Raw genomic sequence first — 242,202 nt, 5'->3', positions numbered from 1 at the left:
GGGTGAGCCTGCATGTGTGCGGCTGCACAGTTTGATCCTCTTAATGTGTGCCATGGATGCCATGTTTCCATGGGAACCACAAATCCACCTCCCACCAGCATGTCAGAGGAGTGGCTGGTTCGAGCGGCCGTGTGTGTGTGTGTGTGTGTGTATGTGTGTGTGTGTGTGTGTGTGTGTGTGTGTGTGTCACCAGGTGCAAGCAGTGCAGACTCACCAGATGCAGGAGAGTGACACAAATCATCCATCACCATCCGTCTCCTTAATAGCGTAATTAAGAGTGGCGAGAGGGCCGCACTCTCTATCAGCTGGTGGGCGCACTAATCATGTGAACACATGCTCCACGGCTGCACAGCTGCTGTTCCGCTGATGTTGAGGTTCCTCTGAAGGCTCTCTCTTCTCTTTTCCTCCACTTTCCCCCACTTACTCTCTCTCTCTCCCTCTCTCCCTCTTTCTCTTTCTCTCTCTCTCTCTCTCTCTCTCTCTCACACACATACGTAGACATGTATCTCCTCTCAAAGTTTCATGCGTATGTCCGTGCATGTGGAAACATCGCATTTATAACTCCCACTCTTGCAGTGCAAATTTGTCCTGACCACCCACTCTCTCTCTCACAAACTTATGCAGTGCACTTCAGCTTAGACTGTAGTCTGGACCCATGGCGAAGGAGAGTTGACACAATGAGACCAGCTAAAAGGATGTATGTGTGAAACCCCTTAACCTTGTTTCTCTGCATGCTGGTGCCCTTGCCAGTGCTCCCGATGGTCTTGCGCTGACCGCAGCTGTCTTGCCCGAGGCAGAGAGGAGCAGACTGCGGAGGCAGCCGTGAGAGCACATGAGTGTGAGACCTGCGCTGCTCGGCGGCTCTCTGTGTGGACAGCGGTCCACTTTATCTCTGCAGGAGTCCCAATTAACCCCCCTATCAGTCAGGACTCCGCTGTGACTACACCTGAGCCTCTATCAGTTTTCTTTTTCTTTTTCTTGTCCTTCTTTCTCTGTGTCCATGTCCATCCCCCCTCTGTTCTTTGTTTATGTCTTTTGTTAATGTTATTCACGGCTATTTATGTATCTTTACTCAAAACAGACACATGCAATTGTATTTGATATATTGATTTTTTTGCTCACCATATATTTCCCCTGAGGATGTTGTATCCACACTGTAAAAACAACATCACTTAGTTTGTAATCTCCTTTCATCTGGCATGCTCTCTCTCTTGCTCTCTTGCTCTCTCGCTCTCTTTTCTTTCTTTCTTTCCCTCTTTTTCTCTTTTTTATCGCTCTCCAGTGCCTTCCTCCCTCCCTGTCTGTTGCTCCCATTCTCTCTCTCTCCCCCACACACACTCATACACACACACATATGCCAGAGACTCCTCTTCCTCTCTGCTGCTGCTACATCAAGGAGCGTGGCTCTACTAAAAGCCGGCCGTTTTGGACTCTTTGTTAATTGGTGCGAGCGGTGCGTTGAAGACGGGGGGACATCAGAGCGGCTCTCGCATGCGGCGTCCTCTGCCTCCCCCTCAACTCCCCCCAACTCCAGAGAGGAGGGGCACTGCTGCTACTGCCGCCGCCACCACTGCCACAGCAGCACTCTCTGCCTGTCTGCCACCGGGCTTAGGAGCGGAGCGGAGAGGAGGACACAATACAGAGAAGAAAAGAGAGAGAGAGAGAGAGAGAGAGAGGGAAAAGAGCACTGCAAAAGAAAGACGGGGACACCAGTCCGCTGTGCCCCCCCCACTCTGATTTCTGAAAGCAGTCACTGGGAAATGGCTCAGAAGTGAATCACAGCTGAGAGCATTGCAGCCACCAGGAAGGAGGTAAGCTGTCTTCCCACAGAGTGGGATAGTCCGCTCACAGGTGCATGGAAGTAGCATCTCCGGAAAGAGATCCACGCCAATCTGCTGTACTCTGTGTGTGTGTGTGTGTGTGTGTGTGTGTGTGTGTGTGTGTGTGTGTGTGTGTGTGTGTGTGTGTGTGTGTGTGTGTGTGTGTGTGTGTGTGTGTGTGTGTGTGTGTGTGTGTGTGTGTGTGTGTGTGTACAGTATGTATGTGTGTGTGTGTGTGTGTGTGTGTGTGTGTGAGAGCTTGCTGGCTCTGGAGCAGCGTGCAGGGGGACCTGTAGTGTAGTGCAGTGGAGCGGAGTGGAGTCAGCATGTGGGTGGTGGCCACCTCCACCCAGTCCCAAATCTGATTACTGATGGAGATGGCAGCAGGGCTCTGGCCCGGCCCACGGCCTCCCACTGGACAAGGCTGCCCGAAGGATTGAGAAGGACGGACAGGTGTGTGGTGTGTGTGTGTGTGTGTGTGTGTGTGTGTGTGTGTGTGTGTGCACTATGTGGTTATGAGTGGTTACAGGTGAAAAAAACTTTGAGTTATTCAGGTGGTATCTTGGAACATTGTTGCTTTGCTGTATGGTTTAGCTGTTCCTGTTTCTCTGTTTTGGTTGTGTGTGTGCATGCGTGTGTATAAGTGAGTGTGTGCGTGCGTGCGTGCGTGCGTTTGCAAGTACATGCATCTGTACAAATCATCCATGATTGTCTGAGTTGATGTCTGAGTTGAGGTTGAGATGTGAGAGCCTATTGATTGTTGAGCGCTGACGCTGCTGTGCCTGAGCTCCACAAGCGGATGTACAGGAGCATGCAGGGCTGGAGGGACACACACACATGATGAAAGAGAAACGAGAGGCTGGATGCACCACAGATAAATAATGTAGAGCAGAGGAGGACAAGAGCATTCATATATTTTACTGCCCAATTAGTGTGTGTGTGTCTTCAGGGTGTCAAATTGCCAACATCTTGGTTGGAGCTAAGGGAGTTGTCTTGTGTTGGTGTGTGTGTGTGTGTGTGTGTGTGTGTGTGTGTGTGTGTGTGTGTGTGTGTTTGACCCCATCATCCATTCCTTATACTAAACCACGGACCCAAAACATTGATGTGTTTTATGTATTATTGCAGTGTCCATTTGCATTGGGACTGAGAGTAAACAGTTGCCCAGTGTGCTATGATTCCCTCCTCCTGCCTCTGTCTGGAGGTTGAAGCACATTTCCCTCATGTGTGCTTTTCCTTATCTTGACACTGTTCCCATTTTTATTTTTTTTTTTGTGCTGGGCTGCTTACCCCATTGCCTAGAATAGATTAGAATTTAGACCATGCAGACATGAAAAATGACCTGGATACAGAATCTTAAGGAGCTGAATGTACAGTACTGGTGTGCATGATACGCAGGTCTGTCAATCAAACAACACCGTCCAGAATGATGTGTGTGTGTGTGTGTGTGTGTGTGGGAGGGGGGGGTGTGTGTGTGTGTGTGTGTGTGTGTGTGTGTGTGTGAGTGTGTGTGTGTGTGTGTGTCTGTGTGTGTGTGTGTGTGTGTGCTTGTGTGTGTGTGCTTGTGTGTGTGCATGTGAGAGGGTCAGACAGAGACAAATTAAGACAGAGTCTGAGTGAGTGTGATGGTTTCAATATACTGTTTGATTTATTAACCACTTTAGAAGGTTAAAAGTGTTGAACTAATGTGACTGATTACTGATAAAACTGGATGGATGGTGTCAGTTAAAAATAGGACCACAGTCTTCAGTGTGTTCATTGAAAAATGAAAACTGTGACTAAACATAAAAGGGAACTGAATCAAACAGCAATTCACATACAACTGATTGATGACAAGCCAGTTTCTTCATGGATATGCAGTCATACTTCCAATAAGTTAGAAATGCTGCTTGCACTTCCTGCACTCTGTGATTTTTGTTTGTGTCGGTGCCACTTTCTTGGTATACATTTTTGGAAGTATGTCTATATTCAGAGTTGGTGGTGGAAAGACGGGCTGGTTGACTATGGCTGACTGTGCCATATGGGGCGGAGAATGACATCAGTGCCATCTCAGTAGTTGGCATCGGAGTGGGATTGTCTTTGTTGAATAGGCTTCCGGTGTTTAGATGGCATGCTGGCCCTGGTGCCTGGCACACAGCTCAGGGCCGACCGTCTGGGATGGCCCCCGTCTGGATTGCGATCACGTTCCCTTTGGTCAGCGCTGCTCCAGGGCGTCTGATTTCGATCGGTGAGCCGAGACAGATAATCTCTTGAGGGACTGTCACAAGGTGACAAATATTTGTTTAAATAAAATGTTTTTACTGCCTGTTACGCTTCACTTGTGGCTTCCCAGATCTGTCACTGACTCTAGATCAGCTATTGACAGGTTGTGACATCTCCACCTCCAATCTGTTTCACTCTCTCATCCCAGCTCAATCAATGGCTGTCGATTCTCTTTCAGGTGTGTGTGTATGTGTGTGTGTGTGTGTGTGTGTGTGTGTGTGTGTGTTGTGCTTTTGTGTGTTACCAGGGTGGCTCTTGTAGAGGCTGACAGTTACAAGATGTTAGTGGTGTGTGGCTCGCCAGCGGGCCTGTGGAGGCTCTGAGTGTGTCTCTCCCGGAGCTTCATGTCTTATTCACCCTCATCTTGTGCCGCTCTCCCCTGTTCCCGTTCTGTCTCTCTGTTTTACTCCTTTTGCCATCTCAATTCTCTCTCTCTCTCTCTCTCTCCGACAGTGTTGGAAGTGGGATGAAAGCTTTGCGCTCTCTGTCAGTGGGGTGCCTCTGAAGCATGCTTATGCTGATGGTTCTAACTGACTCATTGAGAGGTGTGCATGTGTGTGTGTGTGTGTGTCTGTGTGTGTCTGTGTGTGTGTGTGTGTGTGTGTGTGTGTGTGTGTGTGTGTGTGTGTGTGTATGGATTTCCTACCCTCCTATAGAAGTAATAGTAGGACCATTAACATTTTTGTAGGGCATGCCTTCATGGTGAGTGCATGAATGATATATAATGTATGGTTGATGATGTACAGTGTATGTATGTGTAAACGTTACATTAAAATTGACATTGGGCAGAGTATGGGAACAAAGCCATAACATTTGCCCAGAAGTGCAAAGTATTATTTAAGCACTACAAATCATCTACAAGTATTCCAGCATACAGTATGCTATATTTTATCTTATAATATAAGAAGTGGTACAATATATGAATGTTTTATCTGAAATTTTCTTAAATATGTACAGAGGAGAAGTCTACTGTTAGAGAACATGAGTGTGCATGAATGTGAGGTGGTATGGATGTGAGGTGGTATGGATGTGAGGTTGTATGTACAGTATGAAGAGCATACATTTGATGCAGAGTACACATAAGATAAGTGAAGTGGGTTATATACACTTTTGTTTGTATGTGTGGTGAGCATATTTGCTTTTGACGGCTGAGCATCCCTGTGTGTTTGTATGCACATACCGGGTGGTCCGTTAACTTCTCTGTCAGACATCTCCATCTAACAGCTCTGTTGGGGGGCTTTGCTGGATGTGGGAGAAGCTGTCTTATTTAAGAAGGAAGTTGTGATTGATTAGAAGATTTTCCATCCATAACTGTGACAGCTTATCTTTCTCCACAGGGGTTCTGACTGTAAACTAGCAATGAGGGTATCTGGGACTGCAGCTTTGTGGTTCTCACTTTCTTTTTGGATGGGAAGTGCAAAAGAGAAGTGGTTGCAAAAAGTGCAGTGATTGGAAAAAACCATTGCACTGGTGGTTGGGAATAGACACCAAATGCCCAAATCACTGTCTGATTTCAGATTCAATTGTGAGCATCAAAAGGAGCTCCACCAATGGCATGGAGTCACATTACTACTATATGTCATAGTTCCTAATGGAACATCATTAACTGATATCTTTTTTGAATTTAAACTCTTGTGTCCTAAAATAAACAGAAAACCTCCAACTCCAGAACTGCTGCCGCTGGCCACTGTGGTCAGGCAGGAACCCCTCTAGGCCTCTGGGATAAAGAGAAATGGACTTGAACCTTTATTGGAGACTTTCATCTCAAAATATCTGACCTTGTTTGAAGATTACTGATTTTGATATTGGGGGGGAAATCCTGTTTTTGGTGCACAGAAGCTATAACTGATTTGTGCCATTTTATGACTACCATGGCAAATGCACAAGAAGCACAGAATTCTTATTATTTCACAGAAATATTCAGCCCATATTTAGCCCCAATTACGTTCTACAATTCACTACTGCACAGAAACTCTGTCATTCTAATGAGTGTTGAAAATACAATGTAGGTCACAGACAGAAATAATTAGCACTTTTATTGTACTGGAGTTCCTGCTCTAAGCATGTTAAGATGTGAATGAGAATCCCCTCTTAGATTTGAAGAAGTATAGGTCGGTGTTTGTGAGTATTTGTCTGCCTCAAGTCTTCATCAACCTCAGGGGTTCTGTTGCTGTTTGAGGAGTCATACACTTCAATCATGTGTTTTGTAAGTTAATTTCAGTTTCAGAGCCTGAATGATAGTCAGCCACTTATTTAATAACATATTCTTGCTGACATGTTGAGACACTTGGGTCATTCAAGCATGAGATAAGTAGATAAGTGCCGTATGATTTTACATAAAATGACCTCCAAGTGTACAGTAAACCCCTAATGTGTCCCCCTCTGTTTGGTTCCATTTGCCGTTTTTGAGACCGTGCTGCATGCTTAATGTGTGTTCTGCATGTTGTTTCAGTGATCCACGTGTCTGTTTCTCTAGGTGTGAAGGACAAACGGGGTTGGAGGCAAAAGAGGAGGCAGTATGCCAGGTGTGTCGGGAATGAGGACAGGCGTCGGAGGGAGGATGCTAGGTGTGTCAGGAATCAGGACGAACATCGGAGGAGGATCTGGGATGAAGAAAAGCACCTACATAGTGCCATGTTTCCTTTTCGTGGAGGTAAGTGCTGCAGAGTTTTCATCTCGCATTATACAGTCAGGTCCGCTCAAACTGTTCATTTCTGATTGGACGAGAGGCATTCCAGAGTGGGGCTATCCCAGGACATCCACACTCGGATGCTTTACCGCTGGTGATCACTCTGACGTGAATGTCCCATTGGGGCAGCCGTGGCCTACTGGTTAGCGCTTCGGACTTGTAACCGGAGGGTTGCCGGTTCGAACCCCGATCAGAAGGAACGGCTGAAGTGCCCTTGAGCAAGGCACTTTTTTATTCTGACAAATACTTCCATCTCTGCTTTGGTTTCGTTGGTTAAGCTTGTTGAACACGGTACAGTTGGAGTCAGTTGGAAGAGAGCAGTATTGAGAGTCCCTCTGTGCTCTGTGTTTGTCCATGTGGTCAGTTGAATGGTCAGGGCAGGGTGGTCTCAGCAGAGGAAACTCTCAGATATAAATGGAAGCTTTTATGACCTCTGCTGGTGCACTCACTCTAAATCAACAATATTGATTTGAGTCTCTGCGCTCAGTGCTCTGTGTGTCTGTCTATTTGTCTGTCTGCCTGGTCCTCACAGGAGCTTTTTGTCTCCTTCTCAGTCAATAGAGAGCACAGCCTGCATTTACAGGCTATGGCCAAAATCCACTTTTGGGCCGGGTGTCCTGGGTTAGTTTTAAAGGGGATCTCTACAGACCACCACGTGACCACGGCTTGTTCTTTCAAAATCAGGCAGGCTGACGCTGGGATTAGTGCAGAGGGCCCGTGAACTGGCCGGGCTGTCCATCAGTGAGGTCTCAGAATACAAATATGACCGTTCCAGTGCACTGCACAAATGCGCATGGCCACTGCTGTGGACTTGCTATAGGCGAGGATCACGTCAGCCAGCGGCAAGCGGCAGCGGCAAACGTAACGCAGCGCTCAGACCATAATACGTTTTGCCTCGTTCCTAAGCAACACAAACGGTTTGTCAATTGAATACACTCGCGTTGCGCTTTGAAAGTTAAACCAAGTTCAACGCTCAGCTTGTTCAACGCTAGCGCTACGCCAGCGTTGCCACCGTTCCACTGCCAAACCGCTTGCCGCTGGCTAATGTGATCCCCGCCATAGTTTGCCTTGCAGTGCTGTGCACCATTTCTTTAGTTATGTCTCAGATTGGTCCCTCTCAGTGTATTGTGTAGCCCAATCAGAGCCGCCCAGCATACAAAGGAAATACTGTTCCACTTCCCCAACTTCATGGCCCCTTTTTGTTCCTCTCTGTTCATTTCTCCCTAAACCGCTCGCCCTCCCCAAACTCTAAATGTGTCCGGGGACCACCAAACCCCTCAGAAGTGCCTCCTAATTAATCCCTCTAATTAACACGCTCTTCAGATGGCCCACTCAGCCGACGCCTGTGCCCACATATCCATCATGCCTAAGATAACCGCCCGCGGCACCACACACACACACACACACACACACACACAAAACCCACTGAAGTAGGCTAATGTTAGCATTGCATCCATCTCAAAACACACCTTACTTACTACAGTGACATCTCAGTCCATTCGTTCACCTGGAAGGTTTGTATGTTCCAGGACTAGACTCAGAGATGGAGACAGAATGCATTGTGGGAGAGGGGAGGCTGGGGTGAGCTGCTAACCCCAGGGGCTCCCAGAGTGCAGCTGGATCAGATGTGGAGCAGGTCTGCCACATGCGGGCCAGATCAGGACCAGATGTGGGCCAGATGGATGGCAGCGCTGGACAGATCCGTTTTAGTGTCCGCTGCTGTGAGACTCAGTCACTACCCCTCCCTCTCTGTAATCCTGACTGGTCTGACGTGGGAAATGGAGAGTGAGAATTTAAGAGACTGTAGCGCTCGCCATTCCCCCTGCGGCTTGCCATTTCCTGTTCCGCATTTGCATCTCATTATTAAGTTGCTTTGATAACCATGTCCTCCTCCTCCTCCTCCTCCTCCTCCTCCTCCTCCTCCTCGTGTGGCCATCTCATCTCGGTTTGATTCCACTCTTCCACAGAATGGTGTGAGAACCTGTCTATCACTCCATCTGGGATTACAGCGGATTAGAGCACAGCCTCTTACTTCATAAATGAGTGTTTATTCTAAGACGGGTGGGAACACTCAGAAAGGATTAAAAAGTCTGCTGCTTTGCTCATCCAGCCAGTAGAGTGTCATTTCTGAATGGCAACACGGCCTTATGTTGCCAAAGGCTTTTTAATCAGTTAATAAGCCCCCTCAAACTCCATACCTGACTGATGTCACCAGCTATGAGTTTTTTTCTGTAATGTTGCCAAACAAATGAATGCTTTAGAGTTTGAAGAGGCAGGTTTCTTTAAATATTTATTTTTGGAATTATAAACACCACCATCCTTCATTCTTGTCTTCCAGTGTTTGTCAAAAGAAAGATTATTATGAATATGCATATGTGCTCTCAACAAATCTTTTGCAGTCATTGACAGTTCACGCCACTATGATAAGACCTATGATGAGACTATGATAAGGGAAATGATTATCTTCTCAGGTAACACAATGGCGTATATTGCTCATTGATAAAGTATTAGAGATTTATAGAGGCCTCTTACAAACGGTCTCTCTGTCTCTGACACACACACACACACACACACACACACACACACAAACACACAAACACACACACACACACACACACACAAAATGACCACAGACAAACAAAACAGATGTTTTTAAAAGCAAATGGGCTTTGTGTCTGCTTCTGGGGATGGTGGAACCGAATGCTCAGAGGAGTTGACATTTGCATTTGTCTGATATTCTCTTTCCGCCCCCTCCCCCTTCTATATGTTTTGCACATAAAGCCAGAAGAAAAACACATAAACCTTCCAGACACTCATACCATGTGCTTAAGGTCTCAGGGAAGGGCTGCTTTGCAGTGTGCACACTCTCTCCTGAGAATGTCTTCCAGCTCTATATATAGCCATTGTACTGTGTGTTGTGTACTGTGTATTGTGTATTGTGTGTTGTGTGTTGTGTACTGTGTGCTGTATGTTGTGTACTGTGTGTTGTGTATTTTGTGCTGTGTACTGTGTGCTGTGTGCTGTGTACTGTGTGTTGTGTGTTGTGTGTTGTGTGCGATGTACTGTGTGTTGTGTGCTGTGTGTTGTGTATTGTGTATTGTGTGCTGTATGCTGTGTGTTGTGTGTTGTGTGCTGTGTGTTGTGTATTGTGTATTGTGTGCTGTATGCTGTGTGTTGTGTACTGTGTGTTGTGTGCTGTGTATTGTGTGTTGTGTGCTGTGTGTTGTGTGCTGTGTACTGTGTGCTGTGTGCTGTGTGCTGTGTTATTGGAGCAGCCTTTCCTGGCACTTGTTGTGGTGGGTGAGACTGCAGCTGGTGAGACGGAGAGGCGGCCTGGGGAGGAGGACTGGAGACAATAACACATGGAGATACGAGAGATGAAGGAGACAATAACACATGGAGATACGAGAGATGAAGGAGACAATAACACATGGAGATACGAGAGATGAAAGAGACAGGGAAGTTTCACAAAGAAGGAAGATCACAGGAGCAAAGTAACATTGGGGGAAGGGTAGAGAGAGGGGGCGAGAGACAGTAGGCGTCTCTCCTAGAGAGACAGAGAGAGAGAGAGAGATAGATAGATAAGGGGAATGCAGTCTTTCATCTGCCTACAGACATGTATCATCTTTGTCTTGCATTGCATTACTTTGTCTTCATTGTAAATGCTGAGTTTCTGTTCAGTAAGGAGATCTCTAGTCCAATATGTATCAACAGTGCCACCATGTGTCATCTATTCCTCTTGTCCACACGTGCAGTGCTCTGTTCTGTCAGTAGGTGGCAGACAGGGCTTTTTCTAAAGCCAAAACTGGAGCATGCATACATAAATAAGGCAGCAGATCCCTATGCGAGCATCACACGAGAGAAATTATTTTTGAGAATTATTCATGGGTTAGGTGATTTTGAATCATCAAGAAAAAAAGAATATGATCTCTAATCCGTGCTCTTTTATATTATTCAGTGGTTTTGAGGCAGCAGGAATCACCTGCCTGAAACTCTCAGTTTTTTTTATAACCGTGCACAGTACATGTGTAGTACATCCCTATCAGTCATGTTCACCCTGTAAACACATTGATAAATGTGTATCATGGGGCATATCTGTGATCTGAAGATTTTGTATTAAAAGTTGTATTTGTGTATCTGTTCCATGTTCTATAAATAAAAGGAATGAAGGAAGATGCCTCTGATCAAATCAGCTTTCAGTGTAAGATATCGGCGAATTAGACGGATTCACACTTCTCTGAGTCCTTCGGCCCCCCCCACAGATAGTCAGTGTTAATGCTATTCACTCGTCCAATAATTAGAGCAGATGAAATCTTTACGCCTGTAACTGAGAAACTGAGAACCATTTTATATTTATCATCGGATTAATTCTGGCTTGCATCGACTTGGCAAGGACTTTGTGAAGTCATACAAGTATGTCTTCCCTGGGGAGCTAAACATCTATCCTACTTACTCTTTCTGTCTCTCTCTCTCGCTCTCTCTCTCTCTCTCTCTCTCTATCTCTCTCTAGCCCCTTAATCACACTCCCTCTCTTCTGAATCCTTCATCTCCGAGGCCAGTGTGTCTGGAATGTCATTAGCTGACAAACGGATACAGCCACTGCAGTGCCTTAACTTAGAAGGGTACAGGCATGGTTATGAAATATTCAGGCAGGCTAAAATTGACTAACTGAGTAAACAGCCTAAGTAAAAAATCAGGTCACAGGAACCTCTGGTCGTATTTAATCAGCTGAAAGCTTTATGGGCTCTTCAGCTCAATTTTGGGAGCAGTTTGAGACCATTTTGAGGACAGTCCATAAATAGAGAAAGGCTGTTTACACACCTTCTCTTAACAATGAGATTGCATAATTATTCATCCTCTTGACAGTCCCTTCATTAAGTAATGTATTGTAAAGTGTAAATCATAAAAACTCTAGAAGCCATTTCATAAGCGTGTTTGTTTATCCATGACAAGGTGATTCATTTTCAAACACATGTTTATTCAGGTCACAGATAAAGCCCTCTATAGTGTTATTACACAATGAAGCTTTCACTGGCACCTGACAAGCTAAACAGCATCATTTGCTATACTGTGGTCAGTCTACAGGGCAGTATTTTAAAATTCACATGGCATCTCTACAGGGCAGTAGTGTAGATATGGCATCTCTACCTTGTAACTTTTTATTTGACTTTTACACCATCTGCTCTGCCTTTGTCAGAGCATATGCAGCGGCACCAAGTGCAGGCGTGCACTCTTACATTTGCATTGCAAAATAGATCGCCCTGTCAGTGGCATAATCAGTAGAGGGTCACCCAGGTGTCCCACCCTTCTGTGGTGTCCATGATAAGTCTCGTGTGGTGACATTGACACCTGTAAATCATCACACTGTAAACTCAGATACTGACAATCTAGCATTTATATACTGTAGCATCTTTAATTATTGATGACCAGTGATAGCAGAATGGTTTTTGAAAAAAACATTTTTTTAAAGAAGTTTGTGGTGAAACAGTATCTGACAAGGCCAATAATGCAGTGACATTAACCACAGGTATGCCGTCTGTCAAAATGATGCTGGGAGCTCAGCGAAAGTGTCACTGATAGAAACATGTGTAACCGATGACTCACTGGAGCCACTAGCTGAGATTTTAGTGAACACGATGAATCATAATCATTCCAACTTGCAGGCTTCACCATCCACAGTGGTGTACATTAGTGCCTTGATCTGGACTGGTTTGCGTCTCACCACTGTTAATTTGCAGACAGCTCACTCAAGTGCACTAATTAGGTCGAAATAAACCGTTTCCTCAGGATCACAGTGGCTAATTACTCATCTATATTAATCCAATAAATGCTGTTCAAAACAATGTTATCAACTCTGCCCTCATTTGGCATGTTGAGGCATTCTTCAGGGATCCTATGAAGCTAGGTTTTGATTTAAAATGCTAATTTATGAAATGCAACTCATTTGATAGCAGTTTCAAGTGCATTGCAAGGATAACATGTCTAATTTACTCTGAGTTGTGCCATTGCACCCACAGAGCTGAATAAATAATAAATTGGCATAGTATCTGTCTGCTTGCAACTGTTACCCCCACTCAGAGGAGCAACATGTCACAGGCCACCGTCTCCAGTCCAGAGCACAGAATAATAAGTGGATAAATTGTAGCCATTACCTTCTTTACTGCACCTAATATTTGACCATTTTAAAGACAATTTTCTATATTGACTAACTCCTACTAAAGATGTAAATGACATTTTCTAAGAATAGAGTTCCAGAGATATAGTCAGTCTCTTAACACTGTGGAACACTATCGACCCTTTACCACTGAAACTACTGAACAGTCAGACAAACCATCAGGTTTATTAGCTGTATGATTTCAAGTCTTTCTAAGAGCATAAATGTGGTGTAAGTGGTGTGAGTGTTCTTTTAGGAGAGGCCCTGTAAAGCTAACAGGAGACAAAGATTTGTAAACTGTGCCACTAATATGGACATAATGCACTTCATAAAACTAAGGCAAATTTATTGGTGCCTTTTTATAGCCTAATTCCTGCACAGTTGTTGCCACTCGTAAGCTGACAAACAGACTACAGTAAGCAGCTAAATTATGGAGCTGATTCACACTGGAAGATTAAAGGTCCTGTGCTGTGCTTTCCTCTGACTGCGTCAAAAGGAGACTGTGATGCTGCTTTGAAGTTGCCAGCACACAGAGGGCTCTCTCTCAGCCGGGATCCACCTCCATTATGGAGCCTTTCTCTGGCTCCTTCAGACCCCTTCAGGGCTCCTTTCAAGACCATGGCTGGCAGCCCTCAATTGGCTTCTGGAAAGTTATTTTTAAACTGGTGGTCAAAACACTTGATGTGTCACTTGATTGTATATCACCAAGATTTTCAACACTACTTAAGCAATTTCCTAGTCGTGTCTGATTCTTATACGACCAAAGTACCATGAAAAGGGCAGTTCCATTGCTCATCTTGGCAGCAGCTTTTATCCTGACATTAATTCAGTGAATGACATTAATGTCAGACTGGCCCTTATATGCCCCCTACAGTAAGAGATTAAGTTAGCCTCCCTGGATTTCCTGTTTTCTTTTTTCTTTTCCCAACTTTCCCACCTTCATCCCAGCTGAGTGACAAGATCTCACCAGGATGGTGCCTCACAATAGAGCGTGACCACAGTGAATATATGATCATTGCATTTATGTGCTATGCACACATTGCTGGAGTCATTTTGTACCCTGATTATTTTTGTTATTGGCCAATGTCATGCCATTTAATTCATCCATGCACTTACTGTGCCCTTTAGGCAGCTAATTCATTCAGTATATTCCTACAGCTAACACACATACACACATATGCTCACACAGTGCAACCCACACACTCCTTTATAGTGTGTGTGTGTGTGTGTGTGTGACAGGGAAAGAGAAAGCGAAAGAGAGAGAGAGAGAGAGAGAGAGAGATGCACACAGCCCTTTCTCCACCCCTCCCTTCCTCCTCTTGGTTTTCTCCCCCACACTTGCACTCCTTCTGCATCCTCCCCTCTCTCTCTTTCTCTCTCTCTCTTTCTCTCTCACACATCCTTGTCTTCCTTCCTCTCCCTCAGTCTTTCTCTCTCCTCCACTCATTATTTTTCCATCCCTCTTCTGTGCTATTTCTACTGTTTTTTCTCATTTCTCTGCGTGCATCTGTGCAGTTTTATTTTTGGTTCTTCCTTCAGCTCCTGGAGATGCGCGCGTGTGGATCCTAACTGCGCGCTCCCTCTCTCTCCCTCCTTCTCTCTCCCTCCCTCTCTCTCTCTCTCTCTCTCTCTCTCTCTCTCTCTCTCTCTCTCTCTCCATCTCTGTCAGGCATGCACTCTCGGCGCGGCTCATGCTACACTCATTCTCACACACTGAGCAAGACTCCACTGCTCCTCTGGGGAGCTCCAGCTTTTCCAGCCCGTTCTCCTCCCCTCACCCCTTCATCTCCCTCCAGTGCCCGCGTGCCGCTGCGCTCCCCCTCTCTCTCCTCCGCCGTCCACGCGGATCTCCTGTTCTCCTGCTCACTGCCGCTCTTCTTTAATGTCTTCCCTCCATTCTGCGCTCTAAAAGTGGGACCATGTTCTACTTCCAGCTGGTGATCATGGCCGGGACGGTTCTCCTGGCGTACTACTTTGAGTACACGGACACGTTCCCCGTCCACGTCCAGGGCTTCTTCTGCTTCGACAAGACCTTCTCCAAGCCCTACCCAGGACCGGAGGACGAGAGCAAGGCTCCCCCAGTGCTGGTCTACTCCCTGGTTACGGCCATCCCTACTGTTCTGGTAAGAGCTTCCTCAGCTACCTCCATCCTCACACTCACACCAACTCCAGGTGATCAGGGGCAGGTTGGATGGACAGATGTGACAGATGTTGCTGGTTGTGCCATATTTTTTACAAAGATGTCATCTGTACCAGTTACACATATGTCTGCATGTTTGGGCTGTTTGTAATCACTGAAATACACACATGCACTTTATAATCACAGCAAATGTGTCACTGCAATACAACGAGTGTCTACTGCTACTTGCACATGAACTGATTCAATGCAGGATAAAAATTGAATGATTTCTAAGTGAATGATCTCGGAGATGACTTCTTGGTTGAATGACCGCTGAATGAATGTTGGGGATTTTATTTATAGTCCTCCGCCAGTCGGTGGAGCCCTCAGCCAGGGGCTCAGGGCTCAGGTGTCTGGGAGGGACGCTCCGTGTGGACGGAGCCTGCGGTCAGGTCCCATCTCAGCAGTCTGCTCTCTCTCTCTCTCTATCCCTCTCTCTCTCTCTCTCTCTCTCTCTCTGTGCTCCACTTGGACAGTAACTGGGCTGCCCTGGCAGAGCTGGCTCTCTTTTCACCTATTCACCTAAGACACACTTTGCCTCATTTTTATGCAAAAGGCAGATTTGTTTATCCTCCTAGTCGTCCCTTCTGGAATGTGATTTAAAAACTACCCCAAGAAAGAAATTCTAGAATTAGCATCCATTAATAAAGATATGGAATAATAATTGAGGTAAATACTGTCATATGTAATCAGTTCTTTCATTTATTTGAAATGTCTTGGTCTTTCAGGGGGATGATTGCCGTTGCCTCCTAGTGCTTATACTCTACTTATTCATGTGGCTGGCTAGAGACAGGGTAAAAGTTGTGATGTTGTCTGTGTTGTAACAGCAGTGACTACTCAAGCATGTGGGGATAATGGGCTCTTCATTCAAACCTCGCCCACCATGGCTTTATTTTGGGAAGCGATCTGCTCTGTGGAAGTGAGAGCCAAACAAACCCAGCCAGATACCAGTTTACAGATTTAGCCATGTGCCATTGTTGTTTTATATGTATGTAATGTATAATCAAACAACAAAATATGTGTATACAGTATATCTTGTATATTATCATATTGCTGCAATTTATATTCATTTTCCATGACCTCAGTGAAACTGGACTATGTTTGTTCGTAACACCATGACCAGACATCACAGTAGTTTTTTTCATGACTAAGACGTTAGTCAACGACCTTTTTTCATGACTAAGACGAGACGGGCAGTAATGTCCTGAAACACTGACTAAGACTATCTTAAGATGAATTATTGTTGACGAAAAAAGACGAGACTAAAATGTTTTGCATGAAATAAGAACTAAGATAAAATCTCTCTTCATTTTCGTCTACAAAATGAGAAGACAGAATATCTAGCTGTTACGTTTTCAAAATATTCCGAATGAGTTCATACGCAACAGCTTTCCTGTAGGCTAGTCTACGTGCTGTTGCTGCAACCCTGTGGCTGCAACACAAAACTACATGGAACAAGAACACTGGAGATTTCTGCCAGAGTTACCAACTAACTACCTAAGCTTTATGCCACAATGCTACATACCCAGAAGTTGAAGCTTCTCTCATACAAATTAACATCCACCAGAATGTCCATACGAAAATGTTCATCATGTAATGTCAACTATTTAACTAGTTAGACTGATGATGCAAAGTTTGCTAGCAAGTAAGCTAATATGGAAAGTTCGCTAGCAAGTTAGCTATGGCTAAGATGGAGAGTCTGTTTGGGGAATGTGTTGTGTTTGGGCGCATATCGCCATCTAGCGAGGCGGAGTAAAACATTAATACTTTGGTCTACGACAGTGTTTCTCAAACTTTTTCAGTTTCAGGACCACTTAACTAACCCTAGCTAAAAAAAAAAAAAAAAAAGATTAGACCTACTTCAACAGTAGCCTATAATTAGTCTACACTATAGGCCTACTCACTGAACCACCTTGCTTATTGTCTTTGCACTTTGCTTATTGTGTGGATTCATACTGTATGATTTAAACTGGCATATCTTACATAGACAGTGTTGCAGAACTGTTTTTACATACAAGTTGGTTCAATATTGCAAACAACTCATCTATATTATATTTTACCACGTCTGCTCACGGACCACTGGAGATAGCTTGCGGACCACCAGATTCCCGGACCACACTTTGAGAAACACTGGTCTACGAATATGACAGTGGTCCAGTCAAATCTTTTACTGTCTATGGTCAAATCCCAGCCGAGCTATAACTGAAGGGTTCAGATGCAAAAGCCTCTAAATGCCACCTATGTCAAAAATGAGATAAAGATGGTGAGGGATGCTCTCCACACATAGTATAATGCTAATCAAATAATTTAACTTCTAAACCCACTAAATACCACTCCTTTCCTGGTCTGAAATATCGATTTATAGGCAAAAACCTATAGGAGACTGAATTTAAATGCTCATTTAAAAGAAAAGTGGTCAGACGGATTTAGAACTGAACTCTTCAACTGTAGCTCGAATTACCTGTGCATGTAAACATACTGACTGACAAAAAATCAGAATGAGTAATTATAACAGACGAGTAGCCCTGTGGACACACAATATTGTTGGAAAATTGAGATGTGTGAAACACTATTTGACTCAAAATGGTAATCAGAAATAATTTGTTAAAAAAAAAAGACTAAAATGTGTTGACTAAAACTGACTAAGACTAAGATACCTTTAGTTTTCTTATGACTACAACTAGACTAAAATGACGAGACTTTTAGTTGACTAAAACTTGACTAACAAAAATTATATTTGAATGACTAAATATGACAAAGACTAAAAAGGACATTTCGTCACAAGACTAAGACTAAATTAAAAATAGGTGACAAAATTAACACTACATCACAGATCCTCAAACTGACAAACTGCGCAGTGTAAACTTCCCATTGTCCAGTCTTCCCCTCGTGTCCTCTTTGCCATACAGTGTCAAGAAGCAAGCATCAGCAATCTGTCAGAGCTGCGTCCAGCAGAGAGTAGCTGCTACTGGACTGATGCGGAGTGACATGAAGCATTTAGAGTCTCGGGCCTGTAGGTCCTTTCATGCTGCTCTGACTAATTAAACCCACTAGTCTGTTTGTTAAAACCTCTCTGGCCCGCCGTGACCCTCATATTTGCACACCCATATGAGTGTCTCATAATAGAGCTTTGGGTAATGGTAAAGCTGTAGTCTTGTTTTGGCATAATTGAAGTAGTACTACAACCCTGTTTCCAAAAAGAGTTAGGACGCTAAGTAAAATATAAATAAAAACAGAATGTGATAATCTGCAAATCTTGTAAATCCATATTTAGTTGCTGAAAAGGGCATATAGGCAGCATATTAAATGGTGAAACATATCTATTGTTAAACAGAAATATTTTGGGGGGGAAATAGAATTTTGAATTTGATGCTCAAAAAAGTCGATTCACATCTTTTAACAACAGTCTGTGAGTGTTTAGGAACTGAGGTGACCAGTTGAAATGTCATTATTTCTATTCTATTCTTGCCTAATATAGGTTTCAGCTGCTTGCCAGTCTGAGGTCATTGGGGTCATATCAATTCTGTCATTGATATGTTGCCCTTTATTCTCAATTAAATATACATGGTTTGCTAATCATAGCATTCTGTTTTATTCACATTTTACACAGCGTCCCAACGTTTTACATACGTTTTACAGGGTTGTACATGTCTGCAGTGAGGTGATAACTCCTTTTGTAGTTTAAAGGGATAACAATGCAAATTGCTCTTCCCTCCAAAAGGGTGGCAATGATCAAAAGCTATGTAAAATGGGTCACAGAGAAAACTCTCTCTCTCTCTCACACACACACACACGGTTAAGCAATACTACAGGAGAAACAGTGGCTGAGTTGATAATATACCACAGGAAGGGAAGTAGAGTGTCTCAAATGCCTTTAGCCATGGTGTGTGTATAATACAGTCAAACTCCTAAGTGTATTGTTTTTAGAAGAAGGCCAGCACTTCACAGGATTTTGCTGTGACCAAAACTCTTAATCCTTATTCCCATTCTAGGTTAAAAGCAGAACCAGGGCTCAACACATTCTTTAGTTGCATGGAAATTTTGGCTTGCTGGTTATTAGTTTTAGAAGTTCAGCAAATTTAAAGTTTAACAAAAGCTCATGAACCGATTGCTAAAACTATTGGTAAGACAGTGACAATAAAAACAGAGCAAAAGGTTATTCATGTTAGAATTGCTTAATTGATCTTAGATCTAAATGTCTTACTAAGATGGACTCTGATTGACCATTTTAGAAATACACAAATACCTCTATATTCTCTGCTCCCATTGGTCGGCCACTTGCCCTCTTCCCCACCACCACCCTTTCTCTACCCTCACACTGCACACACACATACATACCACACACACTGAAGCATGCCCACTGAAGACACACACACACACTGAATCATGCCCACTGAAGAGAGAGACACACACACACGCCACACACACTGAAGGACGCCCATTGAAGACACACACTATGACAAGATACTTGCAGGGAAGACACAGCACTGTATATTCAGTGACATGGGCACCATGCATATGGCAGATACACAAACAAAGAACAAAACTGTAAACACAAACATGCGACAAAGGGGTGCACAAAGGTACACGCCAGTGTCACACATACTGAGCCACAGATGCACAGTCACCCACAGTTTTTACTGAACGCACAAACATGAATACACACACGCATGCACACATGCATACACACAAACACACACACACACACACACAGACACACACACACACACACATCCTCTTGGGCAGGCAAACAGAAGCTGACAGGCATCCAAGTAGCTCCTGTCATCTCCATGTGCAATGGGGAATTATACATTCCTCAATGTGTGTGTGTGTGTGTGTGTGTGTGTGTGTGTGTGTGTGTGTGTAGCAGTAGCATCAGCGGTACCCAGAACAGACGCTCCGCTCTGTGCAGCCCATCTCTGCTCAGCTCCAAATGGCTGCCTAGGTTACTGCCTCCTCACAACCTCCTCCCCCTGCAACCCTGCACTCACGCGCGCGCATGCCGCCCCAACACTTAATTACCCAGCACTGAGGCAGATAACAGGGAATCAGTCAGATGGCCCCGCACTTTACCGGCTGTGGCTTAGAGGGAAGAGAGCGCAGGCATGCAGCTGCAGAGCGCGTCTGACCCTTTCGGATGACTGGGATGGCGTTCCCGAGAGGGAAATGCGTTGGGGAGGGAAAGGCATGGAAGGCTGTGTGTCCAGGTCCTGACGGCTCAGTGCTGTGTGTGTAAATAAGAAGCTTTTGATGACAGACAGAGAAGCATTGTGCAACAGCTACGAGTCATTTGATCTTCTGTGTGGAAGTGTAGAAGATCTGAATCAAAGTGATTCTCAGTCATCAGTCCTTGCTGTCCTACACTACACTACATGGACTGCTCGTGTTGCCACAGCACATGTCATTTCAAAGGCCCTTATAGACTCTGTGCTTCCAGTGACTCCATCCATAATGGAGTGGATTAACTCTGCTCTCTCTGACCACACCATCACAGCATGCATTGAAAGGCCGATAGATTTGGGAACAGGTCAATCCCCATGTTAATGGATCAGTTCAGTGCTCCTTAGATTCGACCAACAGACTGACTCACACGCCAGGAGGCAATCCAGCCAGCCGACTCCATTAATGCACTTAACCTCAGCCAGCCGGAACAGGCTTCCCACTGTGAGAATGGAGACGGAATGCATTTCAGGCTCGATAACGGCGTGACTTCCAGTCAAACAAAGTTCCACTGCGCCACGTCCCGTGCTGCGAAGGCTACGCATCGTGGAATGTAAATGACAGGAAGGCGTCTCACACATTCTCTTCTGACAGTGAGGACCCAGTGCAGACCTCCCCAAACAGCTTGAAAGGCGACAGTAGCATCCTGTCTACATCAACCCCTCTCCTCTCCTCTCTTCTCTTCTCCTCTCCTCTCTTCCCCTCTTCCATCCACTCCTCTTCTCCCCTCTCCTCTCTTCTCTTCTCTTCTCTTCTCTTCTCTTCTCCTCTCCTCTCCTCTCCCCCACTCCCCTCTCATATAATGGATTCAGTGGAATTGACTCTCGCTTTGGTGAGTGGAGTCAATGTGACACACTGAATGCGAGAGAGCAGGGTGGACAAATGCATGAATGGTAAGGCACCGTCACACACACATACTGTACACACACGCTCACACACACACTCACACACACACAAACACTCACACACACAAATATGCATGAAGTGATACAGACACAGACAAGCATGCAGACATATACAAAACAAACACAGAGCCAGACATGCACACACTAACACATCAGTGTACAGAGAGAAAGAGAGAGAGAGAGAGAGAGAGAGAGAGAGAGAAACAAGTGTACAGCCTGTGAGATGTCCTCATTCTCGGGAGCATGAAGTGTATGGTATCATCAGCTTGTTTCATCTGACAGAATCGAATACATGATGGATGAGGAGTGGGTGGCATTCTGTCTGATTTCTATTTCAAGAGAGTGCTTGTTTGAATGTATGTGTGTATGTGTATGTGTTTGTGTGTGTGTGTATGTTTCTCTGTGCATGCATTCTTGTGTGTATGTGTATGTGTGTGTGTGTGTGTGTGTGTGTGTGTGTGTGTGTGTGTGTGTGTGTGTGTGTGTGTGTGTGTGTGTGTGTGTGTGTGTGTGTGTTTTTAAGGGGACAACTTAAAAAGATGTGTGAGGGATATTGTTTTCATCTGGGTCATTGTAATGCATTCATAAGATGTGTGTGTGTGTGTGTGTGTGCGTAGTGCGTGTGTGTGCGTGTGTGTGTGTGTGTGTGTATGTGTATGTGGTGTGTGTGTGTGTTTGTAAGGGGACAACTTAAAAAGATGTGTGAGGGATATTGTTTTCATCTGGGTCATTGTAATGCATTCATAAGATGTGTGTGTGTGTGTGTATGTGTGTGTGTGTGTGTGTGTGTGTGTAGGGCAGGGGAATGAGGAGCAGTGCATGCATAAACAGGCTTAGAGCGCATTCGTCACAGCTCTGGCCGTCTTATCTCTCCATGAGCGCTAACTGAAGAGACATAAACACACACATACACACACACACACACACACACACACACACACACACACACACACACACACACACACACACACACACACACCCTGAAGGATAACACTTAACCTCACTCTATGTGAAAAGCCCCCTCTCCAAATCCAAGTAAACCCTGGGATTAAACATTCACCTTTTGTTTCATCCACCCACAGAATATCTCTCTTTTTTCTCTAGTTCTCTCCCTCTCTCTCTCTCTCTCTCTCACCCTCTCCCCTCTCTCTCTCACCCTCTCTCTCACACACACAATCTCTCTATGAGGGCATGGCTGGTAGCAAACTGAGGGGTGAGGGGAGAGTAAGGATGACAAAGCAGGGCAGAGGGAGTATGGGAGACTTGGAGAGCAAAGAAACCACACAAAATAAAGGAGGACAGAAAGAAAGAAAAAAAAAGAAGAGACAAAGAAAATGAAAAACGAGAAGAGAGGGTGAGAAAAGGGGCCCTTTGAGAGGAGACATGGCCGTGCGGCTGTCAGAGGGAATAGGAGATGAGAGGAGGAGGAGGAGGAGGAGGAGGAGCAGATTATGGCTGAGATGGGATGAAGAACCAGGAGCTGGAGAAATAGAACACGTACTGGGGAAATCTGGGGCACAGCCAGCACAGAAGGAAGAGAAAAACGAGGGAACAGGGGAGAGCTGGCACGGAGAGCAAACATGAGAAGAGATTGTGGAGGGGGGAGGGAAGAGGCAGAAACGAAAGCGCTACAAGTCCAAGAATGAAAGCCTCAAAGCAGAGGAGCGAAGCTTGTAGTCAAGGAAACCGCAGCAAGCGGTCCTTCAGGTCAGTGCGCGAGGTAGTGGAAAGAGATGTGTGAGCCATCTGAATCTACAGCCAGCCCGCCCGCCAGAGGGGGGCAGAGACAGTGGACGCGTCTCAGGTGGGAGTGAGAACTAACGGGATTGGGAGATATTTAAAGTAGAGAAAAGAGGGGTAGAGAATTGAGAAGGAGAGAGGGGTGAAGAGAAGGGAGGAGAGGAGAGAGAGAGAGAGGGAATAAGGGAGAAGGGTACAGAATGGACTGGATAAGCAGAGGCAGAGGAGGGAGATGCTAACCCAGTTTCCCTATAAAGGACCTGGAAGTGTGCCCACATGAAGAAGTGAAGAGAGAAAAATCAAGAAAGGATGAAAGAGAATGCAAGAAGAGGGTTGGGAGTGTGAGAGATGGGGACTGGTCAAGTTGAGTGACCAGGGCAGGTTATTCACGTGTATCAAAACATCCAAGTGCTTCAGTTTTCTTTAACATCATTGTGGCCCTGTGGTGTATATTCCCAATGGTTCCCATAATGTAGCTATATCCATGGTGTACATTATATGGGCTATATCCATGGGCTATTGTGTTATTCTATTCACTGCCCTGCCTCCCCACTTGTGATATATGCAGTGGACCTATAAATTGAGTCCATAGAGCACCGTGCTGTGAGGACAGGCCCATGTTCCCATTACCCCTCAGCAGGAGCACATCACTTCCCAGATAGCAATTTCCTTTGGGCCGGATCCGCATAAAAGCCTTTAGATCCGCCTGTAGCGGACATACGGTATCTGACTGTGGGCCAGGTCTACTCCCGATACAGGTTTCAGCTCTGCTAGCAATGCTGTTTTATCACCGGTTTACAGATTTGTCCCAGGTCCAATTTCCGCAACTCAACTGGAAGTCAGGAGATGCGTTTAAAATACAAAACACTGATTTGGCCCAAATCTGTGATACGGATATGAGCCGAAGGACCATTTTTTCACAGCAGACCCAGGTGGTAATGATATTAATTAAGGTGCTGATTCTAAACTGACTGTCCTTTCCCTACTTAATTGTCAACTGGCTGCTAAAGAAAAAAAAAGGTATTTTGGAATGGCACAAATTTAGAAACCATGGGGGTGCACTATGTTCTCATGGCCACTTCATTTCTACAGTAAGGCTGGAAAAGAAGATATAGTTGGCTCAATATTGATCATATGTTCGTTTCATTATTTTTATTATTACCTAGCAGTGGTAAAAGTAGTCAATTGTTGTTTGTGTCAGATCTAACAGTGCTATGAAACAACCCCATATTCTTGCCACGCATGCAGAAGTCCAAGCAGTAGCCTAATGTTAATCAAGGATCTTTGGTTTGCTCACTATCAATCTTTTGACATGATTTGCCAGCCTGGGGTTGGACTAGGACAGCCCAACTTTTCAAGGTAGTAACTGCTTTTTATCTCTGTTGGTTTATTCAGAGACAACAACAAGCAACCGAGCGATTGATAACTTTACTATTATTTTCCAGCAACAACAACTAGCTTAACTTAAGCAAAACAGCTATCACAATAACTATTTTGGAAAAAACAGTGATAACGCTAACAGGATCACTGATGATAAAAAACGAGTGTAATTGTGACTTAGCCTATTGCAAAAAGGAATAAATGTGGAATTAACACGACTTAAACTTTGTCTGGGATTGCACTTCTACAGCCAGGTTGTTGAATAAAAAAAAATAATAAGACACTTATGTGTAAAGTTTTTTTTACCCCCCTTGTGTTTGTAGCCTAGCTTATCAGTTGAGCTGTTGGGAAAACGTTACGAACTTTAGCCTGGATGAACCTATAACGAACCTGTTAGCAAATGTGTAGCAAACAGATTTTTCAGGATAATTAGCCCTAATTACCAAATACATTTCACATGTCAAATAAAGCCGGCTGATGTCTGATAAACGGGTCCGTACCACACACAATAAGCGGACCCGTATTGCATATGATAAACAGATCTGGAACACGTCAGTAACACAGACTACCATACGGAACTGGGCCAGTCTTAGCCCTTATTGGTACCAGATCCGTCAAACGGATCCAGACCAATTTTGGACCGATGTGCGTTTGGACGCCGGATCAGGTCCATTATGCAGATCCGTGCCGGACGTTGTGGTAGGTGTGGCCCAGTTCCGTCGTAGTGTATGTTTGCTATCTGAATTCAGAGTGACATTACTGTAGTGTGGAGCAGGAAGGATGCTATTGATTCTGTGCATCCCCTTTCCCCTTATGTCAAGAGAGATCTGGAGTCTCTGGAGTTGTTTTCCTTCAGTAATGAGGGGCAGTGGCTAATGTTCTTGCTGTCCGGGCATATATTAGAAGCACAAAATAGCTATGATTTACAGCGCCACGGTTAAAGTTCGACCACGGCACGCGCAGGAGCCTGCGCTACGCTTTGCTTGATGTAGTGGCAGACAAGTTCTTGCACGTGCAAGCCATTGAAAATAATGTCTTTCATAGCGCAGAGCTGCTGTTTATGTGTGCAATATGAACCCCGCTTTCACCACTGAAGCCTGCACTACTGAAAGCTTTCAGGCATCCAAAGATGCAGGCAATAAATGTAGGTAATTGTTCACTTGCTCTCACTCTCACTTACTTCACTATTGTTGGCAAAGTAAAAAAAAATCACTCGAAAGCATTATGCTAATCGAGACTGTACCACCCTTGTAGTTGCGTATCGTTCTGATTTTATTGCGCTCCTATGAATAATTCAACATCATTAAAAGTGACCTGACACCGTTACTCTGATAAAACTTGAGGGGGGAAATGTAGACCTCTGATCTTCAGTCTTTTAATGTTCCCTCCAGCTCTCTGCAAACGCCACCATGCTCCTCACCCTTCCCCGCCCTGGATAACGCTCATTATCTCCTATGTTTTTAAGTGAGTGCCTCGTCGGTCTGGTTGGTAATGAGATTAAGTGAACTTCCACTTGAACTCCTCTGCTTGTATTTGATCAATGCGGCGCTGCCAGGGGTGAGATTGTATCTTGTGCTGAGATTTCCGCCCCAAATCTTATCAGCTGGAGTAATGAAAGACTCAGATCCTGTAGATCAGTCCTACATCTGGAAACAACGCCAGTCAGTGTGTTGTGTTCGTGTCAGGAAGGCAGCCCTCAGTGTTGTTGGTGCTTATATCTCAGTGAGACTGGGGAAAGATAGCAATATAGCTATGATGCTGTTATGATGTTTGTTGATTTGTGAGATATACTTACTGTAGAGATGATGTTTAAAGTCATATTCTGTGTTCACAAAACATTCATCATCCATGCAAACACAGCCTGACAGGACAAAATATTTGATCAACTCGCTAAGCAAACTCACATCACGGAGCTTCTCCACATTATAGATGCTGTGACGGCTTCATTCTAGCGGGGAGGCCGTGCTGTTTGAGCAGTCTGGGTAAACAGTCAGCGGGTTTGTGTGCACACAAGTAACACAGCAGGGCTGGAGGTGAAGCGGGACCGGTCTCAGCCTGGTCGTCACGGTGCCGAGTCAATGTCATGCCATCCAGCGCCGGCCAGCTGTCCCCTGGGCCCGAGCAAGGGCCTCCGCAGAGCCAGATGTGTGTGTGTGAACTTGTGTAGGGGTGTGTGTGTGTACATGTGCTCTCACGTGCATGTGTGTGTGTGTGTGTTTGTGTGTACTTGTGCGCCTGCGTGCGTGCATGTGTGTGTATACATGCGTGTGCGTGCAGGTGTACTGCCAAAATGCCTCAAGGAATGCACACAAGGCTATGCAACTGACATGAATCTCCCCTACTGCAAAAACATGGGGAAAGTAATCCTCGTGCAACACTTGCATTGTTGTTGGTTGAGTCTTTCCTCTGTGGCTGGTTATTGTGCCTCTCTATCTAGCCATAAAATTGGCTTTCCTCAATTCTGTTTTGGTTTATTTTTAGTGATATGTTTTAGTTTCTCAATGTTTCATTAATATTTTACCAGTTTCTTTCAGTGACCAATGTCTCTGTGTGAACACACACGCAAAGAAATGATTTAAATTTTTTATGAACAAAGACATTTTGAATACTGCCAAAGGCAACAACATACATTAAATAGTTTCCTAGATATGCCAGCAATTCAATTATACAAGATGATTACATTATTGCATGTTCAATGATTTTGTGTTAAATATAGTACATGACAGTATTTCTTCAGAGAAAATATCACCCCTGTTGTACACAATGCAGAAATCCCTGTCTGCTGGTCTATGTTTGATGGAGTGGCATCCAGATACACAAAGGGAATACACCAAGGATTCTTTTTCTTTTAGCTGTGCTTTTCATCAGCTATTTGACACTGTTCACCTCCTCCTCGAGTCAGAAGTGCACAGCCTAATGTCTGAAAGCCATTTTGTGCTCTGTTTCTGTGCTTTATGATTTAAAGATGCTGCCTCTAGTTCTGAGTACTTTTGACTTTAAAGCAGCTCCTTGTGGCTCCTTGTGTTAAGACACTATCACCCTCTTTCTCTCTCTCTCCCTCTCTCTCTCCCCTCTCTATCTCTCCCTCTCTCTTTCTCTCTCTCTCTCTCTCTCTCTCCCCCTCTCTCTCTCTATCTACATCCCTGTCATGAAAGAGCTATTCCATCAGTTAGTCATTTGCACAGTTCAGTTCTAACAAGTGTCAGTGATCCTTCTATAAGAAATGTCATTTTTCTTCTCATCCCACGCAGCGACTTTAAGTGGAGAATTGTGGGTGTCAAATGAGAGTCTCCAAGTTCCTTTAATTCCATGGTAAACAGATTTCTTTTCCAAACCAATGTGACTGTCTTTTATTTCTTGAAGAGCCTTCTAATTAGTTCTCTTGGAGAATACCCCCTGCCAAGCTACACACATCATCTAACAGTGTGTAGGTGTATATTTCTCTTTGATGTAGACTTATCACATGTCTGTCCTCTTTAAGTTTAAGCACCCTGATTGATCAGTCGAGAAATCATGTGCGGGTAGCTTAACCTCTGACCTAGCCTGCCGACGACCAGAGTTCTATAAGGGATATTTTCATTGCCTTGCTCGTCTTAACATCAGCACTAGTCCACACAAACCTGATATGTTAGTCTCTAAAATGTCAAGGTGCCGGCCTGAGGCTACTGGCTGTTGTGTGGAGTATGTGGTTCAGTAGATGTCTGACCCAGAGCGATGGTCTGACCTTGTTGTGGGGGCCGATTCAGTGTCCAGGCTGGTGGAAAGAGATGGCTCACCACACTGTGCAGACATCTGGCCTTTAGCCAATAGTTGAGCTGCACAGAAGATTCAGAGAGAGCCGAATGAAAGCACACACAGAGGGATGTTACTGACTGACTGACTCTGCAATTGTAATTCCAACTCGCTGTATCTTTATGAAAACGTAAATCTCATCTCAATGCCAAAGACCAGTTCCTAAAGACTAGTTCTTAAAGACTGACCAAAACTGCTCTCTGCTGTTTTCTGTATTAGGAATCAGGGAGGTGGTGGTCAAAATTCCATTAATCAGGTATCAGTAATCCGCTGGGACACCATTAATTCCACTAATTAGGTATCGGTTAGGAGACTGTTGAATGCATTTCAGTAGAGCTCATGTTCCTCTACAGTGGAGTGTGATTTGGAAGGACATCTGAGAGAATCTGTGAATGTACAGTATAAACAGATTTCTTGGAGATTATGGTTCATTAGTGAGGCTCCACTGAGAGTTAGGAGAAGTGCAGAGTGTGTGCCACAGCAAGAACGGTGAGACAGCATGCGATGGGAGCCAATGATAGGAGTTATATTAGGTAATGTGGTGGTAACGTGTATGTGTGTGTGGGGGGGCACTGTGTGAATGTGTGTGTGTTTTGGTGTGTATAAGCAAGTATTCACACACTCTCTAGACATAGTAAGCCCACAGAGACAGTGTGAGAACAGCGACTTAGCGTTATGATGTGTGTGATTTAAAAGCCGTTTAAAAAGCCACGCACAAGGGGCACCATGTGTCGAGGGTTTTCGGTGAATAATTCATACGCATCTTAGCATGCAGTTTCACCACTCAACACCACAAGAGATTATCAGCCACGCACTTACCAAAGCCTGGGCCACCAATTGCACTTTCCCTGAAAGTAGCTCAACTAAACTGATGCCGTCCCCACCATAACCCAAACTCTGCCGGCTTTGCCCTCTCTATTTATACCGGGAAACAGTTTGAATCACAGTCATATCTGTGCTGGAGATGCAGTGGAGAGTTGGAGAGTTAGTGGTGTGTGTCAAGCCTGCTGTAATGAGAGTCCCAGTCCCACTGATCTGTTCCATTACATTACATATCATCTGCACCACCTTTTTATCCTCACTGAGAGCTTAAACATTTCCTCAACTCGAGAAAAAGCTTTTAGAAGAATGTAGAGTGAGGTCACAGTGCAGAAGAGGTGGACGGTGAGCTGAGAAGCTTGGAGCCTTCATACAGCGCACGCCACTTTTATTCTGATCATTTTGGAACAGGATGTTTTGAATGGCTTAGAAAGTACATGTAGCCTACCACCATAGTTTTCTGCTTCTTATTGCATCTTTGAATTTGAACCCAGAACCCTTTTACGGGAATGTCCAATTACCCTTCCCTGATGAATACAGGATTTGTCACCTTACAATGTGTCATTCTTCAGCTGGCCTTTCACAGTTATTCACAGTAAGTGGGCTAGATTAGCCTCTAGCTTCCTTTTAGCAATAGGCTAAGTGGTCTAATCAACTTCCAGGCTAATTTCCCAAAACGTTTGGTGTGTTTATAGTCATTATAATAGTCTTGTCTTTAAGATCTAGTTAATCAAGTGCCATTATCTTAACTGTTCATATTTCCAGTGACTGTGAAGAAAGCATTTATTCAAAAGTACGTAGATGTAATAGCACAAACTTCAACGCCTTCCTTATTTTCTTCAGAAAGCCTTTCACACCCCTTTTCTTGGTGGACTTGTCTCTCAGTTTAAATAACTGATGAGTATATGAGATGAGTATATGAGTCACTGCTATGTCTTGGACACTCTGAAAACAAGAACCAATTTGAGATTTTTGCCCAAAATGTTAATAAACTGCTCAATGATCTCTTCAGTTACACTTAAAGGAAACTAAGCAATCCATTTGAGTATTTATAGAGGCCTCTTAAAAACACTTGGAACTTACCACATGATCGATTCTGTCAGTGTCTTGAGCCTCCTCCTCCCCACCTAACTTCTGGGCATAGCTCAGGTCTGAAGCACTTGGGAAGAACCACAGGTGATGGCTGCACAGCAAGGGAGGCATCTTGTAGCAGGAACCCAGGGGGTGGCTTCACCGAAGGTGTTGCATCAGGGAAGACAAGACTGGGTGGTGCACAGGTGTTGCGTCAGGAAAGACATGACCGGGTGGTGCACGGGTGTTGCGTCAGGAAAGACATGACTGGGTGGTGCACAGGGGTTGCGTCAGGAAAGACATGACTGGGTGGTGCACAGGTGTTGCGTCAGGAAAGACATGACCGGGTGGTACCCACAGCACAGGTGATGCGTCAGGGAAGACAAGACCGGGTGGTGCCCACAGCACAGGTGTTGCGTCAGGAAAGACAAGACCGGGTGGTACCCACAGCACAGGTGTTGCGTCAGGTGCAGCGAACCTAGGAGGTGGCACAGGTGTGTGGATAGAAAACCCACGGGCATGTTACATGTAATGCAGCAGTGTGTTCAGAATCATGTCACTGATCAGAAAGCTCTGATTATTATCCATCACTAATGAGTGGAACTGATCCTGGACATCACACAGAGGGAAGAACTCTACGTATTGATTGAATACCATGTCACCTAGTTGATCAATCATATCTGAGGAGAGGTGTTTGAGGTGATAAGAGAGAAAATTTGTTTTCTCGGACTGGAAAAAACCCACTTCAGTGAGATAATGTATCTGGTCTGCTAGTCGAAAACACATGATCAGGTCTTCCAGTTGCCATAGTAACTGGGACAAGGACATGGACAAACCTTGCCACCACACCACATGACATTTTCAAGATCAGGACAAGGTGGCACCTCAAAAAAGTGGTGTAGGCTACCCATTTTCCATTTTTGGCAGACCATCTGAAGATGACTAGACACCAGAAGGGCAGTGTCTCTGGAGACCATTCTGTTTTTGTAGGATAATGCCTCCATGAGGGATTGCATGGTATACACTGTCAAAAGCTCTTCACAGATGGAGTTCACCATGCAGACCATCTCCTTCATGTTAAAGTGACAGTTTATGGTTTTGGAGATATGGTAAGGGGTTATGATGTTTGGGTAATAGGTTTCAGATATTGTGACACATGAATGAAACTTCAAAGTAGCAATACAGAGGTGCAGTACTTCTTAGTCAATAGTTAATTACTAAATGTCACCCACTGATCAGACAGACAAGACTATTACCACTGGTGTCTAAACTGTCTAATATAACTGTGTATTTCAATCATAAGGCATTATCAGTTGTTCAACACACCAGTATTTTAGTTGTGTTGGTTTTCCAAAAATCAGTATTTCCAAGATGACGCTACTAAAACAAAGGCCCCATAATACCTACCCAAAATGAAACCTCTTCTTAGCATGTTCAAAAAAGAATTTAGGGAACACGCTTACAGGTATTTGTAAATATTTTGTACACAGAATTCCCATCTGGTACTCATCATTACCATGTATGGCCTATTTGAGAGAATAAAAGACCTGAAGATCTGTGAATCCACGTTTTATTAGACACAGATTAGAAACTACGGGCTGTTGTGTTTCCCATTTGCAGTTGTGTGTCAGGGGAGGTGAGTCATCCCATCAGAGGACACTTCTCTGTGTTGTGATCAGCAGACCACTGCTGAGGCTGCTGTCAGTCCAAGGTATGACTGTGCCAGGGCATGCGTGTATGCATTTGGTACTGATGTGAAATCCCTATGGGTGACTGTGCCTCTGCTCTGCCTTCCGGCGTGATCATTCACTGCCATGTATAGGACCCTTCCCCTGCTTCAGATGCATCAAGGGCTTCAGCCATCACTGCAGATATTCTCCTCAGGTCCCTAGGCACCTTTAGTGTCAGCCTGCATTAGCTGTAGCGATGAAGTTAGCATCCAGCTGCTACCACCGCCGCCACCGCCTGCAGTCAGCTGCCCGCGCTGAACTGCTGAGGTGCTAACTCCTGCACCATGCATTTTTCATGTGTGCCTAACCCACATTTGGTGGCCTGTCAGTAATGCTCTGGCAGCCCTGTGATCAATGAGATGTGGCGCCAGGAGGGCCTGGTGGCAATACACACACACACACACACACACGCTAGGCCCATTGGAGCGCTGCTCTCCCGTGTTGCCAAAGAGGGGAATCATGTTTGAACAGCGGGTGAGATGATGTGACAGCAGGTAATTATCTGGACCGTTCACTTAATCAATTGCTACGCTGGGAAGGCATCAAGCCTCTCCTCAGTGGCAGTCGGCATGTAGATGGATCATACATCACTGTTCTGTGTAATGGTGTGTAACATGTGATTTGACTGGCTCTCTGACAGGGTTTTCAGATGAAGCAAATGGCTTCATCTGCTCTAGAGAGTCCACATACTTCAATTATTCTTCTTCAATTATTCAGCCTGAATTTACCCTGCCTACAAAATTTGAGGGCAGGAAATTCGGTTGGGAGTTGCTCCATTGAGAGGTCAGTATGTTTTGATGTGTTCGGGCCAATCAAATTGTTTGGGCGGGCTTTATACCATGATGGACAGATGAGCAATAGTGAAGCACACTTGAGTTGTTTTTGTTCACTATAAAATCCCTGCATTGGAGAAGCGAGATATTTAGATTCCGCTATCGCCTCTGACAAAAATATTGACAGCACAATAACTCCTAAAGACGAAAAGTAAACAGCGATTAAGGAATTTGACATCCTCAAATTTTGTGGGCGTGATAAACTGGGTTGGTTTCCAGTCTAGGTTGAAACACGGCCCATAATCAAACCCAAATGGCGTGTTACCAGACTCAATTTCTGATAAGAATTCAAGTCGGGCTACGCCAGCCTACAATTATTCACCATTGTGTTTATTTTGCCAGATCAAGGCTTGTTGACAATTCAGTTGGCAGTTCAGCTTGAATAACCATAAACCATCTGTCTTGGTCCACAAGGTCTGGTCCAGTCAGAATGCTGTTATTAGTCTGAGTGTGATGCACTATGAACATGCCAGCGCTGCTTAACTGATGGAGGGAGAGCTCATATGGGAGGGCACGGCTCGCGCTTTCTGCCAACTGACAAAGTCGGTATTCATGCTACCTTTGTACATCTGCTGCTGAGTGTGACGCCCTACCAGCACGCCAGCTGTTAGCGCTGATCTGATCTGGGGGTCCATTATGTTTTTGTTTGTTTTGTTTTTGGTGCAGATCCTGATTGGGGAGCTGATGCGCTTCTTTAACAAGTCAGCAGCCACTCAGGAGAGGACCATCGTGAGTGCAGACTGCTGCTTCTTCAGTCCACTCCTGCGGCGCATCGTTCGCTTCCTGGGTAGGCCCTGCCGGAGTCCCACGACACACAGAATACTACGTTATTTATTTGGAAACGTTTTGTTATTTATCCACCGTTGTGACATTTACGTTGTTCAGATATAGGCTTTTGTAACAATGTTTGTGTTGCATCTCTACCTATGGTCCTAATCAAGGAGGTGGAAGCCCCAGGGATCTCTTCTCATTTCCTACAGGATTTGAGAGGATTTCTGTTATTGGAATGGCTGGTTTGCAAACAGATAATGTCAAATAAAATACTTCTTTTATAATTTGAACTTGAATTTAACTTAGCTCTACTGAAACGTTACCTATCAACAGGTCTGCTTGAGAAAGTTAGCAACATGCATGTTGCTTTTTTGAACACAGATGGTCTTTGTGTTACCGCAGAGTTATCAGTAGAGTCTGATTTGAATAAATCTAGTGGATTCTCACTTAATGAATTACTGAACTTTTCTGTGTAACATTGTGTTAATATCCAGTCAAGTTCACTGCCCTGCTGCAATTACTATGTTGCTCTGACTGTTCTTAGAGAATTAAAGGGAAACTTGGCAGATTAGCTATATTGCCCCCTCTGCTGGAGAAGTTGTGCATTATGCTGTTTCAAACTGTGGAAAAAGGGAACGATAAAGCACATGGATTTGTTTACAAGCTAGTGAAATGGTTAGCATAAGTGCGGCAGAACAATATGGGTGTTATAAGGTAAGAAACATGATTTAAAATGAGTTTTTTCTCACTTCTCTTACCGGGATTGTAGTCCCAAAGTTGCAAGGTTGGTTTTCCGCCTGGGGACGCTAGGGGGAGCGGGGAAAGTCACTATTTTAACCGGAACAGGTCATTTAATCATCCAAATGATTTCTAAACGGGTTTATTTTTTTATTTTTTGGCCTTTTATGGCTTTAATTGACAGGATAGTAGAGAATGACAGGAAGTGAGTGGGAGAGAGAGCAGGGGTGGGATCCGGGAAGGACCACGAGGCGGGAATCGAAGCCGGGTCGCCGGCGTATGGTGCAGGTGCCCCAGCCAGTTGCGCCACGGCTGGGGCCTAAACAGGTTTATTAAGTTGAAATAATTGCCAAATTCTCCTTTAATATAGGTGACTTTCTGATGCTTCTGACTGTTGTATTTCCCAGGTGTGTACTCCTTTGGCCTCTTCACCACCACCATCTTCGCCAACGCTGGCCAGGTGGTGACAGGAAACCAGACCCCCCACTTCCTGTCCGCCTGCCGGCCCAACTACACGGCCCTGGGCTGCCAGTCTCCCGTGCAGTACATCACTGAGAGGAGAGCCTGCACGGGAAACCCCTACCTGATCGCCCACGCCCGCAGGTCCTTCCCCTCCAAAGATTCCGCCCTCAGCATGTACTCCGCTATCTACACCGTGGTAGGTGCCCAGTGTGGAAGGGGACATTACTGATTTGTTACAGATTTCACAAGATATTATCACAGCATGTTGATTATATCGAAGATATAAGCAGTCAACATTCTTAAAATCCTCCTCATCATTCATGATTGTATTTATATGCAGATGCTTCTTGTGTGTGTGTGTGTGTGTGTGTGTGTGTGTGTGTGTGTTTGTTTGTGTGTGTGACAGATGTACGTGACAAATGTGTTCCACACCAAGGGCACACGACTGACCAAGCCGACGCTGTGTCTGACGGCCCTGTCTCTGGCCGTGCTGGTGGGAGTGGTGCGGGTGTCGGAATACCGCAACCACTGGTCAGACGTGCTCGCTGGGTACCTGACCGGAGGATCCATCGCCGCCTTCCTGGTGAGAAGCCACAAGGGTCCAGCCCTCTGGCATTCAGTGTCACTGCCAACTCCTGTTGCTCAGCAGCATGGGGAGATGGGAGATGGGGAGATTCAGATATGGAGTGGTTTCATGCCACTTGTTTAGCAGACATTTTTTCCAAGGATTGACCACTCAAAAAGTGTCCACTACTCCCTCACTGTTGTAGTGGTACATAAATGAGCATTATCAGTGGCAGGCAACGCAGGGATTCTTTCATCATGTCTGCATGCAGTGTGAGAGTGTTCTAAACAACTGCTCAATTTAAGAGGAACTGCTCAGAGACTGCGGTGGCAGCAGGTTTGTAGAGAGCAGCCCAAGGAGCCGGATCACAAAGAGCAGTCCAACACAGGCACACCGAGCTATGAGCAGAAAAATGCTTCTTGGGTCGCTGTGTCTGCTGACTCTTAGAGTTCTCTCTCTCTCTCTCTCTCTCTGTTATCCTAGCCCCACTTTCTTTTTTTGTCTCTTTATATCTAGCCTCTATATATAGATATTGATCTCTCTGTCCTCTTTTCTTTTTCTTTTCCAGTGATAGTAATACTGTCATCAGTTTAGAAACTTCAATCAGCATTGGCTTTAATTTACCCAAGTGAACTGAAGCCAGCTAACCACCTCTCCCTCCGCCCCTCTCCCACCCTCCCTACCCCGTTTCCAAGGTGACCTGCGTGATCAACAACTTCCAGCAGACGCGGCGTCCGGCCGTGGTGCCCCTCCCGCTGAGGCCGCTTCCCCCCCAGGCCACTCTGAGCATGCCCGCCGTCACCCTGCCCCGTGTGGAGAGTCCACTCGAAAAGTTAAGTGGCCTTCAGGTAAGGGGCAGGAAGGAAGAGCGAAGGGGAGTGGGTGGGAGGCGGCATACAGGTGAGCGTCACCTGGGGCGAACAGGTTATCCAGATTGGCTTGGTCCTAACAATCTCCACTCAGTAAACTCTTACAGTATGAAGTGAGGTCATATGAACAGTATCTAGTATGTCACTTTAAGTTGCTTTATTAGCATGACTGTTTAGATACACTATTGCCAAAACTCAGTAAAATACAACAATAGACTTAAGAAAATACTTAAGAAAAATAAAATTACAACTCTGTAAAATGGCTCTAAAGACCACCAATTTGTGTAGCTCAGTAGACACAGTAGCTGCCCGCGGTTTACATTCTCTGTACATTTTGTGCCGTTTTCAGATGCCCATGGTCACGTGAGTGTCACTAACCCGTCCCCTCCTCCCTCTTCACAGGCTCGACGGGGTCCCTATACTGAGATCACATGACCATCAGCCTTTCCTGTGCCCCGCCCCTCCCGACGTCCTTCTGCACTCGCGTCGCTGCATCTCCAGCGCAGTCTAGACCTGCCCTCTGACCGCGCCCCCCTGTGTGCTGCACACCCCCGCGGCCGACCCCCCCTGCTCCGCTCCTACTCAACTCAGGTCTAGACAGAATCCCCTCCCATCTCACACACACACACACTCCCCCACACATCATATCTACGCCCGTCTGGACTTTAAAATATTCCTACAGCAATACAGTTGAAATTTGTATTATATTCGTCCCCTTCACCTTGTCCTCCATTTCACTCCCTTTTGTCCTTCCCTCTTGGATTTTTCTTCTTACGTGAAAAAGGAAAAGAAGTCGCCAGACTATGGAATGAACTTCAGCCAAAGTGCAACTTCTACTAAAAAGCATTTAAGGTTTTATTCGTTTTGAATACTGCACATGGAAAATACAATGAGCACGGCACACAAAGCTGAAACGAAAACAACATACGGGGTCCAAAACTGAGAAAAGACAGAGCACTGCTAATGGACTCTTCCTGTTTTACTGTTGCCAATGTCACCTTTGCCTGTGGAAATGGCTATAGAAACAACGGCTAAGAACATTACATGGACAGTATGGAAACAGCAAACTCAGACTGTTTTTCTTGATTTTATTCAAACCAGAAAACAACTATTACACTATAGGTAGAGTTGTATAGCAGAGACACTGTGGTATCTTTACATGATTTAAATAAGGTTGAGTACTGTAGGTTGTTTTCTTGTTTTTTTGTGTGTGTGTGTTTTGTCAAAGTATCGCTTTCCTGTTTAAAGTATTCAGATGCCCCTCGTTCATGGCACCTGTAGCTCCATCCAACATTCCAAACCAGACCATTCAAGTGTCAATACCGTATAGACAAGACGCTGGATAAGTATTATGGGAAATCCTGAATTAGATGGATGTAATGGACTGGTATGACCAGTAGTAACATAGTAGGCATGCACAAGCACATTCATATACACAAACACTGAAAGACATTTTCCCTGTTCTGTATACAAACTCATCGCAAACTTGGTTAATTGTTTTATTCTCCTATTGATGTAATTGTTTCATTGCTTGATAGCTATGATACGTCTGTTTTTTTTACCGTGTTCACAGACCTCACTTGGCATGGACGTTTTATGCTGATGTTAGTTTGAGCAAATGTCTTTGTTGTTTAACGGTTCCCTTTTTGAGACAGCCTGTGGTGTGGCATGGGCCGGTGCTCTGCTCTGCTCTTCTCTTGTCATGTCATGTCTCGCCCCTCTGCAGCTCACCTCCTTTGTGTGACACTGATCTCCAAACCACATCCATAACCACATCACATCCATCTGCACAGAAAGGCCAACCCTTACACTTTTGCAGGGGTGGTTGTCTTGGCCAGTTGCTCAAAGCTTTCACTTTCACACATCTCCTTCTCTTTCTTTTATCCATTGAAGTTCATCAGGGTATCTCCTACCCCCACATACACACTTTCTACTTATGAAACTGTATAATTTGTTTGATACTTTCATCAGTCTAGTGTGTCTGTCACTCAAAGGTCCATCAGAGGAGGCAGAAGAGGACAGGGGGCCATTTTACCACACAAGGCTCCAATCCCCTGCCTCTCACCCTCTCCACACTGTAATGTTTGTAAAAGTTTGTAAATACATTTCTTTTTCAAATAAAAATGGCTATTTTATGGATACAATGCTTATAGGCCATGTAGAAAAAAATACCACAGTGAATTTAATATACATTTACATAATGCCGGTGCAGTGGAATGTGAGAAGTTTAACGGAGTTGTTTCATGAGCACAGAGGGACCAGCATAATCATACATTCAACAAATTCATAGTGTTTACACTAAGCATTGCAGACAGAAGCATTGATATGACCCCAGGGCCTCTCCTTAACTCAGCATACAGCCTTGTGTCTTCAGATGAAAATAGCTAAATAAACCTGTCTAAATACAAAGGGTTCAGATGTTGTACCCTTGCAGGACTAGTTTGAGTATACTGCCACCTAGTGGAAAAGGTTTGACAACAAGCTTTAGTTGTGTGCCTTCACACAAAAAGTGATTACTACCGGGAGTTTTATGTCCTTTTAATCTCCAAGGTGTTGATGTGACAACAATAATACTTAATAATTAAATACCTGTCATTACAAAGGACTCCACAGTTCGTTACAATAAAACATATATAGCCACACCCTGAGAAATCGGCTTGTGGCTTGTCAGTCAATTTATGTTGACAGTCACTCGGTTCCGGAAACACAAAGGCATGAAAGAGGAAGGAACTACACCGAAGAGGGAAGAGAGGGACTAAGTAGATAATGCATGCTTCCGTACTCTTTCACAACATTTAGTAGAAAACAGCCTCTGCTGTCCTTTCCCATGACTGACTTGGAAGTCCTAAATCTACATTTTGGCAATATCTTATACAACATAAATGACAGTATTTTCATCAACTGCCAGCCTTCGCGTTCTTTAATGTGAAAAATATTGTGGGGCCAGCGTCAGGAACCTACAGAAGAGTATACAGAACATTTCCAATAGATCTCCACTGAAAGTTAAAATCATTCTCTAGAAATATGTCACACTATCAACGCAGTGACCCTATATAACCTCAAGGTGGCACAGAGGTCATCACAGAGACAGTAGCAGCACAATTGTTAGAGACACAGTCCACAATTTGTTCCTGGTTTCACAAAAGGTTGTTGTTATTTTCGCTCAACAGCCAATCACAATGGCATCCTTCCCCTCTATGTACCTGAAGCAGTGTTGATGGTTTATGGTTCAGTCTGAGCCTCTATGTGTCTCTTATTTATAGAGTATAACACACGAACAGTGAAAGGACAACTAGAGGACCGTGACGAGTAATTCATTAGTTGACATTAGTATCATATTGCACCTGGCTATGTTTTGCCCATATACCTCTGAAAAGGTTTTGTGCTTGGTATGCATGTAACACTTTCAGCAGTGAAATACTGAATTGCTTAATATGACAAGCCATGACAAGCTAGGTGCATTTCACAACTCTTGTGAAAGAGTACCCCATGGGTCATTTAGACTTATCTTACCTCTGAGGAAGGAAACTTCTCTTACTAACTTTTCTTATGTAGCCTAAGAAATTAATTTATGTTCCTTAAATTGTGTCAACCAATGCAGTGTTGAAAACAATTCAGGACACAAATCAGCTCTTTTCCCTTGTTATCACTGTTCCCCCTTTCAGCTATACACAGACTCCACAGACGAGCTCTTACGTCACGGTCTCTATCTGGTTGCCAAACTTGCCCTCTGGTGACAGAAAAACACAAGTTGGAGAATCAAGAGTGCGTGAATGACAAAGACAAATATCTCTGGTGTGTGGTGTTGCAAATATAGAACTTGTAAAACAGAGGTAAGACAGGCTTGGTCACTTTTTTGTGTATCATAGGTTGTTCTCAGGTAGTGTGAGGTACTTAAGGAAGCACTCACTTAGGAATTGAATTACAGCACTGGGTTATAAAACATTTCAAAACTAAAATTAGTGCTCTGAATCTTAAATCAGCTTTTACTTTCCCCTCACTGAAGGTAACTGGCCTTGTTGTGTCAAGTCTTGCTTTTTCCACAATCATTTCCTCTTCTTACACAGATGTTACACAGAGTCTGACCGAACTAGTTAAAGGAGGGGGGGGGGGACAAAGAGAAAAGTGGGATTGGGGATAGTATGAGGAGTAGTAACCTTACACCAGCTCTGCCAAAACAATGGACCACACCTCCACCTCTCTCTCCATGACCGTATAAGGCAGAAAGGACCCACCTGAGGGAAAGCAAACAGCGCCTATCTGTTTTGATCAGACTTGTCCGCCTGTATCCTCCACCAAATTCTGTAGTTCTGTATCATCCTCGTAATCTTGCTGGAATCCATGCTGTCTGTGCACTTGTATCTCTGCATCTCTGGTGTGAGCAGCAGGCATTGTGCCATCTGTAAGAATGTAAGTTGAACAATGTGACTTTTGAAACTGATAAAACCCGACTTGAAAGATCCAAGCCATGGGCCAAATCATTTCCAGTCAGCTGACATCTTGGAGACGTTTTCATAGCATTCTCCACAATCTCCCTTTGTCATCACCTGTGAAATACTTAAATTCTTTTAAAAAAATGTCAGTAGATTCGTCAAGTGAAAAAGTAGTTGTTGACAAAAGTCTCGTTGACAAAAGTCATTGGCACTGTGACAGTAAACTACATGTATTTATTCAGCATAAAAATGGTATTTCTCTCTTCTTATTTCCTACTCTGCATCACTTACTCCTCACCCCCCTTCGTTCCCTCATCCCTTTCGTGGAAAATCACTGATGTCTGCAGGTACAGACAAAGCTCTAAACCACATTCCTAAGAATGTCTGTTTTTCTCTTTGCCTTCCTATTTTGGAGGCTTTCTCGTTAGACTGAATGACAGCAAATAAAACAAGCACAACAATAGTGTCATTGGTGTGGTTTTAGAAGTAGGCTTATGCCAATAGTATGACTATAGGCCTATTTAAATAGGCTATGCTTAATTTATTTCGATCACCGAAGCCAGAACGATTGCCTTGTTATGAAGCATGGTCGAGAATACCTGCATGAAATCAGAGGAGGGACCAGCAAGAAATTTAGCTAGCAAGTTCTGAGAAAATGTGTGCTTGCTCGAGTCTGATTGACACCGACGCGCAAAATACAGTGACTAAAAGTGGGCGTATCACAGCGCACATCCTCAGTAACCACGCCCGTACAGCTGAGCGACATGACAGGGTGAGCGGACAGAGAGGAAAGGGTGAAAAGAGGAAGACAAGCAAACATTACTATAGAAGGAAGCGGACCGAAACACGCGGTAACTTGACAAGGAAGTTACATGCAGCATTAAGGGAGCTGTCTTCTTGCAACACGGACACCCTTCGAGCGCCTGCAACCTAACAGGTGAGTGGTCAAGTTATACCTGTTGGACTTCATACAAGTCCGTCAGAGTTCCGCTGCAACCTGTGCAGTATACCTCGACTTTTGGCTAGGCTGTAGCCTATTCGTGAAGGTAAAATGTTAGGCCTACTCCCTGACTGGGCAGCCCAGTGTCAAGAAATGTATCAGATATGTTTGAAAGGTTTTAATACACTGAAGTGGAACCGAGCATCCATGTAATTAGCACCGCTAGTTTATGTTCATTTAAGTTAAGGAAAACCACCTTAAGTTAGCAACGAGATCAAGATGGAAGACCCTAGACCGCGCTTCGAAGAGTTTCATGTCAAACTAAAGACTATCGTAACCTACTGTATGTTTGTAGCCTGCCTGAACGAGGTAACTTAAATTGTATCCAATTTAGTGGTGTGTTTCCTGACTTCATACGCCTCGCCCTCCGCTGGTTTCTTTGGTTCTTAGCATGACGCCACACCGCGGCTGCCATTGCGTTCCTTATCAAGTCCTATCATGATGTTGGCCAATCAAGCCATTCGAATGCTGCAAATGCAACTTCATGCGGATGCACCTGCTTTAAGCGAAAGGCATGATGGGATCACGCTCAGCCCTTTGGTTCTTACCTGTATTTTGCGTGTCTCAATAGTGAACTGTAATTAATGATGGCCCAAAACATTTTAAGGTTGCTTGACGTTGATGGGGTTTGACGTGTCATTATGTGCACACTGACTTGCATCTGCCCTGCAGTTCTAACTGACTCACTCCCACTGCACTCTCTCACTCACACGCCAACCTTTCAGTTCTCTCCACAAAGGAAGTCGCATCATTGTGCATGAAAGAACCACTGTCTATGGAAAGAACCTAACCCGCTGTTTTTTTTTTGTTTTTTTGTTCAAGACAACTTGAGCAGCAAATGTAGCCTGTAATAGGCTGACATTGGGATTTCTTGTTGTCACTCCAGTGGTGTTGAGGTGGGCAGGGAGGTGTTGTTGTGTTGGGTGTGTGTATATTTATCTCTGGAGCATGTGCGAACATTAAGACCCTGATCCTGCACCGCTCTAGGGGTCAGCTCTTGCCTGTTCAGTTGGCAGCTGGGTTTAGAGCAGGGATTGAATGACAGCCAGCAGAGAGAATAGATGAGAGCGTGCCAGGGACGGACGGACAGACAGACAGACAGACAGACGGACGGACGGAGCAACAGAGAGCGGGAGTGATAAGGAGGAGTGTGGTAAACGAGTGACTTAGCTGTTTGTAGCCAGAGCTGCTCCGCTGTTCATGGATGTTGTATAAGAGGATGTCCTCCATCCCTTGGTTTTATTCCCTCAAACACGCTTAATCCTACTGCTCAGTTTTAACTTGTCCACCTGACAAGGTATGTATTATGTTGGCCTCCAAATAAGCTGCTAGGTTTGGCATGTATTTTGTGTGCTTATACATGTAGACAACAGTCTTAGCACAATAGGTAGAGTAGAGTGGGATGGATTGTGTTACATTTGGTTACTGTACAGAAACACTCCCATCATATGCTAGTTTAGTTTTCTTGACTTTCTGTATTGGTGAAGTTGTTGGTGAGCTGAAGTAGTCAAGATAAGATATGCTCACACCAAAGAGGAATTTGCATGTATTCAGCAGAGGGTGAGTCAATAGCTCAATCTTATGAAGTAACATCCTCTCCTAGTGATCTGGATGTTGGCTCATCAGTTTACTGCAGGGTTGTGTCATGTGAATTTAGCACAGTATTGCCTGCCATGATCGGAGAATGCGGAGTTGTCAGTCAGACGTTGGTTGTGGTCTGACTTGCTGAAACTTCCTCACTAAGTACTCGCACACCAGCAGATCAGTAGCAGCACAGGATGCATCGTGTCACCCAATAAGGCCCTGAGATGAGGTGTTCAGAAACACGTTTGTTTCACCACTGCACTTACCTTTTGCTAGGTACTTTCCCCATGGCCCAGTATTTTGATGGTTTCTGTATTTGTTAGTCTCCTCCCCTTGGTTTGTCCTCACTTGTTCACAGGGCCTGTGTCTGAGTCCTTAATAAACTTAGAGGCAGGCGCTGATGCCCCCCCCTGCCTAATCCCTTTATCCCTCTCTGATGCACTCTCACTTGCCCCACTGCTAGCGTTCACCAGGAGCACTGGCACAAACAGTAGTTAGGAACCACTGGGACGGATAACCTTTTCTTCCTTCATTGGTACAGTTTATACTGGACTGAAGAATTTGATGATTAACTTGACTGTTGATTAACTTCTCTGTGTTCCTCTCGCTAGTCATAAGAAGGTCAGTATTGTCTATTGAGGCCTGATGGGGTTGGCTACACAGGCGTTAGAACTAGAACAGAAGCATTAAGGGTGGGGTTTGGGGTGGGGTGTAGGGTTAGGGAGGAATTGGAGATGTCTGTAATGTGGCCTCTGCCTTTGAAGAGCAGAGAAGCAGCTGTATGTGTGTCAGCGGCGAGCCAAAGTTGGTGTTTGTGTTCAGCAGTACCAGCCATTAAGGGTGAGCAGATCATTCACTCTCAGGCTTAAGATTGTTGAAGCAGTATGGATGGAGAGAGAGATCCTCCACAGCTATCTGAGATTGATTAGCTTAGTCTGAGTCATTATGGTGAGTAGATAGGCAACCTGGAGTAATCTGCCCCAGATAAGGATGAGGGAGGGATGAGTGAGTGAGTCATGCCCCACCAACTGAGAAAGGAGATTGGAGCTCCTCTATTTCTCACTCGCATACTCCCACAGAACACACACTGCCACATTGCCATGTTAAAAGTTGCAGTTGGATACACATTCATGTTAAAGCTAGTTCATAAATGCATGTACTATTTTATATTTGGACTTACACCTGGTTTAAACGATAAGGTGGGTTCTCTGTCCCCTATGCTAAGCTGTTGACAAAATGCAAAGAATCTATACTGTTGGTTTAAAAATATAGGTCAATGGCCTTTTTCATTATTGTGATTCAAATCGATTATTCTATTTTTTTTTAAATATTCTTAGCCTTTTAACTATTAGCCTATAGGCCTACAATTCTGCAGACTTTACCATTTTTAGCAGTGCAGGCTGTTTGAAGGGGATTGGATAAGGAGGCTGTTTGGTTTGGGTAGTGCTGGCTTCTGAGCGTTGGGTGTGGCACATAATGAAATTTGCCGCTTTGTCCAAACTTGCTCCTGCATTCCTGCCTCCAGTTGTGTTTTCTGCTCCACTTCAAAGGAGTGCGTGACTTCACCGTCTTCCCCCAGCGGAGACTACTGCTTTGGCCAAGCAGTTAAAATCTAAGATTACTCTGGCTTAAACTTAAACTTACTTAGACTAGGCCAGAAATATGGAAAGCTACTATGGATATTTCAATTTTCAATAAATCATTGTAAATGAAGTCTTTCATTTGTGTAGGTTCATCAGAGATGATCTCATCAAGTCAGACAATACAAATCAACAAATAATCAACAAAACTGGTATTGTGCAATCTGAAATAGTATCACATAACAAACAAAGCAAGAAAATCATTAACGCTATCAAGATTTAACGTTACCAAGAATTTACGTTTTTGAGAGACTGAAAAGGGGCAGAGGTGAAAGGACAGACCTGGAGTGAGGACTGGCCATGTGTGGAATTCTTTGAATAATTACTGGCCCAAACTGGTATGCACTCCTTGATGTGATGTGGGGATAACCAGAGGAGTGGAGAGGAGGTGGGGATAACAAGAGGAGAGGAGGTGGTGGGGATAACCAGAGGAGAGGAGGAGGTGGTGGAGAAGAGTCTGTGTTGGGTTTGGTTGAGGGCCCCTGGGGGTCCAGGTGACCTGATGCTGGAGTGAGCTGGAGATATCATGTGCTCGTGCAGAGGTGTGACCGTGTGACCCTCTGACTAGTAGATCACCTGAGGCCAAACTGCTTTTAAACATTTTAACACCAGCACCCTTTTCCACACGGTTGCTTTTCTACTCGTACACATACAACTGGTGCAAACATGACTAATGAGAGGAATATCTTCAGGAGAAGATTTCATTCCAGCTTGTAAATCGTTAGTACACGATTCCCAATTTTTGAGTTTTTTTTTTTTTTTTGTGTTCATACCATAAATTCATAAATTGAGTTTGTTTTCTACAATAGACTGTATACTAATGATATGACAAAGAGTTTAGATTAAGTGACTTGAGTGACACTTGCAAGTAATGAAATACTGTAGCTTTAACCAATCACTCCGAAAGGCTGCCCATGTATTGAGGTAATTGAAGGTTAAACCAGGTGTAGCCAGTCAAGGAAAATGAATAATGGCTGACAGGTGTGTTGAAAGGCCTCAGACCCAGACCTCAGACCCAGTGGCACCCCTGTAAAAGTGTCCAGAGACTCATGCTGGGTAACGCTATGGGTAATGTGGGTACAAATCTAGAAGAGTCCTCTAACGACAGTTCCTCTCCACTCCTTATAGCAACCATGTCGAGTGCAGAGAAGTTTCTTTACGTCGACCGCAACTCGATCAACAACCCCCTGGACCAGGCCGACTGGGCTTCCAAGAAGCTGGTATGGGTGCCATCGGAGAGGACGGGCTTCGAGGCGGGCTCCATCAAGGAGGAGAAGGGGGATGAGTGTATCGTGGAGCTCGCAGACTCGGGCAAGAAGATCAAGGTGAACAAGGATGACATCCAGAAGATGAACCCACCTAAATTCAACAAGGTGGAGGACATGGCTGAGCTCACCTGTCTCAATGAGGCCTCTGTGCTGCACAACCTCAAGGACCGATACTACTCCGGCCTCATCTATGTGAGTATGACGCACAAGGTGGCCAGCTGAACACCGAGCATACATACACATGGCTCAACCAGTCATTAACATTGCAACTTTTTTAAAATTGGGATTTCCTGTCATCTTAACGCATTAGTCGACACTTCTGCTATCTGACAAAATAGTGTAATGCTGCTCAGGGCTGTGTTGTAATGTCGAGTCATTTTGGTTTTGTATGTAAAAAACAAACCAAAAAAATTAACGACCGCACACAGCAGTTGATGATACATTATCCAGAATACCTAGTGTTAGTTTGTTTTTGAGAATGTTGACCGGAATACCATTGCTCTGACCACAGTAAAGTTGTTCATAAAGGGCTCATCATTGTCTCTGTCCTCAGACATACTCAGGGCTTTTCTGTGTGGTGATCAACCCCTACAAGCACTACCCCATCTACTCTGAGGAGATTGTGGACATGTACAAGGGCAAGAAGAGGCACGAGATGCCACCTCACATCTATGCCATCACAGATACGGCCTACAGGAGCATGATGCAGGGTGAGCATATACTGTATACACACACACACACACACCCCTGCATAGATGCGGACAGTAGTGGAGCCTCTCGTACTTGTCGCACATAGTTGCATTCCATCTAACCCACAAGAGTGCGAAGAGAGGAGAATGGAAAGTCCATAAAAGGTTAATGTGTTCCACCTACAGTACACACTTTACTTACTAATCGAGCCATGTGGTTATTTGAACTTGAGCTGGTGCTAAATGAGTCATTACAGAGAATCATTAGGAGCCATGATTGATAGCTTTAGTAATGAAATCATAGCCCATATTAAGCCAAATGTCAAATGATAAATCAACCTTCTGTCTCATGAAAGGTTTATTTAAGTAAGACTATATTTTAGTCTACCTATATTCTCTCATTGTATCTATTTCATTCATTTATATTATACCATGTAAAATTAACTGAGACTTTTACTTTAACTGAGGCATTTTAGATGAACAACCCATGTTTATGGATTATTCTAATGATTATTAACCTTTACTATCCTTCTTTCCCTCAGATCGTGAGGACCAGTCCATCCTGTGCACGTAAGTTCAAGGCAAACTGAACTTTGACTAGGAATCATTTTTGGATATGGGGGTGGGAGAAGTGTCTTGTGAGTTTATGAAGTGCAGTCTCAGTATATGTTCAAGGACAGTTTGGCCAATAAACAACTGCTGGAACTAGTCCAACTGCTGTATCTATACTGACAGTTTTTGCACACTTGTAAAAATAGTCACACAGGAAAGAGATGTCACTTCATAGGCAGCTCCGTTCTCATGCAGCATGGCTGTCATTTCATGATAGAATGTGGGAAATGCAAACTGGGCAAATTAGTTTTTTTTTTTTTTTCCCTCATCTCTTTTCTTTCTGTCTCTATCAGGGGTGAGTCAGGTGCTGGAAAGACTGAGAACACAAAGAAGGTCATACAGTACCTGGCTCATGTTGCATCATCATTCAAGATCAAGAAAGACCCGGTCAGTCCACTGAGCCTTCTAGAATCATTTCCCTTTAGAACATGTTTATCCCTTTCACTTGAACGTCTCCATGAACGTCTACCACCTGCTCCACCTGAGCCCATCTTGGCTTCTGTTATTCCTGGGTCTTCACCCACGGTCCTCCCTCTTGTGGACTTGCCACAGATTGTTCGTTCCTCTATTTGGTCTTGTGTTTCTTGCAAGGGGTGCTGCAGGCATTCCTTTCAAGCCCAGGCCTGTTCTCCCTGTGTGTGTGTGTGGGTGCCTGTGCCTGTGCGTGTGTGGGGACTGTGTGGATGCCTGTGTGTGTGCGCCTGTGCGTGTGTGGGGACTGTGTGGATGCCTGTGTGCCTGTGTGTGCGCCTGTGTGGGTGCCTGTGTGCATACCCTTTAAAGAACCAGATGTATGTAAATAAATATTTTTCTAGTGAAACCCTCTCTCCAGCAGGAAGATATGTTCTATCATGCACTTATCAGAGTGCACAATGAAAGCCGTGTTGCCTAGCAGGGGGGGAATGACTCACCCATCAGAGCGGTCAAGTTACATCACTACCTAGTGGTTGACGTTGTTTCTCTGTTTCTGTCTCCTTTGCAGAGCAGTGCGGTCCTGTCTCATGTGAGTTGCCTTCCTCCGCCCAGGTTCCTCAGTTTGGGCACTTCCTTAAAACCAAACGGCTTGCTAACATCCGCTAACTTCTGCTAACTCCTCTACTGCTTGTTGCCCTGATAACTGCAGCAGGTTCTGTGCTCTCTGTGCCGTCACAAGCACAAGTTTGTCTAGACTCTGGCTTCTTGCTCGTCCCCACTAACTGCCTTCATGTAATATATTTCTAATTATTTATGGCTCATTTACCTGTTCATCTTATGCACTGAAATTGGTATTCACAACAGGAAAAAAAAAAAAAAAACATTTCCAGCTAGCAAGCTCTTTTGTGTCTCTTTGATTGCCCTGTGCTTGGTACTGAGTTGTGGAACCTCTCTATGACTTCTCTGCTGTACTCCCTTGTCGGGGGGATCTGTGTCTATGGAGAAGGGGATGGGATATGTGCTTCTGTCTTGCAGCATAATCTTGAACTTAAGCTTTAAGGACTGTTTCACTTTGCCACCACAAGGTGTGTGGGTGTGGCACAAGTGCCCTATGACTGCTGTGCTTCCTCCTCCCTCCATATCTTTTGTAGTTTAAAGCCTCATTTGATCTGATACAAGCTACAGCAAAACACAATCACTCAGATCTGCTTGACAACTGTGACCTTTAAACCAACAAGCGTCATATCTGTATAATGAACATACTTGGCAAGCCGAGGCAGGCTTGTTCTCCTAACCTATTTCCTGTTCCAGAGAGGAAGACGCTCAATGCTTTTGTTAGATTCTGGTGGTAAAGTTAGAAAGTGCAGCCCATCTTGTAAATCATAATTTGACACTGTACATTCTACTATTTAAGCTTCTATAACACACAATGCTCTGGCCATTAAATAGCCTTAGTTGCTGAAATGGCCTTAAATAAACAAACAAACACACTGTACATTCTACAACAGTATCCGTGTAGCCTGGCTAAGACCTGACTGCCTCTCAATTCTCAATTAAGATTGAAATGGGTCTGGAAACCCTTTATTCACTTCCGATTTCCAAGGGACGTGACTAGCATTGAAATTAAACTTAAAATGGAACACGCTTGCCTAGTCTTTTTGGAAGTCTAGCAAACACATCTTTCTAGTAAACAAAGGTTTTAAATGCAGTTTACTCGGCTCTGAAGAAAATACAAGACCATATTGTATAATACTGGTCACCAGCACAGCCGATTGGTTGAGTTTAACAGCGCTGCTAACGGCTACTTCTGTCTCATCATTTTTAAAGCCCGCTCAATGCTGGAGAAGTGGTTGTGATTGGTTCCTGGGTTTGTCTCCAGACAGACCTGCAGACCAAATTCAAATTTGCTAACCGGTTCCTCTGGGTTCACCCAGGCTAGTATCCATGCTAAATACAGTATGTGCAAACTCTCATTGTTCTCTAAATAGGGAGAGCTGGAGAAGCAGCTGCTGCAGGCCAACCCCATCCTGGAGGCCTTTGGTAATGCCAAGACGGTCAAGAACGACAATTCCTCCAGATTTGTAAGATTATTTCCTCCTGTATTTTAAGTAATTGCTAAAATAAGGCTTTTTCAACTCAAATTAAATTCTCACTTGAATTATTTTTCTGTTTCACAGGGGAAGTTCATCAGGATCAACTTTGATGTGAATGGCTATATTGTTGGGGCCAATATAGAAACTTGTATCCTTTATGAGTTCATACTTCTATGTCTTTCTGGGCCAGCATTTTTAGTGTTTGAGCTGCAGTGAAACTGCAATAAAATGACCTGTATTTTACAGTAGTTGTAGCTTTATTAGTGAATATCATTTGAAGTTTTGTCTCTCCTTAACTAATGATCCTGACTAGATCTTCTTGAGAAATCTCGTGCCATTAGACAAGCCAAAGAGGAAAGGTCATTCCATTTCTTCTACTACATGCTGGCCGGGGCAGGGGATAAACATCGCAGTAAGTCTTTGTGGAATCCCCAAGTAGTACAGTCATAATGGTGATTGGTGTCATATCAATTAGCATAATGAGCATAATGTCATGCAGTAATCAGTACAAATATCAATCAAAATGATTTAAAGGAAAAAGGTGCCATGTTTGATTTGTGTCTTTATATTTGATTAATTTTCTTTATAGCCGAGTTGTGTCTAGAGAACCACAGCAAGTACCGCTTCTTGTCCAACGGCAACGTGACGATCCCAGGCCAGCAGGACCGGGACATGTTTGTGGAGACTGTTGAAGCCTTCAAGATCATGAGCATTCCAGAGGAGGAACAGACAGGTGAGCTAGAGCCCTTCAGACGTGTGTGTGTGTGTGTGTGTGTGTGTGGCCTGCTGTAATGTTGAACTGGTATGCCTCCCTCCCTAAGGTCTGATGAAGGTGGTGTCTGCTGTCCTACAGCTGGGTAATATGTCCTTCAAAAAGGAGCGCAACTCTGACCAGGCTTCCATGCCTGATGATACTGGTAATTTCATTTAATTCAATGAGTTCAATTTAATCTGCATCTGGCTAAAACAATTCCATACGCAAGGTTTATTTATTCTTCTAATACTTCTCTTAAATGCTCCCATCTTTCCCTTAGCTGCACAGAAGGTTTGCCACCTCTTTGGCATCAATGTGACGGACTTCAGCCGTGCCATCCTATCACCCCGCATCAAAGTGGGCCGTGACTATGTGCAGAAGGCTCAGACGCAGGAGCAGGCCGAGTTTGCCATCGAGGCCCTGGCCAAGGCCACCTATGAGCGGATGTTCCGCTGGCTGGTCATGCGCATCAACAAAGCCCTGGACAAGACCAAACGCCAGGGGGCCTCTTTCATCGGGATCCTTGACATTGCTGGATTTGAGATCTTTGAGGTATGGAAAGCACGAGGCTTTATGTTTTTGACCTTCATGGTTGCTGGTGATAACCATGCACTACCAAAAAAGTGTCTGGTTCCCTATTTCATTTTGATTATGGTGGTTATTGGTCGACTTTGTTTTGTGGAAGTTCATTTTTGACTTTGCCCTATCTCACCCCTCTTTTACAGCTAAACTCCTTCGAGCAGCTCTGCATTAACTTCACCAACGAGAAGCTTCAGCAGCTGTTCAACCACACCATGTTCATCCTGGAGCAGGAAGAGTACCAGAGGGAGGGCATCGAGTGGAGCTTCATCGACTTCGGCCTGGACCTGCAGCCCTGCATTGACCTCATCGAGAGGCCTGTACGTCATCACAGCGTTAATACTGATCAACCAAACCCATTCTCCTTCTGCATAAACGCTTCCTCCTCTCTGTTTTCATACTCACTTCCTCTTTTTGGATTCTTCATAAATGCTCTCAGCCTTATCTAAGCTTTCTGTGCACTGTACAGTTGCTCATTCAGTGTCTTCCCCTCTAGTCTGGTCCTCCAGGTATCTTGGCCCTGCTGGACGAGGAGTGCTGGTTCCCCAAAGCCACGGACAAGACGTTTGTGGACAAGGTGTGTCAGGAGTTGGGTGACCACCCCAAGTTCCACAAGCCGAAGAAGCTGAAGGATGATGCGGACTTCTGTGTTACTCACTATGCTGGAAGGGTACCTACTGTTCTAGCATTTCACATACAAATGTTATTTCCACATTCAACATTGTGCTGCAGCAGCCTTCGGTTCTTGCATTACAGTGACCTACTGTACGCATTATGCACAGACCTATATATAAAACCTTAGAGAAAAATATGTGATTGCTTGTGTAATAATGATGAAGTTTGCATGAAAAAAGTGGCAACTATCAAGTGTCCAAGGGTTTCCATTCAGCTCATTTTCGTATTTTAAGTGTATTTATGAAATTTTGGCTAAAGAAAATCACACCTCACATCTGTGTTTCCATCCACTGAGTTGCGTGAATTAAAAATGGATCAAAGGAAGAATTGTGAATAGCTGTAGGACTCGAAACAGAAAAGTCGTCAGGGCAGTGTTTGGGCAGGGCAGTACAAAGGGCACAGGGCAGGTTGTAAAATTGTGCTTGCAAACTCATTTGCACCTGAATCACTGTATACCTTATGATAATTGCAAGTGAATCCACCCTAGTGAATCACTTTTCTATTCACCAAACAACTTTGAGAAGATTTGGGAAAGATTCTTGAAAGATTGTAGTCTTCTAACTAATGCCCCCCATTCAAGCTTTACTCGACTCCAATCTTTCAAGAATCTTTCCCAAATCTTCTCAAAGTTGTTTGGTGTATTTAGATGTTAGGCCATTAGATGTTAGGCACATTTCAAGTGTTTCCAGTCCTAATTTCCTGTTTGAATGGTTAAAATGTACTTTCATGTACTTAATGATGCATACATAAAACTCTTTGGGGGGCCTTTAAGACCAAGTGTTTAATCCTATTCCTTTGTTTTTAAGGTGGACTATAAAGCAAACGAGTGGCTGATGAAGAACATGGATCCTCTGAATGACAATGTAGTGTCTCTGCTCAACCAGTCCTCTGACAAGTTTGTGTCTGAACTGTGGAAAGATGGTGAGTATGGACATTCAGGAGTTAGAATTAAAACATGCACTGTGCTTGTAGTTAGGTAAGGGTTTCAAATCAAATAATGAAAAAGTCTTTGTCATGATTGAAGGTTACTGTGACCAAGAGTGGGGGGTTGATCTTTTCTTTTTTATCTCCTACGTTGCAGTGGATCGTATTGTTGGACTGGATAAAGTGGCTGGAATGGACTCTATGCCTGGGGCCTTCAAGACACGTAAGGGTATGTTCCGCACTGTTGGCCAGCTTTATAAGGAGCAGCTCGGCAACCTGATGACCACTCTGAGGAACACCAACCCCAACTTTGTCCGCTGTATCATCCCCAACCACGAGAAGAAGGTGTGAATTTCAGTAAAATGGCAAAGTCTGAAAACGACGGGGTGATATATTTAAAATGATAATCCTGATGTTAACTGTTTCACTCAGGCTGGTAAACTGGAGCCTGGGCTGGTCTTGGATCAGTTGAGGTGCAACGGTGTCTTGGAGGGCATCCGTATTTGCAGACAGGGTTTCCCCAATCGAATCGTCTTCCAGGAGTTCAGACAGAGGTAGGGTTTAGTCCCCTTACTACTGCTCCTCTTGTACCATCACACCCCTCTCTCACAGATTGAGGACTCCCCAAGGCAGAAGCATTTTTGGTATTCTGACCTGTTCTGATCCTCTGGTTCTCTCTCTTCCAGGTATGAGATCCTCACTCCCAGTGCAATTCCCAAAGGGTTCATGGATGGCAAACAAGCTTGTGTCCTCATGGTGAGGCCTGTTTTTATTTTATTTTATTTTAATTTATTTAATATTGATTTATGGATTTTTTTTTTTTTTTTTTTTTTTTTTTTTTTTTTCTTTCTTTTTTTCTGACCAGTATTTACGGACATACTTACTGCCTTCACTTGTTTACATCTTCTGGTGTCTCCATTTTTGTCTGTCAGGTCAAAGCCCTGGAGCTGGACCCCAACCTCTTTAGGATCGGCCAGAGCAAAGTGTTCTTCCGTGCTGGAGTCCTGGCCCACCTGGAAGAAGAGCGGGACCTGAAGATCACCGATGTCATCATCAGCTTCCAGGCCTGGTGCAGGGGCTATGTTGCACGCAAGTACGCAGGAACTATGTAGTGCTGCTTAGAAATTCACTGCTTAAGTTTAAAAATGTGTGTTTTATTAAAGCATAACCTGAACATTCCTCTATCAGAGCTTTTACTAAGAGGCAGCAGCAGCTAACTGCTATGAGGGTGATCCAGAGGAACTGTTCCGCCTACCTCAAACTCAAGAACTGGCAGTGGTGGAGACTCTTCACCAAGGTGACGTCCAGTCAGCATTTCTTTGTTTTAAACTTTCTTTGTTTTAAAAGTTCTCTCTCTAAGACGTATGACGTATTGAGACTCTTGGCTCCCTGGTCACCTTGCAGGTGAAGCCGCTGCTGCAGGTCACCAGGCAGGAGGAGGAGATGTTTGCCAAAGAGGAGGAGCTGGTCAAGGTCAAGGAGATGCAGCTGCAGGCCGAGCAGCAGCTCAAGGACTTTGAGAGCAAGCAGCAGCAGGTACAGCACTCCGTCCTCTACTGTCCACTACATCACCCTGCACTGAGGGGAGTGTCACAACCTGTCAAGATTATTAAATATGGATGAGGCTTGTGTCAAACTTCATCTGATCGACCAGTTTCCCATACATGAATTAAACCTAGTCAAAGAGTTTCTGTAGTTTTCTTTTAGTGTAGGACTACATTTCTCTGTATGGAGAAGCTAGTGTTGATCTAAAAAATGACGAGCCATAGATGATATTCCGGTTTGTTCATTTCAACTTTAACGTGCCTTGCTCTAATCCATCATGCCCTGGTCGTCTCTCCCTGCAGCTGATGTCTGAGAAGCTGGCCCTGCAGGAGCAGCTGCAGGCCGAGATGGAGCTTTGTGCAGAGGCTGAGGAAGTGCGGGGGCGCCTGACGGCCAGGCAGCAGGAGCTGGAGGGGATCCTCCACGACCTCGAGTCTCGTGTGGAGGAGGAGGAGGAGCACGTTGCCCAGATGCAATCTGAGAAGAAGAAGATGCAGCAGAACATCTCGGTCAGTTGGACTGACGTTTAACAGTCAGATTGATGTGTGAATGATTCTGTAGAGAGGATGGCTCAGATGTTTTCCTGTATTTGCTTTCTTGGTAAATGGTATAAAGTTATATACTGTACATATAACCAGTATTACACTCGCATGACTAACACATGTCTATATGCAATGAGTTATTTGTCATCGCCCAGCATTTTTTGACCTCAAGTGCATTACTCTCTGAAGGGAAAGAGTGAGTGCTGTCTAAATCACTCTTCCCCTGATCCATCAGAATTCCTCAGATTATTGCTAAGGACTCTCATTAGATGGTCATGTTCAAGAGGATGGCTGTTTTTGGAGATGGCCGAGGAGTTGTGCAGGTACCAGTGATGTCCGTCTCACTCTCACTCACTCCCCTTTCTGTCGCTGACCTGCAGGAGCTGGAGCAGCAGCTGGACGAGGAGGAGGCCGCCAGGCAGAAGCTGCAGCTGGAGAAGGTCACCATGGACGCCAAGCTGAAGAAGATTGAAGAGGATGTCATGCTGCTGGACGACCAAAACAACAAGCTCAACAAGGTTGGTCAAAAATGTCTAGGTACTCAGATGGCTATGGAATGGAATGATTGAATGCTTTTCAATTTTGATACATAAAAATGGATCGGCTACCATTTTTAGGTACCGGTATAATTCTTCTAAAAAGACTACCAGTAATCACTACTAGTACCAGTAATCTTGCTCGTGTTGTCATTTGCAGGAGAAGAAACAGATGGAGGAGAGGATCTCTGAGTTCACGGCCATCCTGGCAGAAGAGGAGGAGAAGTCCAAGAGTCTGCAGAAGCTCAAGAACAAACATGAGGCCATGCTCACCGACTTGGAAGGTGAGCTGACCTGGGAAGATTTGTGAAGATGGTGGCCTGTTGGGTATAACTTGTGAGTCCTGTGTGAGTAACTGTGGGCTGTCCTGTGTGTTCCACTCTTGTTTGCCAGACCGCCTGCGTAAGGAGGAGAAGCAGCGTCAGGAGCTGGAGAAGAACCGGCGCAAGCTGGAGGGCGACTCCCATGAGCTCAGCGACCAGCTCGCCGAGCTGCATGCCCAGATCGCCGAACTCCGCGCTCAGCTGGCCAAGAAGGAGGAGGAGCTTCTGGCCGCTTTAGCCAGGTGAGTCATTGACACCGGTAAAGCTCTTAAACTTTGAAATAATAATTTTTTCCACCTATAAAATAAAACTACTTTTTATTGTGTTGTTTGGGTTATTTATTTGAGGAGGATGCCAGTAGTATTTGTGCTCCACACACATGTTCATCTGATTTGCCTGCTTGCTCGCTTGCTCTCTGGTTCTCCCTCTCTCTCTCCAGGATTGAGGAGGAGGCTGCCCTGAAGAACTCTGCACAGAAGAAGATCCGGGAGCTGGAGGCTCAGCTGTCTGAGCTGCAGGAGGACCTGGAGCTGGAGAAGGGGGCGCGTGGCAAGGCCGAGAAACACCGGCGCGACCTGGCCGAGGAGCTGGAGGCCCTCAAGACCGAGCTGGAGGACACGCTGGACACCACTGTTGCCCAGCAGGAGCTCAGGTAACCTGATCTGGATCTTGTACGCTGTGTTCAATATTTATACAAATCGATCAACTTAAAATGGCTCCTGGATATTCTGAATACACACATCAGCGTTCTAGAGTGTGCCGGTGGGTATTTGCACCACTACCATTTATTTCTATCTACGTTTCAGAGCTAAGCGAGAGTCTGAGGTAACTGAGCTCAAGAAGACTCTGGAGGATGAGGCCAAGTCCCATGAGCTGATGCTGGCTGAAGTGCGCCAGAAGCACAACCAGGCATTCGAAGTGCTCAACGAACAGCTCGAGCAGGCTAAACGGGTGAGCACTGGCTGGCAAACGGCAACCACTGTGTACGCTATGACTTGTTAACCAGTTCCCACAAGCAGTGCTAACATAATCAGCACTCTGACATCAGGGCTACTCCACTCACACAGTAGACACTTCATATGTGTGTTTTTCTAACCAATTTGTCATTCAACAAAGCATGTAGGAAATTGGTCAACAGGCCGAGCAACACTATAAATATGACTCCCTGTTGTCCTCACTCCAACAGAACAAGGTGTCAATGGAGAAAATGAAGCAGTCCCTGGAGAGTGAGCGCAATGAGCTGCAGATCGAGCTGAAGTCGCTGTCTGACGGCAAGAACGACTCGGAGCACCGCAGGAAGAAGGCCGAGTCCCAGATGCAAGAGCTCCAAATTAAACACACGGAGAGCGAGAAGCAGAGGCAAGAGCTGGCCAGCAGAGTGGCCAAGATGCAGGTGAGCAGACAGATGTGTTCATTCAGAGACACAAAGGACACCAGTTACGCATGTCTGTAGAAATACACCATATACACCATCCTCATCCTTTCTATGCCATTAATCCCCCCCACCCCAAATCTTCCTAGGCTGAGTTGGAGCATGTAAACAGCTCACTGACTGAAGTGGAGAGTAAGTCCATTAAAGCCTCCAAGGACTGTTCTTCTTTGGAGTCCCAGCTTCAGGATGTGCAGGTACTGCATGAACCACAAACACTCCACATGACCATTTACTTGCATTCATATATAACTGGAGGCGACTGTTGATTTTTGTTCAATTAGCATTATTGCAAAATTGGTCCAAGAACATGGATCAAGTTTAACAGACCCGTTCTGTCTAAACTGACTAATCTGTAACTGTCAGTACTTTAATTTGCTCAATTTTGAGTACACCATGTTTTATATACATGATTTGCCTCCGATTCAGTACATTTGTCTTCTACAACACCTGATATTCTACAATGTTTCCTTTCCTCTGTCTTGTCCTCTTGTGACACTCCAGGAGCTCCTTGAAGAGGAGACACGACAGAAACTGTCTCTGTCCTCCAAGCTGAGGCAGCTGGAGGACGAGCAGAGCAACCTGCGGGAGATGCTTGAGGAAGAGGAGGAGGCCAAGAAGAACGTGGAGAAGCAGCTGCACACCGCACAGGCCCAGGTGAGTCAAGGAGCTGGAGCCACACAGACACAGACACAGACACAGACACAGACACAGACACAGACACAGACACAGACACAGACACAGACACAGACACAGACACAGACACAGACACAGACACAGACACAGACACAGACACAGACACAGACACAGACACGTTTTCCCCCTCTGTAGATGGCTGAGGTGAAGAAGAAGGTGGAGCAGGAGGCTCTGTCCCTGGAGGGTGCGGAGGAGGGCAAGAAGCGCCTGCAGCGCGAGATGGAAGCCATCATGCTGCAGATGGATGAGAAGAACTCGGCCTACGACAAGCTGGAGAAGACCAGGACCCGGCTGCAGCAGGAGCTGGACGACATGCTAGTGGACCAGGACCACCTGCGCCAGATCGTCACCAACCTGGAGAAGAAGCAGAGGAAGTTTGACCAGGTATGTTTCAGTGGCTGAACCCTCAGTGGTAGACAACCGGTGTAGAAATAAACGACATGGCTCTGTTCTGAAACTCACTTCACTATTCCTTATCCCAGATCTTGCTACAGACAATTGTCAATAGTTTGTTAATAGCTGAATGCCCTCCAGGCATCAGCAGTCTTGATGTCACACAGAATGTAGGAGATGCCTTATTCCTGTGTAGATGCTGGCAGAGGAGAAGACCATCTCCAGTAAGTATGCTGAGGAGCGCGACCGAGCCGAGGCTGAGGCCCGCGAGAAGGAGTCCCGGGCGCTGACCCTCACCCGGGAGCTGGAGACCATGACCGACCAGAAGGACGACCTCGACCGTGCCAACAAGATGCTCAAAGCTGAGATGGAGAACTTGGTGTCCTCAAAGGACGATGTTGGCAAGAGTGTAAGGCTACGTCCCATCACGTCAGATCATTTTGTATCTATATTTCCGTATTCGCCGTAGCACATTTTATTCCGTAATGCTACAATCATTTACAAGTAAGGGATGGTAGATTTGGAAGGGGATTTTCACCCAACTGCCCCCCCCCCGTTCTCTGAAGATCCATGAGCTGGAGCGTGCCAAGAGATCGATGGAGCAGCAGCTTCTGGAGATGAAGACTCAGGTGGAGGAGCTGGAGGACGAGCTGCAGCTCACAGAGGATGCCAAGCTGCGTCTGGAGGTCAACATGCAGGCCATGAAGGCCCAGTTTGACCGGGACCTGCTGGGCAGAGACGAGATGGGAGAGGACAAGAGGAAGCAGCTGATGAAACAGGTGTGTGTGTGTGTGTGTGTGTGTGTGGTACTGGTAGTCAAACGCTGTGCAGCAATTCCATCCAGTGGCAATAGTGTTTTTATCCAGTTAAGTTCACATACCCTGGCAGAATTTGTAAAATGTGTACCATTCTTTGAGGAAACATGAGTGAACGAACACAAGTGGCCAAACACTTAACTTTTTTTTATGGTATTCAAATTAAACCAGAAGGCATCACAGAATAGTGCAATCATTAAACAAAAATGACAATGATATCTCCGTTCAAATGTTTACATACCCTTTATTTCTTAATACTGGGTATTGTCCATTCTTCTTGACAAGCCTCCAGGTCCCGTACATTCTTGGGTTGTCTACTGTAGCATGAACTGCTTGTTTGAGAGCTCCCCAGAATGCATTCATCTAGCCAACAATTTTGAAAAAATCCCTAAAATTCCCTTTGTAGCTCACACACCCCTAAAACATCAGAGATTTACCTCTATGTTACACAGCAGGGATGGTGCACTTTTTTTGTCACCTTTTGACCCTTGACTCTTCTCCAAACGTGACCACACAGTTAAATTTCGGTCCCATCACTCTAAATGACTTTGTTCCTTCTGAGATTTGTCTAGGTGCTGGTTGTCATATTGTAAGCATGCTGTTTTGTGGCATTGGCAGAGTAATGACCATTTGGGTGATTTCAGTTATCACTATTATTTAAATACGGCACATAAGATTATGTGATCAATGGCTTCACCAGCAGAGGGGTTTTTTGCATGATCAGTCATATTTTCTAAAAACTGGCCAATATTTAACCAGGGTATTTAAACGTATGAGCACAATTGAATATTGAAATAATTTGGAATGCAGGCCTTGATTTATCCCTTATGTGATACCAGTGTACCATATAGTCCAAAAACATAGTGTTGTGTTTTGTGTGTGTGAGGATGTTGCAGAATAAACAGGCATAACGTTAAACCCCTCTCCCGTGCACCTCCAGGTGAAGGAGATGGAGCTGGAGCTGGAGGACGAGCGCAAGCAGCGCACTCTGGCCATGGCTGCCCGCAAGAAGATGGAGCTCGACTTGTCCGACCTGGAGGCTCAAATTGACATGGCCAACAGGGCTCGAGACGAGGCCCAGAAACTCCTCAGGAAGCTGCAGGTAAGGAGCACTACAAAGCTCAACGTTCGACATCTGGGCCTCGTGCTACAAGGGCATGTGTGCTCACTAGCCAGTGTGGTGCCTACTTAACACCCGTGTCTGCCCTCTGACCCCTCCAGGCCCAAATGAAGGACCAGTTGCGGGAGTTTGACGAGCTGCGGATGTCCAGGGATGAAGCCCTCAACGAGGCCAAAGAGAACGAGCGCAAGATCAAAAGCATGGAGGCTGAGAACTTTCAGTTCCATGAGGTTTGTAAGGACTTGAGGAGTCTTCCAACTATCTGCATTTACTATTAGTCCTGAACCCCAGTTATTCAAATGTGTTTATCTGAAAAGCAATCAAGAATGGTGTATACATAGTAAATAAAGTTAAATAATGTATGAATAACCAGAATTCATGTGTTCACATGTAATTGTTCATTGTATGATGTTGATGTGTTGATGAGGATTTGAAATGCTCATTTCCCCCTCTCTCCTTAGGATCTCGCCACAGCTGAACGGGCCAAGAGACAGATGCAGACTGAGCGAGATGAGCTGCAGGATGAGATCACCAACCAGACTAGCAAGAAGTGAGAGACGATTCTGTCTGTGTGTGTCTGTGTGTGTCTGTGTGTGGAGCTGACATTCTCCTCTCCTGTTGGCAGCTCTCAGCTGAATGATGAGAAGAGGAAGCTGGAAGCCCGCATTGCCCAGCTTGAGGAAGAGCTGGAAGAGGAGAACCTTAACAATGAGCTGATCAACGATCGAATGAGGAAGGCCAATCTGCAGGTCAGAAGATTGAATGGTTTTTGATCAGCACAAGTTGAAGTATTTCTAGTTAGAAGATGTAGTCTGCTAGTGATGTGTACTCACGGCCCCTGTCCTCCACAGTGCGACCAGCTGACCACCGAGCTCTCAGCAGAGCGCAGTAACTGCCAGGTCCTGGAGGGCTCACGCTCCCAAATGGACCGCCAGAACAAGGAGCTGAAGCTGAAACTACAGGAGATGGAGGACTCGGTCAGGTCCAAATACAAGTCCACCATCACCTCCCTGGAGGCCAAGATCGCGGCGCTTGAAGAGCAGCTGGACACTGAAACTAGGTAAGATCACTTGGACTCCAAGTGACACAAGGTACGTGCGTGCGTGCGTTTTGAGGTGAAGCATTAAAGGGGGAGACGATCAATAGTGTGAAACTTTTGAAACTCCCTGTGAACTGATGTTGAGGGCATGATTTTGAGGACTGACATGCTTTGTGTAGCACAATAGTTTATGGACTAATGTTGTTTGTTTATGTCAATGGTTTCTTTTTTCCCCCTCCCAACTCCAGAGAAAGACAGCAGGCCTCTAAACTGGTGCGGCGCACAGAGAAGAGGCTTAAGGAAGCCATTTTACAGATTGATGATGAGAGACGCAACACAGACCAACACAAAGATCAGGTCAGCACGATGGCATGGCTAGGGTATAAATGAAACGTTAGCTTTGCAATAACTGTTCCTTGAGGCCTGCATATATGCATGTTGCAGTTCAGTGAGAACCTCTTGTTGGCCTTCATCCTTTAGGCCGACAAGCTGAATGTCCGCATGCGCCAGCTGAAGAGACAGCTTGAGGAGGCTGAGGAGGAGTCGACACGAGCCAATGCCTTCCGCAGAAAGCTGCAAAGAGAACTGGACGAAGCCACAGAGTCTGCAGACCTCATGAACCGTGAAGTCAGCTCTCTAAAGGGCAAACTCCGGTATGTCTTGGAATATGGAAGTGTACCTATACCCCCCCAACTCTGAGTCCAACTCCACCCAAAGGCAAAAGAGTGGGCAAGGTGTTGAGTTTACTAGGCTTGAGAGTTTATGAACAGTATTTCATGAAGTGGAGAGGTCCCAAGCGGTCAACGTTTTATCTACACTGACCTTAGATGAATTTGTGTTGCATCACGCTACAGTCACATGATGTTTTTTTTCTATTGTGTAGGGCACATGACTGCATTGTGTCCATTCCACAACTTGCTTCAGTGGGTGACGTGTAGAATATTGTGTTATCTGAATTAGTTGACAAGATATACGGTCACCTATCTTCAAATTGTATAGTCGTCCATGTCCAATGTATTTTGGCCTGAGAGTAGTTACTAGTTACAGTATGGTTTGACTTGACAAAGCTATCATACTTGTATTATGTTATGGCATGAGTAAGTATATCCAATTAAAATCCACTGTGTTTGCTTCCAGGCGTGGGGACTACTCTGTCAATGTGAGAAGGCTTGTTGGTCGTACAGGCATGGATGGCAGCGATGACGAGACGGAGGTGAAGAGTGAGACCCCTGAGCCCACACCGGAGTGAGCACCACCCCCACCCACCCGCCCGCCACCCTCACCCTCACCCCCACCACCGCCACCCTCACCCCCACGCCACCCTCACCCACCCACCCGCCCGCCACCCTCACCCCCCCACCCGCCCGCCACCCTCACCCCCACCACTGCTCAGATGATTGGAATTGCTTACCTCACCTATCCGATCTTACGCTCCCGCCTTAATTGTCACGTGCTTGAAATGAAAATGCCATCTGGGACCTGCTTTTACATGTAATCATGTCTTGACTTACGTGCAGTGTAAAGACAGCAATACACAATGTTTATACACAAGCAATACACAATGTTTATAAATGGAACATATAAGCACTCAGGATTTTGGTGAAATTAACATATAAGAGATTTATTCAAATAACTGCAGTTTGTTCACTTTTAACTCTCTCTGTTTTTTTTTGTTTTTTTTATCAGTATTTTTTCTACTTTACTTGAATACCTTTAAAGTACCTACAGTACATTCCTGTGCACATTTAGTTCTCTTTGGATGTTACCACTTCTACAGCTTACCACAGTTGTCTTTCTACCTCTCTTGTTTTTAGAGGCTTGTTGCAACTGAATCTTACTGTACACGTTTTTTGAAGACTTAATAAATTACAAAATGCTGTTTACAAAGTCTCACCAAAATCAACAGTTCACACTGAAACGGTCATATTTGTTAATGCTGTTTAAGGTGGGAACTGCTGTCTTGTACCGCCTTAAAAACAATCTCCATTTCTGAACGGGCTCATTTTTTTTCCCTTGCGTTTTTGTCTTTCTGTTAAAGATATTTGGGTGATGATGCCACTAGGGGTTAAATATAAATGTATGCTTGCAATTAATCCATTTTAAACATTTATAGTTTGCTTACTGTGACCAATACATTGTATCTACTGTTGGTTCATTTAATGTTTATTTGCATTTCAATAAAGTTTATGGTATAACTTGCTTGAAGGGTATTCCATTATTCAACAATTCAACACACATATTGGATTTTGAAACCATTCATCATAAGTCTTGTCTTATGAAATTTGAGCCTGACTGAGATGTGCCTTTTCAATTAGACACGGCCTAGAAAATTGCATCAAATATGTACCACTTGTATTCCTCTCCCCTCTCAGAAAAACTTGCTGTAGATGTGTGCACGTTGGAAGTATTGTGTATAGATTTATAATTTCACATTAGAATTGCTGTCTTACCCACTTTGGACTTTGAATGCGGAGCTAACCTGGGTGAACTCATACGGCTCCTACACACAGCTGCGTGCGTTGCGTTGCTGGAGACGCATCCCATTCACTTTACATGGGCTCACGTCATCCGTTGCCGAACTGAATTGTGGGTCCGTTGCGTCGCGTTTCTCCCGCCGCTCGCGTTGAGAAGCTCAGCACCGACAGATGGCACCGGCCAATCAAGCCAATCTACGGACGGCACCAACCAATCAAATTACGGTTATACTTCAAGTCATTTGCATAGCTACCGTCGGGAACACCTACTGGCATGCGTTGACGGAACGCAACTGTGTGTAGGAGCCGATAGACCGTAAAAAAAAGGGTGAACTTAATGCGGAGCACAACCATAACTGTACATGAGGGGAGGAAATGTACAACGAAGAAATTACCAGTAGAGGGCTCTGTGTTCGTAAATAATATCCTTGGGACGATAAGCCAAAGATTGTTAAGGCGGAGCAAGATACTTCGTCGTAGTTCATGTCTATGGGCGCGAAATGGGGATCGAATCCTGTCTGCATAAAGAGGCGTGTCGATGACGTATTGACGAGCGTACGTTGCAACCGGCCAACAGCAGCTGCATAAATAACCGGCGCACACCTGATATAAGGTTGATTTTCTCCAGACTGGAATGCTCAAAAATGCTAAAAATGTAACTGAAATGTTCAGAAGGGTTTGAGGATCATGAAAACGTGCCCGAAATTCACATTCCTAACTCTATAGAACCAAGACCTTAGCATATGTGGTGAAATTCTGAGCTCTGCCCATAGACTTCAATGGAGCAGTCGCTGCCTCTGCTCTGCATAAAGGGGGATTTTGACCCCCCTTCGTGCGATCCGGGTTCCCGGAAGTGGCTCCTGATGAAACATCTTGCTCCGCTTTAACAATCTTTGGATAAGCCACACTTCTGCAGAAACCATAGACACTAGACAGCAAAGAAACCGGTTTGCTGCAGGCAGTTTGGTGCATAGACATATTATGTCTATGGTTTGGTGGCCTGTAAAGAAAGGAGTGGCCAATGTCGACGTAGAAGTTAGTAGGGTTCGACGTAAGCACTGCAGGCTTGACAGAACATACCGGTGTTTGTGCTGACCGTGGTCTGCGGCAGACGAGCGGCATTGGTGAAGCCAACTGTGTAACGTTAGCTAGTTCTGAATGCATTTACCACCTGCTATCGGTTGAGTTCGATGGGGATTGCGAACTAGTTTGTTAAAGTTAGCTAATAAGAACTTTTGTCGATACCTTAGCCTGCTAAGTTACGCGCGTAACTTATTTTAGCATAACGTTAGCTTGCAGAGCAACGTTACGTTGCTTCTGGCAGTAATATCTTTCAAGTCATGCTCATGTTTTATTGAACTAATGTTAATCTTAACAGCAAATCATTAAACAAGGCTCCCAAACATTTCGCCATAACTAAACTTGTTCGGTTGTTACGGATTGGTATTTTCCAGTTTATCAAAACACTAACTACACGCTAGACATTAAACGTTTCCGTTACAAGTAGCTAGCTTGTTCGCTGCGTTAAGTAACCTTTAGCTTAGCTGTCGCTACACTAGCGCCGTAAACTACCCTAACATTAGTTATTTTAGCTAAATAGACACCAAATATTTTTTTTAATGTAACTTTACCACACCGCACCGATAGGTTAAACAATATGGTATAACTTGCAATACGCCTTTAAAGTGATAATAGGTATCACAAAGTATGCAACATAGGCAGCATTACTGACTGGAACACCGCTATCGCTAGTTAGCTAGCACTACAGCTGCCGCACCGTCAAACTATCTTAAATAGCTAGCAGGCTACCACTCTACCAGCATGACCACCCTACCACTCTTGCCTCCTCACACTGACAGAGTCGGTCCTTAATTGGCGACCTAAAGAAGTAAGTTAACGTTACTTACAGTATGTCAATGTCATAGTACTGCTAGTTCGGCATGCGTTACCCAACACGCCCAACAGATTGGACGTTGAAAGGGTTGACACTAAGTTACTGCTTTTGCTGATATCTGATATAAGATCATGTATTTACGTTATGGTTCTCTGACTGTCCTGTTGCATGGATATTGCACATCTACATTGAAATACTGGCACGTGTTTAAATTGTGGGTCTATAACCTGTTTAAGTACTAAACAAATTTGTTATACCTAAGCAAACAGATTTTGTTTGGTCGGAACGCGTTGTTTTTGAAAAGTCAGTGAAAGTCCATTGGCAAGGTTGTTGCAATGGTCGTTTCCACTATAATTTATACATACATTATTTGTGTTATTTTTGCAATTAGTTGTTAAGTTTAGTCCACATCAGTCATCACGACGGCGAAAGAGAGAGAGGAATCAGCACCCATTCTGCAGGCTTCAGCTGCATCCCCTCCTTCCAGAATGGAGCTGGCTTTGGTGAGTTCGTTTTAGTCTAATGTCTGTTGCAGATTGAAATAAGCTAGGAAGTTCTACATGTTTTCTCAGCTTCAGTTGGTATTTAAGTTGCATTGTAACATGGTATTTAAGTGAGTATTGCAGTTGGACTTGGTTGATGTGGAGACACACTTTACTACTTTTTTGTTTTGATTAGGGTTAAATTCCCACTCCAGAATGATATGGAGGTTTCATGGTCACACTCAAGGGCTCTTATCGCTTCAGACCACCTTAAATCCCCAGGGACATAGCAAAAGAGGGTGGGACTTGGGGCTAAACCCCCCCATTATTCTCAGTGTCTGATTGGTCTTGAGATAATTGGCTGTTGCCATGGATTTCCATCTAAAAGGTGGAGTAGAGAGAATGAGTAAAGAGCTGAAGAGGGAACAAGTTGTGGGTACCAAGCTAGGAGAAGCAAACCCCACTGGGTAAATGGCAAGCGCTCGGTATGAGCGTCACTAACTGACAGCATGATAGCTGTGGCTGGAGGACAATACCTAACCTAGTTTTACACTGGAGGTGGTTTTAGATTTGCAAGTCATTATCATCCTCACTGCATTTCACACAGCCTCAGACTCAAAATACTGACCCATATGCAGTCCTGATTTGTCACATATAAAAACACACATGCACACTCTCTCTCAAACACATAGGCTAGAAGCAACTGCAAGAGCAACTGCATGACTCATGACATTAAAAAAAATACCTCTCTGGTTGAGCGCAAAGCAGCGGAAAGCAGTGTGCAAGTCTAAGCCTCCCTGAGAGAGAAAAGCACTGAGGCTCATGGATTAAGCTGCTTGCTGTGGCAAAGAAAGAGCGTGAGGGGGAGACCGAGGGAGGGAGAGAGGGAGGGAGAGAAGAGAAGAGATAGGCATTGTGTGTTGGGCAGAGAGAGACCGGGAAGGGGGGAGAGATGGAGGCTCCCACTGTAATATGTTGTCTGTAGCAGCAGAGAGGGACAGAGGTGTAACAGGGAGAAATGCAAGAGAAACAGGACTCTCCAGCCAAAGCCAGCGGTGGCCCGGGAAAGGTAGGCCAGCTGGCCAGTGGCAAGCCAACAGATCTCGTTGTCATCTTTCTATGGCATGCGTGTATTGTGTGTGGTGCGTCCGTGATGCACCTACGCGCTGATGTGTGTTGGGTGCACGCGTCGTCATTCCATGGCACATCAGTCCCTATCCAGATGTTTCCATTGGATGTCCATGGTGGGTTGTGTGTCTTTGGATGTCCGTGTTTCCTTCCACGTCTGGTGGTTTGTCCGCGTGGCAGTATGTGATGATGGCGTGTGTCTCCATTAAGCGTATAAGTAACACTAAGGATGAATACGCCTTGACAGCTTTGCTCTGTGTTTCCTCTGTCTGTATTCATCTCCATCATATGATGAGGTTTTATGTGCGTGCGTGTGTGTGTGTGTCTGGGTGTGTGTAAAATAGTGTGTGTTTGCTGGTGGTCGGTCCTGTTTTTCAACGTTTTCCATCTGTAATTATGCAAATTGCCCCCTCTTATCTCGCATATTACAGGCACAGTTGTCTGAAATCCTGTTGCCGGCACACTCCAGATTTCATGTCATTTTTGTGTGTGTCAATTTGTATTTGGATTGATACAAATATTATTTGTCTGTGAGTGTAAAGAATCATTCTGTATATGATGTGTGATAATGTCTGTATTGGTGGCTGCAGTATGTCCATGTTTGTGTCGTGTCATTTGTCGGCGTGTTGTTACCTAAAGCAGATAATTTTCAAGTACACCATCAGTATCCTCCAAGCCTCACCCCCCCCCCTCTCTCTGTCTCTGTCTGTCTGTCTCTCTCTCTCTCTCTGTCCCCCAGGCCCACCCGGCGCTGAAAGCCTTCATGTGCGGCTCCCTGAGCGGCACCTGCTCCACGCTGCTCTTCCAGCCGCTGGACCTGGTCAAGACGCGCCTGCAGACGCTTCAGAACAACATGGGCCCGGGGTGAGCCACCATTCTCTCCTCTCCTCGCCTTTTCAGCTTCTCCTCTGGCCTTTTCCTCTTATTCAATGTGCAACCCCCACAGTCCCCTTCTCTCTCCTCTCGTCTTTGGTCCGGCTCTGGCCCAGAGCTGCTTGACCTACATTTACGTTTCACGTTCTCGTGGCCTAATCGAGTGTGACCGTTTGTTTGCTGTGAGCGTGTTGTATGTAGCAGACTCACATGAATGACATCAGTGTTGTTCTACAAGGTGTGTGTGTTGTAGGGAACCATTATCGCTTTGAATTCTGCATTTGGGTTAAGAGGCTGTGAATCCGCAGTGGGTAAAAAGACTTTGGAGAGCTTGTTGCTCTAAAAGGCGTGTGGGTTGTCTGTGGTGCTGCTCTGGAAGAGAAGGCTGTTATTTCACCTTTCTCAGTCCTTTTGTCTGTCAGCGCGGAGGTCTCATTACTTTCATTCGTGATGGTTAAAGGCACACTATGCAGGTTTTTTAGCTTAATATGCTAGTTTTTTAGCTTAATTTACCATAATTTAACAGCTTCAGAGTCATTGGAATGGTTATATGACCTTTTGTCTGTCAGCGCGGAGGTCTCATTACTTTCATTCGTGATGGTTAAAGGCACACTATGCAGGTTTTTTAGCTTAATATGCTAGTTTTTTTTTTAGCTTAATTTACCATAATTTAACAGCTTCAGAGTCATTGGAATGGTTATATGACTATTCGGGTGAATGGTGGCCGCCTCGCTTCCCCTAAGCCTGTGAGCGGAAAAACCACCCTTTGCAACTGGGGGCGGGCGGGCCGACGGCCTCAGTGTTAGGAAGTATAACGAAAGTGTAACGAATTGCTTTACTGCATTCAAATACACATACACGCCCAGGCACCGCTAGAAAAAGGTAGTGATGGAGTTTCTCAGACATTCGTCATGACAGAGCCAGTGAAAAAGAAGCAAAAACCGAGAAAACAGTAAGGAAATTGCCAATACTGCATAGTTTACCTTTAAATGTAGATTAGGGGTCAAACAAAACATTGATACGGCAGGATGTTTTATAACTTCTTATTACACGGCTCTTCAGAGTGCTGCAGAACGTTCCATTCACATGAAAGGCCCGAACGTTGGGAAGGCCCAATGTTAAATCTACATAAATCACCGGCAAAACATTTAATCACCGCTGTCAATGGCAACGGGTTTTGTGCTTCTGATTAATGTCTTTCATATCACTACGCAAGGACTGGAACTTCATTCAAACGTGAAAGCAGACGGTTGATCAGCTGTGTTCTAAAGAATGTTTGATTCAAGTTCAGCAGCGCGTTGCTAACTATTTGTTTCTCAGCAAATGCCACGATGAACGGTAACAAATAGGCTAAAGTCATATCGTGGTTTATTATTTCGTTTTGGCAAGTAGCCGTATAATAAGCGGTACAATGTATAGAACGCCGGTCATTACTGTGAAAATAAGTCCCTTCAGGGCGGAACGGTTCGCTCTGTCGGGACTTATTTTCCCAGTAATGACCGGCGTTCTATACATTATCCCTTACTTTTTGTGTCTATGGTGGCGCTAAATATAGATATTTTTACAAAAATATTAAATTTCACAATTCTTCCAAACTCAAACTCATGCGCCAATTTCACTTGCCAGTGTCACTAATTCTTATGTCCTTGTGGTGGCACTAATATGCTCAGTTAATAAATACATAACTCCAGTGTTTCCCACAGAATTGAATTCTATTTGTGGTGGTAGGTTTCCAGAATTAACTCGAATGCAACAGTTTTTAACAAATTAGTGCAGCGCGGTTATGATTCTAACCAGATTTAAGCACAATTTAGTACAGCCAGGAAAATCATTGTGTGGTGGTCAATGATGATCTTGTGGTGGGCCGCCACAAATAAGTCAATGTATGGGAAACACATAACTCCATCTTTTTGCCTTTTTTCTTCCTCTTCATTTACTTTGGTATTGTGATGTATCGTAGATGTAATTGCAATGTATTGAGTAGAATTGCTGTATCGTGATTATGAGCAAGGACCAAGGTATATGTCTGTCTGTCGAGCAGCTGTCTGGGTCTGTTGCGTCTGTCCGCCTGTCTGTTAATGGTGTTGAGTCAGTGTCTTGTGTTGGTTGTGTATGTGAGCAGCTCTGCTCTCTGTCTCTCTCTCCGCAGGGCTCCCAGGGTCGGCATGGCGACAGTGTTCCTCAATGTCATCCGCACAGAGCGGCTGCTGGGGCTGTGGAAGGGCGTCTCCCCGGTAAGGACCATGTGCTCTTCATTTAACCACTCACTCATTTGAATCAGCAGCATCAACTCACCCATGTGCTCTCCATTTAACCAGTCACTCATTTGAATCAGCAGCATCAACTCACAGCAATAGAGTTACACCGTCACACACTTGGTCTTGGTTGCAATCAGAAAGCTTGAAATGAAAACGTGAGACTGGTTGATCTAGTCTGATGCCAGTTAACATCATGTGAGAGGCTTTTTTAATGTCTAATTTCTTATGGCCAATACATACAGACCACCACTGTGTGGCATCAGTGAGATGGTGTGTCATTCTTTTCACTTGAGCAGGTCAGAGCTGCATAACCAGCCCACAGAGACAGCGATGCAAATACAGGCACTGTGCTATTCACCTTATTCAGCCCCGCCCATTTTTTTAAATTCCATGTTGTCTTTAAACTTCCGGTCGGTTAGCTACGTCTAGTTAGCTTCATTGGGATAACACGGCAGAAGAGGATAGAGAGGCTAACTTGGGAGGAAAACGACAAATGCCATCAGGAGGTCAGATTGCAATATTGTACTTCGCTACCCAAGGCTATTCACCCTTACGGAGCGGGTAGACGATGCGGCAGTGGCCGCTGTATCGTATGGAGAAACTCGCAAATCCTTATCTGTTTGGTAACTAGTTTAGAAAGTCATTACAGAACAGCCGCTCCAAAGTCAGTTTTTTTCCTAACTTCAGATAGGAAAGCTGTATAACAGAAATGTCTTAAGTCACCAAAATCCTAAATAAACGTTCCTAACTTTAGGATGACCCATAATATATGATGTCAGTCATCTCGATAGAGCTCTACTAGCTCAATGTATCGCAATGGATGTACTGCTCAATCGGAAGTTCGGAGACAATGTGGGCAAAGCTAGCGCCCCCATGTTTGCGCGCGGAATAAGGTGAATACATGGAACTCGGCATAGTGGCAAAAATATGGAAAATGACATTTTAATGGGAGTGTGGGCACAAAAACAAATTTATTTTAGATGACCAAACTGTGGAAGCTTATTAAAGTTAACTAGAAAATGTAATTTCGAGGAAATTGCCTGTATGTTAACATAAAATGCAAAACAAACTTTTATTTGGAAACAGTTGGCAGGAATCATAGTTGATAACTGACAGTTGAAATGTCTGAACAGTTAAATAGTTGAGTAGTTTAAAGCCTGAGACAGTATATAGTTTAAAAGTTGAATGTAGATAGTGTAATGGATGTTGATAGACAGAAAGTTGAATGGATGTTGATAGGCAGATTGTTTAATGGATGTTGGTGGATAGTTTAATGGGTGGATGAGTGAATGGTTTGAAGAGGATGAATGGATAGAAAGTTGGATGGAATGTGCCTTATATCCTTGTAGAATGGAGAGACACAGAGAGAGTTGGCCTAGTTGAGCAAAAAGCAGTTGATACTGGTGCAATCAGTTTAACTGGCCCTTTGATGGGTCCTAGTTGAGCAGCTGGAAGTTGATACAGGTGCAAATCAAGTTAATTAGCCCATTGTGATGTCATCAGCCCAATGTTAAGTCTATGGGGAAAATGAGCTTGTTTTTTTATTAATATCTCAAAGTATAAAGTTTACAAAAGTGAAAAATACATTCCCAAAGTGTCCTTTTCAAGACCTACGTTACAAAGTTTGAACGAAGTTTCTACGTTAAAGGAACACCAGGCTAGTGTTAATTTCGTCCAGGCGAGAGGCGAGGGAAATATGTTAGATCAATCCACCTTTTTTTCCATGACTAAGACGAGACGATGACGAGGCGTCAGTAATGTCCTGAAACACTGACTAAGACTATCTTAAGATGCATTATTGTTGATCTAAAAAAAGCAGAGACTAAAATGTTTTGCATGAAATAAAAACTAAGATAAAATCTCCCTTCATGTTCGTCTACAAAATGAGAAGACAGAATATCTAGCTGTTACGTTTTCAAAATATTCGAATGAGTTCATACACAACAGCTTTCCTGTAGGCTAGTCTATCGTGCTGCTGCTGCAACCCTGTGGCTGCAACACCTAAACTACATGGAACAAGAACACTGGAGATTTCTGCCAGAGTTAGCAAGCTAACTACCTAAGCTTTATGCCACAATGCTACATACCCAGAAGTTGACGCTTCTCTCATACAAATTAACATCCCCCAGAATGTCCATACGAAAATGTTCAGCATGTAATGTCAACTATTCATCTAGTTAGACTGATGATGCAAAGTTTGCTAGCAAATAAGCTAACATAGAAAGTTCGCTAGCAAGTTAGCTATGGCTAAGATGGAGAGTCTGTTTGGGGAATGTGTTGTGTTTGGGCGCATATCGCCATCTAGCGAGGTGTAGTAAAACATTAATAGTTTGGCTTACGACAGTGTTTCTCAAACTATTTCAGTTTTAGGACCACTTAACTAACCCTAGCTAAAAAAAAAAAAAAAAAAAGATTAGACCTACTTTAAATAAGACTATAATTAGTCTATAGGCCTACTCACTGAACCACCTTGCTTATTGTCTTTGCACTTTGCTTATTGTGTCAGAGGATTCATTCTGTATGATTTAAACTGACATATCTTACATAGACAGTGTTGCAGAACTGTTTGGATTTAACTACAAGTTATTTGGCAAACAACTCCTCTATATTATATTTTACCACGTCTGCTCGTGGACCACTTGGGATAGCTTGCGGACCACCAGTGATCCCCTGACCACACTTTGAGAAACACTGGTCTCTGTGAATATGACAGTGGTCCAGTCAAATCTTTTACTGTCTATGGTCAAATCCCAGCCGAGCTATAACTGTAGCTCGACTTACCTGTGCATGTAAACATACTGACTGACAAAAAATCAGAATGAGTAATTATAACAGACGAGTAGCCCTGTGGACACACAATATTGTTGGAAAATTGAGATGTGTGAAACACTATTTGACTCAAATGGTAATCAGAAATAATTTGTTATAAAAAAAAAGACTAAAATGTGTTGACTAAAACTGACTAAGATACCTTTAGTTTTCTTTTGACTAAAACTAGACTAAAATGACGAGACTTTTAGTCGACTACAACTTGACTAACAAAAATGATATTTGAATGACTAAATATGACAAAGACTAAAAAGGACAAAGACTATGACTAAATTAAAAATAGGTGACAAAATTAACACTACACCATGCAAGCCTGATGCTTTTTCTCTACGAAACTCCCCCTCGCTCTGTCTGAAGCTCTTTTCCTTTTCTTTGTGTCTTCCGTCAAGGCTTTGCGCTGCTTCTTCGCCGGCTCTGCCATTATACACACGTTTGCAACAATCTCTAGCGTTTCGTTAGCCTGCCTCTGTGCTGTTCGGTTATGGTAGGATAGACCCGAACTTGCAAGTGGGATATTCTTCCTACAGGCAGTAGGGGCGGGCGAGAGAGCCTTCATTCGCCCCGTAATGAGTCATTTAACCATATACCGACGAAGATGATTAATTAACACGAAGACGTTGCCTGGTGTCCCTTTAAGCGGTTAAAGCTGAATTAGACGCAGAAATTTGGTGGGAAGAATAATAATAATAATAATGATAATAAGAAGAAGAAGACTTCGGATAACAGAACAGTGCATTTTCATGCACTGTAATAATAATAATAATAAGACGACTTCGGATAACAGAACAGTGCATTTTCATGCACTGTAATAATTATGTATTGTAATGGGTAATCCCCAGCAACTTCCTATGGCTATTTTACAAGCGATAAGGCCTGCTCAGAGTGTGCGGCAGAATTGCCGTTCACCCTATTAAGAATTGTGTGCCATTCAAAAACTCTCTATATTCAATGTAATTTAAGCAGGGCTTTAAACCAGGGCTTTTTTGCCAATTGGTTCATTCTGAACAGAAACAGTATTTTGACGTTTCCGGTTTTGGTAGGTACTGTTATGTTGGATTCTTGGATGCCTTCCCATTGTCTAAATGCCAAAATGAGGACTATTACGTTTTTCCAAATAAATTCAAGCTGTAGCCTTAACATTAATGCTTTTTTCCAACAATGTTTGTCACAGCCTAGTAAAAAGAGAAAACGGGTGAAATAAAATCATTGAGATTTGGAGTCTTAATAGGCCTTTTGATTGCCTGCTAGTGGCACGCTCTGTCTGTCTGCGCTCTCTAACCTTGCATTCATTGAATGACAGGAGGTGACCCTCACCATTTCACTGACACAAACCTTCCCAGGAACAAAAAAAGAACCGGTATTAACAGCTTAACTCTCAAAATAATTTCAAGTTTTTGCCTGAAATTGCACTGTGCCTATTTACATGGGTATTGTTCCCACCTCTTCTGGGGCCTACCATCAAATGTTGGACCTCTATAGAAAGCTGAGAACCTCTAGTTTTCGTAGGAAACAGTCGAATTAAATGTGTGATGTACTCACAAAGAGTTACAGAGGCTAGAATATATTTTTTTCTTTCTGCCGGATTACAAGCATCTCTGAACTGACCACATTTCAGCCCTCTAGGTCTCTTGATATCCCTTAGAAACACAACTGAGCCCTAGCACCAGGTCTTGTGAAGTTGTGTGCAAAAGTAGATCAATATAGAATGAAAATATGAGTGCTTTAGACTATTATTTGCCAAGGTATGCCCATGCGTTTTGTAAAATGCCTATGGATACTCCCCTTAGGACTTTTTGTTATCCAAAATACATACTGACAATCAAATGCTTACTGCACATGAACCCCTTTGTGTAGAAGCATAATCCTGGTCTCAAATGAAAGGTAACACTTTGAGGTTTCATGCTTGTATTTGGATTATACTTCAGGGGTTCTGATATGGAATGACTACACTAAATATGGAATGATTACAGAAATGTCTCTATTTTTGCATTTACTTTGTTGATTCAATGAGTGTGTATAAGATGGACTATACATCTGTACAACTAATATTGGATAACACAACATGAAGATTCAATTTCTATGGATTCTTGTGAATATTTCAGTACCCAATATGTTGCATCTACTTATTGTGCTGCAGCTACACTGCAGCCAGAAGTCAAGGTAGCACCAAAAGGGGGAGGGGGGCATTTTGGATCAAATTTAATTGAGACATAATAAGATTAATCTGAGAATGTAAAGCACTATACAGATTGTACATGAAAAAAGTTGTCATTTTTGGATTCCCAAGAGTCAAAGCTTTGAAATGGTGTATAACAATATGGTGCATACAATTGATTTAGAATGTTGGGGGGAGGAGGGTAACCGCCGGCGGGACACTGTTTACTGGTTACCACTATTTAAAAAAATTGTTTCTGTTCCGGAACATAAAAAAATCATAAAGTTTCTGATTTCATTTTTGTTCCTAGCAAGATGGCAAAAGTTTCTGGTTTTTGATTTCATTCCGGTTCAAAGCCTTGAACCGGTTCAAAGCCTTGAATTTAAGGAAAATGGAACCTAAACCTTTAGGACATATTAGATAATTTCCTTTAAAAACATGCATATGTCAAGCTATTGTGTTAGTCATAATGTCTGACAATAGTAGGATTTACAAATAGATATATAGTATAACTATGCTAATAATGTAATAATCTGTTTAACCAAATTAGACTAAATTGAATGACTAATTGGTTGTCCTTTCAGTGTTCATTTGCTAGGTGAATCAGTTTGCATGATTTGGAATCTTCACAAATACAAAGCAAAAACACAGGATAAGTAGGCTGTTCAGTTTTTGGGTTTGCTGCCATTGTATCCAAATCAGTCAATAGTAGCAGTTTCTTTCCTTCAGGCTTTAAACTCGACTATTCAGGCGTTGTTTGCGTTTGCTGCTGTGATGTTAGTTGATGAGGAACATTTAGCACTGAGTAGATAACACTTATACACTTGTATTATATACGATAATATTGTATATTATACAATAATATACTCTACACAATATATAAAATACCACTCTGTCTGTCCCTCCGTTCTGCTCTGTCCAGTCCTTCATGCGCTGCATCCCCGGTGTGGGCATCTACTTCAGCACCTTCTACTCGCTGAAGCAGCACTACTTCCTGGACCGCGCGCCAAATGCCGGCGAGGCCGTGCTGCTGGGGGCCGGCGCTCGCTGTGTGGCAGGGGTGGCCATGCTGCCCGTCACCGTCATCAAGACCCGCTTTGAGGTGTGTGTGTGTGTGTGTGTGTGTGTGCGCAGTGTTTCCCACAGATTTGAAAGCAATGTGTGGGGGCCCTGCCCCACGGGTGGGGGTGTGTCTGAACGGGGGGGTGCGCGTATTGACCGATGAGAGGGGGACAAAGAATTCCTTCATTAATCATTGGTTACACAAAACTTTACCCCATTCAAATTTCCTTACCTCTACAAAATCCACACACCAGACCAAAAATCTACACATCTAACACCCTATACAAATCCCACAGCTGTACAAATTTCACACCCTATACTACATTTGGTATAAACAGCCTACTGTTTCTACAGCCTATCGCAAAGTCGGCCACTTTTATCAGGGCACCTGATTCTACGGGGCTTGCTAAAAAAAGATTCTAATGCCCTATCATATGGAAAGGACTCAGGACAGGGTCCATTGATAGAGATCCTCAGGCAAGCTGCCAGGTGTTCTCCCTGGAGTTTATTCCTGAGGTCTGTTTTTACCTGAAGATAAAGCAAAATGCTAATTATTATCAATACAAAATGCACCAATATAAAGGCATTGGGAATTTCAATGTATTGCTATTACCCTGTTCATTGTTGAGAAATCCCGTTCACAATTTACATAGGAAACGGGGATAACCAGAGCAATGCTTGCAAGAAGGCTCAGGCAGGGGTAGAGGTTGGCCCACTCATCAAACTCACTTGCCAGTAAACTCAAGAGCTCCTCCTGGTTCTTGTTCTTGAAAGATAAGGATTTGTCATGGCATTAGTGTGTGTGTGTGTACGTGTGTGTGTGTGTGTGTGTCAGGTCAATTCACTCACCTTGAATATCCCAGTAAGGACTAGGGTTTAATATTTTTCCCGAAAATGAGATGTATCAAATCCCGGGAAAAGACGACACATTTCCCGGGAATCCCGGGAAATAGCTGTTTTTTGTGGTTGTTGTTTTTAGCCCAAGTAATGTATGATATCACTCAAATATGCGTTCCCAAATCGCAAACTGACATTTTTATATTATTTGTATCATTATTAGGCCAAAAGAACATAGTTTATGTTCATCAACAAAGTTTGCAATTATCATTTCTGCTGCGTGCGTGATAGGCCTATCTGCCGCAGCACTAACTATGAAATGCCAAGTGGATTGTCTAGGCAACCCTTATAAAACCAATATATTACAGAACTCCATTATAAAAACTGACGAAATCTCCTAAAGTAAACCATGGAATGATTCCTAAACCATTCTGATAAACGAAATCCATGATGTGGCTATTGAGATTTGTTAACGGCTGCAAACGGGAATAATCACTCGAAGTTAACCAAATGTTTCTTTATTAAAGGGGTGGTTCAGGATTTTGGACATAGGACCTCATTTCCAAGTAAGCAAGTGTGATATTTATCAGTGGAGACCGTTTTCAACACGTTTCATCCAGTCCTTCTAATTGCAGAGTTCGCAGGTGCTAGGCTAGTGCTAGTCAACGGTATGTGCTAGCCTGCCACTAAAAACAGTCTAACTGGAAGACGGAGGAAAAAAAGATCGGTTTCGTACGTGTGGACTAGCCCTTAGTAAGGGAGTTTTTCCTTGCCCCTGTTGCTCTTGGGTGCTCCTTGTTGGTGCCCCCCCCCATCCCAATCCTCCCCCACCTTTCTTATGCAGCCCTTGCCACTTAATCTACTAAACCCCTCTTCTACTGCACTTTTTACCAAACATACACACACACACACACAAATAGGCGGACACCAGACATAATTTCACTGCATTTCTTACATCCAGTAACTATATGCATGTGACAATAAACTTCCTTGTATCCTTGTAGTTGGTATGGTGGGCCTTTTCATTTTTTACAAGCCAGTAGAGGCACTTGAAGCCACCAATGATGGCCTCGTGCTCTACCACAACAGTAGGCTCAAAAGTGTCCATTACAGAGACACCTGTAAATGCCAAAATTGTTAGAAAATTATTTGAGCCTTACTTAAGTTATAATATTATTATTATGATTATTATTATTATTATTATATATGATCTGCTATTGGACTCAGAAATGACCAGATGCAAGAGATGCCTGGCATCTGATACTCTCCTGGTGGTGCTCTGTGGTGATGTGCCGCTCTAGTCTTTTCTACAGGAAAGAGCCCCGACCTCAACAAAAGCCCTCTTTGTGGCACCTTTCTTAGGCGCGGGCTTGTGCTGCCTGCACAGTCTACAAAACATCCCTTTATAAAGTACATTGATAATTAATTAAATTAGCTAAATAGCCAGACATTCCACAGTCACATTTTGTGTTTTTTAATCATATTACATGTATTATATAAATGCTAATGATATAAAAAGAAGAATCATTAAAAACAATATTTCTGATTATTTGTAAAGGAGCATAATTATACAGACAAGTTTACCATGCTGTGTGTGGTACAACCATGACTTGAACTGAGGCATGTTCAACCACTCGGGGTTGAATCCAGTGCCCTGTGTTTGGTGCTTTTGGATGTTGTCAAAGTCCCAGTGTTGTAGTACTCGAGTCCAGGACTCGGTCTCGAGTCCGAGTCATGAGCTAAATTTAGAGACTCGTGACTTGACTCGGACTTGAGCACAGAATGACTTCAACTTGGACTCGGACTTGTACATTCAGACCATGCAGACTCGGAAATTGAGATGAGGACTGTACTTTTTTTGTAATGTCATTAGGCTATAGTTGTAATATGTCATTAGAATATTATTTGGTATAGGATTTTAATATCTAAATTATTCTCAGTATTAGTGCAATGGAGTGTTACCGCTTCATGTCATACATCACACATCATGCCATGTTCCTACAAAAACTTCAACAGCATCAAATGCCTGGAGACATGAATGCCCCTTAAGGTTGACAGTTTTGCATTTAATAGCGACTCGACTCGGACTTGACTCGGAGGAGTAGTGAACTCGGCTCGGACTTGACGTGCCTGCCTGCCTGCCTGCCTGCCTGCCTGCCTGCCTGCCTGCCTGCCTGCCTGCCTGCCTGCGTGAGCGAGACGCGCGAGTGACCGAGAGACGGGCGGAGAGCAGGGAAAGTAAATGCAGTGGAACGAATACGCTGCGTGTTTTAAATAGTGTTAAATATTGAAATAAATAAAAATAAATAACGAAGCGCAATCTGTGGCGGTCGGTTTCGAATCTGTGGCGCACCGCCACAAATTAGTCTGTGTGGGAAACACTGCCTGTGTGTGTGTGCGCGTGAAGAAAGTTGTATGGGGAGATGTATGGTATTGCATGGACAGATGTCTGGTGAAGCTTCAAAAGGTTGTTCTATGGTACTCAATGTGAGTTGAAGCTCAAGTTGTGTGTATGTGTGTCTGCGTGTGTTTGTTCCAGAGTGGCCGATATAACTATGTGAGTGTTTTTGGGGCCCTGCGCAACGTGTGTGAGACGGAGGGGCCCAGGGCGCTGTTCTCTGGCCTGACCGCCACCCTCCTCAGAGATGCCCCTTTCTCTGGCATCTACGTCATGTTCTACAGCCAGGCCAAGAGGTCTCTCCCACCGGGTACGTGTGGCTGTGTCTGTGTGTGTGTCTCTCCCACTGAGTATGTGTGGCTCTGTCTGTCTGTGTGTGTGTCTCTCCCACGAGTACGTGTGTCTGTGTGTGTAAAAGAGTGTGTTGGGGAGGGAGGGAGCGGATACGTTTGATCTGGCAGATGCATAGCTTATTCGAAGGTTAGAGTATTTAGATTTTCGACAGACTTGGTTAGGTTTTACCAATGCTGTTACACATCATACTGCACAATGTTTCTTCATTTTATATAAATCACTAGTATGTTAAGAAATGATTTACAGTATACTGAAAGCCTTTATTCATGATAAAATGTGTATTCTATTTGCCTCTGATTGTAGAATGAAATACAGACCTATAGTCATGTTAAATTAATAATACCGTGATGTACCGTGAAACTGTCAAAATCTTGACAAAATAATGTGATACTGATTTTTGGTCATACCGCCTAGCACTACCTCCATAGTACCTTTTGGAGCTTCTTTTCTCTGTAAATGCCACGCCATCAGCTGTAGTCTTAAACAGAAATTGGGGACAGTGAAAACTGCTGAGAAAATGTGTGCGTGAACTTCTCTTTTAAGGGTGATTTGTGGCGCAGTAGGGGAATGTTGCCTTGATTCCTAACAAAAGCCACCACAGGCATGCTAAGAGGCGTAAGTGTTGCCTAAGTCCAATATTAGCATCATCAATGGTAGCAGGACCATTATCAGCTCTGCTTCCTGGAGGTGGCCATGCTGTCATGGCTAATGAAGCACTCCCTGATTTGCCTGTCTGCATTTACTGTGTAGGCACAAACAAATTACATAAAGAGGGTGTCTCCTCCACAGAGTAGGTTGACTTAAGGACACGTCAGAGGCTACCTATGTCTGTCGCCTCTCATTCCGCCTCTCCTGCTGTTGCAACCTGCTCTGTCTCTGTCTCTTTTTTTTTTTTCTCTCTCTCTGTCTTTCTTTCTTTCTCTCTCTCTCTTTCTCTGTCTCTCTCCCTCTCTCTCTCCCTCCCTGCTGTCTCTCCCACTGGCTCGCTCTGTTTCACGGACGTGTTGTTTCTCTTCCCCTTGGTGTCACACACACAGAGGTGGCGTCGTCTGCGTTTTCCCCGCTGGTGAACTTTGGCTGTGGTGTGGTGGCGGGTGTGTTGGCCTCTCTGGCTACACAGCCAGCGGACGTGGTGAAGACTCATGTGCAGGTCAGCCCAGACCTGCACCCTCGCACTGCTGATGCTGTGCGCTTCATTTACACGGTAATGACCTGAGGAAACACTCATTTCTTTGGCTTAATAAAAAAGGCAAGTAGGTTAATGCAAAATATTTGCTGATATATTACTGATCATTTTCAGAGTAAGTTGTTGTGATGTAAATATGCTACAAGTGTGATTGCAGTGTCTATTTTTTGTTGACATATAATAAATATAATTCTAGTCTGATTGAATCATGATGGCCTAAAACACGGCACTTTGAATGAATTGCACCAACATTCATTTTATTAGGTCAAGAAATAGTTGTTTAGGGTTCTTTTACCACAGAAACTTGCATCTTTCCCCCTGCAATAATGGTGATAAATTATGATGGACTCTCTTTTTCTCTCTTTCTCTCTCTCTCTCTCTCTCTCTCTCTCTCTCTCTCTCTCTCTCTCTCTCTCTCTCTCTCTCTCTCTCTCTCTCTCTCTCTCTCTCTCTCTCTCTCTCTCTCTCTCAGGAGCACGGCTTGAGTGGGTTCTTCCGGGGCGCAGTGCCTCGCTCCCTGCGGCGGACCCTGATGGCCGCCATGGCCTGGACTGTCTATGAGCAGCTCATGGCACGGATGGGGCTCAAGTCCTGAGATCACGCTGGACTGCACTGGGAAGTGTGGTGTGCAGATGGGATTTTATACAGAACTGAGTGGTGTGATTGAGAAGGGGGGTGTTAGTATGGAGAGAGAGAGAGTATTTATGCTTGATGTGTAAGTGCAAAAAATATATATTTTTTTCACTCTGGAAGGACAAGTGTGTATGAGTTTGATGACGGTGAGTGCAGGAGTGTCTACAGAAGTCTTTGTGTTGAAATAATTTTCAACATGAGTGAGTGAATGTGTGTGTGTGTGTGTGTGTGTGTTTGTGCTTGTGTAGTGTTCCCAGGACAATTGACTGTGTTTAATCCTATGTTCCCAGTCTTGTAATGAACTGCATGCCCTGATACCAGACACCAAACTTTACCAACCTGTCGCTCCTAGAAATGCGTCTCAGATAAGCACTTATCTCTCTAAAGGATGCAGACAACCCAGAGGGGGAGAGGTGTGGTCTAGACAGAAGAATACACAAGCTCAGACAATCAACAATCAAGATTTAAATGCAGTTTTCTACATGAAAAACCCAGCGGGTTATGTCTTCTAACAACTTAAGGCACATACTACTATGTTGCTATGCTATGTGGTACAGATTGCTAAATCCTTTGCTGAGAATAGGAGTGAACTTTGAACATACTGAAGCTGTTTAAGGATTTACCCTGAGTTTTTAAAGTTTATTTTTATTTTTTTTTTGCAGTGTGAATCCAGATAATGCCACTAAACCATTTGAGTAAATAGTGGTGCCATTTTCTTTTGTTTCCAACAGTCCTGTGCATTGCCTAGTTGTCCCATAATCCTTTGCATTACCAATTTCTGCCTTTATGTCATTGAGTTTCATTGCACTTCCATCCTTGCAACTGCAAGGGAATCTTAGCCTGTTTAACCCATTCCTCCTCAAAATTGATCCAAGGAATCTTGGAGCTCTTATGTCCCATTTGGATGTGGCTGGTGCTTTGTGATGTGAATCGTTGTGTGGAACTTCCCTCATCACCTTGGGTGTCATCTGTGTATATACAGTTCAGTTCAAAACACTGGAGTATGGACAGAAAACATGTTGGACATATGACATGAGCCTTATCTTTGTAAAATCACTGAAAAGATGACTGGCTTCATCTTTTTAAGTTTTGGCGGCGAATCAGAAGTCTGCCTCTTGGTGGCGATCTGGGAATCTGCCTCTTGGTGGTGAACCAGATGTCTGCCTCTTGATGGTGGTTAGGTTAACTCCTCACGCTCAGTCAGACCACGGCATTCCTACCTTGACTGGAGCACTTCCTTGTGAAAAGCTCCTTTCAAGGTGGGCAATTTTGCAACAACCTAACTTGGTGGCACTGTGCAACAAGATAGTGTGGGTTCTGTCAGGATTTAACAACTGACAACAACCCCCAGACTGGCCGGAGATGCCCAACAAGCGGACGGCAGAACCTGGGATTTAGTGTCATTCTTTTTCATTGCCTTTTCCCTTGAGGTTGTGAATGGGTCATAGCCAAATCCCATCACACATAACGTGCAATTGTGCTTTACTATGTTACAGGGTGAAGTAAACGTATTCCATTTATTTGTGTATGCGTACACATGTTGACTTTAGTACTGGATGTGATCTGGTGTCTTGGTTCTTGTGCAGACTGAGTGTTCACATCTACCTGGTTGTGCTAGATCAGTGCCATTCAGTGGACGTCTGCCTTAGCCTTTTTGGAATCTGCATTCATCAGTGTTTTTGTCCTGATGGTTGTTGTAGATATTGTCTGTCCGTGGGGGTGTTTTTTTTTTTTTTTTAAATGTTGTCTCTTATTTGTTTATCTGTGAATAAATTTGCCACCCTTTTGATGAAATGTTTGAGACTGTCATTTTGCATTGGTACATTGCAGAAGATGTGTTGTCTTGAGCCATGGTGATGTGTTCATCAAAGTGTCAAGGAGTACTAAAAACAAGAGAAGGTGATATGGAAAATCTTTTTTAAACAAACAACACACTTGTTTATATTTGGTTTAAAAACATTTATAGAAAACTGAGGCAAATTGAAAATCTTGCTTTGAAATTTAAGATTGTCTTTATTAGCCTACATCTCATTGTACGGTATAAAAGTATAATTTGCTCCTCAAAAAATAAATAAATAGTGTGGGGGTGGGGGGGGGGGGCAAATGTTTACTTATTCCAAACTAAACCTAATATAAAATATTCTTAATTACTTTCTTTGCTCATGTGTTTGCTCCCCACTATCATCTCATTTCCCAAAGGTCTGACTTACTGTGTCCATTTTATACAATGGGTGACAAACATCAGCTGTCGATTCATTACCGGTGCTGGTGTAAGTTAGATTAGATGACCTTTATTGTCCCAGAAGGGACATTTGTCTTGGCTGTTTACTATACAAAACACACAAGTTCAATGCCACATGCTACATAAAAGACAGCTGGAATAAAATATACAGCACAGCAGACCTGGGAATCAGTACCTCAATCTCCGAGAAACACCGTGTAAACCTTAGGTTAGCATTAACTCAAATGCAACCATGTCTTGTTTGGAGCCCAGTTTAGTGTGCTGCATGAAGCATAATAATTAGTGTTCACTCTTCACCTTTGAAGTTAGTTCACAATTTCCAATGGATAGTTCACATTTAATTTATTAAGTGAGCAACTGAGCCCATCTTTTGTGTCACATTGTGATAAACCGTCTAGGAGGAGTATGTTGTAAATAAAAGTAAATGTGCCAGAAAATAACATGCAAAAACAAATAGCACACATCAAATATGTACATTTTACAAATGCACCACGTCGGTGCTTTGTTGGATTCTGAACAAGGGCGCGGGAAGGGGGGGTGCTGAGGGTGCTGCAGCACCCCGTGCTGGCAGAAGATAGATTTTTAAAAATGATTAGCCTATATATTTTAAATAATTACTAATTCGCTGTCTGACATTATTTGTATTTTTGTATGTGAAATGATGAGTCAAATAGCAAGGGATATGGATAGGTTTGAATATAGGCTACTAAAAATGAACGGTTATAGAGATCAACGTGAACGTGAGTCAGTTAGGCTACTGTAAGAACCGTAGCGTGGTTTCAGCTATGTGATAGCGATCAAGTGTGTAGGCCTACGGTTGATATAGGCCTACATATTCTATGTGATTTACACGTTCAAAAAAAGCATGGATAAGCTGAAAGAAACTTTAATTGTGTTTTACAGTTTTGCGAAATTAATAAATGTAGGCCCTATAGCTATTGAAATCATTTCACTATCCTAGTCGCTAAGATAGAAATTATTAGGACACATCGGCTACTTGTTGTGGAGACGACACACTTTAGGCTATTCAGACATTATTTGCGAGATTGCGAGATTGTCTTGAAGTCCGCAAAATAGGCCTACCAGTTTAGGCTATTTAAGGCGAAAAAGAAAGTGAGCCCTTATTGCAGCTTTTCCATTTTCATTTTAATGTCAGTTTCACCGTTCTGCCAGCTGTGCAACAAGCGTAAGTCAAGTCAAGTCGGCTTTTATTGTCAATTTCTTTACATGCACTGGTCATACAAAGAATTGAAATTTCGTTTCTTACTTTCCCATGCAGACATAGACATGATTAAAGTGCAAGACTGAAATATAGAACATGTATGTATCAAAATAGAAATATAGGAAATATATTGTGTTGTATATTTATATAGTCTTAACAGTTACATGAAGTTTAAACTTGTGCTTGTGTGACCTGTATATTTACATTGATATGCAGTATGCAGTAATTTCAAGTATATCAGGCTTGATGTGAAGCAGCAACACGTTAGGCTGCGCAGTCACAGTGTAGTTCCACAGGGCGGTGTTGGGGGGGGTAGACAGGATCCTATAGTTTCCTAGGTTCCTGGCTGGCTGGTGGGGGTGTCAGTGATGGGAGAGTGGGTAGAGTGTTCAGCATCCTGATTGCTTGGTGGATGAAGCTACTTGCCAGTCTGGTGGTGCGGGAGCGGAGGCTCCTGTACCGCTTTCCAGAGGGCAGGAGGCTGAACAGTTCGTGTGCAGGGTGGGTTGTATCCTTGACAATCATTAGTGCTTTGCGGGTGAGGCGGGTGGTGTAAATGTCCTGCAGGGAGGGGAGTGGTGCTCCAATGATCCTCTTAGCTGTGTTAACAGTGCGCTGGAGGGTCTTCCTGTCCTGATCTGTGCAGCTTCCGCCCCACACTGTGATGCTGCTGGAGACGATGCTCTCGATGGTCCCTCTGTAGAATGTAGTCATGACAGGAGGCGTGGCACTTGCCTTCTTCAATTTGCGCAAGAAGTAGAGGCGCTGCTGGGCTTTCTTCGCCAGTGATGTAACAGTGATGTTCGCCAGTAATGTAGCCTAAACGCTAAAAAGGTCAAATAATGTGGCCATTTTCAACGATGTGCAAGTTGAATATGACAGGGAATAGGTCTATTGAATCTTAGTATACGGCAGGCTAGTAAGATATATATCAAATATATAATGTGTCACTAATCTGGGTACCCAGAAGCTCGCTTCATGCTAAACGGACACTGGTGTACGCAGCAACAGGAAGTGGCTGCTAAATCGCCTAGCAGCTGCCGTGACTCAGAGAGAAGCCTATAAATTGGTAAACGATTTTCTGCCTATCTATAGTGCCAGGGCCCGTACTTGTGGGAATCTGCATAACATCTCAGCTTCAGCATGAGGAGAACGCTAGTTTTCTTATTCTGTAAGTATGCTTTTTTGACCATCTTTGGGCATTTTGTTGACATTTAGCTTTAATTGTAGCAGGCTGTCAATGCAAAGAAAAGCAGGCTGGAAAAATCCGAGCCAGGCTTTATCCCTTTATAGAACCTAAATTATATTATAGGCCTATAATGCCTAAATAGCCTAAAACTCAGAACATCATTGTATTTGAAGTTACAGATATTCAAGGGGGGGGGGGGAATGTTTTTCTAAGGAACCAGTCATTTCACAAGGTTTGATCAATCACACCACGAATAAGCTATGTGTTGACCTTTACCTGATAGCCTAATTTTTGAGTAAATGTCAGTGACAGTTAATACAAAAAGCCATTATACATTTGTTGCGTTTGTCTACCTCTACATTTGAATTTGTAAAATATTGGCAAAGCAAACATGAAGGTAGAAAAATGTTTCATTCATCCCTTGTATGGACATAACACTGTGTAGCCCTACTTTTGTGTTTGTTTTGCAGGGTTCTATTCACTTACTGTCTGTGGACTTTCAACTGGTAATACACTTTTATTGCTTAATTTATTGGGGTTTTTTTAGCCATGTACGGCCCCAACACAGAAAAGTCGGGATGTTGTCTAAAATTCCAATAGAAACATAATGTGATAATTTACCAATTTCACAAACCCATATTTAGCTGCAAAAATCGACATAGACAACATATTAAATGGTGAAAATGACTAATTTGACTATTTCATGGAAAATATATGTTCATTTTGAAATTTGATGCCAGCAATATTTTTTTTAAAAATGTGACGGGCATGTTTACCTGTGCTGCTTCACCTAAGAACATTGGGCCTCATTCACCAACCATTCTTACGAAGAAATTTGTTCTTAAAACCCATTTATGCCGTTTTACGAAGATTATGGTATTCAATACTGTATGCTTTGTAAAAAACAAATTATAATATTTGTATTCAAACATATCATAAATGTTATGATATGTTAAATAAATATGTTGCACAAAACCTGTACATCATTTAGAATTGATTGTGCCTTGCAAGATGCCCATGCCGTATAGGCACTAATGCACCACCCACACATGATGCTGGGAATGAACTGACCACTAACAAGTTGGATATAGTTGGATAGTCCCTCTCCTCTTTAGCCCAGAGGAGTCCATAATTTCTAAAAATTGCAAATTATGATTGGTCTAACGACAAGACCTTTTTCCACTTCCTCAGTTCATTTTAAATGAGCTCAGGCCAAGATAAACTGGTGGTATTTCTGTATCATAAATACAATTTCTTATTTTGCATGGTAAAGTTTACACTAACGTTTGTGATTAGAGTATCAAGCTGTGCAAATAGACAATGATTATTGGATGTTTTCCTGAGCCCATGCAATGACTTTTCTTTACAGAAACAGGTCTGGTTTTAATGCAGTGCCATCAGAGGTCCAAAAGACCACGGCCATCAAACATTTTTTTTTTTCAGCTCTGTGCCTCTGTCCCTTGTTTGCAATGATTTTTCTGGATTTTCTGGATATAAATATGACAGCTACTCAGTCCTGCACATTCTCTCCGCAAAAATGTATTACTCTTGTCAATTTGTCTTCTACTCCAGCCCCTACTCCTGTAACTTTTGTGTATGTTAATGAGTGTGTGCACAGAGTGTGTTTGTTTTTGTGTCTTTATGTGTGTGTGTATGTGCATGCGTGTGTGTTTAAATGTGTGTGTGCGCGCGCAACTGATATGGCCACCCATGAGCGGATTTCCACAAAACTTGGCATGCATTCAGAGGATCATGTCATAATGATCCTACACTTCAAATTTCGGGGGGCCTGGTGTGGCAGGTGGGCGACAGATCAAAATGAAAATCAATGGTTCCATATTATCCTTGTTAAATTTACTGAAGAAAAAAAATCCAGAAGAAGAACACTGCGCTAGTGCAGCGGGCATAATAACTATAACCGTTGGCCCGCCACTGGCCCGCTCACCCCCCAAAAGGAGACAGACAGACAGTTTTATCTCGAGAACTGTAGGGCCTAGGATGTCTAAAGTGATCTCAAGGGGCCAGCTCAACCAATTTCATAACCACTCATTTGTGCTATAGCGCCACCTAGTTAAAAATGAAAAAGCAAAGGTGAGGTGTTAAAATTATAATAATATAAATAATAATATATTTAATTTAAAATGCCTTTCAGGACACCCAAGGTGAAGATAAAGATAAAACCAATAGAAGAAAAAATATCAAAAAAGAAAACCAATAGAAGAAAAAATATCAAAAATATATAGTCCATTTAGTTATATCATAGTCCATAAGCTAGTCTGAAGAGAAAGGTTTTCAGTTCCTTTTTAAACTGGGCAGTGGATTCACACTGCCTGATGTCATTTGGAAGTGAGTTCCATAGCTTTGGGGCTGTGTGGGAGAACGCTCTCTCTTCCATGGTGCAGAGGTTCATCTTAGGCACCTTGAGCAGACCAGCTGATGAGGATCGCAGCGGGCGGGAAGGGGTGTAGCTCTCCAAGAGGTCAGTGATGTAGTTGGGAGCAAGGTAATGGTTATGGTTATGGATTTAGCAGACGCCTTTGTCCAAAGCGACACATAAATACAAAACAACATAATAATATTTAAAGGGGAACTTGGCAACTATTTCAACGTAATAAACCTGTTTAGAAATCATTTGGATGGTTAAATGACCTGTTCCGGTGAAAATGGTGACTTTTCCCGCTGCCCCTAGCGTCCCCAGGTGGAAAACCAACCGTGCAACATTGAGACTACCGTCCCGGAAAGAGAAGTGAGAAACAAGAAACTCGTTTTAAATCGTGTTTCTTACCTTGTAACATCCACATTGTCTGCCGAACCTATGCTAACCTTTTTGCTAGCTTGTAAACAAATCCATGTGCTTTATCGTTACCTTTTTCCACAGTTTGAAATAGCATAATGCACAATTTCTCCAGCAGAGGGGGAAATCCTGCCAAGTTTCCCTTTAAAATTGAACAGGGAACAGATTAAAATGTAGGTCAAATGTAGTAAGGAGAATAGTTGTAGTACACAATAATATCAATTCAAGCAATAGCCTAATAAAAAGCAATGTAAAAAAGGGGAAAGGCAATAATAAAACAATAATGTCAATTCAATCAATAATATAAAAACAATGACATGCTAAGACTACATTAAGGAGAATATCAATAATAAACAATAATGTCAAATTAATTAACAGCCCAATTAAAATAAAACAACATTATATAAACCATAACACATAAGCGCTTAAACAACTAAGTATATGTTGAATAGGAATGTCTTTAGACCCCTCTTAAACGACCCAAAACTACCACAGGAACGAGAGCACTGGGCAGTTCATTCCACCAACATGGAACCACTGAAGAAAAGAGTCTGGAATTAGACCCAGTTTTCATGACTGGTCGACACAACATAAACGCTCACCAGAAGACCGCAGTGGGCGGTTGGGGATGTAAGGCTTGATTATTGAATTAAAATAACTAGGAGCAGATCTAGTTAGTGTCCTATAGGCCAAAGTGAGAGATTTAAATTTAATTCTGGCTACTATAGGGAGCCAATGGAGAGTAACTAGGAGAGGAGTTACATGTGTCCTCTTTGGCTGATTGAAGACCAGGCGTGCTCCAGCATTTTGAATCAGCTGTAATGATCTTGTTACACAAGCGGGTAAGCCAGCTAATAGTGAATTACAATAGTCCAGCTTAGAGATGACCATGGTCTGAACAAGAAGTTGTGTGGAATCTTGTGTCAGATAAGGTCTGATCTTCCTAATGTTGTAAAGCATAAACCGACATGATTTTGCAATAGAAGCTATATGCTCAGGGAAGATAAGTCGGTCATCAATTACAACGCCCAAGTTTCGTGCCGATCTAGTTGGGGTCAGTGAAGTTGAGTCAAGCTGGATGTTAATCTGTTGGGGAATAGCTGTTTTAGCTGGAAACACCAAAAACTCTGTTTTTGAGAGATTAAGCTGAAGGTGCCGATCTTTCATCCAGGCTGAAATATCCTTAAGGCATGCAGAAATCCGGTGGGAAACACTAGAGTCATCAGGTGGGAAAGACAGGTAAAGTTGAGTGTCGCCTGCATAACAGTGATAGTCAAATCCATGGGAGCAATGGTATCACCTAAGGAAGTGGTGTAAATAGAGAAAAGCAAGGGTCCTAATACTGATCCCTGTGGCACACCTGTGGTGAGGTCATGAGACTTAGATACCTGTCCCTGCCAAGACACGTTGAAAGAACGCCCTTTAAGGTAAGATTCAAACCAGTCAAGAGCTTTTCCAGAAATTCCCAGTTCAGATAGTATAGATAGGAGAATGTCATGGTTAACAGTATCAAAGGTTGCAGATAAATCTAGTAGAATTAATACTGATGACTGAGCAGAGGACACAGACAGAAGAGCAGTTTCAGTAGAATGACCACTCTTGAAACCAGACTGCATAGGGTCTAGTACATTATTCTGATGAAGAAAGTCACAAACTTGCTTGAAGACCACTTTCTCCAAAACCTTTGACAAGAAAGGAAGAAGGGAGACAGGTCTGTAGTTCTTCACCTCAGTTGGATTAAGTGTACTTTTCTTTAGCAGAGGTGTAACCCTAGCCTGTTTAAAAGGTGCAGGGTGCAAGGTTCAGGGCCTTATATGTCAACAGTAGGATCTTAAACTGGACTCTCTGGGTAACTGGTAACCAGTGAAGCTGTAACAGTACAGGTGTTATGTGGCTTGTGGACTTTGTGCCTGTTACTATCCTGGCTGCAGAGTTCTGAATTATTTGGAGGCGGTGGAGTGAAAAAATTAGTTGTAATCGCAGGTATCTTTGGCTGACATTTTCAAAACATGGAATCAGCGGATCAGCCGCACAAACTGTATCACACAAATAGTCTCTGTCTTCCTGGCTCCCTCATTGCTGCTAACAGCTATATTTGTCTAGAATTTTTGTCTAACTATTTATGTTAATGAAAGTGACATAAATTGTACATAAACAGCGACAGTGCAACAAACTTAGTGGGCATGTAGCCTCACAAGGATGACGCGGAACCATTGTTTTTCCCCGAAAGGAGGGTAGGGTGGACACAGTTTTCTAAGAATATCTCGAGAACATGTATAGCGCCACCTAGTAAAAAATTAAAAAGCAAAAATAAGTTGTAATCGCAGGTATCTTTGGCTGACAGGTTCAAAACTGCATGGAATCTGTAGAGTAGGATCATTATGACATCCTCTGAATGCATGCCAAATTTTGTGGAATTCCGTTCATGGGGGACCATACAATAAAGGAATATATGTGTACATTTAGTGACTGTGCACTCTGCATGCACACACATGCACTCATGAACACAAGCAAACACTCACATAAAGATACATGTACACACATGCAGGCACACACACATAAACACACACACACACACACACACACACACAGGTACAGGTACGCACACACTCACACATAAACACACACACACACAAACAGTAGACATGCAGGCATACGCACGCACGCACATGCACACACACACACACACACACACACACACACACACACCCCATGACCCCCACTCACAAGCGAACACACACACAGAAAGAAGCGCACACATACACAAAAGCAAACACACACATGCACACTCATTTACATACACAAAAGCAAACACACACATGCACACTCATTTACATACACAAAAGTTGCAAGAGTAGGAGAGGGAGACAAATTCACAAGCGTGATTTGAGTGGCGGCAGTCATATTTTGTACCGCTTTGCGGTACGTCTAGTTATTGATTCATTAGATTCATTATCTAGTTATTGATTCATTAGATTCATTATCTAGATAACGAGATTAAGTAAATATTCATTTAATTATATTATATTATTTATATTTGATATTTGATTAATCAGGGATTTGCTTTTCCTCATCAGGCCCTTGGATTGTCCCTAAACTCACTCATGACAAACAAAATGAAAGTCTCTCCAAAGGATCTTCTGTGACTTTTACATGTGCCATTGGTGACCCTTCCCCAGAGTGGCAGTTCCTCTGGTACAGAGTAGTTCCTTTTAGAGATGACTTACCTGCTGACTCACACTGGTCTGGCAGATCTACATATTCCCTGGAGCTCCTGTCAGACAGCAGCAGAGGAGCTGGAGGCTCCTACAGTCTGAACTTAACTGGCCCTGAGCAAAGAGGAGTCTATGTGTGCAGAGCAAAGAAAGAAGAGCCGGTCTATTATACAGGCTACAGCAACCCCCTTATTCTTTGGTTCTCTGGCAAGTTATTTTAGAAGTTTGAAAATTGGACTGAGATCCTTCAATTGGAATTTTAATGTTACTGTCCATATGCAGTAAAAGGTGTTCTGATTGTGTTTTTTTTCTCTTCTGGCCTTTCAGATCCTGACTCTACAGGTCATCTGAGTGTCAATCCAAACAGGTCAGCTCTCTTTATGTCTGAGTCTCTGTCTCTTAGCTGTGCAGGAAATGGAACAGATTGGACTCTCCGTCGAATCACAGATTATATGGAGATCTCCCAGTGTCCTTTCACTAGAGGAGCATCATCCTGGGAAAACGGCACATGCCACATCAAAGCTGTTTCTCATTATGATGGAGGAATATACTGGTGCCAGTCTGAGTCAGGAGAACTCAGTAAAGGCCACTATATAGAGGTTCATCATCATGGTAAGGCATTAATGGCTTATGTAATGTGCACCCTTCTAAATGTATGTTGCTAGAAAAATAATGAAAATTATACTTAATATAAATAACATAAATAATGATAATACTTTAAGGTGAACTATGCAGGTTTTTTAGCTTAATATGCAGGTTTTCTTAACTTAATTTACCTTAACTTAACAGCTTCGGAGTCATTGGAATGGTTATATTACTTTTTTGGGGTTGAATGGTGGCCGTCTCGCTTCCCCCTAGCGCCTGTGAGCGGAAAAACCACCCTTGCAACTTTTGGCTGGTGAGCCAACGGTCTCAGTGTCAGGAAGTATAACGAGTGTAACGAATTGCTTTACTGCATTTAAATACACATACACGCCAGGTACCGGTTAGAACAAGTTAGTGATGGAGTTTCTCAGACATTCGTCATGACAGAGCCGGGTGAAAAAAATAAGCAAAAACTGAGAAAACAGCAAAGAAATTGCCAATGCTGCATAGTTTCTCTTTAACATAAATAATTATACTAATTCATATATAAGATTTTTTTGTAAAGGTAAAAGTTCATTTGGACTGTTTTTGACCACCAGAGGCCATGTATATAATTTGGGTTTTCTGTTTCCTGACAGTAAGTTTGAAATGAAAGCCCTTAAACCTTTGCTAATTTTTCCTTCCATAATTTCTGACACCATACATTTAAAAGGATTCATGTTTAGATGAGAGGTGATTAACTGGAATGCATCTGAATCCATTTTCTAAAGAATTTCGTACATTTATTTTTAGGTGTCCCATGTTAAATTTTTGATTATTATTTTTCAATTATTTAAGTAACTCTTTTTAATTCTTGCTAAGCGCTTACTTAAATGCATTTTCTCTTGTTTTTATGTGATGGGAAATTAAAGGATGCTGATACAAGACTAAGTTAAAATGTCTACATCTTGGAGACTTCATTCTGACTGTATTGTTTTGAATGCAATATGCTGGCTTGACATAACTTCTAAAACGTTAACGTTATCTCCAGACTGCCAGTGAATTCACCGGGTTGGTCAGTTGCTAAAGAACTTTGTTGGCCTTGCATGTGAAGACACAGCTCTGTGCGCAGTTTTCACGGATCATCATTGCCCTTAGACATTTTTCAGCTGGTTTGGAAATTGGACTAATTTTAACATCACTTTTCCCACTTTTTTAATATATATATATATCTATATTTTTTTTTTACTTTTTATTTGTTTATTTGTTTTGTTGTCTGTCTTGTATGTCTTGGTGTCACGGGTACGCTGGCGACTACGCCGCTCCGTCCGGCATTTTTTGTATTTGTTATTTTTAAAATGTATTTGTCATGTCTTGATGTCATGGGTACGCTGGCGACTACGCCGCTCCATCCGGCATCTTTTGTCTTGTAATGTGTCTTGTTTGTGGAGCGCTTTGGGTTGCACTCTGTGCATGTTTAAATGCGCTTTAAAAATAAAACTGACTTGACTTGACTAAAAGGAATAATTTGTTTTCTCATTTGTTTCCGACAGATGCAAAGGCATACGTCATATTTGTCACGGATACCAGGCCCACCATATACGACAACCGTTTCCAGTTTGAAAAAGGAGATTCTGTAAATTTGCGCTGTGTGGTAGATAGTTACTTAGTAGGCTGGAGGTTTCTCCTGTACAGAGTTGTTCCGTTCAGAGATGGGCTTCCAGAAGCTCCACACCGGAGTGGTGCGGCCAGGCAGTCTCTGGAGCTCCTCCCAGGCAGTAGCACACACGCTGAGGGCACACTCACTTTAAACCCTGCTGCTCCTGAACACTCAGGCCTCTACGTGTGCCGAGCAGAGAGGGGAGAGCCTGCATACTACACCTACAGCTCCCCTATGTTGATCTGGATTAAAGGTAACACCACTACACATACAGCTCCCCTATGTTGATCTGGATTAAAGGTAACACCACTACACATACAGCTCCCCTATGCTGATCTGGATTAAAAGGTAACACCATACAGCTCCCCTATGTTGATCTGCATTAAAGGTAACACCATACAGCTCCCCTATGTTGATCTGCATTAAAGGTAACACCATACAGCTCCCCTATGTTGATCTGGATTAAAGGTAACACCTTTATCATTACATTATCATCCCATAACCCTCAGATGTTGCCACTTTGCATTGGTTGGGTTGACTTTTTATATATAATTGGTTCCTCTTGGATGTATTGTTTTCTATAAGTATAAGTAAGTATATACTCTTTTGATCCCGTGAAGGAAATTTGGTCTCTGCATTTATCCAATCCATGAATTAGTCAAACACACTCAGCACACACACTAATCCCGGCGCAGTGAGCTGCCTGCAACAACAGCGGCGCTCAGGGAGCAGTGAGGGGTTAGGTGCCTTGCTCAAGGGCACTTCAGCCCTGCCTACTGGTTGGGGTTCGAACCGGCAAACCTCCGGTTATAAGTCTGAAGCGCTAACCAGTAGGCCACAGCTGCCCATTGTCTTTTCTGTCCAAGTAAATTAGTATTTCTTTCTCACTCTTATTTTTTAACTGCCGTAGACTTCTTAACTAAGCCTACTTGCTTTTATTCATAGAGTTGCCATCTCAAGATTGGAAAATGACAATGTTAGTACCTAATGAAATTTGTGTGTGTGCGTGTGTGTTCTGCATTAGATTCTTCTCCACAAGCCTTTCTGAGCATCCAACCCAGCAGAACACACTACTTTGAAAATGAGCCAGTCTCATTCTGCTGTGAGGTGCAAACCAATGTCACTGGCTGGATTTTAAGAAAATATCTAAATAAGGGAAGAGGTTCAATGGCATTCCCACTGATTCAAGATTCAATGACTTTCCCACTGGAAAAGGAATCATCTGGACAAAAAGCTGTGTATAACATTGTGTCCCTGAATACTTCAGATAATGGAGACTACTGGTGCCAGTCTGAATCAGGAGAACTCAGCAATATTGTGAGCATAAGAGTAGAGAGTAAGTTATTTTGTTCACAACGTTTATGTAATTAAAAAGCATGAATCAGAAATAGTGTCGTGAGACCTAGAACCATACTGCATGCATTTCAATGTTCTTTTCAACAGAGAAACCTTTGGCATATTTATATGGCCCTCCAGAGGGTTGGCTGACTGCAGGAGATTCTGTGTCTTTGCACTGCAGTCTAGGCCAGTACACCTCAACCTCTGACCCAAGGTGGAGAATCCTCTGGTACAAAATTGTTCTTTACAGAGAAGAGCTGCCCACTTTTACAGACAAAGAGAGCAGCTCTAAATACTCCCTGGAGCTCCTCCCAGACAGCAGTGAAGATGGAGGCTCTTACACCCTCAACTCAGTTGGCCCTGAGCACTCTGGTGTCTATGTGTGCAGAGGAGAGAGAGAGCAACCTGTTGATCACACAGAATATAGTACACCTAAACTTCTCTGGGTTATAGGTAGGTGTTGGAAGACCCAGTTAATGGAGGCTTTGGAATTGCTGTAATTTATTTTTAGTAGAGTAAATATGTTTTGATAAGTGAAACATGTGGACTTTAATCCTGTCCTGTCACTTACTCCTCCAGATCCTTCCCCTAAAGCTGCTCTGACCATCAATTCCAACAGAACTCAGTATTTTCAGTCAGAGTCCCTCTCACTGAGCTGTGTGGTGCAGGACAATGCCAGTGGCTGGAGTCTGAGGCGATTCACATTTTATTACCCTTCCTCTCTCTCAGGATGTCCTTTCAACAACACAGTGACTAGGGATCAGTCCACGTGTAACATCAGCTCACTTGATGTGGCAGACAGTGGAGTGTACTGGTGTCAGTCTGAATCTGGACAGTATAGTAACGCTGTCAAGATATCAGTGAATCATAGTAAGTTATGACCACAAAAGCACAGAGGAGTAATTTATTCATCATGCTGTGTATCAACACACGTGATGAAATGCTCCTAAAGTTGATATCCTCTGTATATTCATTCTTATTTGTACTTGACAACATCACTGTGTACTGTAATGCTTGTAGATCCTAGTCCAACGTTAGATGTATCACCAACCTGGCCAGCTAAAGGAGATACTGTTATTCTGAAGTGTGATGCGTCAGGATCCTCATCTGGCTGGAGAGTCCACTTTTACAGAGTCATTGTTCCAATTGAGGAAGTTCTCCCTTCAGAAGATACCAACTTCTATTCACATGAGCTGAAATTATCAGAAAACTCTACTGAGCTCCTCTCAGACAGCAACAGAGAGGCTGGAGGCTCCTACACCCTCAGCACTGTGGGTCCTGAACACACAGGGTTCTATGTGTGCCGAGCACAGAGACCAAATTCATTCTCTTACACCCCTTACAGCAACCTTAGGCATCTGTGGGTAAAAGGTAAGATACCCTTTTTGTAGCACATATTTGCACATTTGTATTGTACGTGTCATTTTGCCTTTATGTCAGTGGTTACCAAACTTTTCAGCCTCTCTAATGTCAAAAACTGATACCCATCAGCTTTTTATAAACATTGTTTCTAAATTTAAACAGTTAAACAATTTCATCATATCAATCAGTTAAACTTCAATATCCTATACCTTTGATTTGATTAGTACAGTGGATAACCATATCAAAATCATGTAATTTGCAATAAAATTTCTGCTATTGGTTGTACACACCATTAGGTTTATTTTCAGGTGTGATGACATTGATGTGATGACATTAATTAATTTGACTAATTTCTCTGATACATTTCAGATCCTTCTCCTCCAGCTTCTCTGAGCATCTATCCACGCACGTCACCATTCTTTGAAGAGTTTGAGTCTGTCTCACTGACCTGTGAAGTGAAGGGCAATTCCAGTGGTTGGACTTTGAGACGGTTCACAAACCACAACAAAGCGTCACATTGTGCTTTCAAGCATGAAGCAGTTACTTGGGATGAGAGGCCATGCAATCTAATGTTAACATTTGTAGATAGTGGACTTTACTGGTGTCAGTCTGAATCAGGGGAGTACAGCAATGCTGTCAATATATCCGTACATGGTAAGTTGTTTTGCGTCATGTGGATAAAGTCATGGTTGCTTTTATTTTACTAGGCCTCTGTCAGCTGTGGAAGTCACTTGGTTCATGAAAAGATCAGTAGGGCTAACCCTATAGCTTTTTTCCATACTGTTTTTATTTGCTATGGATAAAAAACATTTTCTCAAGTGTCCAAAAAATGTTCCTTTTTGGTTTGCAGGTCAACCAACTTCACGTCTTCAAGTCACCCCCAACAACTGGGGAACTGAAGGATCTTCCTTGACATTGACCTGTGAGGTCAGAGGCTCCACTACAGGCTGGAGTTTTCTCTGGTATAAAGTTGTTTCACCAAAGAAAGGGTTTCCTGTTGAATTTGACAGCGTCACAAGGTTTTTCTACTCTCTGGAGCTCGTTGCAGACACAAGCATGGGAGCTGGGGGCTCATACCCCCTGACCCCGGCTTCTCATGAACACTCAGGTGTTTACGTCTGCAGAGGGCAGAGAGGAGACCCAGCCTACTACTCACAGTATAGTCCACATCAGCTCGTCTGGGTCACAGGTGAGTTCATATCCATTTCTTCCCATAGCACTAGTCCTGTGTTTGTAATTGTGAAAATGTTGTCGTTTGACCACCAAGTTGATTTGGGTGGTATTGATGTGGATTTGTGTTGTAAGGGTACTTATAGTTGCAGTCTATTATATAGTTTATTATCGATTCAAATGTGTTTTCAGGTCCTTCACCCTCTAGTTGGCTAAGTGTCAGTCCCAACAGAACTGACTTCCTTCAATCTCAGTCTCTGTCACTGAGCTGTAAGGGGCTTGGGAACCTGGCTGAGTGGACAGTGAGGCGGTACACATCTGGAGAGCTTTCAGACTGTCCTTTTAACTCAAGATCAGGCAATTGGGCCGAGTCCACGTGCAACATCAGCTCTCTAGACACATATGACAGTGGTGTGTACTGGTGCCAGTCTACATCTGGAGAGCTCAGTAATGCTGTCAACATAACAGTACATGAAAAAGGTATGTTCCACATGAACGACACAAGAATTGTGAAACTTGTGTAACAGTTTTGCAAAAATTGTTAAAGAATTGCATCTTGGGCCATAATCTATGCAATAATCTATGCACTCATACTACAACTTTGGTTTTACAGCTGCTACCACTTATATTTGAAAGTTAATTATTCTCAATGCTCTAAGAGAGTGACATTCTGAATAATGAGTGGCAGTTCCAACAGAATTCCAAATTTGCAAATGGATTTAATGTGCTAGATTAGGGTATGATTAATTCAAATGCAATTTCAAATGTATAAGTCTGCAACTGAAACCATTCGTATCCTCATAATGCTGTTGGAATTTGCGAAAGGTTTGAAACCACAAGGGTAGGCTATGCTTAGAGCACTCAGAGTGGCATATTCAAGAGGCATAGTCAAGAGCCACTAAATATTTTCCTGCCTCCAGGCACACTGTGTCTTGAGGCGGTCGCCATGTTGTTGTGGTCAAATAAGTACTGAAGTACTGACTTGTGATAAGATATATACTGTATGTATAAAGGTATACTCAACACTTTCTTGTGTTTTCATTCATTCCTTTTCGGAGAACACAAAGTACTGTGAAATGGATATTTGACATCTGACATTCTTGATTGCCACAGAAGACTTTAAGAGTCGGCTGGAAGTCAGTCCAAATCACTGGGTGACTGAAGGATCTGTAGTGACTTTAAGCTGTTCAGTTGGAGCCCCCTTTCCTGGCGTGAGGTTTCACTGGTACAAAGCTGTTCCAGTGAGTGAAGGTTTACCTCTGGTCAGCAATCGTGGTCGATTCCGTGAGGCTAAATACTCTGTGGAGCTGCTGTCAGACAGCAGCAGAGGAGCTGGAGGCTCCTACACTCTCAGTTCCTCTGCTCCAGAACACTCAGGCCTCTACGTCTGCAGAGCCGAGATAGAAGAGCTGGCCGCTTACGCTGAGTACAGCCATCCTGGGCTCCTTACAGTAACAGGTAGGTGATGAAGAGGATATTAGTGTCTGAAACTTGGTGGGCATGTAGCCCCACTTGGCTGAGTAGAAGCTGGATAAACAATAATCAGAATAAAACTGACATGAACCGGTCGTTTCCCCGATTTAATTGTTACGAATCGGTTCACAAACGTTTCTGCTCGCTCAGACTCTCGTTTACGTTGCAAGCAGCGATACATTTTAATGCTGTAGAGTGCGTTCATCCCACTTTCGTTTTCAAAACATTACATTTCAGCTACACATGGCACGGATTTGTGGGTAATGCAGTTCGTTTTGGGCTACATTCATTGCCCAAAGTTGTCAAAGGACCTCATTGCCCATACATCTACTGCAACTTAAGCACGTGATAACTCGCACTCAAAGATAACTTGATCGCTCTGCATCGGCCATTTGTTTAACAGTTTTTACTCTTTTGTTTTTTAAATTAAACACTTACTAATCAAACTTGTTACATTGTTGTAACCAGTGATAGCGTCTGGCGATAATAATACATAACATTTGCCTGTTACCTTAAATAGTCTGTGAATAGGCTATTGAAGTCATGAGTTCTGTGTTTGGAACACAATAGGCTACTCCACAGGCTATCGTTGCTGTTTGGGAATGCAAATAGGCCTACTTTACGTTTGATGAAGGGATTTCCTTAATGTTAAAGAATAATTTGGTCCTTGCTGCTAAAACGATGCACAAATGATTCTTATTTTGTTCATATTCACTCAGACTGTTGCCATTAGGTTTCTGCATATTGGGTCTACTCTTGGAACAAAATAGACCCAGAGAGTTCAGTGATATGTAGGCTTATTTTATTCTTGTAGGCTATATGAGAAACGACCAATGGTGTCTTATGCACTGATTTATTTCATTTCTGTATTGTCTTACCTCAACAATAGGCTACAGCTCTTTGAAAAGAATCAGATACACATAACTATAAAATCTATTAAAAATATATATATTTTTATGTTGTATTTGGACTATTGGCAGAATAGCTGGTGAACAGAGCTAGCTCACCCTTGATCTGTCTGTGTTCTCAACTCCTCCAGGTCCCTCTCCCTCTGTCTGGCTTGATGTCATTCCCAGCAGATCCCAGCATTTTGTATCTGAGCCTCTCACTCTGGCCTGCAAAGCACAGGATGCTGCAACGGTTTGGTCAGTGAGACGATTCACTTTATCAAAGGAGCTGTCAGACTGCCCCTTTGATAAGAAATCACAGATGTTGGATCCATCCACATGTAACATCAGCTCTTTAACTCTGTCAGCCAGTGGGGTGTACTGGTGCCAGTCTGAATCTGGGAAACGCAGCAATGCTGTCAACATAACCGTGCACAGTAAGTGATAGGGCAGTCAGAACTTGAAATAAATATCTCTGAGAATGAATTGCAAGAGAGAACAGAACAAAATCAGATTGAGCCAGTTTCACTTTATATAAATAAATATGAATATACCGGATTCATGTAAAAGATTATGGGTCAAAGACGGAATGGCTTCTCTTTACTAATTGTGTTTGTAATTTTCATCCTGTAAACAGGAAATACTCAAAGTTCATGAATATGTGAATAGAGTTCAGACCCCTTTATGTTTAATGTGTAGTTGTCAATCTGAACCATAGCCTGATGCTCACTATTTTTCTGAACTTGTGCAGGTGGCAATGTGATACTGGAAAGTCCAGTGCATCCCTTGAAAGAAGGAGAGAAATTAACACTCCGCTGTTTAGGCCGAAAAAAGTGTCAAATCAAACCTCAGTGCCACATTCTATAAGGATGGATTACATGTGGCGAACCAAACCTCTGGAACAATCATGCTACCAAACATCTCTAAGAAAGACGAGGGGTCCTATGTTTGTGAGATCGAAGAGAAAATAAGGTCACCTGGAAGCTGGGTCTCAGTCAGAGGTGGGGAAAAGTTGTTTTTTTTACCTCAGATATATTACATGAGGTTGAGACAACTCTGTTGATGAAAATATTTGAGACTCTACATTTTCCCCACAGTTGCACCTGGAAACAGCCACAAGGACAACATGAGACTGAAAACAAAGTAGGCTACCATAAATACAAAGACATACTTTAATATTGTTGTCACATTTAATTATCAGCTAACCATGAATGTTTTGATTATAACTTCAATTTGTAAATGTATTTTTAATGTATAAATATATAAAGTGGATTTTTAAACAGCGTGAATTCACTGGTTCATGTTGTATTTTTGAAATAAAAATGTCATTGTGATGTGCTTGCTTTTGAGTTGTAGCTTACTTACTTATAAGTCAGATAGCTATACAGTGAAAAGTGCATTAATGTTGACATAGGCCCCCCAAAACTTCTGAAAGCTTTCAAGTATATATTTTTTTGCTTGTTTGTTTTCACGAATTACTAGCTTGATTGATAATTTCGGTACATTTGTTGCTATGAGACAAGAGATGGGATCTCTCGACGGGGGCTGTACAACGAGCTGTACACAAGCACGGAGACGGCAGTGTGCTTCCTAGCAAACCCTTTTAGGCTTATATGGGCTGCCGTCTCTAGTCTGTACACATGCCTTACAGGAAATGGAGACATAATAAACTTCTAGGCTGTGTGCGCATGGAGTTCAAGAACGAATGATGGAGCATTCATCTGTAGTTGCTTTGATCTGTGAGTACAAAAAGGGTTTATTTTTATCCAAAATAACGCACACTGCAAAATACATTGTAAAGTTACATGGAAGAGTGGGATGGCTAGCATGTAAATCACAAACGTGTCTAGAAAATAATTTGTCAGCGAATCCATGAGTGACGTTTATTGGTGTGATAACTATTGCCTACTTATTGATGCCAATTTGAGATATCAATGAAAAAGTAATTGTATAAAGAAAACGTTTGCGATTAAAAAAAATGTACTTGCATCAAAATGGCTACTTTCGTTTCCCCCTCAGCTGACTTTGCTGGGATTTGAAGCAATGTTTAAAAACACCATGCATCCGCAATCTACTACGAAACGTGATGTAGGCGTACTCAAATTTCCCTTAAAGGTGCTCTAAGCCAGTGGTTCTCAACCTTTTTTCAGGGATGTACCCCCTGTGAAATATTTTTTCAGCCAAGAACCCCCTAACCAGCGCGAAGCATTTTTAGTTGGAAAAAAAATACTTAAAACAGAGCACTGTGCACTGTAGCATCACTAGCTTCAACCACGACTCCATCGTTTGAGTTTTGACAGTGATTGACAGGTCTCACGTACCCCCTGGAGTGCCTTCACGTACCCCCAGGGGTATGCGTACCCCCATTTGAGAACCACTGCTCTAAGCGATGCTGGGTAACGTCACTTCTGTTGATTTTCAAACAAAACAGAGCTTGCTCTGTACTTGCTTTTGTACTTAAAAACTACTTAATCATAGAAGGGTTTTTAAGGTCTAAAGTAGGGAATTTATAAGGGGTTTTATAGGATAATGTTTGCAAGGTTCTCAGTTAGCCTTTAAAAATTAGATCAGTAAACAGAATGTGCCTTTGGAACATTGGATGAATGGTTGCTGATAATGGGCAATGTAGATATTGCATTAAAGATCAGCCATTTCTTTCTACAACAGTCGAGGACCCTTTTGCAATTATGTAAGCACATAATGTAATCTGAAAACTGCTGCCATGATTAAAAAAAACAATGCAACTGATCTCAGCTGGTATTCTGTTTATAATAGAGTGGAGCAACCATGTCACTTGCCCCCCCCCCCCCACATACAGGTACACCCCCACACTCTCACACACCATAACCCCCCTCTCACACACACACAGGGCCGTTTCAAGGAATTTGGGGACCCCAAGCAAAATGGACATGGAGCCCCCCCAAGCGCAAAGCCTACAGGAACCACCCCATAGCCATACAGTTTAAGTTCACCCACAGTTTATATAAATACAAAATTTTGACAGTGCAATACTGCAGTTGCATACATATATACTGTGCATTAGTTTTGAACATTTGCAAAAACACCACCGTACCATAAAATCCAATATAAATGTAAAAAAGTGCACAATAACTAAATCCAACATACTTAAAACACACACACTCACATTAACATTTTTCAGTTCTCACAAAGTGAGAAAATAAAACACTGCCATCTTATGCAGAAAAAGGATGCATTGTTCAAACTATAAAAAGTGCAGGTTTTATAGCAATTTAAAAATCCAACATAAATACAAGTACACACACACACACACACACACACACAAGATTAACCTTTCAGGCCATCTTCATCAGTGGAGGTATCCTTAGGAAGAGCCTGAGGGCTGAGAAATTTAAGCAAAGCACCTTGAGGGAGAAAGAAAAGATATGTTAGCATTTCCATATTTTGATATTTAGAAGGGATGCAGCTGCTTTCACAACTACCAATGCTTACTGTAAAAACATCCCAAGCTAATGTTATACATTGACCTAGGTCTACTTGTACTGTAGCTTAACATAGCATTTAAGCATTCTGCTGTTTGAGGATTAGACAGACGCACCTGATGCTTTAAAGACAGTAAACAGCTGGCGTGCATGAATACTACTAGACATGAATGTTCCAGTCTGCTTTGATGCACAGAATTTATCGTGTGGTTCTCCTAACCCCCATTTGGTAAATAGATTATCACGGTCGAATAGTTAGTATAGCAGAGAAGCTATGCCACTTTCATCAAAACCTATTACAAAGCTATAGCAATGTAATAGGTTATGTAATGTAATGTCATTAAATACGATAAACAGTGATTCTGGAACAGATCTGCGTCTTCCTTATCCCGTTAATAAACATATTACAGTATGTAACCATATTCCGTTCGAAAAAAAAACGTTGCGATAACTGTTCTAGTTTGTTACAAGCAGCATGGGCCTTCAGGCAGGTAGTTAACATAAACATTTTTTGCTAGGCTAGCCTTCCTGCTGCGACATTACACCATTTGTACAAGACAAGTAGAGCTATTTTATCCAGTGTAATTTATCACTTACCACTATCTTGTTTTTTCTTATCATCCTCTTCCTTTCTCTTCTGGCTTCCAGAGGCATAACTCGCTTCATTATGACTGCCGAGGTTTTATATTTTCGCGGCAGCAGCAGAGACCACAAACCTGGCTGGCTGGCTGCTGTCAGCGACTACTGAGAGGGGCCCCCTTGAGGGGGATCCCGGTATTGCCGGTAACAGTGTCGTTGCACTTTACTGCATTGACTATCAAAGCAGCGCTCACAGTTTGTCGTTGCATTTTATTTTAAACCAGTCGTTGTCTTGGGGCCCCTGGCCAGCTCGGGGCCCCAAACAATTGCTTGGTTTGCTTGCCTTCTAGCGATGGGCCTGCACACACACACACAATTACACCCCCCCACACACACACATTTACACACCATTACACCATACCAAACACACGCACTAATCCCCTCCCCCATACACATACCATTTCATCACCCCCCCCCCCCACCACCCACTCTAATCACACAATGCAGAGAAGTCTAACTCTCCTCTTCTTTTAAGTGAAGCATTGAAGAGTTGTATGGCCCTGGGGACAAATGACAGTCTGTCAGTTGTGCATGGCAGTGACCGTAGTCTCCAACTGGTCAAGCTCTTCTGTTTTATAATAGTGCTGTGGAGTGGATGACAGTCATTGTCCAAGATGTTGATTAGTTTGTTCAGGGTCCTTTTGTCTGATATTGAAGTGATGCACTCCAGTTCAGCTCCCAAGACAGAGCCAGCTTTCCTTACCAGCCTGTCTTGTCGCCTAGCATCCCTCTTCTTAGTGCTTCCTCCCCAGCATACCACAGCATACCACGCTGGCAACAACAGACTAGAACATCCAGAGGAGCTTGCTGCAGACGTTGAAGGACCGCAGCCTCCTCAGGAAGTACAGCCTGTCCTGCCCTTTCTTGTAGAGTGCTTCAGTGTTGACTGACCAGTCTGGTTTATTGTCCAGATGTATCCCCAGATACTTGTAAGTGTTTACCACCTCCACATTAACCCCCTCAATGGTGACTGGCAGCAGAGCGGGCTTAGACCTCCGGAAATCCAGCACCGTCTCCTTGATCTTTGCAATGTTGAGGTGTAGGTGGTTGAGTTTGCACCATTGCAAAAAAAAAACCTGTTGCTAGAGGAGCTATACGTCTAGATGTTGCTATCCCGTCTGTTCTATATTGACAGCACGGTAACTTAAAAAAAAAAAAACTGCATTATACACAATGAAACAGGAAAAACTGGTTCTTGGAAGTTAGAATGTGGCTACAGGCTCCTTTCCCCACATTGCAGGACTATTTCTTTTAAAACCAAACAGTGGGAGGCTCAAGCAGGCCACTCTACCAACTCTTGCCCTCAACACCTTCAACAGAGGCACCATAGCCCATGTACAAGCCCTCCCTCCATCTCCCAGTCTGGACTGTGGTCTAACATCACATCATACTTGACCAATGGCTGATAGCCTACTGCAAAGCTATCCTTGCACTGCTGCTATAATTCTTATATAACTATGTTTACATTTTTCTCCATTTTGTCCATATAATTATACTATAACTGTTATATATTTTCTTATTATATTGTCAATACTGGTCTCTTATATTGTCCATATTTATTGCTGGTCGCTAGACTTTAACCCTGCACTGTTTGCACTGTTGGACTTATTTGCACTACCACCATGACACACACCTTACTGAGCACCTTACCACGGCATATTAAATCACAGGTTCAGTCCCTGCCCTGTCACTGCAAGTGCCTCATGCTTATACATTACATTACATTCATGTTGATCATTCATGCTTATACAGTACAGTACATTCATGTGGATCCTTGTTCTAGTATCTTTAGTGGATTTGTTTTTTTTTTATCATCCTGTTTATGTTTATGTTGTTTTGTGTGGTGTGCTTGAATTTTCCCTTGGGGATCAATAAAGTAGCTAGCTATCTATCTATCTTTTGCTGTGAAAAAAATCAAACGAAGCGAGCTCAGTTGACATGAATGACTAGTCACCGTTGCTTACATATCTATGGTTGGTCATAAAACGAAGCACCAACAACCTAGTTAGCTACGTTGCTGATGCTTCGTTTTATGTTCCTTTCTTCAAAGCTCACCTCGAGACCTTTCTGTTTCAGGAACCCTTTTCACCTTCTGCCACCACTTGACTCATCGCAATTGCCCTTTTTTTTACTGTCTGTTTGTTTTTGTGTTGTCTTGCTTTATTTGTGTTGACTTTGTAAAGTGACCTTGAGTCTGAGAAAGGCGCTATATAAATAAAACGTATTATTATTATTTTATTATTATGTGTAGGGACCCTGAGGGAGCTACTGACGAGGTTTGGTTCAAAAATGCTATTTGGGAAGCGTTTGGCTCACTGCCCCTAGCTAATCCACTGTTGGCGAGTTGGGGTTGTAGCATATACCGGGCTAAGCTCTGTAGTGGTTGATCAATGAAAAATACTGTCTCCACGGCTTATTTTAAGTGTTTTAATGCAGAAAAACACCCTGGGGTCAATTTTTGCCGGAATTACACTTTAAACTGTCGTGATAAATGGATGTCGGAAAGTGAGAAGGCAGTGAACAGTGGATGTGAAAAGAAAGAAGTGAAACTAATCTGCCCAGAAAAAATCCAGCATTGTGTAATACTAGCTCATGTTCATCTGCTGGAATGTACAAATACACTCAAGAGCAAACAGAGTGGTTCATTGACCAGAAACCTTCAGGTGGAATGTAGTATAGACTATAGGTGTATCAGGTTGCTTTAATACAGTGGCCTGTAAGTGTCTTTGCTGTTGACAAATAAAAACCCAATCACATTTCAATCATATTCCCCTAATCAGAATGACCACATAATACATTTCCGTAAAATGAGATTTTGTTAATAAAAAGCACTAAAATCAGGGAATGTTAAATGACCTCTTGTTTTCCTGCAAGCCAGATGTACTGTAAACAATGAAGCTGTCAAATCAGAGCAGCTATTTAACTGATGTATCTGGCTAATAATCAACACTTGATGTGTTTGTCACTATACTCTGCATAATGTGTCTCTAATGTGTTTGTGTTTCAGGTTTCTTGTCACTCATAGACTGTGGACACTGTCATGGTAATTGCTTACCATTGATGAATATAGACAGTTTCATACCTGTATCATAGATGGTTATGGGATTTGGCAGACACTTTTGTGCAAAGCTAAGATGTTTCAAAGATGTTGTAGGCCTAAATATGATCATTCTTATAAAGTTGTGATTCAGACACCACCTTTATGAAGCCAATTTGATGGTAAACAAACTTGTAATAGGCGAATCGTTCACCTAGCATTGCTATAGCTATACAGTATAGATGCAGTAGTCCCTACCGAGAAAACCAGCCATGCAACTTCCAAAAACGGCGGCCCGCCAAGCCTCGCGAGAATCATGAACATTACCTTGTCAGGAGATATACCTCTTTGGAGATTTGGAGTTTTTGCCTGTTGTTAATCCTTCACCTCCACAACAAAAGCATTTTAATTGTGTACAAGGGGATAAGTCACCAAAAATACCTTAACCTGCATAGTGTACCTTTAACAGACTCAATATGTCATTAAAAGGTCTGTGCAACATGAGCAGGGTCCTTACGTTACAAAACTTTATTTTCTACTCATTGTGAAGAAACCGTTTGAATTCAAAGTTTGTACTGTCACATACCTCAGCTTCCGCTTCCAGGAAAGCCCAAGAGTCTGTTGTTGAGCTCGTGCCCATGTCGCAAGAAAAACTTGACGTTTATTTCCCCTCAAAAATAGGTAATGTAAATGTAAATCAGGTTTGTAGGCCAAGTATACTTGCATATACAAGTAATTTGGTCTCTGCATTGATAGCATAATTTGTACTACCATATTTCTCTGGAGACTCAGTCAGAACGATGGAAAATCAGGAACAGACTTTTATCCTTTTCAATGAGGGGCCAGTGCCCCTCAAGGGAGAGGTACATGTTTGTGTCACCCCATCATGGGTTTCACCAATATTCTCTGACTATACAAAAGGTTAATATTAACGGATGTTACAACAAAAGAAGTAGTGACCTTTAGGTCCAACCCTGTTTGAATATGGTAACTAATTGAGCACTGTCATTTTTATGAATATATTAATGACTCTGTAACTACATGGAAACGGTCCAAATGATGCCTGAGCTTGCTGAAGTATTGTGGGAATGCAGTTGTTGCAGGAAAAGTTAAACAGAGTATTGTGACAGTACAAACTTTGAATCGTTTTCTTCACAATAATGAGTAGAAAACGCATAGTTTTGTCACGTAAGGACCCTGCTCATTTTGCACAGACCTCTTAACAGACCTCTTTTTGCCTCTTAACAGACGTTTTGAGTCTGTTAAGAGGCAAAAAGGAACGTTTAGATGATGCCCCCAGACTTAGCATTGTAGCTCACTGGGAGAACTGGCCATTAGCTGCAGCTACTCCAGTTCGGTAGCACCGATTTTGGTCGTGATTTTTCCTATCGACAGTACTTGGCGATGCCTAGCGATCAAGATCCATGTAAAAATCTGCCAGATTTCTTTTTTAATGCAACTTACTTGAGGATCATTGCTTTAAGATTCTTTTTAATACGGACCCAGATATGAATTTATTTCTATATTTTTTTCTATCCACCAGAAAGTGGAAAGGTGCCCAAACTCACTCATGACAAGGAGAACCAGTGTCTGTCCAAAGGATCATCTGTGACTCTTACATGTGACACTGGTGACCCTTCCCCAGAGTGGCAGTTCCTCTGGTATAGAGTGGTCCCCCTCAGAGATGGTTTACCTGCTCTCACACACACTTCTGGCAGATCTACATATTCCCTGGAGCTCCTGTCAGACAGCAGCAGAGGAGCTGGAGGCTCCTACAGTCTGAACTCAACTGGCCCTGAGCACAGAGGAGTCTATGTGTGCAGAGCAAAGAAAGAAGAGCCGGTCTATTATACAGGCTACAGCAACACTGTGTTTCTTTGGGTCAATGGTGGGTGACTTCAGACTTATCTCAAATCTGAAAGTGGCTTATATAATAGTATCAAATTCATTATAAAGCACCAGGCTATATTTATGAATATTTACCGTATGAATAATTCTAAATGTCTACTGGCAACACTGGTTATATGGCAGTATTGGTATCATGCCTATAAATCACAGCCTGACGGATGTTCTTCTGTGATTGAACTTCACCAGTTGGCAACACCAGCCATCAACCTTGGCACAATGTGTGCTAGGGCCTTCTCCTATATTGCACCCAAACTCTGGAATTCACCTCACAGCTCTGTGAACTGGACTCCATTATCCATTTTAAAGCTGCTATTCATGCCCATTATTTTAGATCAGCGTATTCACTCTAGCTTCATTAACTCCATCTAATACACATTTAACTTATTGCAAATATTCCTAAACTGAAGAGATTGTCTTTCATTTGTTCCTTCCTTTTCTTTAGGAGTTACCATGTGAATGAAGAGATCAATTTTTTTGGTTTTGTTTTCTTTCCATTCAGATCCTGATTCTCCAGGCCGTCTGACCATCAATCCCAACAGCACCAGTTATGTTGAGTCTGAGTCTCTGTCTCTTAGCTGTGCAGGATATGGAACTGGTTGGACTCTCCATCGAATCACAGATTATATGGAGATCTCCCAGTGTCCTTTCACTAGAGGAGCATCATCCTGGGAAAACAGCACATGCCACATCGGTGTTCTGTCTAAGTATGACAGTGGAGTGTACTGGTGCCAGTCTGAGTCTGGAGAATTCAGTAATGGTTTCTATATAAAAGTTCATGGTAAGTCAGTGACCTAATGCATCTACAACTCTCTTGTATAGTGACTGGGTCAGAAGTTTATATAGCAATATATTTCTAAAATGTCTAAATTCAATTTCAAGATGGATTGGACACATTAAAGGCCCCCTAAAGAGATTTTACTTTAAAATAATGTTATTTCGATGGGGCATACACTCTTAATAGGACAAACTTCTGCCACACTCTGAGCAAGGCTCTTATCGCTTGTAAAACAGCCAGGAAGTTTAGTGTTCATGGAACACTGCCCCCTCTATATTGTTATGTTCATACTTTGTTGCAAAAGGCGCATATTTAGTTTGTTTATTATTGTGCTTCTGAAGTGTAGGGAAACCCCAGTAGCACATCTTCTTTAGTGCTGCAGCTGCTTTAACCCTTAAAGGAGTACCGTCACACCGGTGTGACGGGAATGTTGAGAAATTAACATTCTAAAGAATATCTGGGTTCATTGAATTCAACATAGAATTTTAGAACCTTCAATTGTTGCGGAACTTAGAATGTTCAAAAACCTACACCTTTAAGGGTTAAGTTTAGAGACAGTATCACTCTAGAGATATTGGTGACAAAAAAGCTCTTTCTAAATCTGACAGTTCCGGTCCTTAATTATGATCGGCTGAATTGCATCTAATGCTGTTGTAAAACCCAGTGCCACCCTTCAGGCTGACCTGATTTCATTCTATATTACTGCGCCACCACAAATTGATACAAAAGTTATAGTTAGAGTTGCTGCGTCTGGTCTGGACATTGCTTAGCAACAATTCTGATAGAAGAAATAAATTTCTTGGCAGAAGAATGATTATCTATGAATAAGTCATTACATTACTCGTTGCCTTTATTTTATGAAATCTTGCCAGTTTAGCTATATGTAGTAAACATTTTAGAAAGTAAGTAAGTAAAATTTATTTATAAAGCACTTTTAAAATACAGTTTACATTGACCAAAGTGCCGTACATAGTGCAATAAGCAGATTGTAGCTCAGTTACAGAAAGGACAATACATGAATACAGATAAAAGGGCAGGGAAAGCCAGGAAGAGGTGTGTTTTGAGCCTAAATGTAAAACTAGTGAAAGCTCTATCGCGCCTCTATCGAGTCTGGTGCGTGGAATATGCGGGAGACCCATGCTACAGGTGACCTGAGAGCTGAGTGGTGGTGAATGAGATCTGCAATGTAGGATGGGGCCAGACCATTTATGGCTTTAAAAACTAAAGTAGTAAAAGTTAGAGTAAAATCTAGGAGGATAGGGTAATATGCTTCCACTTTGGATCCAGTCAGCAGTCTTGCTGCCGCATTCTGGACCAGCTAAGATCAGTGGTTGAGGGAGTCCCAGGTAGAATGAATACAGTAATCCAGCCGTGATGTAATAAAAGTGTTAATTACTTTCTCCAGGTCATTAAATGACAGAAAGGGTTTAATTTTAGTGAGCTGGTAAAAGCTGTTCTTGACCACAGCAGCAGATTATGTTGCCTAGAGGAAGCATAAGCAGAAGAAGGCCTGACCTAATATGGACCCCTGGGGGACCCCACAGGACATAGAAGTGGAGGATGAGGAGTACTGATCAATAGACACTGAGAATGATTTATTGCTAAGATATGAGAACCATTGAAGAGCTGTACCTCTTATACCAACCCACTGTTCTAGGTGCGACAAAAGAGTGGTGTGGTCGACGGTGGCAGCACCAAGGTCTAGTAAAATCAAAATGGCATTATCACCAGAGTCTAGAGAAAGAGCAGATTGTTCGTTAAGGCTGTCTCAATGCTGTGACTTGCTTTAAAACCCGATTGAAAGGGCTTTAAAATATCAGCAGAGTTTAAAAAGAAAAGTCACTTAAATAAGCCACTTAAGCCATATTCTAAAACAGATCGTTCTGGTCCTTGATTATAATTGGCTGAATCAAGTTTGATGCCATTGTTGCCACTAATACACACCTTGACCACATTTCGTTCTATATTACTGCCACAACTTGATACAAAAGTTAGAGAAGCTGCGTCTGGACGTTGCTCGGCAACCATTCCTCCCTCCCAAAGGTTTCCTCTCTTCAGGTCTTGATATCCCTGCCTGCTTAATTTTTTATCCCTAGTGGGGACAATATTGATTAATGCTACCTCATATTGATTAATGCTACTTCAAGTAAAACACTGCAACATGAAAACAGTCTAGTGCAAGTAATAACAAAGTCCTTTTAGGCAAGTCCCTCCACTCGGCGGCCATTTGACAACGCTTTTGGGCACTCGTAGGGCATCCATTTCGGCAGAAATGCGCGTGCGCAAGGCTTCAAGACACCAATCTTGCTCAATGTATTCACATGTTGACGTTTTGCCGAGGAAGGGGTGGGATATGTGTAGACAACGGCCATATTGGCGTGACAAACTAGCCCCATGCATTTCTATGGAGTATTTTTTGAGTGCTGTGTCTCCACATTAGAAAGTCTCTGGTAATAATCTGACATCAGAAATGGACTGTCACTACTAGCCCCCTGTGCACAAGGCTGTGCACAAGGATTTGAACCTTGACTGATTCCATAGGACAATCTTTATTCAATCTGAATAAAAATGCCTCATGTAAACACCTCAACCAATCGGATTTAGTCCAATTCGACTAAATCTCCAATCGGATCGAGAGGTTGTGTACTCCATTTTGATAATCCGATCGATTGAACAATGCAGGTACAAACAGGTACTCCGATGAGGGCTCACAAACATGCCCCTAACTGTTGCGCTGTATAAGTATAAGTATAAGTATACTCTTTTGATCCCGTGAGGAAAATTTGGTCTCTGCATTTATCCCAATCCGTGAATTAGTGAAACACACACAGCACACAGTGTACACACAGTGAGGTGAAGCACACACTAATCCCGGTGCAGTGAGCTGCCTGCATCAACAGCGGCGCTCGGGGAGCAGTGAGGGGTTAGGTGCCATGCTCAAGGGCACTTCAGCCATGCCTACTGGTCGGGGTTTGAACCGGCAACCCTCCGGTTACAGGTCCGAAGTGCTAACCAGTAGGCCACGGCTGCCCCAATACAGTAGGCCTGCACGATAAATCGTTATAAAATCGTGATCTGGATTCACCCCTGTGTACGATTTAATTTTTAAATGACTTCGATTCTCATCTAATTTTACGAGCCGGCTGAATCACAAATGCGACTACTTTTTTCTGTGAGTTTTAAAGCGCTCCCAAGAGCTGCAATGCTCTCCCTTCTCTCACAAAGTTCAGGGCTTCACCCTCAGCCAATGACAAAGCGCCTTTTAGTCACGTGTTTCACTGGTGGAGCGAGTATGGTAGTTCGAAAGCCTTCAAGGCTGCAGCATTGTCGAACTAGTGCGACAGGAAATATAAACAAAATTGATGTTGATTATAACCTAGGTAGCCTACTAGCAGTGTTGGGGGTAACGAATTACAAAGTTACGCGCTACTGTAATTTAGTTATTTTATTGGGTGACGAAGTAAGGTAACGCCTTACAATAGACCTCTCTGGAATAAGTCCCGCCTCCGAAACAGCCGTGTCCACCCAATTTCCGGGCGTCGAATGTCTATGGGAAATAACATGGCGTTTCGAAATATCATACCTGTCAAACATCTGTAGGTGGCGAAGTAGAAAAAAATGGTGGGCAGATTGGCCTACACACTTCTGCCATCTAGTTTCCACTGGATTTTTTGATTGTCGGTGCCGTTAAAGTAGAAATATATCAGTAAGAAGCACTAAGCTAACGCACGCTTCGAACGCCGCAACTTCCCGAGTCAAGGTTGCATAGCAACGGCAATGTTTCATAGTTTGTCTTCACTGAAATGGAGTTCGTGGCACCAGAGCCTGTCTACGAAGGTGGCACTAACCCTGCATGAAATCATCATGTTTGATAGGTTGTTAACTCATTGAATGCCAAGCTGTTTTCGGGAGCTTTGTCCTAGAGTGCCAGCAATCTAGACCATTGTTGATGATTTTTGTACAGCCACAGCATATTCTGTGTTATAGCTATGAACACATACAATGGCTCGTTTAAAAGGTGAGACTTTAAGCTCTCGGTGGGTGCAAACCGTGTATTTCACAGTTCCTGAGAAATCCCAAGCTAAACAGTGGCTAGTTTTCATCAAAATCGCTTTTTTTTTTTTTCTAGAAATGGAGATATAACGTCTTTCATGAAATATGAAGTGTTGCCTGTTACTTACTTGTGTAAACTTTCCGGGGGAGTGATCAGCCCGAGACCTGGCGAGACTGCCACCTAGTGATAGACCCACGAAAATGGCCTGGTTTTGACCTGACGTGCATGCGTCACTGATTCGACCCAAAGCGGCAACCGAGTTATGATAAAACGTCCAGATAAAATGTCCAGATTGTGCGTTTTCATGAGTTTTCGATCATCATATATTTCATTTCCATTAATCACAGAGATCCCAAAATCACATATAAGGTGTGTTAGAGTGTCTAGTTTCGTTACGTTTTTGGCACTTAACGCATTGGCACTCAATGAGTTAATACATTCTGAAAATGTTACTGTTCTGATCAAGGTCATGCAAAATAAAGCTATCGACTCAATACGACTCTGCCTCTGATTCCTAGTCTGCTTATCATTATCTGTTTTTCGTGAAAAAAAAAAAAATCTCGTCATGTCTTTAAGTGTCTTTGTCGGCGATTTCTTTCTTTTTCAAATATCTCAGCCAACAAACTCTCAGCACAGTCAAACCAAAATTAAGTCGTGTTGAAAAGAGGCTGAACCTTGCAAACGATTTACTTTTATAGACCACTGAAATCACGCGTGAATCACACGTGAAAATGACCATCACGTTAGGTTGTGAGCGAGATCTAACGCCCTCCTCCGCCCGTGTACATTGGAACTAGCTCCCGGTTAGCATTAATAATCGTTTACTACTTTAACGGCACCGACAATCAAAAAATCTAGTGGAAACTAGATGGCAGAAGTATGTAGGCCAATCTGCCCACCAGCTTTTTCTACTTTGCCACCATGTTATTTCCCATAGACATTTGACGACCGGAAGTTGGGTTGACACGGATGTTTCGGAGGCGGAACTTATTCCGGAGAGGTCTATTCAAATTTCAGTAGTTACAGTTAGGCTGAATAACCATTCCTGCGTTACTCACAATATCTCTAATATATTGACTTATTTATCCATAGCAGTACACATTGATTGCTTATTTGAAATATAGCTTAGCCTAGATACATTCTTTCATTGTAGAAATAGAGCATGCATTCTCTCCCTGCACTGCTCTCTGTCAAATAGGTTGGCTTCAGCCCACACCGCTTGCGCAAGGACTTTTCAGGCAGACTACTGTCGTAGTGTAGCCTAGACAATTTTGTTCAAAATTGATGCATTCAAGTAGCCTGGCGGCCCATCCTATATCATTGAAATGTATAGTCTGGAATCGACCCATTCACCTCGCTTAATCCAAGGGGCGGGCAGAGAATTGTCTTTCAAACTGCCTAGTACAGGCTGAGCAAATTAATTTGCCGCCGCTAGGGTGCGTCTAGATTTCTAGGCTAGCATTCAAGTTAACTTTGCAAAGTTAGTATAGCCCACAGTACTTATCACAACATTGTAAATAGTGTTGTCAATCGCAAACGCTAATTTATTGAAACGTCTCTCTACCGAACTATGTGGCTCAATAGATCTCTGAAGTTCGCCTACAAAAAAGAACCAAAACGGCCATCTTTGCCCGTATAAAGAGATCCGGGTGTTAATTGAAGCTAACTACCTATGGCAAGTTGCATTGCAAGTTAGCTCTGGGGTAGCAAAAATCAAAGTGTACCGTCTACACTTACCGGAGATCACAGTATCCACTCGAAGGCAGAGGACAAAAGTGTGTTCAGGAAAACGTCTGCATTTCAGAGTTTTTCATCCCCGCGAGATTTTAACAGGTGCGATAATTAAAAATCCCCATGTTATTTTCCCATTGGAAAAATCGCCAGATACCGGATCTCAAAGATGGCAGCTTTTTTGTAGGCGAACTTCAGAGATCTATTTGCAAAGGACGTAGAGAAAGCACCAGTTTGATAAATAAACCAGTAGTAGAGAAATAACTTTTAAGAAATAATCTGTAGCCTAGAGTAGGCTACTGCAAAAAACATTGGGTACTAGTGACGAGAATCAACTAACCACTCAGTCTGAAACCAAACTGAATGGCCAGTTAATTCTCTACAAGGCAAGCAGTTCAAGAGTGCTAAGAAATTATTCTGTTTTTGATACTGTACTTAAATTAACAATTGACAAGCTCCATTTCTCTAAAGACTGAAGCTGTAGCTGCAGTATGTATACTTTGTGAAGGGGAAAAAATCGTGGCATCAATCATGATATCAATTCTAAGCTAAAAAATCGTGTTTCATATTTTTCCCCGAATCGTGCAGGCCTAGCGATGTAGCTGCCTGGCTACTTTAGCTGTTGGAACTAGCAACTCTAGCTAGGTAAAACTGATTGTTTTCGTGTTTATCCGTACCGACAGTACTCGGTGACCTCGAGAAACGGAGATCTATGTGAAAAATTGCAAGATTTCTTCTTTAAGTGATGTATATCTGCAACAGGTACATATAGATGATTAGAAGCATGTGGATAGTGTACTACCTGCACATTCCTACAATTGGAGTGAAAAGGTCACCATTAGATGAGGCTCACCTAGGTGGAATAAGGTGCAAGATAATGTGTGTGTGGTTGTGCACGGACTGCATTCTTGGGTCAAATGGGATATCTTATCGGGTCTACAAAGTAAGCACCTTAAGTTCTGAAATGTATGTGGAAGCTCATAGTGATTTAATGGAAGAAAGGAACCATTGCAAAGATGTGGCACCAGGCAGGCGCTATTTTTATTCCAAACATTTTATTCCCTTGGGGATCAATAAAGTATCTGCCTGCCTGCCTGCCTGCCTGCCTGCCTGCTGTGGAAGGCACTCAGCTACTTTCAGGTTCCTGAGAAGATTTCAGTTTTGGTTAGAGCATAGTTTGAGGACATTCAGTTGGTGAGTATACCACACCCTTACAACTTTTGGAGGTTGGCATCATGAATGGATGTACCATTTCACCATTGGTTTTCACCATGGCAATGGAGGTAATTATAAGTGCATCAAAATGGGTTGTTGGAGGATGCTGCATGATGGCACTTGACTACCTCCCATCTGAGTCTATATGGATGACATGTCAATGCAGAAGCAGTGAAGCATGCTCAAGGCACACTGCAACATTGAGATATTGTTGGGCAGATGCAGAATTGAAGAGTGGAGCTAGGTCTTGGTATGAGTTGGAAAGTATGGTGACCAGCTTTGTTTGCAAACAAGAAGAGCAAACTAGACATTCAACAGAGGTTTCAAGTGAAACTGAAACCTTGTGTGGTGTTGAGAAGAGGAAGATCTGTTGGAGAGAGCAATGGGCCATGGATGCTAACTGGGCACTGTAGAATTTAGTTTGTGTGTGAGGTGCAGAAAAGTGCCCATCAGGCAAATAAAAGCAATACAAGAAGATGGGGCAAAGTGCAGAATTGGAAACTCCTGGTGGATGTTGGAAGGTAACTGCAAGTTCCACAGTGTATTGTTGTGACTATTTTGAGACCAGATATGGTTTTGTATTAGGAGAGTGAGCGCATCTACTTTATCGAGCTAACTATTCCCTTCGAAGATGTGATTGAGGAAGCCTTTGAAAGGAAAAACTGGTAGCAGAGGTAAGAAAATGTGACTGCCAAGTCCACACAAGACCAGTGGACATAAGGGCAAGAGGCTTTGTAGGAAAGTCAGCCACACCACTTCTGCTAGATTTTGGTTTTCAAAGACCGTCACTGAAAGGAACTGTAAAAGCAAGCCATTGGCTATGGCTGAGGTGCTTGCAGAGTACTTGGGGTCATGTTGTAACCTGAAATAACTCTGAGATGTCTGAAATTGTACCGCTGTGTGTGTGTGGTTGTTGTTGGTGCTGCATGCATATGCCTGCGTGTCAGTTGGGTTTGTTGCTGATTTGATCATAAATGGCCACAGCAACAACAGCACAGCCACAGCAAGAGGAATGATTAAATAATGTGTTTGGTATGCTTGGTATGTTGATAAGTTGCTGATCAGATCAAAAATTACCACAGTAACAAAGAGGAATGACTCAAGAATTTGTACTGTAGGTATTTGTGGGTGCCCTTATCAAGGGTTTGCATTTTGTTTGTATGTTGCTGATTGGATCATGAACAGTCAGAGCAACAAAGAGGATTGACTAAAGAATGTTCTGGGACTTGTTGGTGGATGCTCTCATCAAGTAGCCTAGAAATCTAGACGCACCCTAGCAGCAGCAAATGTCATTTGTTTCTTTTGACACATATAAACAGTGCTTGAATTGGACCAAAAAAGTGTCAGTACCCAATCCGTTGATATGAAGAGTCATATACGTATATATCATATATGTATTCAGTTAAGGAAAATATTGATTTAATGTTGATTTTCTCTTTATCAATATGTTTGTTCTGACTGAAAATGACACGGTCACATGCCAAAAGGTTGCAAGACAATGTTAGCCTAGAAATCTAGACGCACCCTAGTGACAGCAATTTGTAATTTGCAGCCAGGGTCTAGCAACTCTCTGTTGGCTTGCGAGCTGGAAAAATTAAACTTCGATCAGGCCAATAGACCAATTTCACAGTGTCCAGGTGTCCGGCCTCATTGATGTTAATGACACCTTAATTGGCAGGGTAAAACATCTTCCTGTTTCTGTATTTCCTGTGGACTTTTCTTTTGCTGTCTATGGGACAGTGCTCTTCCACAGGAAGTTGATTTACACAGCGGCCCCATCTTGTGAAATGGGCTAATCACATCGTGTATAGAGTTGGTGGGCAGGCGGTGGGCAGGCTTAACATAATGTTGGCAGAGTTGCAACGGTTCCACATGAATTCCCTGCTACTTGAAAACAAAGAAGATGGATGCTGCTGCTGGCGAACAGTGCAAAACAAATTAAGCTTTTTAAAAAAGGTTTGATCATCTAGCCAACTAGATGGTAGGAAAACCAGCCAACTAGCTGGTGGAAAAACGCATGGGACTCATGAGTTGTAGCGCTACCCTATTACGTGCAGAGGGAATTTGAAAGACAACCATTTATCCCGCCCCTCGGATTGAGCACTGCGAATGGTGAGTTCCCGGGCCCTACATCTTGATGTGGGTCTGGCTCATCAGGCTACTCATCAAGGGTTTGCTCAAGATAAGATACAGGGGCTGGTTGCACCAACTGGTCTTTGCTACGCCTGGTCCTAACTGCTAAGTTGGTCTTTATTAAAGGGATGGTTCGGAGAAATTTCAACCTAGGGTCCTTTGCACCATGACCTTGAGCCAAACACCTCCCCAGAAACTTTTTTCCCTTGGTCAACCATTGGTCGAGTTAGCTCTAACTGCCGAATAGCTTAGTGTAGGCACTGGAAAGGCATTGGAAAGTTTGAAAGTAGCCTACACCTACAGCCTACTTTTAGAGCAACCACGCCCCCCTCGGAGGAAACAGCAGTCAAAGTGGCTGGAGGCGAATGTGTGACATGTAGGCTAATGCTTGGAAGTTGCATCATATCTTACTCGATAAATAAATAAAGTTTTCATAATTAGTAATCATCATGCTATTGAAATTGTCTCCTTAATTCCAAATGGAGACAGACAGTTGACCGAGTGTCCTGGAGTAGATTCCAGTGTAGTTAAGAGCAGGTAAAAACTTGAGGCTGGCATCTGGGGTCAAATTGGAGGGGGGGGAAACGGGTAGTGATAGCCTTATTCAATTAAGATGTCTCCTGTGGGGGAACAATTAGTTAGGTACACCATTTGCTATTGTAAAGTGACAACATTCTGTCTGCTTACAATAAATGTCCTGTCCCCACAGTTTCTGCAGTATTTTAAACAAAGAACCAAAAGAATGACATACAGAAAACCACTAAAATCTAACACTACGTACATATGTTATCTAGGCTATAACTGTACCGTATGACTGAAAGAGCTAAGGCCCTATTGGAATAAGGAATACAATCCCAAATAGCGTTAATCAACCAACCACGTTGATGCAAGGAATGCAGTAACAGGTAGAAAGGCAATTATATCTAGCAAACGTAACGTTAGCTTAAGGTTTATTTTATGCACACAAACATAACAGGATGGGCTAGATACCTAAAGTTTTTCAAAGTGTTCCAAATCTATGGTTATCCTATTAGGAATGTACAATTTGCTGTTAACGTTTTTTTTTTTTTATCCATGACTGATATCGAAAGCCCCTTTAAACGATTTCCTGGCTGGCATAGTCAAGTGTCTAGCTAAAATGATGAGTGCTAGCTTGCTAAAAAACAAATATGATAATGATAGCTATGTAGTTTGCACTGTAAAAATGGCTGGGAGAAGTGCTTAAATTTTTACCTTACCCCTACCTGCTACTGAGTAGGCGTAAGATTAAAGCCCGGTCTTAGCCAGAGGAAGGCTTAAGCCTAGATCAGGGGTGGGCAAACTGCGGCCCGCGGGCCTAATTCGGCCGCCAAGCACTTTCATCCGGCCCGCCGAGCATTTCATTTAGTTATCAGGCTGCTCGCTATTTTTTTCCTGCGATAGAGACGACGTTGGTTTAGGTTAGCTTTACCAGAGACTTTCTAATGATGAGACACAGCACTCAAAAATGATGTGGAAGGTCATGGAGCTTGCACATCTGGAAATGCACCTTTTGCAGGCAAGGCCTTGAATACTTCAGGAAGACGATACTTATTTGCATATATTGCAAAAGCATGGCTCCATAGTAGAAGAGTCCAGGTGCTAAAATGGCCTGTTTTATACCTGTCTACTGTCCCAAATTTCTTGTAATGAGTTACTGGCATCATATTTATAGAATTGATCACCTTTCCGATTGTTGGTCTAATCTTGTTTCATGCATTTGTTCTTTTTTGTTTGATGTTTTCAATTCACCAGGACATAGAATTGAGCCCAATCTTTTCAAAGACACAGGGGATCAGCGTCTTCTCAAAGGATCTTCTGTGACTTTTACATGTGCCATTGGTGACCCTTCCCCAGAGTGGCAGTTCCTCTGGTACAGAGTAGTTCCTTTCAGAGATGACTTACCTGCTGACTCACACTGGTCTGGCAGATCTACATATTCCCTGGAGCTCCTGTCAGACAGCAGCAGAGGAGCTGGAGGCTCCTACAGTCTGAACTTAACTGGCCCTGAGCACAGAGGGTTCTATGTGTGCAGAGCAAAGAAAGAAGAGCCGGTCTATTATACAGGCTACAGCAACACTGTGTTTCTTTGGGTCAATGGTGGGTGACTTCAGACTTATCTCAAGTGTTGACCATATACATACATATACATACATACATACATACATACATATATATATATATATGTGTGTGTGTGTGTGTTTGATTTATTTGGTATATACACCATGCTAATGTAGAACTCTGATTTTATTTATCTTCTGTCCAATTACATCCAGATCCTGATTCTCCAAACCATCTGAACATCAATCCCAATGGGACAAATTTTTTTGTGTCTGAATCTCTGTCTCTTAGCTGTGCGGGAAATGGAACTGGTTGGACTCTCCATCGAATCACAGATTTTATAGAGATCTCCCAGTGTCCTTTCACTAGAGGAGCATCATCCTGGGAAAACAGCACATGCCACATCGGTGTTCTGTCTCAGTATGACAGTGGAACGTACTGGTGCCAGTCTGAGTCTGGAGAATTCAGTAATGTTGTCTTTATAAAGGTTCATGGTAAGTCAGTGACCTATGTATCTAGGACTCAGGTATAGTGACCAGGTCAGAGGCTTTAAATCTCAGTGTAGGAGCCATAAATGTTTTCTTTTGCTTTTCATTATGATAAACTTTATGGGTATTGGTTTATTTTGATTTGTGTTTTTTGTTTATTGGTTATTATGGGACATGGGTGTGGCGCTGGGCGTGTGTGGTGCGCAATTGGATGTCTTAATTAGTCCTACCTGACACCTGCGCTTCAGTTCAGTTTGGCGTGGGGTGAGTACGGGGGAAGGCTATTCTTTTGTGTACCGCACTTCGCACTTCGCACATCGCATGGTATTGAAAAGCCTTATATCTCAACGTTTTGCTCTGCCTTGCATTCGAAAGACTATTGGAGTCTAAAAGGACTATTGGAGTCTTGATTGATATGGAGAGCAATAAACCAGAAGAAAAGGGAGCAAGCGTGTGTGGACATTGGATAATTTAGTGCGTGTAAGACAATTTGATTTCCCCCTACTTAGCCCACCGCGGCTTCTGAACAAGTTACTTAGTTGGATCTGGTAGCCGCAATACAGCCGCTAAATTCAGTATTGTCATAATTGCCATTTTTACTGTCTGCCCATGTTTGCTTCTTCTAGTTCTCTTTGCTTTAAATCAGGAACAGGGGTGTCGCTAGCAGCTTAGCCCATAGAGTCTAAACGGTTCTCATAATTTCAATTTTGCCTGCCCTTGCTGCTCTCGTCTCAGGGTTTTACAATCGGAAATTATTTGCTTTTTTTTTTTTTTAAAAGTGTCAGAGATCTGGGGCTAATAAAAAACCATCCGGGGCTATAGCCCCCGAATGCCCATGCCTACTGACGCCACTGATCAGGAGTGTCAAACTCATATCAGGCAGTGGGCATTTGTTGGAATGAGATCTCATAGGGGCCGTCATTATCATGGTCATTATAATTTTTCTGCATGGGTATCAGAGTGTAGTTTGATGATATACTCCTTTACTATATCCACTTGTGAGCAAACAAGTACAAATCGTGTGCACATATACTGCTCTTTTTCTCTTGAAATACCCTACTTCCATTAGTTTTTTTTGTTCTTTTCCTTCCTAAGAATGGTTTGTTGTGCTAGGTTTAATCAATTTATCATATAATAGAGATGTGGCTTATTACACATTGTTGAAGACAACTGGATGAAGGATCGGGGAGGGAATCGGAGACTATAGTACTGTCTAGATATCCACAGAGAACACGAAACCCACCAGACAGATTAAGTCTGTAGGCCATATCTTAGTGATAGTGGTCAACCAGTAATTTTTGATAGTTACATTCTGTGCTTGTTTGGAAGCAGGTAGGTTGTGAAGATCTGCATTATTTGTTTTCTTTTCTATACAACGTAGATTGTAGAAGGAAGGAGTGTTATGGTTCAGGCTCCTGCAATAGCCTCTCTGTTGGTAGGCTACGACTCTTCTTTGTATGGTGCGTCTTACGTCATACGTTTTTGTAATGTTTGCAATGGTCTTCAGTTAAAGCCCATGAAGAGATCTCCGTGTTTTATTAAGCCCAATCACTACAGTGAATATGATTTTTCTTTTTTTAGAAAAGTTTTATGTTTTTTCTTCTAATTTTCCCTTCCCACCCAAAACATCTGGGGGGCAATATGAAATGAGATTTGGTCATTTTCTTGTTTGTCTTAATTTCAACTTTACTGAGAAATATGCCTATTCCTGGTCTCAGCCTACTAGTACATCTCTAGTAGTCAAGATGGTTTTCACACTGCACAACTAGATGGGAGAACGAAAAGGAGAGCAGTCATTATTTGTTTTATGACATACTTTCATCTTTTACAGATGTTAGGGTATATATAACAAGTGAATCTGGCAAATGGATGGTTGAAGGAATGCTACTTGAAAAAGAAGGCTTAGCTAATTTGCGCTTTGTTGGAAGTGGACATGCATCTGGCGCCTGGACAATTGAAGGAAAACAGTTTGAAAAAGGAGACTTTGTTAAGTTGCGCTGTATGGTGGAAAAGTCTTCAGTAGACAGGATCCTCTGGTACAGAGTTGTTCCGTTCAGAGATGAGCTTTCAGAGATGCCACACTGGAACGGTGATACAAGATACTCTCTGGAGCTCGTTTCAGACGGTAGGAAAGAACTACTACATGACGACTACTACATCCTCAACCCTGCTGCTCCTGACCACTCAGGTCTCTACGTGTGCCGAGCAGAGAGGGGAGAGCCTGCCTACTACACCTACAGCTCCCCTATGTTGATCTGGATTAAAGGTAACACCACTACACATTCAGCTCCCCAATGTTGATCTGGATTAAAGGTAACACCACTACACATACAGCTCCCCCATGTTGATCTGGATTAAAGGTAACACCACTACACATTCAGCTCCCCAATGTTGATCTGGATTAAAGGTAACACCACTACACATACAGCTCCCCCATGTTGATCTGGATTAAAGGTAACACCATACAGCTCCCCTATGTTGATCTAGATTAAAGGTAACACCATTACACATACAGCTTCCCTATGTTGATCTGGATTAAAGGTAACACCACTACATATACAGCTCCCCTATGTTGATCTGGATTAAAGGTAACACCACTACACATCCAGCTCCCCTATGTTGATCTGGATTAAAGGTAACACCACTACACATACAGCTCCCCTATGTTGATCTGGATTAAAGGTAACACCACTACACATACAACTCCCCTATGTTGATCTGGATTAAAGGTATCACAACTTGTCTTTCGCACTAACAAGATCTGTTTACCCATTGATTCCAATTTTTGACCTACGCCTTTCAATGTTTTAAAAGAGCTGTTTTAACAATCTTATCTATCCTCTACTACAGACTCTTCTCCAGGTTTCCTAAACCTCAGTCCCAACAGGACACATTTCTACAAAAATGAGTCTGTGTCATTCAACTGTGAGGTGCCAGGCAATGCAAGTGGTTGGATCTTGAGAAAATACAGGAACAATGTAGATTCAGTGGAGATTGAGACTCTGGGAAAGGCTACATTCAACATCAAATCCCTCAATATCTCTCATAGTGGAAACTACTGGTGCCAGTCTGAATCAGGAGAGTTTAGTAATATTGTTTACGTGAGAATACACAGTAAGTAACTCTTAAATATTTTTGATTTTATTTATTTATTTTCAAAAAACAATTAAATCCTATTTAATTGAATGATTTTACATTCAAATGTTATGCCTTTTAGCAGATAGACCACGTCCATTTGTGTACGATGCTCCAGAGGGTTGGCAGACTGCAGGAGATTCTGTGTCTTTGCACTGCAGTCTAGGCCAGTACACCTCAACCTCTGACCCAAGGTGGAGAATCCTCTGGTACAAAATTGTTCTTTACAGAGAAGAGCTGCCCACTTTTATAGACAAGGAGAGCAGCTCTAAATACTCCCTGGAGCTCCTCCCAGACAGCAGTGGAGATGGAGGCTCTTACACCCTCAACTCAGTTGGCCCTGAGCACTCTGGTGTCTATGTGTGCAGAGGAGAGAGAGAGCAACCTGTTGATCACACAGAATATAGTACACCTAAACTTCTCTGGGTTATAGGTAGGTGTTGGAAGACCCAGTTAATGGAGGCTTTGGAATTGCTGTAATTTATTTTTAGTAGAGTAAATATGTTTTGATAAGTGAAACATGTGGACTTTAATCCTGTCCTGTCACTTACTCCTCCAGATCCTTCCCCTAAAGCTGCTCTGACCATCAATTCCAACAGAACTCAGTATTTTCAGTCAGAGTCCCTCTCACTGAGCTGTGTGGCGCAGGACAATGCCAGTGGCTGGAGTCTGAGGCGATTCACATTTTATTACCCTTCCTCTCTCTCAGGATGTCCTTTCAACAACACAGTGACTAGGGATCAGTCCACGTGTAACATCAGCTCACTTGATGTGGCAGACAGTGGAGTGTACTGGTGTCAGTCTGAATCTGGACAGTATAGTAACGCTGTCAAGATATCAGTGAATCACAGTAAGTTATGACCACAAAAGTACGGAAGACTAATTTACTCATCATGCTTTGTATCAACACACGTGATGAAATGCTCCTAAAGTTGATATCCTCTGTGTATTCATTCTTATTTGTACTTGACAACCTCACTGTATGCTGTAATGCTTGTAGATCCTCTTCCAACGTTAGATGTATCTCCAACCTGGCCAGCTAAAGGAGATACTGTGACTCTGAAGTGTGATGTGTCAGGATCCTCATCTGGCTGGAGATTCCACTTTTACAGAGTCATTGTTCCAATTGAGGAAGTTCTCCCTTCAGAAGATACCAACTTCTATTCACATGAGCTGAAATTATCAGAAAACTCTACTGAGCTCCTCTCAGACAGCAACAGAGAGGCTGGAGGCTCCTACACCCTCAGCACTGTGGGTCCTGAACACACAGGGTTCTATGTGTGCCGAGCACAGAGACCAAATTCATTCTCTTACACCCCTTACAGCAACCTTAGGCATCTGTGGGTAAAAGGTAAGATACCCTTTTTGTAGCACATATTTGTACAGTTAGGTGCATCTTGTGTCACTGTCATCATTTTGACTTTGTCTAGTGTCTAGAAAGGTTGGATTCAAGTTTCGAGTTTCTCATTTAATTTAAATATTGTAAACCTATTTTGGACAACAGTTTTGTACATAAGTGCTTAATTATCAGGGTGCTCAGAAATAAATGGACATGCTAATCAGAGTTACACCAATCATTTTAAATACTTGATTTAAATCCTTTATGATCAATGACCACCTGAATTCTGGAACCTGTGGACTCGAAATGTTAGGGTTTCTCCTTAGTGATGGGTTGTCAGGCTTTAGGTGCAGTAATCTCCACTTATTTATTTTTACCACCATCAGTTTTTCTTTTAGTCAGATAAATTGCTTTTTGCTGGCTTGTGGCCTAGTGACTAACTTCAGCTACTGACTTCAAAGGTGCTATGGGTAGGATTCCATTAGTGTTGAATGCACCTTTATGATGGTTATGACACTGTTACTGTTATGTGACTTGACCTGTTCAAAACATGCTTTTCCTGTAGGAAACTGTTACAGCTGTAGTGTGCTTGTGTGTTTGGTGTTCTGCGCTCCTTTGTGTCCATGTCCGCTTACTCCTGATTGCTGCATGGGGGTTCCTGATTGGGCCCTTAAAGTGTGACTTGTCAAAAGGCAACCCATTTTTGTTAATGTACCGTAGTCAAACTTTCGTTTGTGAATCAAATACGCCTGAAATGGGCGCAAAAACGTTAGTACATCTGGCCCTCTAAGTACACAAACAATGTTCTCAATGCTCAAGTTCATGTGTAGAAACCCTCGTGATACTTCGATCAAAGTTTCATGTTGTGTCGAGCCTTCTTAGTGTTTGAAAAAAAAAACGATTTTGATTCTGACTTTGCCAAAGAGAAAGGGCTTCTCTTCTTCTTTTGACAGATGGTGTTCAGCATGTAGGGCTGAGGACTTTGCTTCTGTGCGTGAGCTGCTGTAAGAGTTTAAAAACTGCTTGCCGGAGTGTACGGCGGTTTACTTAAATGAGCAGAAGGTTACTACGTTGCAGCAGGCCGCAGTTCTTGCAGATGAATTTACTCTTACGCACAAAAGTGTTTTTAATAGATCAGACTATCCACACAGTATTCCCCAATACTCTGAAGAATCTCAAGATAAAAACCTGAATATGCCAGTTCATCTTTGTTGAGATCAAAGATTGAGACACTGTGCTTCTTCTGTCACAAGCCTGGTCACATAGTTGCTGAGCGCCTGGCAAAAGCAGCCAAAAGGTGGTGGATTCATTAAAACGGTGTCTCCTGGTGGCCAGTCTGTTACCCAGAAAGGGCCTGATGAGTATTATAACCCTTTCATCTTCACAGCATTTTTGTTGCTCACAAGAAAGTCTAAGGACCAGTGTCCAGTCACTGTACTACAAGACTACTGGTGGCGCACAGTATTTCATTCTTTCTAATGTCCTGCCATTGAGTGCTACATCCAAGTGTGGTATAAGCACCACAGTAAGACGTATTGGGATGGGTTCTGTGTCCGCACCCCTCCATCGTTTTCATGTCCAGTCTAACCTGGTTACTGGTTTCTTCCCAGTAGCCAGTGGTAGTCCGCTCTCGTCTTCCTGTTGATGGCGAGGATTTCAGAATGGGGAAGGACCTAGCTAGAGGTAACATCTTTAGCAGTCATGATGGGAAGAGAAAGGCAGAGACTGCCTCGGTCTGCATTCAATGAGTTCAAAGCAACAGCTTCCAGATGCAATCAACTTCATCAAGTTGCATGGAATCAACTTCAGATCTTTAAAAAGACACTGAGCGCTGTTCCATGCAGCCAATAAACGGTTTCGAATCAGTTTATTGGGAATAAAACGAATATGCGTGTGTCTTGTAAACACCTTATTCTGATTGAAATAAACCGAAAAAGGCCATATTCGGTTTACTCATGAAAACACCTTAAATGGAATCTGCTCCCAGAAGGAAGAGTGTTGTAGGCCTGCGCATGCTCAATTCCCACAGAATTAGGATAAAATACTAGCCTGGGTGCCAATCCGAACTTAGTCCCGCCCCACGGGAAGTTCGGTCTGGCATTGCTCCATTGTGGGGCAAGTATGCTCGCCCTAAATCAGGCGGACCAATCAAATCAGGCTTTACGATGATGGACAGGTGAGCAACAGTGCTTGGTCTATCACGTCATCTGAGCACGCTTAGATTAGGCTTATGTTTGAAACAAAAACGCTGTGGCTAGAAGGATACATGGCTTTTAAGACCCCATATGGAAAATTCATATTATTTAATGAGTTTGTATCACTGAAAACGATTATTTCCGAAAACTTTGGCCAAAGTTGAGATGTGGGAAAACTGGTGGTTTCACTTTCATCAAGGGAAAACAGCGCTGTTGCATTGCGACATGTTCCCTCGTTCGTTTGAAATCTCTGATTGACCACCTGTTCGAGGGATTTGCGACAGCCTTTCCCAGCTGTTTAACATGTTTGTAGCATATCACTGTTCAACAGAATTATTTTAAAAACGGAGGGGATATAGGAGCAGAAGGATGGTTCGTGTGTTTTCTTCCTACACCTCACGGTTAGCTATTTTGTTGCTCTGATTGGTTAGGTCTATCCAATTGAGTGCAGAGGCATTCCCCCCCTGTATCGGTTGAAGCACGCCCCATAATTACGTCTCAATGGAGCAGTATCAGACTCATATTCTGACTAGAATTTGAGTATGACAACGTCAGGCTAATAAAATACACCAATTGTCTCACGCACTTTTCTAATCATGGCGAAACAACGCGCACACTTTTGGAAAGACGAGGAGACAAACTTATGTCTTGCAATCATGCAAATGTCATGGAGTTCATCGACAGGAGAAAATTACGTAATAGCTACGTTTTTAAAAAGATTTGTAAAAACTTAATGCGGCTGGCTATCGACATACGCCTGAACAAGTGAAATACAGGTGGAAGACCCCGAAGATGTTGTATTATTCAGCCAAAAGAGGGAATTCCACCAGCGGAGATTTACGTCATTAAGTTGGGAGCCTATAGAACTCTCCAGAATAAGTCCGCCTCCGTAACTTCGTTATCCATCCAACTTCCTGAAAATTCGATTGTCTATGGGAAATAACATGGCGTTTTGAAATATCATACCGGTAAAACATCTGTAGGTAGCGAAGTAGAAAAAGCTGGTGGGCAGATTGTCCTACACACTTCTGCCATCTAGTTTCCACTGGATTTTTTGATTTTCGGTGCCGTTTAAAATAAAAAAATCCAGTGGAAACTAGATGGCAGAAGTGTGTAGGCCAATCTGCCCAGCAGCTTTTTCTACTTTGTCACCTACAGAGTTTGACAGGTACGATCTTTCAAAACGCCATGTTATTTCCCATAGACAGTTGACGACCGAAGGTTGGATGGATACGGAAGTTAGGAGGCGGGACTTATTCTGGAGAGGTCTATAGAGCTGCACAGTCCCGCCCACAGCCGATGCCGGATGTAAAAATTCAATGCAATTTCTCCATTGACAATTGCGGTATAAGCCATAAAAACTTAACTGCACGTGGTAGACTTAAAACCAGCTACGGCTGTACTAAGCGATTGTATATGCTCCTATAGACACCAAGAGTTCATGTGGCACTAACCTTGTTTTGAGATAAATGCCTTTTGGATAAGTACTTCATTACCCACAATCCTGAACAATCCCACTATCCCACAGTGATACCTCTGATTGGTGGAAAGGCCGTTATGGTCATAGTTTGAAACTTTCTCTGCGAAAAATATTGACAAAGATGGCGGAGTCTTTTACTGCCTATGGCGAAAATCTTAATGTGAATAAAAACTTTCTTGACGAATATTGGTACTTGTATTAACAAGGATTGGGGTTTATACATCACACAAACTTAGTCAGGGCCAATACACTATCAAATAGACCACTGTAAATGTTAGTTTAAACACTCAAACTTTTCAGGTAGCCGACAGGCTAACCTTTAGCATTTCCGACATTGTATGTCATTACATAATGCAGCTAACATTAGCCTACATGCTGCAACACAGGTATGAATATATTATGTTTTAGTGAGTGTCCAAAGGGGTGAAAGCCACTTTAAATCGGGTCACATTATTGACTGTTGTGTGTCCGAGAGTCAGTTTGTGGGTTTTGTAAGGGCCAGCATGAGGGACAAGACCTACAAAGTTGTGGTGAGTTAAGCAGGGAGGTTGGTAACGTTAATGCTGCTAGCAGTGCTAGTTAACATTAGCTAGGCTACTGAAGCCTTCATACTGTATGATTCATATCAATCATTAACCTAGGAATACTTCTTCGTGCATTTAATGAACATTTTGTGTAATAATTCACGGCAAATTAATGAACTGAATATGGTGGTCCAAGAGCAGACCATGCACCAGTCCATGCATCAGCCCATGCATGAGCAGTGATGACGGACGGCATAGGATGAGTCAGGTAATGTTACGAAGCACTGCCGTTAACATTAACCGCTTTCACACACACACACGATATAAAATACACAATGATAAATATAAAATTCAGTATCAAAACACTATTATTTACACGATTACTTCTGAAATAACTGCTATTAACTGCACATTCACTATATAAAAATCACTGTTTGGAGGAAAGGGTTCGCATGCTGTGGCCGGTTGGAAATGGTTGAAATGGCAAAATAAATTGCGCCGATTTTGCCTATTAAGGTTTTGCACCTACGTCATAATGTCATGTGACCGTTTGTTTACAACTAGAGTGGTAGGCAAGAATGGTAGGCAAGGCACTGCAGAGAGTGGTAGGCAAGCCTACAACAGTCGGGTTGCATAGGCTACACATAGTTACAAATAGCTTCAAAATTGAAATTTTAATATCAAATATTGACCGGGATGCCGACCAGGCCCTAACAGTTGGTTTTACAATAAGAAGCAAAAAGGCGACGAACGACCGACCGTTTAGCCTACCTATCCTCGTTGGTTGTGGAGGATAACTAATAAAAAGTTTCACACAATTAATGAACTTTATCACTCACATTCTGAGTTTTTCTGGGTGGTTATATATCCATGCAGATAGTCTTCGAATAAGCCATCGCTGTTATATGATATAATATGTTACAGGATTCATGACTAACGCCATTAATGTTACATGATGCTGACTGACGCTGGCTATAACAGTAACTTCTAGGCTACCGTTTTAAAGTCTGCTGAGTCTACTGCCTACCAAAACCTGTCGCTGTTCAGTTGAAGTTAAATGATCAAATATTGCTTGATTTTGTGTCAGCTTTCAGAAGGAAGACATGTTCCTTTCTGGTCAAATTTCACAGCTTCTAAGAAAGGCTATCGTCTTCGTGTAAACCGAGTTTTGAACAGAGAAAAAAAGGTAGGCTACATGCAGGTTCTCCCATAACGTCGATACAGATCAATGCACCAAATCAGGGTGATTTTAGTGAAACAACGTTCCTGTGATAGGCTATCAAAATATTGAACAATGGGATAACGTTTCATCATCACCTTTATTGATGCCTGAAATGTTGACATTGCTGAAATACAGAGATGTAGCCTACTGAGAGGCAGCTGCAGACAACGATATTCAATGGGTTCAACTTGTCCCTTGCCTACCAGCTGGATGTAAACAAAGCTATAGAACCTACAATACGTCACATGAAAAACGTTAATAGACTCTTTCAACAATAAAAAACAAAAACAATGCTTAAACGTTCTATTTGGGCCCCAATCTACTTCCTCTGCATATGGAGTGTTAAAAAGGAAGTCTTGTGGGGCCAACTATGATGCTGATAATGGAACTCTCTTGAAAGGGTCCATATTATTCAGTGAGGTGCGGTGGTTTATGGGATGAGTAGTTCCTTCGCTCGGAAATGAAAATATGTACACAGTCTTGTACCTTTGACTTTTTTTGGATTTTCTCTTCGTTTTTTCACTCGAAATGATATGTTGTATGCTTATGAGTTATGCCGTAGCTGGTTAGCCTAAGACATGCTGTAAAACTCTTTAGATACGGATTTTTCCAAACTTCAATGGGACAAATGAATGGGAATCTTACATCCGGCACCTAACCGCATTTTGGCTGTGGGCGGGACTGTGCAGCTCTATTTGTGGGCTGCGTCGCTGACTTATGGCCCTTTCCTTTTGTATCGTAAATCCTCGTACCCCCACCCGTACGACATGTACGAATGAGTAGCTAGCGCGAACACTGGGGTTTGTAGTCTTTTTGGAAGTACATGGATGCCACCAGGGCAGCAGCTGTCTCGTTAGTGGTGGACATTTGTCTAGAACACGAGAACACGTCCCTTATTCTCCCTTGTTGGGTATGGTCAATGTGAATTAATAATAAAATCTTTTTTTTAGTAACTCAATTTCGCCTATTTCAATTTCAACAAGTGCTGTCGCGTTTCTCTCGAGCCACGAGGGGCATTAGCAGGCTAGTCATTGTTATTGTTTTGTGCTACATGTAGCCAAGACCTGAAATGCATGAATTGGTGACCGGATTGAAGCAGCAATGTAATCTAGTGTGTAAGAGCATTGCATCGACATTAAAATTACCAACACAGTACAAATGCAAAGAAAATGTCATCTCATCTCAACTATGGGCGCAGCCATGTTTGTCGTAAGGTCGTACGGCCACCTCAGGGTACCCTCAAGAACTCCGAGGTAAAGGGGGCGTGCCTGCGTGAAATGCCGCAAGAAAGCTGGGTAATTTACACTTTCCAACTCGGGCGGGGGATTTGAGATACAAAAGGAAAGGGCGAAATAAAAATAAATTTGTCTGAGGCCGCAAAGATGTCGGAACCGTTTAAGAGAAATCAGTTCTTTATTAGCCTCAGGCATATGGCATATTCGCCATACTCTGCATATGTGCTGTATTGTACAGTATAATACTTTTACTAACTGTTAATGTGTTGGGACAGCTTAAAGCTTAACAACTATATGAAATTGCTAGAAATGTTTTATAACTTCCATTTTTAGAGAAAGCCAGGGAGCGACTAGAGAGGAACTAAAGGGCCATATGTGGCCCTCGAGCCGCAGGTTGCCTACCCCTGGTCTAGTGTGTTCATTTCAGAACTGATATAGTTTCTCTGTTGCATTCCAGATCCTTCTCCTCCAGCTTCTCTGGGTATCTATCCAAACAAGTCAGATTACTTTTCATCTGAGTCTGTCTCACTGACCTGTGAAGTGAAGGGCAATTCCAGTGGTTGGACTTTGAGACGGTTCACAAACAACAACAATCATGTGCTGACAGCATCACACTGTGCTTTCAAGCATGGAGCAGTTACTTGGGATGAGAGGCCATGTCATCTAAGATCATTAAGGACTGTAGATAGTGGACTTTACTGGTGTCAGTCTGAATCTGGGGAGTACAGCAATGCTGTCAATATATCGGTACATGGTAAGTTGTGTTGTTATTATTTCTTTACACCTAGAGTTCTAAATGTATTGTAAACATGTTAAACATGTATATGTATTATTGAATCCTAAGATTACACTGGGCACCCATGTGAATTGTGAAATAGGTTTGCAAGATCTGAAATCTCTGAAGGAATCAAGGCGTAACCTATACTTTTGCCCGAGATGCTTTTGTATAAGAAAACGTTTTTTTTTTTCTTCTTTAAAAAATCCATTGGCTCATTTTCAGACATCCCAACTCCCCTGGAAGTTCTGGGACTCACCCGCATATTAATAGCGGCTCCCTGAAAATCCCCAAATTAGATAAAATCTTCTGGAATCTAGAGCGAACAAGAGCGAGGCCGAGACTTCAAATCGTGTGTGTAGTGCGCACACGACGGAGAGGGGGAGAGAGAGAGCGGTATGGGGGAGCATTTGGTGTGTTTGAACCTGCCGTTATTGTTAATGTAATTAATGTCTACACAGACCCAGTTGGGTTGGGCACTAGGGAATCAGCACATTATGATAAAAAAGGATTGATGCGTGTGTTAAAATTGTTATTATTGGGCAAACAAGATATTCAGTCTCGTAGTGAAGATGTAAGGAGCAGAATATAACAGAAGGTTTTGTTACAACACAGTTAACGCCGGAAATACATGAGCGTATATTCTACACAGCATGTAACCTCTACTCTACTAGTCTCACACACATATATATTTTAGCAAAGATTTAGTGGAATCCTGCTGTTGCATGCACAGTCTTGTGTGCAAGCAGATTGCGCAGAGATGTGCTCACTCGTCGTCAAAATACCAACACGCTGTTTGATTTTGGGCTCCTTGCTGTTAAACGGAATGACAGATATCACTTTCACTGGTTCAATGGATGTTACGCCCAAAATAGTATACACATATGATTAATTCCGAAACATAAGAACAATCCTTTTGAACCATGTGCCTGGCGCGGAAACCATTTCCCCCCACAGTCAAAACAGCAAAAGTGGATTCAGACACACCCTAGGACCCTGTGTCTTTTTAGCTCGAATCTATCAACACATCCATATTATTAGCTTTTGTTCCAGTTTTGTGTCTAATGGTGTTTTAAAATGCCGTCACAGACAGACTGCATCACTCTGTTAATAGAGCCTATTTATTCTGAAGGTTATTTAACTGTCAGTCTTATCTAACGATCTTCTGTCACATCTTCTGTCATGGCAATGTGTTTTCCTACTAAAGTAATCCTTTGTTTTACAGTTCAAAACCCAACTACATTTCTACGAGTCTATCCAAACCACTGGGTTATGGAAGGAACTTCAGTGACAATGACTTGTGGGGTTTATCCATCACAGTTATCCATAGACTGGAAATTCTACTGGTACAGAGTTGTTCCCCCTGGAGAAGGCATCCCTGTTAAATCTGACAGATCCGGTCATGTGAAGACGTTCTCTGTACAGCTCCTCACGAACAGTGATAGTGGATCTACAGAGTCCTACAATCTGAGCTCAGTTGGTCCACAACATTCTGGAATATATATGTGCCAAGGAGAAAGAGGAGATTATTACACTGGGTACGGCAGGCCCCATCTAGTGTGGGTTACAAGTGAGTGTTTGAGAAAACGTCTAATTATCTAAAGTGCGTGTTGGTGTTCACCAGAAGTGCTTTTTCTAATACCTTTACCCCAATCACAGGTCCTTCACCCTCTAGTTGGCTAAGGGTCAGTCCCAACAGAACTAACTTCCTTCAATCTCAGTCTCTGTCACTGAGCTGTAAGGGGCTTGGGAACCCAGCTGAGTGGACAGTGAGGCGGTACACATCTGGAGAGCTTTCAGACTGTCCTTTTAACTCAAGATCAGGCAATTGGGCCGAGTCCACGTGCAACATCAGCTCTCTAGACACTTATGACAGTGGTGTGTACTGGTGCCAGTCTACATCTGGAGAGCTCAGTAATGCTGTCAACATAACAGTTCACATACCAGGTACATTTAATAATAATAATAATAATAATAATAATAATACATTTTATTTATAATGCACATTTGCATAACACATCCCGCAAGATTGAAATTATTACTCATAATTTGGAGGGTGATGAGAAAATATTTCTTTGCAAGTCTGCATAATTTAGAAACTATGATAAAGGAGATATTTTACTTTAATATACTGTACATAAATGTAATCTGAAAAGTGTTCACTCATAATTCTAGCATAGAGGAGTTGCTGTTTTTTTTCTCTTTAAGGCAAAAACTTAAAAAAAAAAAAATAAATAACATAGAGCCCTGTTGTTTGGATCACCGAAAAACGAGTTGGTGCTACATAGCTTGAGTTATCCTGAGTTGGTGCTACATAGCTTGAGTTATCCTGCTAGTGGCAAGCACTGAAAAAAGCAGTAAAGCTGAACAAATATAAATATACAAACCATAAATCTAAGAATTAATAAATAAAGTGTAAACTGAAGAGATAAGTCTTTAGACCGCTCTTGAAAGATCCAAAACTACCGCAGGAATGCAGAACACTAGGAAACTCATTCTTTGTGAAGAAACAGTATAAATCCAATGTTTGTGCAGGCAGACACATACCTTTCCCTTGGTTGCTTCCTGTAAAGTCCAAAACACTGGATTTATACTGTTTCTTCCCAATCACTGAGTTATACACGCAAAGTGTTGTCTTGTAAGGATTCCGTTCATCCGTCTGTTAAGAGGTACAAACACAGTCTAAAATCTGCCCCCATAGCATAGCTTTGTGGCCGTTTGGCGGAGCTAACCACAATAACTGGAGCATTTTTTTTTTTGTTCGGTGACCTTGAACAACAGAGCTCTATTATTCCCCTTCAAGGTGTCGGAGAGTGAGGGAGTGAGGTTTACTACTGCACAGTGCTTGATAGTTTGCTGGCTGCTATTGCATAAGCATAAAACTGTTTTTCTTCATAGAACTATCATATTCATATTTCCAATAGAAACTGTTTATTCATACATCTCAGTCAGCCCAGATCACTGGGTGACTGAAGGATCTGTAGTGACTTTAAGCTGTTCAGTTGGAGCCCCCTTTCCTGGCGTGAGGTTTCACTGGTACAAAGCTGTTCCAGTGAGTGAAGGCTTACCTCTGGTCAGCAATCGTGGTCGATTCCGTGAGGCTAAATACTCTGTGGAGCTGCTGTCAGACAGCAGCAGAGGAGCTGGAGGCTCCTACACTCTCAGTTCCTCTGCTCCAGAACACTCAGGCCTCTACGTCTGCAGAGCCGAGATAGAAGAGCTGGCCGCTTACGCTGAGTACAGCCATCCTGGGCTCCTTACAGTAACAGGTAGGTGATGAAGAGGAGTGTGTTACATTTATTGAAAGTTATAGAACTTTCTGTCATTTTTTTAACAATTCTTTTTTTTTGTTACTGATACTAACAATTTAAATTAATTAATCTTCACTTTCAAAACATTTGCTTCTGTAAAACAAGTATAAAGTATAGTATATAGTATAAAGCCTGTTTCAATTGGTGTTTTTATGGATTAATCAGTTTATGTAATTTCTAACTTTTACTCTACTTTTCTGTACATGCATAGTTTTATAACCATCATGTGAATGACACATTAATACACAACTCTCCGCTAGCTGCCAAGTATTTGTGATGCTGTTTTGTGGTCTATGTTAAAAACCTGTATAACAGATTCAGCCCAATTAGGCTACAATAGCTAGCAAGATACATAGTAACTTTTACCAATGCACTATATAAATAAACTTGACTTGATTTGAGCTGCTAACGAAGCTGTTCTTGCTGTTTACAAGGCTGTTTATCTATCTAGGTTTAGTTTTAGTTAAGTGCACAAAATGCATGCAGGCTTCAGTAATTCACAGTTATGAACATAGCAACCCTTACATTGGTAAACTTGTTGGAACAGTGTTTTTATTCAACATTTAATAATTCTGTCATATGTCTTTATTTTCTATTGTTCATGCAAATATTCTGTTGTTAATATTCATGACATATGTTTTTACTGAGATGACCGCAGCAACAACTGCAAATTGCCTAATAAATATCACCGGTTGTGTTGTGTGGTGAAATGTATGCCACATCAGAGCTCATGGCAATAGGAAATGACACATGGCTTCTTCCATGTATGAGTAGTGGTCAATCATTGGGATATATTTGGTCAGGGAAATAAACATACGGTAACACTTTACTTGACAGTATCGACATGAACACATGAGACTGTCATGACACATAAACCCTAATCCTAACCTCTAACCCTAAACCTAACCCTAATCATAACCCTAAATTGTTATGACAAAAACCGAATGTCACTTAATAACAGAAGCGTTATGTCATGAAGTTTATGACTTTATTTATGACACGTTCATGACAGTGTCATGTCACTCTTATGACGATACATTTAAGTAAAGTGTAAATAAACATGCATCTGGATTTCTCTAGAAATAATAGTTTAACCTGCACCCTGAGTCTTCTACCTACTAGTTGTTGTAGGTGAAGCTGTTCCGAAAGGTTGTGTGATCTGTCTGTGTTCTCAACTCCTCCAGGTCCCTCTCCCTCTGTCTGGCTTGATGTCATTCCCAGCAGATCCCAGCATTTTGTATCTGAGCCTCTCACTCTGGCCTGCAAAGCACAGGATGCTGCAACGGTTTGGTCAGTGAGACGATTCACTTTATCAAAGGAGCTGTCAGACTGCCCCTTTGATAAGAAATCACAGATGTTGGATCCATCCACATGTAACATCAGCTCTTTAACTCTGTCAGCCAGTGGGGTGTACTGGTGCCAGTCTGAATCTGGGAAACGCAGCAATGCTGTCAACATAACCGTGCACAGTAAGTGATAGGGCAGTCAGAGCTTGAAATAAATATCTCTGAGAATGAATTGCAAGAGAGAACAGAACAAAATCAGATTGAGCCAGTTTCACTTTATATAAATAAATATGAATATACCGGATTCATGTAAAAGATTATGGGTCAAAGACGGAATGGCTTCTCTTTACTAATTGTGTTTGTAATTTTCATCCTGTAAACAGGAAATACTCAAAGTTCATGAATATGTGAATAGAGTTCAGACCCCTTTATGTTTAATGTGTAGTTGTCAATCTGAACCATAGCCTGATGCTCACTAATTTTCTGAACTTGTGCAGGTGGCAATGTGATACTGGAAAGTCCAGTGCATCCCTTGAAAGAAGGAGAGAAATTAACACTCCGCTGTTTAGGCCGAAAAAGTGTCAAATCAAACCTCAGTGCCACATTCTATAAGGATGGATTACATGTGGCGAACCAAACCTCTGGAACATTCATGCTACCAAACATCTCTAAGAAAGACGAAGGGTCCTATGTTTGTGAGATCGAAGAAAAATGGGAAAGAAGGTCACCCGGAAGCTGGGTCTCAGTCAACTCAGGTGGGGAAAGCATTTTTTTTTGTTGTGTGTGGGAAAGTGGTAGGCAGGTTTAAACAAACCACAGAGCAACTTCCTGTCTAAGAGACAGTACTCATTGTTTATTTGATTCAAACAGCTTTTGATCCCTCATAGCACAGAAACCGACAAATGTAAATGCAAGTAAATGCAACCAAGCTACAGTTCAAGATAACTCAACATATTTCATATCAAAGTAATAAAAGTAAGTCTTAAGTTAGCATTCATTGTGTAGTGTAGTGTATTTACACACACACACACACACACATATAGAGTGTAGATTTTAAATCACTTTCAGGTTAACGTATTTCATTAATGGGAAAGGCTTTTGGATCAAGATGCATGTTTTATCTTTTTCATGTTTATGATTTCAGTTCATTGTTTTTTCTACAGTCCAAGATATAGCCCCTAAATTTGGATCAATTTGGTTGCAACATGTAAGGACTATGCATAGGACAGTGCATCTCAATATAACCGTTAGGTCTGTCATAATGAACGTGATGCAAAAACGAATAAAAGGACCGCTTATGGCTCAACTCAACTGAACCAACTACAGGTGGCGTTAGTGCTTGTGCCCAGCGGAGGCCAAACTATACAGCTAACTAACTATAGATGGAAATTGCAAAATGTGTAATAGTGACTCAACTTTTTTTGTGTTATTATTTCTGTCCCATAGTTGCACGTGATGAACGCAGAAGACCCTGTAAAAGGCTGAAAACAACGTACCAAAGATCTAAAGACATACTGTAATGTTCTGATTTCGTACTAGCTAATGGTTCTGAATGTTGAATCTTAAACTGTTTGGGTGTAGTGATAATTATTTCTTTTAGAAACATAAAATATGAACAGCTGATCACAGCTGATCAAATCCTGACTATATCCCTAAGCATTTGATCTGACCTCAACCTCATCAACATCAAGATTCATCTGCTGTTTTTTGATAAGTGTTCTGTGTTGTATTAGGACCTAATAATTAGGTGATGGATATCTTTTACTTTTGTTAAACATTATTCTTCAGACTGTGTTTGTGTGAGTTTAGGAGTGCACATTGTAGTGAGTTCAGGGGTGCACACTGTAGTATACAGTGTTTTACTGAGTGTCTATTGATCTTGTATTATAATATTTTCAATGAACACAATCAAAGTTTTTTTAAAACTGCTTTTCAACCTGTTTTGCCGTCTTCTAGTTTTACTTCTGTTCGACTGATCTAAGAAACTCTCCGAAGGTTCAAGTTCAAGTTGAAGTAGTTTATTATCATGTACTCATAAAATTAATTATAAGTAATGAAATGATTGTGCTCAAACGTCAGCTCAACTTTAAAGAATATATTAAAAAGGTATATATATTGTGTGTGTAATGGGGGTATGGTGTTTATGGGGTGTGTGGGAGAGGGGGGTGTACCTGTGTGTGTGTGGGGGGGCATATGTGCCTTCATCAAAGGATGAATGTACTGAATAAATTCACAAAAAAAAAACTCTTAGGCAAGGTTTTGCACAAAAATGTACTGAACAGCACCCATATGATAACCAGTCAATTGGCACCATGGTGACAAGGCTGGGGAATTTCCACTTTCCCTTTTCAGTTCCTCAGTTCCTCAGTTCAGACCTCAATCTTTCAGAAACAAGACACCAAAAAGAAGTTCCCACACGCCTGTCTTTTCTCTTGACACTTTATGTTCATGCTGTTATTATTATATGGTTATTATTGTTATTATATTGTTTATTTGCTTATTGTTTACAGTTACTCATTCAAAACAGTTACTCATTCTTGTTTTTTTTTATTTAACTATTTTCTGAATAGAAGAATACTGTTTTTGAAATAGAAGACAAAAGAATGAAATGAAAGAAGCTAAGGTCCTCAACAGGTTAACTTCTTGTTGAAGTAATTCCCGGTGACTACCTTTACCTCTTTGCCTCTCCACAATGTATAGAATAAGAAGAAATAAAGAAAAAAAACATTGAATTTGATGTCGTGTCCCTCCTTTTGACTGATATTGTAGAATATACCAAGTTTATAGAAACAAAATGAATGTTTCTAGCAATCTCTAGTGGTAAGTGGTGGTAAGTTTTGTCTTAACAAAAGTAGTGTGAGTCTTCAACACCTGATTTCAAACCTGCCTCTGCAAACCTGTTGTGCACAATTCAATTTTTGACTGGGTCAGGATAATGAATAGGATATGTCAAGAAAAGCATAGTGAACCTTCCTAAGGTGCCAGTGCATTTGGCTTCACAGTGTCACAGCTATAGGGTGATGTCTTCATAAAAGTATACAGTGAGTTGGAACAGCAGAACATTTATTATATTAACATTTAAAGCAACACCAAAGAGTTTTTTGTACCTTAAAATAATTTTTCCAAAATCGTTTTTAGTGGTTCATCAACTCGTAACAGGGTGAACGGCACTTCTGTATGAGGCGTCCCCTAGGCCATATATCAAGAATAGGTCGCAAATATGCACTAAATGTTTACACATGCACCACTTTTTCTTGTATATATGTACATGAAATGCTTGCGCGCACACCACGTTTTCTTCCACATGCCAATGAAAAGCTTGCATATAAAACAATTCTGTCTTGCAGATTCCCGTCAAAAACTCACACACATTACTTTTACTTCACACATACACCATTTTTGTCTTGCACATCCTTAAATGCACACACATACTACTTTTACTTTGCACATACACCACTTTTGTCTTGCACGTCCATTTAAACACACACACACACAGCCTACTTCGCACCAATTTTAGTTTCCACGTAGGCCAACTGTTTTACCCTTCGAAAATTGTAATGATGTGAACGATAAATGATGTGTATGCAAGAAGTAAAGTAGTGTGTGTGCGAGGTAACATTTGCAGAGCAATGCTATTGGCTGGCCCACCCAGCCTTTCTCAACGGACCACCATCATGAGGTTTCATTCTTGTATATATTTATCTGTGTTCCACTACCATTATTTAAACATACTAGCACAAACTATAGTGGGCATTAAAATCCCCACACCATATTTCTCTGTGAGATCTTTTGATAATGTTCCTCAACAACTCATTTGTTATAAAGCTTTACATGGGTTATAATTAACAATTGTGTATTTACCATTATCCCCATTAAAAAATTCAGTCACTATACATTCATGTTCCTCAGCTGTACCCAATTGTCTGTATGACACTCCTTCTCTAACACAGGTCATACTCCCTCCTCTCTCTTTTCCCCTGTCATACCTAATGGCTGGTATAACCTTTTAAGACAAAATCTAAATGTTGTTTTAACCATGTTTCCTGTATACAGATGACATCTGGTTTCTTATTTAATTTGTGTACATATCGTGTATATTTATCCAAAAGTAACAGGATTGATGACAACGTGGGGACCAATGTAAAATGTTGATTTTTTTCATAATTTTAAAAACATTTAAAATAAAATTGCTTAATGATCCATGAACACTTGAGGCTTTTTATACGTGTATTTATTTTTATGATAGTTTGACTTTTTTTTTTATCCTAAATAGCCAGTGATACTAGACAAGTCATACCGAGGGACAAGCGATTTTTACAGCTTTTGCAATATACCTTATACAAAAAGTGCTTAAAATCCTTTTTAAAAAAGGATGAATTCTAAAAAGTAAATAATTTATTTTTCCCATTATTATATTTCCTAAAATAGAAAATAATTATGAATAAAATATTGTTAATTCAGCTTTGCAGCAGTGATGTTGGCCCCCGTATTACAGTAATGGGATTATCACCTGATGAGATGGTCTATGGATGGGGGGCGCTATTTCTCATGACCTGTCTGTGTGCAACACAAAAATTGAGACGAGGTAATGAAACTCTGCAACGATTGGTCAGTTCTCTGCAATATATATGACGTCATATCCCCCGTACACTCTCTTTTTGCCGTGAGGTTCGGAACTCCATACGGCGTTGTCTCGTGGTGAGTTACATTTTACAGAGAAATCAATTTATATTGTTCTTTACTTGTTTATTTTGTCAAATACCGGCATATAAATGATAATACTTTTAGATTTGGACTCCTGCGATCCCATTGTGACAGTACCAAGGCTGCAATTTAATGGAAGGGAAGTAGGCCCAAAATGGCCTGAATGCACATGTACCATCAAGTTAGCATAATGTTAGCTACCTAGCGGGAAGACTAGCCACATCACATGTGAAGTAGGGTTTTAGGCGGTAGTACTATAAACTGATAAGATGCCATTGTCAAACCTGAGAAGACTGGCTGTAACCCCCCCAGCCCCCTCCATCACAAATTAGGCCTACCGGCCAGGTAATATCACAAACTGCGTTCCCGCTACTTGGCTAAATGTTCATGTTCGCATTCTTCCTTAATGCTTGTTCTCTGGTTGCTCGGAAGTCCACACTGTAACAGATTTGGAGAAAACTCAAGAACAAATCTATTCATTTATTGTGTGTCTGAGTAGTTTGTCAATATTAGTAATTGTATTGAGAGCATGTTGCATGGAGACTTCTTACGATAAGTGATTACTCGAAGTCAGTTCAGTTAAACAAGTCATGTAGAAGACTTTAGTTTGACCATCATAATACAAGATATAATTCTGACCCCAAATCCCCTAGACTCACCAGACCATTGTCGATAATTTCACAGAAGCTTATGTCACTGGCCACTCTTAGGTGGTTTTGGTTGAGTTGACCATCAGTTAACGTCAAAACAGGCACCTTACTTTGGATAGACAATAGCAATATATCATAGTAGTGATTAACATCAAAACATCTAGACAGGACTAACTCAACATTGGGCATCTCGGATATGTTTAATGTTCTATAGACGTTAAATAGCTTGTTATAGTTACCAAAATGGTAGCTAAGGAGCCAGAAGTGAACACATGGATAGCTAAAAAAACTGCTTTCAACACAACCCTTGAGCCAGCTCCTTTTGTATCTGACGTCAATGGCAATGCAGCATTTGTTTGCAACTCCAACTGTGTGGCATACCTTTTGCCATCCACAAATACCTGTATATGTGTAAAAGAATGGAGACTGGATGAGCTTCATTGACTTACGACTACCAGTAGGGGCGTAACTAGCAGTAAAGTTAAACTTAAATTGGTGCATTAAACTCTTTATCAAATTATTTATGAAGTGTAGCAATCTTTTAAACAAAGTTTTAAAGGGACACCAGGCAATGTTTTCGTGTTAATTAATCATCTTCGTAAGTTGGTATATGGTTAAATGAGTCATTACGGGGCGAATGAAGGCTCTCTCGCCCGCCTCTACTGCCTGTAGGAAGAATATCCCACTTGCAAGTTCGGTGCATCCTACCCGCCGACTGAAGCAGGATCAGTTTACAGCAGAGGCAGGCTAACGAAACGCTAGAGATTATTGCAAACGTCTGTATAATGGCAGAGCTGGCGAAGAAGCAGCAAAAACCCTTGACGGAAGACTCAAAGAAAAGGGAAAGAGCTTCAGACCGAGCGAGGGGGAGTTTCGTAGAGAAAAAGCATCAGGCTTGCCTGGTGTCCCTTTAAAATTAATTTGTTTACTCAATTCCAAAGAAATACACGTCCATGCCGGATTAGGGATTGTATTTGCATGCCCATGTTTTAGGGATATTGGCAATGGGCTTCAATGGCCTTGTGGCCGGATGGCCCTGCAGAGCAAATCCCAAATTTGCCAAAAGCTCGTATGGGTATTCCCAGGCTACAAATCCTCAGGCTTGTAGTGAGAATTTTCTGTGCATGGATACCTCAGTTGGTTCTACTTATCTAGTCCGTTGGGTGCAGTATTCTGTGATCTATTAAATGATCCGTCACTTTTCTTCCCAGCTCTCCCATTTACTCGTTACGCAGGGAAAGTGGTCACGATGTCCGGAGGTCTGGATGTCCTTCAGATGAAGGAGGAGGATGTGCTGAAGTTCCTGGCTGCAGGAACTCATCTGGGAGGGACCAACCTCGACTTCCAGATGGAACAGTATGTCTACAAGAGGAAAAGTGACGGTTAGTTGTGCTGATTGCCCTGTCTTACTAGTATTGCACGAACATCTATCCGCTATTTAATAAATAAATCAAATAAAAATTAGTACCAGAGGAGTGCAGAAGTTTGAATGCTAGTCAAGTGTATTGAAGGGGATGGTGGTCGAGGGAGAAGGAGGTTGGGGTAGGAGGGACGTAGGCAATTGTATGGTAAAGGAAGAATCTGAAGTTGCACACTGTTAAAGCCTGGCACTATTGTTGGTGTGTGGGTGTCGGAAGTGTGCTAGAGAAAGCCGGCTGGGTTTTCGCTGACACCATGAGGGCTGTTGCTCTATGACTGGGGTTAGATAGTGACCACAGCCACACTTAACCTTTTTTTTTTTTTGTAAGTGGGTGGAGGATTAGCCTATTTGCTGTCTACTCTCCACTGTTGGATAATGGTGTGCATACCCCCTGCAATAACCAAATCTTACCGTTAACTTCCCTTTACAGAACTCGCTCAGTGGGTTACACCAGTGAGCCTATAGATTTTAACTAACCGCTAACAGGACTATTTCTAAAGGTCTGTTCATATCTTCACTGCTCAGGTGTATACATCATCAACCTGAAGAAGACCTGGGAGAAGCTGCTGCTTGCTGCCCGGGCCATTGTTGCCATTGAGAACCCAGCTGATGTGTGCGTCATCTCCTCCAGAAATACAGGCCAGGTAATGTGAAGCAACCACCCCACAATCCCAATTATGATTGATTGAAAGATCGTGTGTGTGTGTAGCGTTGATATAACCAAATGTGTTCTAAAGTTGCACACTGTTAAAGCCTGGCACTACTGTTGGTGTGTGGGTGTCGGAAGTGTGCTAAAGGAAGCTGGCCCGGTTTTCGCTGACACCATGAGGGCTGTAGCCCTATGACTGGGGTTAGATAGTGACCAGGGCCACACTTAACTTTTTATATAGATTGAACCTCATTGCACCTCATTGCACGTTTCCTTAATTGGTTTAATCCCTTTCTGTGTTACAAGTGTTCCTTTTTTCTTTCTCTAGAGAGCAGTGTTGAAGTTTGCTTCAGCAACTGGCTCCACCACCTTTGCTGGCCGCTTCACTCCCGGTACCTTCACCAATCAGATTCAGGCTGCCTTCAGAGAGCCCCGCCTTCTGATCGTCACGGACCCCCGTGCTGATCACCAGCCTCTGACTGAGGCCTCCTACGTCAACATCCCCACCATCGCGCTCTGCAACACTGACGCTCCCCTCAGATATGTGGATATTGCCATTCCATGCAATAACAAGGTACTGACTTAAAAAATCAAAAGGAGTTCTCTTACTGTGATGAGCAGAGGAAATGTAAAGGCTCTTTTCAGAGGAGTTTTAATGTTTGGTGAAAGTGGACACCATAGTTTGCTGTTGAAATAACCCATGCAAATATGGGCTGATTGTTTATGGAAAGGTGAAGGCTTTATTTAGTGATTTTGTTTGTTCTAGGGACATCACGCTACCGGTCTGATGTGGTGGATGCTGGCTAGAGAGGTCCTGAGGATGAGGGGCACCATTTCCAGGGAGCACCCTTGGGAGGTCATGCCAGATCTGTACTTCTACAGGGATCCTGAAGAGGTATGGTCATGCATGAGCACAATGAAAAGTGTACATGGTCATTTATTCATAATGCAGATACTGATGATGGGAGAAGTTGATTTTGAAACTCCTTGTCCACCTTTCCTGTTAGATTGAGAAGGAGGAGCAGGCCGCAGCGGAGAAGGCCGTGGGCAAGGAGGAGTTCCAGGGTGAATGGACTGCCCCCGTTGCTGACTTTGCTCAGCCTGAAGTGGCCGACTGGTCCGAGGGTGTGCAAGTGCCCTCTGTTCCCATTCAGCAGTTCCCTGCTGCCATTGATGGTATGTCAAGAATACTGTTGACAATAAAACAATTTACTAAATATAACAGTGGCATTGCAAAGGTTTCAAGATTTTAATTGCAAAATGTTTTTTACTCTTAGCAGCTACTGCCGCCAAGGCTGCCCCTACCACAGAGGTGTATGCAGGTGAGATGACTAGTGAGTGGATTTCATTATTTTTTGTTTTTCATGAAAACAAAACTCTAGTTTTGTTTTCAAAAAGGAATAGTTTTTAACATTTAGAGTTCCCTACATTTCATGTTGGCTGTTGTGGTCTCTTTCTACAGAGGATTGGAGTGCCCAGACTGCCACTGAGGATTGGTCAGCTGCTCCAACAGCTCAGACCGGTGACTGGGGTGGTGCCACTTCTGACTGGTCGTAAATGGCAGCAAGTCCAGGGTCTTGTGCTTTGCATTTGGTCAATAAACTCGACTCATTGGTTTAATCATTTTGATTTGTCTTGACTGGGTTTTAAGGGGGATGGTGTTTTTTCTTAAGAGGTTTCCTGTTCAGAGTAAAATGGTTCACACTTCACACATCCAGGCCTATGTGGACATGTTATACAAGATTGTCTAAAGCGCACGTGCAAACGGCAGCACTGCGCTATAGAACACATGGTTTTCAATGCCTTGTGCGTGCAACAACTGGTCTGCTGCTACGCCGAGCAAAGCACAGCACAACATTTTGCCGCTTTGCCACTCCGACTGCGGCACGCACACAGGTTCAATGATTAACTTTGGCCGCGGTGCGCTGTAAATTAATGGTCTCTGCTGCAACCACAACAAAAATATTTGGGACGTTACCTTAACCTAGTAGTGTGTAAAGCACATGCCGCGTGCAATGAAGTCCCCTTAACGAGTCACAAAAAAGTGCAGGTGACCAAGGCGCAGTGCCTTAGTCACCTGCACTTTTTTGTCACTTGTTAAAGGGACAAAAATACAAAAAGGCTGCACACTGTAGCCCCCTTCAGTGCAGTGGGCTGGTTAATCTGAGCACAGCATAAGTCCCCCTTTTGGACTGCTCCCCCATTACCCCTCACATTCTGCCAACTCACTCTGCCTCTTATTGATTCTGATCCTGACCCTCTTTATCCTAACCATCTGACTTGACTGACTAGCCAGTGAAGGCTATGGGCACTAGCCAGGCAGTGTAGAATGCCAACCAGAAAAGCCTCAGTACTCGGGGTAGACTACTGACAACTTGACACCGACTTCTATTTTGACAAGGATGCAGCAAATGTACTGTTGATTTAGAATTGAGCATGTAAAGCAAATATTCAAAATCTTTGAAGAGCATATCCCTAAACTTTCAAGGTGTTTTTTTTTTATCTTCCCACGCATTGTTCTCCCTTTGCAGAACATTGTCAAACATGCAATTTTTATGTCCGTAAGATTTTGTTAGAGACTACCTTCCAGAATAATTGAAGAATTTTTGGTCGAAGCCCCAGTATTAAAGTACATACAGTATAGGCCGTAAGTAAATTTACAACCTTTCATGCTTACTTGTCTGACGTTGATGCTATTTGAGTTGCAATGGTATGGGGCATGAATTCGAAGCGACATGAAATGAAAGTCAAAAATAGGCTACTGATATAATGGTTATGAAGGCATTTAAGAGACAATGGAGTTGACACGAAAATTGGTGATGCGGACATTAAGTATATTGTATTCCGAGTGGATCAAATGAAGGTCAGGTTTTCAGAAAGTCCCCAAATAGGGTTTCCTTTTGTCTTGAACGCCACAAATGGTTTCACGTTTTTAGTTGTCTGGCAACGTCTTTCACACAGTTTTGTTTGTGGAAAGTTTTCTAAGTAATGACATTTATCAAATTATGGTGTTTTAAGCTCATAGCAATGGAGATTGTAATAAAATTAATCCACCCCAGATGGGACTCGAACCCACAATCCCTGGCTTAGGAGGCCAGTGCCTTATCCATTAGGCCACTGGGGCTATGTAAGCAAATCTGATTAACTTTACCAATTTATATAAAATTATATGATTCGTAATCACATGAAAGTGAATATTTTTCTTCATGTACGAGTACCTTATATAATGTATCTTAATGTTCGCACCGCGAATCGCAAATACTTAAAAAATCAGGGAACCGACACCTGACCTTGTGCGCTTGTCGATATCGGTCTCAAACTTAAGTTCCGGTCTCGTCGCCTAGCAACGAGCTTTTCCTGCCAACTAATCCTACTACCTAACGTTACTGAGAGCAACTAGCTAGCTAACTGTTAGCTTGGTTTTCGCAGTAAATCCAGACGAAATGTCTCGTCCGTATTCCCGCTACATTGCCCTTTTGCAGCCTTCCGAGATGCTTTAGCCAACTGATAGCACACTTGCCAGTATACAACGGAACTAACATGGGCCACTGAGAGGCAAACAATAACGTTAACATTGGTCGTGCCTTTCCTTAACGTTATTTGTTAGCCCACTGGTCAAGCATCATGGTGAGTTGTGACCATATCGTTAACGTTAACTATAACTTAAGTAGTTTCGCTGGTTTGCTATACAGATATTCAGTTTGATCAAAGTTTCTGATAGGTTGATAGATATAAAATACAGCTCTGATTTCATAGATGAAATCTACAGGGAACAAGCTGAAGTTAACGTATGTGCAAGGGAAAATGCTAATGGTATGGTAAGGTTAATTACAAAGCGATCCACAATGCAAGGGTATGTTAATTAGGGTGATTAACATTCAGTTAAATTACCATTTATTATATCAATTGTCACATATTGACGTTTATGTCCCGTTCTCTTGGGGGTAAAAAGATTCTATCAAGAGTAAAACCTGCTGTTGGTGGCGATGCTGCTTCCAGTGTGAGTGAAAAGAAGAGAAAAAACAAGGCGAAGAAAATTCCACGACTTGAGGACTATTTGAATCAGAGAGACTATATGGGTGCATTGACTCTGCTGGAGGTAAACTGCCGACTTTTGGTGGTGCATGTACACGCACCTTGGTCTCACCAATTGATTAACGAATGTCTCCACAAACACCACAAGAGCAATTATGTATCTTATGCCTGTTGCATGTGACAGTTTCAGCCCAGTGGTGGGGTGGTCGAGGAACACGCAGGCCTTTGGATCGGCTACTGTGCCTTTCATTTAGGAGATCACAGAAGAGCAATGGAGGTATGGGTAGTTGGGGATAACATCGTTTTTTATGGTCTGTATCCTACCTTCGTGTTTGACAGTGCTAATGTGACTGTATCAGAAACAGATACTTTAGTACATATGTAGACGTAGGTATTGTTATCTATGTAGTTTTGCATGTTGATGTTTCTGTTTTAACCTTAGGAATACAAGGCTCTGACTCTCAAGGCAGACTGTCCCGAAGAGGCGTGGGTCCACTTGGGATGTGCCCTTTTTTTCCTTGGGCTTTATAAGGAGGCTGAGGAAGCTGCACTGAAAGGTTCCCTATGATTTTCATCACATGCCAGCAGCCCTACTTTATCATTGGACGGTCTCAAAGAGTCCATCTTTTTCTCTGCTTGATCTTTTCAGGTCCAAAGTGTCAACTCCAAAATAGACTCCTCTTCCACTTGGCTCACAAGGTAGTAAATGTTTTTCAGATTCTTATAATTATGTTAATTGAGCCCTAAATACCTGTGCGGTATGTCAGGGTGCCATGCCTTGTTGTCATGGTTAGGCCAAGGTCACTGTGACCTGATTTTTTTTTTGTGTTTGGACAAATTTGCACATTGACTGAAACCGAACTGGTGCATAAAGGCATTCAAACTTGGGGTGGTAATAGTTTCGTATATTCCATACTTGATTCACTTGACTTGACATTCTATCTCAATTTCCATGAACAGTTCAACGATGAGAAGAAACTCATGGGTTTCCATCAGAATCTGGAGGACGTCACTGAAGACCAGCTCAGCCTCGCCTCCATCCACTATATGCGCTCACACTACCAGGAGGCCATCGACATCTACAAACGAATCCTCCTGCAGAACAGGCATTTGCAATTTTACTAGAGACCGCATTCTTTTTTTTATGCATTCAACAATCATAACAATCTGTTTTGAATGACCCTAATGATAACTTCACCAGTTTTGATGAACTGTTTTCTACTCTTCGTCGTGTAGAGATTTCCTGGCACTGAATGTTTATGTAGCTTTGTGCTACTATAAGCTGGACTACTATGATGTCTCTCAGGAGGTGCTGGCAGTGTACTTGCAGAGTGTCCCCGACTCCACTATTGCCCTCAATCTCAAAGCATGCAACCACTTCCGCCTTTATAATGGCAAAGCTGCAGAGGTAACCGCCATGCCACGCATATGGGACTACCTTTGCCATATGGACAGATAGACCGTCATTTTTAAAAATGCACAAATGCACTCTGCTTGTAACAAATTGTCATTTATCAAAAATAGACACCTCCCACAAGTATTGACTGCATAAATGGTAATGATTTGAATGCTAAAATATTTAAATGTTTCTGACATGCAAGAGTCAGTGAGCCTCAGGATCAAACTTGAGGTTGTGCAATCTATGTAAGCTTATTGATTATTAGTGGAGTGAAGGGTGATATGAGTTAAAGGTTGAGTGTGATGTGAAGAACCTTCTTGTCTTCTGTTAAGTTATTTTTTCTGTTCTCTCTCTGTAAGGCTGAGTTGAAGAACCTGATTGACATCTCCTCCAGCTCGTTTGAATTTGCCAAGGAGCTAATTCGGCACAACCTGGTAAACACTCTCACTTTAAAGATATATATTTGATGTGGTGATATATTAGAAAAAGTTTCTAGAAGAAGAAAAAAGAAAGAATCTCTGAAGAGTTGGAAAGTTACTGACACACTGAGCGATGATTTGAAGAAGAGGCTGAGATCTTTTCAAGTAAATTCACAAGTTGTTTTCCCCATGACCTCACCTACTCTTAGGTAGTGTTTCGTGGTGGAGAGGGCGCTTTACAAATCTTGCCACCCCTGATTGACGTCATTCCTGAGGCTCGACTTAACCTGGTCATCTACTACCTCAGACAAGGTGAGCTAAGGCTTTTTTTCTTTTTCAACTTGTTTTCCCTTTTAGGTTTCACTCACCCACATTCTGCTGCATCAAGTGTTTTCTGTCCCTTTTTTGTTTCTTTTGTGTACACTATAGATGACGTTCAGGAGGCTTACAATCTTATTAAAGACCTTGAGCCCACCACACCCCAGGTACTCAACAAGCTACTCAATCTTTCCTTTTTGCATGGCTTGGTCCTCTATCCTTCCCAAGCCTGTCCCTCCCCAGTTTTCCTGGATGATGCGAAAGCCATTCATGAGGAGGTTCTAATGATGTTTACTGTTTGTCTTCGTCCCAGGAATATATTTTGAAAGGTGTGGTCAATGCAGCACTAGGTCAGGAAATTGGATCTGTAAGTAATCTTGGTGCATAGATGGATACTGCCATTTCTATAGATATTATGAGGTGAGGATTTGTCTTTATCTGCTAATGGCTCAAACTTTTCCCACAGAGAGAACACCTGAAGATTGCGCAACAGTTCTTTCAGCTGGTGGGAGGATCAGCCAGCGAATGCGGTATTTTGAATTGTGTCATAGTATTGGGCTTGTGGTAACAGTGTAATGCTAACAAGCTGCTGTTTCTATTTGGATATTGATATTTAATGCGGCTGATCAAGCCCTCTCAAACCTGTACAACATACAAAATGAAGACAAGTTAGAATACACTTTGCATGACCGCTGATATTCTAAAAATCCACTTCCAAAAAGTCCTGTTTCCTGGAATAACTTGTGTTAGTATGATATGATACCCCATTGTACCAGATAATCACATTGAGTCTTTATGAATGAGTGCTGAAACTGGATATTAGACTTGAGAGAAGTAGGGGTATTTCACTAGGAAAGGGTGTGGGTGGACGGACGGGCCTTGATCATCTTGTTCATTGTGTTGTTGGTTTCTATTTACCTTGAAGACACAATACCGGGACGGCAGTGTATGGCCTCGTGCTTCTTCCTTCTCAAGCAGTTTGAGGATGTGCTCATCTACCTGAACTCAGTCAAAGTATTACACACTCCTATGCAGATGGAAATCAACACTTTAAAATATGTGTCTATCGCACAACAAAAACGGCTCACTAACATATTTATTCTAACATATTTATTCTAGAGCTATTTCTTATTCTTATTTATTCTGTCTAGAGCTATTTCTACAATGAGGATATTTTCAACTTCAACTATGCCCAAGCCAAGGCTTCCCTTGGGAACTACAAAGAGGCTGAGGAGGTACTAATGCGAACTTACAGAATGTTATTTCCCCTTGTGAAAAAAGCAATTTACGATTGCTATTTGAATTGACACCAGTGCCATGTTGTTACATGTTGGACTTTGACTGAGAGTAATAACTGTTGTCATATTAGGTGCTCCTGATGATCCAGAGTGAGAAGATAAGGAATGACTATGTGTACAAGAGCTGGCTCACTCGCTGTTGTAAGTTATCGCCCAACGGAATGTACGTGTCCTCAAATGACCTGGTGTGAAAGTCTTGCACTTGAGTTGATCAATGTTATTTTCTGCCTGTTAACACGTAGACATAATGAATAAGAAGGCTCGTTTAGCCTGGGAACTGTACCTGAAGATGGAGACCTCATCAGAATCCATCAGCCTCCTACAGCTCATTGCTAACGACTGCTATAAGGTCAGTGTCTGCGACGGGATGTCAGAGGGTCCAGCCTGTGCTGTATGCCGATATTAATTGTGGCTGTAACAATACGTGAACCAAAACCAGAATTGTGTTACAAGCATCCAAGATCTCGTATCGCGATTCTAAAAAACAGAACCGCGATACACACCCCTATCCAACCCCAGCGGCTGTCGTCCTTACAGATACAGCCCCTTGAGCTCTCAATGCAACAAAGCTCATTTCAGAACTCCTATTATGCAGGGGAATATTGTTGCGCTCAGATGATCTAGAGTTTAGCCAGGTGCGTTTGAACCAAGAGTTGAAGAGAGAGAGAGGAGTAGTTGGCACACTGAAAGAAATGACTTAAACAAAGTCTTCAGAAAGGAGTTTTTCCATTTAATTTTGGGAGCAAGAGCAGAACTCCTATTATAACACATGGGAATCACAAAATTATTTCTAATTCACCATTTCCTCTTACGTAGCAATACCGCTACACTTTGCCGCTACATTGAGGTATAAACTGAACCGTGGCTCAAAAAATCGATGTATGAACTGAACCGTGGGTTTGGTGTGTCGTTACACCTCTAATATCAATGTGTTCCCCATTATCCTTGTTTTCTGTGGTTACCATTTGACTCTAAACTTGGTCTCTGCCTCTAGATGGGCCAGTTTTATTATGCCGCCAAAGCCTTCGATGCCCTTGAGCGGCTTGACTCCTGCCCTGAGTACTGGGAGGGGAAGAGGGGAGCCTGTGTGGGGATCTTCCAGCTCATCCTGGCAGGAAGAGAACCCAGGTATGACGCTGTGTGGTGTGTGCTGTGTGCTAATGTAACGGTAGACCCCCAGCAGAGGGGTTGGTTGGACTGGGAGTAAACCTCACTCTGATTCCGTCTGAGACGTGTGACAATGGCTCAGAGTTAAGACCAGTGCGTGACTGTCCAGTAAACACAATTGTAGGATTTGATTTGAATGATCCAAATATGCATTGTTTGGATTTGACTAGAATGATTGTATGTAACTGTTTTTTTTATGTCCACTAATGTCCTTTCTAGAGAGACGTTGAAGGAGGTCCTTCCTATGTTGAGAAGCACTGGGAACCCACAGGTGGAATACATAATCAGGATACTAAAGAAATGGGCCAAAGACAACAGAGTTGCAATATCATGATCTTTCAAGGCAACAGTTACAGCATTGACGTGCTTTTGCCAGCACAAAACAGTCATCACAGGCATGGAAATGTTTAGTTCCTATCTTAGATGGGTTAATCATGTTGCAAATTTGATAGAGGATGCATTTCTGAAATGTGTAGACATACATTTGCATTAAAAATCATTATCCTACTTTGGAAATAAATTATATTTATCAGTATTTTACGTACAGCTCATGAAATCAAAGTATCACAAAAACATGACTTGATATCTGAACTGTATTTGTGTTTTACTTACATGTACAGTTTGTAGCACATTTTATGCAATGTTGTATTGTACGTCCCAGAGTAAATATTTTGTATGTATTTATATTTTGTGTAAGTGCATTTATTTATTTCTGAGTGGGCCTCTGAGGATTTGTGTCAATATCCATGGCCCATTCGTCTGAGAGATTGCTAGCCTGCAACTCCACAACTGAATGGGTATGATGATGTGTAGAGCACTCCTGATTAAAACGACGGACAAAATGTCCCACGTTGAAAGCAACGTCGTAGTAAAGCAACAGGTGGCAGTACCAATATTAACAATGTTTAAATATATAAGCTGTTTGCAAGTTGTCGAACGGTACGAAAAGATTCCAGATTAACCTGCCACTTGATCCTATCTTCCGTGTACGGTTGTCATAGAGCGCACACACTGGCCTCTGAGCAACACCGCCTGCATATAAATAGCTATTGACAGGAAATGGCGCTTTGAGATACACTGAAATATGGCGTCGGTTTTCATGAAGCCCTGTCCCCCTGAAACATGTTTTCGCGATTTAAACCTAATCAGCAATTTCAGCCCCTGTTGAATAGATGGGTATCAAAAGTACATCCGCCGAATCGCCATTTCGAATCACAGTCCTTTGGTACCGACCATGGGGAATACTGTCTGGTATCTTCATTCTTCAATTAAACAGATATAAAAAGTTCGGATATTAGCATATTATTACTTATTATAGTGATTTATTCTAGAGGTGGGTTTAACATTACGAAAGGACTGATTGGCCGTGCTGCCCTTTACGCTCACGCTGTTTCCGGTGTCTTTCTGCGCGCAGGCCCAGCGACCTCACGGATATTTTATTTACTCCTGAAATCCAAGATGGCTGTCCTGAATGCCTCGGTCCCCTAGCAATTGAGGATGCGAGCAGCTACTGAAAAAACAACTTTTCCCCGACCATCTCTTCCCCTGGAACTCCATTCGTAAGGTGCGGAGGATACTCTTGCATCTTACCAGCCTCTAAATATCCCTTCCATCCAGGTTAAATCCCTCTAATTCGCCTATTTAAAGTAGTTTCGCGAAGTAACCCTCTGTCGCTGTCTGTCCTGAGCGAGGTTGAGACAGCCAGCACATCCAAATGGCCGAACCGAGAAAAGTACAATTTGTCACCCTGTCGGCCTTTGCCGCTGGTCCAGCCACTGAATCTAGGAAACGCCGGTTGGACGACGAGGCCGACATAAACTTTGATGGAGATCAAGGGATTGGCAAGTCCACGACCGGGGCATCAGGAGATGGTGGATTGTTCGGCAAAACTGGCGACAGAGACGGCGTTGAACCCAACAGAGCAACCGTGCGATTAAACCTTTCTCTCATCGAGCCAAACGACCAGTCTTCGGCCGAGTTCAATTACAGCGAACTCATTCAATCCCTTCAGGTATGCACTGTTTAATTTTAGGCCTGTGGAGACCTGCAATTGTGTTATCTTGACAAAAGTCAGATCAGTTTAGGGAAGTGGGTATTGGTGAATTTATGCTAACACCTTGTGTAAAGGCACCTTCTAGCAGTTTTGCTCTTTGCTATCTATTGCAACAGATTAGCTTGTTAACGTTAGCAAACACAAGTTGGTGGGACGAGTCGCATACCTTTGAATGAGTGGCTGGTCATGTCTTATTAATTACTCTAATAAAGGAACAAGTGTATCTGCTTGTTTGTTTTGAAGCTTGTCATTTTATCAAGATCACGAATCAATTATTTTTTTCATTCGTGGCACTTGAGTAACATCGCTTACTGTCCATAACAACTCCAGAAAGTTATAACGTTTCATAGGTAGCCAACTAGCTTGTTAGCTAACATAATGTGCATGTGGTGGTCACTTTAGGTATGTGTTGTTATGGGTTAGGCCTAAACGCCTTTTAAAGTGCGAAATTGTCCTTAAGATCATCCGGAAAAAGCGAAGATGCAATTATTTGTATAATGGTCTCGTGACTAGATGCGTAAAAATAGTGTTATGATTGAATGATATAATGATACAAAAATTACAGGCACGTCAACTCTTTTTTTTTTTTTTTTTTTTTTTTTAGTCTGTGTCGGCATATTTGTGTAGCACTGAAAATGTTTACTAGTATTTACTTGAAGAGAAGTGTTTATGTTGCATAGCTTTATTTAACGACGCCTCTAGAGGGTAGATCATAGGGTGACATCTCCTAAGCTGACCTTATTATCTTGGAATCTTTGTTTTCTGTCTGAAGAAGAAGACACAGAAACCCATACCCACACCCACACCACCCGCCCTTGACCCAAACGACCCCTTCAACGATGACGAGAGGGAGCGCCAGCAGGTGGAGGCTTTAGCCAAGAAGTTTGAGAGTAAATATGTGAGTATTCTCTCACCTTTGATAATGGTTGTCAACAAGTACTCTGAAGAATACACCCCCTTTCCCTCCTCCAGGTTCAGACAACCTACCATTTTAAATTAATATAGTTCTGAGGAACAAATGTGGTCATGGAAAAGTGTAAACATTTTGGATCATATTGAAGTGCTCTTCCTTTATCAAAATTGAGGTGGCCTGAAAGTGACCATCTGCTTTATTTTGAGACTTTTAAGTGATGTATGAAATATGGTCATCATTTAAAAGATATGCTGGCAAAGTGCCAGTGCAGCCCGGGTTAATGAGCCACAAGAAATGTGGTCTGTCTACTGAGTCTGTCTGAGTGCTGTTTGGTAAATGGTTGGTGCTGATCTTAAACGTAGGCCCTGAAACACACTGGATGCCTTGCAAGTGGGCTAAATATTTACATTTTCATTGATTTTCATGAACAGCTGGAGCGAGGTGACATGACCTGAGATGTGTGTCTCAAGTACGCAGTGTGAATGCCCTAACCTGTTCAAAAGAGTGGCAACATGAAAATCAAGAGATTTCCCAGCCACAACACACACACACAACCACAACGTATCCATAGTGTTTCAGGACTTGCTGAATTACACAAATGACAATAGTGCTTCTCTTTGTTGTGATGGTGGCCTGTAGCTGCAGTTGAGTTCTCAGTAGAAAATAACAGCTTATCTGAATCCGTCTCTTAGGGCAATAGTGGTAAAAAGAAAAGGAAGGACCGCATGCAGGACCTGATAGACATTGGGTTTGGATATGACGAGAGTGACCCTTTCATTGATAACTCGGAGGCAGTGAGTACCACCACTTCAGCTTAATCCTGGTTCTAGTGCATCCCTTTGAGTTGACACAGTACATCAGTCACAATAAAAATAAAAATAATGTGTAAGGTCCTCATTCAGGTCACTAAGTAAGTGTTGTCTGCAGATACTGTCATAGTAATATCACAAAGTTGGAAGGGAACAATATCATTTTTAGAAGTGAAACATGTCTACTACTGTCTACCACTGTTGTCTAAATATTGGTTGCTTCCTTGCTGCAGTATGATGAGCTGGTGCCAGCGTCGTTAACCACCAAACTTGGTGGCTTCTACATCAACACGGGTACATTGCAGTTTCGCGCCGCCTCTGAATCGGAGGGTGAGGATGAAGGCAAAGTGGCCACACCAGGGGTGAGTGCTGTGGGCATGATCTGTACAGCATCATCTGCTGTCATGGAGGGCCTGCTTGCAAGTCCAGTCGCAGGAGAAAAAAATATTTGATTCTGTGCTTTAATATCAGGTTTTACCAATGGCTTCTATACGTGTTTTGTGGTAATTGGTGGCATATCGGTGATGCAGTCACTATGTGGAATGTGTTTACTTATATACTTTAAATCCTTAACGGGCTGACTGTTTATACTCAAATGTGAAGGGTGGCGAAGTTCAGATGATCAAGAAGAGGAAGCGGAAAGAGGGAGCCATGTTGGAGGAGAAGAAGCCCAGGAAGATCAGAGTGCCTAAACAAGGGTGAGGACACAACACTGCTGACATGGCAGCACCATTTGCTGGCATGTTTTGAACAGCGAATGCATGCAAGTTTTACTGCTGATATTCAGACATTATTATTTGTCAGAAAATGAAATGCAAAGGATGATGAGCATGTGTCTTCAACACACATTAGAGATGTAGGTTCTTCTCTTCAACCGACCCTTTTGTTAATGCTAGGATGCCATGTCAGTATTAGGACAAACCATCCCCCCAAGAAATGGAGCATTAGACACGCTCTGATTGGTCCGTCAGTGGCCGTTGCCGGTGAGCTGTACATCAGGGAAGCGCTGGATTCCTGGAGGGCGAGGAGTCACTCTGGCTCTCATCAAGACCTTGTAGTGACCAGCCCATTAAGACCATGATACCATAGGCCTCAAGCCAGGCAAGGCTCTGAGCAGCACGGAGGAGAGGTCCTTGGGACTACAGGCAAGGCTAGCGTGGAATGCGGAGTGCCTAATGTGTGTGTGTGTGTGTGTGTGTGTCATTGTGCAGTGTGACTGGAATGAACCTACACCGGCCAGAAAAGAAGAAGAGGAAGAAGCTGATGAAGGACTCTCTGTACCTGGCGGCCATGCTGCGGCGCTTCACTCGGGAGAAGGAGGAGATGCGGCAGAAGAGCCCGGCCACCGCGCACCACCTGGGCCTGGCCAGCGCCCCGCACGCCAACCACATGCTCCACAACTCCGGCCTGCCCGGCAACAGCTTGGTCGCCGCCGCCGGCAGCACCGACATCTCTCTCGCTGACCTGACCGCCGACCCGGCCATGATGTCGCTGCTGAGCTCGGCCAACGAGAGTGAGCTGCAGGATCTCCTGGGCGACCTGGACTTCAGCCTGCTGGACCCGGGTCCTCTGACGGCCAGCCCCGCCCGGGAGAATGGGCTCATGGGTGTGGGTGTGTCTCCAGGGCAGAAGGCGGGTCAGGGGAGAGGGCAAGTGGGGCTGGGGGTCGGGGCCGGGCTCCTGTCCCCTCCTCCTCTGCCCGCTGGGCTGCCTGCTCCGCTCACCAAGCGCATTGAGGACCTACGGGCGGTAAGTGGACGCCTCTTGGAGTGTGTGTGTGTTTTTTTTATTATAGCTTGTTAAGCTTTTTTCCCTTCTTTAGCAACAGGTGCAGTTTCTTCTGGAGAAGTCTGTGATTACTAAATGTGGCTTTAATGGGTATAATGTCCTAGGGATTCTCAGCAATCTCAGACTGAAATGTTATATTATAGGTGGACATTGGCAGAGAATTGAAATGAGCTAATGAATTTGTAACTAAACTTTTTGGGATTTTTGGAGGTCTAAAATTTCCTTTCCAACGCACATTCCACCATGTGTGAAATAGGACCCATGTCTAGACTTATACATAGACATCTTTTTGACTGAATAGGCTCGATAAATGCTATAGAGAAGAAACTGATCATCAGTCTCCTGCATGCACTGATAGTCTGGGTCAGAAAACATTCACCTTCACTCCTAGACTAGTTTGCCAAACTTGAGAAATAAAACCCATAATGTTGACATTACACTATTTCTCTTCAATTCTATTCCCTCTGCCTTTTGATAGTAGTTGTGATGCTACAAATATTATAGTGTTATATTGATATATGAGGTCACTATATTGATGGTCAGTTTCCTGTACATGGATTTCTGGCTAAAAGCATTTTCTCATTGGACACTTCTCCTAAAGTTCTCTTGCAGTCATGGACTAGGGCTTAATCCATGTACAGGAAACGAGCCCCCAGTCTCCTAGACGCTACTAGCGTTTGTGATGGAGTGCCGTGTATCTTCTGACAGGAGGTGAGGCCAGCCAGGGCACTGCTGCTGCTGCCACTGCTGCCACTGGACTGAGTGAGTTGAGGTGCGAGGAGGACGAGTAGGGAGAGAGGAGAGGAGAGGAGAGGGCTGGCAGGTCACAGCCAGGGAGACAGGACAACAGAACATCAGGGACATGCAGATAACACAGCCCAGATCAGACACTCCAGGTCCACACATCCACTCTCTGCCCCAAATGGGCCTTCTACACGGATGGACAGTGCACGTTCATGCCCCAAATGGGCCTTCCCCCATAGCCTGGGGGAAGAGACCCAATCTGAAAGATTAAGGGTCTGGCCATGAATAACGTAATGGCCCAACTCGAGGGGCGGCACCAAGCACGCATTTGAAAATCTCACTGCACGCAATTGGATAACACTATACGATCAATGTTAACTGACTGATTCGGACTTCGGCCGCGGTGGATAACACTACGTCTGTCATCCGTTTAGCTCGCCTCTGACCCGCCTATATCAGATACACAGATATGATTGGTTCCCCGCGATGCAAGGGGCAAAAAATACGTGCATCATTACTCGTTGCCAGAGTCTCTCGCTGAGCAAATGCTTCCGCGAGAACTCTGGATTCCCAGGGTACCTTCTACATGGATGGACAGTGCACGTTTCTTTGCACAAGCGTGCTGGTGTCTGCTGCTCCAGCATCAGTTCTGGGCAGGTTTGTGCTGGATGTTACGCCAGTGACTGAAGTCTGTTTCTTCCTTTTTTGTCTCCCTCTTACTGTTTGTCATCCCTAAAAGGCCTCACGACAGTTTGACCAAGAGGGGAGGAAGAAGTTTTTCACCTTGGATATGAACAACATTTTGCTTGAGTAAGTACTTTCTTGTGTGTCTTGTGTGACTCTTGGACCCCTTAGTCACTAGGAATTGGTAGATCTTGTAGATGTGTATTTGTGACCACCTTATTCTCACATTCTTGTCACCTGTGCTGTCCTGCCTTTCGTCCACTGAGTATTTAACGTCCCCTTCCCTCTGCATGTCCACTGCGTATTTATGTCTACTGAGTATTTAACGTCCCCTTCCCTCTTTGTATCCACTGAGTATTTATGTCTACTGAGGATTTATCGTCCCCTTCCCTCGTTGTGTCCACTGCAGTATTTAACGTCCCCTTCCCTCGTTGTGTCCACTGCAGTATTTAACGTCCCCTTCCCTCTTTGTGTCCACTGCAGTATTTAACGTCCCCTATTCTCTGTTTGTCCACTGAGTATTTAACGTCCCCTTTTCTCTGCGTGTCCGCTGCAGTATTGAGCTGCAGGTCCAGGAGCAGCCGGCGGAGGTGCGCTCGGCCATCTACTCCCACATGGAGGCGTTCGTGCCCTGCAACAAGGAGGCCCTCCTCAAACGCCTCAAGAAGCTCAGCCTTAACATCCAGGTGAGAGCCACAGAGCAGGCACTGAGCAAGCCGTAGTGGTGCTCATAGGGCTTCTTTACCCTTCAAAAGTCACCTTCAAACCTCTACATCACAATGGCAATGATGTTGTAGCTTTTCTACAGTTTTTAAAGCAGCACTAGAGCTTTAATCTAACACTAGCAAGATGGTTACCTGAAAAGCACGCAAAACGTTGCACTCACCACCTGGCACTGCTAGAAGCTTGCTATCGTGCTGTGAAAGGTTTTCTTTCATTTCTGCCTACCCAGAAATCAGCTGTAGTGTATATTCTGGGAGGCTGATCGGAATAATACATGTGTGTGTGTGTCTGTCCTTTACGTGATCATAGGCCATCAGAATGAATTTGACGATGATGGCAAAACGGTTGTCTCTAGGCATCTCTCAAAAAGTGTCAAATTGTTGCATAGTGTTGCTTAATAATTCCTGTCTGTAAGGTCATGTAGAAGAGGGATCAATGGCATCTCTGAAGTGCGAATGATACCGTGGCAACTCGCGTAATTCTTTCTTTTCCCCATCATGAAGGTCTCTCTCCCTCTCTCACAGGATGACCGCCTGCGCACGCCCCTGTTGAAGCTGAAGCTGGCTGTCTGTAGCGTCATGCCAGAACAGATCGCAAGATACAACATGGACTGTGTGGCCAAGGCTGCTGCCAAGTATGATCCTCTCACTCGTTTACGTCCCACTCCACTCTAATAATAACATTTCCAACGCTGAATGAGCTGTGTCCCCAATAACAGAGACATTCCCGTCCAAAACATCTGTTTAAACTTTATAGGACCATGTAAAACTTTCCTGTGCTGCTACTCATTGGTTGAAAACGGTCACTTTATGTTTACATAGGACGATTCTGGATTTTGTGCTTACTAGACAGAAGCTCTCTCTGTAGTAATGGATCCATACGCTGTGGCTAGCTACAGAATACCCCACTAAATCAGGATTTAACCATGGGCCGCCGGAAACCTCTAAATGTACTGAGGATAAGGCGTTGGTTTCAAATTGCTGTGTGTGTGTGTGTGTGTGTGTGTGTGTGTGTGTAGGCAGCAGTCTGAGGAGGGAGAGAAGAATGGTTCTGAGGAGGAGGATGAGGAGAAGCCTGGGAAGAGGGTGATGGGACCACGAAAGAAGTTCATCTGGGACGACAAACTCAGGTAAGACTTTATCCTCTGACTGAATAAACCCTGGACTGCATGCATCATTGGCACTCTGCTGCACCCTTCTTAATGAAAAACACTAAATTCATTGATTCAAAGAAATCATTGTGTGTGCGTGTGTGTTTGTGCGTGTGTGCATGTGCGTCTGTTCCTGCAGGTCTCTGCTGTGTAACCTAGTGCGGGTGAAGTTGAGCTGTTATGAGCAGGAGTCGCAGGCCCCTCTGTCTGTGGAGGACTACCTCAAGGCCTTCATGGAGAACGAGGTCAAACCGCTCTGGCCCAAGGGCTGGATGCAGGCCAGGTGTGTGAGACGCAGGTTCCTCAATGTCTAATCGCTTAGCAGTGTGTGTGTGTGTGTGTGTGTGCTCCTCAATGTCTTATCGCTTAGCACTGTGTGTGTGTGTGTGTGTGTGTGTGTGTGTGTGTGTGTGTGTGTGTGTGTGCACGTTTTTCCACTTTTTTGGTGAATGATTAGGTGAACTTCAAGGTTGATGCTACTACAACTGAATATTTTTCTATTTTGTCACAGGATGCTGTTCAAGGAGAGCAGGATTGTGCACGGCCACCTTACTGGACTGTGAGTTGACATCACTTTTATTATTGTTGTTGTTATAGTAATAGGACTGTGCAAGGAAGTCATGAACTGGATTAATGAATAATAAATGACAATTGATTTTTGACTCTTAATTTTGTCTGGATTGCAGGGGCAAGAAAAGGGTGGTTCCTGGTCCCAAAGCGATTAAAGCCAAGGTGTGTGTGTGTGTGTGTGCGGTCCTGTTGCAAACATGCATTCTCTTGACCTATGTGAAGTGCTACAAGTGTTGGAGCTGTGGCTCACTAGGGAAGCGTTGTGGCGCAGCCTTACTGTTGTTTTGTAGCTTGTAGAATACTTAAATGGAAACTCCAATCATCTTCTCTCCAGATTGACTTTGAATGTGGATTGACTGCTTTAGAGCAGTTGTGGTGTTTTGGTTCTGACCGTGCCGTGTGTCTGTGTTGTTCCAGGAGGGTGGCTGGATCCCGAGGCCCAGTCCAGTCGGCGTGATCCCCTCTCCCTCCGCGGCGGTAATCGTCCGCCGGCCCCCCACCTCCCCCTCGGAGCCCATCTGCCTCTCTGATTCGCTGGACGAAGACCTGGCCACCAACTCGCTGGACTCCATCTCCCATGCCCTGGCGCTCCTGAGCAACGCGGCCAAAGGCCTGACCCAGACCAACGGCCCGGCCGTCTCCTCTCCGGTCAGCAAGGCCAGCGCCACGCCCGGCCTGTCGGTCGGCCACTTTGCTTCCCCGCCGACACATTCCCTTCCTGTGAAACTGGAGAGCCCCCCATGTCCCCGTGGCTAATCATCCCCTCCGGCTAACTACCTCTCCCTCCCAGACCCATCCCCGGCCACCCAGGTCGGCGCTGGACTGACTCCCCTCTCCGCCCTCCCTCGTGACCATTATTGACCATTACCTCATCCCCCTCCAGTTCTTCCGGACGTGCTGCTGAAGGGCCCCTGTCGCGAGCCCAGAGACACTCCATGACCCCCGGCCCAGGTCGGCTGGACTCAGCTCCCCTGGTCCCCCGCCCACCGTTGCTGCCCCCAGCAGGCCTTCTGCCCCCCGGGGATGAAGCCTGGCCAAAGACCCGCGTTGCCGCCAGACTGCCCAAGCCCCTGGTGGGGAAAGCGGCCTTACGCGGTGGTGGAGCAGGGGTGTAACAGGGCGCGTGAACTCGCACCTCTCGCAGCTCAACGCCAAGAGCCCCCAGCAGCCCCAGCGGCTGCCCAGTGGCTCGCCCTCCCCTGTGCCCTCGTCCCCCACCTCCTCTCACCCGCCGCCCAAAGCCCCGCACGCCGCGCACGCCCACCCGCAGTCCAACTTCATCACCCCCATGCAGGCCACGCTGACCAAGTCCTCCCACAGCAGCAGTTCGGGCATCATCAAGTTGACCCCGCGGCCCCCTGCCCCTACTCCGCCCCCGGCCTCGTCGCCGGCCCCCTCCTCCTCCTCCTCCTCCTCCTCGCCCTCGCTCGTCCACTCCCGGCCGCAGATGATGGCCAACTCCCACCAGTACAGTCCCAAGGGCGCTGGCTTCCGACCCCCATTCACAGCACAGGGAGGCTCGTCAGTCAAGCCTGGCCAGGGGATCTACAGCTTTGCGGGCGGCCAGAAGCCCTCCACCCCTCTGAGTGGGGGGGCAGGAAACACTAACCCCAGCCCCATAGGAACGCCCCCTTCCAGCAGTCAGCAGGACAACAGCCCCTCCCCCTCTGGGATATCGGCCAATCACGGACAGAGGCAGAGGTCCGTAGGAGGGTCTGGTCAGAGTGCCAAAGCTGTGACCAGTCGGTTGCCGGCCTCAACACTGGCATCAACGCTGGCGTCAACCCTGGCCTCAACGCTGCCCTCGTCAGTAGTCACTTCACACCTGTCACAGGTAAGCTGACCACAGCGTGGCGTAGTGAAAGGTTAGAGTTAGTAACCCTGTAATACCTCAGTAATGAGAGGCTAATTGGCTTATTAGGTTGTTAAGTCCGACGTCAAGGGCCCAACAGCTTTTTTGTTCACAAACGTTTACTAGCGCAGCCAGCTGGTTTTCACAACCTGTGAGCCTCACCTTCGTTTTAGTGAGAGTAAAACACAATATCTTTACTCTAACAGAGTAATTAGAGTAGCTGTGCAGCCAGATGGTATAATCAAGGGTAACGTCCAGGCCTCCGCAAAAAAAATAAGATTTTATTTTAGGATGACTATTTTCTTAAAGGCTACTCTGAATAGCGGGAAAAAATGTTTATTTTACTGTCTATGGAGAAGTCTGAGAGCAGTTGGACCCGGAAAAAGAATTCTCAACACATTATTGCATCATGACTAGCCGGACTGAGATTAGATAGGTGGAATTTGCCTGACTATTTTTGTCTCCAAACACATTTTGGTTCCAGATGTTCATGTTTGTCTTGACGCTGCACTGAGCTGATGCTGTGTGTGTTCTGATGTTTGTCCTGACGCTGCACTCAGCTGATGCCGCGTGTGTGTGTGTGTGTGTGTGTGTGTGTTCTGATGTTTGTCCTGACGCTGCACTGAGCTGATGCCGTGTGTGTGTGTTCTGATGTTTGTCCTGACGCTGCACTGAGCTGATGCCGCGTGTGTGTGTTCTGCCCCCAGGTCTCGGCGGCCGCGGGCACCAATCTGCTGGGCCCTTCTCTGCCCCTGGGCTTCGGCATGCTCGGGGGCCTGGTGCCCGTCTCCCTGCCCTTCCAGTTCCCGCCGCTGCTCAACTTCAGCCCGCCCGGTGCCCCCGGCAGCATGGGCGCCTCCGCTGGCACCAACTCAGGATACACCCTGGCACAGAGTAAGTGACCAATCAGGAGCACCCACCACACACACTCCTTAGCTGCCTGCAGACCAGCAAATGTGCCCTTCATATTCACATCCTCAAATGTGCCCTTCATATTCACCTCCTCAAATGTGCCCTTCATATTCACATCCTCAAATGTGCCCTTCATATTCACATCCTCAAATGTGCCCTTCATATTCACCTCCTCAAATGTGACCCTGCAAGGCGAAATCAGTCGTCTTGCACACAGTGCTATTTTGAGAAAATCCACAATAAACAAAAGTACGGGTTAAAATGTCGAATTTCACGTTTTTGCATAATTTGACAGTATACAGTCTACACTTTCATATTGTGAACAAATTTCACAGATAAACATACGTTTTAAACCCTGACTTTATTTAGGTGAAGATTAAACACATTAGCAGTCATTCCATTTGTCCATGCCGCTATAAGGTTTTACGGTAGAGCTAAAATGTAGCCTACTCATTAGGCTACTCGTTACTCAATGTGTAAGCTCTCTATCGTTCTTGGCAGATGTAACCGAATATGAATATTAAAGACTTGCCTTTCAGGGCACGAACGGTCAAAAGCACGAACTTTTAGAAATATCCTGGCGTCATTTTACGGACCAGGAGAAGTTTTCCATTGATGTAGCAGTAGCACATTTTAAAAGTGGGCCTATAGCCTACACAATCTGTGTACATAGAACTCCCCTTACTTCCCCCGAAATACATGAATTAAATTCTATAGTGACTATGACCGTCCCTGGTATTAACTAGGGGGCAGAAAAATACACTCACTCGGTTGATAAAACTGGACATAGTCACCATAAGGCTAATAATAGCTGTGTCCTCACACTATCGCACGTGGCAATTTACTTAAAAAGGTGATTTTCTCCTCTTCTGGCGTATCGTGACAGGAGAACCATGCCAACTTTGGATGTGGTTATCTTAGCGATACTTTTTGCAATACCCTTGATATACATATCGTTGGAAAGCTTAGTCAATGGTCGTTCATGTGAGCACATTAACTTAATTTTGTAAATTTTACCATATGACTGGTTTCACCTTGCAGGGGTCACAAATGTGCCCTTCATCCAGTGCTTCATATTCACCTCCTCAAATGTGCCCTTCATCAGTGCTTCATATTCACTGTTTCTGCTGATTGGAACTTATTCACTTATCAAATGTTATTATGATGATGAGAAAATATGTTTTAAATCTTTCTCATGATTTTGCAATAGAGATCTCAACATGTCCATTTGTGGTCTGTCTAGTGTGACTGTGGTCATCTTGTGAAGTTCTGTGATGGTGGTCATAAGTGTGTGTGTGTATAGTCAGAACAGATGATGGTGCTTTTGTCTTGTGGTGTGTGTGTATAGTCAGAACAGATGATGGTGCTTTTGTGTGTAGTGTGTGTGTGTGTGTGTGTGTGTGTGTGTACAAGCTCTAGTCTCCAGCAGTTTTTCTGCCTATAACCCTCTTGCCCTCTGTTGACCCTCTCCTCCATCACTTCTCTCCTCTCTTCTCTTCCTCTCCTCATCCTTCCTTCCATCTCACCTTTCCGCTGCTTCTCCTCTCTCTCGCTGTGTCGGATGCTGGTCTCTCTCCTCAGATCTGTTTAAGAGCCTCCAGTCAGGGTCTCAGGCTGCTCTACCTCCTCACTTGCAGCTTGCTTTCTCAGGTAAACTCTGCTCCTCCTTTTCCCTCGTCTGTCCTGCTCCCCCTCCGTTGCCGTGCGCTCTCCACTGTCCTGCTCTTTGTGTGATAACTTGATCATCTGTGTGTCCCATTGTTTTCCTCTCTGCCCGTTAATGTCTCATTGTAGGTATGTTTGCGCGTGCTACTACTAAGATCCCATCCAGTGTTGCCCTTTTGGGAAAAAAAAAAACTAAAACTAACCACTAGTGCATGACTTTGTTTTGAATGTGGCAGGTTTGTCTTGATGGCTGATGTAATGAGCTCTTGCTGTCCCTCAGATACAAACCAAAGCCAGGGTGGAGATGTGAAGAGGAAGACTCACTGAGCGGTCAAACGCCGCCCGCCACTCTGAGCACCACTGAAGCCACGGCATCAGCTCTGACTGACACTGCAGTGGGACACTGCAAAAGGATAAAAAAATTTTCTCCTATTGATGGACCTAACGCATTAATGACCCTCATTCTAATTATTGTCATTCTATTGATTACTGTTTTGGAATGTTAGGAAGGGTGACTGCGTTTTTGTTTTGTTTTTAATTTTTTGTTGTCAACATGTTTACATGACAGACCTTTATCACTGTGGAGAGAGAGAGGGGGAGTGTAGGAGAAAAGAAGCTATATAATTTAATTAGTATTTAAGTCAGTGTTGGCCGGACTTTCCTGTGTAAAGAGTTGTTGAATAGGACTTCTATCTCTGTTTTTGATTTTAATTTGTAGAGAAGCGACTCCCTCTCTCCGTCTGTGGGGTGGTGGTCCTCTGTTCTGTTGCCCTTCCTACAAACAGACTGTTAATACAGTAGCTATTAATATGGATAAATTATTTATCATTTCCTCACAGGGACATAAAATTATGATGTGTGTGAGTGGGTTAATATGGGTGTATGTATATAAATATACATATATATAAATATAATATGCTCTATTTTCTTTCCAGGTCAGTGTGTGTGTGTGAGCTCATATCCCCCTTTCTTACACAGTGTCTTTGGTGCTGTATATTACACTGGACCTTGAAATGGAAAAAAAAAATTAACTTGAAAAGGTGAAATGGCTCTTTTTTGATAAACTGAGCAAGACGTCTGTGGGATGTGTGTGTGTTGTGTGTGTGTGTGCGTGCGTATGTGTGCGTGCGCATGTGTGTCACAGGTGGAGAGAGTGTCTTTAGTCTACTTGAACTTTTATTTCTGAATATTTCATTGCTTATCAATACAAATCTCCAGTACTCAATACAACAGATCGCCTTAGTTTGTATGTTTGAACTATGCAGGACTATTTCTGGCTCATGCACAAGCACAGCCTCACGCCTCAGCTACTGCGCTCTGCTCCTCCTCTCCGCGGGAGGCGGCCGGAGGATCGCTCGGTTTCTTTTCTGTGCAGGGCGTCTGTCTCTCAGACTTGTACATGTATCTCTCAGCTTCCGCTGACATACCTCCTCTGGAAAACTCAGTTCTTCCTGCATTTAAGCTACTCATCCTCCTCATCTACCGATTACTTCCTCTAGCATTAATCACTCCCGTGGGGGTTTTGACCGATTGAATGAACAGTGGCGCCAAAGAAAAGTTGGAGGATGGATCTATTTGTCGGCTCACGAGTTGGCAAAAAAAAAAAAATATATATATATTGTGCGTGTGCGAGCGCAAGTCTGTGTATGCGTGTTCATTTGATCATATTCTTGAAAAAGATGTACTTAAGTGTTTTTCTCAGTGGGCTGTCTGGATGTTGTGAAAGGATTTTTTTTTCTTCTAAAAAGCCACATAGGTTGAGAACACTTGGAGTCACATTCGGACAATATTACATTTCACTGTCTTTGACTCCTTATTTTTATCTTTTTATTTTGTAGATTATTTTTGTGTGTTGATTCTAAAATAAAAAAATATGCTGTCAGCTTTTGGTACGATTCTTGTGTAAGGCCACCTGGCCTCATTTATCACTGTTTACAAGTTTGTGCGTAGGTGTGTAAAAGTCTGTAGCAGTTTCCCCTTGGATCTCTTTTTTTTTTTTTTTTTTTTTTTACTTGAAGATGGTATCACTTAGTTTGATGGCTTTGTATTGGAAAGAAAGTGCTAATCTTCAACAGCACTACTAAGGTCTGAAAAATTAACTCTTAGACACTTAGGGCCTAGGCTTAGGCTCTACACTAATTGTCTCCACTTTTCTTAAATTTGGGTTGAACATGCTTTGATGTGATGTAAAGGGATCTGACAGATGATGGAGACATCTCAGTATTCATTGTGGAATTCTTGGAAACTTGAAATGTTATCTAAAGTCTAGGAGGAAAAAAGGTAAGATTCCAAATTTGCTCTGCAACCAACTGTAAAAGCACATTTTTTGTTCCCATGTGTGGAACGAGCCTACCTTCTGAAATTATGAAATGCCATGTTCATCATTGTACCTGTAAAAGAGGGTTTACCAGATGGTAACATGAACAGTCACCTGTGAAAGTAATAAATCACATTCCTTCTACAATGAATATGTTTTATTGTCCTTTACAAAAATCACTGTCTAGAAATACAGGTATACAAGAAATAAAAGGAGATATTTGCAGTTGAACTCCTGGTTGTCAACAGCCAGTCCAATAATAATAATAGTAATAATAATAATGAGGATCGTAATAATTGTAACTAGATCATGGATGATAAAGCTTTGAACCAAATGAAATCACACGTCCTGCTGGGGTGGCAGCAGAAGGCTCCTCGTTTCATAATAACACTGATTCTGGCCCATGGTCTACTGATGAGGTTTCCTACGGGGGAGCGGGGGAGACACACATACTGAATATGATATGAATTACAGGGAAGAGCACAACAGAGAGCCGAGGGGGGTGGCTTTGTAGTGAATCTTTTCCAGTCTGCCAGTTCCGCCTCCTTGAATGTTTTAGCTTAGCACGAGTACACATCAGTGTCATAGACGCAACAGGTGCGGTTTACCCACCAACGTTTTCATAACGAGTGTCTAAGGCACTTCTTAAAGAAACATTGTCACCACGTGCATTCCAGACCCTCTCCCGTTTTTTTTTTAATACTGAGAAAAGAATGTAAGGTGAGGACAGTGAGGATATGAAGAAGCCAGCAGGCCTTTTCCTCACAATCCAGACCTGTAAGCACGGTGTTCTGACCCATTCCTCCACCTGGAGATCCCTGCCCTTTACAGCCCCCTCACCACCATCACCATCCTCCAAGCCCAATTTAGCCAGGTCAGATCTTACCCTGATGATGTGGGGAAAGCAAAAGTTCCCAATACTGTATGTATTTGTGTACGTATGACTTCCTTCACTTGCCACAAATGGAAGTGAACTGTAGTAAGTAACAGGGCACTCCAGGAGAGTATGAGGGAAAACACAACTTTAGTGGCTTCCATTAACACATTCAGAACATTCAGATGCAAACGTCTCATTAAACAACTCTTGCATGAACCTTAAGGCATCACCTCTTAACTGGTTACATGAATGAAAAGTACATCTGTCTCTTTAGTCCAGCCAATTATTTTCACTTTGAATGGAATGTAGGGTAACACAATGCCTACCTCACACCAGACGCAAGTGTGAATCCCAAATATTTACAACCTCTCCGTAAACCCTCCAGAGGAGATGCCTTGAGGCCAAGTACCAACTCATACCGCCTACTCTTAGTCGTCATCGAGTCCAAGAATAGAGAAATTCTAAGTGCCGGTCGGCAAATTCCAGTCGTGTCACCCATTCACATGGCGAGAGGCATGCAAACTCTCTTTGGGTGTGTATGGTCAAAAGTCCTTCACTGAACCAGGCTTCATTTGGTTTAAGCGCCTTCAACATTAGTGTGGGTCAAGAGGATGCGTTGGTATAGTGCCTTATCTCCCCTGTTAGCTTTATTCAGGTTTCTAGTGTTAACCACAGAGAGACCATGTAGTGTAACTTCACAAACCCACTTCACTGTGGGGGGCAGGGGGAGTCAGCTCTCCTTCCAGTTTAAGGAACCAATCGGGCTATTAATGTGCAGCATAGAGCAAATTGAAGTTAACAATACATCCACTACCATCAGTTAGAGCCTGAATGACCTGACCCCAGGTCAGCTGGCTGTCTTGGGTTCCCTACTGCGGGACGAGTCGGTGGCTGTAGCCAACTGATCTAAGAAACAAGTCTTTACTCAGGTGCTACTTTGCCAAAACAAGAGAAAGTGGTCCAGTTGGGTCAAATTATAACAAAAGAAAGAAAAACAGAACAAAGAACGCATAAAAGGTTAAGTCATTAACCAGCAGTAAGATCTCAAAGCTTCTTTTTTTTTTTTTTTTTTTAGTTAAATATGCCTTTAAATGGTATTGAGAGATGTAGTGGCAGGTTGCAATTTCACAGTTATCTTATTATTTTTTTTTCCTGTTTGCTTTTCCAGTCCATGTCCACAAAAGCTGCGGTGGCGATGGGTCATGGAGATGCTTTCACAGAGTTTTATCACAGAACACCAGCAGTCCACCAGGGCAACGGCAGCAGTTGGGCTGGCTGAGTCCCAAACCCCGCCAGCGGCCCTCCTTATCAGTGGGGAGGCGTGTGGGCTGCGGTCAGTTGGGCTTTGCGCTGGTGGCGAGGGGGGGCACATGTAACATGACGCGGAGTGTGTGTGTGTGTGTGTGGGTACATACGTGTGTGCGTCTTCATATGCACACTTACACACAGTTCATACTTAAAATGCACTTGTACCTAGAGTAGCGCTTTTCTTCGTTTACGTGTTGTAGTTTGTCCCTTGGTCATAAGCAGAGTACGTGGTCATTCCAAAGGCTGGCTGGGGGGATGTCAGAAGCGCTCAGGTGCGCTGGGCCTTGAAGCTTGCCAGAGTAGAATAAGGCAGAGTAGCAGTTCCCCTGGGAGTCTCACATGTGAACCTGTGTTTATGGAACACAGCATGGAAGTGCATGCATGCGTGTGTGAGAGAGTATGAGATGTGTGTGTGTGTGTGTGTGTGTGTGTGAGTATGAGATGTGTGTGTGTGTGTATGTGTGTGTGTGTGAGTGTGTGTGTGTGTGTGTGAGTATGAGATGTGTGTGTGTGTGTGTGTGTGTGAGAGAGAGAGAGTATGAGATATGTGTGTGTGTGTGTGTGTGTGTGTGTGTGAGAGAGAGTATGAGATATGTGTGTGTGTGTGCGTGTGAGAGTATGAGATGTGTGTGTGTGTGTGTGTGTGTTGGGGTAGGGTTGGGGGTAAGGGGGTGGTAGTGCTGAGGTGCTGTTGCGCACTGGCTAGCAGGCTGAGGAGCGCTGGGCGGCGGGGGGGGGGGGGGACCTGCTGGCCGGCGACGGCTGCTCTACTCAGCCTGGGCGGCCTGCGTCTCGTTGAGGTCACTCGCCCGGCTGTCGGCGTCGTCGTCCGAGATCTCTCCCTCCATCTGTAGCTGGCGCCGCCCGGAACGGCCTGACGAGAAGCTGACGGGACCGCCGCGCCTAGATAAGGGTCAGAGGTCAGCAGATGACTAAGAGGTTTAGACCTAAAAGCCCTTACTGGGTCATCCACACAGGTCAGTTCCCCCTGAGGAAAGGGCAGAGCTGATGGGGATGACACTGTGGGATGACTGCAGAGATGGAGGCTGATGCTCCTCAGGAACTAGGACAGGGTGGTGTTAGAGCTGTGTGTCTGAGAGAGAGTGTGTGTGTGTGTGTCAGCTGTGTGTCTGAGAGAGAGTGTGTGTGTCTGAGAGAGTGTGTGTGTGTCAGCTGTGTGTCTGAGAGAGTGTGTGTGTGTGTGTGTCAGCTGTGTGTCTGAGAAAGTGTGTGTGTCTGAGAGAGTGTGTGTGTGTGTGTGTGTGTCAGCTGTGTCTTAGAGAGCGTGTGTGTGTCAGCTTGCACTGTGTGGAATTAAACCAGATTAATGCAGATCCACAGTGTTAGGAAATATATCCATAATCACAGAATAGAGGATTGTTTAAAAAGTAAATCTGTGGGGAGGGGGGTCCTCACAGGATAAGCTGAGTGTCTTTGTGTAAGGGCCTAAACAAGACATTGAACGAGTGTATGTGTGTGTGTGTGTGTGTGTGTGTGTGTGTGTGTGTGTGTGTGTGTGTGTGTGTGTGTGTTGGCTCTACCTGAGGCGGTTCTTCAGGGAGTTGACCTCTCGGCTGAGGCCCTCGCTGGCCTCGGTGGCGTCGTCCAGCTCTCTCTGCAGCTTCCTGCGGGAGGCGTTGGCACGAGTGGCCTCCTCCTCCGCCTCCTCCAGCTGACGCTTGAGCTGCTTCATGCGCGAGTTGGCTTTCTCCATCTAACACACACACACACACTTTATTGTTTTATTTGGAATGACTAGTACTCAGTGTTTCCCATACATTGACTAATCTGTGGCGGGGCGCCACAAAATCAAAATCGGCCGCCACAGATGAATATTCTATGTTTAATTTAATTTAATTTAAATATAAGATCAAATCCTTGCATTGGCATTGAGCTGCGCTTTTTACGCACGCAGCCTTTCCTTGCCCCGCCCCGCTCTCTCTCGTAGCCCGCTGCCCCTCCTCTGCATTGTTGAAGGATTGTTGTTGCCACATAGAAGCATTGCATTGAAGAAGTCTGGCTAAATTGCTATTAAATCCGCTTAGCATCGTGACCATGCTGCGCAAATTTGTTCAAAACTGCTGCATTGAAGTTAACTCTGCTAAGGCTAAGGTCTTATCACAACATAGTAGGCTACATTGAAGAGACTAAACTTAAAGTTATGCAATCAAGCAGTATCTCAAAGCTAACGTTAGAATACTGTTTGGATGTAGAATTTAGCATGCTAAGCCTACTTACAGCTGCTTGTCAATTTCGTTGAAGGGCTGATTTTATTGACTCTGACACTGAATGTTTGCAAAATCCCGATGTAAATGGAAAAGTGTTTTCCAAAATTCAAAAGTAGGAGAAGTAGGAACCTTTGTTTTAACCAAATAACTTTCAGTGTCCCGCCGGCGGGACGGTTACCCCCCTCCCCCACCTCCCCCCAACATTCTAAATCAATTGTATGCACCATATTGCTATGTAGCATAGTAATGTTATACACCATTCAAAGCTTTGACTCTTGGGAACCCAAAAATGACAACTTTTTTCATGTACAATCTGTATAGTGCTTTACATTCTCAGATTAATTTTATTATGTCTCAATTAAATTTGATCCAAAAGGCCCCCCTCCCCCTCCTTTGGTGATACCCTGACTTCTGGCTGCAGTGTAGCTGCAGCACAATAAGTAGATGCCTCATATTGGGTACTGAAATATTCACAAGAATCCATAGAAATTGAATCTTCATGTTGTATTATCCAATATTACTTGTACAGATGTATAGTCTATATTATACACACTCATTGAACCAACAAAGTAAATGCAAAAATAGAGACCTTTTTGTAATTATTCCATATTTTGTGTAGTCAGTCTATATCAGAAAACCTGACATACATACCAGGATTATGCTTCTACACAAAGGGGTTCATGTGCAGAAAGCATTTGATTGTCAGTATGCATTTTGGATAACAAAAAGTCCTATGGGGAGTATCCATAGGCATTTTACAAAACGCATGGGCATACCTTGGCAAATAATAGTCTAAAGCACTCATAATTTCATTCTATATTGATCAACTTTTGCACACAGCTTCACAAGACCTGGTGCTAGGGCTCAGTTGTGTTTCTAAGGGATATCAAGTGACCTAGAGGGCTGAAATGTGGTCAGTTCAGAGCTTGTAATCCGGCAGAAAGAAAAAACTATATTCTAGCCTCTGTAGCTCTTTGTCAGTACATCACACAGTTATCTTGACTGCTTCCCTCACGAAAGCTACAGGTTCTCAGCTTTCTATAGAGGTCCAGCACTTGATGGTTGACCCCAAAAGAGGTGGGAACAATGCCCTTGTAAATAGGCACAGTGCAATTTCAGGCAAAAACTTGACATTTTTACTGAGAACTATTTAACGTTATGAATTGCATCCACACATCAGCAGCCTTTTAACGTTAACTGTGTTAATCACGAACATCTTAAAGTGACAGACACTCAATTAGACCTAAGTTTATACACTACCAAGACGATCTTAATCCCCCCCCCCCCCCCCCTCGTTGTCCAAGTCAGCTACCGCCACAAATTGAATCCAATTCTGAGAGAAAAACTGAGTAAAACAACACATATTAACAAAGAATCGGTTGTTTCACAAGACAGTACAAACACTGCGCTAATAGTCACAGTGTAGCACATTATACAGTATATGGAAATAAGGGCACAGAGTACACATGACACCACCTTCTCCAAATATACTGACTACCTATGACTGGTAACACAGAACAGTATGTGGCAATTTGAGTGGAAACACACATACAGTGGAGTTTGCAGTGCAAGTTTGCATCGCTGCATGTAAGGTGCTGTCAGTGGTCCTAAGTGACAATGGGATGCTCTTACCTGCTCCTTGTACTGGTCGGCATGGCGACGCTCATCCTCCACCTGCATGAACACTTCCTTCAGCTTCTTCTCCGTGCGCCGGACCACCTTGTTGGCCGCTGCTCTCTCCCTGCACACACGTCACACACACATCACACCTGTCATTCAGACACCTTTCCACCCTAATCAGACTACATTACATTACATTACATTACATTTAGCCAAAGCGACTTACATACAATTTACATATGACAGCTATATTACAAGGGATAACATTGTCCCCGAAGCAACTTGGGGTTAAGTGCCTTGCTCAAGGGCACAACGGTGGAAGCCGGGAATTGGACCGGCAACTTTCAGGCTACTGGACGCCAGTTCCTTAACCGCTACACTACCTCCGCCCCACGACTACAACATTCCAACAGCCAATCAGAAGGCAGAATCTCCTCAGCCAATGAGATTGCATTATTTCCAGCAGCCTATCTGGATTCTGGTCCAGGGCGTTAGGGATGCTGGTGGTGCCACTCACTTGGCCTCCTGCTCCAGCTGCTCCTCCAGCTGTGCGATCTTGGCCTCCAGGGCGGCAATGGAGGCCTTGAACTTGGACTTGACGGCGCCCTCCAGCTCCTGCAGCTTGGCCTTCAGCTCCTTGTTCTGGCGGTCCAGCTGCTGCCGGGCGCTCTCGCTCTTCTGGGCGGCGCTGCGCTCGACCGTCAGCTCCGTGTTTAGGGCGTCCACCTGTAGGGGTAGACCGCACACAGACAAACCTGTAAAAACAAGATGCGGGCATCGTACACACCAATGATGTGTCCACTGGGAGGTCAAGGCAGGCTGGACGCCCATGAAGGTGTGTGAGTGTGGGCCTTAGCCTACCTGCATGGTGGTCTTGCGGAAGCGATCGTTGAGCAGCTCCATACTGCTCTGTTCCTCCTCCAGCTCCTCCTCCAGCTGGGCGATGCGAGCCTCCAGCCTTCGCTTCTCATCCAGCAAGGCGGACCTGACACACACACACACACACACACACAAAGCTTTAGCACAATGGCCAACCCAGGCAGTGCTGGGATGTCATGTTGTGCGTGAGGTAGCTGGCCACTCACTTGCCAGAGGCGCTGTTGGAGATCTCGTCGGCCAGCTCGTCTCTCTCTTGCTCCGCGTGCCGGCGAGCCCTCTCAGACGCCGCCAGGTCCTGCACACAGGGTCATAAAGGTTAGCAACACATCATGGCAGGACACACGCCAGTGTCCAAGGGCACCCTCTAGTGTTTGCCGTATGCAGCATCGGAAGGCTCACAGTCCACATGGTGAATCAGTTTGACAAAAAAAGGTGCATGTGGCATCAGAAATGTATCTACAGTTTATAATGTATTTAGAGTTTTTCATGTTTTTCAGTTTTCATGATTACAATTTGCATTATTAAAGTGATGTATCAAATCTCCCTGTACAGAGTTTGATTCAAAATAAAACATTTTTATGGGCCTCCTAAACAGTCAAATAAAATATAAAAACATCCCACACAACAAAAACATCAGAATTGAATACGCATTAGACTGGCCACAAAGTGGTCCGATCTGCTAACTTGCTTGTTGGAAAAGCACCACTGCTCAGCCTGCAGTGCTTGGCTGTCTCTCCCTCCATGATGTGGTCATGTTCCTAGTTGATATGCCAGTTTCTTTTTAACAGTCATGAAATTATGTGTACTGAAATTTATCTGCTGAATCTCCTCAAGGGGAAAAAGAATCTGGCTTTTATTCTTGTTTGTGTTACTGACAAGTCCACTTTGAAACTTTTTAAATGTTGTTTGTGTTTCCTACTGTTGCTAAGCGACAGTGCCTCCCACTCAGCCTGGCCTCTCACCTCCTGAAGCTGCAGAATCTCAGCCTCCAGGCTCTTGAGCTTCTTCTCGTTCTCCTTGGACTGGGCGAAGATCTCGTCTCGGGACGCGCGGGCCTCCTCCAGCTCCCTCTGGTAGTCCTTCATCTGGGCCTGGACCAGGTGCACAGAACGGATCTCAGAAATGCACAGCATGCTAGCTTACTGAGAACAGTGCTCATGTACTGTATATTAATGTGCTGTGTCTGTTGGTACTCAATAGAACTATGAATAGTCTTCAATGTATTTCTTATATTTAAAAATGTGTCCATCTCGTGATTCGCATTCTATCCAGAGGGGATCCAGAGCAGACACAAAAATTGCCATCTCCGTAGCTGCATTCTATTCTGCGTACCTGGAGTTTGCGTAGCTGCTTGATGGCCTCGTCGCGGCCCTTGTTGGCCGCCTCTATCTGAGCCTCCAGGTCCTTGAGGTCCATCTCCAGCTTCTTCTTGGCGGCCACGGCCAGGGCGCGCTGCTTGCGCTCGTCCTCCAGCTCTGCCTCCATCTCCCGCACCTGAGGAGGACGAGGGGAGGAGGTGGTGAGGAAGGGGCTCGCTGCACACCGGGAGGACACACTGGCAAACACTGCCCATGCTAACGGTGTTTAGTGCTTGTGAAGCTAACTCTCACACCCCCATTTAGCATAACACATATGACACAAACATTTTTAATGACACTGTTGAACGACCTTAAGAAATGAGGTGACCGTTTTAAAAAAGTGAGTCAGAAAAATCAGGTCATTAAGGGTTATATCCTGGTTTAGTTTGACCAAGATAGCTCAACAGCTCCTGCACAAGAACAGTAGTAGTGGATGAGGCACCTTGGATTTGGAAAAGCAAACACCGCTAGATGGACACTTAACACTGACACTTAACAGTCAGCGTATGCATGGCCCTCAGTGTAAGAGTAGGACATCAACCAACAGAGTGTAATTGGCTGGTTCCTCACTTTAGCAATACCAACATTCCAAAACCTTTCCACAACCTTCTACAAAGTGTATTTAAAGTATTCATTTCTATGGAGTTACATGATTAACTATGATTACAACTTTTACAAGCTGCGTGTAGACTGATGAGCAGCCCTCACCTGTTTGACCAGCTGCCTCCTCTTCTCCTCGCCCTGCTCGTCTTTGGCCTGCAGGTCCCGGTCAAACTGGGCCTTCATGGCCTGCATGTTGACCTCCAGCCTGAGCTTGGCGTCCTCGGTGGCCTGCAGCTCGTCCTCCAGCTCCTCCAGCTGCGTGCGCATCTCCTCCACCTGCTGCTCCAGCGTCCGCTTGGACTTCTCCAGCTCGTGGACCTGCACCGGTCAGGGCAGCACCGGACACCGTGAGTCCAACAAGCAGAAGACCACACTCGGTACATCTCACACTCGGTACATTTTACACTTCAGTGTTTTGTTTAGCTCAGGATTTTACAGCGAGCGCCCGGGAGTGGTATAAGAGCGCTAGATAATATTGTTATTAGAAGTTAATGAGGACTGGATTATCATGCACAGAAAAGATGGACTGTTCTGCTATGTGACAGACACACGTCAGACACACAGACACACATCTACATGGTTGCGCTTCTGCTCTGCTGTTGGTCGCGCGTGAGACTCACGTTCTTGCCCACGTCGTCCTTGGAGCTGATCAGGTCCTCCATCTCGGTGCGCAGCTGCTTGTTGAGCCGCTCAAACTCCTCCTTGGCCTCCAGGGCCTCCTCCAGTGCGCGGCCCATGGACAGAGCTTTGGTGTCCTTCTCCCGGGCCTCGGCCTCCGCGCGATCTCGCTCGTCCGCGTAGCGGGCCGAGATGGTCTTCTCCTCAGCCAGCAGCTAAAACACACAAAAATGACACACGGGTTCCTGAAGAAACAGTGGAAAGTTCTTTTTGTTTGTCTTATGTCCTTTACAAATGTCTACTGAGTCTAAACCTACAGGGTCCTAATGAGAGAAGTTCTTCTGTGGCTACAGTTTCATGAACCTGCCCAAGCACTTGAGTTAAATTTGTCTAGAACATGTCATGAACTTCGGAAACCAAATTCCAGGGAGTTGCTGGTGACACCCAGAACAAAAAACTAAGGCACTCCATCTTTAGGTCATGTGTGTGTGTGTGTGTGTGTGTGTGTATGTATATATATATATATATATAAACACACAGTATATAGGCATACATATATAGGCAGACAGACCAATAACAAACGAGTTTTGACCACTTTATCTAGGTTTGGCAAACAAAATCTGTCTGGAATATATAGCAGCTATATAACACCCAATGGCTAAGTGCTTCTACTTGTGGACTATACCTGGTCGAACTTCTTCTGCTTCTTCTCCAGGTTGGAGACGATCTGCCTCTGGTGGTCCAGGTCCACCATCAGGTCATCCAGCTCCTGCTGCAGCCGGTTCTTGGTCTTCTCCATCTTGTCGAAGGCCATGGCCTTCTCCTCCAGCCTCTGCGTGGTGCACTCCATGTCCTTCAGCAGCTTGCGCTTCACCTCCTCCAGACACTCCATGGTGCCCACGTCATCCTCCAGCCTCTTCCTGGACTCCACCAGCTGAGGGGAGAAGACTCTACCGGTCAGTCTCCTGCGTCACTCATATCGTTAAGGAGAAGACTCTACCGGTCAGTCTCATGCGTCACTCATATCGTTAAGGAGACTCTACCGGTCAGTCTCCTGCGTCACTTAAGGAGAAGACATACTGTACATCACAGACACAGTCTAGAGCTTCTTCAAACTCCACTCTCTTTGGTATTCGGAGGGGTGTTCATGTGTGTGTGTGTGTGTGTGTGTGTGTGTGTGTGTGTATATGTGAGTATGTGTGTGTGTGTGAGTGTGTGTGTGTGTGTGTGTACCTGGGACTGCAGGGTGGCCAGCTGTTTCTCCAGGTTCTTGCGCGCCTCCTCCTCCTCCTCCTGCTGCTCCAGCAGGGTGTTCTTCTCTTCCTCCAGCTGCCGGATGCGGCTGCTCAGATTCAGTTTCTGACGCGTCTCCTCCTGGAGCAGCTCCTACACACACACACACACACACACACACACAATATTTGTAGCTATGTAAGAGGTAGACATCTCGACAACAGATTTCTACAGTATGTGTACGAGGCAGAGTTGTATATCTCTCTGAAGGGTCACCTGGGTGTCCTGCAGCTGGCTCTCCATGCTGGCAGCATCCTTGGCCAGTTTGATTCCCTTCTTCTCTGCATCCTCCAGCAATGTGGAGACGTTGTCCAATTCCACCTACAAGCCACACAAACATGCAAGGCTCCATCAGCAGCCACTCAAAAGATACAGTACACTTACTTATTCCCTCCCATGAATCAATCCCCCTATCCTCTTCACTCTTATGGTCAAACACAGTGTAGGTCCAGCTAAAGATGTCCTGATGGGCCCAATTTCTCCAGCCTGCTCCCCAGCGACTGACCTGTAGCTTGTGGGAGCGGTCGGCCAGCTCGGTCTTGACCCTCTCGCCCTCGGTGGCGCGGCCCATGACCTCCTGCAGCTGTGACTCCAGCTTCTTCCTCTTGTGCTCCGACTCGGCCTTGACCTGCTGCAGCCCCTTCAGCTCGTTGGCCAGCTCCCTGTTGTCCGTCTCCAGCGTCTGCTTGTTCTTCTCCAGGTTGGCCTTGAACTGAGCAGGAGAGAACCAGACCAGAGCACATCAGCAAGGGCACATCAGCAGGGTCTGCTCAAGAGGTAGGAGACGCTGCGGGGGGTCATGACACTGACCCTTCCAATAGCAGAGCAGTTATTCAATTCTAAATGTGACCCTTCTGCTTGCTTGGGAATATGCTACAGCTACAACAAACCAGTACATGACTTCAGAAGATGTCTGAGTGCTCACACAAATCAGTACATTCAGGGTTCCCACTCTAAGACAAATGTAAAATTCCATGACTTTTCCCTGACAAAAATTTGAATTTCCATGACCTTCTATATAATAAATGGTACAACATACAAAGATTTCAGAACAGTCGCGTAGCGTTCAAGAATCTTTTACTTTTTTAGAGTGAGAGATGAATAAAGGGTCACTGAATAACCAAAGTTAGACTAACCACAACTACTCAAGCAAGCAGTAAAGCTAATAATCAGATATACACCAATTCTGAGTGAAAATATATTTGTATTAATGTATTTTGAACTGCTACAAAATTCCATGATATTCCATGACTTTCCCCCAAAATGATAAAATTCCCTGACTTTCCATGTCTGGAATAGACTTTCCAAAATTACATGATATTCCAGAAATTCCATGACCCGGGAACCCTGTACATTACTTCAGAAGATGTCTGAGTGCTCACAAATCAGTACATTACATTACTTCAGAAGATGTCTGAGTGCTCACACAAATGGCCTCCATGCCCTCATGCAGTGATGTTTTATAACATGGATCAGGTTATAACTCATTTCTACAGTCTTAGGGGTTCTAGCAGGTCAGTGTGAGGGCAGCTGTGTGTGTAGAGGCCACTCACTCGCTTGGCCTGCTCAAGCTGCTCAGAGAGCTCCTCCAGGGCCGTGCCGTGCCTCAGCCTCATCTCCTGGATCTGGGCCTCGTGGTTCTTGGCCTCCTCATCGATGGCCTTCTTCAGCTCTGCTACCTCCTGCTCACGCTTGGTCCTGTGCAGAGAGACGCCAACTCTTTACAAACTACATACATGCAGCACACAGCACGTGTTTAGCAACTAGTTAAATAATAATAATAATAATAATAATAAGGCCATCCTTAAAAATATTTTCGTTTGCCGTAACCCGACTGACCCTGTCAATTTAGAACCGACCCAAATATTTATTTTTTTCCCCTTTTAGTCCGACCGACTTGCCGGTTGTAAACTTGCGTTAATACCGACCGATTGTTTTTTTTACTCTAAACAACCAATACAAATGCAATAAAATAATATTTCTTTTAGTAGGCCCAAGTATTGTGAATATAAATTGCCTACATGCAAACGTAGCTCACTTAAATAAAACCCTGTGTCGTCATCTCTACACCATTGGTTTTACGCATGTCACACTATGGCCTACGCTTCGTTTCATTCACACAAACTAATAATGCTTTTACTTGGCATGAAGAGAGACTGCTGGTCCGCGGAGTCGTGGAGTGAAATTAGGCGCGGTGCTTCATTTGATAATTTGCTGCGCAGTTGATCAAGAAACCGCGGATCGACGAAAAAAAAATAAAACAAACGTTTCTGCTATCGATGTCATTAAACATGGAGCCCTACAATTAAGTGGTGGTATGAGCATTCATTCAATGCGCGTCTGCGTGAGAGAAACTGAAACTAATCGATAACGTTGGTATCAAAGCTCCGCTTCAACCTGTTGGAAGGCTATTTATTTATTTAACGAAACTTAATAGAACTTCCTTAGAAACAGAGCAGAGACTGTATAATACACTGTATAGCATTGAGTATTGTAGGCCTATAGTCAAATTTCAATATAACGTGGCCAAGAGCTATTGTAGCCTTCTTTCTGGGTACATGTAGATGAGCCCTATGACCCCAAAGTCTGCCATGACCGGGCCTCAGGTCAAAGAAGTTTGAGAAAGGCTGGTCTATATAACCTGCATCAGAATGAGGTTTGCAATGGTGCTTCTGAAGGTACGGGTTGAAGACCCAGTCAGTTACGTCACAATATGCACATTTGTGTAAATTCATTCCTACGTAATCACCATGACCAAAATTGTACTTTTTTTTTTACTTTGAATCTTGAAAAAAAAAAAAATATTGACCTACCTACCGACCCATTTTTAATATTTTTTGGCTGTTACTGCAAACAAAAATATTTTTAAGGATGGCCTAAATGTAAAAAGAAACTAAGAATTAAGTTAACTAAACTGCTCCTAATTCCAGTGGGAGAAAACTGTGATTATTCTCTGTGATTACACAGCCTGAGTCTGTCCGTGTGTGTGTGTGTGTGTGTGTGTGTGTTACCTGAGTTCCTGCTGAGCAGCGGTGGTGTCCAGCGTGTCCTCCAGCTCGGTCTTGAGGGCCTCCAGCTCCTCGCTCAGGTCCCTCTTGTGTTTCTCGGCCTTGTTGCGGGACACGCGCTCAGACTCCAGGTCCTCCTGCAGCTCGGCCAGCTGAGCCTGCAGCTCCCGCACCTGCTTCAGCGCGTTGTTCTTGTGGGCCAGCTCCTCGTCGCTCCTGCATCACACACACACACACACACACGCACGCACGCACGCACACACACACACAAACACATTATGTGGAATACTGATGCACACGTGAAGGATATACAGCCATGATACACTAATGTTAAGATAATACTTACTCACTTGCATCATCTCACTGTAGGTGAACAATTTTAGATTTTATGTATTTTATAAAAAGATCACATTACTCACTAACCTTGTCCTCGCTGCCTTTCATATTCAACCATTATATGGTATTTATATGGTGAGAGGTACACCCTCTCTCTCACATGACTTAAGTATGTAAATAAATATCAAGCATTGCTAAATAAACAGTCAGTGGTCCAAAGGGTTGCACTGTCTAACACAGCTAGAGCGAACACTTCCTTAGGGCCGGTTCATAGTCACACAAGCCATGCAGACACATCTGACAACACAAGGCTCACACAAGTATTGAAGAGCCCTCTCGTAGTCTACACAAGCTACATGGATGGCGCGTCTAACCCCACTACTCGATGCGTTCGCGTAGCTCGCTTAGCCTATGAATCAGCCCTTATTCGAAAAGGGTAGAACCACTGGGACCACTAGGTGGCAGTATTACACACATCACCCATGAGACCGACAGAATGTGAGATTGTGTTTGTTTTCTCGGATGAAGTTCAATTGCAAAACCATAATGAGATTGGATCCCAGTTGTTGCTGCTCATGAAGGCTGACTGGAGGCCTGCCTGCATTCCATCCACATTCCTCTGGGCTAAGTCCTCTAGGTAAACAACAACCAAGCACTCACAAACAACAACTGGCTGCTAAACCACTGGAAGGCTTACATTTGTAATATAATTTCATTCTTCCCAATCGATTGTATTTCTTTATAATTAGCCAATATTTTTTTCAATAAATTAAACTATTACACAATATCCAAGCCTATGTTTCATTAAATTTGTATTTTTGGTGATTACTGAAAAAGACGTAGCATTTAACTGTGGCAATAAAAATACTATTTCCAGGGTGTAGGGAGGTTAATGTTTGACCACCCAGGTGCCGGTCAGTAGTAGAAGTGGTAGTGCTGTGGATCTGTGGATGGTCTTGCGTCCGGTGGTGGTGCAGTGAGAGGCTCACCTAGCCAGTGCAGCCTGCAGCTCCTCCTCCTTCTTGGCCAGCTGGATCTTGAGCTCCTCGATTTGAGCCTGCAGCTCAGCGATCTGATCCTGCAGGTCTGTGGTCTCACTGTCCAGTTTCCGCTTGGCCTTCTCCAGCTCCTGCCTGGTCTTCTCCTCCTTCTTCAGCCGCTCTGTGGGACACAGTTAGAACATCTCACTCAGAACCTCTCTCCTGGGGTCTCCTGCATCCCTTTCCAGGTTCTTCACATGGCCACACTTCTAGACTCCCAGGCTCACCTTCCAGGTCCACCATCATCATCTCCTGCTTGTTCTTCACCTTGCCGAGGGTCTTGGCCTTCTCCTCTTCCTCAGCCAGCTGGGAGGTCATCTCACTCACACGATCCTCCAGCAGTTTCCTCTCCTGTGCAAACACGAGGAGAGAGAAAGGACTTTTAAGTGGAACATGTCTCGTGACATGGCGCCAGATTACAGATGCTGTAATGACCTCACCTTGAGGAACTTGGAATTCTGGTCCTCCAGCAGCAGAATGTCCTCCTCCATCTTTTTGATCTTGGCCTCAGCGGTCACCTTCTCCAGCTGCAGCTTCTGCCTGGCCGCTTCCTCCTCATCCAACTGCTCCTCCAGGTCCTATCGCACACACACGCACACACACACACACACACACACACACACACACACACACACACACACACGTCAGGCTCTGGTACCTCTCCCCTATTCAGTGTGCTGATCTACAGTTCAACAGCAGGATCCTGTGCCAGACCTGGATGTGAGACTGCATCTTCTTCTTCTCGTTTGTGAGGGCCTGGTTGCGCTCTTCCTCCTCCTCCACCCGCGACTCCAGGTCGTGCAGGATCTCCTCCAGCTCCTGCTTCTTGGCGACGAGGCGGGCGCGGATCTCCTCGGCCTCCGCAAACAGCTCCGTCTCGGCCTGCAGCTGCTCTGCCAGGATGTTCTTCTCCTCCAGAAGCTGAGGACACCAAAACATTTTCACATTAGGCATTATCAGGATTTAGATCGTCAACTAGATCTTCACTACGTGCTACATCAACAGGTGTCATCTGCTCCAGAACTGTTCTCTAGTAGAGCATCTGCGGAATGCTGCACGGGGCTCCGCGAGGCGGCTCTGACCTGCTGGTGCTTCCTCTCCATCTCCACCAGCTCACTCTCCACTTTGCTCTGGCGCTCCTTGACCTTGACCAGCTCCTCGTCTTTGGCCTGCATCTCCTCCTCCTGTCTGGTGACTTGTAGCAGCGGCTTCACCTGCAATGCACAGAGGACATGGGTTACTCTCGATCACACACACACACACACGTGCACACACACACACACACACCCACACACACACACGCACACACACGCACACACAATGAGCCCACCTTGGTGAAGAGTCTCCACCATTGCCAGTGGCGCAGCTTCAGGTATGCAGCACAGTTCCTCTGAAGAACCTTCAGGGCGCTGAGTTGCTGTTGCTTTTTGGCAAAGGCCCTAGGAGATGAAGATCAACAGAAATGTTAGGTAAAACTGCCACACAAAACATTTCCCAGTGTCGATTGTACAACAGAACTAGGAAGCAAATCCATTTAATTTAAGACAATTGCAATTCATTACAAAGATTAATCCATGATTATGGACTTGCAGATGGCAAAGTTAATTGCTATTGTAAAATGCTACTGTTAAGGTCTAGAGATAAATTATATAGGGCACATGGACCCTTAGACCCAAACCTAAATGAAGCACAAATGAATCATGTGGTTTCCTGAAATGAGCTGTTTCTTTATGTTATCAATGTTATCACAGCTAGTGTGAAAGGGCCATAACTCACTTGCGGGCAATATATCCTCTGCACACAGCCTGGAAGTAGATGATGATGTCGGTGATCTTCAAATCCCTCTCCTCCTCCAGATGGGCCAGAACTCCGGTTCTGAAGAAGATCTTGCTCTGACCGATCCGGTACAGGTTGGGGTCCAGCTCCAAGGCTCGGATCTATGGATTAGTGAAATAAAGTCAGGAAGGAGTCCAAGAGAATTAGACAGAGCTTTCTCAAATATCAGTCTCCATGTACCTCAACATACAATGCTGTAGTGTGTATTATATGCCAAGTTGTAATACTGTCTGTACCGAATGTACTTTTCTGTTCAGGAAGAACGAAAAGATGCTTTACCATTCTCTCACAAGCCTGTTTTCCATCCATGAAGCCCTTGGGAATTGCATTGGGTGTCAGGATCTCATACCTGTATACATGTGAGAGAAAAAAAGTCACGCTTTCTGAATAGTTTCAGCGACTCCATATTATTATTCTCTAGAAGCTCAAGGTATTATGTGCGTGTACCTCTGTCTGAACTCCTGGAAGACGATGCGATTGGGGAAACCCTGTCTGCAAATGCGGATGCCCTCCAAGACACCGTTGCACCTCAACTGATCCAAGACCAGGTGAGGGTCAAGTTTTCCCGCCTAACAGCAAGTGGGATTTTAGAAGATGAAAGAAGCTGGATAAGTGATATCAAATTCATAAACATCTATCATTAGAAAGAATGTGTGTTTTGTGCATTTACTCTCTTCTCGTGGTTGGGAATGATACATCGGACAAAGTTGGGGTTTGTGTTCCTGAGTGTGGCCATCAGTTTGGTGAGGGACTCCTTATAGAGCTGGCCCACAGTGCGGAACATTCCCTTCTTGGTCTTATACGTAGCGCCAAACGCCGTCTCGTTCATGCCAGCCACCTGGTCAAGACCCACAATACGGTCCACTACACCGGTAAACCAAGAGAAGAAAGGAGGATGGAGAGACAGAAGCCGTTAGAAATGATGGCACCAGGTCATTCATGCTGAGATTGCCTTTCAGTGCAGATCTAGGGCAAGTTGTGCCTTATGGGCCCTCATAGTAAGAAGTTAAAACGCTATATAAGGAAAAAATCTATTCCTATTACATGACTAATTCTGCCCTTAACAAATGATCTGGGATCTGCTGTTATCAAATCTTTCCCCTGCTTTATAATGAGCAAACCAGTCGTGGTGATCCGATAACAGTTGTTAAGGGCATTCACAGATGAAATGGCAGACAAACCAAGAAGGGGCTTGAGGATGGAACACGACCTGGGTATGGACTAGATTTTTTAAAATCTAGCGTAAAGCTAGGTAAGCTTATGGAGTATATGAACTGGAAACTCCAGTCATCAAGCTTGCCAAAGCATATTAAAGCAATGATTTTTCGAGTGATACTTCAATCCACCATTAGAAATAGACTTGGGAGGTGCCCCATTTTGATTTACAGACGAAATACAAATCTGCAGCTAATTTAAGGGGTTCTTCAAGGGCCAATAAAACTAATTAAATTATCAACCACAGACTATGGACACTACCATTGATTTGCACTGTTCTGATTCTTCTACTGTATTAAGGAAAACAATTACACACTCTTTGTTTATTTTTCCTTTCAGCAAATCTTGCCATAAGAATCTGATTCAATCTGTGATTGTGACAACTGTTCATTATCACGTTATTACTGCTGCTCCAATTCAATTCAGCCTTAAAACCTAGAGGCCATATTGGACTGTAGAAGATTTTCCTGAGAACCATGTACATAGATAGAATTGTACTGTAACACTGTACAAAAGAATCCCAGGAAATAATATAATCAAGAGCGCAAAGCAGTTTTCTGTAGTTTTGGTCACAGCTGGCTTACTGTGTTTATACTTATTTTAACGTGATTTGACAGATGGGATAGTGAGCGCGTCACTGGATGGATTTAACAGACAGGCATTGGCTGAATGCTACAAGATGTCAAGTATTCAGTCAAACTGTGAGTTAATCAGTGTGTGTTGGACTTTACTAGCAAGGGCAAGGATGTGAAATTTAAGAGGGACTAACATGGAAAGTGAATTTCATTAAGCAATTTTTGGATAAAAGTTATATCCCTTTTAGCCCTTTATAGAAGAAAGGGTGTTCTAGAGAGAACATAAAAAAATACATATATATATATTTTTTTTTTCACATATTAAATTGTGTCTCCGTGCGTCACTGGACAAAATTAGGATTGAGAATTAACTCCAGACTGCAAAGACTTGAGACTGCATTCATAACGTAGATTGCAACGATGACCTGGATTCTAGACGGGCAAGTCCCAGTGAACTAAAAAGATAACTGTTCTAAATTTAGGGAGCAGGAATTCGGAACAGTCGTCTTATACGTTCTTCTCCAATGAATAGGTCAAGTTCGCTAGAAACTGCTTGCCTGTCACGGTTTGGAGTTGGCAGTCTGGCTTTGTACATCTTTTGATGAAAAAAAAAACAAACAAAAAAAAACTAGCAAACTAGTAGGTAATTGGCGAACAAAATATAAAAATACACGAGGACCCTACTATCAGTACATTATTGCCATAGATCATTCCATCAAGTTAAACCTCTCCAGGATTGGCCATCTGGTGTGCCTTGTGTTTTTCTCTGATGAATAAAAGCAGATAAAAGAGTTGGTTTAACGGTTTACTGGCTGACCTCCCTTGGCCCCGTGGAGACGCTTTTGGTGTACTGGTGCTGATGGAAGGGTCTGGGGGTCATTTGGATTCCGATGGAACAAGCCGCTTATTGTTCCGCTCCGAGCGCGACACACTATGGAATTCCTTCTCCCCTCACTCTAAGTGGTCTCTCCTCTGCTGCCGGCACAGAATGCCGTCTGACATTTTGGTGTAAGCAGGCAGCCGTGCACGTCCATGTGTGCACAGACAGAACAGGCCCACATCAGGAGGCCACCTCAAAGTGAGGGTGGTCAGGGCGGTAGCAGTCAGATGTCTTCAGACATCAACAGATGCAAGTTCATGTCGGAGTTATGAACTGCTGATGTTTTGATGTTTGGTTTGTTTCGGTTACTGCAACATGTATTTATCTACACAAAACCCAAACCACACTGATTTGTTATGTTTCAGGAGCAGCTTTGATGACTGAGTGGATTTGCTCTCTCAGAGAAAACAACAAAAATGTTTCTTTCCCCCCACCCAGAGGAGAATTGCTGAAGGGTGCAGGCCTCAGCTCTCTACGTTAGACAGAGAGGGACAGGGGACATGCAGGCCTAGAAGCAGAGAGGGGTCGTCTGAGGGGACACAATGCGCTGGTAAGCAGACACCTACAGCACAGTCCACATTCACCTGGAGCCTCATGAAGGCTAGAGACGTCATAGAATGACGCTCTTTGTATATTCTGAATCTCTATGGTTGAGGGGGGCAGGAAAAAAAATAAAATAAAAAAAGAAACATATCAATATAGATAAGACATACACAGACAGTACATAGCAGCATAGCACAGTCAACTATGTGTTACCTAGTCGACATTGCAGCAATACTTTATACCAATATTATTACTTTATTAACTGACCCTTTCGATCCCCAGCAGAAAATACATTTGGGTTTCATAAAGTGCTAGCTTTCTCCTCCTGTAACTTGTGGCAGCTCTCAATACAAAAGTAATGTCTTGGCCATCTCCTTCTTTAATACACCATTTCCACATTCAGGCCACTTTTCTAAAGAGCTACTTCCTCAATTTTTACAAACTGAACAAAATGGCCGTCTTCCAGCCAGTCAACTGTTTAGAACAGAGCTGGGGTTCACAGAAGCAGGAAGGAGACTTTTATTGTTTCTAATAATTCTAATCTCTGAGGGGGAAAGACTCCGTCAATTCAGCCATTGACATGAGCAGACATTGACCTAGTGATGCATCTGCCATGGCAGACGGAGCAGAGCAGACAGACAGACAGGGCACGTGGGCAGACAACAGCCTCTTTCTTCCTAACGGAGGGAGGCGGCAGCCACTTAATGCTCCTCATGTCTGGGCGAGTGCGGGTGGGGCTTGGGCTATGGAGCTTCATTAGGGCCATCTTACCGTCTTTCCACAGCTCGGCCACAAATTTGTCGGTGGACTGGTGCAGCAGTGTGGCCACGTTGTCGTTCAGCGGGTCCATGTTCTTCATCAGCCACTCGTCCGCCTTGTAGTCCACCTGGGAGACGGGGGATGGACACAGCTCATGTGAAGCACATCCAGAATGGTTACAGGGGACTCATACTGTAATCATAACATACGGGAAATAATTTGATAAATAAAAACAGTTGCCATCTGCCCAAAGAAAAAGACCGGTTGGTGATGTGATTGTGACTCATAAAAAGGAGAGCGATTTGGACTTAACTATACGCTTCAAAAACAATCTTGTTATTCACAGTACATTTCCTGTATCATCTATTGAAACAGGAGGAGGTCCACAGAACAGCAAAACTAGGTGGGGACAATGAACTTGTGTCCAAATGTGATGAAAACAATTGTGAAAACAATTCTAGAAAAACAGAAAAACAACATGACATGGTTTAATACAAAGCTGTAATATTTTGCTGGTCACATTACATTTCCTCTCCACTTTATCATGTATCCAAACATCTCTCAGTGGGAGGTCCACACACAGGGCGTGGGCCGAGAGCGTGTCCAAACTCGAAAATAAACCGGCCGACATGGTCCACTCTGTCCTCACCCATACAAGACCTCCCAATGGCTGGAATTCAAAAAACCTCTCTTTAATGTAATATCTCGTTACTATAGCGAGTGGCTGATCAGGACCAGATGTGAGCCCTGGTGACCGTGATCAACAGCTAGATTTTTGCTGTTGCATAAGAGGACTCTCAGATGGCCCAAAACAGGACAACATTCCAAATGTTTTTCTAATCGAAGATCTGACATGGCATTCATCAGCGAACTAAAGCTGGAGAGAGCTAAACTGGAGTGGAACTTATGTGGAACTCGATACACTATGCAATCTATCTTCAGATCTGTTTCCTCTATACCACCTGTTGAGTTGCTCTCAGGAAAGAAATACACTATAGAATGGTTTTCATGGCTGTGCAGGCATACCAAACCATTTGCATCACACGCGGCCTGAGAGCCGCTCTTTCAGGAGATGCTGAGGGGGACATGGCAGGAAAACCTGCTGGAAACTTCTCCAAGATGGATACTGTTCCAGGTATCTCTCCAACATCTCCCTAAACATGACAGATGAGTCTGAGTGCTGTGACGAGAGAGCGTCTTGTGAGAGCGTACCTTGCCTGCGTAGTGGATGATGCAGAAGTCGGCCTTGTCCTTCAGCTGTTTGGGCTTCTGGAACTTAGTGTGCGTTCCCTGCTCCTGGATCAGCTTGTCCACAAATGTTTTGTCCGTGGCTTTGGGGAACCAGCACTCCTCGTCCAGCAGGGCCAGGATACCTGGAGGGTTGGCCTGCAGAACAGCAGAGAGTGTATCAATATAAAGTGACGGGACTGTATTAGATCAACTTTGACAGTGGTAAAGAGAACCACTGTAAAGAGAAGATTAAGTTAATGAATTCATGCTTCATAATGATTAATTCATCCTTTTGTAGAACACTTCAAACATGATGTGCAGTTTTGAGGTTCAATTCTAAGAGATTTGCGGTTAATGACTTACATGTTTCAAACTTGTACAAAAACATTGTCACTTACAGGCCTCTCGATGAGGTCAATGCAAGGCTGCAGGTCCAGGCCGAAGTCGATGAAGTTCCACTCGATGCCCTCCCTCTGGTACTCTTCCTGCTCCAGGACGAACATGGTGTGGTTGAACAGCTGCTGCAGCTTCTCGTTGGTGTAGTTAATGCAGAGCTGCTCGAAGGAGTTGAGCTGTAAAAGAGGGAGACCAAAGTGAAAAGACAGACAGACAGGGTGAGACTTGGATGGACACACGGTAAAGAACCAAAGGATTGAGTGCTCAGTAAGGATCTGCAGCAGTTACTCAGCATAATTGTGTCAGCATAATGTCATTTTCCTCACTGGTACATCAGAAAATAGAAAGAGGAAAAACGCCACGGCACTAAAACAAAAAACCTTTATTAAAACATGAGTGTGCTAAGGCAATGTGTTCACATACTGTAGGCAGGTTTTAAATAGGATCATTTATAAACAGTCCCACAGAGTGTGTTTCCTCTTTTTAGATGACTCCACTGAGCACCTTGTCTTTTAGTACCATCTTTGACCTGGCAACAGCACTCCCTGATTTGTCTTAAATAATTTTGAAAGACTTCATTATCATCTCCAGAATATCTTGCATCAGAGCTGAACTGCAGATCTGCTCCAACTGAACCTATTGACACTATTCCCAGACTGCCTGGTATGCTGGCACACATACCCAGAGCACATTCATCAAATTTAAACAAATATTTGCAGTAATCTCATAGCAATTTCCCGAAGGCTCCTTATCAAAGATAGAAAGTGGATGAAACAGAATACTGTAAAAGCACTACACTATGAGCAGATGTTTACAACTGTACTTCCTCAACATTTTCAAGTCAAAGGCAATTTCCCTTCCCCTATGACTGATGCTGATTATGTCTAATTTGTTTACATTACTTGATTCCTGCCACTTTAATTTGCTTTTTTGTTCTTTTGGCTCCGATAACGTAAACAAGAGCAGCAGGCCGAGGAGTGAACCCTGCAAACGACCGGGGGGTCTGGGTGAAACATCTGTCCTACTGTGGGTCTGCACACAAAGACATGGAAACATCTGTCCTACTGTGGGTCTGCACACAAAGACATGGAGACAGTTTCCTTCACTGAAACACTTTCTCATGAGTTGCCCTATGAGAGCAAAGTGACTGGAGTCTGGAGCAAGTGGTGAGTGCATAATAATGAGGTACATCTGAGGACATCAAAACGAAGCAAACTCACAAAGACGGGAGATTCTTGTCTCATAAAGCAGATCTGATCTCAGTTCAGTATTAGCACACGAACCTGACAGCTTTGGTCTGTCTCATTAGAGAACTCAAACGAGACCACAATCCTGAAATTGCATGCCATCTTTCGGTGCCAACCATCTCGGGCTCAAAAATCAGACCAAGCAGAACCCTGAATCAATTCATCTAAACATCGGAGATCCAAAATCAATACTGCACTCACGAGAGCCTCGAAGGCACTTAGTGCCGGAAAGGGAATGACAAATGACATGCTATTGTCTGGAATGTCAAACCTGGAATATCTCAAAGCCGGCGATGTCCAGGATGCCGATAAAGGAGGCGCCCTGGCGCTTGGTCCTGTCCAGGGCTTTGTTGATGCGGTGCACGAGCCAGCGGAACAGCCTCTCGTATGTGGCTTTGGCAAGGGCCTCCACTGCAAAATCCGCCTGTGTAACACACACACACACACACACACACACACACAATTCACAGTAATTCATTAACAGATTTGACAGAAAGCAGGTGAGGCCTGAGCATTATGATCCGAGTGGATAAAGGACAAAAAAACAAAGCAGACAGACTCTCATCCTGACTCATGATAAACACCAAAGCCACCAAGTCAAATGAGATCGGGTCACCTCTGGAGTAAAAAAATAAGGCGGCCAATACTGACAGGAGGAAAACACGAGAAGTGTGACGGCTCAGCTATGTGTGAAGGAGAGAGGGGGAGAGACGTGACAGATGGGCCCTGGAGCGCTGGTTCAGTTGCGCTTCATTATGCCCCAGTCATTTGTGAACTCTGATTAGGGTCACTGGGATGGCTACAACTCGAGGGGGAGCTCATGTCTTTAAATACACATAGAGGGGTTTCACATCTCATACAGATGAACTGGAACGAGGAGTTGAGTGAAACAAGACAGAAAGAATGAAACGTAAATATACTGAAAAAATGTGTTCTACTTTCACTCTGCTGGTTTTAAGTTTTGACTGCAGAAATGAGGGTGAAAAGACTCCTGCTGAGATGAGACCAAATGTGCCATCCCATAATGGACATGAAGGACATAGAGGACCAGGGATGAGTGACGGAGAGAGAGATGGATGTTGTGAGGTGTGACCACGTGAACTCAGTTGACAGACTGACAGACACTAAGGTAGTACAGTGTAGGCCTGAGGCCTGAGGGCAGGTGATGCTGTTGCATCAGCAGGGTTGCTGGTGAGCACTAGAGTGTAATGAGGGGAGGTCATACCTGTTCTTTTGTCTGAGCCTTCTGGACGTAATCCCTGCCCACCTTAATCCTGGGGGACAGGATGGCACGGGTGAACTCCATCACATTCAGCCCGAGCAGGTGACAGAGCTTTTGAGCAGCTGGTGGGGAAGAGGGAAAGGTTTTAGTACCGACACAGATTACAGTAGCGTCTCATTCATCTTCACTTGAGTTTCCTTAGCAAAGGCAATTACAACTTTATGCTGTCAATATTAACTTCAGCCTAGATATCTTAAAAAGACAAAATACATTAACGGGGGGAAGCCTATTTTTTAAATGTTGATTACTTTGGACTTGTGGAGAGGAAACCTTTCAAATACCTCTCTTACTTTTCCAACACCACTTGAATGTCCGCCCTGGTGCAGGCAGACCCTATCGGAAGTACGAAAAGTTTCCAGAGCGAGGCCCACTTGAGACAGGGACCACCAGACCTACTCCTGGCACCCTGCCAACACTCCTCAACCTCCGCAGCCTCAGCCTCAGCCTCTCTCCCCCACTGACAATATCGCCCAGACCCCAGCCTTAACGGCGGCGCGAGCCCGAGTAATTCCTCCTGTCGGCTGAGTAAGCCGTGCGGAATGCGAGGGGAAGGCGGCTAAGCGCTTGCTGTTTATGGCACCCAGAGGGGCAGTGCGGCTGATTTAAGGGCGATTTCTCCATCTTCCCCCGAGACGGAGCCAGCGAGACGTCCAGCCTGTCATCACAGGCACCGAGGAGAGCGCCGACTCACCGAACATTTGGAGCCGAGTGAGCCGGCGAGCGAGTGGTGGCGACGGTCCAGGTCAGGCCCAGGACCTGCTGGCAGACACCGGTCTCCTCACTGGAGCTGCACTGTGTCTCCAGGATCAGACAGAGGGGACATGTCGGTATTCAGCGTCAGGGACACTCTGGTACCTCAGCTCTGATCAAATTCACTGTCGGTCACTATTAATAGAGCGATACTCTCCAGCGGTGCACTCTGAGTACAGCCCAGTCTGGGTCATTTGAGCTCCAGCTGTCAATTCAGATGCATCAGAGTCTCCCTCACACTGCAGCAATACGAGGTGAAGGGGACACGTCATTCAGCTCGCTCTCTCGTTTCATCCTTCATTGTTTCATTTAATTTATTCTGAAACTCAAAACTGGATGGCAATGACAAATCTAAGGCAATGCCAAGAACCTTCAGGAAATCTTTTCGGGGCTAATTTTTTCTGACCAAACCAACTGCTGACCACTTGACTGGACTGGGCAGCCTTTTGAAGGCTCTCGATGTCTTTTCAAGTGCTTCCACCCAGTCTGTTTTCACTACTGGGATTGGCCCAGCGCTGGACGGCGCCAGAGGAAGGTGCTGTGGAGGCCAGGAGTGGCCGCGTCCTGCAGACGGCGGGACTCTCCATCATTCCGATTGGATGGGGCCTTCCTGAGCGTCACCCCGGTGGTATGCAGCTCAACACGCCGTCCGCAACCCTGAGACGTTTATGAGCGTAGACAACGTGAAATGAACTCCATAACTCAAGGAGAAACCAGATGTCTCTTGAGTCTCATGGAATTTGAGAATGTTCCGAAACGGATACGGGCCCAACTTTAGTGTCGGAGGTTGAGTGGTAAGCAAGCGCAGGCGGCGTACGGCAGTGTACCTGTGTTCTCAGGCATGGACGCCTGGTCTGTGTTTCTCTCCTTCTTGAAGGTGATGTTGCCAAACTGCAGCACGGAGGACACCACCTTTAGCATGGCTGCAAATACAGGAGAAGAGAGCAATAAAATCAGTGATTGATTAATATATATTATTATTAAATAGTACAAACTGTTTTACTCATTAAGTACGTTTTTGGACTGTTTACTGTTCTGAAAAGCGCATTTGCTCATGGATGTGTGTGAAAGAAAAAACAAATAATATTTGTTCATATCTGTTCATATGTTATATTTCTGCATGGCTGTGTGTGTGTGTGTGTGTGTGTCCTTACCCACGATCTCCTCGTGAGTAAAACTCATGATGCGCATGGCCTCCATGGTCTCCTGGAAGTTGTCCTTGTCCTGCTGGCCGGGGATAGTAACGTTGCCGTTGCAGAGGAATCGGTAGCTGTTGAAGCCGTCCAGGAGCAGATCAGCTGGCAAGAGAACAGACACATTCATCAGACACGTCTATAGATCGCCACCTGGCAACAAAGAAACAGACCAACAAACCACAGCAAGCTACGGTCCAGTAACTCAATACTTTCAACCGTAACTGTCCAGTAATGAGATCTACGGCCATATTCCTGTCAGTGGACATGAGGCAGGCGGTGGGGAATGGGAGGAGGGGCCAGGCTGGCGGCCGGCCGCACGCCACCGCAGGACTGGGACTCACATTTGAGGTGCTCCCCAGCGCCGGACAGCAGCTGGTAGAAGATGTGGAAGGTGCGCTCGTCTTTGGCTTGGCGGATGGCTCTGGATTTTTCCAGAAGGTCTGATTGGCACGGTCAAGGAACTCTTCAAAGAAGGAGAGAAAGCTACGGACCTCTGGGGGCTGAAAGGGATACGTTTGCGGGCAGCAGTGATGGAAAAGAAGTGTTACTGTATATCAACACATCTTTGGTTTTATTGCTGAGCAGGAGTTTTGCTTGTGGCTTATCACTTTCCTCGACTGTCTGGACTCACTCGCTGTGCCTCACACTGATCAAACACATGAATCACATTATGGGCTGGAATATGAATGTATAATGTAATGCACTGGCCCAGAACTACCATGGAGAAGCATATTATACGTCCATCTCAACCTGAAATAACACCACCAATGTCTGTCTGAGAGAAGGCAAATTAAAACCATTGACCAGTCAAAGCAATTAACTAATAAACGAGAGGTAAACATTAGGCAATATGTTGTACATCTGTCGTCATCATTCTCTACTTAAACATCAGAGCATACTATAATTAAAAGGATACAAGTCTCAATATTGGCCCCAACGATGTATCCAGTGACATCAAAGTTGATCCGGATGAACTTTCCCTAAGGGAGAGACGAAATGTTGGTTACATTAATTGCTGTATGAGTCATGACTGCCTTCCTTTCCTTGTGTTTGGCTTCTTACATCATTCCTATCTACCTCCAACACCAACATGCATGGCCTTCTGTCTCCCTCTGAAGTGGAGCACCACTGTTTTTCATCACTCTGGGCAATTAGCCTTAGCCTGGTTCATCACCACGCACAGCAGAGAGCTGCAGAGCAGAGCTGCTCTTGACTAAACTCAAGCCAGACCCAGAATGGCCATTAATGATTAGCAGACGCTCGCATTCATGTGGAAAGCCCCTGCAATGATTATCTGCAGGAAGACCAGGATAATCAAATTCCTCAGACTCCAATTTGACGTGTGATCCTCAAAGTGCCCTGACAGCTCTGAAATCTGCCAGCAAAAGGCTGCACGACTAGAGGCCATTTAGGAGGTAGAGACAAGAGCTATAGGTCTACTGTGCATGAGCTGAACTATCTGAACGAGGACGCTATGCTACATAAAGGTGTTGGTGCTGTAAAAAAAACAAAAAAAACAAAACATACAAAATGGCACTGTTTGAAACTGCACAATATTGTATGACTCACGAAGCGTGACGAGTTGTCATTCTTGACTGTCTTGGCGTTGCCGAAGGACTCCAGGATGGGGTTGGCCTGTAAGAGCTGCCGTTCCAGCTCGCCCTGCGGACAGAGAGAGGGACTTTAACGCAAGGCCCTGCTGCTGCACCCACCCCTCAACATCTGCACCCAACTTCATACATCATCACTTCATCAACATTCAATATCATACGTCAACACCCCCCTCCATTAGCCTACACCCTGAGTCATGCTCAGCCCATACAGCTGCCACGGGGAGCTCGTGACCTATCAAGGTAACCCACTCCTCCCGAGGAAAGCTACGAGGACACACAGGGAGACAGCTATCGGTACGGAAGGAGCGAGAGAAAGACTAAAGAGGAAATATGAGAGGAGAGCAAAAGACATTGCTGCAAAATCTGGAGCACAAGCGAGACTAGACAATTTGTGACCACATGTTACTTAATGGGTCCTATCTAATTCAATGGTACATCTCCTATATGACTGAAGCTTATGATCTTTGCATGTTCATACCAGTGGGTGGAACTGAGCAAGAAGTGAATGGGCAGGAGAGCAATGGAGAAACATGAGAGAAGCGAGAAAAGACTGAAGTGCTTATGAAACACTTATCCTTGAAGGAACATTCTTCCAATGTCCTTGTCTTTAAGCCTAGTGGTCTTCAGATCCTAACACAAGACAGACTCTGACTCTTCCATTGGCTTAAAACGTACTGAATTACACAGCCACTGCGTAACTCACAATGCAGACAGATTTCCATCAGGGGTGTGCAGTGCGCGGATTGTGGAATAACTGGTTCGAAATTTACTACACGAATATCAATATCCCTATTCGGTGATTCATTGCTGGGGATGCCGTGCCAGAAAGACCAGAAACTATCCACATTATGCTCTTGATAATGCACCCACAAAATAGCAGTGTTGGTAACGCAAATAACCAAATAATAACAGAATAACACTGCCGGTTTATTTTAAATGATTCATATGCACATCCCTATAGTACATCTCTGTACATTCCTATGTGTCTGATGCAGTTTAGTCATAGGATGGTCATAGGAGTTCTTGCTTTCTTAGGTGCCCACTACTCTGAGAGCCGTTCTCGTGGCAGGGTCACATTTAAAACCTGAGTAACGTGTTAGGTGCCCACTACTCTGAGAGCTGCTCTCGTGGCAGGGTCACGTTTAAAACCTGAGTAACGTGTTAGGTGCCCACTACTCTGAGAGCCACTCTCGTGGCAGGGTCACGTTTAAAACCTGAGTAACGTGGTGATGTCAGAGCAGAAATGGAAGTGTTCTCTATGGCCTGTTCACACAATATCACTGCACACCTCTGGAGAGCCGCGCTTGTGTGAGACTTCTGTTGCTCTAGAAACCACTACAGACATTTCCGCTGCGTGGCATATGGTTCACTTCAACAAATCATATTCAGGCCAGCACACAGGGCCATCTGGAGCTGAGGCCTCACCTCAAAGAGGGAGCCGTCTTTTACGAATAAACAAGGTCTCCATGGCAAATAGCTCAAGAAACCATGTGTTCACAGTAGGATTTAATTATTATAGGTCTGTGACACGTAAAGAAATATAGCATATGGTAAGCCCAAATGATAACTTGGAAAATTACTTGAAATTGACCAATGCTGGGGGGTGTGGTGGGGGGGTGACCCATATTCTTATCAGCTATCAACTGCTAGCAATCTGGTTCATTACTCAGATTGTCTTTTAGCCCATAAGATAATGCGTGGCTTACAAAATGCCTTCGCCTGGATTCCACCAGCCAGAGACATGTCAAATCCACAGCAGGAAGCCTCATATTGGCCAGGTCAAACCAGAAAGTGTCAATCCTAAAGACTCCCCCCCGAGGGGATACGGACCTGCCTTTTCACTCACACCTCAGACAGGGACTAGGGCTCCGGGCCGCCCGAGAGGAAATCTGGACAGGTGGCGTAACGTCACCGCTCTGCCGTCCAGCCACAGCAGTGGAGGCCCAGGAGGCCGTCACACACGAGGGAGAGGAAGCCTGTGAGGCAGATTTTCCCTTTGGCTTTGGGGTGCTGCTGATGTATTAATGACTTTCCCATTACGTCGGGTAAAAACACAAATCTTCCATAGGTTTACGGATGGGCTCTGGGAGATTTGCGGTTTCGGTTTTGATAATCCCCCCAATTGCGAGCCCTTGAGGCACATAATTATAAACTTCTCCTTGTATGCCTGAATGGCACTGGCTCGTCTTGTAGAGTCTGACTGAAGAGGAAATTAAACAAGACAGCTAGAAAATCAACTCCGAAATTGAATAAAAAGTTGCCCCACCAAAGCCAGAGTATTCAAGGGCTTCATTTAGCTCGACATTTACACTCAAGAGTGCTTATTCAGGCCTAGGAAATAAACTTCAGGGCCAATCACATCAATTGCTTGACAGTTCCACAGAGACTTAATTAAGCACTGAAAATGGATACACAATGTTGTTATGGGTAAAATAGCTTTGTATGTAGTAAACACAATTTCTATTGAAATTTTGTCTGTCACTCACAAAGCTCCAAATCTTAGATTTGTTTTTCTCTGTGTCCATACTACTACAGGCACAAACACTGTGTCCATACAACTGCAGACACAAACACTGTGTCCATGCAACTGCAGACACAAACACTGTGTCCATGCAACTGCAGACACAAACACTGTGTTCATACAACTGCAGACACAAACACTGTAATTCTCTGTGTCCATACAACTGCAGACACAACCACTGTGTCCATACAACTGCAGACACAAACACTGTAATTCTCTGTGTCCATACAACTGCAGACACAAACACTGTAATTCTCTGTGTCCATACTACTGCAGACACAAACACTGTGTCCATACAACTGCAGACACTAACACTGTAATTCTTTAGGCTGCTAGCAATGAACTCAGCGCCCAATCAAACTGCAGAACCTCGGGGTGGGGGGTGGTGAGTATAAATCGGGTAAAAATGGAGGACGACGACAAACAGCAGCGGGGGTCCAATTGACAGGCATTAGGGGCCTGACCCAGATGCCTCTCTGGTCTGCGCTGCCATGGTGATGCCCAGGCATCTCCTCCAAATCAGCAGGCTAATTCACAGCTAATTCTGCAAGAAAAGGGGCCGAGTTGTTTAAAACCATGCACAAGGGAAAGCAGTTACCTCCTCTCCTTCAAGTTGTCCGTAAATCACAAACAACAGACGATCCAAATTGGACTTTGAGCTTGTATAGTACAACAGTAACCACAGCACAGAGCAACAGCACTGTTTCCCTTTAGAATCACTATCTACAAATTCACATCGACCTTTCTGTCAATATATTTACCAAAACAACAGAAAAGTGATGGTGGCTGTCCCACAGTTAACTGAGCAGAGCTCAGCTCACAGAAACAGTAAATCTGTAGACCCTCTACGGCTCACATGTGTGTCCCAGACAGCACGCTGCAACTGGAACTCTCAACTCCAGATGTGGGGTACCGGCCGCACAGCAGTGGGTTGAGACCAGTGGACTAGGCAGCTTGGCTGTTCTGGCTTATGTGGTCTAGCAGAACAGGACTGACTTACTGCAGACTGCACCGGAGATCTTTACACACACATAAAATCATCTCTCATCACTTTATGGCGAGCTCAGACCGTGATGACAGTATAGCAAGGGGCCTCACCAGAAAGCAAACGTCATAAAACTTACTGTGCTGTATTTCACTGGAGAAACTGACCAAAGGTTGAACATTTAATTTCAAATGAGGTGAATTACTCATGCCTCAAAGTCTGGAAAGTTCTGCTTAGAAGAAATTCAGAAGGCTTGTACACTCCCAGTAAATCCAGCCATTATTCCCAACCTGAACCATTTCAATATCTCATCTGTGATCACTTGCAGTTCAAGCCAGTCTCTGTCTCCTCTCTATTTGATCGTGTCCACCCACAGGTCACCTGGGGCCTCCTAACGGGCCCTCAGGGCCAGGGCTTTGTCTTCTACGTTTAAGTAACCAGAGCAGTTGGTCAGTATTGCGGTTAACAAAAGGCATTTCATAGATAAATGTGACGCAGCCAGAAATACCGCAACATCTGGACGAGACACATTATGCTCATGACCAGGGGACATCATATCCGAGTGAGCATATGGGAATGGGAATGTGAAATGGAATGGCCTCCCCTGAACTGGAGCTGCATGTGGGGGCTTTGGCTCCATCGGTTCCTCTTGGCTCTCTCTGTTCTCTTCTCAGTCCGGCTGCGGTTACTCGGACAGACTCTTAATAAAGCGGGCTTGTCTGGCAGGCCGCGGCCTCTAGCGGGACCGAGCTGATCTCCTGTGACATCACCCCTGGCCAAGCTGGACGCGAGGAGAGGAGGGGTGGACAAAGAGTCTCCATCTGGACATCAGGCCACTGAGAGCTGAAGAACTGCAGGCTATCGCCACGGAATGTGGCTCTACAGAAGAGTTCAAGTTCAAGCAGCGGGGAGCTTTCACGGCAGTGCTACAGTTGAAAGCAGAACACGCTGCACGCTTCGCTGCTATACGCACACGAACAACACAGGCAACACTGGACTATGGGGATGGGGACAGATGTTCTGGGAACGGACACAAAACACTCAGCACTTAAATATTAAAACAGTTCTACTCATGCAACAGTGTCTATTTAAATTAAGCAGCACAATAAATCAAGTGTAAGACTGAGGGGTGAGTTAGATCAAATGCCAGAAAGAGATGGAAGAAAGCAGTTCCCATGGATCCCCATCAACATCAGAAGGACATACACAAGACTTTCACACTTTGGGCCCCTGATGCTTTGGCTTCAGTATTGTACTGTGAGGTGTGTGAGTAAAGGAACAGGCTCTACATGCTACTCACATAAAACAGGGATCCACTCTGTAGTCAGTGGGCAGTTTCAAATGTTATCATGGAAACAAACAAGTGTTAATGATCATGGAAACACAAATACATGAACACAAGGTAAGAGGGGCAACAGTTAAGTGAGAGCACTGAGAGACAAAAGTGCCTCCTGCTAAATGGGACCAGCAGGTTGCTAACTGGGAGCAAGTGTGTCCTCAGGTTTTTCCCATGACTACCTAAGCCACCTCTACTTTCAAATCTTCTTAAACATTACCTACTCAGACTACTAAAATCCTACAACATAATTACAACACTATTATACTTATACAAACATCCTATTCAGTTCACATCCATATTTCAAAACAAACACATTAAAAAAAAACTGACATCTAGAATCATTATTAAGCTGATTAAAAAGTTGTGGTAAGAGGCACTGCAGGGATTTGAAATCATCAAATAGTACATGCTTGGGAGAGAGAAAATATTCTTATATTTACAGGCATTTCAATCAAGAATTACTGGAATCATGAGTTGGAAGCCAATATATGCAATTCAATGATACAGAATACATCTTAGTATTTGCAAAGTATTTTACAAAATGCATGCAAAAGTTAAATCTGATTTTCTACCAACCATTGTGACCCCAAACATTTCTGAAAATAGGTCAATCCCCCAATATTTGTTTGTCTTTGTTTGCTTGCACAGATGGCTAAACTGCTTGATTCTTAAATTGAGCTCTATAGGGGAAGACCCAGGACCAGATTAGCTTCCCCGTGTAAGAAATCTGCAAAGCATTTTTCTCTAAATGTATTATTGTTAATGCATTTCAACAGAAGGGATAAAAAGCCCGCTGAATGCATCTACGCACGTCTACTCTAAGAGCAGAAGGGCTTTCAGCGCAAACAAACACGTCAAATTGACCCTTTTTCCGAACTACAACGTTAGTAATGCATGCAAATATACTCAGATTAACAGCATGGAAAGGACATGAAACACTTGCCTGTAGCTTCACTGCTTTTGGCGACTCTGGCTGTTCATTGCAAATAAACAAATGTCAGTGTTAGAGGCGACTGCCAGAGCACAGTGAGTGGGTAAGCCAGAGGTCCCACTCAGAAACACAGTGCAGAACAACAGCATTGTTTATTACTGCAGGGAACCGGCAGCTTATGTGCACTGTCTCCCAGCCTGTCTCCAAAAGTCAAAGCACTTCTCCTCACATGATGTGGGTCCGTTAATGCTAAGGCCCATGCTTTGCAGCTGTTTGACAGCCAATGATAATGGCTGTACAGGTCTGGGACAGAAGTGACTTCACGCCAGGCTACATTCACCCTCCCTCCCCCCCCCCAGGGAAGCGCCTGGTTCCGTGGCCCACTGCACTGTATGCACCTTTAATGACTGTTTAGCAACTTCTTTACTGAATTGGGATTTAAGCTGTTTTTCAGGCGATTTCCTGCCATGGACCTCCTTCAGCCAGGCCACTCCACTCCACTCCACCACACAGTGGAGTAGCCCTGCGGTCATCGTCAACGACAGCAGCCAGTGGACACAGTAGTGGTGAGTGACAAGGTGGACACACAGACGAGGGAGGACAAAGATACTCACTGGAATGTGGTCTTTTCTTCCTTTGTGAGAGGAAGCAACGTAGGCCAGGTACTGGATGACCTTTTTGGTGTTTTCTGTCTTGCCTGCACCTGATTCACCTCTGTGTTAAAGACACAAAACGTCATAGAAACAGACAGACATTGGAGCATACTGACAGCATCCGCATTTTACAGGAGCCTGATTGTGTCCTGCCCAAACCCTCATCCTCGAAATAAAAAAGGCAGAAAGAGCTAAAATGACATTGCGAGTGGTGCGCTGTGGACGTGGGCCTTGATGAATCCAAGTGTGTTGGGTCTGAGTCAGCAGCTGTGGTTTCCGAGGGGAGCGTCCAGGGTGAGGGGGAGTGGATCGCTGGGTCCGGGGGTGATGACAGCTCGCGCGGAGGAGCGCTACGCTGCCAGGCACAATCTCTGTGACTGACACTCGGAGTCAATGCGCTAGACATTCCAATGGTAACCCGATGCACTGTGGCTAGCGCGCCACATTTGGAGCTGTGGTCATCGGCGTTCCTCCGCTGATGTGAGAACAGTGTGGATTCTGCCCTGTCCAGAACCAAGTTCACTCAACTCAATCTCTCTCCTCTTTTTACAACTGCCATTATCTGAGGCAAGAGAATGCTATGGGAGTTAGTATAAATAAGATCCTCTTCTGAGAAAATACTGAACAAAAGAATGAGTCATCCTGGCAGGGGTGCACCAATTCCTAAGCAAACAATCTGCTGATAAACCCCAAGAAACGGCTGTATCCACTGACTATTACTATTGACAAGACATTTCCTGGGGCTTAACTGGATATGTTTTGTATCTGCTATTAATGCAGCAGTCCTCTCAGAAAAATGAGAATCTGAAAAATGTTATGTGCACATAAAAATGACAGGCAATACTGCCAACCAGTATGGGTGACTGTCCAGTTTTTTCTTCAGCAATTTGCCAGTGGTTATCAGTCAGCCAGCAAGTTATGGCCGTTAAATGGGGGAGGGGTGCTATGAGTGTCTGCCTTGATCTTGCCGACTATGAGAGTCATAGGCCTGGCGTAGTCCTGCATAGTCCACAGAATTGTGTCATCAACGCGGCATGCAGGGGGTGTCGTGTGCCTCAACAATTGTGATCGCGCGCAAACGTGCATTGAGGAACACACACACACCATCTCCTATAGGGAGCAGTGGTGACCAGCTGAGGAACACAACATCTCCTATAGGGAGCAGTGGTGACCAGCTGAGGAACACAACATCTCCTATTAACGTTTTTCATGTGACGTATTCTAGGTTCTATAGCTTTGTTTACATCCACCTGGTAGGCAAGGGACAAGTTGAACCCATTGAACATCGTTGTCTGCAGCTGCCTCTCAGTAGGCTACATCTCTGTATTTCAGCATTGTCAACATTTCAGGCATCAATAAAGGTGATGATGAAACGTTATCCCATTGTTCAATATTTGATAGCCTGTCACAGGAACGTTATTTCGCTAAAATCGCCCTGATTTGGTGCATTGATCTGTATCGATAACGTTATGGGAGAACCTGCATGTAGCCTATGGTAGCCTAACTTTTTTTCTCTGTTCAAAACTCGGTTTACACAAAGACGATAGACTTTCTTAGAAGCTGTGAAATTTGGCCAGAAAGGAACATGTCTTCCCTCTGAAAGTTGACACAAAATCAAACAATATTTAATCATTTAACTTGAACTGAACAGCGCCAGCTTTTGGTAGGCATGTAGACTCAGCAGACGTTAAAACGGTAGCCTACAGCGTCAGTCAGCATCATGTAACATTAATGTCGTTAAAGTCATGAATCCTGTAACATATTATAACATATAACAGCGATGACTCATTCAAGACGGCATCTGCATGGATATATAACCACCCAGAAAAACTCAGAATGTAAGTGATAAAGTTCATTAATTGTGTGAAACTTTTTTACTAGTTCATTGCAGTATCGGCTATATTAGGCTGTTATGCTAGCTCAGCCTTTAAATATGCTGTTATTTTAGTAATGTGGACTTGATTAAACGGGTAAAGATAATTCATAAACTTATGAATTCATGAACTTATGCTTATTTCTTACATGACTGAAGCAGTAGCCTATAGGTTCAAGCGGTGTTTGAGGTTGCTGTGTTAAGTTCAGCTCAAAAATCAGTTTATTTTGACATACGGGAGTTAGCCTAACTGAGCTGTAGGCTATCACATAAGCCTATTCTGTTTTGATTTATTTTGTGATAATCAAATGTAAAAATAATCTTGCCATGTTTAAAATGCTGCACTTTTTCCCTTCATAGCCTATCTCTGGCAATTCATTTTTGGATGACTGTAGATAGTTGTATTTTAGCCCCCACGTCTTAGAGACAGTAGGCTACACCCATTAGCCATCTTGAGAGTAAAATACTTCACAGCTGCTAACGATCATCCTCCACAACCACGAGATAGGTAGGCTAAACGGTCGTTCGTTGCCTTTTTGCTTCTTATTGTAAAACCAACTGTCCTACACAAGTGGTCGGCATCCCGGTCAATATTTGATATTCAAATTTCAATTTTGAAGCTTTTTGTAGCCATGTGTAGCCTATGCAACCCGACTGTTGTAGGCTTGCCTACCATTCTTGCCTACCACTCTAGTTGTAAACAAACGGTCACATGACATTATGACGTAGGTGCAAAACCTTAATAGGGAGCAGTGGTGACCAGCTGAGGAGCACACCATCTCCTATAGGGAGCAGTGGTGACCAGCTGAGGAGCACACCATCTCCTATAGGGAGCAGTGGTGACCAGCTGAGGAGCACAACATCTCCTATAGGGAGCAGGTGACCAGCTGAGGAATACAACATCTCCTATAGGGAGCAGTGGTGACCAGCTGAGGAGCACAACATCTCCTATAGGGAGCAGTGGTGACCAGCTGAGGAATACAACATCTCCTATAGGGAGCAGTGGTGACCAGCTGAGGAGCACAACATCTCCTATAGGGAGCAGGTGACCAGCTGAGGAACACAACATCTCCTATAGGGAGCAGTGGTGACCAGCTGAGGAGCGGAGGAGCACAACATCTCCTATAGGGAGCAGGTGACCAGCTGAGGAGCACACCATCTCCTATAGGGAGCAGTGGTGACCAGCTGAGGAGCACAACATCTCCTATAGGGAGCAGTGGTGACCAGCTGAGGAGCTGAGGCCGTGAGTTCACTCAGAGGCTTCAGCTCCCCACAGGACATCCTTCTCTCACGTCCAGCACGTTTGGATTCAGGTGACCTTCTGCTGCTCCCTCTCACAGCCTTCCCCTGACACACACACACACACACACACACACACACACACACACACACACACACACACACACACACACACACAAGGACACCATGTCCTCAATACACAGTGCTCCATCCAACAAAATAACTTTGTTGGCCTCGTTTGGTCTCTTCCTGCAAACCAGTTTCAGTAAAAAAAAAAGATCTCTCTCTGAACACTCATTTTAGTTCATTCGAACTAAAGACTGAGGCCATCAGTGTCTTGGCATCCCCCTCTTCTAGTGTTAATAGAAAATTACTAAAGATTTGTGTTTGTCTCTTTATACCGTATACTTCAATTAACCTTCCCCATCTACTCAGAAAACTTGTGCCTTTATTCCACAAACTGCACCCAGCCTCGAATGATTCCTGAAACCATCAGTTCACAGACTGAGGCAGGAGACCAAAAGGAGGTGGCAAAAAATTCCAGCAATTTTCCATCATCCAAACGTCTCACTACAGCCACTTCATCCAGTCTTGGCAGCGCTTGCCTCTGGCGTGCTTTCTTCTGCGTTCCTCATCAGCGAGCTGTAAATCAGAAACCGGGTTACACTCGAAGAAGCGTGCAGCAACCCGCTCCGTATTTCTCCTGGCTGGCGTGCCAGGAGTTCTGATTTAGTAAAGCAACAAGCAGAATTCTGCTGCTCCACCATGGGTCTTACGCAACGCAGACTGGCCCCCGCACCAAAGCACTGTCCAAAAGCCAAGAGACAGAGTGGTGAGCTCCAACACCAATCAGGCCCTGCTGACAAGGGTGCAGTGTAGGGTGCTCAAGCAGACTGTGAGCGCCACATCAGAGACAAAGGCCACAGGCTGCAGCAATTTCAACTAAACTCTGTGAGGTGGTACTGAAATTTTCATTACAGACTGAAGATGTAGTGCTCCAACAAGTCAGTGGTATTATAAAGGGTGATGACTAAAACAGATGTAGGCTACAGCAGCAGACAAGACCGATAGGATTTGTTGTGCTCTTTGACAGAAGGAGTTCATGTGGCTTCCATCTGGTCAAACACACATTATTTTAGAGGGGAAAAGCAAATACTGTGAGCCACATCGCTATATGTCATTTCATATGGAGTTAAAGAAAAAGTTGAGCCAAAATTTTATGCAGTGAAGAGGGTACAGCAGAACACAACGGACTCATTATCTCTCATTGATTAAGGAAGCACGAGCCTGCTGAGCAGACAGAAGTTACTCACGTGCAGAGAATTGATTGGTCCTCACGATCTATGAGAGGGGGGGGGGGGAATAGAAGCATTAGCAAACCATTGGGTGATCTGTACTGGAATATTGTCAAGTCCTCATCATCAAGTCTGACATATTATAAAAATATGATCTAATACAATCAAATTTAAAGACTTGCCTGCAACATGAGCAGGGTTATGGAAAACAAAGCAGTGAAAATTGCCTGAACTTTACTAAGTTTGGCATCAAATCCAATACATCAATCAACAAATATCTGACAGGCTAGAGACATTCAAAAATAAGGAAAGAACATATCAGGTTCTTTTGCAGCGCCCATCAAAACTACAATTTCAGAGAGAGGTCAAAGGCACAGATGATCGAGGCAAGGCTCCAAAGCACACATGACAGAGGAAAGGGAGTGTTTTTCAGAAGCAAATGCCAGGCCCCTGTGAGAGAGAGATAAAGCTGACACAGTGTGAGCTCTCTGCCAGGAAAATACAGATCTCAGAGTTATTTTCCAAAAGCTTTTGCGATTAGCACCTGATAGGCCAAATTACCAGTCAGTCAGTTAACTGTCAGTTAACATATGTGAACAATGGTAGGCAAGCTGAAAGACGAAAAGAGAAATGTCCCTGCAATTTTGTATTCCTGCTCTCTCCATTTTCAGTATGCAATGTTGTAAACACATAATGATGTCTGCATAGCATAGTCACACAGACATTACGTAATTTCCCAACTATCAGCCGAGGAATTGATTTAGCAAAATTTCTTCAGCCATGAGGTTAATGCACAGGGGCATATGTTTTTGTTTTTTTACCTGCATAAAACACTGTCCTGCGGTTTATACACAATGTGGCTAATACACAGGAAATTACTGTAGTACACACTGAATAAATAAAATAGCTCGAAGCCTCAGAACAGGTGTCTGGCCCAAAATAATGAAAACGGGAACCATGGTGGAAGGTGCGATCGTAGTCAGTTTGTGGTCTCCCACAGACTTTTGAATATTGAAACCATAATTGCATCATTCTTGATGGGAATGGAGTGGGTGGGACATCAGTGATGAGATGAGAAGGCGATTTTTCACATAAATCTCTGTAGCTCAAGGTCACCGAGCCAGGCAGCAGTGCTATACTCTGGGGGCATAAAACATGGGGGCTCATGCCCCTAGAGTGTAGCACTGTAGCTGCCTTGCTACTCTAGCTGTTGGCTGCAGCAACTCGAGCTAGGTAGCACCGTTTTTTTATTTTTTTTATTTCGTACTCGTGACCTCAAACAAACAGAGATCTATGTGAAAAATCGCCAGCATTCTCCTTTAAGGCCAAACTTTGCCCTTAGAAGCCCGGAACATCAACTGCTCATAATGTTAAAAGTTATCCTGGCTTGCCCTTACAAGATGCTTGGCAACATGCATGAAAAAACAAACAGCTAAGGGCTAATATAGGATTGTGTGTTCTGCTTGTCCTTCTGAAGCCAGGCTGATAATGAGCACTTGAACGTTGACAGTAAGGTGCTATGTACAAGAAGGGAACACATCCCTGCATCACTTCTAACCTCTAACAGAAATGTCAAATGTCTGTCTCAGTTTACTTCTGGCAACCATCAAACATGACTCACTTACACTTCAAAAATAACCCAATCACCAAGGAGCAAGCTGTCAATTCTACACTTCATTTTGAGAAATTCAATGAGATTTGGATAGTAAACAAATGACAAACAAATGTATTTTCTGTCCATAGTCTGCGTATGGGCCAAGGTCGGTGAATGAGGTCCACAAGACAAGTAAGCAAGTGAGTTCCACAAGACAATTGTGATTCAATTTCCGTCATTTTAACAACATCTGTAGCCGTAGCAACAACATGAACATCAATCTGGTGAATTTAAACCTACAGTACCCCAGACTCTGGTTTGACCCCGTGTTTACACTATACTTACTCACTTTACAAGAAGAATACAGACCCTATAGCTGATAGATCATAAAATCAAGTTTGCAAGTCAGTGCTGCCTTTGCATGTCGTCTGTAATTCAGTTGGGATGAAATGAGACACAAATGACTTTACTATAGCATTTAATCACAGTGTACATTAAAGGACGCTGGTAATGAATCACCTGGGACAACCAGATCATGTTCTAAAGTCCAGACCTACCAGCTGTGGCCATTATTGCCCACCTCTAATCAGTAGAAATCGCTTGATTCAATCTTCTACTTAAATCACCTCACGTCTCGTGCAGGACATCTGATTCAATCAGGGAGACGGGTATGCAAGCTACTGCACTCAGCCCAGATATTAAGCCCAAAAATAGACTGGCTACAGCTAATATGTACCGGGAGGAGTGAAGTGGCATCATTTCAGAGTAATATGGAACACAATGAGCCATGACATAATTGGTTCATCAGTGACTACATTTCGGACTCAATTTCCAATTCAATTTTCTTGAGTTTGGCTAAATTGTAACACCTTACAAAAATATCTCACATAACTCAAATGGCTACCTATGGAAATGTGTTGGACAGAATTCTACAATAAATGTTCACTCTCTAGGGGACATTCCACATTTTCCAAGCCAGCACGAGTCAGCACCAACCAGCCTGCCCAGATGTGGACAGTAAAATAACAGTGCACACAGTTTTTTTAAAGGACAGAGGAAACCATGAAACCGAGCCCAGGCCCAGAGCACACCATGCGGAGCTGGAGAGCAGCAGATAAGATAGGGAGGCCACGGAACAAGACCCTCCTCCTGAATGGAGGTCACCACAGGCAGGCAACACCAGAACACAGCCACTTCCTTCCCAAACTGACCTGTGGACTACAGCCATGGCCCCTGTCCAGATGGGCAAGCGAAATCGCTGCTTTGTCCAAAAACAACACAAAGGTTTGACACAGTGATACGGCTCCAATGTTAATGTTGGTTTTTGAAAGCAGGTGTGGAAACCGTGCCGAGTGACCTCAAATGGAGGCAGTAACAGGCCTGTAGTTATTATGGACCCACAGCTGGATAAAGGCCAAGCAACCAGCCAAAAGGTGATTTGTTGATGTTGTTTGAGCACAAAATGTGGTAAGTGGGAAGGTAACGTCATTACCATTCTACAAATATCTGACAAAACTGCACAATTGTTCTTGCAGCAACACATTAGTGCTTTGGCCAATCTTAACTGACCAAATGCAGTTAAGTTGTTCTTCTAATTTCTCTCGCCCTGAAGTGCTTGAAGAACGGTCAGACATTCAGAACATCATGTCTGATGATGGCCCGCCTGATAGGAGCATGAATCAAGCTGAGAGGACACTGAGCATAAATCCATCTGTGTCCTCAGACATTACTGCTGAAAAGTGCCTCAAAGAGTCGGGCGTTGACCTCCTACAGCCATCAATAACTCAGATGTTTCCGGGCATCCAGATGTACTGTAGTAGCTCTGACTGCGTTCTCCTGTACATGTATGACTCATACTCAGGGGTTAAAGTGGACACTGAAGTACTGTCAGTAGCTTAATTCCGGAACTCCGGATTCAATTACGTGGCCATAAAAATGTGTGCTCCCTTCAACATGCGTCACAAACGCTTTTACTCAAGTGGACAGAAAAAACAAAGTCTTATAGCTGATATGACATCAGTCAGTTATTTCCTTACTGCACTGAAAAGGACACCCACAGAGCAGAGGGGTGTGCAGTAACAGCTCATTAACATGTGCTTTGTGCTATCAGGGCTGCACTGCACTGGATGCTAGGAGACAAGAATTTTACAGGTCGTATTAAAATATATCAGCTTAGCTCTATGAGCTCAAATGAGTGAGGAGGGTGAGGTCCTCACATGGCTCTCCCTTCATCTCCCTGCCTCGCTGCTAGATCAGCAGGACCGCATCGGTGACTCAGACGCATCCAGTAAACTGACTCATGCCCCTGGCTCCATTGTATCACTTTAGGGATTGAAAAGAGAGAGTAGAGACTTGCTGATAAAGAGTCTTGTAAAACATAACAATGGTGTGCCAGGAACACAGAAGTCCCATTGGTCACATTCCAAACTGTTTCGGTTGGCATTGCTCTCTCTCTTTCTCCCTCCCTCTCTCTCTAACATTTGGCCAATAGATAACACGCTCACAGGGGATCCATCCAATTAACATTCAGTTACGGGCTATTGCTTGCGTTGGTTGACAGCTTATTTCAGCATTCCAAAGTCAGGCCACCTACTCTTGAAACACTTGAGCATACCTGGTTTCTGGCCATGGAGGTCCAGCAGTGGGTCCCTGAAATGACCCTCTTCAGCATGTGCTGAAGCCTTTCACATCCACATGCAGTTACAGAGGTGGGGAAGAGGCAGCCCTTAATAACTAGAGCGAGGAGAAAAGGGATCATTCATTCAGATTGATCAAATTACTATCTGGATGTGTGTGATATGAGACTGTGTGTGGGGAGAAGTAAGACTCACGAGTGACCTGAATGAGAACATTAGCAACTCCAGCATGGCGCAGTCAGCAAGCATGCATAAAATAACACTTGTGGAGGGGGGAATCATTCATGCATGAGCTGCGAGGGAGTGCAAGCACGGAATGCTAATGTGCCTACAGCATTCTGAATGACCTCACCCGTTTGCTTTGTCGTCACAGAGGAAATCAGGAGAGGCAGACTGGTCTGCCCTTAGAGGGAGTGGCAAGGACGGAGAGGGCCTGAGTTTCGCACAAGGAGGTGGTGGGAAGCCTGACTGCAGAATAGTGCTGAGTCTGTTCCTGTGGCCTGTGGGCTGAACCCCTCTGGTGTGGAGGGCAGAGTGCAGCTGGATGGCTGATCTGCACTGTCCGGCTCCCTCATGCCCTGACAGGTTCAGGGGCTCATCTCGTGGTCTGATAAAACACACTGACCTCACTTCCTCAGGACGGTCATTATACCCGCGTCCTCCATCCTGTTCGCTTCCTCTTCTGTCTCCTACACACAAAACATCCCCGCCACTAAATCTGCTCCATGGCAATATCAGTCCCACACACAGAGGGCTGCCAGGGTGCCTGAAGAATGGGCTCTCCTATCTACCCAGCTGCAGCACCCGGGAAGGATATAATCGAGTCAAGAGGGGGCTCTTTACTTTCCTTTCAGTGCCTTCTCCTAGCACCAAGACCTCAACAACCTCAGAAAAGAATGCTGCGTGTGGGGGCAATTTGGGCGGTGGGGGTGGGTGGTATAACAAATATTCATACGACATTGTACAACATTGTTTAATTGTCCTGGGAGTGATTTTGCATGCCTTGCATGACTGGTAGCCTTCTTTCCTCCATCATAAGACTCACCCTGGAGACATTTCACATGCTTTCTGAATGTAAAAACAAGCAGAAATGTAATTGGTTTTCCACTGTCAGAAAAAACTATAAAACTGTTACAGAAATATAAAACATGGATTTTTTTTTTCTCATGGAGGGAAAAAAAACAGTCTACAACAATCTACAGCTTCTTCAATCTCATTCACGGATCATGGATGCTAAACTGCCAGTATGACCAGTATGGTCATCTTGGCTGCAGAGTGGCACCTCGCGGTGCTATTCTCCACCGGCCAGTCGTGCAGTGGGAGCTGCTCTTTGGCCATCGACAGTGAGCTCATTGTGATGCTGTGGCTCCCTGGGCACAAGCCAGACTGCACTACTGAGTCTCAATGCCCACATTAAATAAAAGCAATGAGCTGCAATGGGTATTCACCTAAAACACGACAAAACCCAGCATGCCATTTTTCCTTTGTGTTGTTCACAAAGTAGCTTATTGATAGAGGGAATTTTGTGAAGGTGTTCCAAGAAAAAGCAACAGGACAACATAACAACATATGAACAAAAAAAGTGTTGGCAGGTAGAGAAAGCCACAAATTCTGAGGACTGAAATATCCGTGGATATCCCCATCAAGCCAACCTCTTGGTCACTTACAAACAAATGCAACAGGGTCTGGTCCGCTTTAGCATACTAAGCTGCTCAGAACTATGCGCCACAAACCCCTGTAAAAAAGCTGCCCATTGTTGGCTGGCTCCGTTAGAAGTCCCTGCAGGTCTCAGTCAAGGGTACAGGGTTCATCTCTCCCTGTGGGCCACTGAGTCCCCTAATGACCGGCCTTCCCTGGTCCCTCTGGCCCCTCTGTATCGCCCCAATCCACCCCCCTCCGAGTGGATTAACACAGTGGTAGGACTCATTCCACACATTCCAGACCACATCCCTGCCAGCCACAGACCTCCTGCTCCCTGCTCAGCGGACCTGGAGTCCCCTCACATACATACACAGGGCTGATTCTCAGGGTCCTGCTCGACTTTGCAGCCACTGAGGGATCATGGAAAATTGGCACGTGCTTCCTACACAGGCAAGTTTTTAGAGACTCTCAATTTATCCCAGTAGGAGAGTGCTCCTAGGGCAGGATAAAGAACTGGAAAGAGAATCAATCATGTATTATAGTTAAACAAATCCTGATCCAAACCACAGGGAACAAATGTTGGCTCCTTACTCCTTACTTGACATTAGGGGCAACAATAAAACTGAAACTATGAAGTGCTCCTCAACTCATCACAACTGGATTAACGATCTTCTAAAAGGGCTTAAATGTCTCACCTGCAATATTATGCGATGCAGTGGAAAATCTATTCTCAGGAATGTAATATTGCTTACAGCTGCTACTCTGCCTAACACATATAAGTAGCCTTTACACAACAGGCAAGGCACAACTGCCACTTCTGACAAGAACATAAGAGGGCACTCAAGGCACTGCTCAAAACGTATATGAAGGAGGAGGCATTAAACAAATGCAAACACAAGACAGTGGATACTTGAAGGCCAACGTGGGGGTGATATATCCAATCCTCTTACCCATCAAAACAACTTGGGCAATGGCAAGACTTCATGTTGAGTGTTCATGTTGGTGACTCAAGTCAAGAGTCAAGAGGATAACTTCTGTGTTATGCTATGTGATGCTACCATGGTAGCACAACTTCTATCATGATTCTGTGCATTATAGAATAGGGATTTCAATATTATTGTAGTATAATCTTTAATGGATAACTGGTTAATTGACTATATGTGCACACCCCTACTAGAGACAGGCTGTCTCTAAATGCAAACCAGGCACAAATACACAACTGAAATGGGAAAAGTATATAACTTGCCTGTAATCTTTCCTTTAGGTGAATCAAAACACACCTATGGTTCCACAGGATTGTCAACTTAAAAACAGTCATGGAAATCACAAGCGACACAAGATCCAAGTTAAAGGAGTCAAACCCAAAGAGAAAGCACAAAAAATATATAATCTCTAGAGAGGCAAAAATGCAGAAAGAAGCAACTCTCACACAGCGTAAAAAAAACCGAGCACAAGCTCAGATGAATGTACAGCTGAAGAGTCACAATTCAAAAAATGAAACCAGCTGTCCCAACTGCACAGGGCAGGAAGACAAGCATGCGGTCAGTCAAACTGTCATTTCATTTGTCAAACAGACTCAGCTGTGAGTCTGTAGTCTCACTGGCAGCTCTTGTGGCAAGGATGGGCCGCAGGAGTGCATGCCAGCAAAAGGCCATCAGAGGACACAGACCTTTAGAAAGACCTTTAGTGCTCCATCTCCATGAGCCACACTGTGCTCCGTCTCCATGAGCCACACTGTGCTCCGTCTCCATGAGCCACACTGTGCTCCATCCATCTCCATGAGCCATACTGCTCCGTCTACATAAGCCACACTGTGCTCTATCCATCTCCATGAGCCACACTGCTCCGTCTCCATGAGCCAAACTGTGCTCCATCAATCTCCATGAGCCACACTGTGCTCCATCCATCTCCATGAGCCACACTGTGCTCCATCCATGAGCCACACTGTGCTCCATCAATCTCCATGAGCCACACTGTGCTCCATCCATCTCCATGAGCCACACTGTGCTCCATCCATCTCCATGAGCCACACTGCTCCATCTCCATGAGACACTGTGCTCCAACTCCATGAGCCATTGTGGTGCAAGAGGATAAAAGCATCATGGCTTCACCAACAGAAATGTGTTATGTCTAGTATCTAGAGTCATCTGTGTTGTGTTGATCAGATTATTTTGAAATAATTAAGTTCCCATCTTCAAACTTCTTTTAACTCCAGATTTTCCAGCAAATGCTCTGATGTAAACACATAAATCTGTGTCTGTCTTGTGCATAGAGAGAACCCTTGAAAACATATTCACCTGTTTTTCACCTGAAAACATATTCACCTGTTTCACTGCAGCAACAGGACTGCTGAAGGCCCTGGATGTAACAAATCTGCTCCATGGCTAAAATGTGCTCAGTCAGTCCAACACAGTACTGCAGAGCATAACATCTGGGATCAGAATAACAACAACAAAAAAACCTAATTTATGGTGCTTTGGAGGAAAAATGGAGGGATGTGCTGTGAGCAAAGGTGAGATGGAGCAGTATTTCAAAAGGAGGAAGACAGAGTGCTGTGGGAAAGTGACGGGAGCACAAGGAGGAGGACGTGGGCGGCTCCGCTGGAGGGCAGCTGGGGCCCGATCCCAGAGGACGGGCAGCGCAAGCTGCAGCGTGGCAGGCCTGCCGCAGGCCACGGGGAAAATAAACAAGTCACTAAAAAGGTCACCGTCGCTCGTCTCAAATAGCTCCACTCTGGCTCCAGGGACTTGCCGAGCTCTGCATGTTGTAGGAAAGGTTTCAATAAATGAGGAACTAAGTAAAACTCTGGGGCAGCCGAGCAGAATCCAGCAGACTCCAGCATTCTGCGTTTCAATAAACTAAACCACAAGACTTCGCTGAAATGGCAGTGGAAGAATGCAGAGTCAAATCCAAAGATTGTATCATGATTCTCAGTCTGATTACTCCATTCTTATCTTCACACTGGGATATTGAGGAAGCCGTACCTGAAAGAAATCTGTCTGCAAGTCTGCCTTTTGAGGTTCCCTTTGGAGTCACTGTGAAATGCAGCTCTTGTAATCTCTCAGCGCCCTGAGACTTCCACTACTTCAAGGACAGATAAAAGCTTGGATGCAAAGCCCTGGATTCAGTTCAAAAGAACCTGATCACAACGACCACTATTATTCATCAAAGCTTCTATTGGTACCAGGTGGAAAACGGAATGTAGCGCTTCCCCACAGTGGGCATTTAAGCACACTGTATCACACAAGAAACACACATTGTTTTAAGAGATCCAACCAATGTGAGGGTTTGAAAAACCAGAAGGCAATAAGGACACGGTGCTGTATCTACAATGCACCAGCAATCCAGAGCGAAGAATAAGGCGTTCCAAAATCCATATCCATCATTCCAAAATCTGTGAGGCTGGGAACTTTAACTTGGCACTAACCACTGGGCTTTCTACGCATAATTACACTATGATGATTACTGATCAGTCTTGAACTATTATAATGGCATAACATTTAAAAAGATGGGGGGGGGGGGGACACAGAGCAGCTTGGCAACACGTGTTTTTACTGGTGAAGTGTGGTGCAAATAACCCCTAGGCACAGAGCAGCTTGGCAACACGTTTTTTTTTTTTTTTTTTTTTTTTAAAAGCAGCCTTTCAAGAGTGCAAGTTCCACAAATGTGAAAATCAGCCTTTTCATGCATGGTGTCAACAGCCAAGAGGGACATATTACGGAAAAATATCTGGCAGTGTAATCAATGACAGATGTGTGCATCTGGTTTTCAGGTGGCGGAGGTCATGCTGTGGAAGGGGGTGAAATGCACAGCCTCTCTTTGTAAAAGTTACACCTCATTTAGCGGCCCATCTGGACCCAGGGTGGCATCCCGGCCAAGCTAAAATTATCGTTCTCCTCTGAAAGACCAGGCGCCCTTCAGCGGTTCACTGGATGATTTGCCGCATTTACTTTGATACAGCTGTGGGGATAATGAACTCTTCATGTGAGACAAGCTTGCATGCCCTCTCTCCAAAAACACCACAAAATTCATGGCACCTTAATATAGTATGAGAAACTTCACCATGCTTTACTGATGCTGCAATCAAAAAGCCATAGTTTGTGCTTGCATCACAAGCTGTGGCAAGTAGCAGAAGTCCGAGCTACAACTTACTGATTGTGGAACCAATTTCTTAACCTACCACTTGATATTTATTGGAGTAAATCAGACGTGCAGCTATACAGCAGGGGTCTATGTTACACATTCATATGTAATGGCTGGGACACACAAGAGCTACAGATTTAGGCTTGAAAATTAACCATCTAACTATTCTGCATCCTTGAATCAATCCCCCATCTTTATCCTTGGCAACAGCCTGCTGAGTGATTTTAGGGCTGAAGTTTAAGGCCTGTTGGTGTGAAAGAGTGCTAAGGGGGAAGGGGGGACCACGAGGTGGCCTTCGGACAAAAAGAGTGATGGTCATCACTACTGTGTGTGTGTGCCTCAAAATAATACACATCTCCATGAGGATGTGGCTGCAGAAGGGGATAGTGCTATTTTTTCTTGACCGCCTTCCACCTTACCAAGACAAACTGGGCGTTGGACGGCACTGGTGATGAGGGTGTTTACCCTGAGGCCATCACCAGGCTCTCTGTCCTACTCGGGTCTTGAAAGGCGCCCTAGAGCACCACAGCCCCCCTTAACGCCAAACAAAAGCCCCTTTGTGCTCCACAATGCAGGTCACCATTGGCCTGCCTCTGGCCCTGTGTGGAACCACTAAGAGAGGATTGGAGGATCCAGCAGCTTCACAAAGAATACATTTCACATATTTTTTCATGTCCAGCATGTCTCAGACTCCACAAGCGATCAGCAGAGATCTCTATGATGATAGAGGGCATTCAATAGTGGTGGGACATCCTGAGGCCACTTTCTCGAAGGGCATCTCAGTAGTGGTAGTGTTGTTGTCTTGGCCCGACCACCCCTTGTCAGCCCCCCGCCCCAAGTGAAGATGGAGACGACAGGGAAGAGAACCAGTGAAAAGAAAACACACACAGGAAGCAGCCAGAAAAAGCTGTTTTGTTCACCGCGATGAAGGGGTATGTATGGGATAGCCTGCAGTAATGCAGACTGTCTGAGCTTTCCATGTTGACAAGAGCAATATGTTAAACACTTATCCTCTACAAATGTATTTTAAATGACCTAATGGTTTTCCAGGCACCATTTCACCCCAAGCATTTTACAGCATTTTAGGCTACATCTTCATCTTCAAGTAAATCCAAAGTTGAAAAAAATAATTATGTAAAACACACCTGCAAATGAAGCACATGTCCACTAGTCAGGCTGAAGTTCTATATAATGCTTTTTAAAAATATGACACAAGCACAACAAACCATGGAAATATGGAAATGGAACAATCACACCACAGCATCTAAAGGAAAGGCAATACACACACTCCATCACACCTCGTCCTCCTCCCCATATCTTTCTTGCCCCAAATGAGTCCAGGGCTGAGAAAATGCATGTGCACTGAACTGGCACAGAGATAGGACACACAAGGTCAAACGTGCCAAAACCAAATCCCTCGTACACTCTTATCTGGTTCCTCTGGAGAGATAGAATTTGCATCTCTGTCCTTGATCTTCAGATGGACACTCTCCCCTCTCTCTGGCCAAGCTGAGCATAACTCAAGTGAGCACTCCATCTTTGAATTTGAAAGCCCTTCGTAATGCAACGTGGAAAAAATGTCCTGCTCACTGGCAGTTTCCACGCGTACCAGACAGCACTTGAGAAATACATTTATCTCTTGAGGTGGAAAAATAAACAGCAAAATTGAAGCAGGTCCTTGAGAAATAAATGGGTTGCACCTCTACGCCTTTTGTGTCATCGGATACTAAATCACTTTTAAAAATCCAGCCAAAACATCTAAATTAAATTAGTAAAATAAGTCAGAAATAGGTCATTATGGTTTTGATTGTCTGTGATATAAAATTAAGCTTTGGTTTGAGCCATGGTTTCCATGAGTATCCCCTGGGTAATTACTGAGGTCTTGTTGTTGAAAGTGAATGCCGATCCCTTTCAAAGAGTAAAGAGTATTCTTTAGTCTGGCCTAGTACCGATCCAATGCCAAACGCTCTCTTCTTAAAGACAGTGTCAGGTGAGCTCTGTTCCTCTGGCCTCTTGACTTCAAACTGTCTCAAACATGCATACATCGCAATCACCAAATTAGCCACATGGACTTATTTCTAAAACAAAGGGGGTATGAGCACAAAATGGACTTTCACAATGTCCACACACTATACAATATATTATCTGCCTTACCTGCCTGGTGCCACTTCTTCAACAAATCAACTCTCTGCTTCATGTGTATTGTTCTCACACCCCTCTTTGTCCTTGCCCCTCCTTCCCATTGGTCAATCTCTTTTGGGGCCCAGATCACTCAACACATGTACCATTTTGTACAATGAAAAGTGTAAAAATTGTCGTTTTCTCTTCAGGGAAGCTTACCTTGTAGCATGCATCTGTAGGCGGACTCTGAGATGGCATAAATGTGTGGGGGCATTTCATGCCTCTTCTTCCCTCGGTACATCTCGATGATGTTCTCTGAGTATATGGGAAGGTTTTTGTAGGGGTTTATGACGACACAGAAAAGCCCTGAATATGTCTGTTGAAGAAGACAGAAACACACAAAAAGCATTAATTACCAGCCGAGATATAATATCACTCACTTCAGTACACACAAAAAGCATTAGTTACCAGTCGAGATATAATATCACTTCAGTATCTGAAGCAGAGAGTGTAACACACAGAACATTATGAACAAGAGCCATTGAGCTGACTTGAACAGGTAATCTATACAGTCTTTGTTAGGCTAGTCAGAGAGGGTTGAATTCATTGAGGGCCATTCTGCATGATGCAGATCAGATACAACTTTGAGCAGGCTGGTCATAAATCACCAGTGAATCAATCCTTTTACAGAGATTGGAGAGGGAGAAGAAACCTGCTGATAAATCATTCTTTATCTTCCTCTCCTTCAGAGAGCACGGACCAGAGAGGACAAAGAGACTGAGCACCATCAAGGCCAAGTCAGTATTTAAGAGAGAGTTTAAATTCAACAACCTAAAATTAGTCTTCCACGTCCCCTTCAAAGGACACCTTATTTGTACATGTATTATTCTGATTTGATAACAGTAGGCTATTTGCACTAATTGCAAGTGGATGGGCATCAGACTGTCTTGATCAGTGCTTCCTCCAGATCCACCCATGTAGGTTTACATGCATGCCCAGCTGAGAGGCAGTTGTGCATGCACACACACACACAGTCAGGATAACCTCCTGTCTCAATGCTCCGGCCAGCCAGCTGAAGAAAAAAAATCTTAATACCATGACAGCAGATCTGACGGTAATATCAGCTTATGTCCCAGTTTGACAGGCTTTGGCTAAGCTGTGCCGATGATGACTTTTCATAGGACACAGACAACTGAAGAAACTTCCTCTCTCTCATTTTAATAAATATGGGCATGGACTGGGCACAGTGCCTGGCCAGGTTCAGTGATCTTCTGATCATTTTCACAGGATGTCAATCCCCTAAGAGTGACCGACCATTTGCACTGGGCGTCCGTCCTGTGTGTTTGTGACCAGCAGTGGCGGGACACATGGCAGACACAGCAGAGGGCCGGTCGGGAGAGAGGGCTAATCCCTGTCTGTCTGCCGGGTGGGCTCTCCACTAGCTGCAGCAGAAGGGTGGGGGGAGGTGTGTGTGTGTGTGTGTGTGTGTGTGTGTGTGTGTGTGTGTGTGTGTGTGTGCGTGTGTAAGGGAATGGGGGTCGACAGCCCATGTCCAAACCCCTCTCGCCTTGCCTGGCTATGTAACTACATTCCAGTAATTATGTTGTCTGTGCTGGGCAGGGGTGCAGAGGACCCACAGCCGGCTAACCTAGTTGTCAAGCTGGAACAATGGGTGTGTGGCGCAGGCATGCTGGGGGCAGCCGCAGGGTCCTGCAGAGATCCCACAGCGCCCATCACGGGTTCTGTCTCGCCGTACAGGGGCGGCTCTCTCAATCGCCGACCCCCCGCGGGGACCAAAACAAACACGTCTGACTGCACGACGGCACTCCACCTACAACCAGCACGCACATCCGATCTGGAACGTTAATTACGGGTGAGCGTATGAACGAAAGTGCAGCTTCGCCTAAATCCAGATCATCAGACGAGGGTTATTTTTTGTGAGGATTCACAAAATCACTGTGTGCAGTGAGGCGTATGATACGATACTACATTTAAGAGGAATGAATGACACGTAGCCTCCTTCCATGTGAGATTCATATGGATCATCTAATCAATGGTTTACATGAATCAGTAGTGTAAATACAACAATCACACACACACACACACACACACACACACACACACACAGCTACTCAGCTGTGCAGCTCAGTGGAATGTGTCTGGAGCTGGTCCTGGGCCAGCAGCACTGAGCTGGTAGTGCCCTTGGGCACCTACAGAGTTTCTACATCAGACATCAGGCAGCAGCCTCATCACACCTCTAAAGGTGAACACTGCCAGCAGGCTTGTGCAAAATTCCAGAATTGAATTAAAACTGGCCAATTCAATTCTTGAATTTCACTTGCATTTCAATTGAGGTAGCAAACAGGAAGCAGAATTGCAATTCGAATTGTGCACAACCCTGGCTGCCAGCACACATCTACCCATGCGATTACAAAACACCTCAGTGGCTAAATTAGGTTTTAGTTCATCTCAATCCCCCTCTAAAAAGGTCAAGGTCACAGCCTGTGTGCGGTGGGTTCTGCACGTTCTGCACGTTCTGTGGGGCCTGATGTTAAACACCAAGCGAGACTCTCCTGTCTCGGGTTGAGTGATAAAAAATGCATGAGCAGGCAGCTGGGCTGCGTGAAATGAGAAAGATGTCCGTCTGCCCATCTAGGGAGGGGAGCAGGGGACGGCCAGGGCAGTGTGGGCTGCAGATGCTGCGAGGGGAACCCCTGCTGTTCTGCCCGTAGGGGTGTGGGGTGGGGGGTTTGGGCGGCATATCCGTGTCCCTGCCCCAAAACGGGCGCGGTGCCAGGCAGACGGATCAGCAGCCTGCTGGGGTGCGGGGATGACTCAGCTGACATGTCCCGGAGAAGCCCCCCCCACCCAACAGGCTGAAGCAGGGGTAAGAGAGTGCCCAGGGGTAAGAGAGCGCTCAGACGTGGCTGGCCCTGGGCCCACCGGAGCGCTGCTGTGACTGGGCACCTCTGCCAGGGGGGACCGGAACAGTGCGGAGGGGCCAGAGGGCCTCTAGCACAGTTGATCTGGTGCCCAGTGCCCATGTCCAAACACTTCCCACAGCCAAGTCCAGCTTAGCAACCACATCGGCCCTCTTTTTTTCTGAGCAGCCAAAACAAAAAGGGGATGTTTCCGAGAGGAAGAAAGGGAGAAAAAAAATCAACTGACCCTCTGGTCTGGGTGTGTGTGCAGTGGACTTGTTGTGCAGTGGACTTCGTATCTGTGTGTGAAGCAAAGTTGAAAAGGGATCAAATATGCATGTCACATGCATAAAGGGTTGAAGAGAAAGAGCTTCATCAGACTTCAGAGGTGGTCAGTAAACTCTACATTGTCACTCACATGCTCATTCTGGGCTGAGGAGTGGGAGGCTGTGAGATCAGAACCAGAGTTCACAGCTCTTCCCACATACTGTTTAACTGTGTGTGGTGTGTGTGTGTGTGTGTGTGTGTGTGTGTGTGTGTGTGTGTAGCTCAGAAGAAGCCACTGATATGTATGTATGAGCAACAATGAACTCCAAGGACATGTAACGTTTGGGTACACGGCATTCTGTGAAATCTCATATCCTAAATCCATCAATTTATCACCAAGGGCACGATGTCCACTGTGAAGGTTGCCATGGTATGGGGTGGCGTTTGTTCTACAGAGAGCCTGGGAGACACACGTCCTGTCGGGTACGACTGCAGCCCACAGTCCCATCCGTAAGCACAGAGGTGGAAAACTGATCGTTTCGCGGAAGGCTCTTCCGCGCAGCGCTCAGCGCTGACTCATCGGCGTGGCCGCGGCGGCGGGTCAGCCTCTCGGCCCACTCTCTGCTCGGCTGCAGGACACGAGTGGGAGGGCGGCGTGCGTGTGGACTGACACATCCCATCACTCGCAAACGGCTCTCGACGCCAGCAGGACTAAAAGCAAGACTGGAGGTCTCACTAGATCAGCGAGAGGCAGAGGAGAGTGCCATCGATTTAGGAAGTGGTCTGGCTCATCGTGTGCCTCTATCAGTGCTTCTGAGGATCACATTTCTCTACACGAGACAATAATCAGAAGATAGTCACGACAGTAACAATGTAACCATATGTTTAATAGACAGAACAGACTAATAGCCTCTACAAAGATTCAGAGCTGGTGCTATAGGCCTGATACATTTTAATATAACTTAACTGAATGCTTCTATATCAAACTAGCATCAGAAATCCAAAATAAAAATGTATTTAAACCTTCTACAAATTACATAGAATGAAAGCATTGTGAGTGATTGAGTGAGTGAGTGAGTGAGTGAGTGAGTGAGTGAGTGTTGACCATTCAGAGGTAAGACTAGCCTAGGACATCACTGGACCAGAGAGATCAGTGAAGCCTGTCATCCCTTATCTGTCTCTGCAACCTTCTGCAAAGCACCTTTCAGCACGAGGATGCTTGACATAGTGCACATTTCATGTGCCAGTTGAGCCCAGGTCTGGAGCAGGAGCCTGACAGGTCAGCACGGAGAGCTGCAGATGGGGGCCCAGATTAGGGGCCGTGGCGCCCGTTAACTTGGCATGAAGTTATTTTTTAATCAAGGGGCAGCGTTTGGAGCTCTGCATTGAAGTATGCCAGATATTCCGGGACAGCTGTGGCCCATCAGCGCACGCACAAAGGCCCCATTCTGGCGTCAGGGCTGGTGTGTGACTCAGCACGGCCTCTGCGGCTGATTACCTCCATCAGGAGGAGGGCAGGCGGCCCAGAGCCGGCAGCTAGATGCCGACACCAGGAGCCTCAGCCTCGCTAGCGGTGGCAAGCAGGCCCCCGGGACAGCCTGGAGCTTTCCCACAAAAACAGCCCGCAGGAGAGGAGTGCGGCTGAGCAGCGTCTGGCCAGGCCTCCTCCTTGCAGGGAGCTGGTGACCATGACGATGGCCTCAGCCGGTGGAACATCCCACCTTAAATGCAGCCGAGCGTGTTAGCAGCCCTTGTTGACAGGAGGCCAGGGGGATGAGGGGGAATTCTGTGGAGGAAACGCACAACCACCCCCCAGGACAGACAAAGAGCACGTTCACATTATGCATTTGATTTCTCTTCAGAGTCCTAAACGCCGCTAAACAGTCCTTGAAACTCACCGAAACCCAAATAGGACAAATTATCATTATCTCTTTGGCACTTGGGCGTTCAGGCTTCGTCCAAAGAGCCAAGTGAAAGAGTGGCCCCCATTGAAATTCCAGCATGACCTCATCTAAGGCCCTCTTGGCCACTGAGGGAAACGAAAGAACTGACTTGAGCTGTGGAGCCCAACCAGCTGCACTGTCCTCTGCTCTCTCTCCCTCTTTCTCTCTATCCCTCTCTCCTTCTCTCTCTTTCTCGTCTCAAGCGACCACCAAACTATCCCTCTATTCTTGGAATGAATGCCACAAAGTAGGTCAAGACCACGAGGGACGGGCACATTATTAGTGGCGTCTCCACGTCACTAATATCACAGGATAAGGGGTTTTAAGGACATCTCAGAAGCAGATGATCTGTGACAGCACTTAATCATCTACAGATCTCCCTGAAACCATCTCCGTTACAGTCAAATCAAACACCAAGACATCAAACACCAGCCATGCTTGTCAAGATGAGAGTCTGGCAGAGGTCTCTACTGGTCTTTTATTCACTATGATGATGAAACCACACCCACTAATTCTTCAGTGCAAGGGTTTGATGTGTGAGATGCATTACTGTAATGCTGTCTTGCAATTGAAAATGTGACATCATATTACTTTTAGTGTCTACAGAGTTCAAGTCCTGTCAAACACTCACAGAACAAGGAGGATATGACCAGTTATAACAACTTAAAGGAGAAATGCGGCGAGTTTTCACATAATTGCCGTGAGCCCCCATGTACATGCCCCCAGAGTGTAGCGCTGTAGCTGCCTGGCTGCATTAGTTGATGGCTGTAGCAAATCGAGCTAGGTAAAAAACGATTGTTTTCATTTTTTTCATACAAACAGTACTCGGTGACCTCGAGAAACGGAGATCTATGTGAAAACTTGCCGTATACTCTTTTGATACACATTAGACATATAAAAGCTTTAGAGGATTGAAGAACCTGATCTGAAACCATCTTTTAACTTTGTTCTAATAAATCTGAGATGGTTTGGCTGGACACTCACATAGATGAGGCCGGAGTAGTATCGGTCCTTCAGGTTGTGCAGCACAGAGGCCTCATTGAGACAGGTGAGCTCCGCCATGTCCTCCACCTTGCTGAACTTGGGCGGGTTCATCTTCTGGATGTCGTCCTTGTTGACCATCGCTTTCTTGCCATTCTCGGCCAGTTCCACCACCACCTCGTCGCCCCGCTCCTCGCGTATGCTGGCCGCCTCGAAGCCATGCCGCTCCGACGGCACCCAAACCAGCTTCTTGGCCGTCCAGTCGGCCTGTTGGGCAGGGTTGTAGACCACCGCCCGGTCCACAAACAGGTACCGCTCCGGGTCCTCCTGCCCGCTCCGCTGAGTCATCTCTGCTCGTCAGGACAGATCAGGCCACCTGAGCAGAGGATGAGGGAGAGAGAGATTAGACACCTGAGTCTGAGAGGGATAACAGTCATGTGGGTTCAGTCAGCCAGGGGACAAAACATGCACATGGTCATGGTCTTTAGGTGTCAAGTTTCTGAAGATCAGGGGAGGATTTACTCTGACATACCTGAGTTCAGTAACACATCCTAAACCACTTCACACTTATGACTTCAATTACCTTTTCATTTCAGTAAAGCATGAGAATGCAGACACCCCTTCCACACTTTTCTTTTTCAAGTGATGTACACTGATGAACATTCAAAGCAATTACAAAAACAGAGAAAAACTGAAATCTGAAAATCAGATTTCCAGGCATGATCTTTAACACACCAATTCCCATCTACTTGGACTGTGCCACATTGACACACCAATTCCCATCAACTTGGACTGTGCCACATTGACACACCAATTCCTATCTACTTGGACTGTGCCACATTGACACACCAATTCCTATCTACTTGGACTGTGCCACATGGACACACCAATTCCTATCTACTTGGGCTATGCCACATTCTATTGTCTGCAGTATATTGTTTTTGCATATGAACAGGACCAGGCTCAGATTGATCCCCTGCCACTTGTCAATTGTAAACGTTAGTTGATATTGGCAGGGTGTTGGAATAGGGCTGCATTTAAAATGCATTTTACATATTGTTTGTCAAGGGTATATGATTCAAAATGTAATAGGAAAAATGCCTTTCCATGTGGTTACACTAACAATGCTTTCATTGAATTTACAGATCATTCTCTATATTGTGATGTGTTCTGTTTTCGGCATATGAATGAACCCATATCAGTATACAAGATTTTGGTCATGTCACACAGCCCTACAATCAACTGGAAAGACCCCACAAATATCTTCATCTATAAATCAAGAATTATCTATGTTCTAACTTGAAAAGTAGGCTACTTTAAAAGGACACGTTTCAAGTGGATTAAAGCCCAGAAAAAGGATGACCCATTGAGTGCATTGACCACAGCAGAGTACTTGCTCTATTTTAACACTAAATGCTTTGGCCATGAAGCACATCTCACAGCTGACTTGAGACATTTCACAACTGACTGAAATGTGAGTGAATAAATATGGCTGTCATTTCAAGCTCAGATAAAAGGGCTTCCATCGGCCACAAGAAAGAGCCGCTGTTTTTCCGCTAAACAAAGGCCCTACACAAATGTGCACTTCACATCGCTGGCCACTCTTTAAGGATTCAGGCACGTATGGTACCACACATGGCGTAATGGCACATCCCTTGGCCGCCTGTCAAAGAGGAAAGATATCAGCTAATTTGCAGTCAGCATACACTGTGAAGGGCTCATTAGGTGTACTAAGATGCTGAAGACGCCACTTTTACAAATTCAGGCCAACTCAATCTCATTTACTTCAGAATAAAAGGCGTCCTTCTTTAATCCATCTATGTATTTGGCAAACTCTCTGTTGCCAAATGGTACAGATTTCTAAGCATGATCTGGTAACACAATTTCTACTAATCATTCTTAACCAAAAGGCCCCTGAGGTCTCAATTGAATTCCCCAATAATTTGTTGCTAAATGAGCAAGGAACTTGAATGTCAGTTTGTTTACAACCTCTCATTAAGCACACTGAGCTTCTGTGGTCGCTGCCAAATGCCCTATAAGCCTTGAAAAGCGATTCTTCAAACCCAAACCACAAGTTCCAAATAGAATCCTGAACCTGATATTGATGATATTGCAAAGATCACGCTATCCACATGGGTTAGCACCGCGTACAGCATCTGTAGACTGTTTACTTGCGTGGTTTATGCTCTCGATGTAAACAACAAGGCTGAACGGTGACACCAAATGGGAAGTTTTTTTTTGCCTCAGACTTGAGGAGAGGCAATAGTACTGCAATATTGCAATGGAAATACACTGTGTAACGCAGGACTGCTTATAGTAACTGTACGTGCAACTAACGATAGGCAAGGTACACGAGTTGTTACCAAATGAATGACCACAAAAGAGCCGTTTTCCCTTGGAACTTTATACCGCTTGATGTTTAACACTCAATAACTTAATGATCGCTCTATAAGATGACCATAAATATGCTAAAACAAAGTAACCTCTTTCCAGCTTCATGGTGACAATATAAGTGGGTCAGGACTATGAATGCAGAGATCAGTGCAGCTGACCCAGCTAACTGACGTGCGTGTGCGTCCAGGCGCAGAGCCCCTGAAAACCGCTAGGATGATATCATAGGACTGTGCGCCAAAGCAAATGGCCAGCCCAAGCCGGGGTAACAACACACAGCCCACGTCCCACGGACCTTATGCAGATGGAAATATTAAGTCGCGATATCACAGTCTTTCAGTGATATGGTAAAAATGTCGTCATGTTCACTTAGTTCACACGAAACAGCACTAGATGACTGGATAACGTTATTAGCCGGCTTGTGTCAGCACGGACGTTAACTTATGTACGCCTAGAACTGGTCCGGTATTAGTTAACGTTAAACAATTACCCTTAAGGATCTATTTAACACAACACCGTACAGTACATATTTTCAAAATGAAAAGACAGACATATTTCTCAACTAACGTTCGAGAAAGGATGCTGCAGCAGCTAGCAGGCTAAATAAGTGCCTGTGGTACTTGGTACTGTGGTATCTGAGTTCACGCGCCTCATCATCAGTAAGTGGGTGGCCCAAACCATCTTAACGTTGGCTAGCTACATGATACAACAATAATATCTATTGCTTACCGTTAAAGCGCCGCTAAAGCATAGCTTATTGAACAACTAACACCAATGTAAACACTTTCATTCAAATTTTGCACATACAATTCTGAGCATCTATTCTGAAGCAACCGGTTAGCTTGCTAATGTTAGCCTGCTAGGTTATGTACCTCCATCATTGAAAAGTCATGACAAATAATCCGTTAGCTTTGAGACACTCCACAAAAAAACAGCCCCAGACCATTTCAACTTACCAGATGCACTTGATAATAAAACGTGTGCAACTTTTAAGGCGAATAAATTGATATCCAGCAGCACAAAACTGTATTCCAAGTGCGGAGAAATTCAGCCAATATTCCCTTATTTCGTCCTCCTTCTGCACCAATGATAACGTACACCCCCACCACCAGACAGCTCAACCGAACTCACATACCGCTTTTTCTATTCCCGCCTCTTTGGCGCTCTGAGGGCACACCCACTGATTAACTATGGATTTTGATTGGACTGTATCCGATCAGGACCACAATCTATTGGTTTGTTAATACATCGCCTTCAAAGAATTTAATTGACCATTCGCTCGGATTCATTGTTGCACTTGCTGGTGAGAAAATGTTTGCCATGTACCTGAAAAAACGGGATGCTTTATTTGCTAGTTTGGTAAAGGGTGGAAAGCCAGTGGCTATCGATATGTCCATCACAGTGGGAACATTCGGCGTGTGGCTCAACATTTTTGGTTGAGACCTAGCATTGTGAAGGAAAGCACGTGAAAAGGTTTGCAGACAGTTTTCAGTTTGCATGTAGTCTACGACGTGCATAAGGAATGAGACTTCATGTGATGCATTTAGAGATTCCAGTTGGAACTGGAATAACATTGAATTGTTTTATATATGGTTATGGCTATGGTTATGGGATTTGGCAGACATACAAATACAAAACAATATAATACTTAAATTGAACAGGGAACAATTTAAGATGTTGGTCAGACTATATTAAGAAGAGTTGCAATAATAAACAACAATGTGAATTCAATCAATAGCCTAATGAAATAAACAATGAAAATAGCAATAATAAACAAAAATGTCCATTCAATCAATAATATAATAATAATAACAACAGCAAAGACTACATTAAAGGTGCCGTGTGTAATGTCCGCCAAAAAATCAATTCATACTCCACATTCCATAAAAGATGGGGGCAGTATACCTCCAGAAAATAAGTTGGTCTACCCTAGAGTAACAACCGAGAAACGTGTATTGCAGTTTGGCTGGCGGTTATGTTGCCTGCATACCGCATCTCATGGCCGAAACTGGTATTATGACACCTGTCGGGCTGTGGCTAGTAATTTAGCATGCTAATTACAGTGCATGAAAATGCACTGTACTGTTATTCCAAGGCTTTTTACAGTGCATGAAAATGCACTGTACTGTTATTCCAAGGCTTTTTCTTCTTCTTCTTCTTCTTCTTCTTCTTCTTCTAACGCAGTTAATGCAGCTTAAACCGTTTAACGTAGAAACTTCATTCAAACTATGTTGTGTAGGTCTTACTTAGGACATGTGGGCTTTGTATTTTTCATCTTTGTAACTTTTATACTTTTTAAACTATTAATTAAAAACTAATCAAAATTTCCCCATTGACTTAACATTGGCTGATGACATCATAATAGAGCACTTAAGCAATTAGAATCCTGGGCCAGGTGTTCCGGCCACCTGCATCAACTGTCAGTTTCTCAGGCATACAGTCTCATTCTCTTAATAAGACTAGGCTACACATCTTGTTCAACTGTTTCCTCTGTCCACAACATAATTTAACCATTTAAACTATCCACCTATTTAACTGTTCAGTCATTCCAACTATATTAAACCTCATTTACCTAGCAAATCATTTAACCTTTTTAACTATCCACCTATTTAACTGTTCAGTCATTCCAACTATATTAAACCTCATCTACCCAGTTCAGTCATACCAACTATATTAAACCTCATCAACCTAGCAAATAATTTAACCATTTAAACTATCCACCTATTTAACTGTTCAGTCATTCCAACTATATTAAACCTCATTTACCTAGCAAATCATTTAACCATTCAAACTATCCACCTATTTAACTGTTCAGTCATTCCAACTATATTAAACCTCATCTACCTAGTTCAGTCATTCCAACTATATTAAACCTCATCTACCTAGCAAATACTTTAACCTTTTAAACTATCCATCTATTTAACTGTTCAGTCATTCCAACTATATTAAACCTCATCTACCTAGCAAATAATTTAACCTTTTAACATATCCATCTATTTAACTGTTCAGTCATTCCAACTATATTAAACCTCATCTATCTAGTTCAGTCATTCCAACTATATTAAACCTCTTCTACCTAGCAAATAATTTAACCTTTTTAACTATCCACCTATTTAACTGTTCAGTCATTCCTAACAATGTCCCACGGCACACTAACATCCTGTGTGAAGAAAAAATAAACATACCATAGCCTAAAATTTTAAATAATACACAGATACAGCCTTATTATGGCTTCTATGTAAGACCTGCTCAATAAAACAAACGCCCCTAGTTTCATTTGTAGGTGACTATATCTATAATTTAATTGTTGTTATGAACTGGATATGTGATGATTCTGTGAATACTGGATATGGGGGCCCTGTTGTACAATGCCTGCATACCACAAATAGTGCAATCATACAATCAATGAGAGCATGTGGTTATAAATTCTTTGATGCAACAGTTGCTTTTCTGGACCAGTGAGGGACATTTGGGTAATTTTCTGCGGCACTTCACATCTTTTACTATTTCCTTTTTGTGTTGGAACATAGTGTCAATGGGCACATTCAAGATGAACTCATTTGACTGACAAGATCTGCCAGTTCGGGCGGCTGTAGACAGCTTGATAAAGTCAGATAGGCTAATGTCGTATTCGCCCTATCTACCCCTACAATTCTTAAACAACACTTTAATCATAAGTAGGCCTATAACAATATGTTAATTTCCAAAATGTCTGCTGGAGTGTTTAAAGTTGGCATCAAGTGCTCTGCTTCAGCCCTCTCTAGTTATAATTACAGTGCATGAAAATGCACTGTACTGTTCTTCCTAGGCTTCTTCTTATTCTTCTTCTTCTTAACGTTTAATGCAGCTTCAACCGTTTACGTTAGAAACTTCATTCAAACTATGTTACGTTAGGTCTTACTTAGGACATGGGTGCTATGTATTTTTCAGCTTTGTAACTTTTATACTTTTTAAACTATTAATTAAAAACTGTTCAAAATTTCCCCATAGACTTAACATGGGCTGATGACATCACAATAGAGCCGTTAAGCAATTAGAATCCTATGGCAGGTGTTCAGGCCACCTGTCCCAACTGCCATTCTCAGGCTTTAAGCATACAAACTGGCCCTATTATGACTACACATCCTGTTCAACTGCTTCCTCTGCCAAAAACTGTTTCAAAATAAAAGTCCTCACTACAATATTTCACTGTTAAACAATTTAACCCTTTAAACTACTGAACTTTTTAACTGTTCAGCCATTGTAACTGTTACTTATCAACTATGACTCCTACCCACTGTAGCTAGCATGGTTAGCATAGTTCACATGTTAGCATTGCTAACATTGTTAGCATTGTTAGCAAAACTGCTAAAAATGATTGCTAACCATGTTACTTAGCTATAGTTAGCATGCTAGCATGCTAGTTAGCATTTTTAGCAAAACTGCTAAAAATGATTAGCTAAGTTAGCTAAGTAACATGGTTAAGATAGTTAAGCATGCTAGTTAGCATTTTTAGCAAAAATGATTAGCTATGTTAGCTAAGTATTATGGTTAGCATGTTAGCATGCTAGTTAGCATTTTTAACAAAACTGCTAAAAATGATTAGCTAAGTAACGTGGTTAGCATAGTTAAGATGTTAGCACGCTAGTTAGCATAGTAACTTGGTTAACATTATTATCTTTGTTAACATAGTTAGCATAACTGCTAGCAAACATTAGAGCCATTCCAACTGTTAGTTATCGTCAACTATCTACCTAAATAATTTAACCATTTAAACTATCCACCTATTTAACTGTTCAGTCATTCCAACTATATTAAACCTCATCTACTTAGCAACCATTATAGTTTGTTTTTACTCTGTATGATATTTTACATCATATTTTTGCATTTTCATGCACTGTATTTCCTTTAGGAAATGCTTTTCTAGTTACAGTGCATGAAAATGCACTGTACTGTTATTCCAAGGTTTTTTCTTCTTATTATTATTCTTCTTCTTCTAACGCAGTTAATGCAGCATAAACCGTTTAACGTAGAAACTTTATTCAAACTATGTTACGTAGGTCTTACTTAGGACATGTGGGCTTTGTATTTTTCAACTTTGTAACTTTTATACTTTTTAAACTATTAATTAAAAACTAGTCAAAATTTCCCCATAGACTTAACATGGGCTGATGACATCACAATAGAGCCGTTAAGCAATTAGAATCCTATGGCAGGTGTTCGGGCCACCTGGACCAACTGCCAGTCTCAGGCTTTAAGCATACAAACTGGCCCTATTAAGACTACACATCCTGTTCAACTGCTTCCTCTGCCAAAAACTGTTTCAAAATAAAAGTCCTCACTACAATATTTCACTGTTAAACAATTTAGCAGCTTTAAACTACTGAACTTTTTTTTACTGTTCAGCCATTGTAACTGTTACTTGTCATCAACTATGACTCCTACCCACTGTAATAGCTAGTTAGCTAAGTTAGCTAAAAATAACATGGTTAAGCATGGTTAGCATGCTTTAGCATGTTAAGACGCTAGTTAGCATTTTTAGCAAAACTGCTAAAAATTATTAGTTAAGTTAGCTAAGTCACATGGTTAGCATAGTTAGCATGCTTAGCGTGTTAGCATCTTGGATTAAGCATTTTTAGCAAAACTGCTAAAAAATGATTAGCTAAGTTAGCTAAGTCACATGGTTAGCATAGTTAGCATGCTAGCATGTTAGCATCTTGGTTAGCATTTTTAGCAAAACTACTTATAATGATAAGCTAAAGTTAGCTAAGTCACATGGTTAGTAAAGTTAGCATGCTAAGTGTTAGCATGCTAGCGTGTTAACATGCTAGTTAGCATTTTTAGCAAAACTACTTATAATGATTAGCTAAGTTAGCTAAGTCACATGGTTAACAAAGTTAGCATGCTAGCATGTTAGCATGCTAGTTAGCATTTTTAGCAAAACTGCTAAAAAGTATTAGCTAAGTTAGCTAAGTCACATGGTTAGCATACTTAGCATTTTAACATTGTTAGCATGCTAGTTAGCATACTTGGTTAACATTATTATCTTTGTTAACATAGTTAGCATAACTGCTAGCAAACATTAGAGCCATTCCAAGTGTCAGTTATCGTCAACTATCTACCTAAATAATTTAACCATTTAAACTATCCACTTATTTAACTGTTCAGTCATTCCAACTATATTAAACCTCATCTACCTAGCAACCAATATAGTTTGTTTTTACTCTGTATGATATTTTACATCATATTTTTGCATTTTCATGCACTATATTTCCTTCAGGAAATGCTTTTCTAGTTACAGTGCATGAAAATGCACTGTACTGTTATTCCAAGGCTTTTCTTCTTCTTCTTCTTCTTCTTCTTTCTTCTTCTTCTAACGTTAATGCAGCTTAAACCGTTTAACGTTAGAAACTTCATTCAAACTATGTTGCGTGGGGTCTTACTTAGGACATGTGGGCTTTGTATTTTTCATCTTTGTAACTTTTATACTTTTTAAACTATTAATTAAAAACTAATCAAAATTTCCCCATTGACTTAACATGATGATTATGACATCACAATACGGCCGTTAAGCAATTAGAATCCTATGGCAGGTGTTCGGGCCACCTGGATCAACTGCCAGTCTCAAGCTTTAAGCATACAAACTGGCCCTATTAAGACTACACATCCTGTTCAACTGCTTCCTCTGCCAAAAACTGTTTCAAAATAAAAGTCCTCACTACAATATTTCACTGTTAAACAATTTAACCCTTTAAACTACTGAACTTTTTAACTGTTCAGCCATTGTAACTGTTACTTGTCATCAACTATGACTCCTACCCACTGTAGCTAGTTAGCTAAGTTAGCTAAAGTAATATGGTTAACATAGTTAGCATGCTAAGATCTTGGGTTAGCATTTTTAGCAAAACTGCTAAAAAATGATTAGCTAAGTAACATGGTTAAGATAGTTAGCATGCTAAGATGCTAGTTAGATTTTTAGCAAAACTGCTTAAAATGATTAGCTAAGTTAGCTAAGTCACATGCTTAGCATAGTTAGCATGCTAACATGTTAGTTAGCATTTTTAGCAAAACTGCTTAAAATGATTAGCTAAGTCAGCTAAGTAACATGGTTAGCATAGTTAGCATGTTAGTTAGCATAGTTAACATAACTGCTAAAATAATTAGCTAAGTAACATGGTTAACATACTTAGCATTTTAACATTGTTAGCATGCTGGTTAGCATAGTAACTTGGTTAACATTATTATCTTTGTTAACATAGTTAGCATAACTGCTAGCAAACATTAGAGCCATTCCAAGTGTCAGTTATCTACCTAAATAATTTAACCATTTAAACTATCCACTTATTTAACCGTTCAATCATTCCAACTATATTAAACCTTATCTACCAAGTAAATCATTTACCTATATAAACTATCCACCTATTTAACTGTTCAGTCATTCCAACTGGCGAGACACTACAGGTGAATAGGGTAAAATTTTTAACAAGCAGATATCACTATGAAACTTCCCCAGTTGATTACTTACATTAATATGAGAAAAAAATGTATTACAAGTTTGCTGTAATTTAATGTTTACATATGCAAATTAGGCATTATCTAATTAAATATGCTAATTTGCATACATTTTAAGTCACTGAAACCTGAGCATTGGATACAGCCAAGTTCAAAATTATGTTTTCATTGTGTTCAGATATTAGATGGGAAAACATTTACAGAGGGATTTATGAATATCTACTTTTGTTATCCTGTAGATCAGAAAATGATGTCACTAGCCCTAAAAAAATCGCTTTTTTCCATGTTTTTAGGCATAAAATGTCATGTAAGTCAGGCTAGGAATAATATATCAACAAACCCCTCTGTAGAAATCTTCGACATATAGTTAGGCATAAGTCTAGAAAGTTTGGTGTATGTACGTGCTTCTGAAGTGGAGTTTTTGAGCTCAGAGTGTGAGCGGAAACTCATTTTGAGAAAACAGCCTTGAAAGACAGCCAATGAGATTCCGTTCTCAGCCTAGACTCGCCTTTGAACTTTCGCGATTGGTTACTGATACAAAGGAAGTGTCCATATATGGATCACATAGCGTGATACAGGAAAAACAGAGCTTGCCAACGGTAGTACACATGTTATGTTTTGGACCACGGTCGCGGGAGTGCATGCAAGGTTAGAATGCTAACTTTTGCTGAATTTAGGAGAAATATACAGGCTGTAGAGACACAATATAATGAAATAAACACCTAAATGTGTAAATCGGACATTTTTGTTGTAGTAGTGTGATAGAATACATGCTAAGGTAACATACTAGCTCAAAATCTCGAAATTGACCAGTGCATGAAAAAACAATGTTTTCACCTGCCGTGTCTCGCCTTAAACCTCATCTACATAGCAACCAATATAGTTTGTTTTTACTCTGTATGATATTTGACATCATATTTTTTGCATTTTCATGCACTGTATTTCCTTCAGGAAATGCTTTTCTAGTTCTTCTTCTTCTTCTTCTTCTTCTTATTCTTCTTCTTCTAACGCAGTTAATGCAGCTTAAACCGTTTAACGTAGAAACTTCATTCAAACTATGTTACGTAGGTCTTACTTAGGACATGTGGGCTTTGTATTTTTCAACTTTGTAACTTTCATACTTTTTAAACTATTAATTAAAAACTAGTCAAAATTTCCCCATAGACTTAACATGGGCTGATGACATCACAATAGAGCCGTTAAGCAATTAGAATCCTATGGCAGGTGTTCGGGCCACCTGGACCAACTGCCAGTCTCAGGCTTTAAGCATACAAACTGGCCCTATTAAGACTACACATCCTGTTCAACTGCTTCCTCTGCCAAAAACTGTTTCAAAATAAAAGTCCTCACTACAATATTTCACTGTTAAACAATGTAACCCTTTAAACTACTGAACTTTTTAACTGTTCAGCCATTGTAACTGTTACTTGTCATCAACTATGACTCCTACCCACTGTAGCTAGTTAGCTAAGTTAGCTAAGTCACATGGTTAGCATAGTTAGCATGTTAACATGCTAATTAGCATTTTTAGCAAAACTGCTTAAAATGATTAGCTAAGTTAGCTAAGTCACATGGTTAAGATAGTTAGCATGTTAGCATGTTAAGATCTTAGTTAGCATTTTAACAAAACTGCTAAAAATGATTAGCATGCTAGTTAGAATTTTTAGGAAAACTGCTAAAAGTGATTAGCTAAGTTAGCTAAGTCACATGGTTAACATAGTTAGCATGCTAGCATGCTAGTTAGCATTTTTAGCAAAACTGCTTAAAATGATTAGCTAAGTCACATGGTTAGCATAGTTAGCATGCTAACATGTTAGCATGCTAGTTAGCATAACTGCTAAAAATAATTAGCTAAGTTAGCTAAGTCACATGGTTAGCATACTTAGCATTTTAACATTGTTAGCATGCTAGTTAGCATACTTGGTTAACATTATTATCTTTGTTAACATAGTTAGCATAACTGCTAGCAAACATTAGAGCCATTCCAAGTGTCAGTTATCGTCAACTATCTACCTAAATAATTTAACCATTTAAACTATCCACTTATTTAACTGTTCAGTCATTCCAACTATATTAAACCTCATCTACCTAGCAACCAATATAGTTTGTTTTTACTCTGTATGATATTTTACATCATATTTTTGCATTTTCATGCACTGTATTTCCTTCAGGAAATGCTTTTCTAGTTCAGGTTGATATCTCTGCAGCACTATACCTTGTCATTTTTTAAATGACATCATCAACCTTATTTCTTCTCATTCTTTGGATGCGTGTAGCTCATTTTTTGGATATTTTTACCTCAATTCTTACACATGGCACCTTTAAGGAGAATATCAATAATAAACAACAATGTCAAATTAATCAACAGCCTAATGAAAATATAAAATACTATACAATATAACGCATAAAAAGCGCTTAATGAAATAAGTGCACGTTAAACAGATATGCCTTAGACCCCTCTTGAAACACCCAAAACTAGGAACGGAGAGCACTGGGCAACTTATTCCACCAACATTTATATATTTATATTATATAAAATATATTATTTTATAGTTCTGATGTTGACATTTACGGTCTCTTAATAACAAAAGGAAGACCATAAATGTTAAAATGTTCAAGTAGCTTATTAGGCAATATCACGGATCTTTTACCATGCAAGAATTGAATGCATCAATGACAGAATACAGGGGACTGTGCGCATCCAGATAGTCAGAAAACAGACATTACATGTAATCAATTTAAATTGTTATTACCTTGAATTGTGCTGTATTATTTCAGTTAATTAGTTTAACACGTGTATTGGTGACTGAAAGAGGTAGTCTAATGAACTGCCGAATCAATTAGGCTACTGTCACCTTCAATAAGTCGTGTAGAATGAGGTGGGTCTGGTCTGTAGGCTACGTTTCTTTGAACAGGTAGGCTATGTTTTATTAATTGACGTTAAGATAGCTCCATCTACTGGTCGAAAATATCAACAAGCTTATAGGCCTCATTACAGTTTTTCTCAGTAGCTTTGGTGCATTTCTCGAATCATTATTAACGTTTGCACAGCAGTTAATGCATTTTTCAAAACAATTAGCCTAGTGCAAACTGCACCACATCATGCATTTCCTGCAAAAGCACGTATCCTGCTCAAAATGCTTAGTTTATGTCTCAAACCCATAGGTTATTTATGCGAGTGAAACTATCAGTGCGATCAATGACAAGTCATTAAGCCATTGTTTATGTTTTGTTATGTTGTCAATATGACAGTTTACTGCAGCAATGTAGCACTATTTTATGTGTGTAGGTATTCCACAGTAAAATGACAAATCAGGCCCATTTGTTTTATGGGGTAAGACTATTCAGCATGGAACCAATAGTGCATTTTGACCAACATGACATTAGCAATTGAAATTGCAAAAAAAAAACAGGTTGTGTGTGAGTGTGTGTTCAGTTGCCTTTATTTCATCATGGGTCATCGTGGGTATTTAGTTGATTTAAACAACTAATAGTGAACTAAATAGTT

General features: G+C 43.6%; 9 protein-coding genes, 1 long non-coding RNA gene and 3 other non-coding genes across 31 annotated transcripts; 10 read left to right on the top strand and 3 right to left on the bottom strand.

The window, feature by feature from the left end:
- Positions 1 to 1,436: 1,436 nt before the first annotated feature.
- plppr2b (phospholipid phosphatase related 2b) lies at positions 1,437 to 38,137 on the top strand. 6 transcript variants are annotated; one of them, XM_048248211.1, is made up of 8 exons: positions 1,437 to 1,811; positions 6,556 to 6,732; positions 14,857 to 15,045; positions 33,258 to 33,378; positions 34,508 to 34,758; positions 34,969 to 35,145; positions 35,823 to 35,959; positions 36,399 to 38,137. In XM_048248211.1, the coding sequence occupies exons 2-8, from the start codon at positions 6,598 to 6,600 to the stop codon at positions 36,505 to 36,507; spliced, it is 1,119 nt and encodes a 372-aa protein (XP_048104168.1). In that variant the 5' UTR covers positions 1,437 to 1,811; positions 6,556 to 6,597; the 3' UTR covers positions 36,508 to 38,137. The 6 variants fall into 6 exon arrangements, with proteins under 6 accessions (XP_048104168.1, XP_048104171.1, XP_048104170.1 ...); XM_048248214.1 differs by having other exon boundaries at positions 35,823 to 35,975; XM_048248213.1 differs by having other exon boundaries at positions 35,823 to 36,027.
- Positions 38,138 to 41,198: 3,061 nt separating this feature from the next.
- myh9a (myosin, heavy chain 9a, non-muscle) lies at positions 41,199 to 63,298 on the top strand. Of its 4 annotated transcripts, none has more exons than XM_048247403.1 (41): positions 41,199 to 41,366; positions 45,782 to 46,113; positions 46,475 to 46,631; positions 47,153 to 47,180; positions 47,516 to 47,609; positions 48,205 to 48,225; positions 49,625 to 49,717; positions 49,814 to 49,877; positions 50,043 to 50,141; positions 50,319 to 50,462; positions 50,551 to 50,646; positions 50,764 to 51,035; positions 51,209 to 51,382; positions 51,559 to 51,732; positions 52,544 to 52,658; positions 52,819 to 53,006; positions 53,094 to 53,215; positions 53,348 to 53,417; positions 53,594 to 53,754; positions 53,850 to 53,958; positions 54,066 to 54,197; positions 54,509 to 54,715; positions 55,129 to 55,266; positions 55,445 to 55,568; positions 55,678 to 55,849; positions 56,047 to 56,259; positions 56,414 to 56,558; positions 56,794 to 57,000; positions 57,129 to 57,233; positions 57,541 to 57,693; positions 57,868 to 58,116; positions 58,322 to 58,534; positions 58,692 to 58,904; positions 59,881 to 60,042; positions 60,162 to 60,290; positions 60,522 to 60,610; positions 60,686 to 60,809; positions 60,912 to 61,120; positions 61,348 to 61,456; positions 61,580 to 61,752; positions 62,237 to 63,298. In XM_048247403.1, the coding sequence occupies exons 2-41, from the start codon at positions 45,787 to 45,789 to the stop codon at positions 62,346 to 62,348; spliced, it is 5,886 nt and encodes a 1,961-aa protein (XP_048103360.1). In that variant the 5' UTR covers positions 41,199 to 41,366; positions 45,782 to 45,786; the 3' UTR covers positions 62,349 to 63,298. The 4 variants fall into 4 exon arrangements, with proteins under 4 accessions (XP_048103360.1, XP_048103364.1, XP_048103362.1 ...); XM_048247405.1 differs by lacking the exon at positions 41,199 to 41,366 and adding an exon at positions 42,707 to 42,726; XM_048247404.1 differs by lacking the exon at positions 41,199 to 41,366 and adding an exon at positions 43,612 to 43,634.
- Positions 63,299 to 64,497: 1,199 nt separating this feature from the next.
- On the top strand, positions 64,498 to 83,451 carry slc25a38b (solute carrier family 25 member 38b). 3 transcript variants are annotated; one of them, XM_048247171.1, is made up of 9 exons: positions 64,498 to 65,461; positions 65,859 to 65,970; positions 66,938 to 67,018; positions 67,817 to 67,941; positions 70,100 to 70,184; positions 76,115 to 76,294; positions 79,631 to 79,799; positions 80,881 to 81,047; positions 81,502 to 83,451. In XM_048247171.1, the coding sequence occupies exons 3-9, from the start codon at positions 66,968 to 66,970 to the stop codon at positions 81,622 to 81,624; spliced, it is 900 nt and encodes a 299-aa protein (XP_048103128.1). In that variant the 5' UTR covers positions 64,498 to 65,461; positions 65,859 to 65,970; positions 66,938 to 66,967; the 3' UTR covers positions 81,625 to 83,451. The 3 variants fall into 3 exon arrangements, with proteins under 3 accessions (XP_048103128.1, XP_048103127.1, XP_048103129.1); XM_048247170.1 differs by having other exon boundaries at positions 66,935 to 67,018; XM_048247172.1 differs by lacking the exon at positions 66,938 to 67,018 and having other exon boundaries at positions 64,500 to 65,461.
- Positions 83,452 to 85,870: 2,419 nt separating this feature from the next.
- On the top strand, positions 85,871 to 102,116 carry LOC125297030 (Fc receptor-like protein 5). Its single transcript, XM_048247169.1, is given in 17 exon segments — positions 85,871 to 86,297; positions 86,786 to 86,821; positions 92,187 to 92,531; positions 92,652 to 92,936; positions 94,442 to 94,801; positions 95,573 to 95,884; positions 95,992 to 96,339; positions 96,466 to 96,756; positions 96,907 to 97,257; positions 97,618 to 97,902; positions 98,099 to 98,437; positions 98,611 to 98,898; positions 99,532 to 99,876; positions 100,931 to 101,215; positions 101,530 to 101,600; positions 101,602 to 101,779; positions 101,876 to 102,116. Coding segments are annotated over 17 exon segments (4,197 nt in total). The 5' UTR covers positions 85,871 to 86,269; the 3' UTR covers positions 101,926 to 102,116.
- Positions 101,903 to 141,532, top strand: LOC125297029 (titin-like). Of its 3 annotated transcripts, none has more exons than XM_048247167.1 (20): positions 101,903 to 101,921; positions 102,430 to 102,517; positions 107,886 to 107,921; positions 109,459 to 109,803; positions 110,323 to 110,601; positions 121,505 to 121,849; positions 122,026 to 122,304; positions 124,130 to 124,564; positions 125,149 to 125,412; positions 125,519 to 125,866; positions 125,993 to 126,283; positions 126,434 to 126,784; positions 133,886 to 134,182; positions 135,429 to 135,773; positions 135,863 to 136,150; positions 137,128 to 137,472; positions 138,699 to 138,983; positions 139,298 to 139,555; positions 139,964 to 140,126; positions 140,247 to 141,532. In XM_048247167.1, the coding sequence occupies exons 2-19, from the start codon at positions 102,484 to 102,486 to the stop codon at positions 140,113 to 140,115; spliced, it is 4,977 nt and encodes a 1,658-aa protein (XP_048103124.1). In that variant the 5' UTR covers positions 101,903 to 101,921; positions 102,430 to 102,483; the 3' UTR covers positions 140,116 to 140,126; positions 140,247 to 141,532. The 3 variants fall into 3 exon arrangements, with proteins under 3 accessions (XP_048103124.1, XP_048103123.1, XP_048103125.1); XM_048247166.1 differs by having other exon boundaries at positions 101,904 to 101,921; positions 125,516 to 125,866; XM_048247168.1 differs by lacking the exon at positions 139,964 to 140,126 and having other exon boundaries at positions 101,904 to 101,921; positions 125,516 to 125,866.
- On the bottom strand, positions 103,965 to 104,130 carry LOC125297031. The gene is made up of 2 exons (XR_007193925.1): positions 104,090 to 104,130; positions 103,965 to 104,001 (listed from the first exon to the last, which is right to left on the bottom strand). It is a non-coding gene; the product is annotated as an uncharacterized LOC125297031 (long non-coding RNA).
- Positions 141,533 to 143,414: 1,882 nt separating the features above from the next.
- Positions 143,415 to 147,843, top strand: rpsa (ribosomal protein SA). Of its 4 annotated transcripts, none has more exons than XM_048247164.1 (8): positions 143,415 to 143,498; positions 145,366 to 145,536; positions 146,100 to 146,218; positions 146,552 to 146,797; positions 146,990 to 147,118; positions 147,231 to 147,399; positions 147,504 to 147,545; positions 147,686 to 147,843. In XM_048247164.1, exons 2-8 carry the CDS (start codon positions 145,404 to 145,406, stop codon positions 147,778 to 147,780), a joined length of 933 nt encoding a protein of 310 aa, XP_048103121.1. In that variant the 5' UTR covers positions 143,415 to 143,498; positions 145,366 to 145,403; the 3' UTR covers positions 147,781 to 147,843. The 4 variants fall into 4 exon arrangements, with proteins under 4 accessions (XP_048103121.1, XP_048103119.1, XP_048103120.1 ...); XM_048247162.1 differs by having other exon boundaries at positions 147,504 to 147,557; XM_048247163.1 differs by having other exon boundaries at positions 147,501 to 147,545.
- Positions 145,741 to 145,880, top strand: LOC125298677. Its single transcript, XR_007194252.1, has one exon. It is a non-coding gene; the product is annotated as a small nucleolar RNA SNORA62/SNORA6 family (small nucleolar RNA).
- On the top strand, positions 146,311 to 146,450 carry LOC125298676. Its single transcript, XR_007194251.1, has one exon. It is a non-coding gene; the product is annotated as a small nucleolar RNA SNORA62/SNORA6 family (small nucleolar RNA).
- A 1,431-nt stretch (positions 147,844 to 149,274) lies between the features above and the next one.
- Positions 149,275 to 149,347, bottom strand: trnar-ccu. The gene has a single exon. It is a non-coding gene; the product is annotated as a tRNA-Arg (tRNA).
- A 228-nt stretch (positions 149,348 to 149,575) lies between these two features.
- ttc26 (tetratricopeptide repeat domain 26) lies at positions 149,576 to 155,543 on the top strand. 3 transcript variants are annotated; one of them, XM_048247159.1, is made up of 19 exons: positions 149,576 to 149,850; positions 149,980 to 150,041; positions 150,176 to 150,322; positions 150,443 to 150,535; positions 150,701 to 150,815; positions 150,908 to 150,957; positions 151,219 to 151,364; positions 151,495 to 151,666; positions 152,017 to 152,091; positions 152,286 to 152,388; positions 152,506 to 152,561; positions 152,708 to 152,761; positions 152,861 to 152,924; positions 153,320 to 153,408; positions 153,546 to 153,629; positions 153,764 to 153,833; positions 153,935 to 154,041; positions 154,687 to 154,820; positions 155,079 to 155,543. In XM_048247159.1, the coding sequence occupies exons 2-19, from the start codon at positions 150,039 to 150,041 to the stop codon at positions 155,191 to 155,193; spliced, it is 1,677 nt and encodes a 558-aa protein (XP_048103116.1). In that variant the 5' UTR covers positions 149,576 to 149,850; positions 149,980 to 150,038; the 3' UTR covers positions 155,194 to 155,543. The 3 variants fall into 3 exon arrangements, with proteins under 3 accessions (XP_048103116.1, XP_048103115.1, XP_048103117.1); XM_048247160.1 differs by having other exon boundaries at positions 149,578 to 149,850; positions 149,980 to 150,076; XM_048247158.1 differs by lacking the exon at positions 149,980 to 150,041.
- Positions 155,544 to 156,266: 723 nt separating this feature from the next.
- On the top strand, positions 156,267 to 171,186 carry ubn2a (ubinuclein 2a). Its single transcript, XM_048249066.1, has 18 exons — positions 156,267 to 156,870; positions 157,685 to 157,810; positions 158,518 to 158,619; positions 158,868 to 158,996; positions 159,238 to 159,332; positions 159,846 to 160,383; positions 161,906 to 161,976; positions 162,407 to 162,536; positions 163,098 to 163,207; positions 163,592 to 163,702; positions 163,863 to 164,006; positions 164,235 to 164,282; positions 164,410 to 164,455; positions 164,711 to 165,044; positions 165,412 to 166,127; positions 166,853 to 167,039; positions 168,639 to 168,707; positions 169,003 to 171,186. The coding sequence occupies exons 1-18, from the start codon at positions 156,574 to 156,576 to the stop codon at positions 169,047 to 169,049; spliced, it is 3,300 nt and encodes a 1,099-aa protein (XP_048105023.1). The 5' UTR covers positions 156,267 to 156,573; the 3' UTR covers positions 169,050 to 171,186.
- A 2,597-nt stretch (positions 171,187 to 173,783) lies between these two features.
- On the bottom strand, positions 173,784 to 232,311 carry myh10 (myosin, heavy chain 10, non-muscle). 2 transcript variants are annotated; one of them, XM_048247155.1, is made up of 43 exons: positions 232,160 to 232,311; positions 228,816 to 229,188; positions 222,920 to 223,076; positions 210,584 to 210,611; positions 206,120 to 206,219; positions 205,518 to 205,547; positions 204,536 to 204,553; positions 199,686 to 199,778; positions 199,033 to 199,096; positions 198,458 to 198,556; positions 198,075 to 198,218; positions 197,748 to 197,843; positions 196,114 to 196,232; positions 195,160 to 195,312; positions 193,644 to 193,817; positions 193,228 to 193,401; positions 192,028 to 192,142; positions 188,714 to 188,907; positions 188,491 to 188,612; positions 188,323 to 188,392; positions 187,984 to 188,144; positions 187,538 to 187,646; positions 187,290 to 187,421; positions 186,922 to 187,128; positions 186,648 to 186,785; positions 186,435 to 186,558; positions 186,157 to 186,328; positions 184,835 to 185,047; positions 183,377 to 183,521; positions 182,329 to 182,535; positions 182,040 to 182,144; positions 181,764 to 181,916; positions 181,216 to 181,464; positions 180,533 to 180,745; positions 180,018 to 180,230; positions 179,284 to 179,445; positions 178,914 to 179,042; positions 178,158 to 178,246; positions 177,934 to 178,057; positions 177,590 to 177,798; positions 177,085 to 177,193; positions 174,766 to 174,938; positions 173,784 to 174,127 (listed from the first exon to the last, which is right to left on the bottom strand). In XM_048247155.1, exons 2-43 carry the CDS (start codon positions 229,158 to 229,160, stop codon positions 173,992 to 173,994), a joined length of 5,967 nt encoding a protein of 1,988 aa, XP_048103112.1. In that variant the 5' UTR covers positions 229,161 to 229,188; positions 232,160 to 232,311; the 3' UTR covers positions 173,784 to 173,991. The 2 variants fall into 2 exon arrangements, with proteins under 2 accessions (XP_048103112.1, XP_048103114.1); XM_048247157.1 differs by lacking the exon at positions 204,536 to 204,553.
- Positions 232,312 to 242,202: the final 9,891 nt, after the last annotated feature.

This window comes from Alosa alosa, chromosome 7 (assembly GCF_017589495.1).
Source record: "Alosa alosa isolate M-15738 ecotype Scorff River chromosome 7, AALO_Geno_1.1, whole genome shotgun sequence".
NCBI classification, from domain to species: domain Eukaryota; kingdom Metazoa; phylum Chordata; class Actinopteri; order Clupeiformes; family Clupeidae; genus Alosa; species Alosa alosa.
This window is presented reverse-complemented; position numbering and strand designations above follow the sequence as displayed.

Excerpts from the sequence above, each read along its gene's own strand:
- plppr2b (XM_048248211.1), top strand. The coding sequence starts at position 6,598 with ATGCCAGGTGTGTCGGGAATGAGGACAGGCGTCGGAGGGAGGATGCTA. Across the intron at positions 6,733-14,856 it reads CATGTTTCCTTTTCGTGGAG|CTGGTGATCATGGCCGGGAC; the intron begins GTAAGTGCTGCA and ends TTCTACTTCCAG. Across the intron at positions 35,146-35,822 it reads GATCCATCGCCGCCTTCCTG|GTGACCTGCGTGATCAACAA; the intron begins GTGAGAAGCCAC and ends CCCGTTTCCAAG.
- myh9a (XM_048247403.1), top strand. The coding sequence starts at position 45,787 with ATGTCGAGTGCAGAGAAGTTTCTTTACGTCGACCGCAACTCGATCAAC. Across the intron at positions 47,610-48,204 it reads TCAAGATCAAGAAAGACCCG|AGCAGTGCGGTCCTGTCTCA; the intron begins GTCAGTCCACTG and ends TCTCCTTTGCAG. Across the intron at positions 60,611-60,685 it reads ACCAACCAGACTAGCAAGAA|CTCTCAGCTGAATGATGAGA; the intron begins GTGAGAGACGAT and ends TCCTGTTGGCAG.
- slc25a38b (XM_048247171.1), top strand. The coding sequence starts at position 66,968 with ATGCAAGAGAAACAGGACTCTCCAGCCAAAGCCAGCGGTGGCCCGGGA. Across the intron at positions 76,295-79,630 it reads TCATCAAGACCCGCTTTGAG|AGTGGCCGATATAACTATGT; the intron begins GTGTGTGTGTGT and ends TGTTTGTTCCAG. Across the intron at positions 79,800-80,880 it reads CAAGAGGTCTCTCCCACCGG|AGGTGGCGTCGTCTGCGTTT; the intron begins GTACGTGTGGCT and ends TCACACACACAG.
- LOC125297029 (XM_048247166.1), top strand. The coding sequence starts at position 102,484 with ATGATGGAGCATTCATCTGTAGTTGCTTTGATCT. Across the intron at positions 122,305-124,129 it reads TGTCTTTATAAAGGTTCATG|ATGTTAGGGTATATATAACA; the intron begins GTAAGTCAGTGA and ends CATCTTTTACAG. Across the intron at positions 135,774-135,862 it reads CCATCTAGTGTGGGTTACAA|GTCCTTCACCCTCTAGTTGG; the intron begins GTGAGTGTTTGA and ends CCCCAATCACAG.
- rpsa (XM_048247161.1), top strand. The coding sequence starts at position 145,404 with ATGTCCGGAGGTCTGGATGTCCTTCAGATGAAGGAGGAGGATGTGCTG. Across the intron at positions 147,400-147,500 it reads GTTCCCTGCTGCCATTGATG|CAGCTACTGCCGCCAAGGCT; the intron begins GTATGTCAAGAA and ends TTTTACTCTTAG. Across the intron at positions 147,558-147,685 it reads GTATGCAGGTGAGATGACTA|AGGATTGGAGTGCCCAGACT; the intron begins GTGAGTGGATTT and ends CTCTTTCTACAG.
- ttc26 (XM_048247158.1), top strand. Across the intron at positions 150,536-150,700 it reads ATCACAGAAGAGCAATGGAG|GAATACAAGGCTCTGACTCT; the intron begins GTATGGGTAGTT and ends TTTTAACCTTAG. Across the intron at positions 153,409-153,545 it reads TCTACCTGAACTCAGTCAAA|AGCTATTTCTACAATGAGGA; the intron begins GTATTACACACT and ends TATTCTGTCTAG.
- ubn2a (XM_048249066.1), top strand. The coding sequence starts at position 156,574 with ATGGCCGAACCGAGAAAAGTACAATTTGTCACCCTGTCGGCCTTTGCC. Across the intron at positions 156,871-157,684 it reads AACTCATTCAATCCCTTCAG|AAGAAGACACAGAAACCCAT; the intron begins GTATGCACTGTT and ends TTCTGTCTGAAG. Across the intron at positions 161,977-162,406 it reads ATGAACAACATTTTGCTTGA|TATTGAGCTGCAGGTCCAGG; the intron begins GTAAGTACTTTC and ends TGTCCGCTGCAG.
- myh10 (XM_048247155.1), bottom strand. The coding sequence starts at position 229,160 with ATGACTCAGCGGAGCGGGCAGGAGGACCCGGAGCGGTACCTGTTTGTG. Across the intron at positions 186,786-186,921 it reads AGATGCAGTCTCACATCCAG|GACCTGGAGGAGCAGTTGGA; the intron begins GTCTGGCACAGG and ends TGTGTGCGATAG. Across the intron at positions 180,746-181,215 it reads AGCAGAAGAAGTTCGACCAG|CTGCTGGCTGAGGAGAAGAC; the intron begins GTATAGTCCACA and ends TGTGTGTTTTAG.